The following is a 288,358-nucleotide window of genomic DNA, read 5'->3' as shown; positions in this document are numbered from 1 at the left end:
TTAAAGTTTGATTCTAGCTTTGTACCCAATATTAGACACCAGCACCTCAGGTCCATAAACTGGACAAAGGAATAGGTGGTCTATTATTAATCAGTAAGACTGAGCTCAATGTCATACATTTCAGATAAGACAAATCTGTTTCAGCAGTAATATCACATAACATTCCTAAGCCTGCTTAATCCTGTTCGGGGTCATGAGCATTTCCCAGGAGCAGCAGCAGGCACAAAACATGGACCAGCCTTGCATGGGATGCAAGGATTGTCTCATAGACATGCATACTTACTGTGTATATACTGTATTATAATTGCCAGTTAATTTCATTTTCATATCTTTGGACATGTGTGAGGAAGACTGGAGTACTGGGAGAAAGCGCCACACAGACATAAACAAAATGTGCAAGCTCTACATAAACAAGTGTCACATATTAATGTAATTAGTAATTTAATAATATTGTATGCCCTGTGATGGATTGGCACCCTGATTACAGCTATTTCTTGCCATGCACCCTGTGCTGCTGGCCTACGCTCCAACTTGACATGACCCCGAAATTGAGGGTTTCAACAATTTTGGGAATTTTATATTATGCTAATATGATATAATTTGTTCACATTTTTACCTGCATAATTGCGATGCCTTGTTATATTTTAATGTTCTATATATTTTTGATCTAGGTTCTTCAATAAAGAATTGGATAAAATTCTTTCCTTTGGTGCATTTTGAAACATGACATTTTTATTGATTTTAAATCTACACGCTGCACGCACAAAGAAATTAAGCAGCTCTACATCCAATCATATTTCAGCAGCATAAGCATGATAAATAAGTTTCTTTAAATTGCTCAACAGATCATTGCAAAGAGGAGCCGGCTTTCTAATTTGCTAAACTGGCAGCAGTGTATGGGATAAATGATTTGGTTGCACACAATTAAATTGGCTCCACAAATAGATCACATGTGTGTCTGGCAGGTGAAATGGCTTTGTGCACTCATTTGAGCTAACATGTTCACTACTAATCCACTGTTCACTTTTAATTGTAATTTAAAAACCTGACATGTACAATATATCATTTATTTAACATGTGAGTAACTCTGAAAAAACATATCAACAAATCATGGTTTTATTCATGAAGTGCACCAACAAGCAGCATAAAACGAAAACAGTGTTATAAATTCTTTCAGCCTGTTAAAAATATATAATTTGTACATTTGTCACAGTTGCTGTTCTTCTTAATTCACTCGAGACAACTGCGTGTTTTTCCAAAAGAGCCCAGCAGACTGTGCTCTAGTTCAGAAACTTAGAATGATGTATTAGTCTGCTTAGAAAATATTTCTGCTACAGTAATTTTAATGCTATTAGATGCACAGACAGTTATTGCTTTAAAAATCAGTTCATTAATGGAAAATGTCATGATGGAAACTGTTAGGGCCACTTCTAAACACTGGAAGAGGGTATTATAATGTACTTTGTATTTGAAAAGCCCTGGGTGACTCTGAGGTTAGTATGGATATTTTATATTACCAGAGATCTTAATAGAATATTGTTACATGAAAAGCCCGTTCAGAACACGGATGGAAGAATACACTTTCCGGACTGTCCATATTCTTTTTACTGACTTTATAATTATTGTAAAAGCCTGGGACCGGGTTGTTGGTTTGCATTCACTGTTTCAAATAAGAACAATGTTATTTTTTTCAGTGTTATTTTCTTATGGTGAGCAGATGCCCATTTTAAAAGTCTTTTGTCTCCTTCTAGTTTGTCAGACACATAATAATTAGTTAAATTGAACTGTATAACTTGATTCTCATTGCAAAACTCCTACTTTGCCTCATTGTAATATTTGTTGTGCTCTTGAACTTAAGATTTCAATGTTATGTTATAAGAATCATTTTGAAGTGGCTGAACACAGCACTCTTGTACAAATCACTGCTCAAAATCCTTTCCTCTGAGCCTATAAAATAATTTAGAATAGACCAGTTGAAGAGAACAGACCATTCAGTTCAACAAAGCTTACCAATCCTGTCTACCTACTTTCCCCACAATAACATCAAGCTAAGAGTTTAAAAGTAACAACACGGATCCACTGTACTAATTCCTTTGAAAATTTTAAACATTTCAACCTTGTCACCTCTTAATTTCCTTTTGCTTAAATTGAAAAGGTTCTGCTTCTTCAGCACTTCCTCATTGTTCATACCTTACATTCCATAAACTTGCATATACAAAAAAAAAATTTGGACATCAGCATCAGAAGACTTTGCGCCCTATTAACCAAGTTGCCCAAATTATTCAATAAAATTTCAGTAATTATTTTCCGCTCTAATCCTGATCCTTTCTGATCATAAAATAGGTCATTACAATAGTAATTAAAAAGGAAGAATTCATAATTAATTGAAGAATTACAGTTTTTGAGGGTTCCTCTAGAGCAGGGGTGCCCACACTTTTCCGGCTTGCGAGCTACTTTTAAAATGACCAGGTCGAAATGATCTACCTACATTAAAAATATATATATATATATATATATATATATATATATATATATATATATATATATATATATATATATATATATATATATATATATATATACTGTATATATATATATATATATATATATATATATATATATATATACACTCACCTAAAGGATTATTACGAACACCTGTTCAATTTCTCATTAATGCAATTATCTAATCAACCAATCACATGGCAGTTGCTTCAATGCATTTAGGAGTGTGGTCCTGGTCAAGACAATCTCCTGAACTCCAAACTGAATGTCAGAATGGGATAGAAAGGTGATTTAAGCAATTTTGAGCGTGGCATGGTTGTTGGTGCCAGACGGGCCGCCTGAGTATTTCACAATCTGCTCAGTTACTGGGATTTTCACACACAACCATTTCTAGGATTTACAAAGAATGGTGTGAAAAGGGAAAAACATCCAGTATGCAGCAGTCCTGTGGGCGAAAATGCCTTGTTGATGCTAGAGGTCAGAGGAGAATGGGCCGACTGATTCAAGCTGATAGAAGAGCAACTTTGACTGAAATAACCACTCGTTACAACCGAGGTATGCAGCAAAGCATTTGTGAAGCCACAACACGCACAACCTTGAGGCGGATGGGCTACAACAGCAGAAGACCCCAGTGGGTACCACTCATCTCCACTACAAATAGGAAAAAGAGGCTACAATTTGCACGAGCTCACCAAAATTGGACAGTTGAAGACTGGAAAAATGTTGCCTGGTCTGATGAGTCTCAATTTCTGTTGAGACATTCAAATGGTAGAGTCAGAATTTGGCGTAAACAGAATGAGAACATGGATCCATCATGCCTTGTTACCAATGTGCAGGCTGGTGGTGGTGGTGTAATGGTGTGGGGGATGTTTTCTTGGCACACTTTAGGCCCCTTAGTGCCAATTGGGCATCGTTCAAATGCCATGGGCTACCTGAGCATTGTTTCTGACCATGTCCATCCCTTCATGACCACCATGTACCCATCCTCTGATGGCTACTTCCAGCAGGATAATGCACCATGTCACAAAGCTCGAATCATTTCAAATTGGTTTCTTGAACATGACAATGAGTTCACTGTACTAAAATGGCCCCCACAGTCACAAGATCTCAAGCCAATAGAGCATCTTTGGGATGTGGTGGAACGGGAGCTTCGTGCCCTGGATGTGCATCCCACAAATCTCCATCAACTGCAAGATGCTATCCTATCAATATGGGCCAACATTTCTAAAGAATGCTTTCAGCACCTTGTTGAATCAATGCCACGTAGAATTAAGGCAGTTCTGAAGGTGAAAGGGGGTCAAACACCATATTAGTATGGTGTTCCTAATAATCCTTTAGGTGAGTGTATATATATATATAGTATAAGTATACTTTATACATAAAATATATGTACAAATCGCGATCGACGCATTGGGCACCCCTGCTCTAGAGAGCCTCTTTCTCTTGCACAATTTGGCTCAAAAACTAATTAGCTCATCATCATCTCATAATGGGCTTAATTTTCAAGTATGGTAATTTTCTGTCCAGTTTTTTCTGTTTTAGCTCTAGACCATCCTCAAGAAACCGTGACACACAGATACCCACCCATCATCGAGATATCAATGTTTTCGGTATTAGGGAACCATAAAATGTCAAGACCTGTTGAAAACTGGAGATTGAAATTTTTGACAAATATAAAGTTTTCCTCTTCTTTCTCCCTAATTTAAATGACTGCTACATTGTGTGATATTGTTTTTTCTCCAATTTTACAAATTGCTCATGTTTATTCTAATATAGTGCGACTGTGTAAACTTCCCTGCTCTTAGTGGACATGTGTAATGCCACTGAAACAAGAAATATGCTGCTAAGCACTGGGATAAGACCATCCTTACCACTGCATATGCATTCTCGATGATTGTCAGATCTTCTCAGTTGCAGTCCTGCCGACTTGTGACATGTACAATATATCATTTATTTAACACGTGAGTAACTCTGAAAAAACATATCAACAAATCATGGTTTTATTCATGAAGTGCACCAACAAGCAGCATAAAACGAAAACAGTGTTATAAATTCTTTCAGCCTGTTAAAAATATATAATTTGCATTATAACTTTTTTCAGTATACAAATCTTCAGGGCTCATCACCATGGCCTCCTGCCACGAGAAACAGTAGATCATCCTGACCCTATTTAAATAACTTGAGCCACAAAAGCTGTGGAACTGTCAGAATATTTCTAAAGAGTTCACAGTCAATCAGTTGGCTCCCAGTGCAGTAACAGTGCGAATATTTGGCCCCACATGACTGATAAATTGCTGGTTGCTACAAAAATAATAATTATACCACACTGTAGTAATGTAAACATGCATAATATACATAGTATTAAATGTTTAAATCTAGGAATACTGAGGTCATTTACTGTGTGTTGACCATTTCTTCAAGAGTGCAGAAATCTAGCATGTCATCTGGTATGGTTAAATATTGTGAGGTATCATAAAAAGCACAAAAATGAGTTTCTGAAAAGAGCTGGTAGTGAGAAGTCAAGTAAAATGACACCTTTTATTGGCTAACTCAAAAAGATTACAATATGCAAGCTTTAGAGGCAACTCAGGCCCCTTCTTCAGGCAAAATGAAAACGTGTCATTTTACTTGACTTCTCGATACATTCATAATGGCTACCACGGTACAACACCTAAGTACTAAAACAGCTGGGTACATTCTGTGCTTACAAAACTAAATACAAAACAGAAAGAAAAATATATGTATGTATTCAAAATCTGCATCAACCAAGTGCTGAAATAAGTATGGAAAACACATTGTAAAATAAAGAAGAAACTGGCCAAAAAAGAGAAAATTACAAAAGGGAAACTGTGAACTTACACCTGAAGAAAATAAAGAAACAAGTGCATTCAACAACTGTAGTGAAATTTACTGATCCTGGAATTTGGAAGACCATTTATAAAGAGCGTGTGCAAGTTGTCAGTATGTGAAAACAAAATAATAGGTTTAATGGGACTTGGACAATTATACTGAGTCCAGGTTTTTGTAAGACATCATTGGTATTTTTTAAGAAAATGCCAGCCCACCCAGATATTGCCACCCTAAATGACCGCCTAGTTCACCTACATGGTGGAGCAGGCCCTGCAATATTTATATAAATGAGTGGAGTTCTCCCAGTGCTCCTATGGATTTTCTTGGGAAACTCAAATTTGCTCTCTCCAACCTTTTTTCCACTGAGAGCTACTTTTACAAAATGAAAATGGCTGAGACCTACTCATGTTTTCTAACGTTTATTCTCATCGCTTCAACCCAAACAAACTGAATAAGCTGAACATTTACAAAATATTGGTGTCCACAACTCACAGTTTGCATTAAAACATCACAAAAAATATTTAGTTCACCTGCAAGTGCATTTTGTATGTCTGTCTGTATTTTCTAGTGTATCTCACGTTACTGAATTAAAGCATGAATGCTGTCAAAACAAAACACTGTCCAAATACACAGATATTACTAATTCATTTGTCATTTTGTTACATGTCACTGTTTCACTTCACAAGAGTATTCACATGTCCAGTTGCATGTGTGATGTGTTTTTTAGTTAGTCAGATGACTGGCACTGCATGGAGTCAACAAGAGAGGTGTATAGTGGAGTGGAGCCACTTAGGTTCACTCTTATGAAGTCATTTAAATGTTTGTCTGTCAGTCTTGTTCTGAACTTTGATTTCATGACATTCACATCAGAACAGGCAGACTCACAGAGATATGGAGACTCAAACAAAGCAGACATTTTCAGAGCTGCTTGGTGAAGATTCTTATAGTTATCTGGCTCTACTAAGCTCCAGAAATGCTGAGAATGCTGTTGAGACATTAACTGCACATTATTTTGAAGGTTTACTAAAATATAATCTATAAAATCCAATGTCTCTTTGTCTGTATGTATGTCTTTCCGCTTTTCACGAGAGAACTACTTACCGGATTTAGATTGGGTTTTTTTTAATAATTTGCTTGAACATTCCCATTGATTATGCAACTTCTCTCATTTTGGTACGTATCAGAGTTTGCTTGCGGTACAAATGTATTTGCGCGAAACCGAGAAACACGCAGCGGGCCGAGGGGAGGGACCTTCCTCACTCAATTGCAAGCTTCGGGGCATGTTCCTTAACTCCGCATAGCTAGCGAATGACAGAACAATTGAATTGAACTTTGTTTGATATTTAAAATAGAGTGTTACTTAGGTCTTGATGAGTTTGAGTCTGGATATTCTCTTAAGTGTATGCCACATTGAAAAGATAGTGATTTTGTGTTAAAAGGATCGTGATATGATTTTTTGGAAAGATCGTCCACCCCTAATTTGACTAATCAAGTTTTCAAATTTATGTAGGATTTATTAACCCTTTGGGGAGCTACTTGGAATGGGGGCGAGAGATGTGTTGGAAACCTCTTCTCTAGCTCAACATGAGAGAGTGTGCTCTACATTCAGCTACATGGTGTCACATCCAGCAGTAGATCCTAGTTTGTGCCTTTTGTTACTGGAATCAACTCTGTCTCCTTGTGATTCTGTAATGAACAAAGCTGAACCAGAAAATGTCTGAATAGATTTATTTAACTGTATTTACCTATTAAGTGTTATTCCTTTTCTTGGCTTATTCAGTTTTTTATTCTAATCACATATTCAGAAAACAAAGCTACTGTTACAATATGTGATAAAAATGTGGAGTGAGAAATAATATTAGTTCTCATTTTTCTCTTTGAATGCAGATGTGTTATGAAGGTTTTCCTGTGTGATGCTGATCTCCCCGCTGTCAGATGAGTGGCCTTGACCTCAGCCTTTATCAGCTAACAAGAGCACTTTCTACTCCCATACCTGAAGACAGTTCTTTTTTAATTAAAGATAATGCATATCTTCCCTACACAAATGTCAATGTATTTGCAATTTGGTTTCTTTCTTTCTTTCTCTTGCTTTGGTTGACAAATCCCAAGCAAGCGGCCCTGCATGTCTTTGGAGTCAGCCATCATCCCACTCCAAAATACACAGTAATAGCTCTTGAGACTAAAAGAAGATTGCTGCACCAGTCATACAGACATACATTTATTCCATGTTCACTCTTATGCTTAGATGCTTCACACCTTTGTTCAGGGTTAATTTAAATACTTTTAGTGGTTTCTTTTTCTTATTTATTCACGGTATGCAAATTGGCACATTCTGCATGAAATGTTATAATTATATTCTTGCAGTGAAATGTTCACATCATTAGTTGTATTAATAGAACCAGATCTCGAGACTTGAAGCACACAAATGACAAATGCTGTTTTAAACTGGAGAACAGAAACTCCCATTGTCTCCCATTGTAGGGCCACCTTCTCCTTTGCTTTGGTGTGTCGTTTCTCCCATTTCAGGGTTTCAAACTGTGCATTCAGCAAGTCCTAGAAAGAAGGGGGAGGTCTGATTTTCATTTCTGAGGCCTATCCCTATTGTGACATTGTGTCTGATGAGTTTGCACTTTTCTTATGTCCATACCTACTCATTACTGATTATTTTATTAAATAGGATCTTTTAATTGTGCCAAAGATACTGGAGTGAAGTGTTGGCTGTAGGCTTTATTGGACTGATTATAATTTGTGCAGGGGGCTTTGCAGGATTTTATAGACTTCCAGGCTCCTAGGAGGCACTGAGATGATCTTCCTTGAAAAAGGAGAAATTAACTTGTCTCCTTAGTGGAGAGGGGAGAACCACAAGTTACGTAGAAAGCTACACAACCATCAGCTCTCTACATGATACATGGTTTTGAGTGGTTCTCAAGAAAATGTGCAGACGTAGAGGAGCTTGGTGGCTGCCTGATAGTTTTAGGCTTACTGATACAATGGGGACACCCCTGCAGCTGCTGGGAAGTCAGAGGTTACACTGGAAAAACATTTGAAATCAAAAGGAAGATGGTGTAAAGAGCTGGGAGAAATGTGGGAGGAAAGGGCCAGAATCATGAGGTGGAAAAAAGATGAAAAAAAGAACTGCTTAGTAGTACTTGGTACTTGTGAAAATGGATGACCTACCCCACCAGGTAAATGAGGTGTCGAGTCGTACTTAGAAAGGCTTTTTGAGGCATTAATATTTTCCTTTTCTGTGTTTGTTTATAGCATATGATCTCCCTTACTTATTTATTAATCTATCTATTTATTTATTTACAATAAATGGATTGTTTTGATCTTGGTTGACTCTTTGACATCATTGTGGGTCAGGAGCAAGTCTACAAGGTTGCCCTCTTTTGCTACTGTTTTATTTCAGCCACGGTTCCTCCCCTGGCTGGGGTTTATATTCTTAATTAATGTATTTTTTTGTTCACTTTTGGGTCATTGTTTTATACTAATGTTAACTTTCATGTATTATATGCTTTGTGTACTATGCCTTGGTGATGTGTTTTGTGGGCAGTCCCTCATAAGGTGGGGTCACTGCCAGGAACTGTCCTCTGCCCTATAAATCTGGAGGGTTCCTGACGGTTCATTGTGAATGTACTCCTGAGTGGGTGAGTTCTTGTGTTTCTCTGTGCTTTTTACCTTTTTTATTCTTGATTTTTTGACCTTCTGCTTTGTTTTTTTGACTGTTCTCGGAATTTTGTTCAGGAACCACATTTGTTTTAGATTGCCTTAGTGTTTGCCTTATATGATTTTGGACAACAAATATTTATAAAGATCCTGTAGTTGCCATATTGTTAGTTGGGTTTTAACAGTTTTTTATGCATTATTGGAATTGCTTTTGGGGACAGCAGTTAAAATGATCTGCCACATCTATAGAAAAATGAGTTAGAGTATGAAGTAGCAATATTTATGAAGGAAATACAATTAAAAGTGTCTGATTAATATTGTAACATTTTATTCTGTTCTTCCTTTGCTAAGCCTCTTATGAGGTAGATAGATAGACAGATAGACAGACAGACCGACCGACTGACCAACCTTTATTTGTCCCCAAGGGGGAATTTAAACTTAACGGTAGGTTAAGAATAATGTAAATATTATAACAAACTACTACTCCCCCAAACACACACAAGGACCTCTGGCTTGGATAAAATGAGAGCTGCTACTGTCAGTACCAGGCTTATAGGTGGCAGCAAGGTGTGGTCAGATCCTCCCAGCTGTATTCTATCCATCCATCTTTGATTTTTCATTTTACATCCTCTGCAGGTGCTCTATTTGCTGTTATAATGGATCCCTGGTATTTAAAAATAACCCATTTGTTTCACTTTAGTGCCACATTTATCCATAATGCTAACTTACTGTACTGCTTTGTTTTATTTAAACTATCACTACTCACTTCCCTACATTTACCCGTAATCTTTTTGCCTAACGTCCACTCTACCATAATAACATCTAATAACAACTTCTTGAAATATTTCTTCAATAGCTAGGTCATCTGTTTAATTCCAAGAAGCACCTACACAAAAATCTTGACTGACTGCATGCTTAACAATTATAAGTAGCAATGAAATTATAGATGAGCCCCAGTGTACACTTAAGTAACTTTTATTTCAAATCATTAAGTATTATCAGTGCAAGTCCTAACAACATCTACTGAGACATCACGCATACTGTAGATTTATCATACAAATTATTTTTTGTGCGACTCCTTTCTTTCTTAAGCTCTAGTACAGCTCTTGGTATTCTATCAAATATCCCATTTCTTTTCTTGCATCTACCGGTATCTAATAATGAAAATGGCTTCTATTATGCCCTTTCCTGGAGAGAAGCCAAATTGGTTGCTGCTAATCCACATACATTCTGTCTAATCTTTCTTCCAATTACAATTTGTATGACAGAGGTGTAACTGCTACCATATGTGTCAGAAGTAGTGGATAGTAAATGATCCTAAAAATGCCGGGTCAAAATAAGCAGAAAACCACCCAATAATCAGCTGTGGACCAACGGTGGCCAGGTTATCAGTGTTCAACTTGTGCGTTTATAGCAGTGCAAAGTGTTATAAAATTTGCATACTCAGAAAAAGAGACTCAAAATATACATACACAGCTTTCCACTCAAAAGTCGGAATTTACAAAAGAAAACTTGATGGGAAAACGTTTAGATTTACATCAGCTCTGACCCATGCAACATTTTGGAGAAAGTGGGAAATGATGACGCCCTTGATCAGGTAAGGAAATGCAACCAAACCCATGATATGACAATTCATCTTCTTACATAATACGCTACTGTCCTTTTGTCTGTCCAGGATTTTGAATCCCCTTGATGCCTCAAACCGTTTGACCTACTGACCTGAAATTTGGTACACATGTACTACGTGATGTCTACTATCAGCTTTCGGGTTGATGATTGACCTCCAAGGCTATTCCTCTTTTTATTTTTATTTTATTTTATTGTAGAATCAATTTTTGGCAGCAGCCAGCAGAGTGGCTGTGCAGCGCATGTGTACGGGCACCATTCTCATCCCTACCACTTTCGCCATCACTTCCACTACCTCTTTATATCTTAAATCATTCTTGAGGCAGATTGAAGACTTAAGTGCTAGCTTAAGTGAAAAATTAAGGAAAACAGACAAAGTAATTACAACACAAACACTGACTTAATCAGTTTTAACGCGAAAAGATGCTGACGAAAGAAGAGAAGAAGCAGGCCGCTAGGGTGGAGAATAGAAGAGCTGCTCAGGAAACAGCAAGTGCATCAACCTTTAGCAACGAATGCTAAATGTACAGAGAAAGAGTATGGAAACTATAATTGCTCAAGTCAAGTGTATTTACCACACGTTATCGTGCAGTGCGCCATTACTTGTGTGTATAATAATTCATATTATAATGTGCGTTGATGTGACAAACATATTAAACCTTAAAAGTGATGAATATGATGTACAGACTCTATTTTGTTTCCCCTTTAAGTGAGCCAATTGTATATATTTGTACTCAAGAGTCTTTTGGTCTTTTTTTAAATCAGTTTACATTTGCTCCCTGTTGTCTACTTCTCAGGAAGCTGTCCAACAGGTCAGAAACATCTCAGCCAATCTACATTCTATCAAGCCTGTTGTGTTGGAACCCATTAACCAACCAATGAGAAGATATATTTAGTTTTCATTTGGCGAGGGTGTACATAAATAAAGCTGCACTGGTTTTTGTTGATATGAAATGGCAACTTTCTACCATGTCTGTTTTTTCTAACATAATTGGAACAATAATTTACTTTACTAATTTTGCAATAAGGGACCCTAGCAAGAATGAAACTGCTTTTGTTAATTGTAAGGAGTTTCTGTCAATTAATGCACAAGTCATCTGCGATGCCAAGATGAGTAATTGCAACACAAACTCTGACTTAATCAGTTTTAACACAAAACGTTCATGGATTGGTCGCCTGGGTCAACCCATGATTCCTTAATTTTGAAGAATAGTAGCCTTGGTAAATGTGATGGTACTGTGTGCGGTGGCAGTTTGTTTTTAATGTAACTAGCTGTACCCTCAGTTTTTCATATGACATGTACTATTCATTTTAACATCAAACATATCATTACATGTGCCAGGTGATAGTGGGCACCCACTCAGATACTGGTGTCTTATACATTTCCAAAACCCATCAGAGAAGTGCAGCATAGGGCTGAACGCACCAGGACTGCTCTGCCAGTCATTAAATTTGTTATTGTGGTTGTTTCAGGGTTGCAACCTGATTGTGAATTATAAAAGTAAATTGTGTACAAATGTTCTGTGACATGTGACTCATTGTCCTGCACCCCAAAACATGAGGCTGAGTCTCAGTACTTTAGTAAAACCAGCTTAATACAGCCTGAAGCAGGAACAGCACGGTTATTTATTGTAGCGGGATCTACCACTCTCCTATACACAGACAAAGCAGTCAGGTAGGCTCGTGACCAGGTTAGTGGCCAAGAAATACTGTTTCCTGCATTTATAACGTTCCTTGCATCACTAATTGACGACATGATCTACTGCGATCTTTTCGGAGTTGCTTTGGCAGCGAACCTCTGCAGCGCTGTGACCCTGCGGTTGCCCTGGCAATGGATAAACAGTCTTCCACAGACGTGGTGATCGCATGTTGGGGGGAGTCCCAAAAGGATTTAAAAAACCGCACAGTGCATACACCGATTTTTATAAATTAGAATTTTTGTATAAATATTATCACGTTGAAACACACTCAAAGTTTTATAAATGAAACCCCTGGTGACATGGCAAGTACAGGATGGCTGGCATCTAGCTGGAAAACTTTGCTATTTATATATGCAGGATTCTTCATTTTTGTGACAGTGCACCTCTTGGTTGCCTTAGTATAAAGTGCTAAATATTGAAGTATTATTCTTCATACACAAGCACAATCTATTATATTTTACTGCACTATTAAACAGAATTACATATGAATATTTTTTCTTGATGGAATCCTTGCACATCAGAGATGATTTTCAAAAGGTGAATAGGAACATTCTCAGTACAGGAGCTGATCACTGCAAATACAGATTATACCATAAAAATATAACTTTAAAATTGGCAGCAAATGAATACCTGATGAAGTATGTCTTACATTGTGCAGTGAGGGAACAGTTAAAAAAAATTAGAGAAAGTAAAAGCTACTGGAGAGCAGGTCACTCCTATCTGCAGCAGATGCAGCAGCTCCAACGTGTGCTTCTCCTGCTGTTTCTCTTAACCCTAAGCTACCTTTCACTCCATGCAGAGAGAGGCCTCTTGAATACAAACAAGTCACGCCTTGGCAGTCACCTCACTTCGCTCTCTTCACGCCTGAGCCCCTGAGGGAGCTGAAGCTGTGGGAAATGCCTGCACTCAGATGGCAAGCTCTTTTTAAATCGGCAGTAGTGGTTCCATAGCAACAAGCCTTTTTACTGAAGCTTTCTCTGGGGGGCCTGAGACTTTTAACAATCTTCAGGCTGAAGTCCCATTCAGAAATAGCAAAACTAAAACCTTCTGCTTTGTTTTAATGATACACTCTGAAAGGGTGCAAGTTAATAATCAGTAAAAGAGGTATAAAATGTGATGTTCAGTCTTATAGAATATCCTCTCTGCCTTACATCTCATTTTCTTTCAAAGTAGGGTGACCAGCAATTATTTTTAAATATATAAATCTTATAATAAATAAGATATATCTTATAATAAATGGTGCCCTGCAGTGGGCTGGCACACTGCCCGGGGTTTGTTTTTTGCCTTGCGCCCTGTGTTGGCTGGAATTGGCTCCAGCAGACCCCCATGACCCTGTGTTAGGATATAACGGGTTGGATGATGACTGACTGACTTATAATAAATGTATGTTAGCAATTTGAATTATAACACTATTGGAATGGACCATACTGTATATCTGGATATGTGCCCATCATGTTTAATAAGGTTTACACAAAATATTAATGCTGCTATTTAGAAGCAAATTTATGCAGTAGTTAATGCTGCTGGGTCATGGATTCAGGATCCCAGCTTAGACACTGTCTGTGTGGAGTTTATACATTACTCCGATGTTTACCTGTGTGACAGTCCCATGCATCTCTAAATTGTTCTGATATGAATATGGGCATGTGTGCAATGGATGGGCACCCATCTGATTTCTGCCTTGTGTGTAATGCTTCCAGGCTTTGTTTCAGACTCCCTCCAACATGTCTTAGAAGAAGAAGGTCCAGAAAATGGCTGACTGAACTGCATTAACTTTACAATATAGAAATTTACTTTTTCCTTAGAATTTGGAGATTGTGTCCAGCAGGGAGTGATTAGCTCAACAAATTGACTATATTCACGGTTGAGAAATGTGCGGTGGAAAGGTAGTACCATGAACAATACTGCGTTAAAGCTACAAAGGTAACAAAGTAACAACGACAACTTCTTTTTCCTCTAAAGCTATTCCCACTTGCTATATTGGACCAGCCTCTTTCACTCTCCTCTGCTGTATATTTTCTTGAGTGATGCTCCTTTCTCCCATAGATCCCGCATCACACAGTCCATCCACTTTCTACAAAGTACTTGATCATCTTCTTCTCTTTCATTCGTACACTTCCATATTCATGATGCTTCTCCTCACATTTTTTACCTCTTTTCATGACATGCCCATACCACTTTGACCTTCTTTCCTGTATTACCTTTGTGATGTTCTCAATTTTAATGGTAATTTTGATTCTCTCTTTCCTGATCTCATCAAGATTTGTTACTTCAAACATCTCAACATCCTCATTTCTGTAACATTCAACTACCTTTCAACATAACAATGAAAACAAAAACCCAGAATCACAATGCAAACAATAATTTTATTTATAATTTGTAAATAATCTTTTAGTGTGCAATCCATGTTAGGCTCTACTGGGAAATCCCATTTTGCATTCAGCGGAATGCATGCAGCTTTAGATTTCCTCTCTCCTTCTCCCCCTCTGTTAGCTGAGGTGTTCCCAGTGCTCCATACTTTATCTTCCCCAGTTGTCAGGGTTAAAGGTTATGGAGGGCTATAACTCGAATTTCCCAGGGTTGAACAGATTAGCAGCTGTGGTCCTCCGGCAGTTGTAAAGAACAACAGCTCCAAGTACAAAATGCACAAAGGAAATCAAAACTTTGCTGTTTTCCTTGGTCTTCCTACACAGATATTTGCTTCTTGTCTAATCAGTAAGGGGACTTACCTAATTTGCCCACCTTCAAAATACCATCACGAAATTCCCTTCTGCACTTCACATCTGTTTTTCTCTCGCAAATCTCACCTTCATCTCTTCACTGACCCTTCCACCAGAACTGTCTTATTGACTCCATCCCATCTTTTAAACTTCATGTTAGGGTTACTTCTGAGGTCAGGGGGCAAGTGTTAGTCTTCTCTGTTTGCGCGTTCTTGAATGGGTATCGTGACCCCAGCTTACCCATCAACCAGGAGGTCTTGTATCCTGTTGCCCATTGATTTTAGCTTCACTTAGTCCTATAACAAAAGGTCAGGAAATTACTGGTCCACTTGACATCTGGTGTCCTGGTGGAATCTTACAATTTCCCAACCAGGCTTCTGTTTCTCTTTCTCTCTCTGTTTACCTTTTCTTCTATCCTGATCTTCCTTCTAATTAACTTTCCAGTGCCCCCAGTACATGTGCAAGACTTACCGTACGTAGTGACCCTTCATTTCTAAAATGCCATTCTAAGCTTCTCTCACCTTGTCATTACACAGCTCTCTCTTCTGTATATATCTGTTGTTTGATAAGAACTGCTAGGCAAGCATTATAATGTGAGACAGATAGAGGCAACTGTGAAATGGGCAGTCAGATTGAGGACCATTGCATACTATTTTTGTGTGTCAAAGTCAGCATGAAACTGTATCCTTGTTGCCTTGTTTGGAACTGCATGATTCACCTACGTGGGGGCCTGCACATGAAGAAAGAGTATAAAGCCATGGAACATTGCCCAGCACACCTTTTAAGCCAACGGACGGATGGTAGGTAACATCATCCGATCCTGAAAATCCTTCCACTGCATGGCGAAAATGGCAGACTCTACACATCGGGTCCCCATTCACGAACTGGGTTCTTGCCATTGGCTTCCTTCGTCTATTATGCAGCGCAAGCTGTCAATAAAAAAAGCAAAGTTATTTCTCCTATGTGATTTCTTACCGCCATATCACTAAGGGAGGGGTATCGCCTTTTTATATTATATCTATATAGATTCGGGTTATGTAACACGCCACAATTACAAAAGAATTAATTCTGAGGAAGCTAACGCTGTCTACTGGATACTTGCCCATGGCAATTGCTTCTTAAATAGGCATTTATTTCCCATTTAGACACACAAACAGAAATAAGCAAATGCATAGTTGACTGACTGCTAATTCTGACTGGGCATTGTATGTGGGCTCTTCTTGGTGTTTCACACAGACACTATTTTGTAAATTCCAATGACTCCCTTGCTTTTGTAAATAACACTAGCTGTATTACCAATTTAAGACACGTTGAAATCTAAGTAATTAATGTATACCTCATTGTTAACGTTTGCAGTACACCATGCAATACATATGTCTCTGTTATATGCCATTTGGTATGGGATTCATAAAATCAGCGCTAATGTGGGTGATGCGCCATCTAGTGGAATGACAAATGCAATGCATTTTATTACTAAAAATGATTGTGATCAGCCATCTTTTAGAATGACAGAGACATAGCAACTAGACAAAGACAGACACGTGCAAATATTCTGTTATTAAGGTGGATTGCCTATATATATGTCTATTTAAATATCAAGGCTTATTTGTTGCAAATAAGCACATTACAGAAGAAAATAAATAATATGACCCTCAAACATAGGTTTCAATAAAAGAAAATTACATGATTTAAAAGGTCTGTTCAATCAAAACTATATACAACACCATATTACACTGAAACAATTAAAATATGTTATCATGAGCCACACTAAAACACCCACCCTTACCCAGAACAAAGAGGAAATTAGTAATAAAATTAGAACAGAAAATTAAATAGGAGCTTACCAGTGACACATTGCAGGACCTCAGCAAAGTTGATTTAAACTAAAAATAATGAAAACTTGGCAAATTTTTGAGATGCTCTGCACAGTTCCACATAAAAAAAAGTTGATTTTTTTTCTAGTTTTAGATAATATAATTTCCCCATTCCATTTGAGCAGAATTAGTTGATGGTGTAGTGTAAGAAATAATGTCCAGTTTATTCACAAAATAGTCCAAGCTTATCTGGAATAACTTCAAAGACGTCTGAAAGAGGATTTACAATGACCATACATCCAATGCTATCTGATTCATAAGAATAAGTCTTTTGCCAGAATGACTTTAAACTTGGGCAGTCTCACAGCTTATGTATAGCTCCCCAAGTGAGGCTGGAGCTACCTGGCATTGTTCATAATTACAGACAAATCCCTGATAAATTTTAGATAGTTTCAAATTGGAGGTGAATAATTTTCAGTTGAATTACAGGTAGGTTGTTTTGCACAAATTGAAGAACAATGAATGTTCCTGATATACTGATAAACAGGTCTCCATTCCAGCACTACCGATGGTGGTCTGTTGATTGGCAATATGACAATATTTGATCCAGGCTGAAAATGCTGCCAGTATTTTTCTCCTTACTAGATAAAATATTTATAAGTATGAGCATTAGAGGTGAATTATGGAAGTTAAGCAAACTTCCATGATGTTGGATTGAGACGCAAAGTTTTCAAGAAGAAGCCACATCTCCAACTGGCAAATGAAAAGAAAAGGCTTAAAGAAAATAAACATTGGATAGAAGATAACTGGAAAAGTATATTAGGGTCAGCATCCTGTAGTTGCCTTTTCACTGTTGCAGATGCCACAGGGATTTGGCGTGTATTTAAGGAAGGATCTCTAAGCAAACTGCAGACTCTAAAGTTCTTATCCTATTTGTGCATCAGGGCCTTCCTTTTCTTTTTCTGTCCTGTTTAGATCCAGTTTGCCCTCTTCCTCTTAAGAGTTTTGAATGAAATTCTCAGTTTCTTGGCAATCTGATGCATGGAATAATCTTCATTCTGCAAAAAACAATAAACTGATATGTTTCTTGAGAAACCTCTTTTATTTTAGCCATTTTCAAGCCCAGAACTAAACCTTCGGGAATGCCAGTGTCTTGCAATCCAAGGGAACAGTATAACAGGTTTGTTTCAGTGATGCTAATGCAATTACAAAGGTTTCTCTAATAACCAGTTAGCATTTCAATATGACTAATTAAGGATAAGCTGAGCTAAGGGAGTTGAACATTAGGACACCGAAGAAATGGTAGCTAAAAATGAGGCTTTGCAGTCATATGTGAATAATAAATAAAAGTCAGTCATTTCTAGCAGTATTCGCCATTAGCAACACTAGTAATGACTTGGCTGTAGTTTTAAATCACTCAGAATACTCAGAGAAAAATTCATAGAGATCTGTGGCGAGCAAGTAAACCCTCAGTGCCAGGGTTCTAGATTCAAACCAAAGTGCCACTATGCTGCCCTACATGTCATACAATACCATTACCTTGGGATAAAAAAGCAACAACACAAAGTACGAGGGTTGATTGAAAAGAATTGATACTCCGAATCAGATGAGTCCACAGGCCCAGAACATTTTTCTTTTTCAAATAAGCACCATTCATATTGAATACATACATGTTTCAAAAACAATTCAAAGACAAGTAACAGATTGGAATTTTTCACTTTATCATCAGAAAAGAAAGTCTTTCCATGTTATTGTTTCTTCAGTGTTAGGAATGGCCAGAAATCAAACAGCACTATACCGAGACTATATAAAGGGTGTCGCAGTGCAGTTCCACAAATAACATGTCACAATCGAGGTTAAGAAATCCAGAGCCCTCTCCGACATTTGAACAGTGTTCTTGTACACCTTAACTCGTCGCTGCATCTGCTCTTCTGTGAGATTTCTGGGTACCCACCTGGTACACATGTGACGCATTTTCAGTTTCTCTGTCACAGTGTGTTGAGTCTATTTGAATATGATCTCAAGGGAAGCTGAAAGATTGTGTAATGTGAACTTTCTGACTTCTTGTAACTGTTCGTTAGCCTTGGCAATGTAAACATCCATAACCACGGTGGATGGCCTCCCCAAACGCACTTTGACATTCACTCACATGTTGCCAACCTTGAACTGCTTCCACCACTGAAGTGCAGCAGCACAGATATTCGTTTCACCCCCATACACATGCTGTAACATTTCAAGAGTTTCATTTCCACTCTTCTCAATTTTAATGCAAAATTTAATCACACACCTCGGCTGTATTCTCACAGGAACGTCTTCTCTGTTTGCCATGACGATATATATGGGGTGCTTCCAATTTCTGTGACACAACGCTGATGAATATAGAAGCCCAACTGCAGGTTCACAAACATCGATGTATGCCGATGACAAACACCTGCACAGCATTCCCATGTCCACCTCCGCAAAAGGGAAACAGTCTCATTACATTTCAGTCAGGTCTTCTATAAAGAGAAAAGAAAAACAAAACTTTGTTGTTTTCCTGATAAAAAGGTAATATTTAAACAATGACAACCATTGTAGAGCTAAGATGTCACTTTTGCACCTCATATACATACACAATAGATGCATAATTGTGTACTCACTACTTATTGCATGTCTCTACAGTCATAACTACGTTCATGATATACACTTATCCAGAATTTCTTAATTAAAAGTACAAACTCCAAAGACCGAGCTGAATAAAATCTAATAACATGTAAAGCTCATTGTTAAGCTATAAAAACATGGAAAATTTGAACATTTAATTGACAGAGACAGAATGGAAACTACAGTGGGATGCAAAAGTTTGGGCAACCTTGTTAATAGTCATTATTTTCCTATATTAATCGTTGGTTGTTACGATAAAAAATGTCAGTTAAATAAATCATATAGGAGACACACACAGTGATATTTGAGAAGTGAAATGAAGTTTATTGGATTTACAGAAAGTGTGCAATAATTGTTCAAACAAAATCAGGCAGGTGCATAAATTTGGGCACCACAAAAAAGAAATGAAATCAATATTTAGTAGATCCGCCTTGTGCAGAAATTACAGCCTCTAAACGCTTCCTGTAGATTCCAATGAGAGTCTGGATTGTGGTTGAAGGTATTTTGGACCATTCCTCTTTACAAAACATCTCTAGTTCATTCAGGTTTGATGGCTTCCGAGCATGGACAGCTCTCTTTAACTCACACCACAGATTTTCAATTATATTCAGGTCTGGGGACTGAGATGGCCATTCCAGAACGTTGTACTTGTTCCTCTGCATGAATGCCTTAGTGGATTTTGAGCAGTGTTTGGTCGTTGTCTTGTTGAAAGATCCAGCCCGCGCAGCTTCAGCTTTGTCACTGATTCCTGGACATTGGTCTCCAGAATCTGCTGATACTGAGTGGAATCCATGCGTCCCTCAACTTTGACAAGATTCCCAGTCCCTGCACTGGCCACACAGCCCCACAGCATGATGGAACCACCACCATATTTTACTGTAGGTAGCAGGTGTTTTTCTTGGAATGCTGTGTTCTTTTTCCTCCATGCATAATGCCCCTTGTTATGCCCAAATAACTCAATTTTAGTTTCATCAGTCCACAGCACCTTATTCCAAAATGAAGCTGGCTTGTCCAAATGTGCTTGAGCATACCTCAAGCGGCTCTGTTTGTGCTGTGGGCGGAGAAAAGGCTTCCTCTGCATCACTCTCGCATACAGCATCTCCTTGTGTAAAGTGCGCCGAATGGTTGAACGATGCACAGTGACTCCATCTGCTGCAAGATGATGTTGTAGGCCTTTGGTGCTGGTCTGTGGGTTGACTCTGACTGTTCTCACCATTCGTCGCTTCTGTCTATCCGAAATCTTTCTTGGTCTGCCACTTGGAGCCTTAACTTGAACTGAGCCTGTGGTCTTCCATTTCCTCAATATGTTCCTAACTGTGGAAACAGACAGCTTAAATCTCTGGGACAGCTTTCTGTATCCTTCCCCTAAACCATGATGGTGAACAATCTTTGTCTTCAGGTCATTTGAGAGTTGTTTTGTGACCCCCATGTTGCTACTCTTCAGAGAAAATTAAAGGAGGAGGGAAACTTACAACTGACCCCCTTAAATACTCTTTCTCATTATAGGATTCACCTGTGTATGTAGGTCAGGGGTCACTGAGCTTACCAAGCCAATTTGAGTTCCAATAATTAGTTCTAAAAGTTTTGGAATCAATAAAATGACAACGGTGCCCAAATTTATGCACCTGCCTGATTTTGTTTGAACAATTATTGCACACTTTCTGTAAATCCAATAAACTTCATTTCACTTCTCAAATATCACTGTGTGTGTCTCCTATATGATATATTTAACTGACATTTTTTATCGTAACAACCAACGATTTTTACAGGAAAATAATGACTATTAACAAGGTTGCCCAAACTTTTGCATCCCACTGTATTTACAGTAAAGGTTGAAGGCATTCATTTATTTTTGGAAAGAAATAGATATCCCTAAAGAGAAAGACAGTTAATCATCACAGTACGCTCAGGTCTAGTAGGTACTCCTATACAGTATTATCATTGAGACTAAAATGCTTTAATCAAGAACACAGCAAAAGAAAACATTTACAACAGTCCATGAAATATGTGATTCATTAATATATTTCATTGCCTTCTTTATTTGTAGAGTGCAGTCACCAAGGATTTTGCTTGGTTTAAACGGTGTTGGAGAAAAATGTGATACATTGACAAACACTGATTAATGTGCTGGACAAATGCTGCTTTAGCTTGTGTGGTTTTCTTTGCTTGTTTAAAGGCACCATACAAAACCGTTCGTTGAGAAAGGACATTTGTTGATTTTTGCTCCACTCAAGGTGAGCAGGCTGTCTGTTGCAGAATATGGCTCACGGTGAATAAAGCTTACTGAGAACTTCCACTTGCTTGCAGTTATAACACGACTTCTTGATACAGATTGGGAAATACGACTGACCGTGACCATATGTTGGTTGGCCAGAGAGTTGAGATTATCTCAAAATGCAACATGACAGTACTGTGAAATTAAGAAAAGTAAACTTTATTTATTCATACTTTCATTTTTGAGTATAAAGTGCTAACAAGCAACTGCTAAAAGAGGCTCATAGTGAATGAAGATGTGAGAATTTTATGAGCAACCAGTGAAAAAAAACCCATACTAATTATTTTTAACTTAGTTAATGTCAAATGTTTTAGAGGATATTTTGTACGTAACTGCTTGTGATATCTGTCTTTGATAAACTCACTTGACATTCAAAGAAAAATGGTTATATTTTGGAAGAATAATTACTAGGTGGAAAGATCTCACAGAAGGTTCATATCAAATCCCACCAGGTCAGTATCTGCACGGATTTTGCACATTCTGCCCGTGTTTCCACAGGATGACTTCCTTGTGGTTTGGTCCCTGCAGCCACTTAATGAGTGTGATTGTATGTGTGCAAGTAGGCCTGCAATGGACTGGCATTTTTTTTTAAACTTGATTCAGTCTTGTGCCCATTTCTGTGAAACCAGATTCAGACCTTAGACTTAAATGGAATTACAGTCATGTCTGCGGGCCATGAACGCCCCTGTTCATAAACAAATTGGTTCATGGCCAAAAATTTTGTAAAAAAACAAACAAATTTTGGTTGACGAACAAAATCCCCACTAGCCGAGCATCCTGTCCACTCTCTCCCAGTCATCGGTTGCGGTCAGACGTGCAGGCAGTACTGTATGTACTAGTTCTTACTGTACATTAATGAAAAACAGATGACTGATGATAGCATTAGTGAGGCAATGATCTGCGAGAAAGCAAGACAATTGCAAAGAGATTAGAAGGATAAAAAACAGAGTACGAGTGTTGAAGTTGAAGAGTTTAAAGCAAGTAGGGTGTGGCATTCATAGTGTGGTAAGACATGGTGAGGCTGCAAATTCAAACAAGGCAGCTGCAGAAGCGTTCCTGGAAAACATTCGGCAAGTTTGTGGATGAGGAAGGGTATCTTCCAAATCAAGTGTTTAATTGTGTATTTCAGAAGAAGATGCCGAAGAGGGTATACATCACGCTGAAGGAGAAGTCATTGCCGAGCCACAAGCCAATGAAGGACAGGCTCACCCTTTGCTTGTGCACGAAAGCAAGTGAGGACTTCAGAGTGAAGCCAATGCTCATCTATCGCTCTGAAAACCCACGCATTTCTTTATTTTTATTTTTGTATTAATAAAGCTTTTTCGTACTGTAATGTCTTTTTTCAGATTTTCTACTATAACAAAAACAAAACATAATGAAAAAAATAGGGATAGATGAGCTTGGGAACCAATTAATTACATTTCAATACATTCTTAGGGGAAAAATTGTTTGGACTACGAGCAAATTGGATCTCGAGACTTCAGGAACAGATTGTGTTCATGAACCGCAGGCACCACTGTACTCAGGTTCAAAACTGGATGGATGGAATCTTACGTGTGACCTTCAGTCATACATTCATTTGAAGAGAGCAGATATTAGATGATGTCACATTGCAATACACCACTGCAATTGTCTTCCACTCATCTAAGGCTACATCCACACTATTATGTTTTAATTTAAAAAGTGTTTTTAAGCAAAAATGGCTAAATGACTAAAACACACATAAAACACACATAATAATAATAATAATAATAATAATAATAATAATAATAATAATAATAATACATTTTATTTTATAGCACCTTTCCCATGCTCACATGATGTAGACGTTCACCTACACTGGGCATGCAGGCATTGGCGGAAAATTCCTTGAAGGGTGGGTAAAGTTGCTGGTCGTGGGATTTATCATAAAAACTGTAACTACCAGTAAATTATTTTCCTTTTGCGCATATATGCAGCATTCAAACTGTATAAAATTTAATTTAGATGCATATAGCTAAGCAGCACAACAAGCACCATGGAGAGCACTTCCTCTACATCCAATAGGTTGAAATATAGTTTTCTTCCATGAAGGGTGACCATTTAGGTATTGCAATATTGTAATGAGCAGGATCCAATCAGGAATGGGCCACATAATACACACTAACAAATAAAAGCATAACTACAGTTTGCTTTTTTAAAAAGTGCATTATCTCATGAGGAGAGACGGATGCATTCAAGGTGTAGGTGGGATTACATCAGGGATTGGCTCTGAGCCCTTTCCTATTTGCAATGGTGATGGACAGGTTGACAGACGAGATTAGACAGGAATCCCTGTGGACTATGATGTTTGCTGATGACATTGTGATCTGTAGCGATAGTAGGGAGCAGGTTGAGGAGACCCTGGAGAGGTGGAGATATGCTCTAGATAGGAGAGGAATGAATGTCAGTAGGAACAAGACAGAATACATGTGTGTAAATGAGAGGGCGGTCAGTGGAATAGTGAGGATACAAGGAGTAGAGTTGGTGAAGGTGGATGAGTTTAAATACTTCGGATCAACAGTACAGAGTAATGGGGATTGTGGAAGAGAGGTGAAAAAGAGAGTGCAGGCAGGGGGGAATGGGTGGAGAAGAGTGTCAGGAGTGATTTGTGACAGACAGGTATCAGCAAGAGTGAAAGGGAAGGTCTACAGGATGGTAGTGAGACCAGCTATGTCATATGGGTTGGAGACGGTGGCACTGACCAGAAATCAGGAGAGGATTAGAAATGAGTATATTAGAGGGTCAGCTTAGGTTGGATGGTTGGGAGACAAAGTCAGAGAGGCGAGATTGCATTGGTTTGGACATGTGCAGAGAAGAGATGCTGAGTATATTGGGAGAAGGATGCTAAGGATAGAGCTGCCAGGGAAGAGGAAAAGAGGAAGGCCTAAGAGAAGGTTTATGGATGTGGTGAGAGAGGACATGCAGGTGATGGGTGTAACAGAACAAGATGCAGAGGACAGAAAGATATGGAAGAAGATGATCCGCTCTGGTAGCCCCTAAAAGGAGCAGCTGAAAGAAGAAGAGACAAAGCATTTTCAGAAGCATATGGCTCTGCAGATAGTATTAAGAAGTCTCCCTTTTCAGGGGTTGAAAACGCAGGGGTAGCATGGACGAAATTGAAATATATAATGCATTTTTAAATGAAATTATCATAGTGTTGACTGGTCCTTAACACATTTCTAGTTTGATGGCTGGTATCTTTCTGTCCTGTCTACAGTTGTAAAGGGATCACACTTACCAGGGCTAATATGGTAATACTGGTGGAAAGCTAACAGGATTGTCTTGTTAAAACTTGGCAGTATCCACATTTACTAATGCATTTAACATATTTACCCTATTACCAGCAAATGGTGTAAGAAATATAGTTTGACATAAAAACACATGGCTGTTCGACAAACCTATTCATCAGTGTGTCTGGAAAGTCCTCTGCTTAACATTCAGCCATACTTACACTTCTTTAAACATTGTGTTCAACACTGTAGAATTGTAGACAATGCACTTCCATCTTTTGATTCCAGTTTTGTGATTATCCTGTCCTGTCAAAATGAGAATTGAGCTCGCTTAGGCCTAGTATCCAAAATTGGGGTTTCCCCCAAACTCTAAGTAGGCCGATGTCTATGCTAACATAAAAAGGGAAATGCCTAGCAACAAAACAATCCTTATAATCTTTATTAGCAAAAATTTAAAAAGATAGCAAGAAAGCCAAAAACGTCAGACTCTTTGAAAAGTATGAAGATTGATTAGAAGATAAATCGAAATATTCAAAAATAGCTAAAAAGAGTCAAGTCTCAAGTAGCTTAATTGTTATACCATCAATACACCATGTTGCAGCATACACTGGACTAGTGCAACATATGTAAAAAGAAAAAATGATACTATAGTATACTATGCTTATATATAATACATGAATAAGTAATAGGTAAATGAAAGAGATTAAAAAAATGAAATACTGATAGATTATTTAATGATAACAACAAAAAATAGAGACAACAGTAGTAAGAAATGTACTGTATAGATAGACTATTAGGAACAGAGCTGATAGCAGGGGGACAGCACAGAGTTCAGAGTCCAGAGAGCCAATCCTGTTAATTTTTTTCTTGCAGATAATAGTAGTGGTTCTGCCATTGAGCTGACATGTTCTAGTTCTGCATGAACAGCCATAAGGTGTGAACCTTTCATCTCAAGCAAACAGACAACAGGAACTGGAGACAATACACCATATAACCATTTATTCTGAACACAAGGTAATGGAAAAATGAATCCATATTTATCATCGTCTGGGGAATGTGCTCATCTTTTAAAAGATGTCTCTGTAGACAGCACATCAGTCTGCATTCTTACATTTAAAAAAACACAAATTCATAGCGCACACTATTTAGGTGTTTAAATAGTTGCAAGAACCCTTTGCTTGTGATTCTTATCATTTGTTGTTTATAATTTTTGAACCATTTTGTGCATTAATATTTGCATCTCTGTTTGTTTTTATTTTTATCATTATTTGGTGATTTTTTGTCACCAATATTTTTGATAATTTTGCAATGCCACAGCCACAGTGTTTATTGTTGGTCATGTGACACTGAGGTCATGTGATGAATTGTGTCATTCTTCCCCACCTATGTAAGATGCTGGTGTGTGGACTTCAATATCCAAAAATTTGGACAGATACCCTAATGTTCCCTGGTGGTTCTTACACCCTTTTGCATTCTTTTTGATGTCTGACTCTAAGGTTTTCTCTTTGACTAAGTTTTTGGGTTTTCTGTTTTGTTTTTAGCATCTTAGACTTTAAGACCTCCTGGTTTTGGACTTTTGAAAATTTTTTAAACTATTATTTTGGTTATTTTCCTCAGGCCATCTTTGGTCTACCTTTTCACACTGTAGTTTAAAGGACATTCTGCCTTTATTTAGAACAATGAGCTGCTCACTAATACAAAGGAAATGCGTGATCTGAGAAGAGGGGTGATTTAATAGTCTACTATTAGTCCTAAACTATATGTTTCAAAGTTTAAAGGCAACATAATACAAAAACAATAGGTGACTGACCTTTTTTCAAGGGTTCTTAAAAATATACAGTACATTTATTTTATGATATGCCTTATTCCAAATCAAATTCACTTCACTTTGTGACCGACTGTCTTTCTGATGAGGCAGCAAAAAAGGTGGCAACAGAAGGGGACGTGGAAGAAGGCTGCATTACAGAAGCCATTTTCATCTGTAAAATTCAATCCTCCTGGGTCTGCTGCTCGAGGAATGGACTCCTCTGCCATATGAAGTTACACATTTAACCTTGATGGATGCCATTCTCATTTCAAGTGACCGCCAAGCAAGAATTTAATTCAGGGTCATGGGGGATCAGAGCTCTTCTCAGCAGCATTGGTTGCAAAGCATTGGACCAAACATGGAAGAGGCAGCAGTAAATTACAAAGCACACTTAAGCAGACACCTACACGCTCTCACATAGGGACCTACTTAAAGACACCAATTAACATCTCGCAGTTCACATAAAATACTAATATTTGCTTTGTACTGTATGTAGAAGGACAAAAAACAAGTGAGCATATAATTTCTTGTATAAAAATTATTTAGTGCAGCTATGGGTTATCATTGTCATATACAAATATTTTCTGCATATGAAGTGTGTGCAGACAGACAGACAGGCAGATAGATAGATAGATAGATAGAATTTGCAAGTTATGCTAATTCCCTTTCATACTTAATAAGCTTTCTAATTCTAGAGTCCACTGTTTTTACTCTATATAAATCATAAGCCAGTAAGGCACCAAAAGCAAAGTAAAATAACTGGTATCAGAGCTTCACATATTTCCCATTAGCTATAATCTATCAGTAATTGAAGTTCATTAGAAATTCTTGTCGACCTTTTTTCTGCTATCATGTCACACGGCTTACTGAACCTCAGCTGCATAACAAAAGGTCCTTGCTGGGGAATATCCTATTAAGCACTGACAGAACATTTGTCATTGAGATAATAAAGCCCAGAGCAGCTTATGGAATACACCACAGAACAGTTAATATACAATATACTCTAACATAAGGAGTTGCACTCAATAAAAATACTGCTTCATTGCACAAAAATTTCTGCTCTGCCCCTTGACTTCATCTCAGTCTTTATAAATACCTCTAGTAATTTGTCATCTGCTTGGAAAATAAGTTTTAGGTGTGTGTTGTAAAGCGCTGCATGCAGAAGATAAGCATTTTTTTGTTCTTAGAATCAAAGAGGACAGCCAAGCTAATGGCCTGTTATCAGAGGTACCTGTTACATTAAGCACAATGGAATACAAGCGCAACATAACAGTTATATTTCTTTCAGAACTGAAGATAACATAAAGCAGAGAAACTTAAGCAACTAACTTCTGTTCATGAATGTTGTGTGAAGACATTAGACCTTCGTTACATGAGGTGATGTACAGGAAACCTTTTATCACATTCGCAAGCTGCCCTTACTTACATAAAGATGCAACTAACTGTCAGCTCATCTCTTGTGTATAACTCAACCTTAAGCAACGTATCCTCACCTCAAGGCCCGGAGGTTTTCTATGAGTCATAACCAGTATAAAGCTGAAATAAAATTTAATTAGAACCTTAAAGCAATGTTAAAAATAAAACTAAAAATAGTAATCGTACAATTTCTATTCAACAGAAAGAAGCAGATACTGTTTCTGTTTCTTATGAAAACTCTTGAACAAAGATATTATATTAAATAAGCAATCTATACATAACAAAGTGATACAAATTCAGAAATCGACCAGAAAGTTTTGATTTAATAGGGAGGATCGGATGACCATATCTCTTGCAGTCTGCCATTGAGTGCTTGGAAAACACTCAGATTTTTAGCAGAGGCCATTTCTCTGAATGTTACATGGTTGTTAATCTGAAACCACATGGGTGCCATGTTTTCTGGCAGGAACATATAAACCAATTTAGAACCTGCTGAACAACAAAAGTACTTTCTCTCACAATGTAAAAAGTTTAATCTGATCCAATCAATGCTGGTCCTGTTGTACTGCAATCATTGAATTCATCCATATATTCTTCTCAACCATGGTGAACATCATAACAAATTGACTGGCATCCCGGATGGGATGAGGGCTGAGCTCTCACATAGCAAAAGATCAATATGGATGGACATGCAACCTGGCTGGGATGACTTTCAGTTTGTGTTCCTTCCAGGCTGAAAAGATTATGAATGGACTGGGGAGACATGTTATACAAGACAATTTATACCACAGTACGAGAGATGGCAGTGCTCCTCTGGTCTGGATCCAGCTTTGACACCTGCAGGTATGCCTGGGACTTGTAGTTTGAATAGGAAACCCTGTTGGGGGCGCCACCAGGGTGAATCTTCCTGTATGACCCGGAAATGCTTCTGTCATGCAATATTGTGACTCCAGAAGCACTCCTGGGTCCAACTTAAAAGGAGATGTCTCCCTTCACTCAGAGTTGGGTGGAAAGAGCACAATGCTCACTAAGAAGGAGTGGAGAGAGATGGAAAAGCACTTATTATGTTGTATTGTGTTGGTTTCTGCCTTTTGTGGTATTGTTATTTATTAAGATAATGTTACTTTACCTAGAAACTGAGTCTGAGGTAGTTGGCTCAAGTGTTCGGGGCTTGCTGGCGCCCATTAGTGGTCACACAATGAACTGTAAGGAGTGCTCAAACAACCCCCCAAGGATTCAAATTCTGAATCTATACTCAATAAAACACTGATAAAGATTTTATGTTGAAAAAACGCTATAACTGAGGATTAAACAAAGCTGGGTAACAACTAAGTTCGTGCATTGCCACCAGTAAAACATTGCAGATTTCAGAAAACAGAGCCACTTCACAAGTCAAAAGTGTCTTTGTCAACCCTTTTACATTTATGCATAACACTAATCTCACATAAAAACTTCCTGATAGAATATTATTATTAATAATGTCTTTTATTTATATAGCATCCTTCCCATGCTCAAAGTACATCCAAATTTGTAACACTGGACACAAACTAATATCAAGCAATAAACACTAATATAAATATCACAAAATTCTGAATAAGAAACATCAAGCAGCAATAAAAAGCACAAAAACACCAAATATTACAAGAGAACCAAAAGTAATTTAGTTATTTTCTAGCCTGCTTAGTCCTGAACAGGGTCACAGGGGTCTGCTGGAGACTAACATAAGACGCAAGGCAGTAACAAATCATGGATATGATTCATATTCCATCACAAGGCAAGAAGCAAAAGTAAATAACATAATTTATTTAAGGTCACATGTAGGGATATTAACAATGATGTTTGAATTTCCCACAAGAATGACCATCTAGGAAAGATGACTTTTGAATTTATAAATCAGTCAGATCAGATCACTAAAAATTACTCATTGCATTGTGGGTAATGATCAGCAAGATCTGCCTTGATTATTAGCTCAGAGCCAAACCCTCGAGAATAGCTGAGGACAGTAGGAACTTGGATTTGGACTGGTTACTCTGTATTGATATTCACTTACTATTAATTGAAATTATTGTGAAATAAAGCCGAAATGAATAATTTTAAGTATATCTATAAAAAAATATTAACAATCACTTAATAGCAACTGGCTAAATCTATCATTTTTTGCTGGAATGAGAACAGTAGTTCACAGTAACTTTACTTTCCCAGATTTTAGGTGGAGCCAAGCAGAAAATAGGAAAAATTTGTTCAGATGACTAATAAGTAAAGAACATATAAAGGGTTTCCCAGATATTATGTTAAATGTGAATTAGATAAAGGCAAACATGCCTGGATGCACAGTAATGCAGAGGCCCAGCTGCCAATATTATAGGACAGACCAGCAGGGGTTGGCCAGGATGTCTTTTAAACAAACCTGAAGGTGACAGGTTCGGTTTTCCCAGTGATCCCTACATGGTAGCATCGCACAGTTGCCTCTTGACATTTTACACTAACCATAAAGCTGAAAGTGAATCTGCTAGTATGTGAAAGTGACCCTCTGATAGAAGTATTCATTGGAAGGACACTTCTTGTGTACAAGGTTTAGAAATAAAACATATTGACTCTCAATTAACTGTGCTATAATGATTATACTCCTGTTAAAATATAAAGAGTCTGCTGCAGTGTGCTATCAGCTTGGGATGGTCCCGTGATGATCTGTTCTTAGTATGTATTTACAGTTACAAGGCCAGCTTCTAAATTTAGAACCATTGCATGTGCAGACTCCGTGCAGGTGGACCAAGAATAAGACTGTGTACAGTTTCAATGTGCTTCTTCATGTAGGAGAAGGGGAACAATATTGTGCACTAACTTTGACCACCTCATGGGTAGGTATAGTACACTCGGAAATGTTACAAAATTAATTCTGCACACATCAGGCAGACTATTATAAACATGGAAAAGGGCAAATATGACATTAAAAAATATGGAATCTATATTTTATGTTTATATTTGGACTGAAGAATAGCCTTATACTGATTTAAATACCTGCGGTGGGTTGGCACCCTGCCCAGGATTGGTTCCTGCCTTGTGCCCTGTGTTGGCTGGGATTGGCTCCAGCAGACCCCCGTGACCCTGTATTCGGATTCAGCGGGTTAGCAAATGGATGGATGGATGAATCAAATACAGTGGTACCTCAGTATATGTCTGCTTTGGAATAAGTCCAACTTGGTATACGTCCTGTTTAGAGGCGAAATATTTTGCTTGGTATACAACCTTTGTTTGGAATACGACTCATGTGCTAGAACACCACGTGTGGTATACCAGGCGCGCGCCTTCAAAAAAAAAAAAAGTTTTAACCTGTACAGTAATCTCTCACTTTATCACGCTTCGACTTTCGCAGCTTCACTCTGTCGTGGATTTTATATGAAAGCATAACTAAATATATAACGCAGATTTTTTGCTGCTTCGTGGGTTCTGCGGGCAATGTGTCTTTTTACTTCCTGTACATGCTTTCTCAGTTGGTTTGCCCAGTTGATTTCATACAAGGGACGCTATTGGCAGATGGCTGAGAAGCTAACCAATCAGAGCACGCAGTTAAGTTCTCCTGACTGAGAAGCTAACCAATCAGAGCACGCAGTTAAGTTCCTGCGTGCTGAATGCAGTGTTAACCAGGAAGTCTCGTCTCGCTCATTCAGCATCTACGTGTTTCGCTGTGTAAAGAGTTGTGCTCTTTTGTGTTTATCATTGTGCATTGTCAAGCCCTTCATTATGGCTCCAAAACGATCTGCTACTGCTTCAGGGGCCGTGCCCAAGCGCAAACGGAAGATGTTAATGATTGCCGAAATGGTAAACGTTTTGGATTTGTTGAAGGCTACGATTCTTTTTATTTAAAAAGTAGGAAAGGAATATAAGATCTACAGCCGCAGTGTCCTTTTAACCAGGGTGCAAAACGAGTTGTAAGTGGATGTAATAAGGCAGTAGTCCGGATGGAATCTGCTTTAGGGATTTGGATTGAAGACTGCCGGAAGAACAATAGCAGTGCTACACAATCGCCTGAAGAGGCTCCTTTGGAAGAGCTGTAACGCTCTTCTTTGTTGTGCAGTAAAATTAAACTCATTGTTATTGGACAAGTCATTTTCATTTATTTCATCTAATTTCTTTTGTATTTATGTATTTTAGTATTAAGCAGTGTTTAAATTATTTTATACAACCCCATCGATGTATAATATGCCAATAACAATAGGATTTTTTTTTCATTGGAACGAATTAATCATTTTCCCATTATTTCTTATGGGAAAAATATGTTTGGTATAAGTCCTGTTTGGTATAAGTCCAAGGATCTGGAACGGATTAAGGACGTATACCAAGGTACTATAAATCAATGCACAGAAAAAGAGAAGAAATGCCTGAAAATGCCTGAAAATATTTATATTGCATTATATAAGAAATGGGAAAATATTGATCAACATTCATTTAACCACTAATCTTACTGCCAGTTTCATCCGTACTGTATTCCTTTGGAGCGTCATAGTGGTGTCTTTGCGGGTGTCCTCCAGATCTGATATGAGATCTCTCACAATATATATTATTTGAACTTAATCTATTGTTAATCTATTATTATTAGTACTGATTAAGGACATTCCAAAATTCTTGTTTCAAAAGTTAACCTTGTTACTGTTAGAGTAACCCGGTTATTAGGAAAAGTTGGGCAAATAAAGAACAACAAATATCAGTTCTTCTGTATTATCTACGTAATTGGGAAGTGAGTTACAGCAAGACCAGATTAAGACCCCCATAGACCACAGGGTGCCATACATATATACAGTATTTAGACTCTATGAACATCACATATACTGTAAGTATAAAATGAACTGGTGGTTTGTCCGCCTTGGAGATTTGAGCACACAGTCACTCGTACATTACATTGGAGGGTACAATATTTGAATAACTGCGTATGTCTGTTGCATGGAAAAGCGTAGAAAAGTAAAACCAGAAGTATGCCAATGTTACTTTATTATTACTTATGCCAAGGCCACCAAGGTCAGCCTGATGATAGATATGCTTATGAGTTATAAAGAGAAAATTATGTTTCAGATATGAATCTATTAACATGTAGCTCTCATTGTCATTACTTTCTACATAGGGATTTCTAGACCCTTTCACGCTTGAAGTGAATAATGTTTACAGTAACGACAGCCGATCTAATTACATTTTTTTAAATAAGTTTACATGAGGACACACTTTTTTCTCTGTGCTCTGTCCCTTTAAATTAAGAGGAATGTGTAGTGACACGTTGATAACTGAGATAGGATAAGACATTAATTGCCAGTATGCCACTGTTAACTGCCAATCAGACGGCCAGCCTGACAAACCTAGGAGAAACACAAAGCCAAAACAAGACTACCTGCGGATCAGTTAAACCTGGGACTGGTCTTGTTCTGCTGTTCACCGAGACAGCACTTAGACCTGTGGATTGCCTCTTGTCAGTACTGTACATGTAGTCTGGTCTGCTAGTACAGTACTGTCTCAGGTACACTGCAACTGACCCACCCAGCTTATTTTAAACATAGTGCACCTTGACATAAATCTTATGAAAGCAATTAAGCATCGATAGGAACACTTGTCGAAAAGAACTGGCCTGGCTGTACTTTACATGTTCAAGTATATGCTGACTGTCTTATTAAATGTAAAGAAACACAATAAGCTGCTTATTAATCTATTATTATTAGTACTGATTAAGGACATTCCAAAATTCTTGTTTCAGAAGTTAACCTTCTACGGTCTCAATGTAATTTTCTTTCAACTGCCTCATGTTTGTTATTCTTTTTGAAATATTTTGCCATTCACCCACAACTCAACACTGCACAGATGCCTTAAAGTCCATCCTGAAAGACTACTACCTAACATGTCACAACATATTTTTTTTGGATTTGTCTCCAGTTAATGATATTTTCATATCAAAGATGATCCATTAATCAATTGATCTACATGTCAAATTGACCCTATTCCCACTGTCTTAGTAAAAGCTTATTTCCCTCCCCTTGTTTATCTTTTGACTGCTATTATTAATTTTCCCTTTCCCCCGAGTAGTCCCTGATTGCCGTAAATTTGCCACTGTCACCCCTTTTATTAAAGCACTAGAGGTAATCCAAAGGATATCAGCAGTTTTCACCTTATTTCCAATCATCCCTTTCTTGTCATAATTTCACAATGTGTTGTTGCTCCCAAACGACAGGATCTTTTGAACATTAATAAATATTTTGATCCTTTTCAATCTTGTTTCCATTCTAAACATACTATCAAAACACTCTTGGTACATCACAAATGATCTGCTGATTCTAGATTACTATTTTTTTAACCTTCTTAATCATGATTAATAATAGCATTTGAAACTGTTACTCACACACTATTATTTAGGAACACCTATTGTCACTGGGCTATTCATTGTTTCAGTTCTGCTTACCTAACAGATTTCAATTTATTCACCAACAGTTCTGACCAATCACTTGTTACCAATGGTGTGAACAGGGTTCAGTACTGGGCCCCTTGCTTTTTACCATTAATTGCTTCCGTCTTGATTCAATTATGCTTCACCAAGGTATTCAATTTCATTGATATGCTGATGACATACAGATTTAAATTTCTACCAAACCACCTTAGATTTGTTCTTCATCCTTTTTGGCTAATTACCTCTATGATATTCCAATATGGGTAGAATATCAGCTCCTCAAGCTTAATAGTGAAAAGTCTGAAATTCTCAAAGTCTGAAAGTTGACTTCTGCACTGATAAAGTGCCTATTCCTTTATGCTCTCAATAGCCTTTGTAGATGCCACATGGGCTGGACGGGCATCCTGGCCGGGAAGAAAATGAGAAGCAGACCTGGAAAAAAGGGTGCGAAAAGATGGACTGACAGCCCATGTAAAAGAAAAGATATCGCTGGGGAGTTTTTATTCCCCCAGCACACTAGATGGCAGCAGTCCCGGATATCTGTGCCCAGTGGCAGGGCATGCCAAGAAATGTAGCCCAGCAGGGCAGCCCTGCTGGGTTCACTGAGTGCCATGAGAGGGTGCTGCAGGAAGTCAAGCTCACTGTTATAATGAACTTCCGTGTGACCCGGAAGTGATTCCATCGGGCAATCGCCCAGGTATTGGAAGTACTCCCAGGTCTGTAATAAAATGGACTGCACTCCTTTATCCAGAACTGAGAGGTAGAAAGGCAACACTTGACTGGAGGAGGGCAGTGCAGAGGTGAGAGAATTATAGTAGAGAGAGAAACCTGTGTTTTGTGCTTATTATGACATATTTTGAGGAAATGTGGTTAATAAACAACCTTTATTTGAACCCAGGACTGTGCTTCCTTGTTCATGTTTGGGTTTGGGCTTGCTGACGCCCGGGTTTCCATCACACAATGTTGTGTTTTTTCGCAATGATCTGTGTTTTTATTCTAACATTAATGCTACATCCTGCGCTACCTTTGATCACCTTTGTAACTTTTCAAGACATTGGCTCTCAATGTTCTATTCTACGACTGAGACACAAATTCATGTGTTTGTCACCTAAAGGTTGTAACTAACTGAACATTATTTCTGCTCTATAGACATTGAAAAAGACTAACATTTATAGTCACATTACCCCCATTCTATGTAAATGACACTGGCTCCCAGTTAAGTAACAGATTGACTTTAAGATTCTTGTCCTCACTTATGATCTAACTCCAGCTTATATAACAGATATCTTCATCAACAACATTTATTTATATAGCACATTTTCATACAAAAAAAATGTAGCTCAAAGTGCTTTACAAAATGAAGAATAGAAAAATAAAAGACACAGTAAAAATAAAATAAGTCAACATTAATTAACATAGAATAAGTAAGGTCCGATGGCCAGGGTGGACAGAAAAAACAAAAAAAAAAACTCCAGACGGCTGGAGAAAAAAATAAAATGTGCAGGGATTCCAGACCATGAGACCGCCCAGTCCCCTCTGGGCAATCTACCTAACATAAATGAAACAGTGCTTTTTGTATTTAGGGTTCTCACGGAAGGATTTGATGATGATGGTCACGTAGACTTCTGGTTTTCACTCCATCAAAGTTGGTGCATCATGATGCTTTGGGTAGGTGGTGGTGGCGCAGGCCGCCACCATGAAGAAACCGGAAAAAGAAACAGAAGAGAGAGTTGGGGTCAGTATGGATTTTAGAGCCAGCATGAATAGTTATTATGATGAATTGAACATACAGAGTATCAGGATTAAGTTATAGTGAAGTTATGAGAAGGCCACGTTAAAGTAATGTGTTTTCAGCAGTGTTTTAAAGTGCTCCACTGTATCAGCCTGGCGAATTCCTATTGGCAGGCTATTCCAGATTTTAGGTGCATAACAGCAGAAGGCCGCCTCACCACTTCTTTTAAATTTAGCTTTTGGAATTATAAGGAGACACTCATTTGAGGATCTAAGGTTACGAATTGGAATATAAGGTGTCAGACATTCTGATATATAAGATGGAGCGAGATTATTTAAGGCTTTATAAACCATAAGTAGAATTTTAAAGTCAATTCTGAAAGACACAGGTAACCAGTGTAGTGACATTAAAACTGGAGAAATGTGTTCGGATTTTCTTTTCCCAGTTAGGATTCTAGCAGCTGCATTCTGCACTCGTTGCAAATGATTTATGTCTTTTTTGGGTAGTCCTGTGAGGAGTGCGTTACAGTAATCTAGTCGACTGAAAACAAAAGTGTGAATTAATTTCTCAGCATCTTTCAATGATATAAGAGGTCTAACTTTTGCTATGTCTCTTAAGTGAAAAAATGCTGTCCTAGTGGTCTGATGAATATGCGATTTAAAATTCAGGTTACAGTCAACAGTTAACAGTTTTTTACTTCCATCTTAACTTTTAAACTTAATGCATCAAGTTTATTTCTTATAACCTCATTGTATCAATTATTGCCACTACATCAACTAAATCAATCAATCTCTTTCATGAGGATAGGGCTGTTAATTCTTTAGCTCCTCATTGTAAGAAAGCAAGAGAGCCAAAAAAAAGGTTTGGGGTTCCACCCCGTATATTCAAATTTATGAATAGCGAAAAAAGAGGGTTGTGTAATCACTTTGGACTGTGTCTAGAGCGGGACTGAGGAGTGAGGGAAATGTGGGTGTTTTTTATAGTTGCTGAGGAGGAAGGGGTGTGTCTAAGGGGTTGGAACCGAAAGTGATGTCACCGATAGGGAAGGTTTCGGAATTAAAGGCGGAGTTAAGCAGGCTTCTGTTCGGAGGATCTGGAGGGAAGAGAGAAAAGGGCATTAGTGCATCCCGTTAACTCTTCTTTCAGCATATCAAGCCCAATGATTGCCTCCCATGCGCTCGAGTGTGACATCAACTAACATAATATTTTGTCTCTTGGTTCTATTTCTTTATTTAAAAAATAACCTTACAACTCACCTTCTCAAACATATTATAAGGATATGCCAATAATTGTCCTCACTTGTCAACATTTGGGTTGACTGTGCAGATGTCAACGTGCGCATGTGGAAATATGGTCACAGTAGTAAAGATTTAGGAGTAAACAAGGCGACTCCACAATGCTTTACCAGGAGCAGAAATCCATAGATGCTTTTCTGCACAATACAGAGACACTGTTTATCATGGCATGGCCCTTATTATTGGATTGAGAAGTTAAAAAAGGTTGGACAAGTTGTGAAGCACAAAGAAGGACTGATATGGCCGCGAACATCAACTATTGATGACAAAATTGAGCAAGTCTGTACCATGATTCTGACAAACCCATAAGAGACTATCAATGGCAAATTAGCCATGGTTCTGTATATGACATCATCCACAATAGGCTAAGATTTCATAATGTCTGTGCAAGATGAGTCCCAAAACATGTCACCAAGGACCATATGTGCAATTGTCTAACCACCTTTCAATGCTTATTGGACTTCCAACATAATGAAGGTGATGCATTTTTGAAGGCAAAGGGGCACTCACATTGCTTTTGGACTCACTGGGCCAAAAATGGAACATTATCAGGAGAGAAGTTCAAGTGTAAACAGTGCAAGTTACAGTGTGTGCCTGCACAATAATCTGAGGCCTGCACTCTGAAGCAAATCCTGTTGATTATTGTTAAAAGAGGTTTTGTTGTTGCATGACAATGTAAGCCCACAAAGTTCTTTTCATACTGTTGAAATGTTTCGAAATCTGGGATTTTGAGGTCTTGGACCGTCCTCCGTATAGAGCTGACATTGCTCCCTTGGATTATCATCTGTTTAATCCACTTAGAGATGCCTTAAGAGGCCTTTGATTTCCTGCAGGATAACATGTGAAAGAAGCAGTACTTACATGGCTGACAGAAAAAAACAAAACAGACAATCTGCTTTTTTCTGAAGGCATAAGCACACTTGTGGAATGCTGGCCAAGTGCATTGAAAAGCCAGAATACAACGTTGAAAAATAATGTGTCTGTTCTATACTGTAGTTCTAATAAATTTATAAAATAGAATGAGATAATTATTGACTTTCCGTCATACATCTTCTTTAAATGCTCAAACTGATGATTTTATTGTATTTTTGAAAGTGTGTGTTTTATTGTATTCATGTATTGTTTAATGATTTAATCTTGTAATGCGTTGTGAAGCATCTAGAAAAATGTAAAATGGTGTTTTATACATTTAAAAACAAAGTGGGCACCTGCCATGAGCTTGGCTATAATGTTAAAGTAGCTGAGGACAGTCAAGATGGCATTGCTCAAAAGGTACTGTGGTTGGTTTTTGCACTTTTCTGTGTTTACCCATTGTATGAATGTTTGTTACCCACATACAAAAGAGACCAGGAACACAGTCTACAGTATGGGTCCTGCCAACAGAGATTTCATTTGTAATGTCATTATGTGATTAATTAATATTTGTCATGCTTTTCAAAAATGTAAATAGGTATTGTCTGCATTAAGTATGTACCAGAACTTGTGCAGAAGTTGTACCAGAAATCCATGTAAGTTTATTGCGGGCTTTGTCCAATTCAAGGTTGCTGGGTAAGGAACCTAACCTGCATTAGATACAGACCCAAGCCCATCAAAAATAGCCTACCAATTTACAGTTTTATGTTTTCCACCAACTAGTCAGAATTTAGTAGAAAATGTAACTTCACTACAAGATCATCCATCCCTGTTATAACCTTTACAAAAATACCCAGTCCAGCACACAAAATCGTATGCTTTCATACAGGTTTGCAAAAGCAATCAGCGTTTCTGCCTGGCAGTCATTTTCTATAGGTGATAACGCAACCCCACTTTGAACTCTGACGCTAATGGGAGATCTTGATCGGCTATTATTCAAACATATACATTCTTAGAGCATATTTTATAAAAAGTTACCCGACCATAGTTTTAAATTAACTTTGATAAAGATTTAATCGTGTTCACACCATGACTAATCACAAGCTGTGTCCTTCAGTAAATTTTGTGTCTCAGTACCCCTCTTTAGCAAGAATGGCTATGAATTACAACATTAGAAAAATTTAACAAAAAACAAAACAGCAGCTTTAACGATTTTAATTTGGAGTGCAGGTTGAGTCAGGTGGTGGTGTTGTCTCACGTCTCTGCCAGGCGACACAGATGAGTGAAACAAAGCAGTGATCAGGTTCTATATGTATTTATCTTGTGGCACTTTCAATATATTCACAAGCAGCCGTAATGCATTTAGCTTGCTAAAGGGGTTTTAGTTTCAATTTAACACGTGTTTGGTTTTAATTGACAAGATTGCTGGTTTACTATAACATATTTTACTTCCATAGGCTCAGCCTGATGGCTTTCATCATGCAAAGACTTTCATAACTGTTATCTTTAGCACAGCCTAGACCTAAATGTAATTTGCCTTCGCTTAATTCAGTATATTTGGCAGTAAAGCGCTTGAATGTTATCAGAAGAGTGTCCTGTTGTTATTTTAACTAGAATGCAGCATGGCTATCTATAAACTGCCAAACGCCAGCTTAAGCTAAACTCCATGGATAATGGATAATGCAAAGGTTCTGTTAAAGATTTCACACTGAGCTGGTGTGTTATGTAAGGAATATTATTTAACATGAACACATAGTTGAGATTATTGTAATAGGAGCTTTCACATTATGGTGCATAATGCAACTGATATGTATCGTACACTGTACATTTATGCATGGATGACTGGTTTAATGCTATATATATAGTATTTTTATTTATACAATTCATAAAGGAGGTACAATTTTTTATTTGAGATACATATACAAATTTTATTATTTAGACAGTTACAGCAGAATTTAATGCCATAATATTTAAACTTCTGTCCACTGTTTAAAATCACAAATAAATGTGTCTATCCATTTTCCAAAGTGCTTGTTCCAATTTAAGGGTCACAGGGAGCTAAAGACTTCCTGGGGCACTTGATACAAGGGAGGAATCAAGTGTGGATTACTGGGTAGATTCACATACACACCCATACTAACTCAGATTAGAACAATTCACAATAACCAGTCCTCCAAATCACTACATCTTTAGGATATTGTATGAAAACTGGGGATAAAAACACATGCACATAAGAAAGAATGAGAACATTACATTTCGTTTTGGCCAGGTCTCTGGGGCAGGTCCAGCTTGAAGGAGTCATTTAGCCAGGCTAAATATCATTTTGCCCCCCAAAACAACACTATCTTCTGGACCAGGGTCAGCAACCTTTTTAAAGCAAAGAGCCATTTTATCCTAAATGTTTGACTCAAGATTTACAAAGAGTCACAAAAGGGTAGAAGGAGGTTTGTTGTACGATTTTTAATGTGATAAGGGTATATATGCACTTACAGAAAATAAAGAAAAACAATTTAATGAGACTTCTGATACTGCATTTTCACAGAGTTGTTTCATGTTCAGTGAGTAGGTCAACATGATTCTAAGTTGACCTATTAGCTTGCATTTGATATCATTCATGTTGGAGATTGTCTTCTCATAACAATAAGTGGACCCAAAAATCATCGAAATTCCAAACTCTACTATTTTCAGTTGATAATAATAGTCTGGATGGCTGTTCGATGTTTCGAAAATCAGTTGGTCATCCATTAGATAGGTGGAAAGTTCTGTCCATTTGTAATTCATAGCTAAAGTCGCCTTTTCTCTTTCCAGGTTTTCTAGTTCCACTCGTAAAGATATTTAATTTTCAAAAAATATTTGCTTTTCAAGTCTGCTAGTTGTAGTTAAAAATGAGCTCAGTCAACTGTTGAAAATGGTGAAAAATGTATTTGATTGGCATTTGCCAAAAGTGGCTTTATCAAGAACGAAAGAGTGGACTTTTCATCTCTGTAATCTTTGATGTGACCAGTAAATGAATCGTGCATTTTTTAATTGTTGCCAGAAATAACTTGTTATCAATGACACTTCCAGTATTTTCCAGATGTTTTTTTAAAGTTTCGAAATGAAACCGATTTCCACTTTTCAAGTCTTCTGCGAACAAAAGTAGTTTTGTTTGAAGAGGGTAACAAAGCCTTTATTTTTACCCAACATTACTGGGCGCTCCATCTGTAGAGATATAAACCAATTTGTTGATGACAATTTCTGTAACAGTTTAAAATTCCAAAATCTTCACCTCGAGTTTGTCCTTTAAGAGGTATCAAAGCCAGTAATTTTTCATGGAGACCTTTATTGGAAACATACTATTCCAGAAGGCTAATGTGTGTGATTTCCTTCATGTTACGACTCGTCACATGCCAAAGAAAATATAGATGCCGATTTTATATCATTAATCTGTTGATCTGTCACATTCTTACTCATCTTAATGATTCTGTCGTGAACAGTATTTTGTGGATAGTGGAGATTAACCACAAAAAATATATGCAAGAATTAGGAATCCCCATTCTAATTGAGATTACGTTGAAGCGTACATCAAATCTCCGGTACTGAAGAAAACTCTGGAGAGCATATGATTTGACCGAAGACGTAATCTTGTTGAACAGAATGAGTTTGAGAAAAATGTAGATGGTGCAGTTATGAGGTTAAACGCAACAGAGATGAATGACGGACCGCTTGATTCACATATAGCTAAAGAAATATCTAAATGAAAAATAATAATATTAACCCATAAATAAATTATTTATCTTTACAAAAGTATTATCAAATACAGTGGAACCTCGGTTTGCGAGCATAATTCGTTCCAGAAAATGCTCGCAATCCAAAACACTCGTATATCAAAGCAAATTTCCCCATAAGAAATAATGGAAACTCAGATGATTCGTTCCACAACCCAAAACTATTCATATAAAAATGATTAAGACAAAATATAAAGTAAAATACATAATACAAATTAACCTGCACTTTACCTTTAAAAAGAATCATGGCTGGTGTGAGTTTCTAAACTCATGTGGGATTCCACCCAACAGGAAGACACGCGGAAGAGTGTCCCAAAGCAATCGCAGTCTCCCAGCGCTGTTGCAGTTCGCCGTATAAGCACATCCAAAAAGATCGCAGACATGCTATAAGCGCCTGTCGTCAATGGGTCATACAAGGAACATTATAAAGATCCCACTGCAATAAATAACAGCGCTGTTGCTGTTTCAAGCTGAATAAAACTAGTGTTAAAGTATTGAGACTCAGCTTCGTGTTTTGGGGAGCATCTATCTATCTATCTATCTATCTATCTATCTATCTATCTATCTATCTATCTATCTATCTATCTATCTATCATATAGTGCCTTTCATATCTATCTATCTATCTATCTATCTATCTATCTATCATATAGTGCCTTTCATATCTATCTATCTATCTATCTATCTATCTATCTATCTATCTATCTATCTATCTATCTATCTATCTATCTATGTTCTTTTCTCTCACACTGTACACCAAATACTGAATAGTCCATCCAATAGGATATCTATAAAAAAGATATCCTATTGAATGGAGTATTCCTTTAAACCTGCTTAATTCATTTCAAGGTTATGGGAGGCCATAACACATCCCAGCAGCACTTGATGCAGGGCACAAGCCGATTGCAGTGCTCACTTATTCACACACCCATACTTGACCAATTTAGAATCACCTATTAATCTAAACTGCATGTCTCTAGAATGTGGACTTGACTTAACAGGGAGAACTTGCACACTGCAGACAGATGACAAGGAAGCATGGGGTATCAACCCAGGACTTTGGAGCTGTGAAACATTATCACTAACCACTGCATTACCATGCCATCAAAGTGTGCTGTAAAAAAGTATGTGCTTAAGGAACTATTATTGTTATTAAATTACTATTTTTTATTGCATGTATGAGTGTTTTCTTGTTTTCCATCCATCCATCCATTTTCCAACCCGCTGAATCCGAACACAGGGTCACGGGGGTCTGCTGCAGCCAATCCCAGCCAGCACAGGGCACAAGGCAGGAACCAATCCTGGGCAGGGTGCCAACCCACCGCAGGACACATACAAACACACCCACACACCAGTAAAAATAAAATCTCTAAAACAAACCAAACTGTTATCCCCTTTGAAATCTTGTGCAGTCTTAGGGTCTGAAAAGGCACCAGGGAGTAGTCAACCTGATGAAGACTGCAGTGCTGAAGATGAGCACCTTCATGTAAAACTACTCTTGTTTGTTATCACCTTTTATGTAACTTGAAAAAGGGGCCAAAAGTATTTTTTTTAAATGACTGCAACTTGATTTGACTTACCAAGCAGAAACAGCCCAGCCATTCCAATGGACTGCAGTCTCAGCTCATCTTCAATTACAACATGCAAGATAGATTCCACCATTAAAGTTAAACTATGTGTGTTTTTTTGCTATGCTCACGTAGGGTTTGTGCATATTGTGTAGTTGCTCCCCAACAACTATTCATTCTTCAGTTTTTCAAGTGTAAATGTTTAGTTAATCTGAGAAAATAACATATTTGAATGATGGGATTATAACTGGAAAAATTTGACCTCAGGCACCTCTAGTCACCCCTATTATCAGTGAGTGGTCAAATATAGCAGCAGAAGCACTCAACAGAGTAAAGGGGTAATAGCAAGAATAGGCCATAAGCCCTAACATATAAAACCTCCTACATTCAGATTACCATTTAGGACCCACGTGGGTATTCAGCATTCAGAACCCAATGTTAGTGGAAAGTTTTCATGGGACATTTTTAATCTATTAAGCTTTTCAGTTATACTGTGACAACAACAACAACAACATTTATTTATATAGCACATTTTCATACAAACAGTAGCTCAAAGTGCTTTACATATTAAAGAATAGAAAAATGAAAGACACAATTATAAAACAAAATAAATCAACATTAACATTGAATAAGAGTAAGGTTCAATGGCCAGGGGGGACAGAAAAAACAAAAAAACTCCAGACGGCTGGAGAAAAATAAAATCTGTAGGGATTCCAGACCATGAGACCGCCCAGTCCCCTCTGGGCAACTGCTCTAAGAAGGTTGAATTCACTCTAATATGCAAACCCTAAAGGTCACCACTGACTTAAAATGAAGTATCATGTGTCTCACTATGTAACCTAATATAGGATAATCCAATGTTGCATATATGGACCTATTGATGTCAGATTAACACTGATCATCTTTATGCTAAATATGCTCTTGTATATTCATTAACTATAATGTCTTTGTCTAAGAAAGGATTTGTAGCACGTCTGTCACATGCAAGAGTGACAATTCTTGTAAGGCGTTCTCTGAAAGTGTCTTTGCTTAATAATTTTATATTGCTAGAGTTTAAACATTTTTTATGTACAAGTGTTAAAATTGAACCTGGCACTGGGATTTTTCCTTACACAGTACATTGTCTGTTGGAGTTGTAAATGAAGTGCTGATAATTGGAAAATCCATAGTTCAGAATGCAAGAACTATAAAGGACCAGCAGTGGAAGCTTTCCAAAAAGAAAAGAAATTGCTATTTTGATACTAAGCATTAGCAATGATGATACTTGATTTCAGAAATAAGAGGTATAAAAGAGGTAGTTCACATCCGTGTCTGCACGAGCTGAACAAAACTTCAGAATTTAATCATGAAAAAGAAAAAGGTTGCATTATATAATAGATTGTTGCTCTGATCCTAATAGTTACAGAGCTCGACTGCACCGTGAAAATAACTGGGATGCTTATGGGGGCAGGGTTGGACTTTTTGAAGAAATATGGCCTCTACAAAATAACAGGAGATGTTGTGTTTTATCAAAACTGTCTAGTTGACTACTTTGAGCTCTAACCGGGCACTGGCTCTGTGCCTATAAGTTTTAGACTGTTTATAATCCCATACTCAGTTTTATTATGCAGTACACCCACAGTCACAATGTAAAGGTATCTCAGAAATTAGCTACAGTTTCATAATGAATTGCAAATAAATAGCGTAGTCACTGCATGTAGACCATAATTGAACTATGTAATAATGCCAGATCATCAGGTAAGGCTGCTTGTGTAGATGGTTTATTAAACAGTAAGGCCTCAAATAAAAAAGCAGCTCCTTCACATCAAAATGTTCTAAATTGTTGTCTATTAATTACTTGTTCTTTATGAAATAAAGACATTATGGTTAATAGCATTACTTTGAGGAGAAAGTCAGATCTTTCTTTACTTACTGAAAGCTACTTGGACATGCAGAAACGACTCATCATGTCCAGGCTTCCTCAGGATATGTAATTTTAATAAAATGCTTTCTAATAATACATTTTATCGTGAACCAAAAGTTCTAATTCCACATTCTTTAGTGAGTTTAGCAGACCGTTATCCAAATTAGCATTTGATTGTGGAGTAACACTTTAGTCAAGGTAGTGCTGAAATGCACCCATTACTCATTTACTTTTATGTAACAAGAACTTAACAAGGACTAATTTTTATCTTCATAACACTTATAAAACACCATGTAGGTTATTCATCTCTGTGCAGGATGGTATGATGACATGATGGTAAAATTTCTTGTTAATATGAAGGACCCATAGATCTTACACTAAATATGTAAAGTTAAGAGAAACGTGCCTCAGTTAAGCCACTTTCCTAGTAGGTCCAATTGTAGTGATGAATAAACACTTAGAATAAACGCCAATTTGTGTTTCACCCCACCCCACTAAACTTTGTGTTCTTTATTACTTGTATTGTTAGTTTTCATTAAGATTAGGCCTCTTTTTCCTTATATGAATAATATTCTACATGTACTTCATAGCATAATGTGTTTGCCTGCCATTAAGATTTTTAGCATTAAATTTGATATCCTTATGTGAAACTCATCAGAAATATATCCCTTTCTAGAGTCACTTGTAATAAGCCATCCATGCCTCTTTGAACTCTGTACATTTGCCATTCGGAGCTGCGTGCAACATTCTAATTTTTGTCCATTTCAGTGGAAGTATTTTATTTGCTTCATAAGCCGGAAAAACTTATATTTGGAAAAAAGTTATTGAATGCTTTCCCCGGGGCAATTTGCAACTAGGCACGATTGAGGTTTCATTATTTTGTAATCAATTCTGAGATCAATTGCTAATTTCAGAATCTGACCGACTACACTGTTTTTAACAGTCCTTTTAAATGTCTCTTTAAGAAGTATCTTTATTAGATTCACTCAAAGTGTTGATTTATTGATTCAAATTCTTTACGCTGCATAATCAATAACTAGTGAAACATATTTATACACTGTACTATAATCAATAAATTACAAAATAAAAACTTCCACATTTAGCTCAAAAGACTATTTACAATTTATATTTGGTTCTTTAACATTTATAACATAAACATCAAAATTGATATATCCTTTTTATACTTAGTGCACTGGATTTACAAATAATATTGCACATGTTACTTTTCTTTGGAATTCTTACTATGGGAGATTAATTACAATTAAATAAATAGGGCCAATGCTAAAAAACAACAAGAAAGGATTTACCATAAAAAGTAATTACAAAAGCACACCTCCTTATATACAGGCCTGTCATTTCTATACTGCCTACATTTAGCTTACTGTATTTAATTTATTGTTTCATCCTTGTTTATATTGACTAGACAATGATTCCCAACAGAAAACATTTTCTGTCAAGAGTTTTCATTACAGGAAATAAGCCAATCAGAATAAAAAAGGAAAATGTTTTTTTTGGTTATTAAGAGGCAATATTGGCATATAGCAGATATTGCTTTGATGCTATTTATATTAATATTGTTTTTTAATAGACAAATAATTTTTGGTTGTAAAATATGCAAAGGCAATTTTGAGTACACCAATTAAAACAAGCTAATTTAAAAGCTAGAAGATAATGGTGCCACTTTTAAAGACCGTCCAGAAATTTTGGTTTAAGCCCCACATGGTTAGTGCTTCTCTGAAGAAATTCACCTTATATTTCTTATGTTTGAATATGAACTAAGAAGACTTTTATTTGGATCTTTCCTAGGGGGATATCAAGCAGATCTATATGGTGTATCGGAGAAGACGATCACAAGGCGAATGAGCCAGTCTGATATACGGTAAGCTGCAATGGCTGTATTAGTTTAAGTACTTTGACATGGAATGTCCAAAGCAGCTCCAACTAATATTTTGAACTGAGTATTTGACCCTTGTTTTATGAGTATAAAGTCAGGTGCATATTCGCAGCTACTTTTTGAAACAACTTGATCTGCAATCTGTCGTACTTTTAAACCGCATAACAAAAGGTATTCTATTGACTCAGCTGGAATGTCAAAGGATGGACGTCCAGAGCAGGGAACTTTGTCACCTGAACTGGAGTGTAGTAGAGTCCGTTCCACCTGTTCTTCCATAATTTCAAAAATAGTTTCATCTATATCGGAGTCTAAAAGGGCTGCCAACATTGTCATTTCTTCCGATAAATCTTCAATTCTCTCTCTGAAATACGTAATATCTTCGGCAGAATCCACTTCATCGGCAGTAGTAAGCATTTTTCTAATTAATTCTTGTGCTATCGATTCACCAATCAGTAACTAGATGGCGTGTTAGAGCCCACCCTCTCAACTTTGACGAGTGAAAGTGACAGTTTTATTTCAAATCGTATTTCATGACGGTTTGCAGGAATGTTACGTACAAAATGAAATACATAAGCAACAATAAACATATTTCATAACACATTTATTTACTTATGCTCTCATTTCATGACATATTTATTTATTTAGGTTCTCATTTCATGACACATTTATTTATTTATGCTCACATTTCACAGTACTTTTATTTATTTACGCATTTATTTATTTAATTTTGTCTGAAATATTCCTCCATAATCCAGTTCTTTCCCAATCATAAATCTGAAGTAAAACTTAAAAATATAAAAGCAAACAAAAAAGACGAGCCAACATGATGTTAAGAAATCACATGGAACATGCATCACGTGCTTCGCAGTCACACATCATTAAAGAGAACAAATACGAAAATGGCATTACCTATTAAAAACAAAATGCACAAAATGGTTGTACTCATTAAAAACAAACACACAACATGGAACTCCAGTCATGTCCTGATATGATGCAGCTTCCAATGTAAAAAATATACAAGTAATACCTTCAAACATTAATAATTAAACAGCTGAAAAGTGTGTTTCAAACAGTATTTATTTTGATTTTCTCCCGGTACTCTGGTTTCCTCCATGTACTGTATGTGTAAAGGTGAATGCGCCCGGGTATGAACAGGCAGCATATCCATGTTTGCTTTTTGCCTAAACTGAACACTTCCTGAAGTTGAATTCAATCACAGTTTGCCAGTGCTTACACATCTAACAAGCAAACATAAGCAAAGCAAAATATTAGTTTGTTTTCTAAATTTTTTACGTATTTTTTCCACAATGTGAAGCATCTTGAAGAAAGGGGTATTTCTTTCTGCTAACAAAAATAAAAGTCTAAATTTGGCAGTAACCAGTGGTCTGTTCCAGCAAGCAGGATTAGTAGGAAATCTGTTTAAAGTAAGTCAAGGTGTATGGAAATAGGCTAATTTCATTCCAGAAAACCTGGATTTACTCAAACCCGTGTTTCCGAAACAGATTAAGACAGAATTATGTGATCTGTGAGGTCAAAGATGGAGGTGATTTGCTAATTCTGCTTTTTCAAACAAGTTCAGGATTGTCAGTTACTGGGGCAACCAATGCTTTGAAACAAACCTGTAAAATAGCAAGTTTAATGTGAAGGATTAAAACTTTGTAGCTTAAATAATTAAGGAGCCACTCACCAGATCACAAGATCAAAGTCTGTAAATGTCCTGTCAGAAATGTGAGCTGCACAATTTACGAAATTAAAAAAAGCCAACAAAATGATAAAAATGTTATGCCCTTTCAGCATGAATAATTGACAAGGATGAATCAAAAAACATAATCAGACCATGCTCGGACATTCTGGAACACCCACAGAAGAGTCTGCATGAATGTTACTGTTTCACATCTGAGACATAAATAAAATGAGGGACCTTCTAAAACTTCTGAAGACTCTTCAGTGGATACCTCCACCCAATATGCTTATTAATGCAGTTTTGTTTCAAAGTTTTTCAATTTTAATTTAATATGTGACAACATTTGGTTTCCTTTGGCAATTACCAGACAAAGGTTCTGTGCTGGCAGGAGAATGTTCAACATCTCTCACAGTAATGATATGAACAGCTCTGCATATGTTGAATACTTAATGTCATGGATCTTTGACTTTTTTGTTAACATTGATATTAGAAAAATGGAACACAATGCTTACCTGAGACCACCTGATGCTTCAAGCAGAGTAATATCATTAGGGATACACATTTTGCACAGTGCAACCATTTAACACATAAAGTTTGCACGTATTTCACTGATAAACTGTCAGTCAGTCATCGTCTAACCCACTTACCTTGAACTGGGTTGCCGGGTGTGCTGGAGCCTATCTCATCTAGCATAGGGTGCAAAGCAGGAACGAACCCTGGACATGGCACCATGATTAACCTTTTTACGCATTCACTCTGTCAGTTGCTATGTTCCTACTCTTTTGTTTGATGTGCCACTAATCATCATGCAATGCCACCAGAACCTCTTGCTCTGCTGGTGTGATGGTTCCCTCTGTTTTCTCAAACTTCAGTGGTTGATTGTGTTTTCAATGTTCGACTCATAAGAGCTTGTACATATTGCCATGAACATGCGTTAATCTGGATCATCCAATCCAGGATTGTGCAAACTAGTTGAAATGCAGTGTTCTGGATCAAGCTAATCTGCAGGTGTGAAATTGTGCAATAGCCATAATTTGTTCTGAGATCCAGCATTATCTAATCTCTTAGTATAAGAATTAACATAATGTTTCCATTTCTAATGATGAAAAAGTAACGTAGAAAATCTATAGAAAAGCTTCTTGACAGATGACATATGTAATAGGGCTAGAGACACTTTCTGCTCTCTGAAACAACTGGAGAATAACAGAGAGCACTGCCACTTAATGCTATACATTGATGGATATCCCAGGTATCAGGACTGTGCCAAGATAAAATAGTATTGTACTTTGTTCATCTATTTGTCCATTTTCAGAATTCACCCTATCCTGCTTTTTGATTTCAGACTAATTTTAAAACTGATTAGTTAACAGTGAATGACTGAGTTAGAACAAATTTTATGTGGTTTCAGAAACAGCAAACAACAGCAGATCCATTGAATTTTTAACATACTTTGTTCTGTGTATGTGTTTTTACTGTATATAGCATGATTTAATATTTTATCAATATTATAGTATATATTTAAAAATTCTAAGCCTGTGTTCAATGAGAAACACCGTGCAAAAGATACATTTGAATACAATACACAACCAGCTCAGGTTAAGGGTGTGTATTTGCAAGAGGTAGACAAATTTGGTCTTAGAGTCGCAAAGTTACTATTGGTGTTTGTTGCTACCTAATTTTTTTTTCTGATTTTACATAAGGAAATAGCTCTGAAATTTCATGTGAAAATAAACAAATGAACATTGAATTATTTTATTCATTAGAGCATTACAACAATCTAGATGAGAGCTGGCCATTCAGCCCAGGAGTTTGCATGTTCTCCCCATGTCTGTGTGGGTTTCCTCCGGGTGCTCCAGTTTCCTCCCACAGTCCAAAGACATGCAGGTTAGGTGCATTGGCGATCCTAAATTGTCCCTAGTGCGTGCTTGGGGCCTGCCTGGGATTTGTTCCTGCCTTGCGTCCCGTGTTGCCTGGGATTGGCTCCAGCAGACCCCCGTGACCCTGTGTTAAGATATAGCGGGTTGGAAAATGACTGACTGACTGACATTCAGCCCAACAAAGCTCACCAGTCCCATCCACTTAATTCTTCCAAAGTAACATCAGGTTTGAGTTTTTTCTTTATTTATGGTTCTCTGTGTGTAGAAAATCTTCCTAATATCTGTGTGAAATTTACTGTTAACGGGTTTACAACATTATTCCAGTGTTTTTGTTGAGCTCAATTTAAATCAGAACCAGTGATCTAAGACATTTTTTGCTCAATGCTATTTTTTTTAATAAATATTTTTATACTAAGGGTTTCATATTGACCTCACATATACAACTGATTTTATAATAGCATTTCTATCAGCTCATTGCATCACATTATGACATAATTTTTTACTGATGGATGAGTGAGACTGAACAGTTTCGTTACTAGGTTGTTCTACTCTCACACCTTAAGATTAACACACACAGATCCTATTCATACCATTACGTATGAGTGGTGAGCCTTATTGCCAGTGACTCGGTAATATTTCACATAGGATCCCATTCACATAAGTACATACCAACCAACAGTGTCTTAATAAACCCAGCAGGGATGAATAAATAGCAATCTTTAGGCATTAGATTTACTAATATTTACTTGATTTCTTCGGTTACTCTAGATAAAGCTTGAATCGTGGCATTCATGTGGATGTTACTTTGACAAATACCAACTACCTATAAACCACATACACCCATTCATGGCAACAGATTTCAAAGTGATTTCAGTGGACTTTTTCAGGAAGATAATGCACTATGCCACACTACAAAAATTGTTCAGGAATGGGTTTTTAGGACACGATTCATCAAAGAGTTCATTATGTTGACGTGGCCTCCAAATTCCCCAGATCTCAAGCCAATCAAGCATCCATGGGATGTGTTGGAAAACAAGTCTGATTCATAGAGGCTCCACATTGCAGTCTTTAGGAGTTAAAGACTCTGCTGCTAACACCTCGGTGCCAAATACCACAGGACACCTCCAGAGGCCTTGCAGAGTCCATGCCTCAGTAAGTCAGAGCTGTTTCGGCGTCACAAGGGCAACCTACCCAGTATTAGGCATGTGGTTTTAATGTTCTAGCTGATTGCTGTATAAGGAGAAAAAAAAATTACTCCTGCATATTTTGCCCAGAAAGGAAAAACAAATTACTGCAGTATTAATCATGAGTTTGAAGGTACAGAATGTTTTTTGCTGTTTTCTCACAGCTACTTAGACTCAGGTTGAAGACATTGCTGTTTGTACATTATTCAAACATTTCTTTGGGATTTCTGCTGGTATTCAAGTTTAGTCCCACATTACAGATGTACATGTTAGGATTTATATGAGTGTGCCCAGTGATGGACGCTGACTGTCACTTCTACCATGTGCCCCATAATTTGAGAACAGGCTTCATCTCCATGAAACAGATGAACATAACTTGTTCTACAATTGAATGAAAGGATGAACATTCTTTAAATTTTCAGATCAAAGTCTTATAATATTGAAGTACATTTGTATTACATAGTCTACTTAATTTAACCAGGGTTGTGCTCAATAAATGTGAGCATATATTTATACATTAAAGAAATAAGTGTTTTTCTTATTGCATTATTTTATGAGTGTTGTACAATTTCCGTATGCTCTGATAACAAAATGCCATCTGATAACAGGGTTGCTTTATTTATAAACTACTGGCAAAGAGTACAATTTTCTTTTTCTTTCCTCCCTATTGGAGTTAATGTATCTTTCATTTCTGACCTTTCCTCTTGTACTGTTGCCAGATATAAAATAGGCCATTAACAAGAATAGCAGTTCTTTACATTATTTCAAGTTCCATGCATTTTCTTCCCTACAATCAAATCTAAGTGGCTTTATTGTCATGGCATCCATACACCATATGGCAGCATAAAGAGGCATGAAATAATGTTCTTCAGGACCACAGTGCAATGTATACATAAACACAGGACAAGTGAAGGATCTGTAAAGAACTATACTATATTATACTATAAATAGATAAATAAATAAGCAACAGGTATGTGAATAGATTGCAGTAATATGAAATAGGCAGTAATAAATTAATAATTAATAACAACAACTAATAAGTAGTGTAAGAAATAAGTAAGCTACTAGGAGCAGATCTGGGGGCAGGAGGGCAGCACAGAGTTCAGAGTCCGAACAGCCCAGGGGCAGAAGCTGTTCCAGAACCTGGCATAACTGGTTTGGTTGCTGTAGTAGGGCAAAGAGACAGTGGGGGGCATGGAAGAGGTCCTTCACACTGCTCTGCTCTTTGTGAATGCAATTCTTTTTAAAGATGTATCAATAGGGGGTCTGAATGGTCCTAATGATGTTTTCTGCTGTGTGCACTATCCATTGTAGGACCTTATAGTCAGAGACTCAGCAGTTCCCAAACCAGACAGTGATGCAGCTGGTCAGAACACTCTTGATGGTGCCCCTGTAGAATGTGGTGTGAATGGGGACAGGTAGGCCTACCTTCTTCAGTTACTGAAGGAAGCGGAGACGCTGCTATGCCTTCTTGGCTATGGGGGTGGTGTTAATTGTCCAACTGAGGTCAGGCTTTTTAATTTCTATACGGTTTTTGATGGTGGTCTATGTGTTACTTTCACTGGATGTGTAACACTAAGTCTTTTTCTCCTGTAAAATGTCCTGCACAAGTGTATGCTTTTTGTTTATTATTAACCTTTTTTAGGAGCTGCTTACTGCGTTTAAATACATATTTGTATTTGCCATAATAACAATTTTTGAGTGGACTGTATGGTTTTCACACAGAGCTCCCAGACTGATTCCCATCAGCGTCAATGTTGTGTAGTGGAGTTTGTACATTCTGATAATGTTTGAGAGTGTTTTGTCAGGCTTCCACTTTTCCCTAAATTTGACAAGCAGCTAGTGAAAATGAATTTCATATTAAAAGAATAAAACAAACACATTTATTCCCACTAAAGTAAATCATAACTGGGTGCTCTTTTTGTAAAACAAAGAGAAGAAATCTAAAACACTTTAAAGACGAAGAAAAACATAAAGAAGATAAAAGAGCATTATTATGGCTTTTTATTTTTAGGGTCATTATCCTTGTGTTTTCTTCCCAGCCTGAAACCAAGAGATATGGTTTAAAGGATTACAAAGAATGAATGTGAAGTGTAACCAGGCAGGAATACATTCTTTGCTGTTCTTTTACCAGGAAACAACACTGTCAAAGACAAAGCACAGCACTTGATAGAGCAGAAAGAACAGAAGTTTTCAGGTATGCTTTATTTTCTTTAAACACAAAGTGCAAATTAAACTATTGTACTCTGGACATCACTTATGAAACACTGTGTTTTTTAGCCGTCCTTCAATGTTTTTCATGGCCTGCACAATTGTTGGAATGTAAGCAATATTTGTTTTCAGTAATCTACTACAGTAGCATCGGTTGCCCATACAGTTGTACAAGGTAAAGACAATTCTTGTTCTTTGCTAGTGGTTAACCAAATTTTTCAATTATTTTACGTCTCATTATAATTTGCACTAATTCTGTAATTATGTAAAAGTTCATATTTTCTGAGATAATGGGGGTTGGGGTTTTAATAAAACCCCTATGCAATATTTTTCTCATTAAAAATGGTTGAGACTACATATGGGAGTAAGTAGATAACCTCCCATCAGTAAAAGAGACTACTAAAAAGGTGCCAAGTGATTTATAAATTGTAGAGTTAGAAGTACTGCATAGATTAAAAAGGCTAAAATCTAACAAATCACCAGGACCAGGTAATGTTTATGTTTAATGCTTAAGGAGATCAGTGAAGCAGATAAAAACCCATGACAGACCCCTGTACACCAATGAAAGTCCCAAGGACTGGAAAACAGCAAATCTTATTTGATTACATGATTAGGCAGATCAGATCTTTTTGATTTTTTACAGTATACGGGGCCGGAAACCCCAAACCTTTATGATTGTGTCTTCGTTTCTTTACAATATATATATACTAGCAGAATACCCGCGCTTCGCAGCGGAGAAGTAGTGTGTTAAAGAAGGTACGAAAAAGAAAAGGAAAAATTTTAAAAATAACGTAACATGATTGTTAATGTAATTGTTTTGTCATTGATATGTGTGTTGTTCTCATATCTATCTATATATATATATATCTATCTACAGTATCTATATATATATATATATATATGTTGTTCTCATATCTATCTATATATATATATCTCTATCTATCTATATATATATATACTTGCGCTTGGCAGCGGAGAAGTAGTGTGTTAAAGAAGGAAAGAGAAAGAAAAGGAAACATTTTGAAAATAACGTAACATGATTGTCAATGTATTTGTTTTGTCACTGTTATGAGTGTCGCTGTGATATATATATATATATAGCAAAATACCCGCCTTCGCAGCGATGTCATGTGTTTAAGAAGTTATGAAAAAGAAAAGGAAACATTTTAAAAATAATGTAACATGATTGTCAAAGTAATTGTTTTGTGTATTTGGCGGCAGCGTCACGAAGTTGTTTTCGGTAGCTGCATCAGAAAATGTACCACCACGTCTGACACGCCTCCTTTTTACTGTTTTCTCAAAGCTTGGATTGCTGCTGTCATATATACACACACACACACACACACACACACACACACACACATACATATATATATATATACACATACATATCTTCATATCTACATATCTATATATACATATCTACATATACACATATATATATATACATACCTATCTACATCATATATACACACACATACATACATACACACACACAAATTATATATATGTGTGTATGTATGTATGTATGTATGTATGTATGTATGTATGTGTGTGTGTGTGTGTGTGTATATATATATATATATAGTGATCAAAACTCTCGTTTATATCCTGCGTCCTCTCATTAAACTTGTATCCCACATTACCTGTGGGCATGTGAAAGCAGCGTAGCCTGTCTATGAACTTAATTTAAAGTTTAGGTTTACACCTTTCTTTCTTTCCGAGGCAGCAACACTCATGAATATGGTAGTATATGTCACTCGCTCGCTTCTTATTGTTTCGCTGCCTTCTCAATTATATAATGCATGTTTTCTTAAGCGCTTTTGGAGGTCTTCCTGGTTTTCTACGCACTGCGTTGACAATCAGTTCACGTGATTACGTGGGCGTGATGATGTCACCGAAACTCCGCCCCCCCACGTCATTCCAGCTCAACTCCATTACAGTTAATGGAGAAAAATACCTTCCAGTTATGACCATTAGGCGTAGAATTTCGAAATGAAACCTGCCCAACTTTTGTAAGTAAGCTGTAAGGAATGAGCCTGCCAAATTTCAGCCTTCTACCTACATGGGAAGTTGGAGAATTAGTGATGAGTGAGTGAGTGAGTGAGTGAGTGAGTGAGTGAGTGAGTGAGTGAGTGAGTGAGTGAGGGCTTTGCCTTTTATAAGTATAGATATATATATATATATATACATTCATATATATATATATATATATATATATATATATATATATATATATATATATATATATATATATATATATATATATATAAATATATTTATATGTAATTTATCTTGATTTTCAGAAAGCATTTGATAAGGTGCCACATGAGAGGTTGAGCATCAAACTAAAAGAAGTGGAAGTTCAGAGTGACAAATTAGCTAAAACACAGGAAGCAAAGGGTTATGACGAGAGGAACCCTGTCAGAGTTGGTTGATGTTAAGAGTGTCTCAGGGGTTAGCGTTACGGCAACTGCTGTTTTTCAGTATACATAAATGATCTGGATAGGAAAATAAACAAGATGGTTACATTTTCATATTATACCAAGCTATGTAGATTGGAGGGTAACCTAAAGTCCCTCAGATCATTACAGATGGACGTGAATAGCACAAAGAATTGGGAAGATTTGCAGCAAATGAAATTTAATATAAGTAAATATCAAGTATTAGATGTAGAAAGTAATGAGAAGTGAAGCAAAATTACAGCTTTTATTTAGCAAATGAAGGGTGTCATTTGACTTCATTTTTCATTTCATCCATAATGGCTAACACAGTATAATACCTTACTATTATAGAAAGTAGAAATCTTAGATTTGAATACACAATGGGAAGTCTTACACTTGATGCTCTAGGCTATGTTGAGAAGCCATTACGAAAGCTAACAGAATGTTAGGTTAAATATCACAATGTGTAGAGTACAGGTCATAGGAGGTTATGCTTAAGCTTTCCAATGCACTAGTGAGGCCTCACCTGGAGTACTGCATGCAGTTTTAGTCTCTAAGCTGCAAAAAAAAAGACGTAGTAGCTCTATGAATAGTCCAGAGAAGAGCAAGTAGGCTTATTCCAGGACTGCAGGGCATGAGTTATTATGACGAACAATTTAAGGAGGTGAACATTTTCATTTTAAGCGAACAGATATAGTGGGTATGATTAAAGTGTTTAAAGTTATGAAAGTATTTAGGGATCTTTGAAAGAAACAAACTTTAAAAGGTTTGTATATATTATGGAAATGCTGTATCAGTCTTCAAGAGTGATCAATATTTCTTCTGAAACAGAAATAGTTGAGATGTAAGGAAAATTAGGCAGATTTTGTTTAGCAAAGCTTCTAATTTGGAAATAGTCGAAAAATTGTGCTGAAGGGAAGGTAAATTTGGATTGAACAGTTGGAAAATTTTGTAGGTTAAATGTCATGCAAATATTAGACAGATTTTCTTCACATGTGAACTATAGGGTCATGGAAAAAGTTAATGTTTTGGACAGTAGGACTCTAGGGACATTCAAAACTCTACTTGATTTTGCTTTCAAGGAATTAAGTGGATAATATTACCAAACTTTGTTGGGCTGAATAATCTGTTCTCATCAAAAAGGTGTTCTAATGTTTATAGCTGAAACATGTTGTCTTTAAAAAATATTTTGATATTTTTATAAATTTAGGCATGATTTCCCAAGGGATACCAGTAGCGGAAAGTTTTACAAGTAAAACCTACTAGGAAACGTTTAATAGTCACTCTTAGAGTGGAAGTTAATATTTCATAAGCTCAGAATGAACACAAAAATATGAATATTCAGTTCAGTTAACTATTAAATAGTCTTCATTTAAGTGCCAGACTTAGAGAATTGCTAGATATCTTGACATAATGAAAATATCTTTTTGACAGTCCATTGTTGCTACAAAAATGAAAATTTGAAATTTAATGACATAGGATGACTGACTGATGTGTGTATTCAATAAAGTACTGATGCTCTTTTTCCCTCTTCTAACTGCTTCATCTTCACTCTGATGTCCATCCATGTATCTATTTAATAAATCCATTTATGATATGTATGGGTCGCACTGAATTTAAGAAAAGGTTGTCTTAATATTTTCAAACTATTGCCAGTGTGAGGCTTTGGTGGTACCCAATGTACTACTGTTGTGAATGGCACTATTAAAATTATGTTTGATGTACACCTCTAGTTTGTTAATCAGTTGTGAAGACCCCAGCCCCAGGGGAGTGCTTTTGTGAGATGCAATGTGTGACATCATCGTTATATATCGACACAATGGATATAGTGTTTGTCCTGCGGTGGGTTGGCACCCTGCCCAGGATTGGTTCCTGCCTTGTGCCCTGTGTTGGCTGGAATTGGCTCCAGCAGACCCCCGTGACCCTGTATTCGGATTCAGCGGGTTAGAAAATGGATGGATGGATGGATGGATATAGTGTTTGGATAAAAGACTACTTTATTCTGATTTTCTGGTTTCAATCTTCTTGCATATCCTTTAATACTCTGAGTTTGCTTAACAATTTTGGCCAGATTATTTTTTAATATGTCTGTCTCGCAGTAATGACTTTCGCTTTTTTATTCAATCTGTTTTGATTTTCTGGTTTCAAACTTCTCTTCATTTCTCATTTGGCCCATGCCTTAACAAAAACAAGGATTGGATCAAATAATGAATGATCCTGAAATGAACAAAGTTTTTAAAGGAAGTATGGCATACTCAGAGAGGTGGGGGAAATAAAATTTCAGTTTAATGAAATAGTCAAGTAGGTGTAAAATTTGACTGCTTAGTTTCAACATTTAGTTACTGAAAATATGTAAGTCTCTTGAGCAGGGAGTGCAGTGCAGAACAAATATTGTTCCTGATGTTAGTGATGTGAAAGAGAATACTACATACATCACATTTCTCATGTGGTCAGCAGTTGTGTAGAGTCTTTTTAAACCAGTGTCAACTAATCTTTAACCTATAACCATTGGTGTTTAGCTAGGTCCCGGCACCAGTGATGATGTTGCTTCCTGTATCAAAGACATCACTTCTGGTTTTGGTCCCAATGACGTCTCTTCTAGTTCTGGACTCAAAGCAGTGAACATCACAATCAATTTTTACCCATTTGCAGCCAAGGCTCAATATACAGGTGGCTGCCTCAAACCTTTTTTTGTCTGTGGTCTGCTTTTGTGACACCAAGTTAGATAATATGCCATTAGAATGGGCTTCTGTGAGGTATGGAGCAAGCCATCCTATTCTATAGAAGCCTTCTTAAAAGATTTTTGGACTCCCAGTTAAATCTAAAGTTGCTATAAATCACTTTACTGGATTAAGACAAGGGAATCATAATATTCGTGACTATGAGATAACATTTCAGACAATAGTTGCAGCTGTGGGATGGCCAGAGAACACCTTGAGTTTTCATTTTAAGAAAGGTTTAAGCGCATAAATGAAGGATGACTTGGCCATTTAAGATATCAGAAATACCTTAGGGGAGGTGGTGGATTTGGTTCTAAAGACAGAAACACACATAAAAGAAAGAAAACTTGTAACAGGAATGGTTTACTGTTATGAAAAATGTTTCAGAAAGCAAATGGAATCTTGCAAAACTGTAGTCGCTGCAAAAGAGAGACAAAGAAAGTTAACTGAATGGCTTAGTTTCTATTGTAAAAATCTGGGTCTTGTAATTGTAAACTGCCAAAAACTATCTATGAAACAGGGAATCTAGGAAGTCAATTATATTTTAGGGTTGATGGGATGGACTTCATTAATGCCAGTATTTATTGAAGGACAACCCTCACAAATACTTATTGAGTCAAGGAAAGAATAAAACTTCATCAGCTCCAATTTAGTTAACAGGTTCTTCTTAAAAAGACTGAACTTGTTTTGTTTCCATGTATGGTTCTCCTATGAGAAGGAGATTATTAGAATTTATGAATGAAGCTCTTCCGATTGAACAGGACTGAAACCAGTGTCCATCCATCCATCCATTATCCAACCTGCTATATCCTAACTACAGGGTCACGGGGGTCTGCTGGATCCAATCTCAGCCAACACAGGGCACAAGGCAGTAAACAAACCCCGGGCAGGGTGCAGCCCACCGCAGGAAACCAGTGTCCTCACACACTTTACAGTAGGCCCTCCTCTCCACTGGTTCCCATACAAGTGAATGGTGAAACTGAATGTGAAATTCAGTGTATGCTCAATTCTAGGCAGCGTGGTACTATCATTGAATAATCAGTTCACTGGAAAGGTCATGGTTCAGAAGGAAGTACTTGGGTTCCTTTTTTCTTGCTTGTTGCATGCATTCCATTCTCACTTTCCTTATAAACCTAATGGGTGCATCCACTCCTCTTGTTTGGCTCAGGCATAACAACTGCTATCTACTACTTTATAACTAATTGCATTTACAGTATATATGATTTTCAGAAGCAGTGCACACCCTCCCTCTCCCTCGCTCGCACCTTCCTGTCCTTGATGAAGATACTGCCCTACCAAACTATAATGGAGAGGGTCAAACCCTTTCAAAAATTGATTTGCATGAAAACGCTCTTTGCTTTCTATGATGCTCCAATTTCTTTGCCTCACAGAGACGAGTCTCTGGTGATCCTTTCTGTCCACAACAGATGAGCTGACCTCACATGTTAGAGTGGTAGAAATGGAGATGTCCAAGAACCTGTCATTCTCCACTACCTCTACAAGTTTGAGTTATATTATTATAAATATGGCATATAATTTCCTTCACAAAATGTTTTAAATACAATCTTTAATATAGTCTATAACTTACATTCACTTAAGATACAGAACATTTACAATGTATGCTTTTTATGACTGTTCTTTCATACTACTTGAGGCATCACTCTCTATATTTTTTGTCTGCAAAAAACTATTTCAAGAAAAAATGACTCGAGAAGTATTCAATTTTCACATGATTACACATGTTCAAAACTGTCTTCTTTATACCCACATAGGACATAGTGAGGGGATTTATTAACAGCATATATGAGAATTTATACAGTGTTACAGGTTAGCTCAATGTCACATGTGTTGTTTGCTGCATATTGAAGTGTAGAGAAATTAGAAGAAGAAAATAAATATATATATACAATGAAAAAGAAACTACCAATCCATCCCTCCAGAAAGCCTATTTTTAGCTATGTACGCACTCACATCTCTTACCCTCACGCCATTCTCTCAGTTCTAAACATCATAAATCCATCTGATGTCTTTTACCCATTCATTCAGTAGAAATACTTTACAAAGTTTCATCTTAGTATCAGATGTAATGAAATACAGAGACAAAAAACAGCGGATGAATGTAAGTTGCTGACAAAATTTGAATGACGGAAAAATCTATAGAAAAATTATCCTTTAGGATTTCCTAAAGATCTGATTTACAGTAAAATAATGTCATGATGTTCAACCAGTGAACAACACACAGACATGCAAAAAGCAAAGAAAAAATTCAGAAATACAAAACCCTGGGCAGTGCGCTACTCGATCTCAGAGTGTATTCACTGACACAACTTCACTTCTACTTATATGAGACCACCTGAGAGTTACCTAACCTCCACGTCTTTGGAGACATTGGAGCAGAAACTAAGTACCCTGAACCCTGAGAAGAATCCACACAGAAACTGGGAGAACATGCAGACTTCTACTGACAACAATCTGTCATAAGATTCAAGCCGAAGACACAGGATCTGTGATGTAGCAGAGCTAACCACTCTACATCATCATGCTGACCAAAATAAACAATAAATGTGCACAATTTAATCTTTTTCTATAATAATATGATCATTTTTCCAGCAGCTTGTTTTAAAAAATATGCTAGAAATCCTTTTTCACGCTTAAAAATATCCACCTCTTCCTTCATTTTTCAGACAGCCTATACATTTCATATCTGCCAACAGCCAGTACCTAAATTGGAATCACTGGATGAAAATATTAATTAACTCTAGATAGCCAGACACACTTGTATACACAACAACACGCATTCATACTTTATTATTTTGGGATCACCAATCCCAGCTATTCACAGTTACTCTCTATGAGTCAGCAGCCACACCACCAGCATTTCAGAAGAGATCGTCCACCTGAAGTTTAGCATGTCTGGCCCCAGCCAGTACTTGGATGGGAGACCATCTAGGAAAAGCTAGGAATGCTGCTGGAAGAGGTGTTGGTGAGTAAGGGGCACTTACCCTGTGATCTGTGTGTCAGTCACAATACTCCAGTGCAGTGATAGGGAAACTGTGCTGTAAAAATGGTGCCATCCTTTGGATGAGACGTAAAACCAAGAACCTGACTTTCTGTGGTCATTAAAGATCACTGGGCATCTTTAGAAATGTGTGGGGTTTATCCCGATGTCCAGACTAAATTGCCCTCTATGCCCTAGTCATTCTGGTCCCCTAATCATCCCCTGTCTCTAATTGGCTAATGTGGGGTGAGCATACTGGAACAATAATGACTGTTATAGCATCACCCAGATGGATGCTTCACATTGGTGGTGATTGAAGTAGCTCCCATCTGTCTATGTAAAGAGATTTGCCTAATAAAAAAGTGCTCTATAAATGTAAATGATAATTATTTTTCATTATTATTAATCTATGCAGAGGTGTTAAGTTCTCCAATTTCTGTCTGTTGTCCTCCAGCTACTGTGGCCTTCCTCTCACATAAAAAGATTGAGATTTGATTAGATTTAACTTTATTGTCATTGTACAGGTACAACAAAATGCAGTTTAGCATCTAACCAGAAAATATAAATATTAGAGTAAGGTGCAATAGACAGAAAGTGCAATAAGGCAGCATACAAATGAGAATATATGTATACCTATATGATAAGAATTGTATATAGATATGAATACTGTTCAGTAAATATAGGTAAATGATATGAATAAATATAGATATATGAAATACTTTCATGTTCAGAATAGATATATGTAAACAAGTGAAAATATACATAGAGTACAGTCAGGAGTTATTGCTGTTTAGAATGGTAAACTATTGAGTGGCAAGGGTTGAGAGTTCAGAATAGTGATGGTGTTATGAAAGAAACTGTTCCTGAGCCTGCTGGTACGGGACCAAAAGCTCCTGTAGCGCCTTCCTAATGGGTGGAGGGAAAACAGTCCATAGTTGGGGTGTGATTCATCCTTGATGATGCTGCGACACCAGGAAAGCTGCAGGTCAGCAATACTCGGAAGTGGGATGCCAGTAATGTGCTGGGCAGTTTTCACCACCTGATGCAGGGCCTTACTGTCAGCTCTGGAGCAGTTGCCATACCACATTACAATGCAATTTGTCAATATGCTCTCAACAGTGCAAAGGTAAAAGTTCAACAGAATCTGAGGAGACAGGCTGGTTTTCTTAAGCCTCCACAGAAAGTAAAGCCAATGTTGTGATTTTTTAACCAGAGTAGAAGTGTTTCTTGTCCAATAAAGGTCTTCAGAGATATGGACGACCAAGGAATTTGAAGCTGGAAACACACTCATCCCCCATTCATATAGATGGCAGCGTGTCTGGTGCCTTTAGTTTTCCAGTAATCCACAATGAGCTCCTTGGTCTTCTCGGTTCTGAGAGCGAAGTTATTGTCACCACACCATGTTGCTAGGTGCTGAACCTTATCTCTGTAGGCTGACTTGTCATTGTCAGTGATCAGTGCTATTACTGTGGTGCTGTCTGCAAACTTTATCATGGAGTTGGAGCCATATAAAGGGACAGAGTCATGGGTGAAGAGGATGTCGAAGAGTGGACTGAACACACAGCCCTGCAGAATGCCAGTATTCGGTATCAGGGTAGAGGATGTGCGGTTGTTTAACCTGACAGACTGGGGTCTGTTGGTTAGAAAATCCAGCGCCCAATTACGAAGAGAGGTGCTGATGCCAACGTTGCTAAGTTTATTTACCAGATTGGAGTGGATAATGGCGTTAAATGCAGAGCTAAAATCAACAAACACCCTGATATAGGAGTTGTTGTTATCGAGGTATGTCAGGGCAGAGTGACGAGCCGAGGTTAAGGCATTCTCCTGGGACAACAGGTAAACTGGTAGGGATCTTGTGTGGGAGAACCAGTCTCTCAAAGCACTTGGTAATGATGGGGGTGAGTGCAACAAGGTAGTAGTCATTCAGGCTCCCTGGTGAGGATAGTTTAGGCACCGGTATAATCATTGTGGACTTAATGCATGCAGGAACAGCAGCCTGTGCCAAAGACAGATTGAAGATGTCAATGAAGACCTCAGATAGTTGCGCTGTGCAGGCCTTAAGCACACGCTGGGTATGCCAGCATGACCAGCAGCCCTCCATTCATTCACTTTCCTAAGTGCAGATTGTACAGCGGAGGTGGCAAGTTTGAGGGGATGGTTGTCTGGGGGAATGCAGTTTTGGTTACAAGTATTTTATTGTCCCAATCAAAACAAGCATTAAAGTTGTTTAGCTCATCAGGAAGAGATACATTACTTGTTGTTGAGGTTCTACTTAGCTTTCTGTATTCTGTGATGGTCTGGATGCCTTGCCACATCCGCCTGGGGTCAGAGTTTTTGAAATAATCCTCAGGTTGTTGCTTGTATTTCTGTTTGGCTCTCCTGCTGCCCTTTTTTAGGTTAGCCCTGGTTGTGCTGTATCATTCAGAATCATCAGATCTGAAAGAGGTGTTGCATGCTCTCAGCAGGAGTCTGACCTCCCTATTCATCCAAGGTTTCTGGTTAGGGAAGGTTTTAATTCGGTTTGTGGATTGTGATTTCATTAATGCTTGTATTGATGTAATCTAGGACAGAAGAGATGTACCTTTCAATTTCCACTTCCAAGTCCCAAGTGGCATTTGTGGCAAACAAACTCCAGTATGTATGCTGAAACCTCGGCACAGAGTCTGTCTCTTCGGGCTAGACTTTCACTGAAGGTCTCACTCATCTCATAAGTTGTGTGTATTTAGGAGGAAGAGCAGAGAGAGCTGATCTGATTGTCCAAGGTGGGGAGCAAAAAGGCCTTGTAGGCTTCAGCAATGTTTCTATGTAAGTGATCTAAGATTCTATCTCCTCTGGAGGGGCAGGAGATATTTTGATGAAACAGTTCTAAAGCTGCAATGACTGAAATCGTCCGCAGTAATGAAAGCCCACTCTGGATGTTCAGTTTGTTGTCTGCTAACAGCAGCATGCAGTTCTTTATTGTAAGCTTTGCATTGGTATCCAGTGGGACATACACGGCAGTGATAATAATAGATGTGAATTCCCGGGGTAAGTAAAAGGGTCTACATTTAAGCATCAGATATTCTAGATCAGCAGAACAATGACTTTCCTTTACAACAGAGTCTGCACACCAAGCATTTAGCTATATTACTTTCATAATTTCTCTCCACCATTTACAATGACTAAAATCACAGGTCCTCTGTAAATGCTATTTACATTTTCTGATGACTGTCAACAAACTGAGCTAAAATCCAGCCTGAAAGAATCAAAATCCTCCCATAAATGCTATCCCTTTTCAAGCATCAATCAGAAAATACGTGGATATCCCTGGTGCATAAAGTACACCAAGACTGGTATCATGAAATAATGTTCTCTGCATTAGTTAATGTTTCCTTTCCAGCTCCATGCCAAGGATATATACTAGAAAATGGCTCCATAGTAGAATTAACAGAATAACTCCCTTAATCTAATTCAACTATTTTTAAAAATCCTGGGTTTCGGCTGGTGACTGTGGGACAACTGGTCGGCTTTTCAGTACCAATTGTGCCATATAGTGTGGCTAACACCTTGTAATGTTAGATGCACACAACCTTTACTGTAGTATAACATAATTGATATTTTAGCTAGTACTGTTATAGTTAATAAAGTGTATCTTTCTTTCAAGCAACCCTATGGCTCCTTATTTTTCTCTTATCTAAGAATAAAAATGCTTCAATAAGGACAGACCATTCAACTCAGCATAGTTTGTCTCTTCTTTTCAAATTAAAGTTTCCAAAACATTGTTAAATTTAGATTTGAAAGACCCCAAAGTGCTCTTCTCAGCTACTGCACTCGGTAATGTGTCCCATGTGTCAACAGTTGTGCAAATACATATTCTGTAATATTTGTGTGACATTTATCTTTAACCAACCCTGTGAACCCTAAGCAGGTCTCAAAATGTTATGTTTTGTTATTTACCTTTACCCAGCTTCCATCTGCGCTATTCTCTTTGTGAAAAGCTCATTTTAAAATAACTGGCATTTACCGTACAGGTTCCTCATAATTTTAAACACTTCTATCCCGTTACCTCTTAATCTTAGTTTTCTTGAAATGAAAACGTTCACTCAGTTTGTTTTCCTTATAGCTCAAATTCCACAGTTCTGGGATTACAATTCTTTGTATTTTTAAACACAGTTATGTCTTTTTTAGTAATATAAAACCCAAAGCTGAATACAGTAGAGTCCAGGTGACAATAATAATAATAATAATAAACTGATAATACACTACAATAACCAGATACCTAAGTAATCATTTTAATCACTCGCGTTCTCTTTAGAACAAATATGATGAACTTTTACTGGTAATAATATTTGTCACTTTACTGCTTATACACCGGAGTAAGAAAGTGTTCAGACCCTTCACTTTCTGCACAGTTTATAGTGTTGTAGATTTAATTTTAAATAGATAAAGTTAGGTTTTTATGCCCATAAATCTACACTCCTTAATCCATAATGACAAAGTGAAAGCATGTTTTCAGAAAGGTATGAACATTAAAAAAAAAATCAAAAACTGAAATCTCTCATTCATACAAGTATTCAAACTCTTTGTTGTTGCACTCCGAATTGTAGTCAGGTGCATCCTTTTAAAACTAAATCTACTGTAAAGTGTGTAGAAAGTGAAGGTTCTGAATACTTTTTGATTCCACTGTATATGTCAATACATCCTTCTATATAAAAGTGTCCGGGATTGTCCTTCCGTCCCATGAGTGCTACGCAGGCGAGGAGTTTCACACACGCCCTGTCCATTTTGCAATGCAAAATTTCATTTTTCCAGGTAAAAGATGATTTTCTACTCCAGACTGTGCGATATCTTCTTCTTCTTTCTTACTATATAAAAGCGGTCGGGATTGTCCTTCCGTCCCGTGAGTGGAAAGCATAGCAGTATCCCGCTTATCACAGACTCACTACTTGCAGCTTGCGGTACGAAGCGACATGATGTGAGCAGAGTTCTGGTGCTCCCATCGTTCCCTTGCTTTTGTGCGCGATGCGCTGGAAAAACAGACAGAATTATGTCTCTGGAAATAATTAATGTTGATGGAGTACAAATGCCTTACCGCGTAGTAAATATCAGGGGGGTTCAAAAGGGTGACCTCAATGTAGAAAAAAAGTTTAAATTTCATCACAAAAATAACAAAAAACTACGAGTATTAAAGTAATACCGCTCAAATGCAATATAACCAAATTAATGAGTTTGTATAAAATATCAAATTGATCTACATATTGAATTGCCTTAAGAAGTGGTCAACTTAAAAGTCGGCCGCCTTAAAAGGTGGGTCAGCCTAGTATTTATTAACATTAACCTTAATTTGCTAGATTTCTGTCTATATCTGCCTACATGTAAATTTTGCACAGGTTCATATTAATGATTTTGTTAATTGTTGGTTATTTGGAAATTTCTGTCATCTGCAGATTGAATTATTGTGTTGGTTGCTTTTTCTCTAAATCACTGATTTAGATCACTCACTCACTCACTCACTCATCACTAATTCTCCAACTTCCTGTGTAGGTAGAAGGCTGAAATTTGGATGGCTCATTCCTTACAGGTTACTTGCAAAAGTTAAGCAGGTTTCATTTCGAAATTCTACGCGCAACAGTCATAACGGTTGACAACGTCAGCCATGTTAAACTTTCTTATTTATCGCCCCATCTTCACGAAATTTGGTAGGCAGCTTCCCTGCGCTAACCGAAACCGATGTACGTACTTATTTCGGTGGTATAACGCCACTGTCGACCGCCATATTGAACTTTCCAACGGTCTTTGTTAACCTCACTGACTCACAGACTCATTCATCACTAATTCTCCAACTTCTCGTGTAGGTAGAAGGCTGAAATTTGGCAGGCTCATTCCTTACAGCTTACTTACAAAAGTTAAGCAGGTTTCATTTTGAAATTCTACACGCAACAGTCATAACGGTCGACAATTTCAGCCATGTTAAACTTTCTTATTTATGACCCCATCTTCATGAAATGTGGTAGGCAGCTTCCGTGCGCTAACCGAAACCGATGTACGTACTTATTTCGGTGGTATGACGCCACTGTCGGCCGCCATATTGAACTTTCCAACGTCACTAATTCTCCAACTTCCCGTGTAGGTAGAAGGCTGAAATTTGATTTACAGATTACTTACAAAAGTTAAGCAGGTTTCATTTAGAAATTCTACGCGTAACGGTCATAACGGTCGACAATGTTCATCATATTAAATTTTCTTATTTTTGGCCCCATCTTCACGAAATTTGGTAGGTGGCTTCCCTGTGCTAACTGAAACCGATGTATGTACTTATTTCGGTGGTATGATGCCACTGTCGGCCGCCATACTGAACTTTCCAACGGCCTTTGTTACCTATGGGCCCATCTTCAAGATATTTGGTACGTGGGTTCCCAACGCTAACTGAATCCTACTTACGTACATATATAGCCTGGAGCTCGGTCGCCGTGTGAGGCGGCATTGGGTCCCCCATCCCCACGCCTCCCACGTTGTTGGCTGTCTGCCTGTATAAGGCCGTCCATTGCTCTGGTCTCTTCATTTCCTTCCTTGCTTCGCCACGGTATACACGTCTCCCTGCTGATAACCGCAGCCTTTGTATTTAATCCACGGCTTCTCCACTGTTTTATTGTTCGTTTATTATGATTATAGTTATTGTGTAGGTATTTTAGACTTAGTTTACATTGTTCAGGTACCCATTTCCTTTATTGTTCCAACCGTACCCCCATTAACATGTCTATCAAGGTGATCACCATCGATCAAAGAACTGTCACTTACCGAGTGATTTCCATACCTGGAGATGGCGCCTGCCTTTTCCATTCTCTGTGTTACATATTGCACAGCCATATCAGGCGCACTCTTAATATCCGGAGGAACATTGGGTCTTATGTATTGAATGACTGAGACAGGTTCAAGGTGTGGACTGATGACGGTACAGGACATAATTATACTACACAGGAGCACTATAAGAGTGAAATGCTTAAGCCCTTCACCTATGGTTCTGCATGTGAGTTGATGGCTGCCGCTGAATTGTTCGTTTGTTGCTTCCAAGTATACCGAAATGGCCAAATATTTTACACCTTTGGACAACCACCAATGCCTCTTAAACATCTTAGATTCACAGGTGATGATTTGAGTAGTGGACACTGATGTTTATGAATGTTTAAACTCTCAAAAGCTGGATGCGAAGTTATCGATGAAACCAGTTGTATGCTTACAACGCTTGACAGATGCCGATTGTCACTTCAACATAAGTCCAGCAAATACTGTCGTAATTGAAGAAACCATGAAACTCAAACCGATTATGACAGCAGTAATGCAAGCTATGAGATTTGAGGCAAGATTGCTTTTCACAAGGCCAACTGTACGTTGCATGCTCAAGAGTAAGCTCAGTGCACAGCTTGGTCATATTACAACCGGAGGGATGATCTGACAACATGGCAAACAAAGAGATCCTTAACAAATAATTATTGGTATATTTTCCCTCAGTTTAAAAAGGTTTACTTTTCTTCTTAATAAAAATTTTAAGGCAGTACTTCGCCACTGCGAAGCACAGGTATTTTGTTAGTGTACAATAAACTGTTGTTCTCTGTGTTCATCTAATAAGGTAAATTTCTTCTCACTGCTGCCAGAGCAGGCTCACTAGATTCTCATAATCCACATTAGTGGGGCAGAGCTTCCAATTAAAAATACAATGGCAAATGAAAAGGCAGCTTTAGAATGAACTGAAGCTGAACTGTTGCTCAAATTGAGAGATAGTGATCATGATGTGAATTGTTTATTAGACATTAACACGAAAAGTGAAACTGATGCATGATACGGCCTGGTGAATTCAGTCAAGTAAAGCTTCAGCACACTGCGACAGTAGCTGTGTGAGAAAAAAGGAAAAATAATTGTGATTGAGTGCAAGAACAAGCAAGACATTAGCCCTGTAAGCACTGTTCATAATGTGACAAATGTCAAGTTCGTGTCAGAGGAAATGTGGAAGTCACTAATACCATGTGGTAGCAAAAACAAGGGGTATGTTGAATGAAAAGTTCAGGCACTGATATTCTACCCTGTTGTGCGCAAACAACAGAATAAAATGAAGATAAATGCACAAGTAATCAAACTTCTACTGCTCAAACTGCAATATCAGGCTGTGTGTTCGTAACTGTTCAAAATGTATCACATAAAAGATGTGTACTAAATCTGTATCAGTACAGCAGTGGACACTAAATATACCCTGTTTACTATACTTGTGTTGATATTGTGGTATTTACATGTTTCTGTTACACATAAAAACATTTTCTTCTTATTGAAAAAAAATTCAGCATTTTTGGCTTTTGTTTTCCTGGAGGTAAACAAAAACTAAGGAAGCTACAAGGGGATACTCCATTATCCATCCATCCATTATCCAACTCTCTATATCCTAACTACAGGGAAACAGGGGTCTGCTGGAGCCAATCCCAGCCAACACAGTGCGAAAGGCAGGGAACAAATCCCGGGCAGGGCGCCAGCCCACCGCAGGACACACACACCCACACACCAAGCACACACTAGGGACAATTTAGAGTTGCAAATGCACCTAACCTACATGTCTTTGGACTGTGGGAGGAAACCGGAGTACCCGGAGGAAAACTAAAGGTAAGGCTTGCACTTGCTGAAAATTATATAAATACTAAGGGGCTCCACCTCCTGCTATTTTTCTCTTCCTTGTTTATTGGATGATTCTCTTTGTTCTTGATTTTTATCATATGCAGCTCTTTTTTGTTCATTTTTGTTTTTTCGACATTCATTATCAGCTCTTGATGCTGTTATTCTATTACAATCTAAAATTCAACGTTCTTGAATAGAAAATGTGCTTTTCTGCCTTGCTATTATAACTGACTGCCTTGAAAGGTGAGTTAGTTGCACTGAGGGTGCATGGGGTGGAATGGAGATAGAATGCGCGCAGTAGGAGTAATGACTGGATGAATGGTGTGGAGAGGAGTGGTCAAGGCTGAATAACGCGGACACAACAGAAAACCTTTTTAATATAATAGAGAGAAGAAAACAAAAATTGCTTGAACCTCACTCAGCTGCTCAAATGTCTTAACTAGTGACATGTGTTTTTTCCTGGAGAGATGTGTTCACTGGGTATAATGCACTAAAAATGAAACAAGATCATCACCAAGTTCAAATGATAGTGAAAGTTCACTGTATTGTTCAATTTTCTAACCAGCAAAACAAATCTGGAGCACATCTCACCAGTTATATCATCATCACATTTTAAAGATTTTAGATTTTAAAATACTATTAATGGTATATAAAGCTCTAAACAATCTTGCTTCCTCCTATATTTTGTACTGCCTGTCCACTTACATTGCCATTCATAACCTTAGATCTGCTAATAATGGTTTGCTTACTATTCCAAGAGCCAAGTATAAAAGAAGTGGTGCTGTTATGCACCAAACATCTGGAATACTTTACCAATAGAGACATGCCAGGCTAATACTATGCATATTTTTAATTTGGCTTTTTCTTTTCTTTTTTTTTTATTTTACTGATTTTATTGTAATTGCACATTCCATATAAATAGATCACTTTTTACAAAAATAAGATTGAAAACAAATTAACCCCCACTCCTGTAATTTGGCTTTTTCATAGGTGCATTTTATTTCTACTTCTAATAGATTATATATTCATAGTAATGTCATATACTTTATAGATTTGCCAACTTTATTAATCTTTGCTTTTCCCTAAAGCACATACTTTAAATGTCGAAAAGACCCACTGCATTGAATCTTCAAGGATGAATCTTAAAAAACAACTTTTCTGGATTTATTTGTGATTCAAATAATAAAAGTGTTATAGCTCAAAAACAACAAAACAGACGCATTTTTGTTGTCTGAAACCGGAGGCATTTTTTCTTCTGCACGATTTTTGATGACATGTGCGAACAATCCTCCTCACAACACATCGACCGATGGCCTTGAAGTTACACTGCATGGCATCAGCAGAGGATGGACCATTACGATGTTTTTCAGAACAGTAAAAGAGTGACACTCCGGGATGAGGACATGACTGCAGAAAAATTTTTACCGGAAAGATGCAACTCAGTTTTTCATGAACGACTAAGCAAAGAAGAAAGAGCAGCACGTCAAAAAGAGACGCAAAAGCATTGGAGAGAAAAGAAGGCAAAAAAGGATGCACAAGAGAACAATAATAATCAATGTGCAAATTCAGAAAATAAAGAAAGTAAAAATCAGCCCACACTGTGACGTCCCGTGAGAGACTCTTTAACGTCCTGCAAGACAAAGCAGTGAGACCAAAGGACAGCTGCTGTGCAGGGTTTTAAATGATCAACGTGCAGCACGACATGCAGAACACGCAGCTCTGCAGCAGAAAGACAGCACCTGATCCATCCGCATTTCATTAGCTTGCGCTCAGCTCCACGGCCCCCCCACCCTTCACAGCGCGAGTGGCAGAGACGCAAAGTGGCACGGGGCACGGTAAGCAAGCAAAGTGACGACAGCTGCTGTTCAGGCCTTGAAATGATCAATGCACAGCGCGAGAAGCAGAACACATAGCACAGCAGGAGGAGCAGTAAACAAACAGGTGATCCGCCCACATCTCCAAAGCATGTGTTCAGCCACCCACTTCACAACGTGAGCGGCAGACAAGTGGCTGGCACATGACATGTGGCGTGCCCCCTTTGGGCTTGCAAAGTGAACAGGGGGCAAAGCCCCCTAGTGTAATATATATATATATAGATATATATATATATATATATATATATATATATATATATATATATATATATATATATATATATATATTAGTAATTAAAAAACAAATACAATGACATTTATTGAAAAAATTACTGTCATTTACTTTTTTGAAACCTTTCTCAGACTTTATAAAAACATAAAAATTCCTTTCATTTTTGGGTGGCATGGTAGCTTTATTAAATCATTATTATCAAGCTGTAAACATTTTTTTTAGAAAGTTTTAGCTAATATCATCCATGTAAACAAGAATCTGTATTTTAACTGACTGCAAGAAAAAATAACTGATTCATCTGACCCATTGTGCTGCATTTTCATTATCTTTCAGACATAATCAATCAGAAATTCTTATTTTAGCCATCGTATTACTTTTTAGCTGTGTAGAAAGCCTGAAGAGAGCATAAAATGCCCTTTAATGTATGAAGTAGAATTTAATGGGCATCTACAGAGCATGGCCTTGAAATATGGCTGCGATACAAATCCAGTAAATGGCTCACAGTAGCTGACCCTGGCAATATTTTATCAGACAGAATTAGTGCTATTTAACAGGAGCTGTTATATACAGCCTATCATAAACTGGCAAGTGAACATTTTTTACAGATTGATGAATAAAGTCTGTAGCCAGCTATACATTCATTCTGGAGGAAAAAAAAAAGATGTACGATACATAGAAGCAGATGTACTAGTTCCCCACTGCTGGTAATATTGTTTCAAATTAATATAAATACAGTCAAACAAGTTCCAGTGCTCAGTAAATTAAATCCTAGCTATGAATGTTAATTAAATTTGGACAGTGCTGTAATTTCAATGAAATGAAAAGCGTTTTCATTCTGCACCTTCATTTTTTTTTATTTTACAGCAATTAGCATATGTTTCAAAATTTTAAGGTAAGGAAACAAGGTTTTCAAGTTGACAATTTCAGTATCTGAAAGTAGCAAATCGACCAATGTTTGGACCCTCTTCCTCTACAAAAGGGTATAACACAAATATAAATTGACAATGCTTGTAATTAGTACCAAATGTGTTTATTGACCCGAATCAGAATGCTTTTATTTAGACTTATTGCTATTTTTTGACCACCACAAAAACTCTTCATTTTATTTTTTGTTCAGTTTCATCCATGCTCTATATTCGTGATAATTCATTTTAGACATCATGACAAACTGCTGCAAAGAGCTGTTTGTCTTTTTCCAGATTGTAATTTGAAAAGCAATTTTACAGCCAACCTTTGGAAACAAAAAAACAACTTTATGAAAAAATAAGGACTGAGATACTTAACAAGGACAGTGCTAGATGGCTTTGACTAATATATATATATATATAAATTATTTCCTTAAAAATATGTGACTTCCAGTTTATTCAGAAATGTGTACCATATACTGTACATGCTTTATTTCTTTGTTAAATTAATTTATTGACACCAAGATTTCATTACACTTGCAGATCAATATCACACAACAGTCCTACATCTTATTCAAATCAGATATCCACAGCCTGACTTTTCTGGGGAGCAGAGAAACAAAAAGGTCTAATATGAAATTTCCTATCCATTACTAATGGTTCAATATGTTCAATTAATTGAAACAACAATAATAAATGCCTGATAGATTCTGAAAAGCTGTGCTAATTGCACATTGTAAAGTTAATTTATTTTTTATCTAGCCAAATATTGTATTTTTAAGGCTGTTTCAACATTATTCAGAACTGTTCATCACATTAATAAAGATAATAATTAAAAGACTACATTTCTTACTACAGGACCATGCATATAGTGCATAGTCCTCTTATCAAATTACAATGTACAAATGCCGAGTACATTATTATGAACACCTGTACCACTGTTTATCCATGCAGCTATCTAATCAGTCAATCATGTGTCAGCAGCACAATGCGTAAACTCATGCAGGTACTGGTCAGGCATTTCAGTTAGGGTTCACATCAAACACCAGAATGGGGAAAAATGTGATCTTCATCGTTCTGACGATAGGCTGGGTTGAGTATTTCCATAGCTGCTGATCTGCTGGGATTTTCATACACAAGAGTCTCTAGAGTTCACTCAGAATGGTACAAAAAACATCAAGCAAGCTTCAGTTCTTAGAATGGAAACTCCTCGTTGATAAGAGTTCAGAGGAGAATAGCAAGACTGGATCGAGCTGACTGAAAGGCTACAGTAACTTAGATGGCCACTCTGTATCTTGGAATGCACAACAGGTGTACTAACATGCTCAGGGCTGGACTCTTGACCAACAAATGAGTGTAGGAGTTGTGTCTTCAAATCAAAAGGCCATCCCCACATGTATTTGTTTCTTCTGCATGCACTGCTCTGGTTTATTGAACAATATTTTAGCAAACAATGCATGCTATTTACCCAATGAGAGCATACAACTGGATGACTTGATATGTGGACTCAACTAACGTGAGATATTTTAATATTTTTACATTGGTTGCTGTGGTCCAACATAGATGTCCATGAAAAAAAGAGTTTCACATTTTTCCCCAGACATCACCACAAACACCATGCGGTGAGTAACATATAAAGAAATACTTTTGGGTATGGTATTTTTTTAAGTAACTTAAAAATTCCTTCACACTTCTCCTCATCAGCATCTTTTGATTTGCAAATGTGTCGATCAGCACAAGCAGCAAGCAGCCTGCTATCTCATCCCCCCCGCCGCTGCAGTTGATCAAACAATGGAAGCTCTGCAGCCTACTTTGACTTTATGCTGTAGGAAGATAAGTAAATAAATATAGATAAATAACATTGAATGTGGCTTTTATATAAGTAACATATAAATGTTTTTTATATATAGACCATCACAAAACATCATCACAAACAGAACTTTGCACGATACCTTGGTGAGCTCTGTAAGCCGCGCTGTTTCGTTGAAGGACATGTTTGTGGCAGACTGACTGGCAGGACGATGCCCAACCACTTGCTGCATTCAAACGGTTCCATCTTTCGGCTTTACGCCTAGTGCAGCTGCATTGTTCTTATGTGTGAGTGGACGTTTCTTGCGGGGTGGGCTTCTGTTCTCTTTCTCTGATGTATGACCCTCATCTGAGTTCACCTCTGTTGTAACACGTCTTTATTTGAAAACAACAGTGTCAGATCAGGGGGAGTGTGAACAAGACTGAGAGAATAAAAGTGAATAAAAAAAAAAAATTACCTTTACAGGTACTACAAATTTACACTGGTTGTTACAAACTCAATTCAAATGTATGTTTTTATTTTATAATAGTAACAATAAGAGCCTCTCACTACTCAAAATGGTAATTCTAGGAAGCGCCCCCAGGATCGAACCATTTATAGTCATGTTGGTGGTGAAAATTAAGTAATTAACAGTTACTGTTAATAATAAAACTGTTGTTTTCTAACAATTTAGATTTTTCACATGTTTTGAGTTCATTATTTATCATACAGACCAAATAATAATAATTATTACATTTATGTAGGGCTTTTCTCACTACCCAAAATGCTTAGACAGAGGGGAACCACTTCAATTCCCACCAATGTGTAGCACCCACCTAGAAAAGGCAACAGTAGCCTTTATTGGGCCAGTACGCTCACCACACATTAGCTAATAGGTGGTAAAGGGTTGAGAGAGATAGTGAATTAGAGACGGGAGGATGATTAGGGGACTAGAATGGAGGAGGCTGAGATAGGCAATTTAGCCAGGACATCAGAATACACCCTGCTCTTTACAAAATATTTGCAGGGATCTTTAATGACCACAGAGAGTCAGGACCTCAGTTTTACATCTCATCTAAAGGACGATACCATTTTTACAGTATAGTGTCCCCATCACTACACTGGGGCATGGGGATCCACATACAGACTACTGGTTAAGAGCCCTCTACTGGCCTCACCAACACCTCTTTCAGCAGCAATCTAAGCATTTTCCTGGATGGTTTCCCATCCAAGTATTGGCTGGACCCGAACATGCTTAGCTTCAGGTGGATTACCTGTTCAGTTCTGTAAGATCCAGTGTTCTGGTAATAAATGGTTCAGCAGTCAAGGATACAATTCCACTCCTGCCATGGCCAATGGTGTGACATTGCTATGTACTCAAGTACTGGCAAGTATGCTTTAATAGCCTTCTTTTTAGGTAGCACCTGCTGTTGGAACTTCCATGTGTCTCACTTCATGTCAGCTAATCAAATGACAGTCGCTTCCTGTTGACCTCCTTTATAGCATGCTGCTGGAAAAGGTGATATCAAGGATGTGGTGGAGTTTATGTCAATTGCAGTTTTCCTCCATGAGAAGGACTGAGACATAAAAACAAACAGCTTGGCATTGATCATATCACTGAGGTAACTTTTCTAAGTTTTTGAATTCAAAGAAACAGCGATATAAGGATGTGAAACCAATGCTATCATATAGTTGGAAGTTTCAAATATTTGACAATCTTCCGGATTGTTACCCTTGTCACACACGTGCGCATGGGAGGAAGCTAAAGGGCAGTGACTCTTTTTCTCTCTTTCCTGTAGACCATTCCCAAGAGATTCCATCTGGCTCTCTTGACGTCACTTCCGGGACCGAACCAATGGCTAAAGAGAATGGGCCTGATCATTATGACCTCACTTCCTGTCTTCCCCTTTAAAAGCCTGTCCCTCCACCCTAAATCCTCAGTCTTGTTTTGGACTCGTTTGTATGCACATTAGTGCTGTTTATTTTCATAAAAAACGACTTTGCAGCCAGGATACCAGATTATACGGGCAGCTGCCCCAAACCTTTATCTGAGTATGTCTCATTATTGTGACACCACAAATTTCTGTCTCTGGAGCATTATTGCATTCAGTGTCCTGGCCTTTGTGTTGCATACCCATGAGCCAACATGCTTGTCTGCTACTCAATAGCTCTATATTCAGGATTACATCTTACTTGTCTGTGTGTCTCCACATCTAGTCTTCTTATTCTTAAGTAAAGAGAAACTTCAATGGACATTCTGCCACCCATTGATTGCAAGCAGTCATGAGCTACCAAATATTACCAAAGCTACCAAAGGCTTTTGAGTTAGGATGAGGGTTGTGTGAAACAAGATGATACTAGATATAAACAATAGAAAACTCTCTGCCTGTTGGTTACACACGTACAGACTTACACTTGATTATGAATTTCTGAACACATATTTGACAATCTTTATAACTTTTTCGATTGCTGGAATTAATTTCTCCATCTTTGTCATTCTTGTATCCTGCATCCTACTTTTGATGCTCGGTAGATCTTCTTATTCTTCTTCCTGTTATGGCATTCTTCACTATGTAATTGACCTCTGCAATTTTCCTTCGGCTCAGCAGATTTCACTGCTCTTCTTCTTTTTCTTTACACCATTTCACTGTGTTTGTGATCATTTTGCTATAATAAACACACTACTATATGTCACTTTGCAGAAGTTTCCTCTAGGTAAAATATTTTGAATTCCCAGAACATATCAGGTCATAAGTTTTCAATTAACACCAAGATCAAGGTTCTAGTCCCATTAGTTCATGAGTAATTGCGTGATAAATGGACAGGCCCTAGCACATATATAAATGTGATATTTTAATGATTACATTGAATTAATTCTAGTTTATCAGGGTGCTGATGAGTGGTGGTAAGTTGCATGGTTGGATGTGCAAGTAAGAAGTTCACTGTATTCTACACATGTAGCAGCCCACCTCCTTGTGTTACTGAGATTAACCCTACCTATTATGGTCAAATTTGTTATACTGGGCATTTGTTTATTTATTTATTATAATGTCTTGTAAGAAAACGTTATATAGTGCCCGACCCAACACAGATTGGACATGGGAGGCATGGGTAAAATAAACAAAACTTTTATTTTCTTCAGCTGGAGGGCACGTCTTCCCCATAATCCCTCCACCCACAACACAGTCCCAAGCACAGTAATCAGCACCAAAACAGTCTATTCTCTCACCACCATTCCTCCTCAACAAGCTTTGTCCACCTCCTCCCGACTCTGGCCGCTGAGTGGTGGTCAGGCACCCAGAAGTGCTTCAGGTGGTTGATTGTCAACATCCAGTTGCACTTCTGGGTAAAGCGTAACCATTTCCCAAAAGGGGCCAGCCGCTCCTGTTGCAGCACCCTCTGGCGGCGCCCTCGAAACCCCACAGAGCTGCACAGAACTCCAACCCCCTTGAAGCTCTGGGGGTTCTGAGGCACCGCTGCAACCCAGGGAGGCTGTCATCTAGCGTCCAGGGGGAGATACAGGGCTACCCACCCTTGTCCCCCTGGCAGATGTGGTGAAGGGACGTCCCGGCCAGGCATGGGCCCCAGCCATCCATCACAGTCTATTTTCATTCACTTAACTTGACTGTGTGCAAATTGTTTTGTTTGTAAAGTGTTTTTAATAATCTGAGTTGTTACATTGCATGGCCGTTTCCTTTGTCTTTTATTAAGCATGCATGCGTTTCATAGGACACATTTACAGGACATTACTGATTAAATCCAGATTTGTAAAAGATGAATTAATATTACTTCCAAACTTTACAGAAACAACTGTAAATATTGTATGTTCCTACAATTATGATATAACCATAACCACTTCAAACATCTGATCATATTTCAGATTTTTTTTATATCAGATTTTTTTTTCTTTTTTTTTTTAATTCACCCTGAAAGCAAATATTGCTTGAGTAACAATGTTAAAGAGAGTGGTGACACTGGAAAAGAAAGAAAAATTCCCAAATCAATTTTGCGGCTTTAGAGGAAAAGCCTGTTTTGCAGTAAATCTGTGCACTGCCTGTCATAAAATGATGAGTTGGTGCAATGAATTTAGCTGCCGATGTTGTAGCAATCAAGCAGCCTGAAAACATGAATGAAACGAGAATGACTTGAAATTCTGTAGCAAAACCTAAGGCTAAAAAGAAGAAAAAAAAGGAGCGTAAAGCTTATCATCTACAGTAGTGCAGTGACAAAGTCAGTTCCTGGGGAGTCCCAGCATGCTCTGTTTTTTTTCTTCCATCAGGGTCTCAGTTGTTCACCATAAATTGCCTAATTACCGTAGGCTAAGTGAGAAATGTAACACTTTTAAGATTCTTTATGTGGCTGTGTTCTTTTCTAAGAGTCTAAAATGATCAGTAAAAGGCAGAGCAAACAAAGGAAAAAAAAAAAAACACAAGAACAAAAACAATACTTAATAAGTGTGCTCAGATAATATTTATTACATTTATATGCATAGTTTACTTTTTGTTTTTAATAAAGAAAATACAACAAAATACTTGAATCCCTAATTAAAGAAGTCTACTGGCAACTAGCTAATGATTAACCTAATTCTCACTTAATTAAGACTTCTCTCAAATGGTCAGTTTGTCAATAATGTAAGCCAGTGGCAAATTCTACTTTAATTACATTCTGCAGTTTTTATCTAGATGTGCATAATGGATTCTTGTTTGTGGAATATTTAAGGCATTTTACTGTAATTGATCATGCATTAAATTGAATGCAAATGATTACAGCCTAGTTTAATATAACTCTTCAAATAGCCAGCTCACAGATAGCAGGATAAGTTAATTTGAAAGTCTGGAGATGGAATCTTCTTAGAGGCAAGCTAATTAAAAAATAAATTTGAAAGTCACTGGATTTGAAAACATAAAAAGGTTTGTATTGCAGTCCATCCAAAACTGGTTACTTACTTGTGCTCATTTTTCAATGATAAACCTTAACCCCAAGGGGACATGTCTCTTTCAGATGAAGTGGGTTCAAAGTAAATTAAATGATAAAGGAAATACATGGAAATGTTACAAGTATGGTAGTCAGTAGGTCATACTGGCCTATACTGACACCAGTGCATGCCATAGAGAGTGGCACCTGCAATATTCCCACTAGAAATAGAGAGCAAATAATGTTGGGAATTCCAGAATAGTGTGTGTCCCTGCCATAACAGAGTCAAAGGTAATGGAGAATTTCAAAAAGACGACAAGACCTCCTTGGCCAAAAATGACAGCACATGGTATGCAGCTGGGATGACTACAGCCATGTTGCCTCTTTAAGAAAGAAGCCAGTGCTTTCTCTGTTACTAGTGTAACCATGTGCAGGAATGACCTTCTCCTGGTATGCGAACTGCAGAGGGTCAAGGGTGTGGTGGACCTGTGGCCTCAGGTGATGAAGCAGCAGCTGCTCCATGGTCTTCATCACATGTGACGTCAGAGCAACAGGCCGGAAGTCATTCAGCTCTCTAGGATGTGATACCTTTGGGACTGGGGTGATACAAGATGTTTTCCAAAGCCTCGGGACTCTCCCCTGTTCCAGTCTCAGGTTGAAGATGTGCTGTAGAGGACTCCCCAGTTCCAACGCACAGGCCTTCAGCAGTCATGGCGATACACCATCTGGACCCGCTGCTTTGCTGGCATGAAGTCTTTTCAGCTCTCTGCTCACATGGGCTGCTGTAATTGTGGGTGGGGATGTCTCACCTATGCTGGTATCAAAAGAAGGATGGTTGGAGGATGCAGTACTCTGAGGTGAGAGTGGGTTAGGGTGATCAAACCTATTAAAGAAGTTGTTCATTTGGTTTGCTCTCTCCACGTCTGTCTCGATGGTGGAGCTGCAGCCAGTGATAATCTTCATCCCATCCCACACTTCCTTCATGCTGTTATTCTGCAACTTCTGCTCCAACTTTCTCCTGTACTGCTCTTTCGTCACCCTGAGCTGGACTCAGAGTTCCTTCTGCACGCACTTGAGTTCAAGCTGATCACCGTCTTTAAAAGCCCTTTTCTTCTGGTTCAAAAGGCCTTTGATGTCACTTGTAATCCATGGCTTGTTGTTAGCATAGCAGTGTACTGTTCTTACTGGAACTACAATGTCCATACAGAAGTTGATGTAATCAGTTGTGCAGTCAACAGCCTCTTCAATGTTCTCACTAAGTGACCCCAGCAGTATATCCCAGTCTGTAGTTCCTTTTTGTCTATTTTTAGCATTCTGATTCTTTTGACCGAAAAAAAATGGTTCTTTGGTTGTAAGTGTTTTTGGTATATTTTATTTAAATTTTTGTAGTAATAAATGTCAGATGGTGTGATTCTTCTGATCCGTTAATTCCATTTTCAATAATTCTCTCAATTCCATTTAAAATACTTCCTTCTGTTCTTTACTTTTTGTATCTCTTTAAGACTCTCCATCCTGTTCTTCATTTTTGTTTCTGTTTTGTTTGCTTCTAGCTCATTCCCTTATCCAAGATCAGTTATTATTTCATGTTTATCTTCAAAATTTGTTTGTATTTCTTTTTCTATTTTTTCTTTCTGTGTTTCTTTTCCTTCCTCATCCTCTGTATTACTCTATGTCCTTTGATCATTTTCATTTGTCCAATTGTCCCCTACCCTACAAGAAAGAACAAATCTTTGCACAATTAGAGTCTGCATTCTTGAAAAACTTTGTTTTCGTCCCTGTCCACATCACAATGCTGAGGCTGCATTTTAAAAATCAATGTTTTACTGGGAAGGCACGGAGGCAAGTGGGTAACCCATCCTTCTGGAAAGGCAGAGTAAACACTGTTATCTTGACTTTGTACTTTGAATGTTTACTTTGTGTTCTTTATTTATGAAAATGGACAGCTTTTTGATATCTCTTGCTAATTTCACATTATTCCAGGTATTTTCCATGTAAATATATGCATATAAAATGTGTACTTGTGTTATACATTGTGGTAGAAAAATTAATAACAGACAAAATAAAACTTTCCAGATAAAATTGCCTTTTTGTATCTTTATACTAAACTGTGCTTTTCTTGGTTAAGTAGTAAAACTGCACCCCCCCCTCCACCCTCCAGGATACTTTTAATGGCTGCTGGTTCATTAATTTTGTGTGGGTATGAACAGTACAAGGGAGATATCAAGCTATACAAGGCGTTCCACATTGTTTCAGTTCATCAGTGGTAGAGCTACATCCTGATAATATGCTACATTACTTTAAAGGCAAATACAGTGTAAAATGTTCTGGAATGCTGCTCAAAAACACAGCTTAAGCATCATTCATCAAAGGAACCAGAAACATTGTAAAAACAAGATGTTTAGTACTTCATTTCAAAAATCAATAGGGCACACTTTAGAATTTAAAATATGCTAAATAAAAATACAATGTTGACACAACAGAAGCAGACCAGTTAAGTATCAAAGTTATAAAATATAAAATGCTGTAATAGTCACACACACATATGTGTATGCAGTGCCTATATGTTTTCTATTATTGTTATCCTACATTGAATCATACTGATGAACAGAACAAGACTTTAATGTCAAAGTGAAAACACTTCTTTGCAAAGAGGTGTACATTAAAAATCAAACACAAAATAATTGATCAAATAAGTGTTCACCCTCTTTAATATGATGCACTTAAATCATCACTGGTGCAGCCATTTGGATGTAGACATCACATAATTAGTTCAATGGAGACCACCTGACTGTAAACAAGGGTTTTCATTGATGGTAGCATAAATGTCACTTATCTGAAAGGTTCAGCTTGTGGTGAGTCAGTATGGTGGCTCAAGCAGCACAACGAGGACCAAAGAACACTCCAAGTAACTCAGTGACCATGTGATTGAAAAACAAAGGTCAGGGGATGCAGGCAAGAAAATATCATAAGTCATTGAATATCCTGATTAAATTGATCATTAAAAACATGGCACAGCTGTAAATCTACCTAAAGCAGACCATCAACAAAACTTTAGTGATTATGCAAGAAGACGACTAGTGAGGGAAACCACCAACAACCCATGATAACTCTGAAGGAATTACAAGCTACAGTGACTGAAACTGAAGAGGATGTGAAGACAAGAACTGTAGGCCCTTGAGGCTTGTGAGGGTAAAATGAATCCAGCAAAATACAGAGAAATCACTGAGGAACATATAATGCAGTCTGCAAGAAACATGCACATGGGGAGAAGACTTGTTTTTCAAAAGATGACAACTTCAAGCATAAAGCCAAAGTTACATAGGAATGACTTTTCATTCACAATCCCCACACAACCTGATAGAGTTTGAATGATTTTGCAAAAGTGACGAATGGGGGAAAAGTGGCAGTGTACAGATGTGCAAATTTGATAGAGAGACCCATGCACACATACTCAAGGCCGTAATGGCTGTCAAAGGTACATACTAAATACTGACTTGAAGAGGGTTAATACTTAAATGACCCAATGTATAACAATAATATGTGAACAATTCCACTATTTTTTCTATCTATCTATCCATCTATCTATCTATCTGTATGTTTTTGTGTGTATATCCATCTATCCACCAATTATACACATACTGTATATATACAGTAGATCATTATGTAATTATACTATATTTATATGTTCTCTTGTTCTATATCTGTCTTGACTCTGACAAGAGCCAAATTTTAATGACTAGATGACTTGGTTAAGTAGTAAAACCAAAACTGGTACAAAGAAGGATAACTGTCGAACGGATGACAAGGTCATGGATGCCCAAAGCTCATTGATGTACGCGGGGAGTGAAGACTAGCATGTCTGATTCAGTCCCCCCACAGAAGAGCTACTATAGCACAAATTGCTGAAAATGTAATGCTGGCCGGGAGGGAAAGGTGTCAGAACACACAGTGCATCTCAGATTGTTGCATATGAGGCTACTTAGCCACAGAAGGGTCAGAGTGCCCATGCTGACCCTGGTACACCACCGAAAGAGCCTACAATATGCACATTAGTGCCAGAGATGGATGATGAAGGAATGGAAGAAGGCATCTTGGTTTGATGAATCATGTTTTCTTTTAGTTCATGAAAACCACCAGGTGTGTGTGTATCATTTACATGGGAAGAGATGGCAGCAGGGTGCACTATGGGAAGAAGGCAAGACAGTGGAGGCAGTGTGCTACTCTGGACAATGTTCTACAGGGAAACCTTAGGTTCTGGCATTCATGTGGATATTACTTTGACATGCACTTCCTATCTAAAGACTACTGCAGACCATGTACACCCCTTAATGGCAACTGTATTCCCTGATGGCAGTAGCTTCTTTCAACAAGATAATGCGCCTAGCTCTGCTGTAGAAATTGTTCAGCAATGGTTTGAGAAACATGACAAAGTGCTAAATGTAATGACTTGGCCTTCAAATTCTGTAGATCTTAATCCAATCCAGCATCTGTGGTATGTGCTGGAAAAATAAGTCAGGTCCATAGTGGTACCACCTGACAACATACAGGACTTGAAGGATCTGCTTGCTAACATCTTGGTGCCAGATACCACAGGTCCCATTCAGAGGTCTTTTGGAGTCCATGCCTCGACATGTCAGAGGTGCTTTGGTGGCAAGAGGTGGGCCTACATAATATTAGACAGGTTGTTTCAGTGTTGTGGCCAATCAGTTTATACTGTAGATGTATTGGTTCAGATATATGTAAATTGGTTTGTATATGCTGTGGTGGGCTGGCGCCCTGCCCGGAGTTTGTTTCCTGCCTTGCGCCCTGTGTTGGCTGGGATTGGCTCCAGCAGACCCCGTGACCCTGTAGTTAGGATAAAGTGGGTTGGATAATGGATGGATGAATAAACAAATAAAAATCCCCTCCAAGATAGCACCTTCTGGAGGGGATTTTTCATAATGGCATCCAATTTTGCCATCATCTACATTTCTACAACAACTTCCAGGGTGTCCAGGGGTCACCCTGTGATGGCACAGGCTTTCCTGATAAGTTTATTCAGGCATTGTACTTTTTTTGAACTCGGGTTGCTTCAGATCATAGCATAGAACACCACACTATCTGCTATGGATTGATAGAATATTTCCAATAGCTTACTGCACACACATCAAAAGACCTGAGACTCATTAGCAAGTGCGGTCTGCTCTGACCCTTCTTATACAGCACCACTGTGTTGTCAGACAAGTCCAATTTGTTGTTTATATTGACCCCGAGGTACTTGTAGCTCTGCACCACTTCCAAGTCCTCCCTTGCATAATGATAGGCCTCAGATGCTCCTTGGCACGCTTAAAGTCCACCACCAGCTCTTTTGTATTGCTGATGTTCAGTTGCAAGCTGTTGTCCCTGCATCATAAGACACGTCCTCCACAAATTTCCCATACTCTGACTCGTCTCCATTATTAATAGAGCCTAAGATGGATGAATCATCTGAAAATTCTGGTGTCGGTGCTGGTACTGTGCTGAAATTCTGTTGTGAAGAGAGTGAACAGGTGGAATGGTGTTAAAAGCACTGGAAAAATCAAAGAACATTATCCTGACTGTGGCGTCAGCTTTATCCAAGTGGGAGTAGTTTCTGTGGAGCATATAGATGAGAACATTTTCCACACCTATATGTGTCTCATTGGCAAACTGCAGAGGATCCAAATGCTCTGAAACCAGGGGTTGTAGTTGTTTTCAGTCCAGCCTCTCAAAGGTCTTCATGATGTATGAAGTAAGAACAAATGGTCTGAAGTGCATGAGATCCCCGTAATGACATTTCTTTGACACTGGGACCACACAGGATGTTTTTCACAACTTGGGAACCTTATACAAATTCAAGTAAGGGGAGAACAGTTGTTGTAGGACCCCACAGAGCTGGCTAACACATGTTTTCAGTACCCATAGGCTGATTCCATCTGGCCCTGAAGCTTTGTTTATGCAGAGTATTTCCAGCTTTCTCCTCACCTCCTCAGCAGAGACACAAGGTCCAGAGTGTGGAGAGGAACTGGAGACCACATGTGTGATGTAATTGTGGGGGAAGGTCATGCAGAGTGCAGATGGCAGTTGGTATTCTAGAACTTCCTCAGCTGGCTCATAGAGGTCAGTTTACATATTTACATCTGTTTGACTCAACCGGTTTGCATTTCTGCTGGTACAGCATGGCCAGATAACTTTAGCATTTCACTTCATTTCATCAGAGCTTCAACATTGTTGTCATTATTGTATATATACTGTATTACTAAAGAAGCACATGCCTATTGGGCACATGTTATTTCAAAAGCCATTTTTTTTTTTGGAGTCCACACATCTGAAGCACTTTTCTTTTATTATTTAAAACAATCGCACGGATCCCTGCTTCCTCACCCTACTTTGCTTTACATGGGGCACTCCATGAATGACGGAGTGTGTGAATGCAGAACGTATTCTTGGCAGAGGCATAGTGGCACAATACCAGTTTGTGGCAAAGGGGATTTAATAAAATCACAATTACCACCACCGGCTGCAGCAATCAGTAATAACTTAATGCAAGCAGTGCTGGATCAATACACAGGGACATGTACTTATGCTAAAATGCCGAGTGAGGAGGTACTGCCAGGCCCTCCCCTACTCTCTTTTAATTTATGGTCTGGGATGGTGTATTGGGAGGATTGCTTTGCTGGAAGTAGCCAGGACATGATGTGTATACATCATTTACAGTACTGCGTTAGTTTTCAGATTGGCTTTCCATGATTTTGATTAAAAACCTTCATGAACAATGACCTTCTGTTCTTGTTTCAATCACTTTTGTATATGTTTACAAACATACAGTACTGTATGTCTGTCTTCACGAAATTAAGCACTAAATGCAAGGTACCACCTGGAATCTAATTGGATAAAATTTAAATGCTGGCTTTATTAGGTTTGGTTTCTCGAGGGGGTTCTAAACTGATGAAAGACAAGCTTTATAGTTCTGAACCAGGGTCATTCAACAATTTAAGGGAACATTTCATTAGATTGGGTTTCATTGTAAAAGTCTAAGAAGCTAAATGAAAAAGAGAACTCAGGGAACGTGATTAGATGTTATTAAACCAAAAGGCGACTCCAGAGACCAAACTATTTAAATAGTGCATTAAGTTTAAAACTCATTTCCTATGCACAATTTAGCACTGCCCCTAGAGAGAGAAGGGGGATATTTTGAGATCAGCAGAATAGTTATGAGCTGTAAACGGCTTTTAATAAAACAACATAGCTGCATGAACTTCACTTGGAGCTTGAAGTGAAAACAATCCTAAGAGTTTCTGAATGACGTATTTAATTTATTTTCAGAGTCTATGTATTGTGATATATATATATATATATATATATATATATATATATATATATATATATATATATATATATATATATATATATATATATATATATATATATATATATATATACACATACACACACACATACATAGTTGATTCAGATTTCATTTTATATGGACAAATTTGCCATTATTACCTATTCTTCTACAGTCAGGAACTCATAATGACAAAATGAAAATGTTTCCAGAAGGCTTTGATCATTTAATAAAAATCTAAAATTGAAATCTCTGATTCCAATAAGCATCCTCCGGGTGCTCTGGTTTCCTCCCACAGTCCAAAGACATGCAGGTTAGGTGCATCGTGATCCTAAATTCTTTTTAGTGTGTGTGTGTGTGTTCCAGCAGACCCCTGTAACCCTCTGTTAGGATATAGCAGGTTGGACAATGACTGACTGACATATATATATTTGGTATCAATCTTTTTAAAGATTACCGAACTTTAATGTGATGTTGTTAGTTTTTCAGATTCTTATTTGATTTTTAAATTAGAAACTAAAAAATATCAAGAGGCAGCGCAGTTTGCTGCCTCGCAGTTAGGAGACCCAGGTTCGCTTCCCGGGTCCTCCCTGCGTGGAGTTTGCATGTTCTCCCTGTGTCTGCGTGGGTTTCCTCCGGGACTCCGGTTTCCTCCCACAGTCCAAAGACATGCAAGTTAGGTGGATTGGCGATTCTAAGTTGTCCCTAGTGTGTGCTTGGTGTGTGGATGTGGGTGTGTGTGTCCTGCGGTGGGTTGGCGCCGTGCTCGGGATTGGTTCCTGCCTTGCGCCCTGTGTTGGCTGGGATTGGCTCCAGCAGACCCCCCGTGACCCTGTGTTCGGATTCAACGGGTTTGGAAAATGGATGGATGGAAAATATCAAGAACTCACATCCCATGAGATGAGACTTTGTGCCAAGAGATTTAACCACGGCCGGGGCTGGAAATAAAAGACAAAAAGAAGATGACATAGATAGCTGCTGTACAGGGTTTTAAATGTTTGAAGCACCGCACAAGTTGCAGATCACGTGGCACAACAATCAGCAGCTGATCAAGCAACCCTAAAAAAAGTGTATTTGCTTCCCATTGTATCACCATTTAAGAGGGGTTTTGGAGGAGCAACCACATCTTCTTGGGATGCGTTCAGCCCCCCTCTTCGCAACACGAGCGGCAGAGATGTGAAGTGGCTGGCGTATAGCGCAGGCAAGTGGGGGTTAGCGAGCGAAGGGAACAGGGGTTGAGCAGGGGGTCTTCTGTGGGATTAGACAGGCTAACCTTTTCATTTGCAACAATGAACCTTGGGTGTCAACGATCCTGTCATCGGTTCAATGTTTGTCCTTCCTTGGTTCACTTTTGCAACTGCAGCATATTGGGAACATCCACAAGGTCTGCCATTTTGGTGAAGCTCTGACCCAGTTCTCTAGTCATCACAATTTGGCCCTTGTCAAAATGGCAATGTAGTCCTGTTCTAATAAACACTGTACAATAATTTTACAGTAATAGTCCTCAGCTTTAAATGACTTGAGAACAGCAACAGAAATAAACAAGAATTAAAATGCCACATTCCCCTTCATTTCACTACCATAAGCAACAGAAAGCCATTGAGATCTGCCTAAATTTACAAAAAGAAACGCGCAATATTATAGTGTTTTGCAGTGTATGCCAGTGCTGATGCAATTAATTCATAGTCATTTTGTTGCTCTTTTAGGATGGAAAACTGAAGCTAGGAAGCACTTCTTTGTTCAAAGAGCTGTGAGAATCAGGAACAAACTACCAAGATATGTAGGTGAAGCAGAAACATTAACAACCTTTAAGTAGTATCTGGATGAGATATTGGGACAGTTATTATTATTAACAAAACAAAGGAGGTTGTTGGACTGAATGGCCTCCTGTCATTTGTCAAGTTTCTTATGCTGTTTTAGGTAGCTCTCTGTGTTCAGAGTTCAGTGATTATGTTGCTGTGTCAGGCTCACTCTTTTTATAGGCCCCCCAGCAGCTGGCACCTAAACAGCTCGTTTGAGTAACAGAATGCCAGCTCATACTACTGTTGACTGGTGTCACTGAGGCAACTGATGCTGTTACAATATTCATAAATGAATATGCAGTTTGGAGTAGCCATCCTTCTTTGGTCTTATAAGACACTTTCACGGACACAGGCATGGAGATATTTGGGTAGAAGCTTGACATAGCTCTGCATGATGTGATGAATACTGAAAGAGCGTGAGAGAAAGAGGTTGGGAGCATGCGTTGTTAGTGCCGATGTCGCACCCAACACACAACAAACAATCTGGATTTGGACCCAAGTGCAGCAAGCAACACATCAGCACCACACTGGAATAGTGTGAGTTTTTGTATGGTGGCTGGAATGCCCATCCTGCCACCAACTTCCAAGTTTTTTCTATAAGTTGGAGGACCGTCTTGCAGGGCTGGATGCAGATTAAAATTATACCCAGGACGAAGCAATTGCAGGTTAAGGGCTTGGCTCACTTTTGGTATTCACAGAATTTGACAGATGCAGATCCCTAGCCTCAGAGCCACCACTCTGCCCCTATGAATTCTGAAACCGTCCATTTTTTTCATCGTTTCAATCTTTAAATCAATAAGATCCAGTTCAAAATGCTTCGCAGGCCAGAAGAAATAAGAAAATGTCCACATAGCATAATGTTCTAGGGTATTTGGAGACTTGGATATTTGGCTTGAAAGATGAAGCATTTGTAATTTTTTTAATCACTTCATCAAACAGTTTGCTTTAACAGTTATCATTACTTACATTCCTTTATAATGGTGAGTCATGATTTAAAAAAAATAACAATGTAATTGTAGGTACAAGTAGTGTACATAAAATACGTTTTTAATAGCATTTGATAATATAATGTGGCTTAAATTGTGTTTGTACATAAAATACAGTAATCCCTCCTCGATCGCGGGGGTTGCGTTCCAGAACCCCCCGCGATAGGTGAAAATCCGCGAAGTAGAAACCATATGTTTGTATGATTATTTTTATATATTTTAAGCACTTAGAAACTCTCCCACACTGTTTATAAATATTCTCCGCACAGTTATACAGTAAACCCTTGTTTATCGCGGTTAATCCGCTCCAGACAGATAAATGAATTTCCACGAAGTAGGATTCTTTATTTATAAATCTAATATTTTCGCAGTTAAAGCATAGAAAACCTGTTTACGACCTTCTAAATACATTTTTAACATTATTAGAGCCCTCTAGACATGAAATAACACCCTTTAGTCAAAAGTTTAAACTGTGCTCCATGACAAGACAGAGATGACAGTTCTTTCTCACAATTAAAAGAATGCAAACATATCTTCCTCTTCAAAGTGCGCGTAAGGAGCGGAGAATGTCAGAGAGAGAGTAAAGTAAACAATGAAAAATCAATAGGGCTGTTGCGCTTTTAAGTATGCAAGCACCACGATAAAGCAGCGGCAATGAAGGGAGCCTTTCAGCATTTTTTACAGGAGCAAACAGCCTCTGTGCAAAAAGCCCCTCTGCTCACATCTCCTCCGTCAAGCGCAGAGAACGTCAGAGAGAGAGAGTGCGAGATTAAAGCAAACAATCAAAAAATCAATAAGTGTGCTTTTGGACGCACCTCGATAAAGCGGCATTTCTTAGAGGAGCGTCCGTATCCACTAGGCAAACAGCTTCTGTGCAAGCAGCCCCTCTGCTCACACCCCCTCCGTCAGGCGCAGAGAATGTCAAAGAGGGTGAGATAGAGGCAGAGACAAGCAAACAATCGAGCACCGCACAGGAGGCATATCTTATAGCATTGAGGAGTTTTAGTTAATATGTAATACGTGCTCTGATTGGGTAGCTTCCAAGCCATCCGCCAATAGCGTCCCTTGTATGAAATCAACTGGGCAAACAAACTGAGGAAGCATGTACCATAAATTAAAAGACCCATTGTCCGCAGAAATCCGTGAATCAGCGAAAAATCCGCAATATACATTTACATATGCTTACATATAAAATCCGCGATAGAGCAAAACCGCGAAAGTCAAAGCGCGATACAGCAAGGGATCACTGTATTCCAAATCAGACGATGAAAAGATTCATGTGCTGCTGTTAATTAGGGGATCTTGGGGGGGTCTGTCGATGTTAATTGTAAGTCAAATTTCTTAAACATAAAACTTTTCAGAGAACTGCCCAAATGGAGATTTAAAATCTATGCTACAATCTGAAGCGAAAATGGTTGGCTGCATCCAAATATGCTAGATAGTGGATCACTGTGGTGCTTTGCTGATAAATTATAGTGCCAGAGTAATATTGAATCATTATAATATTTAGAGTACACATTTAGTCACTATAGCGTAAAAAATCACCAAGCCATCTTTCATATATGTTTTTTATATTTATGGACAACACCATCATGTCATTTACCTACTTCCATTTTAAGGTACAAAGAGAAGTGAGGTGCTGCTACTGACGTTCTCACAGACTCGAGCATAGCAGAAGCAGAAGCCAGACTGTTAGCATATAAGGAAACTGATCCCTGCATTGTAGTAGAGTAAGGGATGGTATTTACCTTGTATTGTGATGAATAAACAATATCATTAGTACTGTGTTGAATAAATAAAAATACCATTATTGGCAAACTGAATACATGCTATAAGTATGTATCTAAATTCATTCCTTTCTTATATGGTAATACTGGATCATCCAACCAAACCTTCAACTGACCCTGCACCATATTGTGTCCTGCAGTGAGGTGTACTTGCTTCAGTATACACAACTGCAGATGTTTCAATATTTTGCTGTCTGTCAAAAGTGGCTGTCAAATGAGTAAAAGAAGAAAATAAATAAAAAATATATAAGCTGAAGTAACCACTGTCAAGATAAAATTGACACAGTAAACTAATTTATCGTTGAAGTCACACATTATATGTCTTTTTTTTTAAACAGTTATAGTGTTTACAGATTTGCCAATAATTTTCTAAGGGAGATGTGTAAAGCATGCTTTCAAGATATCTTAATAAAAATAAACTGTCTCCTGACAAATGTCTTTGAAGAATGAAGAATAAGTGTGCCAAACACTTTTAACAAAATTGGACGTCTGGAAGTCGAGTTGTTTCATGTAGACAGACAGACAGACAGACATAGGTATCACATTAGATGCTTATCACATTATATGCAAATGCGTTAAAAAGATCGAAAAATCACATTTCTTGACATGTATATAAAGGAAATCTACTTTTTCACACATAATTATTATTAACATGCATATTAAGGTTTATTATAACATAACATTCTGAAGCCTTCATAATCCATTTCAGGGTTTAGGTGGTTTGACTTTATCCAGGCAGCACCAGGCAAAAGGAAGACCACAGCCAGAGACAGAGCACCAGAACACACACTTCCATCTCACCATTCACATAGACCTAATTTTGAATCTCCAGTTAACTCATTGGGAGATTGGAAAAGCATGGTGGGGGTCATGAGGTCGTTAGAAAAGGTTGTGTGGCATTCCCGATATCTCTGCAAAAGGACAATGGACCAAGTCTTTAGAGTCCTATGGTGCTTCCTGGTTGCAAAACATGGATGCGATCCGGTGACCTGAGACGAAGACTGGACTCCATCAGTACTGTGTCTCTTCAGAGAATCCTTGGGTACTGCTGGTTTGATTTTGTGTTGAATGAGTGGTTGCTCACGGAGTCACGAATGACGCAAATTACCTGCATTGTGAGGGAGCATAAGTTATGGTACTTAGGCCAAGTGGCGCAATTTCCTGAGGGTGATTCGGCTCACAGGATCCTCATTGTTGAGGACCCAAGTGGTTGGACCAGGCCAAGGGGACACCCATGTAACACCTGGCTGCAGCAGATAGAGGGCCATTTCCTGAGGGTTTGGACTGGACCATGTGTCTGCCTGGGGGGTTGCTACCCAAGATCCCAAGCTGTTTTGTAGTGTGGTGGGTGCAGCAACATTCTGTACCAATGCATGCTCCCCAACCTGAACTGACCTGAGTTAACCCATCATTATGGTTGTGAGTGGCAAACTAGGAGAGGCTTTTTGTGTAATCCTACAAAAACATCAAACATTCAAGCTTTTCTGTCTGATTGAAAAAAGTGATCTGTGTGTCCTGGTCCCATAACATAAACTGTAGGAGAAGTGTTAAAAGAGTTATAGACAACATTTCATGCTGATAAACAACAAGTTAAAAATGTTCTTTTTTTTGCTTGAACTCTTAGACTGTAAAAGTAGGTAGACCACAGAAGTAGGGAATGCCTAGTAGACAGATGGTAGTATAAGTTAAAGCCTGGAAAAATTAAAGTTACCAAAGTAAAATGAAAGTTCAATGCCTCAAATGATCCCTTGAACTGTTGGTTATCTTTGTTCATCCACACCTCGTGAAAGTGTACTGATGTGGTCTGTCAAAATGACATTGGACAGAGAGGGCCTAGAAGTGTCCCCCTTGGACCTGACAAGGTTTTAAATTCAGCAGTTCACAGAAAGAAGGAAGAAGAGGGAGAACCAGAAAGAACACCACCACCAAGGAGACCCATGCAGTATGACGCAGCAATGTAACCCTAAGAGACTGAATGCTACAGAAACTGGGCGTGTTGGCCAGCATCGTCTATGATAGCCCCTGAAACATCCAGGTTGTGCTGGTGATTTGACATATCCTTTGGTTTTTTATTTTGTTTTTGGCACATTCAAAATCTTTAAGAATGTTAAAAACTATAATGACTGAAAAAATTTTATTGCCAGCTCCACTTGCTTGCTCTTAATATCTGCTCTGCCCTGCTGGTTTGGGAAATATTAATAAAATAAAAATCCTCAAATTGGGAACGTGTAGCACAGTAGCAGCCAGTTCTGGGTGCAGAACAGATCAGTAGTGCCAGGGTCAAGTGCATGTCAGTTACCATCCAGGCCAGGTGAGTGCAAGGATATGAAAACAAGAGTTGGGGAGGAGGATATACGGTATGTGTAGATCTACAAAAGAAGGAGTCTGGGCATTTGAATAAAAGAGTCTGTGTTTTAGGATAGGGTCATCACACCAAAACCCTTCTACAATAAAACACACACTTTTTTTTATAAAGTAGACTAGTTAAAATACCAACAGTATTGCCAACATATACCAAAATAGTGCCAATACTATGATAAAATAAGATGTCACAAAGTCACAGAAAGAAAAAAGTCACCTATCACATTCAATTAGAAATGAATGGTCAGTGATTGCTACGGGGCAGGATGGGAGGCCGGGTCTGAAAATATGGGCGCACAGTATGTAAGACAGGGTGAGTGCACAACTGGAAACAGAGGTGCACATGCAGAATGAGCCATCATTAGTACTGTGGAGGGGACAGATTTGAAAAACAACTATGGATATTTACTGGGAAGTATTTTATTACCATTGTTTTTTGCATGCATTTCTGTTGTTTATTTAGATATTCTTTATATATAATTTGCTACTGTGGCTGTTCGTTTGTCTTTCCAGGATTTTAAATCACCTGTAGCTTGCAAACCATTTGACTTATTGACCTGAAATTTGGTACACATATACTATGTGACGTCTATTATCCGCTTTCGGGGTGATGATTGATCTCCAAGGTTATTCCTTTTTTTATTTTCATTTTATTTTATTTTAGAATCAACTCTCGGCAGCTGCCATACGGCGTATGTATAGGGGCACTGTACTCATTCCATACCACCTTTGCCATCACTTCCTCTGACTCTTCATATCTTAAATCATTCTTCAGGCGGATTGAAGATTTCAGGGCCAGCTTAAGTGAAAAATTAAGGAAAACGTACTAAGTAATTGCAACACGAACACTGACTTAATCAGTTTTAATGCAAACAGATGACGACGAAAGAAAAGAAGAAGCGGGCTGCTAGGGTGGAGAAAAGAAGATCTGCTCAGGAAGCAGCAAGCACATCAATCTCTGAGCAAATGAATGCTAAACATACAAAGCAAGAATATAAAAACTATGAATGATGAAGTCAAGTGTATTCACTGCACATTATTGTGCTGGGTGCCGTTACTGGTGTAATATAATAATAATTTAAAAATTCAAGTACATTTTTATTTTATACCTTCCTTAGAGTCCTTGTATACAATGGTCTGAATCTGAAGAACAATTTTTTAATCTTTTGACATCAAACATCCCAATGGTGATTACAGTAATCTGTGCTGAACCCACATACAACTACTGTACTTAGCAACTTTGGTTATCTTTCTGATCTCACTTAATTTTATTACTGGAAATCCAAGTCCTATCCCAGTAGCATTCACTGCAGGGCAAAAACCAGCTCTGGATGGGAGGCCGGTTCAACACATGATTGTAGTTTCTGCTTTGTTTAAAATTAAAATTGTTTTAACAGATCAGATTTTGATTCAACAAAAACTATACCTGTCCTTTACATTTGAGGTTAAATATAGAAATCCTTTACTTTTAAAAGGCTGTCAACCATTTACATTTTTTTCTTTCTCACTTAAATTAATCCTAGTAAAGGATCACAGTATTTTAAGTATCATAACTTAAAATTTCCTAACTTTCTTATTTTAACCAAGTAAACTACCAGAGATTTGTTTAGGGCACTGGGGAGGAATCATCTGTTTGAAAGAGAAATGTTCACTGTTTTTGTTTCCTCCATTACATTTTCAATTTATCTCTGTAGTGTTGGTTTGTTCCATAGTCTTTTCTTTTCTATATCTTTTGTATAGAGGATCTTAAAATCAATAGCAGTATTGATCAATGTCCAATATAAGCCATTACAGAAACTAGTGAAGGCTTTAATTTTCTTGGTGAATTGATTTCATTTCCATTGATCCAAATACATCAAGCTGAACACAATGCAATTTTACATGCTACCTTTGCTGTACTTGAGGAAGACATTATTTATCTCCAAAGAAATGTTTCATTTTCACACCCCAATAAGAAAGATGAGTAATGAAGCACCTCTGCCAACTTAACAGCTACTGTGTAAAAGATGACACAATTAGAGTTTCTGATGGATAGAAAGACAAATGGATGTATGGATAAATATGAAAGGTGCTATAAAAGGGATAGATAGATAGATAGATAGATAGATAGATAGATAGATAGATAGATAGATAGATAGATAGATAGATAGATAGATAGATAGATGCTAATGTGATGTATTTTTATTTTTTCTACCAAGTACAAGAAAAAATATATTCTCCCTTTCTTTATAAAGTACTCTCAGAATCTGGTTCTTTAATTTTCCTTGCGCTCTTAGTGTAGAACCTTATTGATTTTTTGGTGTAGTTACCTACTGTACTCCTTTCAATGCATTGGTTTTGTCCAATTAAGCATTTGAGTGTGCAAAATGCTACAGTATATAAAATAAATGAGGTAAAAAATTTTGTGAGAAAGGGTTCAGGGAAGCGTAATGTTTAGTGTTGCTACAATACAGTTCCAGAGTTTAAAACAAATCAAATTGATGGATAAAAAATGTATGTCAGTTGGTTTTGTTATATTTCCTGAATCTCCCTATTTTTTCAATGTTTTGCTTCATTCTTTTATTTAATATTCAATTCATTATTTAGTAAGGATTTTTTAAACAAACCTATAAGTCAATATTATTTATACACAGTAATCAGTAATTGCTACCACCCAGTTTAAAAAATAAATGAACAGGAGGAGAACATGAAGGTATTTGTAGTTAGTGATACTGCTGTAGAAAATTATTTAAAATAAATCACTGCTAAATTATCTTCTTATATATTACGCTACCATGGCTGTCTGTTTGTCTGTCCAGGATTGTAAATCACCTGTAGCTCACAAACTATTTGACCTATTGACCTGAAATTTGGTACAGATATACTACGTGACGTCTACTGTCCACTTTCGGGGTGATGATTGACCTCCAAGGTAATTCCTCTTTTTATTTTTATTTCATTTTATGGTAGAATCAACTCTCAGCAGCAGCCGGCAGGGCGGCCGGGCAGCACATCCGTACGGGCACTGTTATCCTGCGCACCCTTCAATTTTTAAATAAAAGTTACATCTGTGAATGAGAATAAACATATTTTTATTGTGATTCTGAAGGAATATTGATAGCTTTTGTGAACAATTAGTTCTGCATTTAATGACTTCTGACGAAAATATAAGACCATGTGTATTTGTTTTACTGATTTTCATAGATTTCATCCATTTTCAATAGATTTTCATTTTTGCCATTTCTTATGTTGATATTCTTATTTCTACATCTCTGCTGTTTTGTAATGTTTATGTTTACAAAAATTAGGGAGTGTTTTTTATCTGTGCCTATAAGTATGAGTTTTTGCAGTATATTCCTATGCTAATGAGACTTGAAATAACCCACAATATTGAAGCACCAAGCTTGAATTAGTGGAGTTTGATTTGCTGATTACTTTTCATAGTCACTACAACTACAAACCACTTACATAATGCAGTCAAAGGTACAAGAATTGCAACAAGAAGCACTAAGCAGTAATAAGAACTGAATTTGCATAATTAAAATGACACCGCAATTTACAGTTTGGCTGCGTGAACACTATTAGAAGTGAATGCATTATCTGAAGAGAAAATTAGCAGGGATAAGTAATTAAATGAATTAAAGAAACTGAATGCAAAGCCTAGCCCCAGTTATTTGCCTCTTGAAGTAAAAGTAGCATAATGTAGAAAACATGTATACAGTGAATTCAAAATTGTTCTGCAAAATACATTAACGAGAATAATTCAAAATTATTGGCATTGAATTTTTTGAAACAGAATGCATAATGGAAGGTATTTTGTGCATTTTATGTTTTACAAGCATTAATTTTTTTTTGGTATTAGAAGTGGTGTGCATTATATGTTTCTATTTTCTAAACCTAAAAACATCTTCAGTGATATTCTTGGGGTCATCGAAAATGTTAGGCCTTTAGGCATCAGCCTCCCCCATCCAGGTGACCCAAGCAAGATTGATTAGGCCCCAGCTTGTGCCCAGGTTACGCTCTCCCCACAACACTCCTCTCCTAATCCACAGGCACCTAGAAGCCATTTCAGTGTTCTCCATTGCTGTCTTTACATCCCCATAAATGCCAAGGATGGTAAGCGTCTTGCAGAAGGACTGGCTACCAGCCTATTTTAATCAACTTGATACATAGATAAACCATCTTAAATTTTGTTACAGAAACCTTGCTTCATTTTTGACTGTTATTTTTTGGTCCTCATTCTTCATTTACTTTCCTGTCTTCTTGCAAGTCAGGACATAATTAAAGCAAAAATACCAAAATAAAGATTAAATTTAAATAATATAAGACATAAAAGACAAACTGGTGAGTAAGGGAAGGCTCTATTGTAGGCACGGAGCTGGACAGTTTGACATCCGTGGCAGAGTGACAGGCGCTGAGCAGGCTTCTGTCAATCATGGAGAATCCACTGCATCCACTGAACAGGATCATCTCCAGACAGAGGAGCAGCTTCAGCAACAGACTGCTGTGACTGTCCTGCTCCACTGACAGACTGAGGAGATTGTTCCTTCCCCACACTATGCGACTCTTCAATTCCACCCTGAGGGGTTTGAGGGGTAAATGTTAACACTGTACAAGATTATAGACTGTTATACCTTCATTTTTATCATCTCTTTAATTTAATATTGTTTTTTATCAGTATGCTGCTGCTGGAGTATGTGAATTTCCCCTTGAGATTAATAAAGTATCTATCTATCTATCTATCTATCTAATACTTTAGCTTATTGCCTTCTTTAGTTACTCGACTGAATAATGCAGTTAAAGTATAAGTAACAAAGAATGATAAGGGTCTTCCAGTATTATAGCAGCACTAATGTAGACTCTGCCTGTTTTACATATGCCTACAGCAGATCACTCCCATGTTAATTCTGCTGCCAGTACAGACAGACCCAAAGTCCAAAAGCACACATTGTTCATTTTTCTTTGTATTTCCAGCTCCACGTACAAAGCACACAATGTTCTCACAAATAATACTCATTTCTTTTCTCTTTCTCTATTCTTCACTTCTTCTGAGCCTCTACTCCTCCCTTCGCAAACTCTATGCTCCACCTCCCAACTCCGGCTCCTCGAATGGAGTGAGGCAGCCCCTTTCATGTTGCACCCAGATGTGCTCCAGGTGCACCCTGACGATTTTCCTGCAGTTCTACCTGTTGTGTCGGAAGTGCTGCATAGGCACCCAGAAGCACGCTTCTGGCAAGGCAGAATCTCTCTTCCGTTATTATGTTAGGTTTAGTTTTTCTATATTTGAGTTCATTCAGTCCATTTTTCATGGTTTAAGGAAACTTGACTTGCTCTGTGTGTACGGTCTCATTCACTTATTTGTGGGTGACAAAAAAGGACGTCATTTAAAACCTCATACCTCATAATGCTTTATGGTCTTGCATACACTCCTGCCAGTCTTTCTCAATGACATTTTATGTAATGTTTTGGGGGTTTACATGCTTGTATATATTGATTACATTTTAACTTTTGCCCAGAATATTAGGATATTAGAGAAGTCTAGAAGAAAACAGTCCATTTAGCTTAACAAAGCCTGCCAGTCCTACCCCCTTATCTCTTCCAAAATAACATTGTCTAGTTTTGAATGTCCATATATTTTTACTGTCTATCACAGTACTTATCCATGTGTCTAGGGTTCCGAAACATTAAAAATGGCTTTATTAAATGTTAGAGCATTAACCAAGAAGACGTTATTAGTGATAGGAAAATTGATTTTATTGCACTAAGTGAAATGTGATTTAGCTCTGGTGCTGCAGCTGTTTTAATTGAATCTGCACCTCCGAATTACAGCTTTGCTCATGTGGATCGCCATGGTATGAAAGGCGGCAGTTTAGCAAACATTTACTCGAGCCAGTTAAAGTGTAAAGATGTTGGCTTTGGCAAATTCAAGTCCTTTGAGTATCTTGCCATTGTTATTCATGTAGTTTCACAGTTTCTAGTATTATCCCTTGTCACACACGTGTGCATGGAAGGCAGCTAAAGGGCTTGAGTAAGGGAAGTTCTGAGTCATACCGGCATGTGGCAGAGTGCACTGACTCTTTTTTTCCCTTTCCTGCAGACCATTTACGGGAGATTCCACCTGGCCCTATTGACGTCACTTCCGGGACGATGCCTATGGAAGGAGACATTGCTGGCTCTGGCCCTTGTGATGTCACGTCCGGGCTCGAACCTATGGCTGAAGACCTTTGTGAACCCGACCCCTTTGATCTCACTTCCTGTTCCCCCCCTTTACAAGCCTCCACCTTTTCCCTATTCCCTCAGTTCTGTTTTGTGCACATCAGTGCTGTATACACTTTACGACTTTGCAGCCAGAAAACCAAATACATGGGTGGCTGCCCCAAACCTTTCTATGACTCTGAGTCGGGTTTGTGACACCATGTATAGACCTCCTAAATACAATGCGTCTTTCTTTGAGGAATTCTCGACTTGATGTCAATTGTAATTACGAACTAAGCCACATTTCTAATAGTCGGTGACTTTAACTTTCATATCGATAATCAGCGTGACCTGAAAGTAAAAGAATTCATGAACCTCCTGGACTCTTGATTTGAGCCAGCACATTAGTCAGCCTACACACAAAGCAGGTCATATGTTAGACTTGGTAATTACAAAAGGACAAAAAGTTGATGTGAAATAGATCATTGATACTGGTCTATCAGACAATTTTCTCTTACTATTTAATATAGAAATGATAAAAAATATTTACCAGAAGCATATTGTTAAAAAACGCTTCTTTGATTCATTAGCACCTTCAAAATTTACAAACATTCTAAGCAACCAGTCCGTTTGTAGTGCTTACTACAATAGTGAGAATAATGTAAATAGTAAGGTGGAAAATTTTAATACTAAGGTGAGAGCTGCTGTTGACATAGTCACACCTGAAAAGATAGTTAAAAAATCTTCTAGCACTGTTATACCATGGAAGACCCAAAGAGTGTCTGATCTAAAAAGAATATGCCGGAGAGCTGAGCATAAATTGAGAAAAACAAAACTGATTATCCATTATAATCCATCCAGATATTGAAGGTTTAAATAACAGAATACAACAACATAGTCCCCCTTGAGAGGCGGTGTTATTTCACTACAATTATAAATAACAATGCTAGTAATCCCAGAGTCTTATTCTCTACAATTGATTGTCTGCTAAACCCACTCAAAGAAATGCCTCCAAAATACTTCCAGTGAAACTTGTGAGGCTTTTGCTGTATTTTTTGATCAAAAAATTAATGACATTAGAAATAATATAGTACATCTTCCCCAATACTGATCCTGTTAAACCCCAGTACTCTATTATAAATGATTTCCCCAGGGTAGATTTACCTGATTTATATAAAACTAGCAAAATACCCGCGCTTCGCAGCGGAGAAGTAGTGTGTTAAAGAAGCAATGAAAAAGAAAAGGAAACATTTTGAAAATAACGTAACATGATTGTCAATGTAATTGTTTTGTCACTGTTGTGAGTGATGAGTGTTGTTGTCATATATATATATTTACACACACACACATAAACATATATATATACATATCTATACATATACACATATATACATACATATATATCTACATATATACACACACATACATACATACACACACATATATACACACAAATACATATATATATATACATACACACACACATATATAAACATATATATACATATACATACATATCTACATATATACATACACAGCTATTTCGTATCAGTGCAATACGCTGCTTGTTAAAATGGATAACTCCGCTCTTACGTGCAAGTCTGCGTGGATATTATGAACTATCGTATTTGTTCAAGTTCTATTTAAATTTTAAATAGAAGGAATTTTTATTTAGTCGACAGAAATATCTTTGGTAGGAATGGTAAAAACAGACAGGAATATTATTCCTGAATAAATCAACTCAAACCTTAAACAACTTATAATATTTTGCTCTCCATAAAAATATATCCTGTCTAAATTATACAAGTTAGAAATAAAGTAAACATTAAAAGAACAAACATTCAAATTTCTTTACTCTTATGTAATTTTATATAAAAATAAACTTAGATTTTAAATATCCCAAAAGATTTTGCTCTCCATAAAAATATATCCTGTCAAAATTATACAAATTCAAATATGAACATGCTGCATAACAAAACCTGGAAATATAAATAAAATGTGTTCCTTTCAGCAATAACAAATCAAATCATTCAGTTGTCTTTGCTCATATGTCATTTTAGAGCTGGACGCCTGGCATCTTTTTTTGGCAACAGGTTCGTTTCTGTTTGGTGTGAGGTTCTGTGTTGTGGAGATTCTCAGGATGGATTGCAGGTGCTCATCAGTGAGGCGACTCCTGTGTGCTGTTTTGTTAGTCTTTATCACTGAGAAGAGCTTCTCACACAGATATGTGCTACCAAACATGCACAAGGTTCGAGCCGCATGTAGACGGACTTTTTTTGTTCTTCAAAGTCACCAAAGCGCCGTGCAAACTCAGTGCGCTCAGTTTATCAGCAAAGTGCGATTTGGGAACACCATAGTGACGACTTGGTTTAACATTACTTGGCAACAGGGAAAGAGGGGAAAGTTGCACTGGTGCATTTGTGTCTCCCATAAAAGCAGCTTCACTTGAAATCACTTTGTGATTGTGCACGGGTAAAAACGTCCGCTGAAGTGTCAGATTCTTATTTAATTATGCTGCTTTCTGTATCTTCTGCATTGCATTCAGGTTACCCTGATGTTTTGTCTCATAGTGCCGTCTTAGATTAAATTCTGTAATTACAGCCACATTAGCTCCACAAATGAGACACACGGGTTCAGTAAACATATACTCAGCCTCCCATCGGTTTTTAAAGGCTCTATTTTCAGAATGAACTTTTCTCTCCAGCATCGCGTGAGCTAGCTTCGCAATAACTTGCAGCATCATAAGCTAGACTTGATTAACGCGGTAAGTGTTCGCAAGGCAGCTGAAGCGCTGCATTATGGGATCTGTAGTTTATTGTGTTACCAGCGCTTCATATACCTGGGCCATTAATAACAATAATACAGTATATAAAATGATCTCGGGCGGATATAATTACGCTGGGCGGATGTGGCCCGTGGCCCTTGAGTTTGACAAATATGGACTAAATAGAACTTGAAAAGATATATTTTTGAAATGTGATCGCGCAATTCAGATAGAGTTGACGCAAGCACTACAGCCTGCATCCTCCCTCGCTCTTACTTTTTTACCGCTCATCTAATGAATACACTGAGTATGGCTTTACCAAAACAATCATTGATGGCGAATAAAGTATCCATTATTCGAGTATGTAGATCGGGTTATATATATATACATATATATATACCCGCGTATCGCAGCGGAGAAGTAGTGTGTTAAAAAAGCTAGAAAAAGAAAAGGGAACATTTTAAAAATAACGTAACATGACTGTCAATATACAGTATTTGTTTTGTGAGTGTTACTGAGTGTTGCTGTCATCAAGGATTTGATTATCATTATTTCTTTCAATCAGGTTCGTATTTGTAGGATGTGTTGTGTTCAAGTTACATTCCGTGTTTGTCAATCGTTGTAAAGATGACAGGTTTCTTTCATCGATTCGTTTCTTACTGCATCAATAAACAGCTCGTCTTCTTCTTTATCTGAGACCTGACACACTGCATGCACGGGTTTTTTTACACTGTCTTCCTTTAGCGGGACATTGACTTTTTCCACCGTGTGCTTTGTTTCCGCAGTAGCTGGATTTATGAATATGCTTATCAGACGCTTCATATTTTTTGCTGCCTTTTCAATTGTGTAATTCGGTTTTTGTTCAGCGCTCTTTGGAACTGTTGCCTTTTATCTGTGCACTGCGCCAGTTCACGTGAGCCGCTCGGTGTACATGCATCGAAGGTTCCCAGCTGTGCTGGTGCCATCTCGTGCTATGTCCATGGCTGTATTTAATGTTACCTTAGTCCTGGCACTTAAAACTTTCTCTCGCAGTTTCGCTGAGTTTGTGTCAAACACCACCCTGACCATCTCATCTTCCTCTCCATAAACACAGTCCTTCACCCGTGAATATTTAGTGGGAGTTTGCTATTGGATTGCCGCTGACGGACGGCCTTATATGGGCAGGCACTAAATTACAAACGCCAGTGGCAGCCTGTCTATGAACTTAATTTAAAGTGTAGGTTTACATCGTGCTTTGTTTCAAGTAGCAGAACTCATGAATATGGTTGTATATGTCACTCGCTCGCTTCTTATTGTTTCGCTGCCTTCTCAATTATATAATGCATGTTTTCTTCAGCGCTTTTTGGAGGTCTTCCTGGTTTTCTATGTACTGCGTGATTACGTGGGAGGCGTGATGATGTCACACGAAACTCCGCCCCCACGGCGTTCAAGCTCATCTCCATTACAGTAAATGGAGAAAAACAGCTTCCAGTTATGACCATTACGCGTAGAATTTCGATATAAAACCTGCCCAACTTTTGTAAGGAAGCTGTAAGGAATGAACCTGCCAAATTTCAGCCTTCCACCCACACGGGAAGTTGGAGAATTAGTGATGATTCAGTGAGTGAGTCAGTCAGTGAGTGAGTGAGTGAGGGCTTTGCCTTTTATTAGTATAGATAATTTCTCAACTCAGACCATCCACCTACATCCTCGACCCAATACCAACAAATTTTTTCAAAGAAGTATCTGGCATGCTAATTGATAGTATTCTTGACATAGTAAACTCATCAATAGATACGGGGGTCTTCCCCGACTGTCTTAAGACTGCTGTAGTTAAACCCCTGCTGAAGAAAAATAATCTCGACTCCTCTGCTTTTGAAAATTTTAGACCTATTTCTAACCTGCCTTTCTTAAGTAAAATTCTAGATAAGGCAATAAACATGCCATTCTTGATAAGTTTCAGTGGGGTTTCAGAACAAATCACAGTACAGAAACTGCACTCGTTAAAGTAATAAATGACTTGCGGGTGAATGCAGACAGAGGCCGTTTATCTGTTCTCATCCTCTTAGATCTGAGTGCCACATTTGATACCATTGATCACGATATTCTTAGGGATCGCCTTAGTCAGTGGGTGGGCCTTTCTGGCAGTGCCTTAAATTGGTTTGAAACCTACCTGATAGGTAGAAAATTCTTTGTTAGTTGTGGTAATTATATTTCAAAGACACGTGATATTCTATATGGTGTTCCACAAGGCACTATCCTGGGTCCGCTGCTCTTTTCGATTTACATGCTTCCGTTAGGTCAGATTATCTCGGGGCATAATGTGAGCTACCACAGCTATGCTGACGACATACAACTGTATTTATCAATAGCGCCTGACGACCCTGACACTCTTGATTCACTGACACAATGTCTCACTTGTGTTTCTGAATGGATGAGTAGTAATTTTCTCAAACTAAATAAAAAGAAAACAGAAATTTTAGTGATTGGCAATAATGGATATAATGAGGTTATTAGAAATAAACTTGATGCATTAGGATTAAAAGTCAAGATGGAGGTAAAAAAATTAGGGGTAACTATTGACTGACCTGAATTTTAAACCACATATTAATCAGACAGCATTTTGTCACTTAAGAAATATAGGAAAAGTTAGACCTCTTATAATACTGCAAGATGCTGAAAAATTAGTTCACACTTCTGTTTTCAATCAGCTAGATTACTGTAACGCTCTCCTTTCAGGACTACCCAAAAAAATACATCAACCGATCACAACTAGTGCAGAATGCAGCTGCTAGAATCTTAACTGGGAAAAGAAGATCCGAGCACATGTCTGAAGTTTTGATGTCACTACACTGGTTACCCGTGTCATTTAGAATTGACTTTAAAATACTGCTTATGGTTTACAAAGCCTTAGATAGATAGATAGATAGATAGATAGATAGATAGATAGATAGATAGATAGATAGATAGATAGATAGATAGATAGATAGATACTTTATTAATCCACAATAATCTTGCTCCATCTTATATTTCGGAATGTCTCATGCCTTACACTCCAATTTTAATCTTAGATCTTCAAATGAGTGTCTGCTTAGAATTCCAAGAGCTAAACTTAAAAGAAGTGGTGAAGTTGCCTTCTGCTATTATGCACCTAAAATCTGGAATAGCCTGCCAATAGGAATTCGCCAGGCTAATACATAGGAGAACTTTAAAACACTGCTGAAAACACATTACTTTAACGTGGCTTTCTCATAGCTTCATCTTAGTTAAATCCTGATGCTCTGTATATTCAATTAATTATCATTATTATTCGTGGTGGCTCCAAAATCCGTACTAACCCCTACTTTCTCTTCTGTTCTTTTTCCAGTTTTCTGTGGTGGCGATCTGCGCCACCACCTCCTAATCAAAGCACCTTGATGTCCCTGCACTGATGGATTAAAGGCCAGAAGTCCACATGGCCATCATTATCATCTTCCATGAGAACCCTGAATACAATGAGGACTGATTGAGGTCATTTATGTTAGGTAGAATGCCTAGGGGGTGCTGGCCTGGAACCCCTGCAGATTTTATTATTTTTCTCCAGCCATCTGTTTTTTTTTTTTTTCTGTCCTCCCTGGCCATCTGCCCTTACTTTTATTCTTTGTTAATTATTGTTCCCTAATTTTAATTATTTATTTTGTCTTTTGTCTCTTTCTTCATCATGTAAAGCACTTTGAGCTACATTGTTTGTATGAAAATGTGCTATATAAATAAATGTTGTTGTTGTTGTTCTCAGTGTGAAGAAAAACTTCCTAATATTTGTACGAAATGTACCCTTGACAAGTTTACAGCTGTGCCCCTGTGTTCTTGATGAACTCGTTTTAAAATAACAGTCTCGATCCACTGTACTAATTCCCTTCATAATTTTAAACACATCAGTCATGTCTCCTGTTAATCTTCTTAATCTGAAAAGGCTCAGATCTTGTAATCTTTCCTCATAATTCATCCCCTGTATCCCTGGAATCAGCCAATCTGGTCTTCTCTGGACTTTTTGGAGAGCAAAACTGCACAGTTGATGTCTAACCAGTGCATTACAAAGCTTGAACAAAACCTCTCTGGACCTGTACTCTACTTACTATATGCAAAAACATACAGAGCATGTTTACCTCAATTTCATTAAAATAATCTCTTATTTGAATTTCACAAGTCATCATTATTTTTTTGGGAATCAGATATCTCAATCTGGACTAAAACTGGATCAGACAAAAGTAGCAGTGTGGCAAAGAAGCCAACAACCTCATTCAAAGAATTTCAAAGAATTCTGTCTTGGGTTCATATGGACCCTGAAGACCAAGAAATATTTCAAAAGCACAAGGGTATATTTACCTCTGCACCAATCTTAAGACACCCATGTAATTTGCCTTTTTAATTAGTAGTTGATGCTTTGAGCTTGTTTTACACAAAAGATCCACCACTGAGCCATTTTTGAAAAAGGTGAACATCTACAGAGCAAATCTATGATGGTGGTTACAGGACATTGTTGTCAATAAAACTGTTCTGGCACTGTCAGTTAAGTTCTAATTGTTTATTAAACTTTTGTAACCCTAACATAAAAACAAACAGGAAGTCAATGTAACAGGAAGTAGGAAGTGAGTGCCTCAACAATAACCATGGTGTGTTTGCTATCTCGGTGTTTGTTCTCTCAAACAATCCTTTGGCATCTGGCTTAGTTAGCCCTTGTGAAGGCATTCCCTGCAAGTTATCTCTTTTTTTCTAGTTGTATAGCTTTTATTTAAGTAACTTTGGTCAGGGAATGTTAAAGTAAATGTTACATTTCAGCAAGTAAATTTATTGAGCTTTTGGCTGTTAACCTCTCAATTATAAATGTTGCTGTATTTACTTTAGGATATTTATACAAGTACTTATTAGTGTTTGTTTATATTTGTATTTACAGTTTCACACCATTCGTGTAATTAAACATTCTCAACATCACTTTGTGGTTTCAGGAATTATTGCATGAAGGTGTTTAGGTTGCTGGATAATTGAACAGGAGATTCAGTGAGGCCAGTACAAAAACTGACCCTAAAAAAGTGGCATAATTGTCTGGAAGGCACAGAGCTTGAATTCGTGATCTTTACAGATTGTCACACTTGAGTCACAGAATTGCACAGAAACAGAGGAGGAACATTATACAAGAACTTTATTCAAACACTGCAAATAAACATTTCTCTCTTTTTAAAGGTTTTAAACATGCTCCTTGACAGGACAGAGATGACAGTTCCATCTCTCAATTAAAAGTATGCAAACGTATCTTCTTCTTCAAAGGAATACGTGTCAGGAGCAGCAAATGTCTGAGAGAGAGAAGCAAATCAATCAATTTCAAATCTGACAGGTGCTGTACATGCTTTTAAGTAAGTGGAGTATTGCGCGAGGGGCTTATCATGCGACATAGCCGCCAGTAAGGTAAGGAGCAATGTGAAGGTAGTCTATCAACGTTTTTCAGGGGTTTTCCCAGGAGCGTCTGTATTCTCTAGGGGTGCGATCAGCCTCCCAGCTCACAAGATGTTCCTGAACACAGCCAAGCCACTTAATGCTAGATAGGGTAGTCAGAAATGTATTTTCCCCAATATAATTTTGTAATTTAATATGGTTGTTACAGTTAAATGTTAAAGCAGACATTTCTAGTCCTACCTGTACTCGTGCTCCTCTTCCAACTATTAACTCTCCCATCCGTTTGATAATTATGAAACATGTCTCCTGGAAATCAGCATTCTTGGTTTATTTGGTCACTGTCAATGTAGGGTTTGAACATCATCCCCATATCCCTTTAGGTTCTTCTTCCACATTCCCAAATATTTGCAGATTATGATAATGATGATTCCAAATTGCCCTGAGTTCAATTGTGAGTGCGGATGTGGGTTCATATATGGGCCCTGCTATCAACTGGCACCATGGAGCCCTCATTTGGATTAAAAAATATTGGATAATGTTATGTCTTCTTACAATTCTTTAATTCCATTGTATCAATTAGATTACATGTCTGCCTTGCCCCAGTCACTAGAGCTCTTCTGTTCAGATCACTACATCACTGACTTCCAATATATGGCTGTACTGTACAGTGTATTGGTTTACCACTGTTGTTTTAAAAAACTGAATAAAGATGCAATAGTCTTACAATGCATTTTTCAAGCAGTGAAGACTGAACCTTAACTCTTTACTTAACACTTTTTCTATCTTCATGAAGTCTCTCTGATTGCAAATGTTAAACGATTAAAAGTTCTTCAAAGTCTTTTCCCTTTTAATACCTGTAACCAAAATTTAAAAAATAACTGTGCAACACTGTGATTTGTGAGCCTAACATGTTTAGAATATATGCAAATGTAATGAGGGTAAGTAGCCTTAAATTTACAGACATTCAGACTATTTAAATTACATTGTAAGGACTAAAAGGCTCAGGGATATTTAGTTAAGTGTCATTTCAGTAGGAAACAGTTCCATGTAAATAGAACCTTCCTAAAGGAAAAAAGACGTGTTCATCTGGGTGCACTGTCAGTTCTGTAATGGCCATTTTGAGGGTATGCAGGTGATGAGACCCTGTACATATTTTGTATTACAGCAAAATAAACTGTTACAGACATGTTGGATAAAAACCTTTTGTCTCCTCTGTTTTCAACCTAACATCACAATGCATAGCGCTACCCAAGATGGAGGTGACACATACAATTGTTAGCTGAAGCCAAGCAGAGGCATCTTTTGAGCAGGGACCTTAAAGGTGTTCAGGTGAGCAGGTTCACTGTTTGCAGATTAAAAAAAAAAAAATACTATATTGGGGTCGTCAGCAGAACATGTGAATGGGAGGCAGCTAATGGGCCTGAATAGCAATAATTCCACACCAGACCAGGGGGTGGCGAGGTGCACTGACTTTCTCCCTCAATCCTCTGCAGACCATTCATGGGAAATTCCACCGGGTTCCAGTGCCCATGATGACGTCACTGACGACCACAATGACGTAACCTTTATTGCATTGGACAACCAGAAGGCATACCTAGATAGGGTGGAGTTGGTTTTGCTATTAAACAGTCCATAACTACAAAGCTGTCTGCTTCACCAGTTGCCATCTCAACTCGCCTGATGTCCATTACAATCGCTCTGCCTCAAGGGGGGCAAGCCACATAGCTGTCCATTTATGCACCAACAATGAAAGCAATTAATGAAGACAAAGAAGTATTCTATGCAGAGCTGACCAAAACCATTTCTTCTGTCCTATTTAAGAACAAGCTGTTTGTGCTTGCAGACATCAATGCAATTGTAGGCCGTGACTATAAGACCTGGAAAAGAGTACTTGGGCGCCATGGCGTTGGTAACGAGAACTCAAACAGCACTCTGTTACTGGAGTTGTGTGCCAAACATGAACTGGTGGTTATGAACACAGTCTTCCAGCAAGCAAACAAGCATAAAAGAATATGGATGCACCTTGGCTCGAAACACTGCCACATGCTTGATTATGTATTAGTAAGGAATCGTGATGCCAGAAAAGTTCGTTTGACACGGGTCATGCGTAGTACATCAAGCTGGTCAGACCATAGACTAGTACATTGTTACATCTTCTTGTTGATCCACCTACCCCACAGACAGCGTTGTGTAACAGCATTGAGGAAATTAAACGTGGTTTTACTTAAGAACCCAGAAACGCAGCTGAAGCTACAATTAGAACTTACGTCCAAGTTGGCTGACACTGGTGAAGGCTGTGGTGAATGGGACCAGTTTAAGAACACGGTGTATAGCTGTGCTGCAAACACATTTCCGTAAAATGCGTAACAAAGACTGGTTTGATGAACAGGATTCTGAAGCCTGTGTGCTGTTAGATAGAATGCATACCATACATCTACTCTGGATCAACAACAAACATTGCATTGACAAAAGACAGGCATATGCTGCTGCAAGAAAAGAGGCCCAAGCCCAGCTTCGTGCAATGAAGGAATGGTGGTGGGCAGCTAAAGCTATGGAACTTCAAGCGGCAGCAAATCGTCATGACATGAAGGAATTCTACAACGGCCAGAAAACTGTGTATGGACCACGCGACTCTGGCAGTGTACCTGTGCGATCCAAAGATGGCAGTTCACTGATCACGGATTGGAACAAGATCTTGGAACTTTGGGGCCAACACTTTCAAGCATTATTAAACCAAAAATCCTTGTTTGATGAGAGTGTGCTAGCTGAAATACCACAGTGGCAGATAGCTGACAACCTTCATATACCTCCATCTGAGCATGAAGTCTTACATGCCATCAAATGCATGTTGTCTGGAAAGGTACCAGGAGTAGACAGTCTTGTTCAAGAAGTGTTTAAGTATGGGGGCCACCAGCTAGCATGCAAACTAACACAACTGTTTGTGCAGATCTGGGGACAGGAGGCAGTACCACAAAATTTCAAGGATGCACAGACAGTTCACATATTCAAACGTAAAAAGGATCGCTCAGTATGTGATGATCATCGAGGGATAGCCCTATTATCTATCCCTGGCAAAATACTTGCATGCGTGATTATGAACAGATTATCCATGCACATGTCCGAAAATGGCATACTGCCTGAGAGCCAATGTGGCTTCCGTCCTGGGCGGAGCACCATGGACATGATGTTTTCTGCAAGACAGCTTCAGGAGAAGTGTTGCGAACAAAACAAAGATCTAATGGCTGTGTTTATTGATCTCACCAAAGACTTTGATTCTGTAAATAGAAAAGGACTTTGGCTCATTCTGCATAAAATTGGCTGTCCTACAAATCTGGTGAATATTGTCTCTTCATTTCATGATGGCATGAAAGCTTGTGACACTGAGGATGGCAAAATGTCACACGGATTCATGGTCTCCAATGGCATGAAGCAGGGCTGCGTGCTTGCTCCACTCCTGTTCAGCATCTTCTTCTCATTTATGCTGTATATAGCTTTCAAAGATTGCAACATTGTTATTCCAGTACAGTTCAGAACAGACAGTGTCATCTTCAATCTTAGCCACTTATGGGCCAAGTCCAAAGTCCATAATGCTATCATACATGACCTCCTATTTGCCGATGATTGTGCTCTCATGGCTCATTCTCTGGATGGGCTTGATGAATCGCTTTATCAGTGCAGCCAAACGGGTCAAACGCTAAGGTCTCACTGTCAGTCTCAAGAAGACAAAAGTCATGGTTCAGGCATCTTCCAGTAGTCACCTCCAACAACAAGCAGTGACTGTTGATGGGACAGCACTTGTATATGTACACAAGTTTACTTACCTAGGCAGTGTCCTGAGTAGTTCTGCAGGCAATGACCACGATATTTCTGCAAGACTCACCAAAGCAACGCATCTTTTGGTAAACTTCTGAATCGCCTCTGGAATGAACATGGAGTTACACTGTCCACAAAACTGGCAGTATATAGAGCCGTTGTCCTAAAGACTTTATTATATGGATGTGAAAGGTGGACACTGTATCACCGCAATCTGAGGAAGCTAGACCAGTTCCATCTATGCTGTCTTTGCAGAATCATTTATATGAAATGGCAAGACATGGTCCCAAATACAGAGGTGCTGCGTAAAAGTGGTATGCATGGCATCGAGGGAGTCATCAAAGCTGCACAACTCCGGTGGGCAGGACATTTGCATGGCAGATACTCGGATCCCAAAACAAATCTTCTTCAGACAGTTGTTAAATGGCCATTGCTCAGTCGTTTTACTCCAATATAAGGACACTCTCAAAGCCAACCTGAAGACGTGTGGTCTTACGATACAATTTTATCAACTCGCTCTTAACCAGTCCATCTGGCAACATATCTGTCATGAAGGTGCCCAGCACTTTGAGATGAGCAGACTTGCACAGCTGAAAGCAAGGAGGATGCAAAGGAAAGCAGCAGCAGGACAGCTAGCCAGTGGTGTTTTTACCTGAGACGTCTGCAGTAAAACCTGCAAATCCCAAATTGGCCTACACTCCCACAAAACTACACACCGATGACGAGATCCATCATATTGATGGCTCAGTCTGTGAATCCACACATAGTATTACTCATTGGAAATGTGGATATAAAAGCCTGTCAGAGTTTCAAAGAGTCAGAAGTGACCTTGTGCAGATCTACTACAGCGATCCCTCGCTATATCGCGCTTCGACTTTAGCGGCTTCACTCCATCACAGATTTTAAATGTAAGCATATCTAAATATATATCAGGGATTTTTCACTAGTTCGTGGATTTCTGTGGACAATGGGTCTTTTAATTTATGGTACATGCTTCCTCAGTTTGTTTGCCCAGTTGATTTCATACAAGGGACGCTATTGGCGGATGGCTGAGAAGCTACCCAATCAGAGCACATATTACGTAATAAATAAAACTCCTCAATGATATACGATATGCTTCCCGCGCGGTGCTTCGCACATTTCAAAGCTTTAACAGCCCATATTGATTTTTGATTATTTGCTTTTCTCTGTCTCTCTCACTTTCTCTGACATTCTCTGCTCCTGACAAGGGGGTGTGAGCAGAGGGGCTGTTTGCACAGTGGCTATTTACTTAGAAGATAAGGATGCCCCTCTGAAAAATGCTGAAAAACTACCTTCACATTGATCCCTTCATTGTGGCCGCTTTATTGCGGTGCTTCCCATACTTAAAAGCCCAACAGCCCTATTGATTTTTGATTGATTACTTTTCTCTCTCTCTCTCTGACATTCTCTGTTCCTGACGTGCATACTCCTTTGAAGAGGAAGATATGTTTGCATTCTTTTAATTCTGAGAAAGAACTGTCATCTCTGTCTTGTCATGGAGCACAGTTTAAACTTTTGACTAATGGGTGTTATTTCATGTCTAGAGGGCTGTAATAATAAAAAACGTATTTAGAAGGTCGTAAACAGGTTTTCTATGCTCTAACTGCAAAAATATTAGATTTATTAATAAAGAATCCTACTTCATGGAAATTCATTTATCTGCCTGGAGCGGATTAACCATGATAAACGAGGGTTTACTGTATAACTGTGCGGAGAATATTTATAAACAGTGTGGGAGAGTTTCTAAGGGCTTAAAATATATAAAAATAACCATACAAACATATGGTTTCTACTTTGCAGATTTTCACCTATCGCGGGGGGTTCTGGAATGAACCCCCGCGATCGAGGAGGGATTACTGTACTACAAAAGATGGACATCCAATCATCAAATACCCCACTGTAGAACTATAAAAAGTTGTATCATTCCATGGCTTCTCTTTGGCTTGTATGTATGTTTATATATAACATAAACCAAAATTTATATTTGGTATGAAAGCTGCATTTTAAAGCAGGTTAAATACATCCTTTCTTTTGTACCATATTTCTCTTGTCTTAATATCTCAGCCATATCCTTACTAGGAAGGATATGTTCTGTATAGTATGGGCTGCAACTGTAAAAGAACACATTCCCAGAGAGCATGTGGTCCCATTGGATACATCATTTTTCTTTAAGTAACACATTTCCATTTTCTTCCCCCTGTAATATAAGAAGGTTTTCTAACAGTACATTTTATCTGCCAAGATGATTTTTGCAGTTGTGATCATAGCACTAATGTCCTTCCAACTTTTGATTTCTTCTCTTTGTATGTTTTCCAAATGGGTGCATGTTTTGTTTGTATTTAAAATTTCCTGCTTATTTTTATTTTAATGTATGGCATCTCCTAATTAGATTGGTTATTTACAAGAGATATATGAATATCTTAATCAGAAGATTAAAATAAAAACATGCTTTAACATAAAATCTGCACTGAAATAATTTCTGACATATATGCTGGTAGCTATTACAGGTAGGTCCCTAAGTATTTAGGCAGAGATACAATTTTCATAATTTTTGCTCTGTATGCCACCACAATTATTTTGAAATAGAGCAATCATTATGTGATTGAAGTTTAATTTAAGGGGTTTATCAAAAATATCATATGAGCTGTTTGGGAATGACAGCCATTTTTCTGCATAGCCTCTTCATTTCCAGGGACTTAAAAGTATGTGGACATTTGACTGATAAACAGTTCCATAGCCAGATTTGAGCAGCTCCTTCATAATTTCATCTATACTAATAAAAGGCAAAGCCCTCACTCACTCACTCACTCATTCACTCACTCACTCACTCACTCACTCACTCACTCACTCACTCACTCACTCACTCACTCACTCACTCACTGACTCATCACTAATTCTCCAACTTCCCGTGTAGGTAGAAGGCTGAAATTTGGCAGGCTCATTCCTTACAGCTTACTTACAAACGTTGGGCAGGTTTCATTTCGAAATTCTATGCCTAATGGTCATAACTGGAAAGTATTTTTCTCCATTAACTGTAATGGAATTGAGCTGGAATGATGTGGGGGGGCGGAGTTTTGTGTGACATCATCACGCCTCCCACGTAATCACGTGAACTGACTGTCAACGCAGTCCCTAGAAAACCATGAAGACCTCCAAAAAGCGCTTAAGAAAACATGCATTTTATAATTGAGAAGGCAGCGAAACAATAAGAAGCGAGCGAGTGACATATACTACCATATTCATGAGTGATGCTACCTCGAAAAGAAAGCAAGGTGTAAACCTAAACTTTAAATTAAGTTCATAGACAGGCTACCGCTGGCGTTTCACATGCCCACAGGTAATGCGGGATACAAGTTTAATGAGAGGACGCAGGATATAAACGAGAGTTTTGATCACTTTGTAACTAAGTTAAAATTGTAGGTGAAGGGGTGTGCTTATGCAAATTCCGAGAGACTGTGTTTGTGGGGGATTGACAGTTAAGGCGGGTGGGGGAGTCACGTCATCATCTCCCCTCCCACCTCATTTCACTCTGAGCTGAGCTCCGCAGCTAACGCTGTCTTCCGAAGCAACTTCGTCAGACTGCCACCAAATACTCACAGAAAAATCCACAAGTTAATACACACGCTGTCTCTAAAGTTTCTACACACTGAATCCTCCAGGCACTACTTACAAAAGGTCACATTGACAATCGTGTTACGTTATTTTTAAAATCTTTCCTTTTCTTAGCACAAGCACAGCTGAGAAGCTTCGATGCATGTGCTCCATAACGTTAAAAATAATGCATTTAATCACACTTTGCATTACAAGCAAAGGGGAGCTTTTGTCAATGCATGATTTCCTGGTACACTGATTACATTGATCAGCGCATCCCGATTCATTTTACCCTCGCACCACCTTAGTTTGAGAAGAAGTATGAAAAATATGAGGTTAACACAGAAAACAGATCACCAATTCAAGCTTTATGAATAATCGATTCGCCATCAATAATTGTTTTGGTAAAGCCATCCTCCTTCCATTTTATAATTTTTCCGCCACTAGCCATGATTAAATGAACGGTAAAAAGTAAGAGCAAAGCGAGGGTGACTTATTTAGGCAGGCATATATATGACAGCAACACTCATGACAATGTCAATCATGTTACGCTATTATTAAAATGTTTCCTTTTCTTTTTCATTACTTCTTTAACACACTACTTCTCCGCTGCGAGGCGCGGATATTTTGCTATATATATATATGAATGTCCTCCAAAGAGCGCTGAGACTTTTGATATCATGAACGTGTCTGCAAAAACTGGGGTCTCCTGCCCAGCAAAAGTCGAGTAGCCAGCGCTGCATAGCTGTGCCGGCCTTTGAGACGCTGACTGCGCTTCTGCCTGAAGTCAAAGTGAGCACTTTTAATTTTTTTCATCCTCCCCCTGCGCTATAGCCCAGACAAGTGCAAACACGGACCCCTTTTCTACACCACGGCAAAATAATATCAAGGCGATTCACACTTTCTTTTGCACGTATACGATTATCAGGTCCTCACCTCGAATTATGAAGACACGCACACGAGTGGAGGACTGACAGTGCCATCACAACCGATTAATGGCGGGACGCCTCACCAGTCTACACAAGACCCACGCGACTGTCCCCAAAAGGCGATCATAACGCCAGCGAACACATCTCTATACTATATAAAAAAAAGGCAACTTTCCTTTCTTTACACCTTTTTTCCTTTTATCCCAAACCAAAGCCTTTCTCTCTTAACACTGCAGAGGACACAAAACTAATTTACTTTAAATGCCGGTAAGGCACATTACCAGAGGCACAAATTTGAATGTTCACATAGAAAATGTAATTTCAATGTACCTGTACTTCTTAAAACGTTAATGTTTTACTGTTTAATAACTTATAGACTATAATTTATTATTTTTCCCTTGCACTCAGTGACCAAACCTAAACACACACATATAGACACATACAAACATACACACAAGTATATGTATGTGTATATATATATATACACACATACATACATACATACATACACACATATATATAATTTGTGTGTGTGTATGTATGTATGTGTGTGTATATATGATGTAGATAGATATGTATGTATATATATATATATGTGTGTATATGTAGATATGTATATAGATATGTAGATATGTATGTGTATATATGTGTATATATATATATATGTATGTATGTATGTATGTATGTGTGTGTGTGTGTGTGTGTGTGTGTATATATATGACAGCAGCAATCCAAGCTGTGAGAAAACAGTAAAAAGGAGGCGTGTCAGACGTCGTGGTACATTTTCTGATGCAGTTGCCGAAAACAACTTCGTGACGCTGCCGCCAAATACACAAAACAATTACTTTGACAATCATGTTGCATTATTTTTAAAATGTTTCCTTTTCTTTTTCATAACTTCTTTAACACATGACATCGCTGTGAAGCGCGGGTGTTTTGCTGTATATATATATCACAGCGACACTCATAACAGTGACAAAACAATTACATTGACAATCATGTTACGTTATTTTCAAAATGTTTCCTTTTCTTTCTCTTTCCTTCTTTAACACACTACTTCTCCGCTGCCAAGCGCGGGTATATATATATATAGATAGATAGAGATATTTATATATATAGATAGATATGAGAACAACATATATATATATATAGATACATAGATATATATAGATAGATAGATATGAGAACAACACTCATATCAATGACAAAACAATTACATTAACAACCATGTTACATTATTTTTAAAATTTTTCCTTTTCTTTTTCGTACCCTCTTTAACACACTACTTCTCCGCTGCGAAGCGCGGGTATTCTGCTAGTTAACTAATAATTGGCAAGCAATCTGGAATTCATTTCAAGTGTGGAATTTACATGCCATATATGCTCCAATAGAGGCAAAACTAGCCTTGGCTCCCGGCACTTAATAGAGACTGGCCATTATTAAAAAAAACCTTCAGAACGCAATATTTTTTGTCAGTACAGGTAGGTACACAAAAATATCGGCTAATATTACAACCAGGTACTTAATTTGAATTTGCTGCATAAGACTGTTAAAGATAAATAGCAATGTCTTTCTGTACCTTTCGCTGCTATTCGTCGTCCGAATCTGCAATGACGGCTTCATTGTTGTCCAGTTCACTATTGTCTTCCTCTTCTTCCAGGTTTGTCCATATTTTGGTCAATCCAGCACGAAAATGAAACCATTTTAGAAACCGGTATATCCGTATTTCTTATATATGCAAGGTGCTGACATGCACATGTATTACACACGTCTATAAGGATACAGGCGCTTACAATATACGCTAGTAGGCAAATATCAAAGATCCGGCTACCGTTGAGACCGGCTACTATTTGGCCACGTCCCCTCTGAAGGCCGGCGCTTATTAGAGACCAGCGACAATAAGAGACTCAGCGTTTATTGGAGCATATACGGTACTTAATATGAGATCCAAAGAGCTGTCCTTTCAAGTAAAAACAGTCCATTAGGCTGATAAATCAAAACAAACCTTTTACAGAGATAGCAGAAACATGAGGAGTGGTCAAATCAACTATCTGGTACTTTCTTAAAAAGAAGGAACATACCAGTCAACTCAGCAACACCATAATTTCTGGAAAACCACAAACACAACTGTACAGGATGATTGAAGAATTTTGTCCTTTGTGAAGAACCCTTCACAGCATTTAACCAAATCAAGAGCCCTGTCTGGGAGGTTGACCTATCATTAGAAAGTCTACAGTGAAGAGAAGACTTTGTGAAAGTAAAGAAAGAGGGCTTACCACAAGGTGCAAACCACTGGTAAACCTCAAGTATAGGAATTGACAGATTGGACTTTGCCACAAAACATTTTTTTAAAACCCTAGCCAGTTCAGGAACAATTTTCTTTGGACAAAGAAAACTAAGATCAATATACACCAAAATGTAAGAAACAGAAGAGAGAGAAGGAGCAATTCCTGAACCGATGAATGCCACATCATTTGTGAAACATGGTGGAGGCAGTTTTATGGCATGGTCATGCATGGCTGCCAATGGAAGTCAGTTTCTAGTGTTCATTGATAATATGACTGTTGGCTGAAGTAATAGAATACATTCTGAAGTTTACAAGGCAATACTATCTGCTCAGACTCAGCCAAATGCTGCAAACTGATAGGACAATGCTTCTGTACAGATAGACCCGTGTTTCCCAACCTCGGTCCTGGGGACCCCCTGTGACTGCAGGTTTTTGTTCTAACCAGATCCCTAATCAGTGATAATGCTGATCTCATTTAATTAGCTGGTATTATTTTTCTCTTATTCTACATTCAGAAAAGCACAGCAGCATAATTTTTACATTTATAAGACATTTCGAGATGTTTCTGAATTTGCTATAGATTTAAATGCTTAACTCTCTTTTGTTGATTTCATTATATTTTGCCCTTTCTATGTACAGTGTTTCCCCTTCGTTGTATCTTATTAATGACAATTAAAAATGAGCAGATCAGACACGCTGACAAACAACACAATGAATAATCAAAGGCTGCAACTACTTTCAAATCAAACCCCCTAATTAGTAAATAATGGATTAATTAAACAATTAGAACACCTTGAAAAGTAGAATGAAAATCAAGATGAAAATACTGTTAAAAAAGAAAAAAATGCATTATTCCCATATAACTGCTAGGTACATTTATATATATATATATATCTATACTAATAAAAGGCAAAGCCCTCACTCACTCACTCACTCACTCACTGACTCATCACTAATTCTCCAACTTCCCGTGTGGGTGGAAGGCTGAAATTTGGCAGGTTCATTCCTTACAGCTTCCTTACAAAAGTTGGGCAGGTTTTATTCTACGCGTAATGGTCATAACTGGAAGCAGTTTTTCTCCATTTACTGTAATGGAGATGAGCTTCAACGCCGTGGGGCGGAGTTTCGTGTGACATCATCACGCCTCCCACGTAATCACGCAGTACATAGAAAACCAGGAAGACCTCCAAAAAGCTCTGAAGAAAACATGCATTATATAATTGAGAAGGCAGCGAAACAATAAGAAGCGAGCGAGTGACATATACAACTATATTGATGAGTTCTGCTACTTCGGAAACAAAGCACGATGTAAACCTACACTTTAAATTAAGTTCATAGACAGGCTGACGCTGGCGTTTGTAATTTAGTGCCTGCCCATATAAGGCCGTCCGTCAGCGGCAATCCAATAGCAAACTGCCACAGGTAAATATTCACGGGTGAAGGACTGTGCTTATGGAGAGGAAGATGAGATGGTCAGGGTGGTGTTTGACACAAACTCAGTGAAACTGCGAGAGAAAGTTTTAAGTGCCAGGACTAAGGTAACATTAAATAAAGCTATGGACATAGCACGAGATGGCACCAGCACAGCTGGGAACCTTCGATGCAAGTACACCGAGCGGCTCACGTGAACTGACGAGTGCACAGATAAAAGCAACAGTTCCAAAGAGCTGAACAAAACCGAATTACACAATTGAAAAGGCAGCAAAAAATATGAAGCGTCTGATAAGCATATTCATAAATGCAGCTACTGTGGAAACAAAGCACACGGTGGAAAAAGTCAATGTCCCGCTAAAGGAAGACAGTGTAAAAACCTGTGCATGCAGTGTGTCAGGTCTCAGATAAAGAAGACGAGCTGTTTATTGATGCAGTAAGAAACGAATCGATGAATGAAACCTGTCATCTTTACAACGATTGACAAACACGGAATGTAACTTGAACACAACACATCCTACAAATACGAACCTGATTGAAAGAAATAATGATAATCAAATCCTTGATGACAGCAACACTCAGTAACACTCACAAAACAAATACTGTATATTGACAGTCATGTTACGTTATTTTTAAAATGTTCCCTTTTCTTTTTCTAGCTTTTTTAACACACTACTTCTCCGCTGCGATACGCGGGTATATATATATGTATATATATATTCCGATCTACATACTCGAATAATGGATACTTTATTCGCCATCAATGATTGTTTTGGTAAAGCCATACTCAGTGTATTCATTAGATGAACGGTAAAAAGTAAGAGCGAGGGAGGATGACTCATTGAGGCATGCAGGCTGTAGTGCGCGTCAACTCTATCTGAATTGCGCGATCACATTTGAAAAAATATATCTTTTCAAGTTCTATTTAGTCCATATGTGTCAAGCTCAAGGGCCACGGGCCACATCCGGCCCGGCGTGCAATTATATCCGCCCGAGATCATTTTATATACTGTATTATTGTTATTAAAGCCGGGTATATGAAGCGCTGGTAACACAATAAACTACAGATCCCATAATGCAGCGCTTCAGCTGCCTTGCATCAGGGTAACCTGAATGCAATTCAGAAGATACAGAAAACAGCATAATTAAATAAGAATCTGACACTTCAGCGGACGTTTTAACCTGTGCACAATCACAAAGTGATTTCAAGTGAAGCTGCTTTTATGGGAGACACAAATGCACCAGTTCAACTTGCCCCACTTTCCCTGTTGCCAAGTAATGTTAAACCAAGTCGTCACTACTTTGTTCCCAAATACGCACTTTGCTGATAAACTGAGCGCACTGCGCACTGAGTTTGCACGGCGCTTTGGTGACTTTGAAGAACAAAAAAAGTCCGTCTACATGCGGCTCGAACCTTGTGCATGTTTGGTAGCACATATCTGTGTGAGAAGCTCTTCTCAGTGATAAAGACTAACAAAACAGCACACAGGAGTCGCCTCACTGATGAGCACCTGCAATCCATCCTGAGAATCTCCACAACACAGAACCTTACACCAAACAGAAACGAACTTGTGGCCAAAAAAAGATGCCAGGCGTCCAGCTCTAAAATGACATATGAGCAAAGACAACTGAATGATTTGATTTGTTATTGCACGTAAGAGCGGAGTCAACTGTTTTAACAAACAGCGTATTGCACTGATACGAAATAGCTGTGTGTGTATATATGTAGATATGTATGTATATGTATATATATATATGTTTATATATGTGTGTGTGTATGTATGTATATATATATATATGTATTTGTGTGTATATATGTGTGTGTATGTATGTATATGTGTGTATATATGTGTGTGTATATATGTAGATATATATGTATGTATATATGTGTATATGTATAGATATGTATATATATATATGTATATATATATATGTTTATGTGTGTGTGTGTAAATATATATATATATATGACAACAACACTCATCACTCACAACAGTGACAAAACAATTACATTGACAATCATGTTACGTTATTTTCAAAATGTTTCCTTTTCTTTTCATTGCTTCTTTAACACACTTCTCCGCTAAGCTGGTATTTTGCTAGTATATATATATATATATATATATATATATATATATATATATATATATATATATATTGTAACAAACTTAGAGCCAAACAGAAGAAAGGTTTGGGGTTTTCCGCCCGTATATTGTCTACAATCCAGCTCCTAATAAACAAAACGGTCAGACAGAAAAACAAAACAATTGCATCTGCGCGACGCCATACTAAGCGTCGGTGGCCATTTTATATGGGAGGAGCCGGAAGTGGAGGAATGCTGGGAAGGAGGCGTGTGGGATGCCGGGACTGGTGACGTCGGGGAAGATGGCAGAGGAAGGGCGGAAGTAGACGCACTGCGGTATAGTGGCTCATGGCGGAGCGCCTTTACTTCTGGAAAACAAAGGAAAAGGTTAGTACCCGCCCGCAAACGCCTCTCGATGTGTTTTAAGGTCCTTCCGGCCTCCTAGTCAGCATGCATGACAATATATATATATATATATATATATATATATATATATATATATATATATATATATTAAACTTAGTTTTCTAATTTCTATATTGTTCCCAAAACACAGAACTTGGGAAATAACACATCACTTAATTAGCCCAGGAGTCCAATTAAAAACAGCAGCTGGTTGGAATAAAAACCTGCAGCCACGGGGGAGCCACAGGACCGAGGTTAAGATAGACATTGAACCAAAGCATACTGTGAAAGCAAACCAAGTGCTTTCAGTGCAGTGCAGTGCAGTGGAATATTCTTCAATGACCAAGTCTATCAACTAACCTCAATACAATTGGACATGTGTTTCACTTGCTGAAGATAAAACTGATGGCAGAGAGTCCAACAAACAAACAGCAACTGAAAACAGCTGCAGTAAAGGCCTGGAAAAGTATCACTAGAATGGAAACCCAGCACTTTGGGAAGGTCATGGGATCCAGACTTAAGGCAGCCATTGACTGTAAAGGATTTTCCACCAAATATTGTATTTAGAATTGTTAGTTTATCCAAATACTTTTGATCCCCTGAAAATAGAGGGACAATGTATTAAACATCTGCTGTAAAACAAGCACAAAACACAGTTAAGGATTTGGGATATCCAGCTCGTATACTTGGAAAAAGCCGGTTGAAAAAAGTGGTCTTTATAGACTGAGTTCAAAACAGAACTGAATACAGTGGTTAAGATGCTGGTTCATATGGAGAGTAAACAGGAAAAGGTGGGTCCAGAGGCACAGGAGCCAGAAGTGATGTTAGAGGAACCAGAAGTGATGTCAGATGGCTCAAGTTCAGTCTGTTAGTCTGCAGAGGGAAAAAGAGAGAAAGGATTAGTGGACAGAGCCAAACCCTGGCTCGGTGAGCAAGTACAATTTTTTTCTCCCATTCACATGTGTGTGACACTGTCATTTCTAAATAGCTCGTACAATATTTTTGTTAAATTCCTTGAATTAAAGCTGAAAGTCTGTTTCAATTACATCTTGATTGTGTTGTTTCAAATCCGTTATGGTGGTGTACAGAACCAAAATTCAGAAAATTATGTCGTTGTCAAAATACTTAAAGGCATGACTAAATATATGCTGTTAGAAAAGGGCATTTGTCAGTATACCACACATAGTGAATCCCTCCTTTCGAGTACTAAGTAATTAATATGTGTTTAAAGCATTCCTCTATCTACAGTATTTAATCTATTCTATTCATAAGACACAGACCAGCCCTGGACAGAAGACTAGTCTATTACAGGCAAACTACAAAACCCTCCAACACCAACACTCAAACCCAAAACAATTAAGATTACGCACATGTTTGGTGTGTAGTAAAAACCTGGACTACATGAAGAAAACCCAAGTCAGCAACAACAACAACATTTATTTATATAGCACATTTCCATACAACCAGTAGCTCAAAGTGCTTTACATAAAAGTCAACACTGAGAATATGCAGACTTCTCAAAGACAAACTGATTAAAGGTGAGGGACACCAGCATTAACTATTTCATCATCATCCTCAGCATAAAGGCTTTTCATTTTTCAAGGAAGGATGTGTACATTTTTTAACAAATGCTCTTTTGCTGCTCAATCTACTTTTGCCAATACAATAAAATGGTTTTCATTTGTAAGGTACAGGCTGAACTTTGGATTTGCAGTTCTTTGTTATTGGCTGCTAGTTTATGAACAGAGTAGGAATTAAGAGCTCAGAATTTTAAGAACAGAGTGAGTGAAAATAAAGAACAAAATATGGAGAAGTAATTGACTACTGTGCAATAAAAGGTGTGAAAGCAATATACATAGCAAAATAGAGCCAGTGCTGTTTATAATTAATGAGATTACGGACTAAGAGCTGAGGCGAGACATCTAATTAATGAGAAGTTCAGTTAACAGTGAGGACATTAAAAGAAGGAAGTGATTTGATAGAAAACCTGCAGTCATTTCAGCCCACCGATGCAGTAATTACAATGTACAGTGGACTTCACTATCATAAATAAAAAGAAATTAATAGGAGGGCCTATCAAGTGTATATGCAGCTCATATCAATTTAATTTATTCTTACATAACACTTTTCTCAGTGGATGGGCTCAGAATGTAGAAAATATTTACAAATATTAAACATACAGTTATGAATTTTCCTACACAGTTTGAAAGAGGCAGAAACTAACCTGGCTATTGAAGGGTGTACTCATACATACAACCACAATTAAAACATTTAAACTTTGTAATCAAACTATGGTGGCCTTCTTTCAGATATGGAACAATGTAAGGATCTGAAAAAAATGAAGGTACAGTAGTGTCAGGCCCTGAATATGAAGCAGCGAAACAGTGGTGCTGATTCAATATGTCACCTTGCTTAAGTATAAAACAGTGTAAAAGTCACCAAATAAGATCTAGGGCCCCAGGTGGGAAAATCCATGTATTGCAAATCTGAGGTAGCAATGTAAAAGGCAACATAAACAGTGGTGATGTTTGCACTTCAGATGATTCTCCTGCCATCCAGTCTAACAGGCAACTGGTGAATGAGTTGAACTATCTTTTCACATTGCTGGAGTTATGGGCATGACAGAAGGTGGACATGTAGGTGGATCAAGATATGACTCAGTGTTTATCTTTGGGGTTAGCAGTTTCCAAACTGTAGAAGAAGAAGATGGACACATTTCTCCAGCCACTACTGTGTCCATAATCTGTAGTGTCATTAGATACAGCTAAATAATCACATTGCTGAAAGCAATAACAGTAAATAAAAAAACTAGGAACCATGAAAAAATACAGTGTTGTGAAGTGGAGTCACAACAGTCTTGCGAAGCAGGTCAGGACATTTGCCAACTTGTGCAGATTTGGCCTCACCCCCAACAACCAGGCCCCAAATGCCACAGGCAGGCTTCAACTTGCATAGGCACAGAATACAGAACTGGCTTTTAAAGGTCATAAATATTTTACATATTCAAACTATTCAAAAATGTTCTTCAAGCAGGGGATAGCTGTAAGCCTTTGGATTGATATATACAGGCAAACTGTATAAATAAAAATGTATTCAAGAATAATGAAGAATGACATCGGGGACAGTGCATCTGGACTGTCAGACCAGGGTGGTGGTCCCCTCTCCCCTCAGCCTCCCTGGAAAAGTCTATACGGGGGTCCTGGAGAGTAGGGTCCATCAGATAGTTGAACCACGGATTCAGGAGGAACAGTGTGGTTTTCGTCCTAGTCGGGGAACAGTGGACCAGCACTACACCCTTGGCAGGGTCCTGGAGGGTGCATGGGAGTTTACCCGTCCAGTCTACATGTGTTTTGTGGACTTGGAAAAGACGTTCGACCATGTTCCTCGGGAATCCTGTGGGGGGAGCTCTGAGAGTATTGGGTATCGGAACTGCTGATAAGGGCTGTTCGGTCCCAGTACAACCGTCAGAGCTTGGTCTGCATTGCCGGCAGTAAGTCAAACCCATTTCCGGTGAGAGTTAGACTCCGCCAGGGCTGCCCTTTCTCTCTGATTCTGTTCATAACTTTTATAGACAGAATTTCTAGGCACAGCCAAGGCGTTGAGAGGGTCCAGTTTGGTGGGCTCAGGACTGAGTCACTGCTTTTTGCAGATGATGTTGTCCTGTTTGTTTCATCAGTCTGTGATCTTCAGCTATCACTGGATCGGTTCTCAGCCGAGTGTGAAGTGGCTGGGATGGGAATCAGCACCTCCAAATTCGAGACGGTGGTTCTGAGCTGGAAAAGGGTGGATTGCACTCTCCGGGTTGGGAGCAAGATCCTGCCCCATGTGGAGGAGTTCAAGTATCTCGGGGTCTTGTTCACGAGTGAGGGAAAAATGGAGTGGGAGATCGACAGGCGAATCAGTGCGGCATCCACAGTGATGCAGGCTCTGCATCGGTCTGTCATAGTGAAAAAGGAGCTGAGCTGAAACGCAAGGTTCTCAATTTACCAGTCGATCTACATTCTTACCCTCACCTATGGACCTCTGGGTAGTGACTGAAAGAACGAGATCGTGAATACAAGCGGCTGAAATGAGATTCCTCTACAGGGTGTCTGGGCTTTCCCTTAAAGACAGGGTGAGAAACTCGGTCATCCGGGAGGAGCTCAGAGTAGAGCCACTGCTCCTCCGCATCGAAAGGAGTCGGATGAGGTGGCTTGGGCACGTCTAACTAGAAGGAGGCCCCTGGGAAGACCCAGGACATGATGGAGGGACTATGTCTCTCGGCTGGCCTTTGAATGCCTCGGGATTCCCCCGGAAGAGCTAGTAGAAGTGGCCAGGGAGAGGGAACTCTGGGCATCTCTACTCAAGTTGCTGCCCAGCAACCCGATCTCGGATAAGCGGAAGAGGATGGATGGATGGATGGATGGATAATGAAGAATTAAAAGAAACAAAGCAAAAAGGATAGGCCTAAAAAGGCAAAAATCATAGAACAAAGTAAAAAATAATCAAAAATCCAGAAAATGAATACAATACTCACAACAGTAAACACTCCGATAAGTCTCAAAGAACCTCTACTAGGATCTTGTCCATCACCTGAATATAAAGGCAGAGGGTGGTCCCAGCAGCAGAGATGTCAGGGTTGCCCCAGCACTTGGGCATCCACCCTCAAAACACAAGGAAGGTAAGAAAATAGTGTATAAGGTGGCACCCAAAAATTTCCAGAATTGGTCACGGGACTACAGTGTGGTTAACGAGCTCGCTGAATGACATTGTGCTCAGTTGATAATGCACATATTTCTAGTGTTTCTTCTACAATCATGCAGGTGACTTCATCAGTTTTTTTTATTGGCGGATTTTCAAGCGAAAATGATGATCACATTTTCTGACATTTGCGGATTTGTTTGTAAAGAATTTGTTACCTTTGGGCATACTGTTAATCAGTGACATTACATCGAACTGCTCAGGTGGGTACAGGAAAGCATCAGGAAAAAAAATGACCAAGGATCTGGCACACACACACTACATTTTGTACCATGACATTGCACTATCACACACCACATTGTTAGTCAAAGAGCTTTTGACCAAAAACAATGTGATTGTTACTTCGCAGCCCCGATATTTGCCAGATCTCGTGTCCTGCGGCTTTTTTTTTTATCACCAAAATTGAAACTGAGACTCAAATGAAGAAGATTTGTTAGCATGGAAGAAGTCCAGGAAAACAAACAGGAATGGAAGAAGCTTTGAACAAGTGTGTAACATTTCAAGGAGAGTATTAGTTAGATGACTAAAAGGGAACTGCTGTAAGTTTTATAATAAAGTTTTTTTAAAACAATTCTGGGAATTTTTGGGTTCCTCCTTAATACATAAAATATAAACCTTAATTAGACATAACAGTATTAGAAAACCTTACATAATAACAAAAATTTGGAAAAAAACTAATTAAAATACAATAAAATAACAATAAAACACAGTTTAAACATGAGCCAGAAAACAAACCATATCTGCAACATAACACATGCAGTACATGAGCAATTTCAGAGTTCTACAAGGCATTCTTGAAGACTCCTAATAATAATAAAATAAGGTTAAGGAAATTAAGGCCAGTTGATAATGAGTACTGAAAAAAGCACTAATTAAGACAGATTGTGGAGAAGATGAACTTTATGGGTCAATGAACATTATGAAGTCTATGATACAATTCATGTAAATACACTGCATCTTTAAAATAATTTAAAGAGTTAAATTCTTTAGTTATAAAGATATAATTTGATATAGTGATGTCTTGGGATGCATTTCCAAATACTGCTATATGATTAATGGATAACTTTAAATATTTAAAGTCTGTCTAAATGATGATTTGGTTTCTCATAAAAGGTTGCGTGACCTGGGCCAACATGCTGAGCATTCTATAATATACAATGGTGCAGCTACAGTGCAGCGTCCAGGAGAATGAACTTGCTCGATATATAATATCGCACAACAGCAAGGCACTGAGAAGGAGTTGAAAAGCACTAACAGCAATTGGCCAGGATAATTACCACATTGATAATTTAGAGAAAAGTGACCGTAATGGGGTATGAACAGTTTATCCAGAAACTCCAGCAAGAGATAACTATTCTAAAATAATGGGTCTTCAGCCTTTATTAAAATATCGAGGCTAAGCAGATAATCCACATATTTGCAGACAGTTTGGTAGCCTTCAGTTGAATGCTCAGCATCTGACAGTAGTTTTATTTTAAATTGGAATTGCAAAATGTTCCCTCTGCAGTACAAGCATTTCTATTACCTGTAAAGTGTAAAGACCAAAAAGATTCATGGCTTTATATTCAAAAAAGAAAGCTTTTGAAATCATCTTGAAATACAAATAAATGCTAAGACCATATGGACAAAAAAACATGAACAATAAGATAAACTATGTAGAACTTGCAAGTCACTGTAACTGTATAAAGATGCACCATTTTATACCCGGTTTTAACACAGTGGAAGAATAGTTTACTTTTGAGATGTATAATTTTTTATGTTAAAATGTCACATGGATACAACACGATTGAACTAAGGCATCTGCAAGTGTGCCTGCCGAGGGTCAGAGGTTTTCCTTTTAGGTATAACTGTAAGGCGACAATGTCTTTTTTGTTTACTTGAAACACTTGCATCTCTATCTCTTTCACTATAAATCACCTTTTTTCAAACTTGTTGTGATTACATAACAAAACTCCACAGTTCTCATCAGTTCTATAATTCATTTAGGTAAAAAGAATCACAATTCTTATTTACTTAGTCAAAAATAAAATAAGTGTTTTAACCAGTATGACTGACATAGCATTCGCCAGAGAATGAGTTGATGTTCAGAGAACTCTCAATAATTTCTCTAATATTATGTAAAGCTAATTAAAATTTAACACCTACTTAATTAAGAGTATTTTTTTCAGATTTAGAGAAATATACTTACTAATATTATTCCTTTTTATTTCCTCATTTTACTCGAAGCAGTGATACCTGATGGATCCAGTATCATGGGTTTGAATTCTGTGCCCAGTCTTATCTGCATGGATTTTCATCAAGGTACTCCAGTCTTCAACCCACATCCCGAAAGATGTACAAGTTCAGTTAAAGGTTGATTTTAAATTGGCACCACAAAGGTGTGTGCAGGAATGGGCTCTGTAACAAATTGGTGCAATGTCCAAGGTTGATCCCTGTCTCATGAGCAATGTCACCATTACGGGCTACGACTAATAGCAATCCTGAACTGAACTGAGTAGTTGTAAATAGGCTGCAATCCCTATAAACATTTTTCATATTTAATTGTTATAAAACATTGAATCAAAGACTCTCTAACTTCAAAGTGAAAATAGGTCTCTGTAAAATGGTCTAAATCAGTCTTTCTCAACCACTGGGTCATTTCCCACTTTTGGGTCAGTGAACTGCCAGTGGCCATCAATTGGTCACGAGTCAATGAACACAGGAGGGGAAAAAAAAGCTGTATCAGCTACTTACTGTATAACAGCCACCCAATCCCCCCTCACCACCACCACCATTGTGGGTTATTTATTTCTGTTTCTAATTGTGATCAATTCATTAAGGGAGATTTCCCTCTTGTCCCCCAGTTATTCGATTTCTGTATGTGGGTCGACAGTAAACTTAAGTAAAACTGGGACTTTGGGTCGTAAAAGTTGAGAATCACTGGTCCAAATGAATTACAAATATAAAACACAAAATAATGAGTATTCACCTCCTTTAACATGACACACCTAAATCATCATGGGTGCATCCAATTGCTTTTAGAAGTCACATAAATAACCCACTAAAGATCACCTGTGTGAGGTTTCAGTTGAGTGAAGTATACGTGCACCTTAGCTGGAAGGTCCAACTTATGGTTATTGAGTATGGGGGTTAACCTACACAATGAAGACAAAAAAAGAACATGTCAAGGAAGTCTGTGATGAGGTCCTTGAAAGGAACAAGGTAGGGGATGGAGGTAAGAAAATATCCAAGTTACTGAATAACTCCAGTTACATCAGTCATTAAGAAGTTAGGAGACCTGGATTCGTTTCCCGGGACCCCCCTGCATGGAGTTTGCATGTTCTCCCTGTATCTGTGTGGGTTTCCTCCAGGTACTCCAGTTTCCTCCCACAGTCCAAAGACATGCAGGTTAGGTGCATTGGCGATCCTAAATTATCCCTAGTGCGTGCTTGGTGTGTGGGTGGGTGTGTGTGTGTGTGTATCCTGCAGTGGGCTGGCGCCTTGCCGGAGGATTTGTTCCTGCCTTGCGCCCTGTGCTGGCTGGGATTGGCTCCAGCAGACCCCTGTGACCCTGTGTTAGGATATAGCGGGTTGGACAATGACTGACTGACTGACAAAATGTTCAAAGTTCTTTATAGATGTGAGGGTGCTGAATCCAAGACTGAAATGCTTTGTAAATATGGGCCACAATTTGTGGCTGGACTGGAGCTTGTAGCCTGACAGATTTTGAGCAATTTTGCAAAGAAGAATGGTAGGAAAAATGTGCCCAGGTGTACAAAGCTGATAGAGACCTGTGCACACAGACTGAGAGGCTGGCAAAAATGGTAAAGGTGCATCTACTACACACTGACTTGAAAGGAGCGAATATGTGATCAATCATTGTGTTTTGTATTTGTAATTAATTTAGACTGCTTGACATTACTTTGACGTTAGTCTTTTTCTGTTGATCAGCATCAACAAAAAGAATCCACTATGTTTAAATGCTATAAATATGAAACATGAAAACCTCCAAAAGAGGGTATGTACTTTTTCTAGGCACTGTATGTTACTTTTGCATATACTGTAAGGAAGTATTTCTGAAAATCCATCCATCCATTTTCTAACCCGCTGAATCCGAATACAGGGTCACGGGGGTCTGCTGGAGCCAATCCCAGCCAACACAGGGCAGGAACCAATCCTGGGCAGGGTGCCAACCCACCACAGGACACACACAAAGGCGAACTTAGAATCACCAATCCACCTAACCTGCATGTCTTTGGATTGTGGGAGGAAACCAGAGCGCCCGGAGGAAACCCACGCAGACACGGGGAGAACATGCAAACTCCACGCAGGGAGGACCCGGGAAGCGAACCCAGGTCTCCTAACTGCGAAGCAGCAGCGCTACCACTGCGCCACTGTGCCTCCTTATTTCTGAAAAGCTTAGAATATTGCATTTATTACTCTATATTAATATAGAGTGCTGGATAGGCTAGTGATTGATGATCCTTAGACCTATACTGTCAGCCCCTTTTTGCATACCTTTTTACATATATTCTTCATCCAAAAAAGAAAAAATCCATAAAAAAACTTCTCATGATGGTTATAATTAAATCTTATTAAACCTTTCCCGGAAAATAGATACGTCTCCTGACTTCTGAAGCCAGTTCTTAAGTTGGTGTTTGCTGATGAGATGACTGACATCGGTCATTTGAGCTCAGCGCAGATCGGCTGCTTAGATGCACCTTGTAAGATGAACACCTATAAAGAGAAAGGCTGGGCTTGTGGTTTATTGCCAGTCAGGTGACAGAAATTTCACCTTGCATACCCAGAGATCTAGAGATGGCGTGGAAGGCTGAGAAATATGCTGAATATAATTAGAATTGCCTCTGCAAAGGACTGGACCTGGAATGAGATTCCAGAAGGTTGGTGGGACATATCTAAGCCCCAATTAAGTGCCAGTTTTAGGAAGCTTAGGCTTGTGGGGCATTTTATAGTGCATTCAAAGAGTTGGGGTGGGTCCCCCTTGTGGATTCGAGTGGCATAATCAGAAGTTTATGACATGATTGGTGAGGCTGACAATGCAGTTAACAGCCCAATCAAAGAGAGTGGTGGGAGCTTGACGTTTATAGCAGCATGATCAATAATCATGTTGGGGGTCCCGATCATGAGCTTACAGTGTAGTTGGGGGCGATGCGGACACTCCTGGATTCAACCCTGAGGACCATTCAGTAGGAATCTGCAAAAGCGAATGGAATGATTACCACAGCTGCTGAAAGAAAAACTTTGACTGTTGGTTCATTTATTAAGGAAACTAAATAAATATTTCACTCTAGTGTCAACAGACGAATAAATGAATGAAATGGCTAAAGCAGAAGTAAAAACAAGTTTTACATTTCATGATTTGAAAAATAAAAGAATCATAATTGCTTCAGATGCATTGAAGACTAGCTTACGTCTTAGACTGATGGGATTTTACCAGCAGCACTGAAAAAAAATTGAGGACACTATTTATAAACCTTTATTTTTGATAGTCACTTTAGATGAAAGAAGTTCCTGGTGACTGAAATGCTGAAGATAACTAACATCCACAAGTGTGTTGGCAGTAATTATAGTCTGAAATACCTTACTTATATCCTGTGTTAGGTTATAGAAATGATAATCAGAACTAAATTTAAAGAATACTTCTATGCAAATAATATATTAAATAGTACCCAGCATTGGTTCCTGAGATGAAAATCCTTCCAGATTAATCTGTTACACTATGTTAAAAAGGAAACTGGAGTAGTAAACAAAAACAAAGAACATGACATGATGTGCTTTCAAAAAGCTTTTGATTTTGTACTTCACAGAAGATTAACTCTGCAGCTTGAAGCCATTGGTATCAGAGCTAACTTAAAATGGACTTGAAGCTGATAAATTGGCTGGAGACAAAGAACAAAGATGACTGGAGAAAATAGTAGGGTTATTCAATGCTAGGACTGTTACTCTTTCTGATATCATTAAAGGCACAGATTCTGATCAATTTAGTTCAATATACTATGTATTTGTGACAATAAAGACTCTATAATAGAGTATAAAACCTTGTGAAATGACCACATGACTCCAGAGTGCAGTGACAAAAAAATCTAATGAAATTCAAAACAGCTGCATAATCTCCACAATCTGGACAAACACCAGGAAAAGGCAATTGAATGTAAATAAGTGCAAATTAATGAAAGCTGGCCAACATGAACTGTAAGTACAAGATCTACAACACTGACCAGCAGGAAGAATCTCTGAAAAGGATATCGAGGATTACGTGCTGTGACATTTCATTTTTTAGTTAGTGTACAAAAGCAATTCAATTGAAAATATAGTGCTTAAAAGATGAAAGGTTTACCTGAGTAAAGTACTTGTTTTGAAAATATATGTGAGGTAAGAAGTGTTAAGCTGACAATTCAAGTCTTGATAGTGTTTTACATGTTTTGTCAGAAAAAAAAATCTCATTTCTCCAGACCTTGTGCAGTAGGAGTTCAAAAGACTGAAATATTGGCTGAATGTTGTAGAGTAGGAAATGTAATAGTCTACAATATCTTTACAATATAATAATAAAGTCCAATCAAATGGATATTCCTAATAAAGGCGATATAGAAAATTGCACCATGGTTTCTGTCCAGCCACGTAATTTTTCAAATTTTCTTTATGAAGATTTTGGTTCTTCTTTTTTTTGAAAAGAGTGAAAGAACACAAATCATTAAAGCTCATGTTTTCACTTTCCATCTAAATGCAAAATGGTCCCAGCTACGTAATTTTTGTAGTGAAAAATTACCTTTTAACCCTTCACTCTGGACAAAGCTCACTTTTCTTATTTATGATCCATTAATGCCCCGTGTCTCATTTCTGTCCCGCAGTAGAATAATAAACAATTTCAAAGAATTTTCCCCTTTGTATTTTAGTTCTTCTCTGGCAACTGTCACAACATGCCTTGTCAAACACGTGTGAATAGTCAAAGGGCGTGAATGAACGAAAGATGGGGAACTGGAACAGAGCACTAATTCTTTTTTCTCCTTTTGTCTACAGAAAGTTGCAAGAATAAAACGCTCATACCGGACATAAAACTCCCGTATCTACCGCCATGTCGCACAACAAAGAGAACTTCTCTTCTGGCTCTGCAGAACTATCACACTTCCAGTCTCATCCCAATGACTTCAGTCCCATCTCTCTTCTTCTAACGTCATCTCCGGCTGCTGCATTCAACCTCACATCTGCTATTGATGTTATTTCATCCCTGTTAATTGTACTTCCTTGATCGACTCAATAAAAACGCAGTGAACCCATTTTTTTTGTCAAATGTCTGTTTTATTCCAGTTTGACCCTCATTTTGGACTACTGGAACCTACAGCCAGTATACGGGGAGGCTGCACAGCTCTTAATCTGTATCTTTGTGTTTCTCATTTATCATACCTTTTTATATTTATTTGTACCAAATTGGGGTAGAAAACAAATAGAACAGAATAAAACAGTCATGCATTTTCTTTGCTAGTCGTCATTAGTCTTCTTTCAAACAGTGATTTGATAGATTAGTGGCTGTCCAAACAGCCACATTAGAGAAACTCAATGTACTACTGTTTTTTTGTAATAACTTACCCTCTTAAGTCGTATCTAATGCTGAATAATGTAAATTCTGTTAATACCCTGTGATGGCATAGCAGTTGTGCACTGGGCATTTCATTAAAACACAAGCATCCGTCCATGGGCGATCATTCAGTCATCACATACTGTTCTTGCACAACAGACTGCACCAAAACTGAAAAATTAAAGTTTCATTAAAAGGTAGCTATGTCAATCTGAGGTAGTGTACATGTCTCGATAATTTAGGCAATCTAAAAATTAGATAATTATGTTTTTTTTCTTTGCTTTTTTATCAGCTGTAGTGTTTCGCATGGCGAATGGGGCATTAAGCTTACCAACTTTCTAATAAGTAATCTCCCTGAAATGTAAAAGCTTAAAGGCAGGCTGGATTGTTTTCAAATTCTGTATGGAATTCAACAGTCTATAATAGTTAATTACAAGCCAGGCTAGATGAAGGTAATTGAGTCAGTCCACTGTCTCAAACAAATAAAAAGTAAATAAACTTGGGAGAGCCTCTGGGCAAGACTATAGAAAACCATAAGAGGCAGCAACTAAAGCGTCAGTGCCTTTGCCACAAGTATTAACATTTTTTTTTCTCACGGTAGTCTGTTAATTAAAATGCAGTCATAATAATTAATAAATAAATAAGTGCATTATTTTATGAGAAATAATATTAGGAAAAAAAAGAACAGCAGCTAAATGCCGTGTTTATTTATTAACACAGGAACTGCCTGGCTCTGCTGCTATCAATGAAACTTGACAGCTAAGAAGTTAAGATGATACATTAGCCAATATCTGGGTTGGAAAGGGAAATAAAATGTTCTCTGTAGCACATCAATATGAAAATCAGGTTCTTCCAGAAACAGCCCACAGCAGTACATATAACTCCAAAAATGAATAATCTTGGGGTCATAAACCTCTCTGAAAAATGCCCATAGCACTGCTGAAAGACAGAATTCAGAAATGTCATCATTTCCATTTCATAAGCCAAGGATTTCATTCTGCATTAACAGACTTTTTAATAGTGTGTGGAAAGAGGTTCACTGTAACTAAACCAGAACAAATAATATAGCTGTTCCTTGGGGGATATGAAAGGTGACCTTAGTCTTTAGTGCATAAGATTAAACTTACTGTATTCAGGCACCTCTTACATTGACAAAGGCAAGCCGAAACATTTGAAGCCAAATAAAGTATAAAGCTTTCTGTATGTAATATTTTATTGTGCAGAACAAATAGGGTACTATGTAGAATCCATTTACACCCTTTGATATTTCAATTATTCCCCCTTACTTATTATTATCTAGCTTATTCAGAAGTCATCAGTTCTGTTTTTTTTTTTACCTCGCCTAATAGCATGCAAAACTAAAACATGCAATGCCAAAAAAGAAAATCTGAATTAGACCTGAATTTATGATGTCGCCTGCTTATATGAGCCATCAACCATTATACTGCTACCATCTGATTAATGGTAGGCTGCTGGTAAGAACTGGGGAGATATTAGACCAGTGTTCCAGTGCTTCCGATTCTTTATAACATTATGTACTATATTTAATGTTACAGGGTTTTGTGTCTTTTAATAAGAAAATGGTAAAGCCGTATGACTCTAAATAGTAAAACAACATGATTATAATTAATAAAATTGTAGCTTTTACTTTACAGGTCAAATACATTAAGAGGCAGTGATGCAAATGAAATGAAAACATTGTACAACAGTTGTCATCTATCTAGAAATTAGAACTTTATCTTCACAATTAAACATTTTAACAGTTGGTTGATTGATTAAATTGCCTTTAAATGTGAAACATGCCTAAACTGCATAATGAAGCTACTTTCACATTTTCTACTTGTCCTTTTGTGATTTATGTTATATAGTATTTAATTCATCCCCCTATTTTTTGAACTCAGCTACTGAATTAGAGAGTTGCAGGTAGCTGAAGGCTTTCTCAGCAGTATCAGGTGCAATATGGGAGCCAGACCTTAAGGTGACACCAGTATATTACCAGGAACACTCAAATAGATCCGCACTCCCTCAAACTGGGGAAATGTACAGCTGCTAGTTAACCATCCATCCACACACCCATTTATGGAAACTGCTTATTCGAGTTCTGGGTCATGCCAAACCTGGCACAAAAAGGCACAAGGCAGGAACAAAACTGGATTAATCACCTGAGGCTGGGTGCAGAAATGACAGCTCCACAAACTGAGAAAATTTGGGGTGCCAAGCAGGTTGTCTGTGACGATGCGGGTTTGCTACATGCTCCCATCTGCTGTCTTGGAGCCCTTGAACCCGTTACCATCGGTAATGTCACCGACGAGCTTAGCAGTGAGGCAACAACATAGCAAGAGGATGGTGTACAAAAGTGCCAAGTACTTTTATTAAAAACAATCAACAAAACAAGATGTTCAAATAAATAGTGCAGTGTCTTCAAAACAGTCAATAAATAAATAATCCAATAAAAGCAAGTGAAAATGTTGAGGTTAAAAACAATAGAAAAAGTCTTCTTAAAAACAACAAGGTTAAAATAACACAGGAAAACAGTCTTATAAAAACAACACAAGTCTTATAAAAACAACACAAGTCTTCTTTTTACTTGCGGCTCCCCTGCTTCTACCGTGTGGGCTTCTCAACAGGGGAGTCGTCCTTCATGCAGCTGACCTTCTCCCTGCCTACTTCGGTTGTTCAGTTCGCCTCTCTGATCCCTGGCTCCGGTAGGTTCCTCCTGACAGTAACTTGGGATCCACAGCAACCAGGGCGCCCACTCTGAGGAATACCTGTCCCAAGTCCTGACGCCCGCTGCCTTCTGCGGCCTCACGCGGAGAGTCATCCACCTTCCGGTCAGTCCCGCTCCAAGCTCACTCAGTGGGAGTGACCACTACTACTATTCCCAGGGTGTCGGCCCAACACCCAGGCTCACTATTCAGCTGCAACGTGAGTATGCATTCGCTTGCTCGTTTGCTCGCACCAGCTCTCTCTCGCCACTGTTTCTTCCTTTCTCCTGCAACCTCCCGTCTGCTCTTTCTCTCTTTTTCCCCTTTAACTGTCTCGGGCTTCTCTTTATAATGGACGTGGCAGCTGTGGCAATCAACAGTTCCCAGGAACAATTATGGAGCGGACCGTCTCTCACCTGTGTACTTAGGTGAGAAACTTCCACAGCACACAGCCACCCGGGAAACACTTCAGCCACACTACCACAACCCCTCGCGAAGCTGCGAGCACAGTGATTATTTATTTAAAAGTGCCTCTTTCGCCATGAGCTGTGGACTCGCTACACCACATTGTCCTGTTTGTCCGAGGACACCAAGAGACAAACAAAAGAAATGCTCTTTGGAGTACATTTCCAGTTATCGTATATACTCACGTATAAGTCGGGTCTTGAAACCTAAAAAATCGATCATAAAATCAGACCCCTACTTATAAAAATGCAATACATTGGAACCTCGGGTCACGACTGTAATTCGTTCCAAAACTCTGGTTTCAACCCGATTTGGTCGTGACCTGAAGTAATTTCCCCCATAGGATGGTATGTAAATACAATTAATCCATTCTGGACCGTACGAGCTGCATGTAAATATATTTTTTTAAAGATTTTTAAGCACAAAAATAGTTCATTATACCATAGAATGCACAGTGTAATAGTAAACTAAATGTTAAAACATTGAATAACACTGAGAAAACCTTGAACAGAGAAAACTAACCTTGCAGTCTCTTATAAAACAAGTCCAGTGCATTCTTTAACTGTCTTCACGGCCTTACTGCCTTCTCGTGCTCTCTCTCTCTCTCTCGCTCTCTTGTGCTCTTTCTCTCTCTCTCTCTCGTTCGATGCACAGGAAATGCACAGGGAGAAACTGAACACATGCGGAAATCATCGGCGCATACGAACCAGAAGGGAAATTGGCTTGTTCATCACCCGAGTGTGTGGTCGTGAACAGATGCAAAGGTTTTGTGAACTTTTTGGTCGTAACCCGATTTGTACGTGGTCTGAGATGTTCCTGACTCGAGGTTCCACTGTACTTAATTTTTTGTTTTTTGCATCTTCTTGCTTCCTCCAATCTCGCATCAGTTTCTCAGATGCATCAAATTTTGTTGCAGTAGCACAGTTACCAATTTCTTTTGCTACTTCAATGACTTTTAATTTAAAACCAGCTTCATATTTTCTTCTGATCGAATGCTCCATCGTAGATAAGGGATGCTCTTACGATAAAGGTGTGAGATACAAAAAACACAAAACAGTGCAAACGTTGCTTCGGCAGTGTTTGGGTAGAGAGAGAGAGAGGTTAGGAGCACGCGCTGATACAGCACATTGCTGCACCCACATAGAAAAAAAAGGCAGTGTGCTCCGTGGTTACTCTCTCAGGTGGGTGTTAGCATATCATAATCTCTTGTAAAAATAGTGTGAGTTTTATGTATTTGAATATGTACAACCGACATTATAAATTACCTGAAATTATACTGTATAATCATGTCCACAGGAGAACTTATCCACGAGTATATATGGTATATAGGCTATCAAAACAAACAAAGAAGGCAGTTGGGCTGATTAGTCAAGGTTTAAGTCACAGCGGTATAGGAGCTCCGTCAGACAGGTCGCTCATGCCAGAAATAATGCCTCCTTTCTGGAGGCTCAGATTTATATGGAGTCTAAACCAGAAGGGGTAGGGTCAGTTGCCCTCATTGGGTGGTTTCTCGACACTGCGGGGAAAGGAGGATATGACGGTTTTAGCGATATAGCCCTCTCTCATCTCCAATATCAGAGACTGTTAGGAGGTTATCCGACGCATATGCATGAAATATTGCAGGAGGGTGCCTCATAAAGCATCATTATAGTCTAGGAGAAGGTACAAAATCCACGCAGACAGTGACTATACTGCTAACTGTTATAAATAAAATTAAGTTCTGTGTTTAAATAGATTCTCCATTTTCATGGTACCTGAAAGTAGTGATGTCATCTGTAAATGTTGAGAACACTGTTGTCAATACTGCTATGTTTTTTGTATGCCTCCCATGAAATATTTGTTATGACCAAATAACTCAATTTTTGTCTTATCAGTCCAAAGCACTTTGTTCCAAAATGAATCTGGCTTGTCTAAATGAGCATTTGCATACACCAAGCGACTGTTTGTGGCTTGAGTGCAGAAAGGGCTTCTTTCTCATCACCCTGCCATACAGATGTTCTTTGTGCAAATTGCGCTGAATTGTAGAACGATGTACAGATAAACCATCTGCAGCAAGATGTTCTTGCAGGTCTTTGGAGGTGATCTGTGGGTTGTTTGTAACCATTCTCACAATCCTGCGCATATTCCGCTCCTGTATTTTTCTTGGCCTGCCAGACCTGGGTTTAACAGCAACTGTGCCTGTGGCCTTCCATTTCCTGATTACATTCCTTACAGTTGAAACTGACAGTTTAAACCTCTGAGATAGCTTTTTGTAGTAATGGGCCGCTTGATACTCAGGTTTCGACACTGTGTCGAGCTTTCAAAGCACTGGAGATCGAAGCACCGCTTCGAGGCTTGCTTCAAATGCGCCCGTCACATAATTTTGAGATACGCTAGCGTAATGACGTCATTGATATCTGCACAGTCAGCAGTCGATTTGGTCAATCATTAGTCTGCTGAAGTGCTTTGGCTCAAAGCGTAAAAGAGGTTGTCTGTGCTACAGCGATAAGGTGCGCTAACCCAAGTTCAAATCCTAGTTGGGGCACGGATATGTTGAAATAACGATTTTGTATAAAACAGTTAAGTAGTATTTGTCTGAAAGTTAACAAATATATTTTGGAGACATTATGAACGATTTACATGTGGCACCATTTTCCTCGGTTTGGAATCGTGGCCACCAAGAATCTGTAACAAATTGATGAGCATATGTTGCATAAGGTAGCACGTATTATAACAATACAGAATCTATTCTACCCCATGTCGATCATATCAGAGAGGCTAAGAAATGCTTCACTAAAGCCAACATGCTCATTACACCAGTATATGCGCAAGACGTTCCTCATTAAACATTTTTACTATTCAGTGATTCCCAGATCTGTTGCTGATTTATATTATTGATTTCCAAAAAGCAATGTGAGTAAAAGCGTGTTCTGCATAACTAATCACAACTTTCTTTAAAACAGAATCAGCGCTATCAACAGTGTCTTCTGCAATTTTAGGAAAGCCTCGGGATTTCTGCGTTAATGAGACAAAAAGTTGTAAAGAAACTTTGCGAATTCATGCAGAGGTGAACGTAAAGATCACTCAAGTACTGACAAGAAGGAGCAGCTGGATAAGCACATCTGGAGCCAAACTTTCAAAAAAGCATCTGACTTTGTCAGCAACATCCTTTCCTTCTGAATGCATCTTATCAAAGGCTGCGCTGGGGCGGGGGTGGGGGTAAATATGTAATCTTACAAACTGCAGCACAACAGAGTAAATAATTGACTTAAGTAGAATTACTGAAAGACTAACTTTTTGTCATTTCTGTATTCTTAAACCATCTTCCAGTTACACAATCCCCCACAGTCACTGTCACATTCAATGTTCCCTGCTCCTTAACCTGTCTTGTTACCCAAAGCATCAACACTCAGTTTCATTCAAGGCTTTACCGTTCTTCCTTTCATAGACATAAAATAAAACACATTTCCTCTACATACGTGTCCAATAATAATTATAAACTTGCAGGAATGAGAAAAAGCACAAGATAGGAATATTCATGACAAGAGTCTGGGCATCAGGATGAGAATGTTCCTTGTCACCCATTACGTGAATTAACGATGAATTTTGTTAATCATAAACAATGCAACATAACTTTTATATGTGTTGTTACTCTTTATTTATACTCACCAAACGTTACATATCTACATGGGAAATGAACATAGATACTGTAATATGTTTATAATCATTCTCATTAAAATACACTGTCAAAATATATTAATGAGCAAATTGAGACACATTAGCCTTTAGGAAATATAAAAAAGCATGTGCGCTGTCATTTAGGACAGAATGCATTGTTAGCGTGATGCACTCTCTACTGACATGTCACGAAAAAAAAGAAACAGCGCAGTCTACGCAAATTCAAATCCTCCTTGATGTTTGACCTTATGATTAATTGTCAATATAAAATCAATAAAGTCATTTTAAGAAGATGACAAGTCTACCTTAGTCAGTTCAATTAACGCTCCTTTAAAAAGTTTGCTTATACAGAATATAAAACAGAATCTCAATGAAGCGGGAATCGTGAGTAGTAACGAATAATATGTGACACTGAGAAATTATAATTCCTAATAACGGGAACAAGTAAAAACTACGACTTCCTAAAACGGACACTGTAAATGTAGGCATTTCAATAAATCATTTAGGAGACTTGTGTGTGCATTTAAATATCAATTTAAGAACTACGTAGGCCACCTGTTGTACTATAAACGGTAGCTCAAGCAGCACTTAACAGTAAATAGTCTAACAGGACAATGACTGACTGAAACGAAGATGCTGCGCCGCTACAAAAAAGGTTCACACTGTCGTTCTGCATGTTGAGAAGGTGCTGGTTGGCTGAAACTGTTTATAGCGAATTGTCCCAAGTTGGAAGTGCCGTATAGCGATCAGAAACGAAAAGACATATTTAGGCATGCTGGACAGTAGTTTGTTTTTCTACAATACAAATTCAGTACGACACCAGGGTCTCCAAACACACAAATATGAAGCTTATTACATTTTACAGTGAAACTCTTTACATACACAATATAATTAGGGGCGTGTGCCCCCTGCCCGACTACGGTGGCCCAACCTTCCCTCGATAGCTTGATTCGCTCGCTATCCGTCTAAGCTTGTTAAATGGAGGAATAGAAAGAAAAATTTTCACAAGAGGAAAATCAGCGATGCGAACCCCTGGTGTTTTTACTGAGAGACAGTGACAACACCACTGAGCCACCTAATCGGGATAATTAACGAGCTCTGCACAACTGAACTACTACTACTGTTCTTACTGCGGCGGATGAAATATGTTGTTTGACATATGCACGTTAAAATCGTTTCATTGATACGAGAGTATCATTGTTGTATTCTCCTAATGAAGAAGAAAAAATTATATTTATAGATGTATACTATATGACGTACGGTTTTGAACAAAATTAAGTGTTCCATAAAAAGGTTGCATGATTTACCTAATCTTTTCATATATATAAAGTTGATATATGACAATATATCTTTGACACTGTGTATCAGACAAAGCAAACCACAGCAATCCACAAGAATCCTGAATTGTAGTTTAACCATATCAACTGAAATGTGTAATGTCAATACAAATTACAAAATATAACTAGAGAGTTAAGTGTCAGATAGACTCTCAAAATATAGAGGTCAATGCCTTTCAGTGTGCTTGAGGCTTCACAAAGATTCAGTAACCAGTGACCATTTCTGCCCGAAGCCCTGTCATGATCCAATCTCAGTACTACGCATGTCTGAGGCTTCGGAGTCCCGTCATGATCTCAGTACTATGCATGTCTGAGGCTTCGGAGCCCCGTCATGATCTCAGTAGTAAGCATGTCTGAGGCTTCGAAGCCCAGTTAAAAGCCCGTCATGACGCAATCTCAGTACTACGCATGTCTTAGGCTTCGGAGCCCCATCAAGATTGTCTAAGGCTTCGAAGCCCTGTTTGAAGCCCGTCATAACGCAATCTCAGTACTACGCATGTCTGAGGCTTCGGGAGCCCCGTCATGATCTCAGTAGTATGCATGTCTGAGGCTTCGAAGCCCCGTTCAAAGCCCGTCATGATGCAATCTCAGTACTACGCATGTCTGCGCAAAGCTTCGACTCATTATTTATTAATCGAGCTCCCGTTTAAAGTACTTATGGCATCGACAGAGTTAAAAAACTCAACAGAATGAAATTGAAATGAATGTTTGTAGATGATCAATACATGTTAAATGATTGTGCCCGATAATACTTTGTGGCAAAAAATAAAATTATAAATTATACATCATACAAACGCTGACTTGTTGAATGCATAATGCTGCAAAGAAGAGCTTTAGCAATCTCTCACTATAATACTCTCATAAATATCCATTCTTCGCCTCATGCAACGTTTTCATGCAACACTGAACGTATGTCATATAGTATACATCTATGTATAATTGTTTTCGTCTTCAGTACATACATACATGCATACATTAAAAAAACACACATTATATACCACCCTCCTGAAAATAGTAGTGGTGCAGCGGTAGCGTTACTGCCTCATAATAAAGCATACGTGGGTTCGGATCCCATGTCCACCCACTGTGAATTATGACCCAACAGAGTCCGATTTTTTTTTTCATTAAACAGCAAATTCCAACGTGGACCGGGAGCAAGCAAGGCAAGAACACTAGTAAAGATATATCAAATGGAAATGTGCATCTTGTTTTATGTCTATAACAAAAAAAATTATTTGAGTAACGATTTCAACTGTTTTTGCAGTTGTTGATGGTGGGAGGGGATGGCTAGGAGGGGACACTAGAGAGGTGAGTGTCAAATGCTTCGAAGCTTCGATACGATTTCCGACACAATTGCTTCAAACGTTTTGATGCTTCGTGAGGCTTCACTCCGCCCATCACTAGCTTTTTGTAGCCTTCCCCTAAACCAGGATATTCAACAATCTTTGTTTTCAGATCTTTTGAGCGTTGCTTTGAGGATCCCATGCTGTCACTCTTCAGAGGAGAGTCAAAGGGACGCACAACTTGCAACTGACCACCTTAAATACCTTTTCTCATGATTGGACACACCTGCCTATGAAGTTCAAGGCTTAACGAGCTAATCCAACCAATTTGGTGTTACAAGTAATCAGCATTGAGCAGTTACATGCATTCAAATCAGCAAAATTACAAGGGGGGCCCAAATTTTTGCACAGCCATTTTTTCACATTTCATTTAATTTCATACAACTAAATACTGTTTCACTAAAAATCTTTGTTCGGAAAACACTCCGGTACTCAGATGTTCCTAGGAAATGAAAGACATACCACTGTTATCTTTTTTGTTGAAAGTAGAGTCAATTATTATGCAGGCTGAGAGGGGTTCCCAAACTTTTTCATATGACTGTACTTGTTTAATACATCCTCATGTGAGATGACTGCTTATCATCACTACCTCACTCTTAGCTCCAGGCATCTGGTTTTAGATATCAGCTCAGTCACTGTGCCATGTTTTTGCATTCCTTTTGTGGTTTCAACTGGGCTCTTCAGATTCCTCCAGCATACTAAAACTGTTCAAGTTAAGTGGACTGATGATTCAAAATTTACCAGTTTGAGAGATTGTGTGTGTATGGTTGTGCATGCTTTGTAATTGACTGGCATCCCAACTAAGGCCAGTTACTATCTTTTGCTCGATTATAGCTGGGATAGGCTCTAAAACTTAGTGAGCATGTAATGGAATAAGCAAGAATGGGAAATGTACGAGCTTGAGGGCTAATGCAGCTGATTCATTCCATACTGGCAGAGTATGTATATGAGCCACCTATGCAGTAAAAAGCTCTATTTATAGTTATACAAATTAGATAGCATATGTGCAAGAAAGAATTTTTTTCTGATTTATATTGTTCAAAAGCCATAATTTTCTAGTATTTTGTTGTGCTTCATTTTTTCAGCAGAGCTGATGTATTCATTTTATTTACACTTCCCCTTCAAATGACAGTTGTTTTGTTGTTGTAGTTTAATTAAAGGCTTATGCTAAAAGGACATACATGCATAAATACCCCTCCTTTTGTCTGACTCTTGACAAATTGCGTAACATTCATTTTATAATTTATACATTAAATACTTTGCACTTAGGATGGCTATTGGCAGTGTCTTAATTAACACTTTCAGGGTGTCATTAGTCTTCTGTGTCATGTAAAGCAGGAAGCTTTAGTAAAGCCGTAGAGATTTTAAATGCTCTGTCTTCAACAATGTTATTAATATAATGCTTAGTTACAGTACATGTTTCACTTATTATTATCTTGCTTACAATGTCCTCATACATCATGTACTTAAGAGTTCAAAATCTAATGGCATTAATTCATCCAAATTAAGTCTCATAGGTGTCTACTATATTATTAGAAAACATATGGAACCTTTGTGCAAGCAATTTCCTTTCCCTGCCAGTTGATCTATTTTTAGTTTGCCACTGACTCAGCTGTAGTTACATAAAATAACAGATATACCTGTTTGCAGTGGAATATGGTACAGGATTTACTTATTTTCTCAGGTCACGATTAATGCAAATTATTTTACATTTTACATATTAGATGTAAAGCAATGAAATTTAATTTGGAATGCTTGATGTTAGTGTAATTGTATTTTGCAGATGTAGGCATATACAGTGACTTGTACAAATGTTTCACACCACCAATAATTTAATTTATTCATCAGTTTTCTTAACCTGCTCTTTCCATTACTTGGTCACAGGAGTCATCAGACAGGATGAGACACCGCAACAGAAAGGACACCACTCCGCCGCTGAGCACACCCAAACTCTCACCCATATTGCATCTCTTGTTAATTAAATCGAGCTCTCACATCTTTGGGTTTTGGAAGAATCAAGACCAGGCAATGGAAAATCATGCAGAAATGCAGAAAACATGCAGAGAATGTGCAGAGCGCACAAAAGTAGTGACTTGACCAGGATTAGGGCCCAGATTCATGGACCTCTGAGGCAGCAATTTGAATCACTGTGCCATCACAAAACCTTGATATTTAGTACATTGGCAATATGCAAATAATGAATATGTACTAAAGGAACATAAATAAACCCTTCATTCATTGCAGATTAATACACAAATTTAGGATGGACTGATCTTTGCTTAGGATTAAAAGATGAACAGACTGACAAAAGAAATAAGGTCTTTATCAGTGTCCTTGTTTTTCTTCATTTTGCTTGCTTTGCAAAACCAAAGAAAACACAACAGTAAGCAGTTACAGAAAATGCTGTTAGGTTTGATTTATTTGTTTCAGCATAATAATGTTTTGAATTTATCCTAGAAATATTTGTTGTTTTTTTGGAATACATATATCATTTGTGTATTTTGCATAACTGATTTAAGCAATAACTACTTTTAACCTAAGAGAGCAGTGTAATATTATTGAAATAATAAAATGTGGAGCAAGAGAGAAAAAACTTTAATCTTTTTTACCCATTGAAGTGAAAGAAGAAATAACATTTTATAATATCTGAATGCTCTGCAGAATCCTGTTAATGCTACAGAATGACAGAATTAACTCATTTTTATGTTTAAAACATAGCTATTTCTGGTACAAAAACACATAAATTATTAATGTATGATAGTTTTGATCTCTTCAGATACATGAAAAATGATTTACATCAGGAATGCATCCTGTTTTACAAAGTGCATTAGGTGCCATGTCATGATATCCATTAACTACTATGGATCATTTTGACACATGTCAGGTGAGAAAAATGCAACTTCTGTATTTGTTAAAGCTACAGTACAAACATAATGGTCCTCCTGGAAATACATCTATTAATAGATAAAGGGTGTTATGTGACTTGCACCCAGATCTTGCAACTCTGGTACAAAAGGAATGTCAGCAAAGTTCATAATCCATCCATCCATCCATTATCCAACCCGCTATATCCTAACTACAGGGTCACGGGGGTCTGCTGGAGCCAATCCCAGAAAAACAAAGGGTGCAAAGCAGGAACAAACCCCAGGCAGAGCGCCAGCCCACTGCAGCAAAGTTCATAATGATGCCCCAAACTATTGATTAAGGATATGTAACTGCCAAGCATAAACCGTTGAGGGAAGTCCATGATTACAGTGATGGCCCTGGCTTATCTGGCTTTCATAGTCACCCTGCACAATCTCAGAGAAGCAGAGGGTCTTGTCACAGCACAACCCAAGTTGCATATGTGACTCACTGCTGTTTGTCCATGGGTGTACTTGGGAGCGTTGCCCCTGAAGAGAGCCTCCCTAGTTGACTAACATTAGAGACAATAATGTGTTCATGACAATAAACTTGAACTTGTTTATAATTCATTAAATTGGTTCCATTGTTTTTAAAAATTTCAAAATAGATAAACAATTGTTTTACTAACTGCCTATTTGTTTGTCATATGGCATGTCAGGCGTATATAGCAATGTTTTGGTTGCTTAGCCAAGTTCGTCCAAGTGCAAATTCTGTGGCAAGTGATATGTCACCCTCTATTTAGTGTACTGTTTACTTTGGTAGTATATGATATGAGGAGTGTCTTATGAAAAATGCTGCTGATGCATCACAGTTTCTATGGCGTAAAAATATACTAAACGTTCCTAATGCTAAAAGCAGTGTCGGTGGCCATAGACAACTATTTGGTGCCTCATCACGTGTTTGCTCTTACAGTCTGTAATGGAGGTTCAAAGTAAAATGTTGTATTAAGTGACTTGATGAGGAACAATCCCTTGTAAAAGATAGATAGATAGATAGATAGATAGATAGATAGATAGATAGATAGATAGATAGATAGATAGATAGATAGATAGATACTTTATTCATCCCAAGGGGAAATTCACATACTCCAGCAGCAGCATACTGGTAAGAGAACAATATTAAATTAAAGAGTAATAAAAATGCAGGCAAAAACAGACAATAAATTTGAATAATGTTAATGTTTACACCCCTGGGTGGAATTCAAGAGTTGCTTAGTGTGGGGGAGGAACGATCTCCTCAGTCTGTCAGTGGAGCAGGACAGTGACAGCAGTCTGCCACTGAAGCCGCTTCTCTGTCTGGAGATGATACTGTTCAGTAGATGCAGTGAATTCTCCATAATTGATAGGAGCCTGCTGAGCGCCCATCGCTCTGCCACGGATGTCAAACTGTTCAGCTCCATGCCTACAATAGGGCCTGCCTTCCTCACCAGTTTGTCCTGGCGTGAGGCGTCCCTCTGCTTTATGCTGCCTCCCCAGCACACCACCGCGTAGAAGAGGGCACTCACCACAACCGCCTGATAGATCATCTGCAGCATCTTTTTGCAGATGTTGAAGGATGCCAGCCTTCTAAGGAAGTATAGTCGGCTCTGTCCTTTCTTACACAGAACATCAGTACTGACAGACCAGTCCAATTTATCATCCAGCTGCACTCCCAGGTATTTATAGGTCTGTACCCTCTGCACACAGTCTCCTCTGATGATCATGGGGTCCATGAGGGGCCTGGGCCTCCTAAAATCCACCACCAGTTCCTTGGTTTTGATGGTGTTCAGGTGTAAGTGGTTTGAGTCACATCGTTTAACAAAGTCCTTGATTAGTTTCCTTATAATAATATAATCTATATATATAATTCACTAAGGCAAGACAACCATGAAAAGCACGCCGGAAGGGCTGTGGATTCACTAAGCCGCCGACAAGTGAGACACCTATGGCGCACACAGGAAGGAGCCACGGCCACCAACTCCAAGACCATTGGATACGACGACAACTCGCAGGGCTACGCCTACCAACTCGGACGCGACGATACAGAAAAAATGGCGTCATTTATGTTCGTCTGTCGTAGAGGCCACATGCAGTGCAGGTCAGGTTAATGTCATGTACCTCCAAGCTACGTTGACTGTTCATAGAGGCATGTTTCTCGCAGAGGTGAATCGCCATATGCAGCGTGTGAAACGGTTTGCGAGGGGTATCCCATGGGATCCTTAAAACAATCCTTTAAAACTGAGGTTAAAGCACAACGAAGGAATCAGTCTTTAAAAACCAATAATGAGTTTCTCTGTGAGCATTCTCGGTGTGTATGCTTCGAGAACGAGGCTGGATGCGGCTTGTGACCGGGCACATGAGCAGGCAGTGTGTATGCTTCGAGTGTGAGGGTGGACGCGACAGGACCATCTAGGAAAAATCATGTCGCGGATGTGATTCGCCGTATGCAGTATGTAAAACAGTTTGTTTGTCGCAGATGTGAATCGCTGTATGCGGCGTGTAGAACAGCTTGCCAGGGGTGTCCCTGTGTCTTTCCAGAAGTGTTCAACCATCAATAAATAATTATGTGGCGTTTGTTATGCCGCGGGTTCACTATTGTGTTGTATTTTGCTCTCTCCAGAGTTCCATCTTTTCATTCACTTACTGTTGTATTCTCACACTAATCCCTGTGTCTTTCCAGAAGTGTTTACCATTCAATAAAGAACTATGCATGAGACTGAGCGTGTGTCTAGGCGTGGGTAAGCCGTTGAACCCCATTCGGGCTGCAAACCGTGGAATTGCCACTAAGTGCGACTCATACGCTGCCACTGTTTTCGTCCCTACCCTTTGTACACACCCCCCTCCCACACGTTGACTGTTAATAGAGGCATGTTTCTCGGAGGTGAATCGCCATATGCAGCGTGTAAAACTGTTTGCGAGGGGTATCCCATGGGATCATTAAAACATTCCTTTACAACTGAGGTTAAAACACAATGAAGTGAGCAGTCTTTAAAAAACGAGTTTTCGGTTACGACGCACGACCGCGTGCAGCTTAGCAAACTGTTTTACACGCTACATGCAGCAATTCGCATCCGCGACAAACATGCATCTTCTTAGATGCTCCTGCACTTTGTACACACCACCCTCCCTCCTCGCTACTACCATGGTCGGGTGTCTTGGTGGATTATATATAGAAAGGCAGCCAAAGAGGATTGACAGATTGATAGCTCTTTCTCGATTCTGTGGGTGGTGCTGCATGGCAGTTCTTAGTTGGTGGAGCGATTTGGCTGGTTATTTCCGAAAACGAACGAGACTCCCGCCTGCCAAATAGTTACACGACCCAACAGCGGTCAGTGTCCAAATTCTTGGAGGGACAAGTGGCTTTCAGCTACGTGAGATTGAGCATTAACAGTTCTGTGATGCACTTGTATGTCCGGTACTGCACGCGCGCTACACTGAATGGATCAACGTGTGTCTACCCGGCACGGGAAGGCGTAGGTAAGCCGTTGAACCCCATTCGTGATGGAGACCGTGGCTTGCAATTGTTCCCTACGAACGAGAAATTCCCAGTACGTGAGGGTCATACACTCGCACTGATTACGTCCCTACCCTTTGTAAAGCCCCCACCCCACCCCCCCATGTTCGTGTGATTTGGTGGATTATATATAAAAAAGCAGCCAGAACCGCAAAGAACAATGAAAATTCAACGTGGAAACCGACTGAGGCGGTGTTTGGAAAATTAACAGTTAACGTGACTCACAGGTGCGTGTGGACTGTACACAGACAAAAGCGACTCAGGTAGGGAGTTGGGGGCGGGCACATAAGCGGGCAGTGCGTACTGAACGAGTGCCATTCAACCCTGTCCTTCGCTTTGGATGGAGAAAGTGCGACGGCGCTCCTCCGGTTTTCAGTCACGGATAATTGTATGTTGGTTTGTAGCGTGCATTGTTGCAATGTTGCTTTTCTTGGTGGTTTATTAAATTACGGATTTTTCAAATGTTTATTTTTTCCTCTGTGCTTAAAAATCATTTAAAAAGCGGCCTGATTATGCGGCGTATGCTACGCCACGGGTTGGCTAGTAATATTAATAATATTATCACATAATATCATCACATCAATATATAATAATAATATCACATTTTTAAACTGGTTTGATACAATAATGTACCAATAATGTAAAAAATGTGTTTGTTGGACCACTGAGACCCTTGTGAATTCTAGAAAATACCAAGGTCTGTCGGTAGCACTTCAAACTTAACTGATCACTGAATTATCCATCAAGATTTATTCTGTCACACAAATAAAATACAAAGAATGATTACAATTTTTTAATAAATGAGCTTTGCAGCTGAACGTTTTTTCCTCAGATTGTTGTACTGTTAAGTGAAAACTGAGATATGTTGAACTGTTTAGTAATTCATTTACAAAAATGTATTATTAAAGTTTGATCTCACCTGAACAATATTTTGAAATAATAACAGTAATTATTTTTAACTACTTTATTCTGCATCTGGAGTCATGATTCTTCTGACTAAGCCAAGTGATAATTCAAAAATAATCACATCCTTGCAACACACCTGTTATAAAGAAGGATATACAGTATTTCTCCCAGGTTTTGTAAAGCTCACACTAAGTACTGGCAATGATATACTTCAGGAATCAATTTCCTTTTTGAATCACAATTATTTTATTAACAAAGGTGCTTCCTGTGTAGATTTTGCATGTTCTCCTCATGTCTGCATGGGTTTCATCTGGGTTCTTCAGTTTCCTTCCACAGTCCAAACACATGCAGGTTAGGTGAATTGGTGTTGTCTAATTGGCCCTAGTTGAGTGTATATATGTGTGTGTGTGTTCACTCTGTCATGGACTGGCACCCTGTCCAGGTGTTGTTTCTGCCTTGCACCCGATGAGGGATGGGATAGGCTCAAGCTGCCCTAGATGAATGGATGGATGGACAGAAGGATATAACAATATGTTTGTTTTCCACTTTTCTCTTCAAGTAATATCCATGTGGACATTGTTATTTGCTATATATGTTTCTACTGTCAGTGTGGTATAATCCTCTTCTTGTGTCTTAGTATGGTACTGATTTTCTTATTTGGGCCTACACATTAAGAGGTTTAACAATCCCTGGTGCAGTGTATATAGACACACCCAGATATTAGTATGCATAGTATATCAGGGTGTACTCACACTGGCAATGGTTCCATTCCAAAGTCTAGTTTATTTGACTACGGTGATCGCTAGTCGGTTGAAACAAATCATCTCACAGATGATTCCCTCATTCATCTTACCAGTACAATAAAGCAACAACACATGTATATCAAAGTATATTTGTAGAATTTTTTTAAACAAAATATATTATTACTAGGGGGTTCGCCCCCACTCGCTTCGCTCACCAACCCAAGGCGCTACACGCCAGCCACTTTGTGTCTCTGCCGATTGCGTTGTGAAGAAGTGGGCTGAACGCACCCCAAGGAGACGTGGTCGCTCCTCCAAAACCCCCTCTTAAATGGTGATACAATGGGAAAAAAATACAGTTTTTTTTTTACATCTTCTTTGCTCGATCAGCTGCTGGCTTGCTGCTGCCTGCTGCTGCTGCTGCTGTGCCTCGTGATCCGCATCTCGCGCGGCGCTTCAAACATTTAAAAGCCTGTACAGGAGATGTCCTACTCTTTTTGTCTTTTATTTCCGGCCCCAGGCGTGGTAAAATCTTTTGGCAGAAAGTCTCGTATTGCGGGACGTGAATTCTTGAAATTGTTTAGTTTATAATTTAAAAACCAAATAAGAATCTGAAAATCTAATAAAATCACATTAAAGTTCGATAAATTCTGAAAAGAATGATACCAAACATATATATATGTAGGTTTTAAAATAAGCCAGATGTAAAGCGTGACAAAAAACGTGCCGTAAAAATGTCACATAAAATCATTTCACAAAATCGTTGCACTTTTAGACTTAGGATTTTATATATAGAGAGTAGATTATTAAACTAATACATTTACAGTATGGCCCTTTATACATTCATGAAATTAGCCACACAAAATTAAACCCTGTAAAAATATAATTGTAATATCTAATAATTATTTGCTTTCAACTCTACTTTAACGCACACTTTTTTATGGTTTATTGACTGCACTCAGCATTTGTCATTCAATGATTCTTTCAAGTTTCAAGGTTTTTTGTACACTAAATCCATCACCCAAAAAAAGAGTCTCACATCCACCCATTTTCCAACCCACTGAATCCAAACACAGGGTCACAGGGGTCTGCTGGAGCCAATCCCAGGTCACAAGGCAGGAACCAATCCTGGGCAGGGTGCCACCCATCGCTGGACACACACAAACACCAAGCACACACTAGGGCCAATTTAGAATCGCCAGTCCACCTAACCGGCATGTCTTTGGACTGTGGGAGGAAACCGAAGTGCCTGGAGGAAACCCACGCAGACACGGGGAAAACATGCAAACTCCACGGAGGGAGGACCCGGGAAGCGAACCCGGGACTCCTAAATGCGAGGCAGCAGCGCTACCACTGCGCCATCATGCTGCCCATGAGTCTCACAATTCTTGTTAATTTAATTTGCAAAGAAATCATGTCTCTTATTCAATTCTTATTCACTCTCTAACGTACTGTGTAATTTTATTCATGCATTGTAACTGAGTTGTTATTCTTTGTGTACTGAAACAGGCCAATGTCATATGAGTTATCAGCATGTTAAATATATGTAGTAATTCGCTATATATTTGTAAGGCATTCAAGGTGGCACTTCTAGCCTCTTGGACTTCCCATATGAGAAAGCCTCAAGCATTATTTATAAATCAAATGAATCCATTGAATCAAAATAATTGATTCACTTAAATGGGTAATTTGAATCCTTAAAGTGAATTAAAATGCTAATCCCTAATACCAGAGAAACATATCATTTCCAGCTTGGACCACCAACTCAACTGTATGGCACTGGACCCATTTGTAATCAGTGGGATTGACAGAGTGACTAGTGCCTCATTTGCTGTTAATATAACCAAAACTGTGTGGCCATGAATTCAAAAAGTGGAAGCTATTAAAAGATCAGGAACATGAACAATATAAAAGCTCATTCCTAAAATCTATTGTTTCAGACAGTAGCATTCAGAGTGACCCTCAGCCATTCCATCTCAGTTGTTTAAGGAGAATTTAGGTTCTTAAAGCTAAACACAATAATGAAAAAAAAAAATGTCCGCAATGCAATGTTATACTACAGTCTTAACTGGTCGGGCTGCAAGTTTCATAGAACATGAACAGGTGCAGAAAATAAAAATACATGATACATTTAAGTTCTTTGCTGCCATGAAGGTCTGGTGTGCACATTTCTGAAAGGCCAGATTGATTAATAATATAATATTATTAAAGTAATTATGCTTTCACTTTGTCTCTTGACATGCAAACGAAAGACAAGGTGCATTACTAAGAGATACACTGGTGCATTGTGCGTGTGTATATCGAATCAAACTGTCCAACAGGTCAATTTACCGAGTGTTTAAAGCGGAAGTGCTATAATGTTATAATATTTTATGTGCAATTCCCTATTTGATGTTAGGAGGTAATTCCAAGGACCTCAACAATATTGTTTTGCCATGAGAGGCAGCCTCAGGGGCAACCAACAACTACTTAATTGTAAAAATGACCTTCCTAGTATTATGGAGTTTGAAACAAAGGCATTAAGGCTGGTGGGGATGGGCTCTTGTGTTTGGTTCTTGCTGGAGTATCACATAGCAGGCCACATGCTTTTCTCATGGAAACAAACACAAACAAATCTGTACCTAATACTCCATGTTCAGAAGGATTTTTAGTTCATGAATACAGATAATGTCAGTGGGATTTTAGCAAATTACAGCCCAACATGAATTTCACTTGTAAATAATATTTTAAGTTCATTCATCTATTTTCTAAGCCGCTTTAGTCTGAGCAGGTTTGCAGGGAAGCTGGAGCCTATCCCGGCAAGCATAGGATGCAAAACAGGAGCTAAATGCTTTAGTGTGCATTTTTCAGTGGAAAAAAAAAATTAATTAATCTTCCTTCAGTCAAAACATTTTTAACTTTTAATCTTTTAGCATGTAAGGAAATGTTTACCTTTTTATTTTGTTAATGTTTCATATTTTGATGGGCTGAGTGTTATAATTGGACTCTTTGTTTAAAATACAAAGTCTGCTGCTTATATGTTCTGAAATTTTGTAGTTTATATTGCATTTCATAAAACGCTGCTAATCATATGTTTTTAGGGTTGAGATTATAACATTGAAAATATATCATGTTACAGGCTTACTATGTATCAACTATGTTTCTTAACAACACACAGTATTTCAGTTTATACTCAGGAAAAAAAGGAAGTACAGTATGTTCTTTATTATTTGCATGCTTTTACATATGAGTTTAATATTAATAATAAATGAGTCCTCTATAAGACTGAACATTAGATAAATCTAACTTCAGGTGACAAACAGCACTTAACAGATTTTGGCATTACACACTGTGAAAGGGAACACCTTAACACAGGAAAAGGTTTGGGGCAGCCACCCATATACTTGAATAAGGCTGCAAAGTATTAAATATTGATAGTACAGTTGTGTACAGAGTCCAAAACAGAACTGATTTCACAAGCAGTCGTTGACTGGTATTTAAGGCAGGTTAGTGGAAGTGACGTCATCGTGGCCAGAACCGGAAGCAATGTCATCAGGTCCAGAACAGGAAGCTACATTATCAGATCCTGGCAGAATTTCCCATGTTTGGTCTGCAAGAATAAAAGAAAGAGGTTTACTGCAAACCACCACCTTCTTACTTGGCATGGAATTACCTTCTTTTGGTCCTTTTAGCTGTCTCCCATGCGCATATGCGTGACAGCACTGTGACAATGCGGGTTCACTGCATGCTCCCACTCAGCTTCTGGAAGCCCTTCAACCCTGCACTGTCAGTAATGTTACCAATGAGCACGGCAGTGAGGCACAAGATAGCAAATGGAGCAAGGGGATGGTGTAAAAAAAATGCCAAGTGCTTTTATTAAAATTAACAACAAATTAAATAGTGCAGTGTTTTAAAATTCCTCAAATAATCCATAAAAACAGGTGTTATTGTGGAGGTTAAAAAATCCAATAAATAGAAAAAGGTCTTTTAAAAACAAGGTTAAAACAATGTTGGAAGCAGTCTCTTAAAAACAACACAAAGCCTGGTGCTTCTTTTACCTGGCAGCTCTCCTGCTTCTCCCATCTGGGCCATGCAATAGGAGAGTCGCCCTTTCTGCAGGTGGCCATCTCACCACAAACTGATCTGGAGGCTCCCCGATCACTGGCTTCGGTTCCGCTCTCCTGATTGAAACTTGGCTTTAAACCCAACGGCCGGGACGCTCACGTTGGGGCTTCTACATCCAAGCCTCCCGACTCCCGCTGCCTTCTTAGCCTTACGCTGCCAGCCACCCTTCTTCTCCAGTCACTCCAGCTCCTTGATCACTCAGCTGGAGCAACCGCTTCCTTCTGCCCCACCTAGTGTCGGCCAAACACCCCTGCTACGGCTTGCTGTCCAGCTGCCTGACTGCGAGCCTGCGCTCGCTCGCTCTCTCTCACACTGGTGCTGTCTCTCTTCGCTGCTTCTTGCCTTTCTTCCTGCAACCTCCATCTTTCTTTTTCTTTCCTTTTTTCTTCTTCCTTCTTTCTTCTCTCTTAGCCACCTCAAGCTTCTCTTTATCAAGAGGACGTGGCAGCTGTGGCAATCAGCAGCTCTTGCAAATCCCACAATAAAACCAGCACAAGCCCCCCTTTAAAACAAGACATAAAAGAATAAGAACTTTTAAAAAAGAAACAGTGTCCAAATAAATAGTACAGTGATTTAAAAATCCTCAAATAAATAATCCATAAAAACGTGTTATTGTCGCGGTTAAAAATCCAATAAATAGAAAAAGGTCTTTTAAAAACGAGGTTAAAACAATGCTGGAAGCAATCTCTTAAAAACAACACAAAGCCTGGTGCTTCTTTTACCTGATGACTCTCTTGCTTTTCCGATCTGGGCCACGCAACAGGAAAGTCGCCCTTTCTGCAGCTGACCTCACTACTGTCCGGTTGCATTCTGTTCTCTGGCTCCATATGGCTACTTTACCGGACCAAGACTTGGGTTCCTCAACGGCCAGGTCGCTCACGCTAAAGCTCACCTTCCCAAGACTCCACGACTCCTGCTGCCATCTCGGCCTTATCTGGCCAGCCGTCCTCCTTCTCCAGTCACTCCAGCTCCTTGATCACTCAGCTAGAACGACCATTTCCTTCTGCCCCACCAAGTGTCGGCCAAACACCACTGCTAGGACTCAAATGCCATTTGCTATCTGCCCTCGCTTGCTCGCTCTCTCTCTCTCTCACACCGGTGCTTTCTCTCTCTCTTCACTGCTTCCTGCATCCTCCGTTTTTCTTTCTCTTTCCTTTTTTTTTCTCTTTCCTTTTTTCTTCTTCCTTCTTTCTCTTTTCTTCTTTTCTCTTCTCCCCAAACCGCCTCGCGCTTCCATTTATGAAGAGGAAGTGGCAGCTGTAGCAATCAGCAGCTCCTGGGAACAATTACGGATGTGGACGGTTTCTCATCTGTGCACTTAGGTGAGAAACGCCCACACCACGAATTCCCCTGGAACTGCTTCAGCTACTCAACCACCACGCTCCCTCGCTAAGCTGCAAGTGCAGCGATTATCTATTTAAAACTGGCCTCTTGACGTAAGCTGTGGACCCGCTATACCACAAGCACACAAAATAATAAGTAACACAGGAAAGACCTTAGGCATGTGCAGAATCTGACACAAATTATCTAACTGCTTGAACTTCATCCTTTATACTCTGGCCACAATACATCTCATCAGCTTAACCAATTTACCAACTTGCCTGAAGTCCAGACTTAATTATCTGTTGGATGCCTTTAAACATCACTTTAGAAATTCTTTCAGGTAATACTTTCAGAGCCCAGTGCAGGTCAATAATCTGTTGACTTCCAGGTCACAGTTCACTGTAATAGTACCTTAAAATTTTACCACCCTGATCCCAGTGTATGTATTTCAAGGAAGTTTCTAGATTTCCCGTCCTTCACATGGCAGCCATCTGCTGCCACCTGTTAACATAGAGGAAATCAGATGTTCTGTCACTCAGTCATAGTGTTTCTTGTCACATCTAGCTGTTAGTCTCGATCAATGTGCACTGCCACATGAATGGGCTTTTCTCATTTGCACCTGTAAAGTTCTTTGTCTTCCTTTCTCTTGTACTTTGCCTACCATTCTTATGCAACTCATAATCAAATTCTGTTCTATTTTTTTTAAAGGAAAGGGATACAAAAATGAAAATGTTCCTCTGGGTTTACCACAAAAGGCTTAATTCAGTCTGTCAGGGTGGGAAACATCACTCACTTGCCCACTTTCTGTCATGAAAAAAGTACAGAGCCTTATCAGATCCCATTTATTGTGAAGCTAGCCCTTCTTCCCAGTCTTCCTCTTGTCCATGAACATGTACTCCAACTTATTAGGAATGACATAGAAATTAGTTTTATAATCCTGTCTTCCTCTTGTCCATGAACATGTACTCCATCTTATTAGGAATGATATAGAAATTAGTTTTATAATTTTGTCATAGGAATACTTTGTGTACAAGCCAGAATGATGAAATGCCCTTAATTGGTCCCATGTAAGTGAATGTTAATCTATAGTGGGCTTTTATAATCATTTTCCGCCTTAATCCTCAGGCTTCTAGCACAGATCCCCCCTTTAGACTTTTTATTGTTCTAAACAGTGTCAGAAAATAACTTAACATATTAAGTGTTTTTCTTGGCGTATCCTCCCGCGGCCACAGTAAAAGTATGGGGTGTACGTGTTGACAAGTACTGATTTTAAAATACAGTATTAAATAACGGTGATACATGAAAACATATTCTTTATGTATTAGTCTAGCTCTACAGTCCCTTGAAAACAAAAAAAAATGTAAAAAATAAAAATATTATTGATCGACATGTTCTACTTCCCTGTTACTGCCAACCTTCAATCATGCTAGATGCACTTTTATCATATCGCATTGATTTTTTTCTGATTATGTCATAAAAACTAATACATTTTGACATTCAAAAACATTAAAGATAGACTTGGGCTTAGATGGTCCTCATTAGTAAAATGTTAGTGAAATGGTAAGCTAATGTTTTAAATGATTTATTCTTATATAGTGCTCTTTCCATAAATAAGGCTCAGATTGATTGAAGCCTACAAATGGCAGAGATCACAGCTCCCAGTACAGACATCATTTTTATTTCCTTTGATGTTTCTCACTTTTGGCAAACTGTTTCTCCCCCCTACTGAACAGCACCTGGCCAGCCTGTCACCAGCATGGACATCTTCTGACTGAAGCACACAAAAGTCATTGGCAAGATGGGTCTTTTTGAACATATGGATAGTTCGCAGTGTGAATGAAAAGCAGTTTCTCAAGCAATAAGAGAAAATGAAGAATATTAGTTTACTCCTGACAATTAATACATTTTCCTAATCTAAGCTCTTACTTGAAAATTTGCTTACTTATTATTTATAAAAACTTTAATATAAACTAGATTGGGGTCAATAATTCAGAACACCTTGATATATTTGAATAAAATGCCATTCTCAGACCCACTTAACCTAATTCAGCATCAAAGGGTACCAGAGCCTATATTGATAGTAATGGGAGAGAGGCAGGAATTGGACCCAATCATGTACAACCACACAGCTGACAATGTAGAATCACATTTTAATGGAAGAAAATCCAGAGTACCCAGAGAACTCCACATGCAAAGTGGCTGGGTGTGAGATTTGAAACCCAGAAGTCTTGGTTCACCACCTAAAACTTGAAAAAGTTTAATCTGTTTGATTATTCCACCCAACTATTGTGAACCTAACTGGAAAAAAAAATTTGTTTAGTGTAGGATAATCTAGGCTAAAGTTAAGCATTCTTGATTTCCACTGGGAACTTGAGCTGCATCCAGTGTTGGTTACTACCTTACACCCAACGCAGCATCTTATGACCCTTAATTTTAATAAGACTGATTTGGAAATGTAGCTGTATGATGGCACAGCTTGTCAATGAAGACAAAGTAGTAAATCACAGTTAGAGGAATGTCTTATTATTACTCAGTACTTAAGCCTACTACATAGCTCAGGGCATAAGCTCCTGACAAGAGTCCTCCAGCCATTTCTGTCCTGGGCTCTAATTTCTACCTGGCTACAAGAGTAGCTCAGTTTTTTAATGTCCACCTCCTGGTCTCAGTGCCAGATATTACATGGTCATCCTCTTTTGTGTTTGCCCTAAGGATTGGGGCTTGCCTGGTAATATTTTTAGTAGGGTTGTGGGGTGTATGGTCAATCCATTCCCAATGTTTTCTCACTTTTTCTTCCTCTACCAGCTGCTGATCCATCCTCTGACACAGATCTTCCTTTTTGATCGTGTTGGGAAAGTGGATCTGTAAAATTGTTTTTAGGGAGAGCTTTTTAATTATTGACGCCATAGTCTTTAATGTCTCTGCTCCACACAGCATCAGTGATTTTATGCTGGTGTTAAACACTCTAACCTTGTTGTGAAGAGTTAGTTCCCTATAGTCCTAGATGTTCTTTAGATGTTGCCTTATCATTGATGTCTGTACCTCACTGTGTGTCAACAACACTGCTCAGGCAGATGAAAGCTTCCACCTCTTCTATTACCATGTATGATTATTATTGATGGCCTTGATGTTCTTGGTCTTTCCCATGTGAATGTTAAGGCTGAATGGTGCAGAGGTGGATGCCACAACATTTGTCTTCTGCTTCATCTGCTGATGTGTGTAGGGCAGACATGCCAGGCCATCTACAAAGTGAAAGTCATCCAGTTGCATCCAAGGTGTCTGGTGGATTCTATTGTACTTCTGCACTATAACTCACTGAGTAGAAGAAAAAAATGGTGACAAGGGGCAACCTTACCTGAACTCTACCATAGAAAGTGTTTAGAATGGAGGAGGGTTGGGCATGGGGCTTTCAACCCCAACAACTAGCTGCCCAAAATAAATGCTACAGGAATGAAGATAAAATCTATTTGGAGTTTGCATATTCTCCTAGTGTCTATTCAGTTTTTTGTCCAGGTATTCTGGTCTTGAAACTGGCCCAGTGAAGGAAGGTATGGATGTATGCGTGTCTGTACTCAGTGATCTACAGTCACTCCATGAATGTCAGATTCCTGCTTTGCTCCTGATGCCACCAGGATAGTTTCAAGTTCTCCTACAACACTGTTTTATTCTCAGTGAATGTGATAAAGAGCAGATGGATGGAAGGGTTAATTCTTTTGGGCATCTTTCTAATTGATCTGTTACATACTGGTAGATCACGATGATGAATCTAAATATTTGCTTAAATTAGATCAATTATATATGTGCAAATTCATTTTGAATTTATTATGTACTCCCTTTTTAACCCATCCTTTCCATAGACTTAACACAGGTAATACAGTATGAACTGGCATACTTCTGCTTAAACCTCATCTAATGGCATTGTGTTGTATGTTGATTAGCATTTATTTAAACTTATTTTGGTTCATTGCTATGCCAGTTCTTTCTACTGGTAAGTCATTTTTCAGTTGCTTTAGAATAAAGAAATATAAGAGTCATTTTGTGTGTAACCCATATACTTTATGACATAAGCAGTTTCACTACTAATTATTTCAAATTAAATACAAAATAGTTAGAAACTATGAAGTAGATATGAACATTTCAGGGTAGTGTTAAATTTTAATTCAGTTACTTTTCACACATTAAACGTGTTTTGAATATTAAGGATAACCAAATGATACGGAGTTAACATTTATAGGCATTTATAGTATATAAAATATTTATAATATATATAACATTTATAGTATAGAAGCTACAAAAATGCTACTATTACTCATATACTGTAGTTTAACAATACCTTAACAGAGGCTCTCTCTAACACATGACACTCAACAAAGTGGTTATCTACCCCTGCAATCTGGCTCACTAAAATACCTTCTTTTTGCAATGATTGGAGATGGATTTTAATTAAAACAACTTTGCCTTAATATTGCATACTTCAGTTTAAGACCAGTGATCCTTTTAATATGCCACACTGCATAGAGATGAATAACAACTTTACTGATGTTTTGTAAGTGTTAATTACACCAAAAGAAGCCTATTTATAAAACAGTATATGAGTTAAGATGTATATTGCAGTACCTAAAGATTTATTGAATAAGATTAGGCATAAAGAAAAAGAAATTCAAACAACCATCTTTAGTATGCAAATGTTAGGTAAGTGGACAGTCCCCTTCGTTGCTCTCAAAACTCAAAGTGTTGTGTGTAGTTGTGATGTATGAGGTAGGACACAAAAATAACCAGATTGGTAAAAAAAATAATTTTTTTAGATGAATTACAGCATTCTAAACATTGTCACCTTCTCTATATTCCCCCTCCTGATCTCTACACTGCTCCATACGTATCTTCCGTTGATTAAAACAGTGCTGTAAGTCTTCTTGCTTGCGGCTCTTCAATAGGCTTGCCGTTTTTGTCTTCACTTCATCCACTGAAGAAAAATGTGTTCCCTTCAGGTCACTTTTGATTTTCAGGAACAAGTAAAACTCATAGGGAGCTAAATCGGGCGAATTGGGAGGATGATCGAGGATAGGAATGTTTTTGTCAGTGAAAAACAGCTTTACGGAAAAAGCCATGTGTGTAGGAGCATTGTCTTGTCTTGTCTCATTGTTTGATTTTTTTCATCCAACATTGTTGTGCAGATACTGACAGGCTATTCACAGGATATACCTAGCCGGTCGGCGGTTTGAGAGGGCGTGTAGGAGGGAATATAGTTCTATGAGTCATGTCCAACCGACCTCCAAATGGTTTTTCAGGAAAGCCCCAAGCCCAGTCCGGTTATTTTTGTGTCTCACCTCGTACTCACATCTTTAAACCAACAATACAACATCTTCTTTCTTGATAAACCTCAAAATGTGAATTTGGTTTTGATAGATTTCCAAAGGTTTGTAAAAAGAGTTGTCAGATGTGTTTGCTTGAACATTAACTTATCTCTAACTCATAAACCATTCTCTGAAGGCTGCCCCAATTTGTTGAGGATTTTGACCTCTCCATCGATGTGCGTATTTCACCATTTTTAGTCTGAGAAGACTGATTTTCCTTGTCAGGCACAGCATAGGTGCATGTTTATAATATTTGGCTCAAACAAAGGAAGCAAAGGGTAATGATTTGGGGAAGTTTTTCAGAATTAGGTGATGTTTAAAATGCTGTCTCTCAGTGCTGGGTGTTTGCAGATGGTACTAAATTAGGTGGAAAGCTAATGTAGAATCAGTGAAACTGTTACAGAGAGGCTTGGACCACATACAGACTTGGACACATTTGTGTTAGATGAAATTTAATGTAAGTAAATGTAAAGTATTACTTGTAATAAGTAAAATATTAGATTTGAATACAGAATGGGAGTTTTGAAACCTGAAGGTACACCTTATGAGAAGGATGTAGGAGCCATTGTGGGTTCACCAATATCTACATCAAGAAAGAATACAGTGGTGTGAAAAACTATTTGCCCCCTTCCTGATTTCTTATTCTTTTGCATGTTTGTCACACAAAATGTTTCTGATCATCAAACACATTTAACCATTAGTCAAATATAACACAAGTAAACACAAAATGCAGTTTTTAAATGATGGTTTTATTATTTAGGGAGAAAAAATCCAAACCTACATGGCCCTGTGTGAAAAAGTAATTGCCCCTTGTTAAAAATAACCTAACTGTGGTGTATCACACCTGAGTTCAATTTCCGTAGCCACCCCCAGGCCTGATTACTGCCACACCTGTTTCAATCAAGAAATCACTTAAATAGGAGCTGCCTGACACAGAGAAGTAGACCAAAAGCACCTCAAAAGCTAGACATCATGCCAAGATCCAAAGAAATTCAGGAACAAATGAGAACAGAAGTAATTGAGATCTATTAGTCTGGTAAAGGTTATAAAGCCATTTCTAAAGCCTTGGGACTCCAGCGAACCACAGTGAGAGCCATTATCCACAAATGGCAAAAACATGGAACAGTGGTGAACCTTCCCAGGAGTGGCCGGCCGACCAAAATTACCCCAAGAGCGCAGAGATGACGCATCCGAGAGGTCACAAAAGACCCCAGGACAACGTCTAAAGAACTGCAGGCCTCACTTGCCTCAATTAAGGTCAGTGTTCACGACTCCACCATAAGAAAGAGACTGGGCAAAACGACCTGCATGGCAGATTTCCAAGACGCAAACCACTGTTAAGCAAAAAGAACATTAGGGCTCGTCTCAATTTTGCTAAGAAACATCTCAAGGATTGCCAAGACTTTTGGGAAAATACCTTGTGGACTGATGAGACAAAAGTTGAACTTTTTGGAAGGCAAATGTCCCGTTACATCTGGCGTAAAAGGAACACAGCATTTCAGAAAAAGAACATCATACGAACAGTAAAATATGGTGGTGGTAGTATGATGGGCTGGGGTTGTTTTGTTGCTTCAGGACCTGGAAGGCTTGCTGTGATAGATGGAACCATGAATTCTACTGTCTACCAAAAAATCCTGAAGGAGAATGTCCGGCCATCTGCTCGTCAACTCAAGCTGAAGCGATCTTGGGTGCTGCAACAGGACAATGACCCAAAACACACCAGCAAATCCTCCTCTGAATGGCTGAAGAAAAACAAAATGAAGACTTTGGAGTGGCCTAGTCAAAGTCCTAACCTGAATCCAATTGAGATGCTATGGCATGACCTTAAAAAGGCGGTTCATGCTAGAAAACCCTCAAATAAAGCTGAATTACAACAATTCTGCAAAGATGAGTGGGCCAAAATTCCTCCAGAGCGCTGTAAAAGACTCATTGCAAGTTATTGCAAACGCTTGATTGCAGTTATTGCTGCTAAGGGTGGCCCAACCAGTTATTAGGTTCAGGGGGCAATTACTTTTTCACACAGAGCCATGTAGGTTTGGATTTTTTCTCCCTAAATAATAAAAACCATCATTTAAAAACTGCATTTTGTGTTTACTTGTGTTATATTTGACTAATGGTTAAATGTGTTTGATGATCAGAAACATTTTGTGTGACAAACATGCAAAAGAATAAGAAATCAGGAAGGGGGCAAATAGTTTTTCACACCACTGTACATAAGTGATGAAGAAGGGTAATGTAATGTTAAGTTATGTATAGTGATGTGTGGACTATAAATTGGGGGAAGTTGTGCTTAAACTATATAATGCAAGAGTAATTCCTCATCTGGGGTACTATACACAATTTTGGTCTCCATATTACAAAAAAAGGCATAGGAGTGCTAGAGAAAGTCCAGAGGAGAGCAAATTGGCTAATCCTGGGGCTGAGAGATATGAGCTATGAGGTGAGATTGATGGAACTGAATCTTTTCAGTTAAGAAAATGGAGGTTAAGGAGTGACATGATTGACATGTTTAAAATTATGAAAGTAACTAGTACAGTGCATCCCATCTGTTACTTTAAAATATGTTCTTCAACAAGAATTAAGCAGATGGCTGGAAACTTGTTAAGGGTAGATTTTGTGCAAATGTTAGAAATATTTTCTTCATGTAAAGAACCATGGGGAAATGGAATAAATTATTAAGTAGCATAGTGGAATGTAAAATCACAACTTGATGTTATTTTAGACATTCTAGGTGAAAAAGATGGACAATCTTTTTGGGTAGAACAGCCTGTTCCCATCACAATGGTTCAAATTATGTCATATGAATCTGGTAAATATGTTACACAATCTACAGGGTGGTCCAGATCTAATTATGCAGATCCAGATCATCTGGATGACTTTGATTTATGCAGGGACAGGTCCAGTTTGGCAAGAAGACGATTCTTTATGTCGTCAGTTTGCACACTTCTTGATGGTCCAGGATTTTTCGGGTGACTTTCTATGTAATAAACTTAATAAGTTATAGCTTAATGAAAATTGAATAATTAGATCTGGAACACCCTATATTTAGGCTTGCAAGCAGCAGAATACTTTAGTGAACGCAATAGCTTTCAATAATATCTGTTAGTGATTAGCTAATGTGAAGTTCTTCAAATAATATCAGCCCAGGCCATTCATAAAAATAGTCAAAGTTTAGGGGTAATTGTACAGACCTAAAAGGTAGCAAACCTCAAACGTCCTATAATAACATGCTAAACAAATTTGTAGAAAACATAATCGTTGTACAAAACACTGCACCAGCGAATGAACTCACATAGATTTCATATTAATCAGAACAGTGTTGATCTTCTGGTGGCAACACTCTTTAACAGTAATGACCACAACATAAAGGGTCTGTGGTTCACTGTGCTTATGGGTAATTTCAAGACCCAACTGGAATGGAGAGAATGGGAATGTAAACTTATGCTTAAATTCAATACTCTACAAAATGGGCTGAATAGAGACAAGAATATAATGACCAGATATTCGGACTAACAGACTGATTGACCAGCTCACTACTACATCAAAGGCCCATCTTACAGACAATGCACTTAAAAAAAAAACCTTACAGGACTTTCTCTAGTGATGGTTATATTATCTCTACATTTTATAAGTTTATTGTTCTTTTCTTTCAGGGTTAATTCATCTAAGGTTTATTAATTTTGCTAACATTTGAACAAAAGGTTGTTAAGATGAAAGAATAAAATCACTTTGCTGTCCCAGTTTTCAGTTTCTTTGTTACACCTTGCCTGATGAAGGGGTCTAAGCTGCCTTGAAAGCTTACATTTGTAATCTATTCAGTTAGCCAATAAAAGGTGTCATTTCACCCTACTTTCTCCTGTATCAATCTATGGCTAACACGGTACAATACTCTACTGCTATGCATATGCCTAAGAAACAAAGTTATACTAATAACCCTTGGGTAAGGATGCAAGAATGTTCAACACTCTATATAATGTTAGTATTTTAAGGGAGTACCAAAAACTTTCCTTTTATCCCTAGGTATGACAAGTTTATGTAATGTCAATGTGATTTTAAAGGAAAATTTATGGTGTGTATGTTGCCCAGCCTATTATTAAAATCATTCATGATCTTATGTAAATGTTTGTATGTTGTCAGACACATGTGCTTAGTGGGCAACTTCAGGGTGCTGAATTGAAATACAGCACTATTGCAAACGTGAAGTGGTGCCATCTGCAACATCTCTCTTGCCCATGGACACGAGGACATGAGACCCAAAGACTCCAACCTGGAGGCACCACTCCTTCCACCACAATATATTTATAAGTCACAATATAAGTCAGCGTTCAGCTTTGGACCCGTGTCTGTGAGTGACAAAGACTGTGTGTTGAAACACTTACCATAAAAGTCAAACCTTATTTTACTTTCTTCATTGTTTTAGTTTCTGTTTGGATCAAGTGTCCTCATATTAAACAAGGTTTACCAGAAGATAGCCCACATCTTTATCTTGTTTTGTGCTTTACTTGCATAAGAAGAAAACAATGATTAATTTTACTGTAGGCCATAACATATGTGTGGCTTATGAAGATATAGATCACATTTGAATGTCTTAAAAAGTATCCTCAGTGTAATTTAATTTTGGCTATGGCTTGCTGAACATATATCAGGTGAAAAGAAATTGAGAATATAACCTGAATACAGTCACAAAACTTATTAAAAAGATTAAATAAATTTATGCAGTACGTGGTTTACAACTCTGTGAAAAAATCTGAAAAAAATGATGGTAAAACAAAGTGGTAAAATAAATTATTTGTTACAATACTGAACATGTTAACAATATGCCAGATGGTGAAAGCCCTATCAGCATTTCGAACTTAAAAGAGAAAAGTACTTTATTTTGCTGCATAATATTGTAGAAAGATGCACTTTCTCTCAGTCCTTCAGACAGTGACAGGATATCAAGTAAATGCACTTAAGGTTAATTAGAAAAATTATCTCATCAGTCCAAAACAAATAGACCTACGGAGTCCCTCCACTTTCAGACATGCTAATCTATGGCAGGTCGGTTTCAAGTACACCTGTGATCCATCACAGTCAGTTCCCTGACAGTCCCCACGGGCTCTGCAAAGGTTCAGCTTGGCTACAGTGCGGCTGTGTCTGTTGTACTAATGAAAGAGCGAGATTTTAAAAGCATCCATGAAATTTCATTTATAGCACACTTAAAGTACATTTTTGTGGGTTTGCTTTTCTTAAATAAAGGAAAACAGAACTACAAGAAAATAAAATGTTTGAAAAGTATATGTTAAAGGGCAGTACATGGTCTACAGATCCTTTTTATTTTTTCATTTACAGCTTAATCTGGTGCATAAAATAGGAATGTGACTTTTTTTGTCGCTTTTCTGACAATACGACAGAGGCTACATAGATACTTCCAGTAGAAGCTTACATTTTCTAAACAGCCAACTCTGCAGGAAGGTGATTATGATATTGTCTGTAAAACTTACAAGGCTTAAACCTTTTTAACCTGAAAATGGTTGAATTTTGGCCCCAAAGCTCTATTTTCAGTTGCTTTTGATAATGACATCTTGCATCTTGCCACTTTCTGTGCAGTAGCTTGTGGCAGTTTCAAGTGTCTAGTCACATTCACATTTAAAGCTGTGATCCTGGGTTTGAAACAGCAAGTTGAGAGAGTAATTCAGTTTCTTTCACACATCAAAACACAGTCTAAATTCAAATTTTTAAAACTACAGAGTAATGTTAATCTTAATTAAAAGATAAATTGCTTGTGATCAGTAAGAAGACACACTCTTCCATTCTTCTTTTTTCATATCCAGCAAACACTCCACAGATTTTTTTATAAATATTTTATATTTTAATGTTATTTCTATATTGTCACTGTTTGCTCTGACTCCTCGGGTGAAATGTGCTGGAATCACAGGATAACATACAAAAGAGAGGGTGGAGAACGCTGGCTGCCTCTTCTACACTCTTTTTAGACTTGGACAGGAAGTGCATTGCCAATTCATGCCAGCCCAAGCAAGTCAGAGAAACCATGGGAGACTTGCACATTCGAGACACAGGGGTTCATTGATGGACAGAAAAAGATTCACAAGAAATGATGGATTGCACCCTCTGTAATCACCAGAAAGTGCAGGACTCTGTCTAAAAGATTGTTCAGTGCAGTATATTTTATGAAAGGGGCTCACCCTTTGCTAACTAAAAACTGACACTATATAATGAATCTCACTAACTTGATAACCGGAGAAAGAGGACTGGCAGAGCACTTTCTTAGATACCCAAGCACCAACTGGCAGTATTTCTATCAGGGGAGCAGCATGCAGTGATTTTGTTGTATGTATTCATGCTGATTCCAGCTTTTAATTTTTATTCTCTACATAAAAGTACAGTTCACTCTACCTACCAAGCTTGGACTGCAGTGCAAACTACTAGGGAGGTGACTGAGAATTTTAGATTCTCAGAGCTGCCTCTTTTGGTCTACTTTGAGGAGCAGACCACTGTTGTGATGCACATTATTTTTGTGTATTTTACTGCATTTTGTTTGATGTTCATGTCCCATGATTGATGGGTCACATGACAATGGCTTGTCACGTCAATGGCATAATTGAATGCTCTGTTATGACCATGATAGATGGATTCAACTTAAATTTCTACCAGTAGTTACCATATTTCTACCAGTATTTCTACCATTTTCAAGTAGGCTTAGTACTAATGTTTTGGTTTTATGATAAATTTTTGACCTCAATTTTGACTTTAAATTTTCCCTTGCCCCAGTATCTTGTTTGCTCAATGTACAGGGCTATTCAAAATGAAAGAGCAGATTTCAAAACTTTATTTTAAACAAACTGTATAAAACAGAAACCCATTCCACACATCACTGGATAGAGGAAAGTTCAAAGTCTGGTCCTAGGGTCCCTGACGTTGCATTCACTCAACTTGAGCACCATGTGTAACGCGAAAAACATCAAAACGGTATACCATTTCTTGCCACATATGAGTCAACTGGACCCTAGTTACTGAATTCACAGCTTCCTCAATCCGATGTTGCAGATCTTGAAGATTAGCGGGCATAGGTGGAACAAACACTCTTTCTTTAATGTACACCCATAGATAAAAATCACACGGGCTAAGGTCTGGAGACCTGGGAGGCCATAGACGGTGAGCAAGATCTTGTTGTCCACCTCTTCCAGTCCACCATCCTGGAATGGTGTCATTCGGGGTTCCATTCGAACACAACTTGGATATGCTCGACATTTTCATCTGACGTGCGTGGATGACCAGTGCTTTTATGTTTGCATATACAACCTTCTTCTACAAATGTTTTATGCCACTCATAAATTTGCTTATGACAAGGCGGCTGGTTGTTTATTTTACTATAAATGAGAAACAGCGCTTGGTGGCATTCAATGGTACTTTTAGGCAGGCTTTTAAACTTTGAACTTTCCTCTATCTAGTGATGTGCGGAATGTGTTTCTGTCTTATACAATTTGTTTGAAATCTTTCATTTTGAATAGCCCAGTATTTTTGATCTCCTGGTTTTGATAATTTGTCTGGCACTTACTCTGATTCTGGTTTGTATTATTATCTCCTGTTCTTTCTCATTTAATTTTTTTGAAAATAACCTTTGTACTGACTCACAAGAGACAAGAAAAAAAGACCGGGAGATTCGTAATCAGTGAACAGGCAAAAGGTCAAATCTGGGATTCAGCATGACCGAGCATGAAACCCAAAACAAGAACCAAAGCTTATTTAGAATGTTTTCTGTTGGTTTAAGTTTTTATTTTAGTAATACTTTATCATGATGACAATGACAAACTTTTGCATAGCCATGTCTATATTAGTTCTAACAGGTCTCTGTTAGCATTTTATTTTGGAATTAACTTTAATTTTGCTTCTTTATTGTGGGCAGTGCCAGTCAGAGCTTATTTTGTGTGGCTACCACCATATTGTTTTGAACAACAACTCTCCTTTAACATGTGGTGCAATCACACAATTGATGGCACTGCTGAAACATTGGCATTGTAGCTTTGGATTCAATTTATTTTTCACAAGATTTATAACAGTGTTAGTTTGGGAAAAAGTGTTTTGCACTATTTGTGATGTTGAAATTTTTTCAAACTTTTTTCAAGTTTGTCTGCTTTCATGTGTGTTTTATTATTATTATTAATTATTTCATGTGTGACATTTTTATTCCTGAACAATTTGGACACCCTACTTTTCTTGATGTTTATAAAAGGAGGCACCATCTTTTGCTCCCAAAGCCATTTGCAGTAAGGTACAGGATGCATTAGGGATTTTAGTCCTTGCTGACCTGGTAGCATCACATAATTCCTGTAAACTGTCAAATTTGCTGCAAACTTCACATTCCACCTTATTCTAATTACCCATGGATTGGGATTTCTATCATATAGAGCATCTCTTCATTGTGAAATTAATTTCTTAAGGATTTTACTTTTATGTTTAGATCCAATGTTGTTCAACAATAAGTCATATAATATTCGCAAAGTGTATTTCAAAAAGAACAGTACGAGCAAAGAAAAACAAAAAAGTTAAAGGCAAAAACAGATTCATAACCGAAGCAAACCTAATACTACACCTACTTGAATCAAAAGTAAAGATTTTGATTAGTTTATCCAAATAAGGGATGATTTTGAATTAAATCACATCTGTATTTATTCTGGTCTGTAGATTGCATCACATAACAAACAATGGAACAAATTTTATAAATTCCAAAATGTTTGGAAACTTCCAAAAATACATTCAAAGCACGGAACAGCTCAATAAACAAATCAAAACCATGTGTACATTAGAACAATCGGTGAACCTAAAAAAATGGCCACTATTTGCGCACATATTTTTATATAAAGGACGACTGAAAAGTTTTTATCCTGAATCTGAAAAGGATATTCTATGGTACTGACCATTCTCCTGATATTAACTCCTATGTACTAAAATATTTGAAGGTTTGCTCTTACGCAGCTAGTATGTGCCAGAACCTGTTCCTTTGACAACCCACAGAAAAGAGAAGGGTTACCAGATTACATCATGACAGCGAGTCTCTTGATGATGATCTAAAATCTGTTCAGCCTTCAATATTGATAACAGTAGAAAGTTTTGCCACTGTGGAATGAATCGTAATGGAAAGAGTGAGAGTGCATGACAATATAGACAATACAGGGATTAGTTATTGATCAGCTGAATCCATTCTTCACAAAAATTAAACTTGAGCAAGGTCTTTGCATGTTTATATATTTCGTGACGGATGGTGGTGTGCAGCAAACAAACACATGAGAAATTTTAGTTAACTTTATATAGCAAACATACTGAAGTTTGAAAGGTAGTAGAAGAAAGAGGAAAGACTGATGTGAACTTGCTTGAATGGTTTCCTGCTACACAAAGAAAATTGCATATAAAATAAATAAATACTGTACAAGGAAAGCCATGAGAACATTTTTTGATACTTTAGCTGAATGTGCTGTGTCATTTTTGTTCAAATATTAGCAAGCTGTTCGGTGTTTACTTTCAGTGAGCTTGATTTCCTTTTATTCATATACCCTTTTAGTTCCACTAACTATTCTGTATATTTTATAGAAATGAAGACTGCTTAGGACAGTCAGTGAGATGTTAAGTCATCATTTTCTTAATCCCTACAGCTTTGTTTTGTACTGTCGTCAAGGTCAGTGTTAGGATAGCAGATATTTTAAACTGCAGTCTGAAATGTAAGTTATATTGGCCTAACTACAATAGCCTGTTAATGGTTGCCAGGTATTAGGAATTTTGATTGCCTACTGTAGGCTCCCTTTGTTACCAAATGTGCCAGGGCAATCACTAGCAGCAGTAGGTGAGAATCTGTTAGCATTAGCACAGATTAAGAAACTGCTGGTAGACACAATGAAGAGCTCATTGTGTCTACCAGCAGTTTCTTAATCTGTGCTAATTTTTTTATGCTTAAAGTAAAGGACATTGCAACTGAAACACCATTACAAATAAACAACATAGTATATAAGACTGTTTCTAATTTAGTAGAAGTTGTACCATTACAGCGAAAGACTATGAGGATTGGAGACTGTTTATCATGACTGGTGCAGTTCACTTAAATGAATTGTAAGCAAATGAGGGCAATCCATTATAGACAGAACTGTTCTACATATTTGTTTAGCTTTTCAACTTAAGTAAATAGAAACAATCCATCAATAATTGAAAGTATAGGGGTGGGGATGGGCTTAAAATAAATACAGCTTGCATAGCTAACCAACAAATTGATAGACACATTCAGATTTCGACATCTGCAAAGAAAGTCTCTTTGTAAAAAAAAAAAAAAAGGCATGTAAATCCATTTTAAAAAACAGTTCCTCATACATTGCAGAGAAAAAAGAGAGTACCGTTCCCGAGTTGTCAAGTTGGAGACTGGCATTGTGGGTAAGGAAGACCTGGGGGGCGCTTTGACCCAGGGGTCTACCTTAGACCACTGGGTATGTGGTCAAGGGGTCTACATGTGAGAGCCGGGGTAAAAAAAAGGGAACATATGCAGGAATTATTATGGGTTCCCAGAAAAAGGGACCGCTCTGCTAAATCCCACAAAGGAAAATCCTTTGCTAAAGGTGGGAATGCCCCAGGTCAGCAGGCAAGGAAACTATTTCAATGGGAGTTTAACTCTCAATTTTCCACTACTCCACAGGTATACTGCCTATGGACGAAAGTCAGGTGTTGTCTATGGCCAGAACAAAGTAACACCAGACAAATTGTGGAACAATTTGCCTGTGCCTTACTGCTCAGAGCCCTCCCTGACAATCTCTAATAGAGATCATAGAGGAAATCAGAGCGGAGACCTACTCGGGTGAACCAGAATGGGACCTGTGTGAACCCCAATGGGTCTGCATCTCTGTATCTGAACCTCGTTGCCACACTGCAAAGCAAACACCATAGACGTCTGATACACTGCGTCAGTTTCCGTGTGGTGACAAAGGGGTCTGCGGGTAAACATGGAGGGAGGGTTGTTGTGCTCTAGCTAATTCCCTGGCCTTTCCTCATACAGGAGTGGTAATTCAGAATGGATTTAAAGTGCCAACCTTGTTCGATTTAGGTAGTAACATTTTTGTTGTTGTTTGCCATTTGGTATTATCGCAATAGTGGTTAAAAATCAAGACCAGTCTAACCTGTGTACACGGGGACCTCCGTTATTATAGATCTGCCTCCTGCTATGTCAGCTATGAGGGGACGATAAAAAAGCTGATGGCAGCAGTAATTGAAAACCCTCCATTCCCGGTAAAACTTGGTAAAGACTGGTCTAATACTAAAAGCGGTCAAACCATCACCACTCCTAAATGAACACTGGGCCTTGTAATTGACGCTGAGACCGAGTCTGCAGCTGCCACCAAGCCGTGTTCACAGCTGGAGGAGAGATGGAGCTCAGCCTCTAGTGATGACGTAGAAACTCCCAAGACGTAGAATGGTGATACATCATCTTCAACTGCCTCAACTATCCGGGTAAAAACCACATCCCTTGATGTCACCTCTGATCCTCCCACACAGCTGCACTTCCAATTTAAGCAGACTTTAGCCTCTTTTAAAAGGAAGCAGAGAAATGATGACTCCCTTAAATTTGTGAAGAATGCAGTTGTCTTAGTAGATGGCCTTCGCACTCAACATCCCATGCCTCAGGATTCTCACTTTGTGTTAAATCATGACCTTCTTTATTGGGTTGCTGAACACGAGGGGGACGTACAGTCCCTGTTGTTAATTCCAAAGACTTGCTGCCAAAAAGTCTGTGAACTAGCAAATACACACCTCCTGGGAGCACACCTGGAATGTGAACCTTTGCTTTCAGTATCTGGTGTGACTCCCTTTGCAGCAATAACTGCAACTAAATATTTCCAGTAACTTTTGATCATTCCTGCACACCGGCTTGGAAGAATTTTAGCCCATTCCTCCGTACAGAACAGCTTCAACTCTGGGATGTTGGTGGGTTTCCTCACATTAACTGCTCGCTTCAGGTCCTTCCACAACATTTCGATTGGATTAAGGTCAGGACTTTGACTTGGCCATTCCAAAACATTAACATTATTCTTCTTTAACCATTCTTTAACAACTTATGTGCTTAGGATCGTTGTCTTGCTGCATGACCCACCTTCTCTTGAGATTCAGTTCATGGACAGATGTCCTGACATTTTCCTTTAGAATTCTCTAATATAATTCAGAATTCATTGTTCCATCAATGAAGGCAAGCCGTCCTGGCCCAGATGCAGCAAAACAGGCCCAAACCATGATAGTACCACCACCACGTTTCACAGATGGGATAAGGTTCTTATGCTGGAAAGCAGTGTTTTCCTTTCTCCAAACATAACGCTTTTCATTTAAATCAGAAAGTTCTATTTTGGTCTCATCCGTACACAAAACATTCTTCCAATAGCTTTCTGGTTTGTCCACGTGTTCTTTAGCAAACTGAAGACGAGCAGCAATGTTTTTTGTTGGAGAGCAGTGGCTTTCTCCTTGCAACCCTGCCATGAACACCATTGTTGTTTAGTGTTCAGTGTTCTCCTGATGGTGGACTCATGAAAATGAACGTTAGCCAAGGTCAGAGAGGCCTTCAGTTGCTTAGAAGTTACCCTGGGGTCCTTTGTGACCTCGCCGACTATTACACGCCTTGCTCTTGGAGTGATCTTTGTTGGTCGACCACTCCTGGGGAGGGTAACAATGGTCTTGATTTTCCTCCATTTGTACAAAATCTGTCTGACTGTGGATTATTGGAGACCAAACTCTTTAGAGATGGTTTTGAAACCTTTTCCAGCCTGATAAGCATCAGCAACTATTTTTCTGAGGTCCTCGGAAATCTCCTTTGTTCGTGCCATGATACACTTCCACAAACATTTGTTGTGAAGAGCAGACTTTGATAGGTCCCTGTTCTTTAAATAACATAGGGTGCCCACTCACACCTGATTGTCATCCCATTGATTGAAAACACCTGACTCTAATTTTACCTTCAAACTAACTGCTAATCCTAGAGGTTCACATACTTTGCCACTCACAAATATGTAATATTCGATCATTTTCCTCAATAAATAAATTACCAAGTATAATATTTTTGTCTCATTTAACTACTTCCTCTTTATTTACTTTTAGGACTTGAGTGAAAATCCGATGATGTCTTAGGTCATATTTATGCAGAAATATAGAAAATTCTAAAGGGTTCACAAACTTTCAAGCACAACTGTGTGTCCGTTTCAGAATGTCAGCTGTGTCAGATTCCTAGGAAGGACCGAGCTCCTCTAGTTCCCTTACCCTTTATTGATATTCCCTTTGAATGCATTGGGGTCGACCTGGTAAGACCCTTAGAGCCCTCGGCCAGGGGACATAAGTATATAATGGTCCTGGTTGATTATGCAACCTGATATCCTGAAGCTGTTCCGTTGTGCTCCGCAACTACTAAAGCTATCGCACAAGAGTTGGTAGGGGTCTTTGTGCGAGTCTTACATCCCTAAAGAAATCCTCACGGATCAAGGGACACCTTTTACCTCAGAGACATTCAGGGAGACGGCCAAGTTACTGAAAATAAAGCACTTAAAGACATCAGTGTATTATCCTCACACCGATTGTCTAGTGGAAAGGTTCAATCAGACCCTAAAACAAATTCTTCGCAAGGTGGTCAACGAGGATGAAAGGAACTGGGATCAGCTCCTCCCCATCGTCCTTTTTGCTTAACGGGAACTCCCACAAGCTTCCACGCGTTCTCACCATTTGAATTGCTGTACGGATGTCAGCCCTGGGGCATATTAGATATTCTAAAGGAAAGACTGGGAAAGAGGAAGCACTCCCTTCGACAAATATATTAGAATATATCACACAATTACGCAATAGATTTGCTAAAATCTGTCCCATTCTAAAATCTCATATGGAAAAGGCGCAAGCAGCTCAGGTCCATAACTATGACCGTGGCACTGCGGGAATTCCACCCAGGAGATTGGGTCATGGTGCTCATTCCTACTTCCCACTCTAAATTGCTGGCACATTGGCAAGGCCCTTATGAAGTAAAGGAGAGGAAGGGGCTCACTGATTATTTGGTAAAGCAACCAAATTGTTGACCTCGAGTATATCACATAAATCAGCTGAAACCGTGGAAGGAAAGGGATCTCGAACCCTTCTCCAGTCAGCCCAGTTCACTTTTTACTCAGAAATTAGACCTTAACTTCAGTCCTAATTTGAGTGACCATCAACGACGGGAGCTAAAAACAGTTATTCTGTCTGTCCCAGAGGTAGTGAATGAAAGACCCGGCCAAACCTCTCTGGTTGCGCATGACATTGTGTCAAAACCCGAAGTGATAGTCCAAGAATGTCTATTTTGACTTCCTGAAGCAAAAAGAACAGAAGTGGAGCTGGAGATCAAATGAATGCTGGAACTAGGTGTAATAGAGAAGAGTCATAGTCCCAGGTCCAGTCCTATTGTATTGGTAGCAATGTCTGACAGGAGCTGGAGATTTGGTGGCACCCAGCGTCAAAGCAGTGCTATTCTTCTTGTGTGGTTTCTCTTTATTTTTTAGATTCACATCCCTGACGCGGCTTTATCAAATACCCTGAAATTAACCACATATTGTTTTTTTAGTTCAAGGCATCTGATTGTAATCATCCTGTAACCATATAATGGTGCACCAAATGGCCAAACTATTCCAAATACCATAGCCACTTTAGCGCTGTTACTATCAGTGCACCACTCGGAGTATTTTAACCCAGTGTATCTGAGTGTGGAATCACAGCTATACAACAGCTGATTGGAAAGCTCCATGGTAGATTGTGTCAAAAGGTGGGCACTATCTTCTTGGAGCTCTTGATATCATTTTAAAGATGAAATGCATTAAAGTATATCTATTACATTATATTGATACATTTTTGAACTTCATTTAAATAATGTATATTGTTAATGATTAAATATGCGAGCACTCGGTGGAGCAGCGTCAGTGATGAGCTGGCGCCCCGTTCAGGGATTGTTCCTGCCTCCTGCTGTATGCTTGCTGGGGCTGGCACAACTATGGATGGATAGAAGGATGGAATAATTAAACATGTACTATAAAGATATTTCAATGTTCCTTAAAAGTTTTAAAGAATCGGCATTCTAATCTTACAGAGGGCTTGACATTTATTGAACAGCTGATTGTGTGGCGATTGGTTATTTGGAGAAAGAAAAGGAAGGACAGGAATCGGGGGTTAGTATGTTTGAAAAGCACAGTACTGCTGCATTAAATTATTTTATTGAGGATCATGCACGGGGCAGCAAGCATCTTGCAGGAGGCAGGAACAATCTCTGGAAAGGGCACCAGCTCGTCGGTGCCACTGCGCCAACATACCTCAATGTTTTATACATGCTATAATTTTTATCATCATGAAAATATCAAGTATATATCTTAGTATTTAAATTGTTCAGAGAGCTGTAACATCATGAATGTAAAGTATTCTGTGTCCTGTCGGTGTAAGAGAAAGTCAGTTTAAGAAGCATGTACTGATTCACACACGTAAGAGTACAGAGACTACAAAGCATTTGACATGCTACTTTAGTTACAATGCGATTTGAGAAACTATTAAATTAAATGATTTTAAGATGAAGTTTATGACGTTCTACTTTAATGACAAGATAAGCTATGTGATTAAAGTGGAAATTTTGACCTTTTCTTCACATTGTGTCCCAGTTTTTTTTTCTTTTCTCTGTACCCTACTACGCTTCCATATGACACTCAGACGATGGGCTACGATTCGCCTTTTCAAGACAACTTTGAAATCTGACCACTTCTTATTTATTTTGGGCAATGTGTAACTTTCTGAACTTGAGCTTTCGAGTTTCTCCGACACTCTATGTCACTCGATCAACTTCCTTTTGTTGTTTATACCACTGCTTAAACCAACAAATAGTACATTTTTCCTTGCCTCTACTTGGTATTCACTGAAATTCTTTTTCCTGTGCTTTTGTCATTGTCTTTTCACAGAATGCAAAATATAAAGGGCTATTTATATTGATTTGCATATAAAAGAGGTGTAATTCTGGGAGAAGTCGGGGTGGAGCGAAAGGCACATGCGCGAGCGTTACTTTTCTCGCTGACCGGGATTTATGGAGCAGAAGAATGTGAAAGTTGGCTTATGTACACATTTATGCATCTGGATTTATTTGTGTGTACGCACATTTCCTCTTTTGTCCAAACGCCATGTTTTAGTGTGAATTCTGTGCATGCCATTATGCATAAGGCAATGGGTATGTGGCCAGGGAGCGGGAGACCTTGGCAATAAAATGGGCTTAGCTCAGTTGAGATGCTAACTTCTGGGCCATGAGTTCACCCTTCTGCTGGACCATGCACCTTTACAGTGGATGGCCTTACACAGCAATTCGAACCCACGAGTCACAAGGTTGTTTTTGGACCTATAACCATACAAGTTTTCGGTCATTTATCGCCAGGGGGTACTGCAAGCCAATGCTGATGCCTTTTCCCGAAGTCATGACCGCTTGGCCAGGTACGCCCAACCTCATGGGTCTGGGCTGAGGGGGTTGAGGGGGGCCATTTCACACAAATGTGCATGGGAGACAGCTAGAGGGAACAATCAAAGGTAATTCCACACCAGGCCAGGGGGCGGCGGGGTACACTAATCTTTCCTCTGATATTTCTGCAGATCAAATGCAGAAAATTCTGCCTGAGTCTGGCTCTGAAGACGCCACTTCTGGTTCTGGCTCCATGACATTACTTCTGATTCTGGCCACAAGAACCTCACTTCCGGTTCCAGCCCCCAGGTGACACCCCACTTCCACCAACCTACTATAAAAGCAACACAACCTCCACATGTATTCAGTTCTGTTTTGAAACAACTTTGCTTGTATTTTCTCTTTTGCAGCCAGGGATTAAGTATATGGGTGGCTGCCCCAAACCTTTTCCTGTGTTTTACAGCTGATTATTTTCACTATATTTTCCCATTTAGCTTATTCCTACCAGAATGAGCAGACTTAGTTGAGAGGTTGTGAAAACAGGAGGGGTGTTTACATCAAGATGGAAAAAAACACTTGCAATGGGCAGCTTTGAATTTGAATGGCTGTTAGTCTAGAAACTAACAGGTGACACTGGGTTTGATATCCTTATTACTTGCTTTCCACTTAATAGAGGCATGGCTGGTCACAACAAATAAAGATGTAATTGCATCACAGCCACGTGTCTGTCTGGAGGATGATAAAAAGCATAAGGTTAGGAGATTTATGCAAGGTTAATAAACATTAGGCCTGAACCGAGACTGTTGGTCGATCCTCTCTTACCATTTCTTACTTGAATCAAACCTTCAAAGTGCTCCTGTCTCCTGTGTGTCCAACTATACATATACAGTATATGGTGCTTTCAGACCCATTCACTTGACATTTTATTATGTTACAGACTTATCTTAAAATGATTTAAATTAATTTTTATCCAAATCAAACAACACTCATTACTCCAAAATGGCAAATTGCAAACAGGATTTTTGGAATTTTTGTGAATTTATTAAAAATAAAATACTGAAATATCACATTGACACATGTATTCACACCCTTTGCTATGACACCCAAACTATGGCACAGGTGTATCCTGTCCTATTGATCATTGTTGAGATGTTTCTATAATATTGTGTGGAGTCCATCTGTGATAAATGCAATTTCATGGGCCATAATTACGAAAGGATCAAACCAGTTTCTAGAAGGCCCCACAGTTGACAACCAACTATGAGGTCAAAGCAATTTTTTGCAGAGCTTAGGGACAGGATTAGGTCGCTGTACAGATCTGGGGAAAATCTCAAAAAATTCTGCATCACTAAAGGTTGCCAAAAGCACAGTGGCTTTCATGATTCTTAAATGGAACAGAGCATGCTTACTTGCCTACCTGTGAAACTGTTGTGTAAAGGTATAACAATAACAGTAGCCAAAAAGTAATATTTACCTTTGAGGTACTGCAGAAAGTAGGTATTGCTTGTGTAAGTGTGGGGAGCTGGACATTTCTGCAGTGCATATACAGGTTTGACATGAAACACTGTGAGTGAAAGCTTTCCAAAATTTATTATCAATGGTCCTCAATAGTATAGAATTAATACTAAAGATATTGTTACAGGACAATCCAGCACTGTTTGTAAAGTCTGGTATGATATAATATAACATATTTAACAGTTCTAAAATATATGAGCTTCTCTCAACTGTTAGAGTTTCAAGCATGGTTTTTATATTTAGTGGTGTATACTGTTGGAGCTGTTATCTATTATTTTATACAGAAGACGTTAGACCAAGTTATATGAAGTTGTAATTAATTTGTACTCGATTATTACTGTCATGTTATCTATTGTGCCACTAGAGGGTGCTGTCACTCCTCTAACCCGACAGACAAACATCCAGGACACCAGGTTAAAGCACAAAAAGGTTCTTTAATTCTTTTCCTTTTTGGAAACGTGCTCTCAAACACAACAGCCACAGTTAACATGCAATCATAAACACACAATAAATAATGCAATTCTCTCCTCCACACCTCCCAGCAAGCTCTGTCAACTACCTCCCAACTCCGGCTCGATTGCTGGGTTCCCAACAGTCCTTTATATAGTCCTGGTCCTGGACATGCTTCCGTTCTTCCTCTCACGTGACTTGCCAGCACTTCCGGGTCAAATGGAGGGTTTCAGTTTTCTTCAGCCCGGACGTACTTCAGGGCTTCCGTCCCCGTGACTTGGGAGTACTTCCGGACTATATGGAAAGTAAAAATCCCCCTTTCTCCCTGCAGCATCTCCTGTCAGCACCCACAGTACCCAGAAGGGCTGTGAAGCCAAATTCCAGATCCTATGGTGACCTGCAGGAATCCGGGGCACTGCTAAGCTTCAGGGAAGCTGCCATCTAGCGTCCTGGGGGAGGCAGTGTCCCAAATTAGCTGCATTCCGCCACCCTTCTGATCTTTGGGCATCCCAGCCGGGTTGAGCTGCCAGCCGTTCATCACACTATGTATATATGCATTGTTTTTTTTTATATCATATGCTGATACTACCAGTAAGATGACAATGACAATTTATGTAACCATTTACTATTATCACACTAGGTGCTGTAGAAACTAATGGTGAGATTATCTGTATGGTTTTCTTTTACCAGAGAGCTAACTACCAGATTTAATTTTAAAATATTTATTTAATAACTCGCCTGTGATTGCTTCTCTATCAATGAAACAGAAATCAGAACCCCAAAATATACTCTTTTGTTCTATGTGAGTTTCAGGTAGGGCTGGGCAATACTGTATATTGATTTTTTCAAATCAATTTGATATTTAAGAAAAACCAACAATCAGAAGCCAATACTGACATGTGTAGCACTTTTATTTGATCTCCCTCAACCTCTTCTGATCTTTAAATTTCAATCTGTAAAATATCCCATGATCTTTGTGTTTCTACGTCGACTCTGCTTATGTTGTCTGGTGGTGAGGAGTGTGAGAAACAAATTTTCTGTGTGTAGATTGGTTTTACCCTGGATGACAGTTCAAGCAATACAAGATCAAAAGATAAAACTCTGACTGTGTATAAAGTGGCCAGACACATTTGGTGCCTAGAATATGACCTTCCACCTTCTAACTCCTACTTTAGTGTTTTTACCTTACCCATCCTGAAAACAAGCCAAAAATATGTGAATGCATGAAAAAAATGTTTTCATTTGTCACACTTTCTAAAATTAACAAAACCCACACAACTGGAAAAAGAAGAAGGCAGCATATACTCAAACATGTTAAGCACTCAAAAAAAGAAAAGAAAAAAAAAACGTGTGAAATGCATAGGCACAGATGAAATAGGTGACTTAAAATAGAAGTAAATTGAGTACAGCAATATCAACAAAGAGCTGGTGATCTCAGCATGCTGCTCGTCCTCCTTTTCTGAGGTTTAAATTGACTGCCATAATATGACTTGCTGACTCACAGGACTACACTCCAGTATGTTATGGGAATCTTAGATTATCAACTAAACAATTCAAAATGAAATACAAGGAAAACAAATGATAAAACCGCACAAAAATAGAATGAAGTGTGCTATCGTCTAGCTGTAAAAACCTGATGCTCCCTGGCATACTGCTAAAAAGTACATGCTGTCCTTCATAGACCTAATCTTTTCTTGCTCTTTAAAGTGACTTTGAGATCCTACAATCTGTGCCTTAGGCCAGTCCTGTCTCTTACCGCTGGGGTGTACTATGAAACAGAACAGACCCTCTCCTTTACTTATTAGCAATAACAATCTGCTGTGAATAGGTGGTCATCATAAACTCACACCACTCAGAGCTACTCCAAAGTATCCACATTCAGATGTGATTTGGTTTCAGGTTTGTACACCTTTTCAGATTTCTGTACTTAGTTTTACCATCAATACTTATTTGTATTATTTTAATTTGTCTCTTTGGTTAATTGGTAATTTAGGCTTCTGTTTTTCAAGAACTACTTAAGAAAATTAAAAGGTCTTTAGAAATAACCAAACCAACAAGTGGTATTATTCTATTTTAATCTTTTTCTAATAACATCAATTTCAGGTTTGTATTCCATCTATGTTTTGCATCAATACCGCTCAAGGATATAAACATTTTTTTTTTCTTTGGAATAATAAAGAACCATATGTTTTACCTGCAGGCAAATGGTAGTCAGCAGCCACTTGAAGTCCTCCAAATTATAAAAAGTGGACCCCTTTCTGTTCTCTCTACAGGTGTATCCACATCCTGTTGAGCTTTGGCAGAAGAAACATATGTTCTGTCTGTGAGTTTTCTCACCACTGAACTGGATATAAATGACTTTGTCACAAAAGCCACAGCCATCTCAATGGAAATGAAGCAATTTAAATGATTGAAAACATGTCCATTGATAACCAGGACTCATTTTATCATAGAGTGTTTTATTTTTCCAGTAGAATAAAAAGACATAATAGCAATGTATTAAAATATAATGCAAAAAGACTTCAGTAACTACCTGAATAGTATCATTTAAATGAATTCTTATCAGGTTTTTACCTATTTACTGTTATTTCTATTTTATGGTAATTGTTTTGTTTCAAATGTGCCTTATGTAGCTAAAATAGCAGTAAGCTTTTTTTCTTTGATTATAAAATTTTAACAAATGGTCTAAAGTAGGAAATGAAGTCTGCATTTAATTAGTTGTCATTTTGTAGTGTATTGAAATGTGGTACTTGAAATGATTTAACCTTGAGTCGCACACTGTCAATAAGTACTTAAATACTCTCTAACACAACACCTACGGAGGTAAGTAAGCTTGAGATTGTTGCCATCTGTAGAAGGCACAATGACATTCTTGCTTTCAAGTGTCCCTCATTCTACTGATTGTAATACTGTGGGCAAAGAAGACAGGGATCACAACATATTCTTATACTTGAGGTCTATTATGAAATTCATGAAATTAATTAATAAGACTGATTGAAGATATACAAAGAGCCATAAATGATGTACTGATGGATCTCACAAAAGGCAATTTCCAAGAATGAAGTCAAAGTGGAAAGACAAGCTTGTAAGAATTTTTACAATAAAATTCTTCTTACTATCAGTCCCAGTTATTTCATGACAAACCTATATAATTATAGTAGAAACAGTAGTAGCAGTTGTTGTATTGGCACATGTATAGATAGAGAGAGATGTGTCTTTCATGATAATATGGCTGTCATAACTTTTTTTTTACAATTGTTAGGCACATGCACACAGGAGACACCCTCAGGGCTCTGGACAAGTAAGCAACACCACCCAAGAACGAGAGGGAGTGCTCTTCCTAACAGCAGAACATCAGTCAGAAGATTAGTGACAGAATGGCCGAACCACATCCACTTTAGGCAATCCGCACTATAAATCCACGTGGCATTGGATAGAGGCAGTAACATGAACCACTCAACTGCGACTAAGCACATCCCTGAACCTGAATAACAGGGGCTCATTTGTTCCCCAACTCATTTTGTTGCCTCTTACAGTCTCCTTATCTTACTCAGTGGTATAGCTAGAGTTTGTGCCGCTTGGGGCGGTGCTTCTATATGCCGCCCTCCAACAGATCTGAATATGTTAACCTATTTAAATAGAAAATTAAAATGACGTATAGAGAAAAATGAAGATACATTTTGCATAGATTTATTCATATATGGAGGAACAACAATAATTTTTCACATATAATTATTTATAAGCATCAACTAGACAAGAGTATAGTATAGACGCAATGATAAGTTGTGTTCTAATTATTAGTTTAATATAAGTACGCTGCGAAAACCAGAACCAGTGTAGTGTACAAGGGATAGGTGGGGATGTTTTCTGTGCAGAGTAAGAACACATACGGATTGATAACGAAACAAAATTATGAATTGTAAATTAGTTTATATTTCTAGAAATTATTATTGTTGTAATGTTTATGTTTATTTTTGTTATTACCTCATAAATTTCAACTGCTGTGTCTGATGCCATCACAGAAGGACAGTCTGAAAATTATTTTTGAAGCGTTTGTGGATAAAAATCAGAGAATTTTACTTTTTTCATTATGAGTGATATTTTTCTGAACCCTGCTGGTAACACATGAATTGTACTGAGCCTATTGGCCAATAATGCCAACCTCCTCCTCCACCTGCCCCTAGCTACGCCACTGATATGACACTATAGTTATTGTCTGTTTTTACATGCATTTTTATTACTCTTTAATTTAATATTGTTTTTTGTATCAGTATACTGCTGCTGGATTATGTGAATTTCCCCTTGGGATTAATAAAGTATCTATCTATCTATCTATATTGTCATGCATGCACGACTAGGAGACCGCGGATGGATCTTAAAACACATCGAAGGACGTTCGCCGGCGGGGAATGGCAGGGTACTAACCTTGTTTCTTTGTTTTCCAGGACTAAAGACGCTCCACCATAAGACCTTGCCCGCAGTACGTTCACTTCCGCCCTTCCTCCGCCATCTTCCCTGACATCAGCAGTCCCATCATCCATCACGCTTCCTTCCCAGCATTCCTGCACTTCTGGCTCCTCCCATATAAAAATGGCCGCCGATGCCTAGTATGGCGTCGCGCATGAATGTTGTTTATTTGTGTTTTGACCCTGCATTTATTTTCTGAAAAGTCTGGAGTGTCGACAGTATAAGGGGCTGGAAAACCCCAAACCTTTTTGTTGTCTCCTGTTACATCTTTTACAATATACATATATATATACTGTGTATATATTGTCACAAGAACGAGACATGGACAGATAAAGAGTTGGGGCAGCCACCCGCATAATGTAGTATCCTGGCTGCAAAAGGTCGTTTTATGAAAACAAACAGCACTGAAGTGCATTCAACCGAGTCCAGTACAAGACTGAGGAAACAAAGGAAAAGGGGCAGGTTTTAAAGGGGGAGACAGGAAGTGAGGTCATATGGATCTGGCACGTGGTCTTCCACCATTGGTTCAGCGGAGGTGACATCAGAGGGACTGGAGCTGGTGTGGCCGACTTCCATTGGCTCAGTCCCGGAAGTGATGTCAGGAGAGCCAGGTGAAATCCCGGGATGGTCTACAGGCAAGGGAGAAAAGAGTCAGTGCACTCTGCCACACCCCGCATGCCTCAACTGCCTTCACTCAAGCCCTTTAGCTGCCTCCCATGCGCACGTGTGTGACAAGGCCCCCCCCTTAGCCCAGACCCGGCGGGTCGGGCGACCCCAAGCGAGAGGTCATGAACCCGAGAAAGGGCATCAGCGTTGGCGTGGAGAGCGCCCCGACGATGAACGAGCGAAAACTTGTACGGCTGTAGGTCAAGAAACCACCGGGTGACCCGCGGATTCGACTCCTTGTGGAGGGCCATCCACTGTAGAGGTGCATGGTCCGTGACAAGGGTGAATTCCCGGCCCAAGAGGTAGTACCTAAGCTGAGTAATCGCCCATTTAATCGCCAGAGCCTCCCTCTCCACCGCAGCATACCTGGTCTCCCGGTCCAACAGTTTCCGGTTCAGGAACATGATGGGGTGCTCCACACCATCGACGCTTTGGCTCAGCACGGTGCCCAGGCCTGTGTCCGGCGTCCGTCTGGAGGATGAAAGGCAAAGAAAAGTTAGGTGCCATCAAAACAGGTGTGGACGTAAGGGCCTGCTTTAAGTCACCAAATGCAGCCTGTTTTTCAGTCCATACCACAATGTTCGGGCCCTCTTCTTTGTTAAATCAGTCAAGGGCCGCTCTCCAAAACCGGGTACAAACCGCGGTAGTACCCGCTAACCCGAAAGGCTTGGACCTGCCGCTTGGTTCATGGACGGGCCATTTCAGAATGGCATCAATTTTGGAGCACTGTGGCCTTACGGTACCCGACCCACCAGGTAGCCTAAATATTTGGCCTCGCTTAATCCAAGAAGCATTTCTTGGGATTAATCCGAGCCCGCCTCACCAAGTGTCCGTAATACCGCTTGGACATGCTGTAGGTGTTCCTTCCATGTGCTGGAATAGATGACCACGCCATCCAGGTAGGCAGCACTGTATGAGTTATGAGGTCAAGCACTTTGTCCACCAGACGCTGAAAGGTTGCTGGAGCCCGTGTAACCCAAATGGAAGGACACGATACTGCCAGTGTCCGCTAGGGGTACTAAACGCGTTTTTTTCCTTCGCGGAGTCCGTTAAAGGAACCTGCCAGTACCCTTTCGTCATGTCAAGTGTGGTCAGGTATTGAGCCTGTCCAAGCCTCTCGAGGAGGTCGCCCACGCGTGGCATTGGATAAGCATCAAATTGGGAGACTTGATTAAGCCGACGGAAGTCATTGCAGAACCTCCAACTCCGCCAGGCTTACCGACGAGCACAATGGGGCTGGACCAGGGACTATAACTTTCCTCAATCACACCTAGCTCCAGCATGCGCTTGATCTCAAGCTCCACTTCAGCCTTTTTTGCCTCGGGAAGACGATACGGGCGTTCTCGGACAACAACCCCGGGCTCTGTCACGATGTTGTGCTCAATCAGAGAGGTCCTTCCGGGTTCTCACTGACTACCTCCAACGGTCCGGATAACTGTTTCCAGCTCCTGCCGCTGTCTGGGACTTAAGTCCGTGCCGGGTTAAGGTGTGTGTGTGAGCGAAGAGTGAGCGGGCTGGCCGGAGGAGGGATCGGGTCCCTGTCCTTCCACGGTTTCAGCAGGTTCACATGATAAACCGCTCCTTTGGCCGACGCATTGGGTTGACTCACCAAATAGTCGACCAGTCCCTTCCTCTCCTTAACTTGTAGGGGCCCTGCCAGTGGGCAAGCAATTTAGAGTGGGAGGTAGGCACTAGGACCATGACCCGATCTCCGGGCGGAACTCCCAAGAGGCGTGCGCTGTTGTAGTACCGGCCTGTGCTGCTTGAGCCTCCTCCATGTGACTTTTAAGGACAGGCCGAATCTTTCCAAATCTATCGCAGAAACTGCGATATACTCCAGTATGTTTGTGGAGGGAAGAGCCTCTTCTTCCCAGCCTTCTTTCAAAATATCTAATATGCCCCGAGGTTGTCGCCTGCAGTAGTTCAAAGGGGAGAACCCCGTGGAGGCTTGTGGGACTTCCGATAGGCAAAAGGACGAGGGGAGGAGCTGATCCCAGTTCCTTCCATCCTCGCTGACCACCTTACGCAGCATTTGCTTGAGAGTTTGATTAAACCTCTCTACTAATCCGCCGGTTTGAGGATGATACACCAGGTCTTTAAATGCTTTATTATCAGTAACCTGGTAGTCTCCTTGAACGTCTCCGAGGTGAAGGGGGTCCCCTGGTCTGTCAAGACTTCTTTGGGGATCCCCACGCGCGCGAATACCCCTAGTAATTCCCGCGCGATGGCTTTAGAGGTAGCTGAGCGCAACGGAACAGCTTCGGGGTATCGTGTAGTAATCCACGAGGACTAAAATGTACTTGTGTCCTCGGGCTGAGGGCTCAGGGTCCCACCAGGTCGACCCGATTCTGTGGAAGGGAACGCCAATCAGTGGAATAGGAACAAGAGGAGCACGGTCCCTCCTAGGAATTTGTCGCAGTTGACACTCCGGGCAGGAAGCAAAAGCGGCTAACCTCCTCATTAATTCCTGGCCAGTAGAAACGGAGCTTGATCCGCTCCAGAGTTTTTCGGTGCCCAGGTGGCCACCTAGGAGGTGGGCGTGTGCTAGCTCGCAGACCTGCCGCCGGAAGGTACGCGGTACCAGCAGCAGCCTCGTCTCCTGCCCGCCATGCATTGCTACACGGTAAAGGAGGTCATTATCTAGCACAAAGTAGGGGCCCTGTGGCATCGACTGATTAGTGCGCTGGCCATTGACAAGGACCACTGCATTTTTTACAAACTTCAGGGAGTCATCATTCCATTGCTCCCTTCTAAAAGAAGCCGGCGTTTCTTTAAATTGGAACCGCAACACGGAGAGAGGGTCAGCGCCGACCTCAATGGGCGTGGTTTCCTCCGCTCCGCGGCGCTGGTGGATGACGTGTCTAGCCCGCGACGGCCCTGGAGTTGCCACGCCAGTCAGGGCGACGCCGCGCTCTCTGCCGGCTGATTACACGGCGTGGAGGCAGCTTGAGACGGGTTATCTCCGTCCATAACGAGGCCCAAATTAACCCCGGGAGTGGTATGTGTCTCACCGCTTTTGATTTTAGACCAGTCCCGCCCTAGTATCACCGGGTGTGGAGGATCAGGTAGGACCGCTACGGTGAGTTTACGAACTGACCCTCCGTAACTGATGACACAGCGGCGGACCTGTACCAGCGGATGTCTCCGTGGACACAGGTTATACCGGTCTTAAATTTTAGCCACGGTTGCACAAAGCGGCGGGCAACAATGGAAATGTTGCTGCCGGAGTCGAACAAACCTGTGGTCTTGTGTCCGTTGACGATCACCACGCCAGTATGTGGGACCGCCAACGGATTAGCCAGAGCACACCAACCCCTCCTCGCCCTCCACCTGCATTCCTCCTTGCCTCCAAGCGGTTTGCGCACCCGCGGCAACGCGGACGCCAATACGAGCTCCGGATTGTACATTAGGACCAGGCTTGTTTGTTGGTCGGCCGCTCAGGGTCCAACCTCCATTTTTTTATTTTATTCACCTGCCAGTCTGGGGCACCCCTAGGTGGTACATGGGGCTTTGGTTTCGCAGGGAGGCAGGCACTCTCCCCCAAGAGAGCATACTGAGTCCCTTTTGCCTCCCCTCCAGGGCAGCCCAATTCTGTGAGCCCCACCCGCATACTCCCTGGCCTCTCCAGATGCCCTAGTTATGAGTGCCGGGAGCGGAGCCCGCACCGGGTCACGCCGAACCACAGGGCACCCTCCCCGCCTGAATACTCGGCCCCGGTACGCTCCCACCTGGGTATATTGCAGGTCCTGTCCCCTTTTCTTCCGGGACTTCTCCATCCTGCCGACTACGCCACTGTCACAAGAACGAGACATGGACAGATAAAGAGTTGGGGCAGCCACCCGTATAATGTAGTATCCTGGCTGCAAAAGGTCGTTTTATGAAAACAAACAGCACTGAAGTGCATTCAACCGAGTCCAGTACAAGACTGAGGAAACAAAGGAAAAGGGGCAGGTTTTAAAGGGGAGACAGGAAGTGAGGTCATATGGATCTGGCACGTGGTCTTCCACCATTGGTTCGTAGCCGGAGGTGACATCAGAGGGACTGGAGCTGGTGTGGCCGACTTCCATTGGCTCAGTCCCGGAAGTGATGTCAGGAGAGCCAGGTGAAATCCCCCGGGGATGGTCTACAGGCAAGGGAGAAAAAGAGTCAGTGCACTCTGCCATACCCGGCATGCCTCCGAACTGCCTTCACTCAAGCCCTTTAGCTGCCTCCCATGCGCACGTGTGTGACAATATATATATATATATATATATATATATATATATATAGATATAGATATATAGATATATATAAAGGCCTGGGAAAGTTAACAATTAATTTCTCTGATTAATGCGGTCCAGTTGACATTTTTAAAAATGTCCATCCCGGCAACAAGGTGATTGCATCAGGCAGTGCTTTGGTCAGGGGAGCATTTTCATGTTTTTTTTTTTTTACATTTACACAACAATAATACAAAAAACTTGATCATAAAGAATTACATTTACATCCAGTGCCATATTTATATACTACCTTTAAAGATTTTGAGAAATGCAATTTTATTTAAAAGTTTCAAACACATATTTCACACCCACATGCCACTTGTCAGTACGTGGTACTGGCAGTCATTTCTTTGATTTATACATACGGACAGAGGTGCAGGGGAGTGGGAGGAAGTGGGGTTTATGATAGTCCTGGAGCAATACTAAAGAAAAGTGGTGTAGGTAAACATTACACTCTTTCTTTTTTTTTAATGTCATGTTTCTGTAAGAAAACCAAATCAATGTCATATCACACATATGCAAAATATGTTTTCTTTGAGTAGCACTAAAACCAAAATAAGTCTATAGTACCTCTATATTTAACTTGCCAGTCTGCCAGGCACAGTGCTTACTGCCCTAGCATAATGACAAAATTTTACGAAACAGAAATGTAATGATTATCTATACCCATTATTTCAGTTTGCCTTATCTTTGCTAATTTATGCAAAGAACACAACATAACCGCTCAAGTAATGAACGGTGTCACTTTTTAAGTGAAATAGCTGCTGCAGAGAACTTTTTAGCATGCCAGGAGCAAAGGTAGAAGTAGAGCAGTATATTCCATCTATTTTTCTGTGGTGGCACACTTTTTGTAACCCAAAAATCCCACAATTCAACCAACAACAAAAGTATGAAATCTATACACTTACTAAACTGTCTAAAGGGGTGAGACAGTAGCAAAAAAAAGCAGCTTGGAGGTTAGCATTTGCAGACACAGCACTTAGTGAGCATTTTGGACACATTTTCCCAGTTGTTACGTCTGTTTGCCTGCTTATACAGGCAGTCCTATATGGGACACCTGAATCGCTCTTGTTGTGCACCAGTTGAAAAAACTTATTTACAGAATAATTAAAGAAGTCGTTGATGGTCATGAACAATTAAGGATGTCATTCGCTGAGTTTTAACTTAACTGTGTTAAGCTATATTATATTCTAGTTCAAGCTAGGCAGACTAATGAAAATTTACCATTAATAATACAGCAACTAAAAGGATTTGGTTCTTACAATCCCAATCAAAAGAAGCAGAAAAATAACTCAAATTACATAGAACTTTGGGTCAAAAAAGAGGAAAATAACTTAAAGTCCTCTATGAAGGTTGAGAGTCTTTTACATTTAATAATATCATTATTGTCATGGTTGGTTATAGTTCTGATAACTTAAAGAAAAGTTCTGATTCTAACAACAACATATTCTTTTATTTATTTTTAAAGGAAGGATGAAGGCTACCAAACAGTGGCGACTGTCAGAAATAATAGCTTTCTGCTCTTTATTAGAATTTATAACATTAAAATGAAATGTTAAGTGATATTATTTCATTATTAGTACATTAATATTATTAATAATTCTTAAAATTTATCTTCATTGCATATTCTTCTGCCTTAGTCTGCCAATTTCTAAACTGTTCTAAAAAAACAATTTAAAAAATCAAATTTAATCAAAATTAAAAATCTTGTAAGGTTGTCTGACCATACTTGAGAGATCACTCACCTGAGAGAGGTCACTTTCACAGAAATCCTCTGTTCTTGGTGCAAGTTATGGAAGCATAATGAAGCTGTTCTCTCAGTGCCAATGTGGGCTTTGAAAGACTTTGGTTTGGCCCATCAAGTGCAGGTTAGTGTGGAGCACTGCAAAATTGGCAGAATTGGGGGACCTTAGTGGGAGAACAGGATCATAGTGATGGAGAAGGTCAATGATGTAGTCTGGTGCAATGCCATTTAAAGCTTTGTAGGTAATTAATATAATTTTATATTCATTCCTGTAAGACACAGGAAGCCAGTGCAGCCGAAGCAGAATGGATGTTAAGTGCTTGTGGTTGCTGGTCCATGTGGGGACTCTTGCAGCAGAATGTTGAATCAACTGGAACTGTGATACAGTATAAGATTTGAAGGGACACCTGTCAATAGGGAGTTAACATAATCGATTTGGGATGTGAAAAAAGCATGGACAAGTTTCTCAGTATTACAAAAAGCAAAGAATGAGCGAACACGGGATATGTTACAGAGGTGGAAGTAAGAAAGTTTCTTAATGTGGTTTATGTGGTGAGAACAAGAAAGTGAGTAATTAAAAACCAAATTTCCTTGTATTAGAAAAACGCCTGATTAGATCATCGTCAAGGGTGACTAAAAAGGAGCTGATTTTCTTAAGTCATACTTTAATGCCAATTTGCAAGAGTTCAGTTTTGTTGCAATTTAATTTTAAGGAGTTCTGCTCCATCCAGGTTTTAATTTCACTGAGGCAAGTCGTGAGCCGAGAAAACTCTGATAAAGTTTACTTTTAACATTGAAATAGAGTTGAGTGTCATCTGCATAAAAATGATAACCCAGTGCTTAGCTATGAATAATATGGCCAAGGGGAAGCAAATAGACATAGAAGAGCAGAGGGCCGAGGACAGAGCCCTGAGGAACTCCTTGTGTGACTGAGCTGGACCTGCTGTTGCCAAAATTAACAAACTCTTACCTATCAGTCAGATACGACTTAAACCACTGAAGGGCAGTGCCAGAGATACCCAGAATGTACCCCAGCAGAATGTCATGTCTGACAGTGTCAAAAGCTGCACTGAGCTCTAACAGAATTAATATGCTGGCTTGTCCAGAGTCTGATGCCATAAGCAAATCATTAGTTACCCGTAGCAGAGCAATTTCACAGCTGTGCTGTGCTTTGAAACCAGACTAAAAGAACTGAGTGGATAAGGTCGGAATGCAGCCCACACATTAGACATGATAAAGCCCTTTACAGTTAGGCTTGAGAAGCTGCAGGTATTGTTATTTTTAGTTATGCTTACTGCACTATGTCTTTGTTAACCTTTACCCTTCTGTGTATTCTTTATTTTATAACAAATAACTTTTTTTAGGTATCCAAACACACTCCTGCAGAGAGTGCTATTGAAGGTCATATCTGACAACAGATAATACACTGTATAATGGGTCCCTTAACGACAGGGTGGTGTTGATCTCTTACTCTCTGCAGAATATCGAGTTGTTCCCTGCACGTTATATTGACCTGCACCTTTTTGTTGCAGTGTTCTCTGTTGTATGATTGCTGCTGTAACTTTTATAGTTTCCTTAGAGATTAATAAAGTTTCTAGCTACTATTTTATGCCTTCACCACTTTCACTTGTTTTTGTTTCTGGGGTTAGCTCCCTTGATGTAAGTAACTGTGTACAGATAGACATACAGGATCTCTCTGCAAAGTATTATATATATATATATATATATATACAGTACATATATACATATAGGGAGATTATTATAGAATTATAGGATGTAAGTATTTCTCCTTTACTGACATGTCTGGCTGTTGCTGTGAGTATATGCAGCATTTCATTTTGTCTTCACAGTTCCCACTAAGGTGTCACTACATAAGGCATCTGAAGATAAGCCTCTAGACTTCAACATTTCAATTCTAACTTTGTCTGATAGTTCTTTGATCCTAATGAAAAATTCACAGGGATTCTTAAACTTGCAATCAGCTGTCTCAGCTCTTCTTGATTGTAATCAAATAGTCATGTAGTCACAGAAATAATGAGACACAACATAGATAAAGAAGGCTGAAGCTGTAGCATCATTGATAAGGTTTGTGTTTGTGTGTTTTAAGAATTTTCTTGTCATTTTGTTATTTGTATTTCTTTTTACTTTACTAAAAGTTTTAAATCTAAATTGCTTGTGTTTTTCATCATACTCAATGCTTGAACTTTTGCCATCTTAGTAGCTTTTGCCAAGAAACGTAGCTACCTTTTAGTCAGAAAATGAAGGAAGCAAATGGTGTGACTTCTGGGGGAGTGCTTGGAAAGCAAATACAAACCCTGAATCACATTATGAAAGAAGACAATTTATTTATCAAGACAAATATATATACATGGGTAAATGTAAAGGAGGGAGTAATGAAACACAATATTGATAAAACAAACATACAAATAAAACCTAAACACTGTTTGGGGTTTGATTAATACAACTTAACATCCCCAGCTAAGGGCTGGCTTATACTTGACATTCAGAAGGCTTTCACGCACGCATTATGGCTGCCATGTGTTCCCAGTGCTCTTTTTACACGTCCTCTGAGCATGTTGTCAGAAATTAACATGATGCATGGGTGAGTTGCAGTACCAGCAGAAATTTGGGTGGAGCAGTATGTTCAAGTTTTGGTACGTGACATCAACATTGTTGTTTACTGTCAACATGGATGAATGCTTCGAGGAAGAGCTAATAGAGCAGGCTAGAAATTATTGTCATCTTTACGCTGTGATAACCCCTCTCCATAGTGACAAATATTCATGTCAGAACAGCTGGCGTCAAATTGCCATCTCTATGAAAGTGGGTGTGGAAATGTGTGAGATGAAATTAAAGCAAATTCAAGGCAGATATGTCTGTGCAAAGCAGAAAATGTCAGAGAAAAGAAGTAGGGATTCGGCCGAAACTGTGCTTTGTACTGAAATTATCAAGCTTCTTACATGTCACAAAACTTTGTGACCCATCATTCAACCGACAAAAATTTCAATACCGTGTTAAGTACTAAAGCATCATATTTAACATATAGCATATGCTGATACGAGACCTAGCTGACTGCGCCTCATCTTGTACTTAATTATACTCCAGTTTCTTTATGTGTTATTAATCTTAATCATTTACATTTTTGAAACGTCAGAAATATTTACACATATAAGTTGTCTAAATTGCCAAATATATTTTACTCACATGTTGCACTCAGTTTTTTGCCAGAAGAAATTTTAATTTCTCATTGTTGTCACAGACAAGCAACCAGGATATTCCTGGTCCAAATAAAACATATGTGCCTTCACCTACAACTGAGATCTCTTCACCAGGTCCTTCAGAGTATCGTCAGTATTCAACATCATCACCTTCAGAACCATCAAAGAAAAGAAAGCAAGACAATAAAGTTGACCCTGTTGATGTTGCTATCTCCAGACTTTGTCTAAAGTGCAAAATCAAAGGCAGCCATCCCAAAACACGTATAGTGCATTTTGTAATTACCTAGAACAGTTCCTTCTGTAGCTTGCAGAAACAGAAGCAAAGAGACTGATTAAAGAGATAAAGCAACTCTTGCTCTCAAATGAGTAGTTTACAAAACTATTAAAGCTTTGCAGTAATAGTTTTCATTGTTAAAGGTGCTAGAATTCCATTCCTTGTAGCCCGGGTGGCAGAGAGGAGTCCTGGATTTGTTAGGTTGGAATCTCCTTCAGCCACGCATCTCCACTCTGCTGGAATGTCTCCGTCATCCACCAGAGATGTAGAATGGGGTGCCCCATCAGGCTCCATACTGTCACTAGCACAGAGGTATTCGTGTACATCGATGCATGCTTTGATGATGTCATGTGCTTCATCAGCTGAACACTCCATGGCCTTTCGAAAAATTCTCCACCTAGCAGCAAGTGCCGATAGTACTCTGCATAGGAGTGAGATTGGTTCCTGTTAATAAAACATGGAAAAAAAATATTAAATTACTGCATATTTCAGTTAAAAGACAAACACATACAAAAAAAGAAAATTGTTTGTGTGTGTGTGTGTATGAGAGAGTGAGAGAGAGAGACAGAGGAATACAATGAGGGAATAGTTCACATTGACCTGAATGAGGTTGCATCAGGTTCACCTTCAAGGGGAATGCTTTATCTGCTATGAACATATCAGGGGGTCAGGATTCCACTGCCAGGCAGAGTAGACAGAGGCAACAGGGAGAGGTTCCCTTGAATAAGTTGTGATCCAAATTGGCTTCCCACAAATACTCCTGTGTCACTATCACAGCCATATGCTCCTATATCTGCAACAGTGAATCTGTACCTGGCAGATAGAAGAGAATTAAAGTATCCTTTGTGTTTACACAATGCACACCCACTGTAAATGTGCACTCACGCGTTTCCCGTTTATTGTGCCTAGGCAGTTTTGGTAGTTCCACAAATACCAGAAATTTCCACTGCTCTGTATCAGGGAAAGCCACTAAATTCTCCTTTAGGGCAGCCCATATGGCTTGGCAGACCTCAGCCACGATGTTAGAAACTGTTGCTGGGCCAAGCTTGTAGCTGGCTACTAATGCTCAATGATTGATGCCTGTTGCGAGATAACTCAGTGTGATGACAAGCCGCATTGCAGCTCCAACAGGATCAATGTGCGTGCTTATATGTTTGATGAATGGTTTGATGCGCGGAAGCAAATCATCAAACTTAAAGGCTGACATATGGAAGTATTCATGGTGCTTTTCTTCATCCATTTCTCACATAGGCAATATAAGCATTGCATGTCCCCCATAGTAAGCACCTTGAGCATGGGAAAGGCACTCTATAAACAAAATGTATTATTATTATTTGTAATGACTCAATACATTTTAAGATCTCACATATCATCTTCTGTGTTGCTGTTGCTGTCTTCGCAACAGCATCAAAATGCAAAGAAGCTTTATCGTCAACATTTCTCTTCCCTTCACTCACAACACAGTGAGACCAGATGTTTTTTTTCTCATCATGATGGATTCTCACACTGCCACCTGGTGGAATCCTCCAGATTTACATAAAGTATGCATGCAGGTATAGTCAGTACCCTCAGCATCAAGTATGTTCCCACTCCAAGAATGAAACAATACTCCTTCTCATCTCCCTCACTTCTTCATCTGCCTTGTCTTTCATTTCTCTAATAACTCTAAGCTTGCATGGTTTGTTGAAAGTAGGTCCTTTTACACCCTAATCCTAAACTACTTCCAGTTCAACCATAGAGTTACTTAGCGGGCTGGGCTTGCCCTGTGAAACTTTACCCATGCAACCTCCTTAGCTAATTTGTTCAGAAAAGAGGCTAAGCTATTCTTCTGGACCTTAAATAGAAAATGTAGCAGTACACTGCTATTACTGTCTATCATTGTGGGAGATGAACAACACCCAAATGTGCATCCCACCAATGCTTTATTTCTATAACACATAAACGTCAGCTTGTCAGATGGAACACTGGACTCGATATTATAACTGCAGTTCTGACCTTGCCTAGAATCATAAATGATTTCATTTCGGAATCTTGCTGGGTCACCCAAAGATAATTGCCTTGTTGCTCTCGAGCAATACATGAAGACAGAAGAGCTTCTGTACTGTCTTTGAACATGATACTGTGTTTTTACTCTCTGTTTTAACTTTAATTAGCTTTGACAGTGAATAAAATTATATTTCAATAAAAAATATAACCAATTCAAATATACTCTATATGGTATCTCTAAAAGCAATACTATCCAAAAGCACTTGGGTGTCTCAGGTAACTCATAAAGACAGATGTGGAGACGGACCTTTAGGATGAACGCCTCAGACATTCAGCTAAACAGGTTCTGGTTTAGTCAGCTAAAATAAAAAAGAAACAAAGACTCTGAGATTTGAAATCAAAGAGTCTGCATAAATTAAAGTTCAAATACTAATCTTATGGGTTTTCTAGTTTAGAGATAGGTAACCAATGTTTGCTAAAGAATATTCTACAATTTATAAATGCATCTGTTTTCTCTGTCCCAGAATAACCTTGAAATAATGAAGTGCCATCATGAATAAACAGAGTAAGATTTAGTAATCACTCAAAACCCAGTTTTAAAGATATTGTAATGTTTAATAATGCATATCAGAAATGTTCTCACTCATCAGTCATACTTCAACCTTTTACCACCGGACAATAGTTTACGTTGTGAATTGAAAACTGACTGATGACTGTCTAGGTGTATATTCAGTTTAAGTGAATCTTAAAATGCATTACAGGTAACAGATGTGAGACACAGGCTTCATCCAATAATTCAATGTTTATTGTACAAACTATGAACTATTATTTATGGGATTATTTAACACATTTGTCTTGTAACACATTTAATAAAGTGATAATCCTATATTAAAAAATACAGTCATGCAAAAAAATTACAGCTGAACTGTAAATCACTAAATGTTACGCTCAGTGCATGCTGATACCAGTTCAAATACAAGTTTGTATTTGCTCCAATACATTGAAAACAATTTTAATTTAAATATCAGTAGCATAGCTACTAGGAAGTGTTTACTAAATTTATATTTGTCTTGTAACGTGAAGGATGTCAAAAACATCAAAACATCTCAGACAATGGCACAGCTAAGTAGCCTGCACGGAACATGATCACCTTTAAGGGGAGCTTATACTGTACATGCTTAAAATTTAACTGAAAATAAAATTGATTGATCATTTAACATGGACATGGAGTTGAAACTGAATTTGATTTATGGCTGCAACTTTGACCAATATTTGTTTTTAGATAAATCAGGCATACAACCCATTGGCACAGAAAGGCTCCACTTTGTCTTCTTTGCCAAACTGGGTAATTCCTCCTGGCAGTTGATGCAGACCTGAGTAAAGGTCCGTGTGCTGTGTATTTTTTTTTTTTTGCAAATGGTGTAGGAATATAGTTTAATGAAATGATCCTCCCCAAAGACTGTCGACATAAGTCCTCTTATGCATTTTGCTTGAATAGATATTGTGTCCATGTTTTGTGCCTTCACCACTGCCTCTGAAAAGTACTTGTGAAAGTACTAGAGTTGTGTTTGCCACATTGAAAGTGAGTGACACGCATGATTACTTAGTTACCCAATTGATTAAAACACAGAAAAAGCCCCTGTCCTGTCATGCTGTCTCCATCACTTATTTAGAAAACCATCCGTTTAGTTGTCCAGTTGAATGACATGAGCATTGTGTTTTGTAACATTGCTGAGTTTGTGAATACATGTGAGAAATATCCCAGTTTGACATCAAAAACGAATCTATACCTCAGAATAACTGGAACACTTTTATTAAAACTCCCGATGCACTACGTGTGTCTCTAATCCAGGGGTCCCCATTTCCGGTCCTGGAGGCCCCCAGTGGCTGCAGGTTTTCATTCTAAACCTTTTCTTAATTAGTGACATGTTTTTGCAGTTGTTTAACTTATTTTCAATTAATTTTATTTGACTTGCTTGTGAAGAATCAGACCCCTTGTTTCTTTTTCCTAAATTAGCTGCCAAACAATAATACGATACAGAATTAGCCAAAACGTGACCAGCAAACTGTGGCCATCTTACAATATTTGAAAATAAAGAAAGATGATGTCTCAGGAATGTTGATCTGCTCAGGTCCCCAAAACATTTTAACAGTGCTCTTAGAAAAGAGAAAATCAACAATTTCAGAAATGTCCGCTATTTTAAGTTATAAGTAAGTATTTTAAGTTAAGTTAATCAGCAGCAAAAACAGGTCACTAATTAAGAAAAGGTTTAGTATGAAAACCAGCAGCCACTGCGGCCCTCCAGCACCAGAGTTGAGGCCCATTGCTCTAACCTTTTTAGCTATAATATTGGAACATGCTGTTTCTATCCATGTCTCTTTCTTTCTTCTTCAGGTTGTTTGATTGCAGTCAATCAGAATTCAATTAAGGCCACTACACAGAGACTGATATTTGTGCACATCCTGCTAGATCTCATTTCTGCCTTTGACATGGCCAACCATTAAATTCTACTTGTCACTGTTACTGACCATCTCTGAACCGAGGAGGGGGCCTATCTTTCACCATCTTACAATGCAGTGATTGCAGCCATTCCCCAACTCTCTGTGAATGGTACTCATGGCCATTGATCAATGGACAATTAGCATAGAATTGATCACACTGCCCATTGTTAGTCAATGGTGCTAGTTCGGTCATTAGGCCAAGGTACTGTTTATAAGGTTGGAGAAACCTGCAGTCAACAAAGACTGAGGAAGTCACTTGGATGAGTGATGAAACGTATCGGAAAAAAACTATGTCCAGATGAACAGAATCAACTTTCTGGAAGTTACTGACCTTGGCATCACTGGGACTGCCCTCAGGTAGAATGAGTACTACCCCTTGTGTCAATCCTACAAATGTGTCCTGGTATAAAAAGATGTCAAGGGTGCACAGGGGAGAACTGGGGTGCCCCAAGGATTGGTGTTGGACCCTCTCCTATTCCACCTGTAAACCTCCTCACTAGGTTCTATCATCCAGTCCCAAGGTTTCTCTTTTCAGTGCTATACTGATGATACACAGCTATACCTGTCATTCCCTTCAAAGGACCACACAGTATCAGGTAGAATCTGTGTATGTCTCACTGATACTGCAGCATGGACGAAGGAACACCATCTCCAGCTCTTGCAAAGCTGGACCTTCTCATCCCAGATAATCCATCTGTTCAGCATTCTGTCTCCTTTTAGCTTGCTTCATTATCTCTAACACCTTCCATTTTGGTATGCAAGCTTGGGGTGATGATTGATAACCAGCTGTCCTACAAGAACTATGTTGCTACAGTCTCTCAGTCTTACCAATTCTCTGTACAATTTCCTCAATATCAGACCATATCTGAAAGAATATGCAGCACAACTCCGGTTCTGGTTTAGTCACAGCAGAACTACTGCAATTCTCTGATGATAAGAACACAGGCACTTGTCACCAAGCCACTGTAGATGATTCAAAGTGCAGCAGCACATCTGGTATTCATCCAGCTGAGGCAGGCACGTCAGTCCGGTCTTCAGATCACTCCGCTGGCTTCCAGTAGTGGCATGTATTGAGTTCAAATCTTTGATGCTTCAATACAGCATGGTCAGTATCTGTATAGAGAGAGTTGTGAGGTTCTGCACTGCTTCTCGACCTCTCAGATCTGTTTATGAACGACAACTGGTGACGCAGCCTCTGCGAGGTATGAAATGTCAGTCTAGACTCTTTTTTTGTGTAGCTTTTGGCTGATGGAACAAGCCACCTATCTCCATTCAAAACTCTGACTCTCTCAATGTGTTCAAGAAGCATTTAAAGACTCTTAGTTTGGTGAATTTCTGTCTAACTGATATTGACTGTCAGGTTTTGTAAATCTGGGACTCACTCACTTGTATTTTGTTCTGAGCTCTTCACTTGGGATGACCAATCGTTGTCCTATTACTCTTGTCCCCAGTCCCCAGACTGATGGTACTTGATTGTGTTGGCCTCTTTTGTAAGTCACCAAGCAAATAAATATACATTTTAAATTGTCAATGGAGCCATACAACAATATAATCATTTGGAAGGGGTTTCCCGACTGTATTGTAAATGCGGGGCTCAAGTCTTTCATAAAGGTAGGTGACACATCTGTAGGACTGCTCATAACTCATTCGCTATTCATATACATCAAACTACATTTTGACTACTGCATGTTATTTTCTTTTAAAAAATCATATTTAAAATCTCAGAACCATTTGTGTGTTGAGGTAGCAATTTACAAACCAGAAATAATAAATTTCAGTACTTTCAACAAAGCAAACAAATGCCAAGTGATGTTTATCTTTATCAGCGGTTGATTCATCTAACTGTATTGTAAGTGCTTCTGCCAAATGAAACTTCATATTTAACTAAATATAAGGCCATTTTGTCAGACTGCAGAGCAATCATCATTTATGTCTGACAAAGGAACACACTTGAGTATATTACCACTCTGTTCCCCAGTCCTCATTTGGAAAATATCACTACAAGCAAGCAATATAATTTATTCTTTGTGAGAATATTCTTTTTCATGTTAAGCAATTCTCAAAACTAGTTAATAAGAAGATTTGACAGCATTTTGACAGACTTTTGGCATCACTTTTGTTTGTCATTATGAAAACACACAGACATTCCATATATTATTTCAGCAATTTGCTTTTAATATGAATGAATTTCACATGAACTTGGATGGTTTCATACTCTATCATTTGACAGAGTCTGAACATTTAACAGTCCTTAGGGAGTGAGAGCATTGCTAGGCCAAATGCATTGCCACTTCAGGGTGGTTCTAAAGGCTGCAGTAAAAGGTCTAAAAGTGGATTATTGTAGTAGGTTTCATCTTGTAGAAAGAGCGTATGTGACATTTATATTTGTAGCTTTGCCTTCAAATATAGAATACAATGCAATGCAACTTACTTTTTGTAAAGAGCTCGTCACTGAGTGAACAATTCTGAGTTAAAATACAAGTATACATTGCAGTTATTACTAAAAACATAACTGGTACACAATGAGCAAGGTAGAAACTTATTAAACAAAAATAGAAGCCAACAATTGCTGTCCAGTAATTAATTGATGAACACTGTCCTGTTGACAACAGTGGAGATTAAAATTGTAAAAGAAAAAGTGAAAAACAAAATTACAGCCCTGAAGACCTCAGCAGATTTGGCTGCCTACACCATCCTGGGTTTTCTATAGTGAAGTCTGTGCTGGCCATTCAATGTAACTTTCTGTTCATGAAATATGCAGATATATTTTGCACCACTTTTAGTCAGAATGTCCAGAAAGATAAGGCTGTACCTTGGGAGGTAAACACAAACCATGAGGGAGAGAGAGAGAGATCATTTGCATTTGCAAAGAGCTATTGGTTAATTAGAGCAACAAAAGTGTTATCCAGTTGGCTGAGAACAAAAACAATCAATAAACAAACAAGTGGCTTGGTAAACAACTCTGTTCCTCTTAAATGGATGGAGTGGTAAGAGATTTAACTAACTGTTTGAACAGTGACTGTATTGAAGATAAAATGGATGACCTAAAGAAAGTGTACAACTATGATGTCCCATGTTCTTTGGACCACAACATGATCATTCCCTGGGCATTATAAAATTCATAATTGATGATAATTGCCCTTGATACTATAACTATACTATATATGTTGCTCTCAAATTGGTTTAATAGCACTACAATGAAATATATCTTTTGTGTTGCCAAATGTATATACTGTATTCAGTATACACAGTGTTCAGTAGAACCCCCATTTAGCAGTTTTCTAGGGACCCACTTAAAAATTGTTAATGTGAAATTGGTAAATGCTGGATTAGTTGAAAAATTTAAAATGTACTGTTTAAAACAATTGTTTCTTTTTTTATTTACAACAAAGATACAGGATGCATTAAATATATGTGTGCCACTGTTTTTGTAATACAGTAACTACAGTAAAATCCTTGTAGTAAAATAGTTATAAAATAAAATTTAAATATAACACAAACATCTTTTTTTAAACAAATATTGCTTCTAAAACCAGTCATCACCACCACTCATATGTAAAATAAATACGTGGTTAAGAACATAGATGGATAGATGTTGGTTATGTATTTATTAGTCTTTTCTTGTATGTTTAAAAGGCTGAGCCTAAGGGGGTGGGACCTCCTGATGCTACATCCAGGAGGCAGCCCTCAGATCTTAATCAGGCTGCAACAGCTTAAGTATTGTGCTTTGGCAGTGAATGGTGTATATCTCTTACTGTTGTCTCTCATTTTGATTTTTGGAACTTAAATCTGTGTATTTTGGGATTTTTTAGATATTTACCTAAACCTTTGGCTTAGAATTTAACTAATCAAATGAATAAGTAGATTTGTTTTCTTTTAGGTGTGCCTATCTGCGCATGCCTTTTTAAAATTCACTAGTGATAAAAATGGTAGCCTTTTGTTGTTCTTAGTGTTATCTGTTTAGGTGTTCAAAACATTGGTGATGTAATAGACCAGACATTTCTCTCAGTGTTGGCGTCTGTTCCTGTTGTTTTCTGTCTGCCTCTTCACATTTTTCCTAAATGTTTCAATCAGCTCTTCCTGTTTCAGTAAGCTAAATTTCCTCAAATAGTTGAAACATTTTAGCTCAACTAGACTACTGATGAGTTAAGTGTGAAAATGTGGATTATTTGTCCACATTCCTTATCAGTGATATTTTTCTACAACCAAATTGAAAAACGTTTATTTTCTTTCTTTTTTAGACTGTCCATCCCTCCTGTTTCTTGGAAATCCTTTATTGTAACTATTCATACTTTTTATGTAAGATTTGTGAATTTCATTGTCCTATCCAGATTTTCTTTGGCTGTTTTCTGAAGCAGCTCACTTACTGTTTAATTTTTCCAAAATGCTTCAAGCGAAATATCCAGAAGCAAAGACAGGACAATGTCCTAATGAGCTCCAGAGAAATGTGTATGTCCGCACCGGCATAAAATGAGGTTTTACGTTAGCATCTGTTAAAAAATGTGTACATTTGAACACACAGTAAAAAGTTCATATGCCATAGAATAATCTGTGTATGAAAACTTTGAAGTGCTGTGGATTGTTTATGATGTGTGCAGAAGAAAACAACGAAAAATATATACAGTACATAGCAAAATTACCAGTGCTTAATTAAATCTTGTAGTGTTAATGAAACCCCTAAAAGTCTGTATATGGAAACAGTTGGACTCACAAACCTCTTGAAATTTTCCCTTTCTCTCATGGGCCCTGAGGTGATTGTGAAGCCCAAGTTGTGAGCAGAACCTTCTGAGGCTGGATCCACAGAGCCATCCGTGATTTCAGCAAAATGTAGTTTTCTTCTTTGCATCCGCTGTTCCTCATATTTCACTCTCTTTTGTCGATGCTTTGGGACCTATGCTTTAAGATTCTGCTCCAGCCCATGTGATCCCTGACTAAGCATTACACGTTCTTGGGGTGGATGCCACATGCAACAAGATTTGCCTTCAGACAGTTTTTTTTTTTTATCTTTTCATAGTACTTCCTTGCAGTGTACTTTCCCAAGACAGTTGAGAGAAGAGTACAAGTTTCATATGTCACATGTCAGTCATTATAATAACATTGCCAATCCACTGAAGCTGGTGCCAAACAATCATGATCTCAACACTTGGTAGAATCTCAAGTCTTAGTGACTGTCCTTCCACATCACCCCCAGGACAAAGCAGAGCTCTGATTACATTTCTCCAATACCTTGAGGTGCCACTTGGAGTGAGCCAAAGTTTCAGAACCATAAAGAAGTGAGTTAATAACGAGCATCTAATAAACAACAAGCTTTATCTCCATCCATAATGCATGGTTCCTGAAGACTTAATGATACTACTGTACATCCATTGCAAGTACCATTTGTCTGGTTTGTGATCTCTTTTTCAATGGTACCAGGTGATGAAAGGATGCAGCTAAAGTAAGGAAATTATGATACCTGCTCCGGATTGGATTATCAAGGTACTGTCACTGTCAGTGCTGGGAAATCTGATGGATTTAACACTTTGGAGAGCTGCTCAACAAGTAGAAGTTGAGCAAACAGCCACATAAACAGCCAGACATGAATACGTATTTCAGGTAAATGTTATGTTTTTTAACAGTTCTTTTTTTCTTAAATCTTTAATAATATGTTTAAAATACATTTTAAATCTCAGGCTTTGTACAATAAAATTACACAAACCTGTAAAAAATGTTTCTCAATGAAACTAGTAAATTATCAGCCATTGAACCTCCTAAACTGATGTGCTGCTTTTTATTTTTGGAAACTCCTTTTGTTTTAACAAAACAAACAGCAAAATCTGAGCATGCACACTAATGTGAGTGAGTGAGTGACAAATATGGAGTTCAACAACAACATTTATTTCCATAGCTCATTTTGATACAAAGAATGTAGCTCAAAGTGCTTTACAAGAAGTCAAAAAAAGTTACAACAAAAGAAAAAACAAATAATATTAGGTAAGAATATTAATAAATTACAATAAATATGATCTTTTAAAACACAAATATAGTTAGTAGAAGGGTAGCATCTTTATAATATAATATCATAATGTAAATCTCTAAAGATGAGTCCAGTGTTAAAGTCAGATGGCTGGGGGAACAGAAAGAATTCCAAAAATCTGCAAGCATTCCAAGGCCAAAAGACCACGCAATCCCCACTGGGTATTCTATTTAACATAAATGTTCTGAAGTCATTCTTTACTGTTTCCAGGCTTTGTCCCACACAAATTGATGCAGTGGGTGTCTCGTGGACAGTTGGGCCACCCGTCTTCATTCCAGCATCACAGGTGGCTGCCCGATGCCTCGGTCAGGGGGTGGTGATACAAAATACCACTACAGAAGGACTGGAAAAGGAAGCAGAGAAAGGCAGAGACAGATCAGTAAAGATTGCAAAGCCCTGAACAGTATGGCAATTCTGTGCATATAATGTCTAATAGGAGTACAAGTAAAATAAAGCTATGAAACAGCCAAATTAAAAAAACAGGCTTTTAGCAGTTTTTCAAAATACTTTCTGGATCCATTGTATGATAAACTGAAGGATTTCTTCAGAATTATTGTTTCACTGTCTTGGAACCTTCATTTTGTTACTCTGTTGAATGAAGCTGTACTTGTACCTTTAAAATTGTCTCCCCAGTGGCTTACTATTTGCAGCCAGTAAGGAAAAAGGATGAAAGTAAAACTTTAATGCCTGCTTATTCTGAATTCAACAATGCTTGTGTGCATTGATTCATTTCTGGAGATTACAAACATTTTTGGAAATGTCAGTATCTACATTATTGCAAATAAATTATTTTTGTGGTATTTCACCATCACTTTATTCCTTGTCAGTTTACATAACAATCCTTAATTCCCATGGCCATTAACCGCTGGATTCTATTGTACCATCAGGAATGCTGCAGCTGTAATTGTACTCTGATTACATTTCCAAAATTCATACATTTTGGTAGTGAAAATCTCATTTTTTCAAAACATTTAGACAAAAAATACCTCAGGTTATCCATCCATCCATTATCCAACCCACTACATCCTAACTACAGGGTCACGGGAGTCTGCTGGAGCCAATCCCAGCCAACACAGGGCGCAAGGCAGGAAATAAACCCTGGGCAGGGCGCCAGCCAACCGCAGACCTCACGTTATACCATTCATATATTCTTGTATGAAAGTGAGGAAATGCTTTTAGCATTGTTGATGAACCTTACCTGTAAAACCAAGAATAGAGAGATAAGAAATTGGAACAGAATAAAACTGTGAGAAAAAAAAGAGAGAGACAGAACCGAAGAAACAGAACGGGCATAATATCCAGTTTAGGACTACAGCGAGTCGCTGGAAAATTGGTGATTAGTGAGGAACTAAAGTAAAATGTTAAATATGGGTGCCTTTGCAGCATGGAGTGGGAATTACTAGTACTACTGATTGCAGAAAACTTACACGCATCCATCTAAGTTACTGACAGGGATGATTTTCCAGGCATCATCAATTATGGGGTTTTGGAGACATTTTTTACCACTTTTGGAAATGAAACTGGATGAAACAATCGAAGTGAAAAGGACCAAACAAACAGCTGTCACTAGAGGAAGCTGGTTTATTGATCTTGTTAGCTGCAGCAGCACACTGCTTTGCGCTGATGCCTCACATCTTCAGTGACTGTATGAAGTTTGCAAGTTGTAAGGTTTTACTCAGGTTCTTTAGTTTGCTTCCAACACCCCAATAATGTGATGCTTTAAGTTAAAAACTTTCTTAATAAAGCAAAACTTCTACAATATAAAAAGCTGCATCTAACACAGAAAATGCTACTAAGGACAACACTAGCTTTCCCTACCACTTCTACTACAGCATCTCCTACCTATTTAATGTTTGGTTACATAGCAAACACTCATCTATCTTTAATTTGAAAGCAGATGGAACTGCCATGTAAGAGACTATGCAGCTTTGATTCATGTCCTACTATGACATTATACTACAATTCACTTGGAAAATGTTTGGAAATGCATTAGGTTTTAGTTAATGATGATAAGGAACAAGTTTTCATTTTTTTTCAGTCAGCAAGTAATCATCTTTGGAACAGACTCCTAGATCACATTTCCAAATGTTTTTTTTATGTATATATTTTGTATGGGGATTCTATGATGGTTCAAGGTTCTTTGCCCAGTTGGAATGCCAGTATAATAAAGGGACACCAAAACCATAGGTGGCATTCTGCCTCGACACAGGGAAGGTTGGGAAATGCAGTACCATGGGAAAGCCCTGTCAGGGTCCTTGGAAACCACCAGGAATGATATCCCTATTTTCAGGGGCTTCCGTCAGGCAATGCTCTGGCACCAGAAGATAAAAGGAGATTCTTTGCTTGCCTCTGGGAGTCAGAGTCGGGAGGTAGAGGCAACACTCGATGAGGAGGAGAGGAAGGAGGCAGAAGGTGCTCGTTTTTTTAATATAATGTGTCAATCTGACTTAAGCCTGTCAGGTTACTGTCATGAATTAAATTACACTGTATTTTAACCTGGAATTGTGTTGACTTCTGTCTGATGTTTGGGGCTCTGTGGTGCCCCTTAGTGGTCACTCATAAATATATCAATAGCTGCTGCATTGTTTTATTGATTTGGAAGCTAAATCTTGAATTCAACAAAAATTATGAATTAGATGGCCAAGCAAAATGAATATGACAGCAATTAAACGCTTTGTCCTTGGATTCTTGACTGCTGGTAATTCCTATTTGCAGCTATTTTTATAATTGCTATCAAAAATTGACAAGCCTGTTATATGTTTTAAGATGTGATTGAGAAAATTGATTTACACAATGACCAGTTCTGAAATAATCAATAACACTTCACATTCAATGATTGTTGGGCTGTTTTAATGTTTTTAAATTCATCTATAACTGAGCTATTTTATCCATAGTAAATGATTATCTTAAAAATAAACACAAAAGGTACTCAAACATTATTAATGTCTCCCAGAGTACACACTGTATCTAACAATGGAATAAAAGCTCTTGTATAAAATAATCAATAACTTCATAAAAACAGACACTTGAGTGAATGTTTGTATAATGCATTGAAGTGCCCAATAGTACAAGAGAGACTCTGAAAATTCATGATCATGAATTGAAACACCGGTCAAGTTTTAGCGCACTTCAGTTTTTCCATTTTTTTAACATTTCGTCAGTTGAAATACAAGGAGTGGCCTACAGTGGTGAAAAGGTAAGCAGTAAACTGCCAGATGATTACATTTAAGGTTTAGGTTAGCAAAAACCGAAAAAAAGAAATTTCAGAATACAAATGAGCCTTCTTCAGAGAACAGCTAATAGGATTACAGCTGTCACACACGTGCGCATGGGAGGCAGCTAAACGGCTTGAGTAAGGACAATTCCGAATCAGACTGGAATGTGGTAGAATGCACTGACTCTTTTTCTCCCTTTCCTGCAGACCATTCATGAGAGATTCCACCTGGCCCTTTTGACGTCACTTCTGGGTCCGAGGCTATAGGAGAAATTCTTGCCGACTCCGGGCACTGTGATGTCACGTCCTGGCTCAAACCTATGGCTGAAGACCCCCATGAGCCCGACTCCTTTGATCTCACTTCCTGTCTTCCCCTTTAAAAGCCTCCACCTTTTTTCTTTTTTTTTTTTATCTACGTAATTATTTTATCTCTACCCTAAACGAGACTGTTCAACATCATACCCTTGGTTTATTGTTATTGCTATTATTGTATTAAGACTTTCTAACATCATTCCCTGGGATTATTATCCGGATGTATTATCTTAATACACTAAGATTGCTGAAGATTATATAGATTCTAAGTGCACAGTTTTTTAGACTATATTGGTAATTGGTAACTCTATTTTTTAATCCAAAACGCGGCTGCGTGGGGGCTTGTTATGCTTTGGATGTGCTCTGTCTCTGGGTATGTCAGAGGACCAGGACTGTGTGAAGTGGGTTCTAGCCTCACGTAGGGAGGCAAAAACGGAGGGTGGGGGGTTAAGGGGGGAGAAATAGAGCAGGCTTGATCTATACCTGATGATTTTTCATGATCATGGGTCAACCCAGTGGTCAATTTAAGTAACTCCTGGTTAAATATGTCAATGCTGCCAATTTTCAATATCATTTAGTTGAGAAAAACAATCATTTATTTAATTGTGACAAATCTGGTGTGAAAATTGAGCAGTTGGGTGGCGATCAGTTATTTTGGCTTCTTGATTCCCCTTTTTTGTTTCAGTTTTCTTCTCTCAGTTTTTCCGTTTTTTGTTTCAGTTGCTTGGTATTTGTCTGTGTCTCTTGCTTCTGACCTCTGCTCATTCCTTTTAAGTATTCTTTGGCAAAGTGTACTCCATCTCCCGGCAATCTTTCAGCTCACAATAATGTTTCTTTCTTCCATTTAACAATGCAAATAGAGGCTTGTTTTTTAAGAATTATCCAACACTAGGACACCAGAGACTGAACTACCCTTTTTATCGGTAGAACAAAATGACTGGCAATGATCATAACAAATGTGAACAGCATGGCAGTGGTTGTATAGAATAGTGGAAAAAATTCAAAAAAGGAATACAAAACGGCATTCTCATTATCATTATAAAAATTTTAAATATTAACAAAAATGCATATTCAAAAAATAGTCAAAATGACATCATATTTTTTACAGTTGGTTTGAAAACGTTTTTAAATAATATGTTCATAGAGTGTGTGGCACTCCTTAAAGCTCTCCCCTTCTTGGCTGGGTCTGTGGCGTTGTGCCTCTATTGGTGATGTCATTGTCCTTTATGTGGCAATAGTACTTTGTCTGGCACCAAGCATTTAAACAGTTGTACCTCACCTACTGCACAATACAATGTATAATGAAATTTTGATAACAGGCAAATTGTTTTGAATAAAATATGGAAATCAAGAGATGCTACAAAGTTTGGTAATGGATAAAATGCCCCTGTGTAGCTTCCCTGTCCAAATAATCACTCTCTCTTTAAACTATTCTATAAACATATGCATAATAACATTACCACAGAAACAACTCAATGTTTATTTTTTACATTTTCAACCCCCTTTAAATATTCCATCTTGATATAAAGTAATACCTTAAATCCTACAGGTTGTTATTGCAGTGAGTATTGTTCTTTCTTTTGGCATTTTCAGGTGTCAGAAGCTATACAGATCACTTGACAGCCTTGTTCGACTCCCTGTCTAAAATGATTTATCTTGTTGCCGGGATCATTAGCTTTGTGGTGGAAGGACTGACAGTGAAAAAGTCAAAGTCTGCTTTGAAAGAGTGTATGTGTGCTGTCAGTGTTTCCATATTAATTAGATTGATATTCCAGAAAACTTTTTTTTTTTTTACTCCTCTTCTTGTTTTCTACATTTATATGATGGAAAGGGCTTCGACATCAAAGCCTAAAGAATTTTCTAGTATGTTGTTTATTAGCTGGGGGGAATAAAAAGGACACTGGCATTGATAGACTCCAGGCAAGATGTAATGGAGTGCCAAGAAAATGGAGGCTCATCCCATCTTATTTTTTTAGGCATTCTGAAATGAAAGTATTTTCAAACTTGTGTCAAAATGGGGGGACTGCAATTTTATATTTCATGTTTTTCTATTGTCACATCTGATTTGTATTCTAGCTAGAATGTCTGCTTGTCCAGCATCACAAAAGGTGCAATACTCTATGACTCTGCTGTGTTGATGACAAGAGAAACATTTAAATACTGTATCTATAAATGTTGATCAAAATGTTCAGAGATGTAAACTGTGCAAATGCAGCTACTGACTTCATTGGTATCATCAAGTTCAGGTCATGCAGTTGATGCGTGTCTAGATTGAATTCAGTTGGTGCCCTTCACTGGCTTTGGGCAGTGCAGACACAGGGTGACATTGACTTCACTGCACTCTTTCTGGAAGACATATACTGTGAAGACAAAGAAAAAAAAAACTCCTGTGAATGAGAAGTGTTCCCTTGCTTTATTCAATGTTATTTTCAATTACACATTAATTATACAATATACCTCATTGTTTTAGGTCAAGATCTGTTATGGTATGAAAAATGACAGGATGAGAATGTCCCCAGTAATTATTCATTGACCAAATAAAGCCGATTTTGGAGGAAATCGCCATTTAGACTATCACTTCTTTTTATATCTAACAGTTTTGAGGAGATTTAGGTTGTTGATTCATTTTCTACCACAGAGTCATACATTTCAAATAGTCAGCTTTTCCAGCTGTCAGAAGAGGGTCAGCTTTAACTCCCAATTAGCGTGCACTTTACTCCATGCCCCTTCTGCTCACTATCTGTCTGGGAAAGCTAAATGTTCTACAGTCAAGTGAGGGGAGACACGCAAAATAGGGGGCCTGACTGAAAAGTGCTTGTCAAAAGGTTCGGCCAAGGTGCCTTGAGTTAATCATCTGTTGTTCAGTTTTTCTCATCTTTTTCTAGACCTTTCGAATCTGTGCTTGTCAATAGATTTTTGACACATTTGCTTGGTTTTCTTGACTGCTATATGTTTTGACCACTTACTGGATACTCTTGGTAGAGGTAGAGGCAGCCGAATGGGTTGGGGTGGGGGTCCTTTGATATGTGATCCCTTGTAGTTTTCAGTCCGCAACAAGCCTTGGTCTGGTGCACACTGTGCTTTTACTCTCGAAGCGTTCTTCACAAACAAAGATCCATCATTACTACGCAATGTGTCTTGCAAATGCACTTCAGCATCTCTCCTAATGGTGATGTCTTAAATTGGAAAACAATTCTTCAGTGGGTGGATAAATCTAGAAAGATGGGAACAGAAAATCTCCAGGCTGTCCTCGGACTGTACAAACACCTGAAAACATTCAAGCTGTAAGGGCATCATTTTTGCAGTCTCTTAAACGTTCAACGTTCAGACATTTCCACCACATTTGTGAGGAGGATTTTGCATGAGGTCTTTAATTTCCATCCATACAAAATGATGGTAGTGCAGGAACTTACTGAGAAAGACTGGGAGAGCCGTAGAGAGTTATGTGCGAACATTCTGCAAACCGTTCATCGAGATGTCTTCGTCATGTTCATTGATGAGGCACATTTCCATTTGAATGATTGGCTAAATAAGCAAAAAATTTGTTACTGGGCTGAAACCAACCTTCATGAACTTCATCAGAGACCCCTGCACAGTGAACGTGTTACATTTTTGTGCCTTGCAGAATTTGGCATTATAGACCCTTACGAGGGGGGAGAAACGGTCATAGTCACTTTAGAGCATTACATTGAAATGCTAGAAAACTTTTTGTGGAGAAATAGATGTGGTGGATGAAGATCCATGCAAGTTTTGTGGGAGATATTTCTGGGAAAGCTAATCTCTTTGTGTGGCAATGTTGGGTGCCCTTCACATTTGCCTGATCTCATGCTGTGCGATTTCTTCTTGTGGGGCAATCTCAAGTCGACGGTATACACACACCGACCACAAAACCTTGAAGCCCTCAAGGATGCTATTCGCCACAAAACTGCCGCTATTCCCCTTGAAATGGCCAAACGTGTCATGTGAGCATTCAGAAATTGTCTCAAAGAGTGTATCGCTAATGATGGCCACCACCATGATGACAACATTTTTAAAACACAAACAAAAAAATCTATTTTGTTTACCCTTTCTAAATGAAATTTATTTTATCTTGTAGTGTTTTTGTAGAATAAACTTTTGAAATGTGGTACTTCTTTTTGGCTCACCCTGTACTATACATTGTCACTTAATAGCAGTCATAGTACTATTCTTGCTTGTCATGATGCCAGGGAGTGGTGAAGTGTTGCACATGGCACGTTGACCTTTTTCTATACACATGACAGTATTATTGTATTAATCTATACTAATAAAAGGCAAAGCCCTCACTGACTCACTGACTCATCACTAATTCTCCAACTTCCCGTGTAGGTAGAAGGCTGACATTTGGCAGGCTCATTCCTTACAGCTTACTTACAAAAGTTGGGCAGGTTTCATTTCAAAATTCTACGCGTAATGGTCATAACTGGAACCTATTTTTTCGTCCATATACTATAATAGACTTGCTTTCGATGCCCGTGGGAGGCGGAGTTACGCCTCCCACGTAATTTAGTGCCTGCCCATATAAGGCCGTCCATCAGCGGCAATCCAATAGAAACACTGCCGCTAAATATTCATGGGTGAAGGACTGTGCTTATGCAGAGGAAGATGAGATGGTCAGGGTGGTGTTTGGCACAAACTCAGCGAAACTGTGAGAGAAACTTTTAAGTGCCGGGTCTTAACTAACATTAAATACAGCTGTGGACATAGCACGAGATGGCACCAGCACAGCTGGGAACCTTTGATGCATGTACACCGAGTGGCTCACGTGAAATGACGCAGTGCACAGACAAAAAGCAACAGTTCCAAAGAGTGCTGAACAAAAACCGAATTACACAATTGAGAAAGCAGCAAAAAAATATGAAGCGTGTGATACATACAAGCATATTCATAAGTGCAGCTACTACGGAAACAAAGCACACGGTGGAAAAAGTCAATGTCCCGCTAAAGGAAGACAGTGTAAAAAAAAAATCCGTGCATGCAGTGTGTCAAGTCTCAGATAAAGAGGAAGACAAGCTGTTTATTGATGCAGTAAGAAACGAATCGATGAATGAAACCTGTCATCTTTACAACAATTGACAAACACGGAATGTAACTTGAACACAACACATCCTACAAATACGAACCTGATTGAAAGAAATAATGATAATCAAATCCTTGATGACAGCAACACTCATAACACTCACAAAACAATTACTGTATATTGACAATCATGTTACGTTATTTTTAAAATGTTCCCTTTTCTTTTTCATAACTTCTTTAACACACTACTTCTCCGCTGCAAAGCGCGGGTATATATATATATGTATATATACAAGGTGTGGCAGAAAAGTAATGAGACTGGCAGCACTGCAAGCGATCTGGCAACGCTGCGCTGTTGTCCTTGATAGAGCACGTGTTTCAACTCCTTCCGTTAACTACGTGATTTTTGTGACTGCTATTAGCGAAGTTGTGTTTTTGGTTGTGCGTCACGCAAAATGGAACAGCGGAATTTGGAGCATTGTTGTGCCATTAAATTTTGTGTTAAGCTTGGAGAATCGGCAAGTGTGACGTTTGAAAAGTTAAAATAGGCCTATGGGGAACATTCTTTATCCCAAGCTCAAGTTTTTCAGGGAGGCCTTCAACTTCAAAAACCAATGAAAACATCGAACGTGTGAACACTCTTGTGAGATCAGACTGTCGTTTAACATTAAGAATGCTGAGTGAACAATTAAATTTGAACAGATTTACCGTTCATCAAATTTTGACTGAACATTTGCACATGCGAAAGGTCTGTGCCAAAATGGTGCCGAAAAACTTCACAATTGAGCAGAAGGACAATCGAAAAAACGCATTCCTGTGGTTCCCCAGCCCCCTTATTCACCTGACCTCAGTCCGTGTGACTTTTTCCTAAACTGAAAAATGTCCTCAAAGGACGTCATTTCGGGACTTTAGAAAACATCCAAAAGAGTGTAACGGACATGCTGAAGATCATACCGGTTGAAGACTTCCAGCTGCTACCAACAGTGGGAACAACGTCTCCATCGGTGTGTAGCTGCCCAAGGGAACTACTTTGAAGGGGTAACATTGATGTTTGAAAAAAATAAAAACTTTGGTAAATAAAAAATCAGTCTCATTACTTTTCTGCCACACCTCGTATATACCCCGATCTACATAGTCTCAAATAGACAAACCACACGCCGTGGCGCAATTGTAGAGACTTCGCCTCTAGCGCTGACGTCCGAGGTTCGATTCCTGAGAGGGGGTGCACTGAGTATGTACACCTGATGACCCCAAAGTTAGGGCGAAACATGTGTTGTGTACTCTTTGCATTATTTCACAGTAAAACTATTTCAATATATATATACATACATATATATACACACACATACATATATATCAGCGCTTCCCGATTCATTTTACCTTCGCATTCCCTTGGTTTGAGACGTATGAAAAAATATGCGGTTAACGCAGAAAGACAGATCACCAATTGAATCTTTATGAATAATGGATACTTTATTCGCCATCAATGATTGTTTTGGTAAAGCCATACTCAGTGTAGTCATTAGGTGAACAGTAAAAAAGTAAGAGCGAGGGGAGGGTGACTTATTGAGGCACGCAGGCGAAACCACAATAGCACGCAAGCTCGATGTAGTGCGCGTCAACTCGATCTGAATTGCGCGATCACATTCGAAAAAATATATCTTTTCAAGTTTTATTTAGTCCATATGTGTCAAACTCAAGGCCCGCAGGCCACATCCGGCCCACCGTGTAATTATATCCGGCCCTTGAGATAATTTTATATATTATTGTTATTAATGGCCCGGGGATATGAAGCGCTGGTAACACAATAAACTACAGATGCCATAATGCACCGCTTCAGCTGCCTTGCCGAACACTTACCGCGTTAAACAAGTCTAGCTTATGATGCTGCAAGTAATTGCGAAGCTAGCCCACACAATGCCGAAGAGAAAAGTTGATTCTGAAAATAGAGCCTTTAAAAACTGATGGGAGGCTGAGTATATGTTTACTGACATTGCCGGTAAACCCGTGTGTCTCATTTGTGGAGCTAATGTGGCTGTAATTACAGAATTTAATCTAAGACGGCACTATGAGACAAAACATCAGGATAACCTGAAAGACCTGAATGCAATGCACAAGATACAGAAAGCAGAAGAGTTAAAGAAGAATCTGACACTTCAGCAGACGTTTTACCCGTGCACAATCACAAAGTGATTTCAAGTGAAGCTGCTTTTATGGGAGACACAAATGCACCAGTGCAACTTGCCCCACTTTCCCTGTTGCCAAGTAATGTTGAACCAAGTCGGCACAACGGTCATCCCAAATACGCACTTTGCTGATAAACTGAGTGCACTGCGCACTGAGTTCACACGGCGCTTTGGTGACTTTGAAGAAAAAAAGAATTTTGAGTTGTTTCGCAACCCATTTGCCGTCAATGTGGAAACTGCACCTGTGCAGATTCAGATGGAGGTGATTGAGCTGCAGTGTAATGGCACACTGAAGGCAAAGTACGATACTGCACGGCCCGCACAGTTTATTCACTCCATTCCCGCAGAAATGCTCCAGCTCCGTCTACATGCAGCTCGAACCTTGTGCATGTTTGGTACCACATATCTGTGTGAGAAGCTCTTCTCAGTCATGAAGACTAACAAAACAGCACACAGGAGTCGCCTCACTGATGAGCACCTGCAATCCATCCTGAGAATCTCCACAACACAGAACCTCACACCAAACATAAATGAACTTCATGCCAAAAAAAAAAAAAAAGCCAGGCGTCCAAATCTGATAAAATGACATAAGAGCAAAGACAACTGAATGATTTGATTTGTTATTGCTGAAAAGAACACATTTTATTTATATTTCCAGGTTTTGTTATGCACCATGTTCATATTTGAATTTGTATAATTTTGACAGGATATATTTTTATGGAGAGCAAAATCTTTTGGGATATTTAAAATTTAAGTTTACTTTTTATATAAAATTGCATAAGAGTAAAGAAATTTGAATGTTTGTTCTTTTAACGTTTACTTTATTTCTACTTGTATAATTTAGACAGGATATATCTTTATGGAGAGCAAAATATTATAAGTTATTTAAGGTTTGAGTTGATTTATTCCGGAATAATATTCCTGTCTGTTTTTATTCATATTTATGTTCAAAAAAGTTAAGTTTTAAAAGTTTTGTTTTAGTGTGTTCAATAAATGTTTACCCTGTTCGGCCTGCAACCTAAAGTGTGTTTTGGATTTTGGCCCCCTGTGCAATTGAGTTTGACACCCCTGATTTAGTTGAAACAAATATCTTTGATTGGAATGTAAGGCGAATTTACTCTTTACATTTGTATGGTGAAGAAAAATGTATGCAATGATACCTACATTTAACTTACATTCCTACCAAAGATACTTCTGTCGACTAAATAAAAATTCCTTCTATTTAAAATTTAAATAGAACTTGAACAGATACGATAGTTCATAATATCCACGCAGACTTGCACGTAAGAGTGAGAGTCATACGTTGTAACAAACAGCGTATTGCACTGATACGAAATCGCCTGCCCATATATATATATGTGTGTGTGTGTGTGTGTATATGTATATATGTAGATATGTATGTATATTGTGGCAGTAGGGGGCGCTAGTGCTCCCTTGAACCCTCAGGTACAACTCCAGACACCAGGTAAAAGTCCAATACTTTTTATTTTGTTCTTCACTGCACCAAGCACCTTCCACACTACTCATAAACAATAAGCTCACAATCCCAAAACACAATACTCTCCTCCTCGCCCACCCAGCACAGCTCAGTGTCTGGACTGAGGCACCGTCCTTTTACAGCCCCTGACCCGGAGGTGTTTCTGTCCCATCAGTCCATAGTTCCAAATTCTTTCCGGGTCAGGGCAATCAGTCCTTTTATTCAACCCGGGAGCACGACATTTCTTCCCGTCACGTGACCGTGACATACTCTCGGGTCATACTGCATCACAGGGCCCATAAGCCCCCCCACAGCGACTACTGGTGGTCCCCAAGGTATCCAGCAGGACTGTGTATAAACACTACAAAGTCCATAAAGCCTTGCTGGACCTCGGGGCACGATCCTGCTGTCGGGAGAGCTCCTCCTGGCGGCCTGGGGGTGCGGACCGGCATGGGAAGCCGGCAGTCCTCCACAATATGTATATATATGTTTATATATGTGTGTGTGTGTATGTATATATATATATATATATATATATGTATTTGTGTGTATATATGTGTGTGTACGTATGTATGTGTGTATGTATATGTATGTGGTTGAATATTGGTTTGAATCCTACCTGACAGGGAGAACATTTTTTGTTAGTTGTGGTAATCACAACTCAAAGACACATGATATCCGATATGGTGTTCCACAAGGCTCTATCCTGGGTCCGCTGTTATTCTCAATCTACATGCTTCCGTTAGGTCAGATTATCTCAGGGCACAACGTGAGCTACCACAGCTATGCTGATGACACTAAGCTGTACTTATCAATAGCTCCTGATGACCCCGATTCTATTGATTCACTAACAGAATGTCTGACTTGTATCTCAGAATGGATGAATAGTAATTTTCTCAAGTTAAATAAAGAGAAAACTGAAATCTTAGTGATCAGCAATAATGGATACAATGAGGCTATTAGAAATAAACTGAATACATTAGGATTAAAAGTCAAGATGGAGGTAAAAAGCTTAGGGTTTATTGTTGACTGTAATCTGAATTTTAAATCACATATTAATCAGATCATTAGGACAGCATTTTTTCACTTATTCTCCAACTTCCCGTGTGGGTAGAAGGCTGAAATTTGGTAGGCTCATTCCTTACAGCTTCCTTACAAAAGTTGGGCAGGTTTTATTTCGAAATTCTACGCGTAATGGTCATAACTGGAAGCTAAGTTCATAGACAGGCTGCCGCTGGTGTTTCTCATGCCCACGGGTAATGCGGGAAACAAGTTTAATGAGAGGAGGCAGGATATAAACGAGAATTTTGATCACTTTGTAACTAAGTTAAAATAGCACGTGAAGGGCTGTGCTTATGCAAATTCCGAGAGACTGTGTTTGTGGGGGATTGACAGTTAAGGCGGGTGGGGGAGTCACGTCATCATCTTCCCTCCCATTCACCTCATTTCGCTCTGAGCTGAGCTCCGCAGTGTTACGGAAGCGACTTTGTGACGCTGCCACCAAATACTCACAGAAAAGTCCACAAGTTAGTACACACGCTGTCTCTACAGTTTCTCCACACTGAATCCTCCAGGCACTACTTACAAAAGGTTACATTGACAATCGTGTTACGTTATTTTTAAAATGTTTCCTTTTCTTAGCACAAGCACAGCTGAGATGCTTCGATGCATGTGCTCCATAACGTGTTAAAAAATCACGCATTTAATCACACTTTGCAATACAAGCAAAGGGGAACTTCTGTCAATGCAGGATTTCCTGGTACACCGATTACATTGATCAGCGCTTCCCGATTCATTTTACCCTCGCACCCCCTTGGTTTGAGAAGTATGACAAAATATGAGGTTAACACAGAAAAACAGATCACCAATTGAAGCTTTATGAATAATCGATTTGCCATCAATAACTGTTTTGGTAAAGCCATACTCAGTGTAATCCTCCTTCCATTTTATAATTTTTCCGCCACTAGCCATTATTAAATGAACGGTAAAAAAGTAAGAGCGAAGCGAGGGTGACTTATTCAGGCAGGCAGGCGACGGCTCAATAGCTTGAATTTGGATATACACTCACCTATAGGATTATTAGGAACACCATACTAATACGGTGTTTGACCCTCTTTCGCCTTCAGAACTGCTTTAATTCTACGTGGCATTGATTCAACAAGGTGCTGAAAGCATTCTTTAGAAATGTTGGCCCATATTGATAGGATAGCATCTTGCAGTTGATGGAGATTTGTGGGATGCACATCCAGGGCACGAAGCTCCCGTTCCACCACATCCCAAATATGCTCTATTGGGTTGAGATCTGGTGGCTGTGGGGGCCATTTTAGTACAGTGAACTCATTGTCATGTTCAAGAAACCAATTTGAAATGATTCGAGCTTTGTGACATAGTGCATTATCCTGCTGGAAGTAGTCATCAGAGGATGGGTACATGGTGGTCATGAAGGGATGGACATGGTCAGAAACAATGCTCAGGTAGCCCGTGGCATTTAAACGATGCCCATTTGGCACTAAGGGGCCTAAAGTGTGCCAAGAAAACATCCCCCACGCCATTACACCACCACCACCAGCCTGCACAGTTGTAACAAGGCATGACGGATCCATGTTCTCATTCTGTTTACGCCAAATTCTGACTCTACCATTTGGATGTCTCAACAGAAATCGAGACTCATCAGACCAGGTAACATTTTTCCAGTCTTCAACTGTCCAATTTTGGTGAGCTCATGCAAATTATAGCCTCTTTTTCCTATTTGTAATGGAGATGAGTGGTACCCGGTGGGGTCTTCTGCTGTTGTAGCCCATCCGCCTCAAGGTTGTGCGTGTTGTGGCTTCACAAATGCTTTGCTGCATACCTCGGTTGTAACGAGTGGTTATTTCAGTCAAAGTTGCTCTTCTATCAGCTTGAATCAGTCGGCCCATTATCCTCTGACCTCTAGCATCAACAAGGAATTTTCGCCCACAGGACTGCCGCATACTGGATGTTTTTCCCTTTTCACACCATTCTTTGTAAATCCTAGAAATGGTTGTGTGTGAAAATCCCAGTAACTGAGCAGATTGTGAAATACTCAGACCGGCCCGTCTGGCACCAACAACCATGCCACGCTCAAAATTGCTTAAATCACCTTTCTTTCCCATTCTGACATTCAGTTTGGAGTTCAGGAGATTGTCTTGACCAGGACCACACCCCTAAATGCATTGAAGCAACTGCCATGTGATTGGTTGATTAGATAATTGCATTAATGAGAAATTGAACAGGTGTTCCTAATAATCCTTTAGGTGAGTGTAAGTAGGTTCTATTACTCGCCAGAAATATCTTTGTTAGGAATGGAAGTTGAATTTAGTCTTTAAATTTCTATGGTAAAGAAAAAATTATGCAATGATGACTAAATTTAACTATATAAAGTCAAAAGTTTTATATATAAAGTCATTGTTGAATATATAAAGTCAAACCTTGAATATTTAAAGTCATTCCCAAATATATAAAGTCAAAACCTGAGTATGTAAAGACGGCTTTGGAATATTTCTGAATATATAAAGTAAGCGCTGGAATATATAAAGTCAAAACTTAAATATATAAAGTCAGCATCGGAATATATAAAGTCAGCGCTTTTTATATATTCTGACGCTGACTTTATATATTCAAGTTTTCACTTTATATATTCTAGTGATGACTTTAAATATTCAGAAAAAAGTTTTGACTTTATGTATACCGACGCTGACTTTATATATTCAAGTTTTGACTTTATATATTCTGACACCGACTTTATATATTCACAAAATCAATGTATTTGCCTGTTTAGCACCCCATAGTATATGTGTGTATGTGTATATATATATATACTGTATATATATATATTATATATACTCGTGTATATATATATATATATATATACCAGCAACACTCATGACAATGACAAAACAATTACATTGTCAATCGTGTTACGTTATTATAAAATGTTTCCTTTTCTTTTTACTTCTCCGCTGCCAAGCGCGGGTATTTTGCTATATATATAGATATATACAGTGGTGTGAGAAACTATTTGCCCCCTTCCTGATTTCTTATTCTTTTGCATGTTTGTCACACAAAATGTTTCTGATCATCAAACACATTTAACCATTAGTCAAATATAACACAAGTAAACACAAAATGCAGTTTTTAAATCCTGACAGTCACGGTTAATTCCATTGTAAGAGTCAGCACTTTGTGGAATTTAAGGACTTAACAAGCAAAGAGAAGAAAGTTTCTGTGGATCTGTAGGTAGGAGTAGGCATCACAGTAAGTGAAGGTGGGTCGAGACTAACACGGTTGGGCACTGGTCATGCTAGCAAACTAGATAAAGGCACAAAATACAGTAAAAGGAAGCAGAAAAGTTAAAAATAATGGAATGAGGAAAATCAAAGACAAAAAAGAGATCCATCCATTTTCTAACCCGCTGAATCTGAATACAGGGTCACGGGGGTCTGCTGGAGCCAATCCCAGCTAACACAGGGCACGAACCAATCGAGGGCAGGGTGCCAACCCACCGCAGGACACACACAAACACCCACTAGGGCCAATTTAGAATCGCCAATCCACCTAACCTGCATGTCTTTGGATTGTGGGAGGAAACCGGAGTGCCCAGAGGAAACCCACGCAGACACTGGGAGAACATGCAAGCTCCACGCAGGGAGGACCCGGGAAGCGAACCCGGGGCTCCTAACTGCAAGGCAGCAGCGCTACCACTGCGCCACCGTGCCGCCCCCAAAACAGAGATTAAAGCTTTAAATACTAAAGTGGGTTGAAAAATGCAGATCACGTAAAAGTGAAAATCACAAGTGAAGTTAAGCATTTGGTGAGGCTTTAGGATTGCAGGGTTTAGGATCCAATCTCTTAAAGGGGGGAAATAACCCCCAAATGGGGCACTAGTCCATTGCAGAACATATTCATACATAAAGTGCAAATTACCCACAAACTCCATGTCTTAGGTATGAGGGGAAAAAAATAAACAACAACTTGAAGGTGCAAACACTACACAGTGATTGAGTCAAGGAATTGAAGTCTGTCTCAGTAGTAGCAGCCATGCTGACAACTGCACCAACATTCCCTGAACTAGACTATATGACACATTTGAATGTGACTCCCAAGTACAACTTGAACATTTATTGGTAACAGAAAAGTCTGTCATACTGCAGTATCCTCTTATGCTATTTCATAGCATTCACTGCAGTATATAGTGTTATAATTCTTGGTTTTGATTATAAAACTTGAAGTTTAACATTTATTTTATTTAATTTGGTACCTTTTTATTTAGTTTTTATTCATTTGATTGATCTCATCCCCTGCCATTTCATTCTGGTTTTTCATATTCAGAGCCATATTATTTATGATGATAACACCTATAAAGCTGGTAATGTGGTCGAGCACTGTTGTGACATATTAGACCATCGTGTAATACTTATTAAAAGAATTCTCCACCTGAAAATTATATATTTTTTATTTGCTACTAAAAAAATGTAGTTTCGTATTTCTTGGAGAACAAAGATCAAAACACTTATGATACAATACAAGCCAATGTTGATCAATACTGTACAAAGGCAATTGATACAGTATGTAAAATGTCCATGAAAAAAGCACAATCAGAAGCGGACTTAACATATAAGCAAGGTAAGCAGCTGCTTAGGGCCCTGCGATTGAAGGGAATCTGTTAAAAAAAACAATTCCCATTGGAAGATACACATCAGGGGCATCATGTATAAATGGTGCGCACACACAAAAATGTTGCGCACTCCCATTTCCACGCTCAAATCGTGATGTATAAAACCTAAACTTGGCGTAAAGCACACGCACATTTTTATGCCAGCTAAATGCTTGTTTTTCACTCGGTTTTACAAACTGGCGGCTCTCAGTGTCAAAGCAGTGCTTTGGTTCCAATGTAGATTCCCTTTCTTTTTTAGATCCACATCCCTGATGCGGCTTTATCAAATACACTGAAATTAACTGCAAATTGTTTATTAATTTAAGGCATCTGATTGTAATGAACCTGTAACAATATAATGGTCCACAGAATGGCCAGACTATTCCAAATACCATAGCTGCTTTAGTGTTGTTCCTCACTGTAAACTTGCACTACAGTTATAATATTGCACAACCTGAGCCACTTTATAAAGAGTGTATTTACATATGATGATGATATCATTTTTAAGATGAAATGCAGCAAAATATGTTTATTACATTATGCAGATAAAATTTTAACATAATTTAACACTAGAATTACCAGAGCCTACGAAAAACCTCGTAGATCCGTCCCACCTTAAATCGCTTCATAAAACCGTTCTCACCTCTCCGCCAGCCTCCTTTGTCCTGTAAATGTGCTGATAAAAACAAACTGCAAGCAGCCGGCTATTCCATCCCCTCACCGACTCAGAACATGCACGAACTTCTCCGAGCTCATGCCTCGATTATCTGGGAGTGAAGTGGAGTTTTAGTGGAAATAATAGATTGTTATTTGGAACACACGCATTTCATGTGTGTTCCGTTTCTACAGTGATCTGTGTAAACACAATGTTAAAACAGAAACTTTTTCATATTTTAGTAATAAATGTTACAAAATGTAGACATAAACTATAAAATGTGTGAAGACTGACAAAGAGCAAATAAACACTTTCATAAAAGGTTCAAGACTTTTACAACAGCTTCCATGGCGTACTGGTAAGATTTCCTCACTTAGAGCGCAGCAGGCTTGCTGTACTTCAAGAAATTCTCCCCTGGGGAGAAAATTTATTTATTTTTAACCTTCACCGTTCTGCCTGCCTGAACTCCCTGTCTATCTATATAGTAATAACAGTAATTTTATTATTATATAGGAGCTTCCCTGTCTGCCTATCATATAGTGCCTTTCCTTCCTACCTATCTATATATCTATTCCCTTAGCTGTTTTTTATATATCTATTATACAGTGCCTTCCCTGTTTATTTATACAGTATATCTAGTGCCTTCTCTGCCTGTCTGTCTGTCTGATTGCATATAGCGCTGAACTTACTGCTCTGTACTATTCTGTCTTCTGCATGTCCTGGAGTACAAAAGAAACACCACCATACAGCAACATGTCCGAACTGGCAAGATCGGGGAAAAAACACGCGGTCTCTGATTACAAACCGCAAGATGAATGAAAGAGGCAATATATGTACAAACATCATCGCACTAATGCAATATTATTTGAAAACGAACAGCGTCAGATCGGGTTTGAATATACGCCCGATCTGACACTGTTCGTTTTCAAATAATATTGCATGTACTGTGCGTTGAAACTGCTGCACTGAATAAGCTGACTCCTTTTGTAACAGCGTCAGCGTGTATTCAAACCCGATCTGACACTGTTCGTTTTCAAATAATATTGCATGTACTGAACTATTTTAGAATAAAAACTTACATTTGATTTCAGTCAGTCTGTAAGAGCCAGTGTAAATGCATGATAATTGTAAAGGTTAGCTTTTTTTTTTAATTCAGTTCCATTCTCTCAGTCGCGTTCACGATTCGACCCCCATCTGACAGCTGTTTTCACATAAAGACGCACTATAGCTCGAATGTGATTTATTTGGAGACGTGCTATACTCGAATGTTATTTATATAGGGAAGAAAGTACGGTGTCAGGTGCTCATTCAGTGTAATAGGAACCATAGCACAGAGAGATGTGTACACTGCAACAAGTACACATGTCATGAATGTAGGAAGGGTGTGTGGGAATTGTTAATATTTAAATGTGATGATTTTATATAGCACGGATCGGAAATCAGCAGTTCTTAGCGTTGCACCATGCAAGCTGTCGTATCAACCGCCTACTGTAACTTGCTTTATTTTTTCTTCACTTATAGTCTAGAATAAAAGTGCACTTGTTTTGTTATACTTGTACACCAACATATGTTCCTGTGTTTGAGCGACACGGGCATGCTCAAAAAAAAGACGTGTAATGCCACGAAAAGTGCACGCAGGCATTTCAGTTCGCAAGCATTGGTACGAGAATGCAGTCACAAGTACGCTGCAGAGCTACAGCGCATCTTTATGTGAAAACATCATTCTCAAATGGTTGGGGGGTGTAGGGAAGGACCCTAAACACAACTGAGAGAATGAAAAGTGAATAAAAAAAAAAACTAACCTCTACAAGTATCATAAATTACACCGGCTGTTACACACTGAAATCAAATGCATGTTTTTATTCTAAAATAGTAAGAATAAGAGCAGTTTACTTCTCAAAACTGAATCATGCGGGTTCAAACTCATGACTTTTTGAATACTAGTCAGCAGCTGATACCATTACACTACCGTGGCAGCTGTAGTAAGTATGTGTCAATATGGCATGCTAAGGCGGCTTTTTTCTGCAGTTATATTTTTGAATAAAAGCATACTTGTTCTGTTATATTTGTACCTTTTGTGAAAGCGTTTGATATTTGGACTTCAGGCTTCATACATTATATAGTTTATGCTTACATTTTGTCATTTACTACTACAATATGAAAACGTTTCTGTATTAAAAATGTGTTTACACGGATTACTGTAGAAACGGAACACACGTGAAATGCGTATATTCCAAATAATGATCTATTATTTCCACTCTAAAACTCTACTTCACTCCCAGAAAATCAATCAAGGCATGAGCTGGGAGAAGTTTGTGCACGTTCTAAGTCAGTGGGGGGATGGAATAGCCGGCTACTTGCAGCTTTTCTTTTATCAGCACATTTAGATTAACAAAAGGCACTGGCGGAGAGGTGAGAACGGTTTTAACGGTTTTTTATTTTTTTTCTTATCTCTGTACCCTAATAAGCTTTCATATGACACTCGGGCTGTGGGCTACGATTCGCCTTTTCATGGCGACTTTGATATCTGACAACTTCTTTTTTTATTTCGGGCACTGTACAACTTTGTGAACTTGAGCTTTCAAGTTTCTCTGACACTCTATGTCACTCGATCAACTTCCTTTTGTTGTTTATACCACTGTTTAAACCAACAAATAGTGTGTTTTTCCTTGCTTCCCCTTGGTTTTCACTGAAATTCTTCTATTTTCCCCCGTACTTTTGCCATTGCCTTTTCACAGAACGCTGAGCTTAAGAGCTATTTATATTTGCATATTCAAAGAGGCGTAATTCTGGGGGGAATTGAGGAGTGGCAGCAGGCACGTGCACGGGCTTTACTTTTCACGCTGACCGGGATTTATGGAGCAGAAGAACGTGGAAGTTTGCGAACACACAGATTTATGCATTTAGATTGTTTTGTGTGTATGAACATTTCTGCTTTTGTCCGTACGCCATGTTATAGTGTGAATTCTACATACGCCGTTATGCATGATGCCCCAGGTCATCACATATGTGTTTTAAAGGCATAACCAATCAAAGGATTTTTAAGCCAGGAGTCAGAATAAACAGGTAATCTACTCTGTGAGTAGAAAGAGATGCCAGGTTTAAGAGACAGAAAGAGGAAGGGAGCGAAAAGGTTTTTGAAGTACTTGGAAGGCAGGCATGCATAAAGACAGCTAAGGAAAAACCTTCTCAGGAAGGCCCAGAGGGACAGTGGCTTTGTTTTATTATTGTCTTGCTTCATTTGATACTTTTAGGACTCTCTTTGTTTATTCCTCCCATTAGTGTGTGATTCATTGAAAACTGGCATCTTGGTGTTCTTGGCATTAATTTGGATTTGGAGAGATACCAGGAGGTACTCTCAAATTTAAGTTCCTATATACATTCACACTGGTAACTGGTTTTGATGCAAAACAACAAAGCATCCAAAAATACCTTTTGTTCCATCTGTTAATACCAAGAAGTTGAAAAAGTATTTAATATATGGAATAGGCCTTTCCCTGGCAACTCTGCATCATTAATAACATACAGTAAACAGTCAATCACAGTTACAAAAATCATTAGTCATAAGTTATAGGAAGAACAGATCACAAGGACTAGTTTTCAGGGCTGAAGTCAGGCATGTTGTAAATCACTTTTATCTGAAAGCATCTCAGATCCATTGTATTTAGTGTGCCCTAGCTTATTGTGCTACAAAGAAAACATTTGATTTGGTATCCTGTAATGAATGTATGGTCTTTTTGTCTACTATATTTCAAAGTTTTTGTGAATGTTTCTTCAACATAGTTTTCCACTAACATCTTCAAAAATTTATTTAAAATTTACTTTTTATTTTATTGATATTTTTCTGACACTTTCATAGTACTTAAAAATGAAAAGAATGCTTAATGTTATTTCCTTACAGTGTCTCCTTATAAGTATGTATTTTAACTTACTTCTAATCTTTCTCATCTATAATTTGTGTTAATAGTAGACAACCTGCAGCACTAGGACCCAGGTTCATACCCAAACTGAACCGCCATAGTTTAGTTGTATTTGCTTCTCATGTCCACTGTTCTCTTCTAGACAATACAGGTTATTGCTAGTGTCCAATACATGATAAAAGGTGATTGGTGACTCCAGTCATTGCACATGAATATGCTATGTAAAAGATCAGTCTGTCATCAAGAGCTAGGCTCTGATTTGAATACATTGCTGCATGAATCACACAGTAGCTACCTGACAAATTGTGCAAATAAAATAGAAATGCAGAAAATGAAACGGCATAATTTCTACTAGATTTGCGTAGCCCAAGAGTATCATAAATTTTAGCAGTAGTAGTAGTATTTTCATACGTACATTCATCTGTCCAGTCAACATGTCAGAAGAAATGCATAAATATCCATGAAATGTATTGGGGTTCAAATCAGTACTTACTGCTTAATCACCATAAAGGAACAAAAAAAAAAAACAAGATTCGACAATTCACCATCAAAAGCAGTCTTAACAGTTAATTCTAGGCTCAGTTGAGAAGGTCCTTTTTCTGCAAGTTGGTGGTTCAAATACATGATGGAAAGGGAATTGTTGAATCAGACATCAGGCATCTTCAGGTTCGCCCCTCCTCTAATCTATGGGTGGAAATGCAAGGCATGTTAGTGACTATATAACCTTCATTAATTCACCCCTGTACACCCCTAAAAATTCTTCTTAATATATTCACCATTCTTATGTTTTTGACACCCTGTAAAACTTAATCTGAGTATATTTACTTAGATTTTTTGGCTACAAAGGGACAGAGCTGGGATAAAATTAATGGTTGGTTTGCATCATGTTGATGTTCTGTCCTGAAAAGAGACAGTAATATTTTTAATGAATAGGATCAAGAGATGAGATGTGTTCAAGAAACTAACCAAAAGTCGCAGCCAAATCCTCTAGCCAATTAGATATTATCCCGCATGTGCGCATGGAAGACAGCTTAGGGATTCTGGTGATAGTAATTACCTGTTGAACTAGAGGTAGGCACTGTGTTCTAATACCTTCTGCCTTCCTCCCTCTTCAGAACATAAGACTGACAGGCGTCCCACCAGTGACTTCACTTCCATTATCCGCCCTCCTGGATCTGCCCCTTCCTGTGTAGAACTCATGACCGGAAGTTTGGCTATTTTGAGTCAGTACAGTTCTGAGCTCCTGCCTGAAAGGATTTTGCATTTTTCAAATGTTGTATAATTACTGTTATTCAAGGTCACCAAGGTGGTGCCCCAATGCTTGGATTTTGTTTTGTCTTATTTTTACAACATCAAGTCAAAAACTGCAAGTCAAAAAAGCAAAGGTCATTAAAACAAAAGCAAGAATGTATACCAGAAAAGAATTAGACAAAAAAAGAATCATAACAGAAACTCTGCTAACATCCTAATCTCAGATGCAAAACCCGTTCCCTGGTAATGTTATATGTGGCACACTCATGGTACCTTCAGGAAATGATTGTCATGGAAACATGACATTAAGTGCAGTGCACAAAAATGGCTTTGTGGGAGAAAACAAAAAAAAACTTTTTCAGCAGTCACCTATGAACAAATTAATATCAAAAATTAATTATTTGTGGTGAAAAATCCCAAAATAGATGCATCAAGGCCTACAAACTCTACAAGTAAATTCAGATCATAACAGTTAAATAAAATACTTCATCAGATAAACAAAGTAACCGTGCTTATTAATTCCCTTCTCCATTAAATAAAACGATTATGCTTTATTTGTAGAAACCAGTCTAACTGTGGGTTTCTTTGTAGTTGCATTTACTTATCTATTTATTTTATATACGAGGTGTGGCAGAAAAGTAATGAGACTGATGTTTTATTTACCAAAGTTTTTATTTTTTTCAAACATCAATGTTATCCGCTTCAAAGTAGTTCCCTTGGGCAGCTACACACCGATGGAGACATTGTTCCCACTGTTGGTCTTCAGCATGTCCGTTACACTCTTTTGGATGTTTTCTAAAGTCCCGAAATGACGTCCTTTGAGGACATTTTTCAGTTAAGGAAAAAGGAAAAAGTCACACGGACTGAGTTCAGGTGAATAAGGGGGCTGGGTAACCACAGGAATGCCTTTTGAGGTCAAAAATTCTGTTATGGAGAGGGCAGTTTTTCGGCACCATTTTGGCACAGACCTTTCGCATGTGCAAATGTTCAGTCAAAATGTGATGAACAGTAAATCTGTTCAAATTTAATTGTTCACTCAACATTCTTAATGTTAAACGACAGTCTGATCTCACAAGAGTGTTCACACGTTCGATGTTTTCATTGGTTTTCGAAGTTGAAGTCCTCCCTGAACGGTGTTCATCTTCAACGTGTTTTCTGCCTTCCGGAAATGATTTGTGCCAGCGAAAAACTTGAGCTCGGGATAAAGAATGTTTCCCCATAGGCCTGTTTTAACCTTTTCAAACTTCACACTTGCCGTTTAATGGCACAACGTTCCATTCCAAATTCCGCTGTTCCATTTTGCGTGACGCACAACCAAAAACACAACTTCGCTAATAGCAGTCACAAAAATCACGTAGTTAACGGAAGGAGTTGAAACTCGCACTGAGCTATGGGAGGGTACTGATACACGTGCTCTATCAAGGACAACAGCGCAGCGCTTAGATCGCTTGCAGTGTTGCCAGTCTCATTACTTTTCTGCCACACCTCGTATATATATTGTGAAAGACGACTAGAGACAGTATAAAGTGTTGGGGTTTCCGGCCCCGTATATTCTATAATAAAGAAAAAATGCAGGTCAAAAATCATAAACAGTTTAACAGTTCATAACGCGACGCCGAGTCCTGGCGTCGCGGCCATTTTATTGGGGAGGAGCCGGAAGTGGAGGGATGCTGGGAAGGTCCGTGAGGGAGGATGGGAAGGATGACGTCAGGGCAAGATGGCGGAGGAAGGGCGGAAGTGCCGCACTGCGGTCAAACCCGACTACGGAGGAGGGAGGTCTTTTCCTAGAAGAAAGCAGAGGGAGAAAGTTAATACCCGCCATTCCCTGCGGCGAATGGTTTTCCCAGATGCTTTCGAATCCGTCCGCGGTCTCCTACTCGCGCGTGCGTGACACGATCCCCCCCTTAGCCCAGGACCGTCAGGTCGGGCGGACCTAACCGAGAGGTCGTGAATACGGAGAGGGCATCGGCGTTGGCCTGAAGGGTACCCCGCCGATAAGTGACAGTGAACTTATACGGCTGTAGGTCCAGAAACCACCTAGTGACTCGCGGGTTCGACTCTTTGTGTAGGGACATCCACTGAAGCGCAGCGTGATCTGTCACCAGAGTGAATTCGCGACCCAGTAGGTAATACCGGAGGTGGGTCACTGCCCACTTAATGGCCAAGGCCTCCCTCTCCAACGCCGCATACCGAGTCTCCCGGTCCATCAGTTTCCGGCTAAGGTACATCACAGGGTGTTCAACACCATCAACGCTTTGGCTCAGCACGGCACCCAGGCCTGTGTCCGAAGCGTCGGTCTGGAGGATAAACGGGAGCCCAAAATCAGGCGTCCGCAATACCGGTGCCGACGTTAGGGCCCTTTTCAAGTCACTGAACGCGTGTTCTGCCTTGTCGGTCCACACTACGTTTAGGGGAGCGCCCCTCTTTGTCAGGTTGGTCAAGGGTGCTGCTCTTTCGAGAAGCGGGAACAAACCGGCGGTAGTACCCAGCAAGCCCCAAGAAAGCCTGCACCTGCTTCTTGGTATTCGGACGCGGCCATTCTAAGATGTCTTTAACTTTGGAGCCTGTGGCCGCACCGTCCTTGTCCCACCAGGTAGCCTAAATACTTGGCCTCCTTTAAGCCAAAGAAACATTTTCGGGGGTTTATGCGGAGGCCGGCTTTAGCCAGTGTTCTGAGGACAGCTGCAACCTGCAATAGATGCTCCTCCCAGGTGCGGAATAGATGACACGTCATCCAGGTAGGCGGCACTATAGGACTGGTGGGGCTTCAACACTCTGTCCACCAGACGTTGGAAGGTGGCCGGTGCCCCGTGCAGCCCAAATGGGAGGACCTTGTATTGCCAGTGCCCGCTAGGGGTGCTAAAGGCTGTTTTTTCTTTTGCGGATGCCGTTAAGGGAATTTGCCAATACCCCTTTGTCATGTCAAGGGTGGTCAAATACCGAGCCGTGCCCAGCCGTTCCAGAAGGTCGTCAATGCGGGCATCGGGTAGGCATCGAACTTGGAGACCTGATTCAGACGCCTAAAGTCGTTACAGAACCTCCAGGAGCCGTCCGGCTTGGATACGAGGACAACAGGGCTGGACCAGGGACTATGGCTCTCCTCAATTATGTCCATGTCCAACATACGTTGCACCTCCAGTTCAACCTCTGCGCGTTTTGCCTCCGGGAGCCTATAGGGCCTCTCCCGGACGATTACCCCGGGTCCGTAATTATATCGTGGGCAATCAGTGAGGTCCGGCCGGGTGATTCGCACCACTTCGGGATGGCTCGGAGTGTTTGGATTAACTCCTGCCGCTGCTTGGGTGTCAGCTCTTCGCCGAGGTTGAGGGCAGTCGTGCTTGAGAAAGGGAGAGTGACCTATGGGAGCCGGGCAGCTCCTCCCTATCCTTCCAAGGTTTCAACAGGTTAATATGATAGATCCTCTCACTCGGTCGACGATTGGGCTGTTTCACCAAATAGTCGACGCAGTCCTTTCTCTCCTTAACCTCGTAAGGCCCTTGCCAGTGAGCGAGCAGCTTAGAGTGGGAGGTAGGGATGAGAACCATAACCCGGTCCCCTGGGCGGAACTCCCTGAGGACGGAGTTGCGGTTGTAACACCGGGCCTGCGCTGCTTGCGCACGAGTCACGTGTTCTTTTAGGAGGGGCCTGATTTTTGTGAGTCGATCGCGCAGTTGCGCGACGTACTCTAAAATATTGGAGGAGGGAAGGGCCTCAGCCTCCCAGCCCTCTTTTAGGATGTCGAGGATTCCTCTGGGTTGCCGTCCATACAACAATTCAAACGGGGAGAAGCCCGTAGAGGCCTGAGGTACCTCCCGATAGGCAAAAAGCACGAGCGGGAGGAGCTGATCCCAGTTCCTGCCGTCGCGCTGACCACCTTGCGGAGCATCTGTTTAAGCGTCTGATTAAATCGTTCCACCAACCCGTCCGTTTGCGGGTGATAGACAGACGCTTTCAGGTGCTTTATCTGCAGTAATTTGGCTACCTCCCTGAACGTATCCGAAGTGAAGGGCGTACCCTGGTCCGTGAGGACTTCTTTGGGTATGCCTACTCGGGAAAACACGTTAACTAATTCCCGTGCGATGCTTTTAGAATTAGCGGAGCACAGGGGAACCGCCTCTGGGTACCGGGTAGCATAATCCACCATGACTAGGATATACTTGTGGCCACGGTTAGAGGGCTCTAAGGGGCCTACCAAGTCGACCCCTATTCTTTCAAAGGGAACATCGATGAGGGTATAGGGACGAGGGGAGCACGGTCCTTTCTAGGAATCTGGCGGATCTGGCAGTCCGGACATGACTGACAGAAACGCCGGACCTCCTCATTGATCCCCGGCCAGTAAAATCGGAGCTTAATCCTCTCTAGTGTTTTTTCGGCCCCGAGGTGGGCGCCTAAGAGGTGAGCGTGCGCCAACTCGCATACCTCCCGCCGGAAGGTACGCGGAATTAGCAGCAACTTCCGCACCTCGCCCTCATGGGTTGCCACCGGTACAACAGATCGTTCTCAAGGACAAAGAAGGGCTCACGCGTGTGGAACCATCCGCTTGTGTGCTGTTAGGCAGAACGACAGCATTCCGGGCGGCGCAGGGAGTCATCATTCCACTGCTCCCTCTTAAAGGAGGCAGGCGTGGACGGAATTGATGGTCCAGCCCTCCGAGAGGGTCTTGTGGCCTGGGCCCGGGAAGAGTTCCATGGCTAGTCCCTTCCCCGGCGGAATCTTCCGGGTCGGGGTCCGTAGCCGCGGAAAGGTCCCCCGAGGCACCAGCGCCATTAGGGCCTGCCCTTGTGCACGGCGTGGAGACCGCGGGAGGTGCCACTGCCCCTCATAACAAGATCCAACAAGGCCCGGGAGCGGTGGAGGTCTTACCGCTGATTCTTTTTGACCAGTCTTGTCCCAAAATCACTGGGAAGGGGGGTTCCGGTAGCACTGCGACCGTCATTTGAGTGGGTTCCCCCCTCCAGGTGAGATAACAGCGAGTGGAACGATATGACCTAGTCCCCCCATGCACACAAGTGACCAACAAGCGTTGGCTTATCCACTGTCGCGGCAAGACAAAACGGCGAGCTACAATGGTAATGTTGCTGCCGGAATCAAACAAAGCTACCACGGCGTGCCCATTTAACAACACCACTCCCGTGTTGGACTCGCCAAGGGATGTGGCGGGTACAGTACCTCTCCGGCGACGCCCAGGTGCAATCCATGGGCTCTGGAGAGATGTTGTGGGGCAGGTTGGCAGCAGGTGGCGGTCTCGCCACACTTGTAACAGCGGCGGACCCGGCTTCTCTCTGGTTTCGGTGGGGCTTCCGCAGCACGCCGAGAGGGCTCGGGGGTGGCCGCCCGTCCCTGTCGGTTCCCGCGAGCAGGCCTTTCTGACCCGCCGAGTCGGAGGACCGCCAGTTGACGCTCCAGGACCTCCAGGAGGCCTGGCATATCCTTGTAAGCGTGTCCCGGACCTGCTGGGCGAGGGAACTGGGCAGCGAGTTGACCAGGCCTTCACAGGCCACCTGCTCCACCACTCTCCGAGCTTGGGGTCCTTCTGGCCGTAGCCAGCGCCCATCTTACCCCAGAACTCGAGCGCCTGGGCGTGGGCAGGCTTTTCGGGGTCAAAGACCCAGTTCCGCCATTCAGCCGCCTGCTGGCCCGGGGGGATGCCGTGAGCGTGCCAGTATTTCCGGTTTGAGGAGGTCGTGGTGGCGGCCTCCTCCTCAGGAGGTCATAATAGGCCGCAGCTGGTCCCTTCAGATAGGGCGCCAATATGGACGCCCACTCGCCCGCTGCCACTCGTTCGGGTGGCCGTCCGTTCAACACCCAGGTAGGCCTCGGCGTCCTCAGAAGCACCCATCGGGACCAAAGGAGGCGCCTGCTTGGGTGGGTCTGGCCTCACGCGCTGGGCCTCTGTCAGCCTAGCCTTCGTGGCTTTCAGCTCCATGGTGGTGGCGGCTTGCGCCTGCTGCAGAGCCTGGAGTCGGGCGTCAATGTTTTGCAGCACGGTGTTTAGGTCCTGTCCCTCCGTCATATTTCCGGGATCTCCAAATCCTGCCGACTATGCCAGATGTGAAAGACGACTAGAGACAGTATAAAGTGTTGGGGTTTCCGGCCCGTATATTCTATAATAAAGAAAAAATGCAGGTCAAAAATCATAAACAGTTTAACAGTTCATAACGCACGCCGAGTCCTGGCGTCGCGGCCATTTATTGGGGAGGAGCGGAAGTGGAGGGATGCTGGGAAGGTCCGTGAGGGAGGATGGGAAGGATGACGTCAGGGCAAGATGGCGGAGGAAGGGCGGAAGTGCCGACTGCGGTCAAACCCGACTACGGAGGAGGGAGGTCTTTTCCTAGAAGGAAGCAGAGGGAGAAAGTTAATACCCGCCATTCCCTGCCGGCGAATGTTTTCCCAGATGCTTTCGAATCCGTCCGCGGTCTCCTACTCGCGCGTGCGTGACAATATATATATATACTGTAATTACATATATATATATATATATATATATATATATATATATATAATGTATACCGTATATATTTGACTATAAGTCAGGTCTTGAAACCCAAAAAATCAATCAAAAAAAATCAGACCTCAGCTTATACAGCCGTTGAAAAATACAATACTTAATTATTTTTTTTTTTACATCTTCTTGCTTCCATCTTCTCGCACCAGTTTCTAAGACACATCGAATTTTGTTTCAGCAGCACAGTTTCTTTTACCACTTCAACTACTTTTAATTTAAATTCAGCTTCATATTTTCTTCTGATTGAACACTCCATCATAGATAAGGGATGCTCTTACGATAAAGGTGTATGAAGGTGTGACATACAAAAAACACAAATCAGTGTCAACGACGCTTCAGAATTGTTCAGGTATTACCATGTGGTCATGTAGGCACAATACATAGAAAAAAAAGCCAGTGTGCTACATGGTTACTCTCTCAGATGGGCGTTAGCATATCATAATCTCTTGAACCAATGGCGTGAATTTTCTGCATTCGACTTACACATTATAAAATGCAAGAAATTATACGGTAAAATCAACCCTCGACTTATCTGCGGGAGAACTTAAACGCGAGTATATACGGTAATAATACATACAGTATATATGTTTTTTAAATATGTTTTAATATACTTTCATTTTTATTTGATATTTTAAGAACTTATCAGTAGCACAGCTGCTTACTTATGAGTGCCTTAATAGTAGATCATTCAGTAGTTTTTAAATTTCAAATCCCATCCTTTTTTGAAATTTACACCTTTTGCTGTTTTATTTTTCAAGTATTTATTTTTTTCACATTTTATTTGCCATATTTAAAACTTATGTCGGACTCCTTACTTGTTGTAAATGAATAAGCTATTATTGTTATTCTATATTCATTGCACCAGTGAACTCAGTCAGTAAGTCAGTAAGTAGAATACTCACTGCATTACATAAAGTGGTTTGATTCCAAGTGTGAATCTCCATGTTCTCTCAACATCGTTTATTCTAGTGATTCTGGCTTCCTCTTAAGGCTGAAAAATATCGACTTATGCATGTTGTGTATCTATTGTTGAGTGTGTGTTTGTTGAGGGCTGAAAGGGCTGATGATTGTTCACAGGCTACAATTTCACTTTAAAGTTTTAAAGGTAAAATTTGTATCTGTCTTGATGGGATTACACAAGGTTTAGCATTACTCTATTGCTCATTCTTTCTATGCAGATGAAAAAGACTGGTGCAGTACATATTTACTTTGTCTAATGTTAATGCCCCAATTGACTATCAATCAATCAATCAATCAACATTTATTTATATAGCACATATTCATACAAAAAATGTAGCTCAAAGTGCTTTACAAAAAGATCTAACAGTTCTACTCTTTTAAAAATAATATAACCAACACAAAATCAGTAAAAGAATATGGATGATCAGGAAACCATCAATGAGATAATTTGCACACCTATTTCTTTAACTAGACCAGTACAGCAATAACCTTCTGTCCTTCCCCATTCCAAAATATACTGATTGGTTTCACTGGGAAATCAAAATTGGCCCTATTAGAGGGTCCTGTGCTGCTATTCTCTGTACTGCCAAGAAGGGTCTTGTAGGAAGCCTAAAATATAAAGAGTCATAAATGAGAAGAAGCATAAAATGCAGTGCAAAATGAAAAAATTTTATCCTAGCTAGTGTTATGACGTGGCAGATTATGAATGGTTTATACACTTTAGACATTTTTTCTCTGCAATCTGAGGTAATTTCTTTAAGTTAAAATCATGTAGATTCAGAATTAATTATTATTTTACACTCTTTAGTTATTCCGAGATTTTAAAAATTTTATTTTGTGTTGTTTGCCAACATTTTGTGGTTTTGTTATCAGAGGTGTATTGTTCTGGTGTTGGTAGGGCTTGTCCCAAGAGGTCCGGACCCTTTATAAAACCTAAGCTCAGCAGTCACACTATCTAAGTTTGTGGATAAAAGTTCAAAAAGTCTCCTGCGCCTTTTTTTTTTTTTTTGTTTTGTTTTGTTTTGTTTTGTTTCTACTGCTTCGTTCCTGAATTTACTGCTTGTACCTTCTGACTGATTTGGTTTGACTTCCCAATTCCTTGATCTACTAGTTTTTTTTTTATCTTAGCCAGTTTCTAGCTGTTGTTTTCATCTCCTGATCTTTTTACAAAATTCATTCATGCCTATTTTCAGCCTGGAATATTAAAACAATGGATCTTTAAATGGATCTTTGTTATGCTTTGCTGAAAACAGGCATGAATGACTAATCATGTTCTAGACCAGCAAATGGATTAAGAATTAAGTTCCATAAGCTGTTTCAGAAGTCAATAATGTAACTGGAACCAATGTAACTAAACTTAGAAAAATAAGTAACATGTCAAAGAAGCACAATAAGATGTTCTATGTATCAGATTGCTGTGAAACCAAGGTTCAAACCTGGATTTTCTATTGCTGAAGTAAAGGAATGATGCATACATAAACTGGACAGAACTGTAAAGCTCTCAGGGATTCAGAATGCAGCAGGCCCATTAATGCTTACTACTGTATGTGTATGGAAGCTATAGATAGCAGTTTTTGACCTAGAACAATATGTCACAATATTTACTTCAAAAAATATTAAATAATTTTACAACCTGAATTCTAAAAATGAATCTCTTTATTATTTAATCATGTTAGCATTCTAACCAAAGTAAAAATATTCATTAAAACTACTTGAAGCTGGAATTGTGGACCAAATGTCAGTACTGTTTGGAATTTTTTGTAGTTTGACCCCTTTACTTTTTTATGTTCAGGAATATTAACTGGCTTTTTGATTTTGAAGGATTAACTTTTTACTGCTCCTCTGTGTCACTTTGCTGTGATCTTGTTTCATTTTTTAAGTTGTTTTTGTAAATAAATGTGCTTTTATTCCAAACAACACTTTTTCGATACTGCTGAACAGAGCTTTTTTTTTTGCAGTTTCCTCTCTTCGTCTTCTGAGTATTTTTGTAATATAAGACGTTATCCATTTTGTTGGGCCTGGGCAGGCCAGACTCCTGCCTCTCAAATTTGGGTTAATGCTAATTTTAATTACAGACCTCACGTGAATCTTTAATGCCTGTTCCCACAGACAAGCCTCAGAGTTTTTTGTGAGACTGAAAATCAGCACAACTAGGCATCTACTTAGCAAGAATCAATGTTGTGTTTTCTGTTGAGAAACCAAGCAGGCCAGTATCTTATAACTCTATCATTCTGGTTGCAAATTTAAAATTGTTGTCTTTCTTGTCCTCTTCTATGCAGTTCAAGAGAAACAGGCAGAAGATGTGGATGATCCAGAAATGAAGTTCAAAGGATTCTGGGCCTGTTCCTCTTCATCTTTTCAGTCATCCTCTACCTCACTGCCACACTCACCAACCAGCCTACAACAATGATACTGCCGCTGTCCTGACTTCTTCATTTGTTTTCAGTTTCTTTGAATATTGATGGCTATTTTTTTGTTTCCTTTAGTGTAAAATTACATATTGCTATTTTTTTTAAATAAATACTAAGTATAAAAAATGAGTTGGATATGTTTGCTTTATTTACAAATGTAAGTGCATGCCGTGTATTACGGTAGCTTCAAATAACCTTACTGAGAGTTGTATTATTGAGTCATTAATGAAGGGAAAAATCCCTCCTTAGAGTGTGTTCTGATACAGTAACTACAGTTATCCTTTGATGTGATTATGTTTATTCTACAATATATAATTTGATGTGATTGTAGGAAAAATGGGTGTCAACTCTGAGATTCTGTAACATTGTATACTCATTGGAATTAAAACTAATGGTGATTATATTTTTGAATTATAGGAGTTCATAAAACTTTCTGTGGTTTGTTCAGGATTATATTATGTTGCAAAGAAAGCATATATAGTGAATTCACAAAGTATTCAGACCCCTTCGCTTTCTGAACATTTTAAAATGAATCTATTCCAGACATTGCATTACATCCGCCAGGTTTTTGACTTCATAGACAGATAGATAAACAAATATTTCTTCCTAAAATAGGAGACAACAAAAAACAAAAGAGCCTCTATCTATTAAAGCATAATAGAAATGTATCTACTTTTTTGGCCAAATACCACTTATCAGTCAGATTATGTTATGTGTGTATATTACTGTATGTACCATATGCTGTGTAGCAATGCAAATTCCCACTTTTTATGATTAACCCACTCAGATCCTTTAAGACAGTTTTTTGAATAAAGAATCAAGCAAACAGTAAGTCTTTTTTCTTTGGTAGAAAGCATCACACTAATCTCTCTAGGAAGAATTATAATAAACAGCTGCCCTATCTGCTGTAACACAAGCCTTCCTTCATAGCATTTCATAGTCTTTCCAGTAAGTCCCATTTTCTATACAGTATATTAAACATTTGTACCTGTTTCCTAATCTTCTGGCATTTCCAGCACAATGAACTGGGTAATTGACTTACATAGCTTACATTACTGAGAAGTCTCCTAATGTTGTGTGCTGTAAGAGGTCATTTTGTGAAAAATATTCATGGAGGATAAAAAAAAAAAAATTGTTACTAAAGCAGTCAATTTTTTGACCCTACTCAAAAAATGTTGCTTCACATTTAAACCATCCTCTACCTAACAGCTTACCTTTTAAACATATATACTTACAATTTGTCTCTATCCAGTACACATATTCAAAACCCATCCATCTGTCCATTTTCTGACTTGCTTAATTCAGTTCTTGAGTCCTAGGGAGCCAAAGCCTATCAAAGAAACACAGGACAACTGACAGGCAGCAGCCCTGGACACAGAGCCAAGAGGTCCTAGGGTACATTCACGCAGAAACTCACATTAATCCAACTTACAATTAACAAACAGCCTAACATTAGAATTGTTTGTAAGAAAACGGGAATGCTTTTAGAAAACTCCACACATAAATGGAGAATGTACAAAGCATACAGATACGGTGACTGAGCCAGCCTTGTAACTTCCTCTCAGAATGCTGTAAGGCAGCAGTGCCAAAATTGTGCCACCCTAAGCAGTGGCTGCTCAAGTGTCTCCCTGGTGGGTGACAACAGGGAAGGATTTCATTGTCCAGTAAGCAGAGGATAAGAAGTCATCCGTACTTTGTATTTCATTTGACTTGTTTCCAAGTTTCAGAGCTCATACTTGGATACTGATTAGCCTAAATGGGCCATGTTTTACTAAAATATTAAAGAAACCTGGCTTTTATTCAAGAATTAGACGTATATTCTGCATCTATTAATGTGTTTGTTTCTCCCTGTCTAAACAATTGCAAGGAAATTAATTCTGATTATTTAATAAGGTGGAGCTTAATGTATACATCATATTCATTGTCACTCATACCCAAGTTTGGTCAACTCAGAAATACTAATAAACTCATCGCATAGTATATCAACCAACATGAACCATCTTTTCACAAAAAACTTTTTTTGCAAAATTTTACAGCTGTAAAATAGCTTTGTGCAAAAAGAGAAACACAAGAAGTAAGACTAACAATTGATTCCAGGTACTGCCAGAAGTTAACATCAGATTAAAAGATTGGCCACAGTAAATAGAGAGAACAGAATCGGAAAACCGCATGGAGAAGTCAAAATTCATACAGGAGCCAAAAATAGGAAGACAATAATCAAATATGAAAGCATGGGAAGTGCAGTCAGAATGGTAGTCAAAGAACAGACGGTAGGTTGTAAGCCAAAAAGAGTAACCAGAGCCAAAAAAACATGAGACTTATTTGAAATCGGAAGGCAAAACAAAACTAAAAATTGTTACAACCAGTAAATTCAAACATTAACAATATGAAATGACACAAAGATTTTTTTCTTTTGTAACTCCAACCTTGGATAACAGGAAAAATATGGTGCCATCTCTTAAAACTAGCATTAGTGATGTTGCGATGTGGGACCTCCAGGGAACTGCATCCTAGCAACAGGAAGAAACCAATAACCATAAGGAAAACAATACAGTGGCACAGGAGAACACAAATCACTTTTAACAATAGTAAAGAAAGCAACAAATTAATTTAACCACTAGATTCCACACTCAGCCTTAGATACACCAAAAACATACAAAATAATTTTAGGAGGCCAAAAATGTGTCGGAAAAAATTTAAATCATAAGCCAGAAGATGACATACTGCAGCCATCACAGCCCTTAATTTATGGAGTTAAGCCTCACCATCTCATAACACACTCAGTACATGTCAGAGTTAAATGCATGCACATAACACAATAGAAAAGGTGATAGTTACTTGAAAAAACATGGAGAGAACAATACTGAATATAAACTGCTCTGACCATAAAGGGGGCTTGAGCATTTGTTAAAATGCAAAAAAGAGACAATAGAGCATTCGAATGTCCTAAGAGACACCAAGAAGAAAGAGTACACTGATTAAAGAAGTGGGAACAATTAACAACTTGTCACAGTTGGTCACTCTGAGCATTTCACTGAAGCCCAGAGCCTATCAAGGTAGCATTAGGGACAAGGTAAAAAGCAGCCTTGGATACCAGTCTGCCACAGGACCCTCTTATGAATATAAATTTGCACAAAGGGAACATACACTTGTTTTAAAATGAGGGGAACAAAAAGATAAAAACAGTTTATTGTGTTAATTTCTAACTGACACCAAATTCTCCTGAAAAGCTAAGATGTGCTTATTTTGTAGAACCCGCTAGGGCTTGCTTCTACAAAAGTTCCTGCTAGCCACATGAAGCTCCCGGGAGAAGCAATAAACAGGAAAACCAGAAAATATCACAAAAGTGGTCAAAAAAGCAAAGATAATGTAATACAAAACTGTCCAAAAATTATATTTCTTTTTGCAGGTAGCAGAACTTCACATAATCGGGTTCCACATTTTCAAAAAAGCCCCAGTAATGTCATAATTCTGTTTCTGTGTTCTCGGGCAAAAATTTGATATGCTCCTAGTGGCTGATGCCTCAGTGACAATATCACAGCACAGAAAACGTTTTGATGAGCAAGAGTAAAAGAATACAGAAATTTGCGATGGAAGGTTTACTGTTGAACTTGGCAATAGACACACTTTTTTAATACAATGTTATTTTAAAGTCATCCATTAAACCAGTATACTGAGGAGAAAAACAGAGCACCAAGAAACATTATCCAAACATACGCAGATTATGGGCAGGCTGACATCTGAACCTCAGAACTCTGCAGCTATAAGACAATAGTGCTAACCACTGCCCATCATGGCTCCCAAACATTAGTGACAATGTATAGTGTGGATACAATATGTATGCGTGTGTGTGTGTATGTACAAAACTTTTTTTTTCTTTTGTATAGAAATTATTTTGTCCTTCCTTGTCTGTGAAATGCAGACCCCCTTTGTTTAAGTCTGTACTTTATATTGGAGTCACCAACCAGGGGCAACCTAATACATGTACAGTAGCATAGCTGCACAGAAATTCTTTGTTCTGTCAAACGGGTGCTTTAGAATAAATCAATAAAACATTGCAGTAGAAAAATTGGATTTGTAAAGCTCAAAGGTGCACCTGATAGAAAGTGAGTACTACGTAGGTGTAGAGTAAATCAATGTGCAGTTTCATTACCATGTCCATAGACTATTAATTTAATCTGTTGGCAATGCATACTGCAAGAGTCGGAAACACCACAGAGATGTGATTTTTACTGTCTGTTACAGAGCAACTGTGTTATTTAATTAAACTTCTCACTGTACATTAATTTAGGTTATTGCTGCAACATAAAGCAGGGTATTCAGATGGATCACGGTAGCTGTAAAACATGTTTAAATTTTTGAAAGGTAATATGTATTTGATGTTTGTGATCATCGGTTGTTATTCAGTACACATCAACAAACTGGGGTGGCATTTGCTTCAGACAGTTTGCTCTGCCAGAACACTTGTTGCCATTCTGGTTTGACTTGTAATAAGACGTACACCTCCAGCAAGATATCAAAACAGGGCACTGCACAGGAGGAGCCTCCGTTTAGTTTCTCCACTTGATTAATTTTACAACTCTCTTGGTCTTTTGCTATGATTGGATTGTTAAACCGAAACACAAAGTGCATTTAGAAGGCAGGAGAGTGAACGCAACGCTTTTTGTGACCAAATGCCTACAAGGCAAAACGTCTTAATGTCAGAAGTAAATTAAAACTGTTTCCTATTATTGCTAGGTTGAATTTTAATTCAGTGCTCTACAGACTATACAAAGTGGGAGATTGCTTTCATGTGAAAGGACCTGTAAAAGCTTATTAAACAAGAGCCACTTGGTGACCTTTGGCAACTGAAAAAAAGAGGTCTAGTTCTTGTTTAAAGCCATGCCACCTCTATTCACGATTTTGTGCCATTTGGGAATATTTTAGTATTGAGTCACTCTCTCATTCTAAATCAGCAAGCTATTTTGTGTTTTGTATGGAATAAAATCCTTCAGCTTTCCTGATTTATTATTATCAAAATTCCTCTTTTCTTAGATTTTTAATATTTTAATATGTTCATTTTAAATATTATATTATATATAACATTACATCTTGCCTGAAGAAGGGGCCTGAGTTGCCTGAAAAGCTTGCATATTGCATATTTAGTTAGCCAATAAAAGGGGTCATTTTGCTTGACTACTCACTATGTTAATTTTAAAAGGATTATGACTGTTATGACTATTTATTAGTTACAATTTTAGTGTCTTATGTCTCTTTTTGTGTTTCAGCTGCTGACAGAATGCAGGTTTCTTTTTGGGATTACTGCAGTGGGCTGGCACCCTGCCTGGGGTTTGTTTCCTGCCTTGCGCCCTGTGTTGGCTGGGATTGGCTCCAGCATACCCCCATGACCCTGTAGTTAGGATATAGCGAGTTGGATAATGGATGGATTTTGGGATTAATACAGTTTATATGTCTATTGGACTATCTATGTTTATTTTCAATTGTAAAATGAAAAGAGGAAAAAAAACAGATTGACAATACAGGACCTACCTCTGACTCCTAGCATGGTTTACTGTATGTGAGACACAGTGCATTTTGCTATGTTACGGCCTTTATGCTAAAATGTTTACATCCATTTTTACTACTATCAAGCAACACTCGGTACCTCAGAATGTCAAAGCAAAAACAGGATTTTAGAATTTTTTACAAATTTATTAAAAAACTAGAATCTCACAGAGACACAAGTATTCAGACACTTTATTCAGTGTTTCACATTGATTATAGCCTGGAGTCTTCTTGGGTCTGACTTAACACACCTGGATTTGGGGAACTTCTGCCATTTTTCTCTGCAGATCCTCTCAAGCTCTGTCAAGATGGATGGAGACTGTCGGTGAGCACCTATTTTCAGGTCTTATCAGAGGTGTTTGTTTATTCTCAAGTCCAGGTTCTGGCCGAACAACTCACGGAAAATTCTCAGAGTTGACCCTAAGTCATACCTATGTTGTTTTTGCTTTGTGCTTAGGATCATAGTCCTGTTGGAGGGTGAACCTATTGCCCAATCTGAGATCCAGAGCACTCTGAAACAGGTTCCCAGTTAAGGATATCTCTGTATTTTACCTCATTCATCTTTCCCTTAACTCTATCAAGTCTACAGTCCCTGCCACTGAAAGAAAAACCCACAGTCTAATGCTGCCACCACCATGCTTCACTGTTGGAATGGTATTGCACAGGTGATAAGCAGTGCTTAGCCTTCTGTTTAGGTCTCTTTTTGCAAACTTTAAATAGGCTTCTATGTGTCTTTTACTGAGGCGAGGCCTGGCCATTCTGTCCAAAAGAGTGCTGTAGTGATGGCTGTTCTTCTCCAGACAGGTTCTCTGGAACTCAGCCAGAGTAACCATTGAGGTCTTATACACTTCTCTAAGCATGGCCCTTCTCCCATGCCTACTTAGTCTGGCTGGGCAGCCAGCTCTATGAAGAATCGTGGTTGTTCCAAACTTCTTCAGTTCAAGAGTTATGAATGCAACTGTGCTCTTGGAAACCTTCAATGGTGCCAGAATTATTTTATAATAATGACCCTCTCAGCCATTGGAAGAGAAGTTGGTCATTCCAAGAGCATAATTGCTCAAGTATTGAAACTGTACAAAGAAACAAAGTCATTCCTTCAAGTACTGAAAAAAGGCTAGTCGCTAACATAAGATGAGTGCACGAGAAAACAGGATTATACGGAGACTCTCATTGGAAGATCGGTTCAGCTCCGCAGCTGGAATTGCTTTCCAATTCAGTGCTGAACATCGTCTGAGAGAACTGGGACTGAAGGCCCACTCCACAGTGACCAATTCTTTCACCAGTAAGAACAATGAAAAAGCTAGACTAGCCTTTGCTGAGGAGCACGTTGTGTGGTCTGAGATGAACATTTTACTGATGAAAGTTTAATTTAGTTGGTTCAGCTAGGAAACATTATGTTTGGCATTAAAGTGTGTGTAGAGGTCTGTAAAGTTTGGAGGAGGAAGTATCATGATGTGGGAGATGTTCTCTGCAGCAGGAATTGCACCTCCCATACAGCTATATAGGAAGGTGAATGCTAATGTGCATCAGATCCTCCTTCAGCAACATGCGGTTACAGCCCTGCAAGGTATCACCCAATCAGCCAGTCATTTTTATACATGAGAATGCTCCTTGCCAGACTGCAAAACATGTGAAACAATTATTAGAAATGTAGACTATCAAAGTGATTAATTGGCCAGCCCAGAATCCTACTCTGAGCCTGATTCTGGAAGGTAAATGGCAACAATGTTATGACAAAGTAATCCGCTTCAGTTGCGGAATTATAGAAGAAGCTCGAAGACGAGTGGAACAAAATCAAGCTAGAGCAGCGCAAGAAATTGGTCATATCCTGTGCCAAAGTTATTTAAAGAAGGGGCCTCTACACCTCCTAATAAAATAAAATTTGAAAGCTGCAGTCGTCAAAATGCATTATTCAGTATAGCAATTATACACTTTTTATGTCTTTTATGAAAATGCTTTTCTCATATCACATTACATGTAGTTAGCTCAGATATACACACAGAAAAAATACTTTATTGATAGTTTCATATAGATAAAAACAAAGCTTCTAATTTTTAAGCTATAGCTTAACATAAAAATTCAGGGAAGCATTATGCATATAATGTATAGTATGTATGTATGGCATTTTCACTAAACTAGGGTAAAAATGAATAGTTTCATAACTACATTTCATACAGTGTTCTATTCTTGGTGTTTGCAGCCAATTCTAGGGGCATCTCTTGTCATAGTCCAGCAGTAGTCTGCAAGCAATATTTCAGTATTCCATCTCCCTTGGTATCTCCATTCCATTGCTGACATTTCTTAGTGAAAATGTTCCCAATGTTCATCACTCACTGCACCACAGTTTTCAGGTACAAAGTCCAAATGGGAGTGAAGAAAGTGAATTTTCAAAAACATGGTGTAGCCCAACCTGTGGTAGGATGAAAGCAACTTCTCAATAATGTTATTGTAGCATTCAGCTCTCTTCTTTTCCAGGAAATTTTCACAAACTTGTCTCACACACACTTTTCCTCACTATAGAGATTTCCATCACAGTGACCAGCTTTGATGTTCTGGTATTTGTAGTCCAATGGAATTCCTCTATTTTTGTCTTGCTCAGCCATAAACACTTTTCTAGGCAGCAGAATCTTGTTCATCTTGATTCAACTCCTTAACAAAATTCTTTATTAACCCTAACTTTATATGCAAAGGTGGAAGGAGAGTCTTTTAGAAACTACCACAGTACACTAAATCAAGAGGGGAAAAATAAAATATCCTTCATATCAATATAATTTCCCTCTCTGGTGAGATTCTCTGTATCTCATAAACTAGAGCTAAAATCAATTTCCATGACAATATTCATGTTCTGGGGGTCAAAATTATGTGAAATAACTAATTTGGTCCAAGAAACATTAATGTCTGTTGACCAGTGATTGCTACTCCATATTTTTCAGTAAAATACCAAAATTGAACAATTTCAATATCTTATTAGTATCATACAAAATTATACGGGATTTCTATAACAAAAGAAAAACATGCGAAATGCTAGGCACTTTAACAGGCTTAGTTCAAGCATTGAAAAATATGACTGTTAATCATCTTGTACATTTTTTATATTTGCACTAAAATATCAAAACAAAACTATAGAGTGCTGTATCACAGTGCCAGAGCTACTATTTGTTCTAATGTTTCAATGTAATACCAACATAATTATTATAATAAAAGAGAAATTTCATATTGACATATACTGTATTAGACTGGAAAGTGACATTTCCATTATTTGAGACATCGTATGGGAATTGACCTTATGAACTTGCCACAACACTGCAGGATATAATCTGTTATTTACCAACGTTTGCTAGGAAAAAGAATTATCAACAATTAAGGTCACAGTGTCCTTAGTTAGTTGAATTGCTCAAGAGAAGTGCTTAAGAAATCGGGTTTCACCAAACAGCAAGCGATAAAATCAGATTACCAGTAATAATCTAAACATCGTTGTATGAGAGAAAGACTGATGATCTCGGTTGGATTGGGGTGTGGGGTGGTCTTTCAGTCTAGGAGGTCTGTATCTGAGGTGTGAGCACTAGTATACCGTATTTAAATTAGGAATGTGGTATATTTACAATGTCAAACTCAGTGCTGGATTAAAAGTTAATTCAATTATGTGAAAGTATGCATCTGAGACAGGCAGACACCTTTTGTTTGGCTGTGGCTCAATAAGAGGGAAGGGGAACTTTCCCAGACAGAATTTGTTACATTTGTGAGGAGGGCCAAAATAAAAAAAAATTGAATCAAACTGTGGGCCACACATGCAGAGATACATACTTATAAGAATTTTATTATAGATTTTGCCTAACAGTTTCAACATATGCAAGTGAATTTTGCCTACACAAACATAGCATTGCTTCAGCATTCTCCTATTTACAGTTGAACATTTCCATTTCATAAAAGAAAATGTAATCAAAATACAAATAAGATCAAACATTTTAGTTAATTTTTGACATTATATTGCACAAAATCAATCAATATCAACATAAAATTAAATAGAAACAAACACAAGAAGGATAGGTCTGTATCACAAACTGAACTGATGATGTTTTTTGTGAGGCAAGAAAATCTAATCTTGACATAAAATCGTAAAATGTAGCTGCTCACACGATTAGAGACCCGCGGGATGACTTGTTGCTCTTCTCTCCTTCCAGAAATGAAGAGAACATAGGCCACTTGGACTCACTTGGAACCAAGAGAGGAAATCTGCTTGCACAAAATGTTCTACAAAGTATTATTACACTGTACTTTGATTCATTCCAGTTATAAGTTCACATCAGAACCAAATGGAATTTTAGAAGGAACAAACTTGAATTCCAGGGGCTAGAAGTCTGTAAATAGTCATATAAATTCAGCATAAAGTCAGTTTATTTTACTGGCACTGTCAGTACTTGATAGGACCTTACTCTATTCTTTGTTAATTAGCATTGCCAAATTTTTGCCACTTTAAGCTACATCATTTGTATGAAAATGTGCTATGTGAATAAATGTTGTTGTTGATACCTTCTTGAGTCACTTCACTTTTATTTGACAAGTTGGAAATTTCCACAGTTCCCCTTTTGCATTTGATTTGACCACAAACACAGTTTCATTTATAGGGCATACACTGAATCAGGTCAGTGATTACAAAGCCACTTCTTGTCTTTCTTAAATTTCCTGCACAGACCTCCCTATGCTTTCCATTAATTTGTCTAGCTACGCCACTCTAAAATCTCAGTGGCACTTTACTCTGAACTCAGCATGGTACGTGGTGCAACTTTCCATCTGTCCCTTGTTGTTCTGCATATGGCTTATTACAAGGAGTCCCGACAAGATGTGAAGTGGTGTGATTGAAGATTGCACACCATCACTACCACACATATCAACAACTCCTTTGCACAGGCTCTTCCTTCTATCCAATTACATGATCATTTTTCCTGTATCAAAGTCCTACAACGATGGGCAACAGAGGAAGAGTACTACCATTGAGTGATGGTTTTTAGGGAGCTGTTCACTCACCAGTGTGCACATCGTTTATCAGAGATGGACAAAAGGATGGACAGCATCATCGCCGGATCGATGGACACTCATTACTGAATATGACACCCTTCATGTGTTCCTCTTGTTCAATACTTCTTAAATAACTGGCCACCATCTTCTCACTATGACCATTCAGAAATTGATAAATTACCTCTACAGGTGTATCAGCCTAAATTGCTCTATTTTTCTCCACTTTTGCAATGAAGAGAAGGGCATCACTTGTGCTTGAAATAAATCAATTAGGTTTGTCCTAAATACTAATACAGAATTGCCAACTGGTAAAGAAAATAAAAATGGTTACACATATCCCATTGAAAGGGAAATAACATGAGACCAGCTATGTTATAGCGATTGGAGACGGTGGCACTGACGAAAAAACAAGAGACACAGCTGGAGGTGGCAGAGTTAAAGATGCTAAGATTTACATCGGGTGTGACGAGGATGGACAGGATTAGAAATGAGCACATTAGAGGATCAGCTCAAGTTGGACATTTTGGAGACAAAGTCAGAGAGGCGAGGTTGCTTTGGTTTGGACATGTGCAGAGGAGAGATGCTGAGTATATTGGGAAAAGGATGCTAAGGTAGAGCTGTCAGGCAAAACGAAAAGTGGAAGGCCTAAGAGTAGGTTTATGGATGTGGTGATAGAGGACATGCAGGTGATGAGTGTAACAGAGCAGGATGCACAGGACAGAAATATATGGAGCAAGATGATCCACTGTGGCAAACCCCTAATGGGAGCAGCCGAAAGAAAAAGAAGAGGAAGACTGTAACTACGGGTTTGCAGTAGTTAATAGGCGGCAGTGTGAGGTAGAGTAGAGCATTCTCTTTGGTGACGGTGTGAAAAAAAAGAGTGTGTGTGCTTAAGTTTGACTGAAGGAAGTTCTTCACATTGCCTGCCCTCACCTAAAAAAAAAGTTAAAACTAAAGAAATGTGTGTTGACATGTGCAAGAAATTAAATAAAAGTCAGTTTGTTTTCTTTAAACCTGGTGTTGTTCTTTGACAAGTGAGCATAACATGTCCTCTAACTAGAGCTGCAGTGCTGGTCTATGGCAGTGTGACAGATGAGTTCAGGGCAGATAATTATTACCTTCAACCTCATTATGCATTAGGAATTTTACAAACATGATGTTCAAGTACATATGTCTACTGAAAAGCGGCCATTCTGTGGCTTTTGTTTGTAGATTTCTTATCGATTTATGGCGCAATGCTTTTACTCAAGATATACTAAATGATAAAATCTTAGGTAATTAATGTATAGCATATTCAGTAGTTCCAGATTAAGAATTTAGTGTTTAGCCAGAACTACAACACTGACAGGTCATCCTAGGTACCACTGGGTATTTCACATGTTGGCTGTAAAACCTGGAAATGTCTCCACACTTTGGTTATCAATGAAGACTTTGATGTCACTGTTTGATGCTTGTAGGTCTTTATATGTTTAGTAGTGGTAGTACTTTCAGTGTTATGTGTACAGAGTCATGTTCCATTAATTGAACACAATTGTTAAAAAATACTAATAAATTAAATCCAAAAGAAGACTATTAAACATTGTAAATCTTTCAAACAACATATCCTGCTAAAAGATGTTGTGACTTTGCATTTAAAAAAAGACTCTGTTGTGATGTGAGATTTTGCATATAACTTGATAAATGTTTTGTATGTCTTTATTTATAATTTAGGCAAAGCAATGTAATTTAGTGTTTCTTTGGTGAGAGGCATTCGTGTTTGCCCGTGCACCCACCTCCCGCCCCCCTTTTCGACTGTCTCTTTGTAATTTTACGACAGGATTTGGGGATGTGTCTTAAACCAGTTTGGCGAGTGTTTCTTTGCTAAAGTCTTTCTCTCATCCCCCACATAAAGCCAGGTTAGCTTAACATATGGTCTTGGGGTTGGGTGGTTGCACTTGTTAAGATGTACTATTTCCCCCCATTGATCTGAGATATGGCTGTTTGGAATTGGCTTGTCTCAGAGGCCTTTAAGTACCATGATGTCCTATTGGCTGTAGGGGTTGGACAGAAAAACCTATAAATTTGCTTGCTAAACCACATTCTCCCTCTTACCAACATATGATGAAAGAAGCATCTCTCTTGCTAACCTGTGATGATGTAGAAGTATCTTTCTCTTGTTAACAACTGAAGGAGACCATCACACCATGAACTGAAGACAACACAATGAAGAGCACAGCTCAGCAGCCATATTGAACAGACATGTGGCTAAAAGCTGAGCACCAATGATGCCTTAACTAGAGACATTAAGTAACTACAAGTCTGTGCGCCACCTGAATTACACATCACCATTTGATCAGATTGTATGGTTGCCAGTATTCAAATGTACTTTGCATTTTGTTATTATTTATGAATATTATCAGTAATACATTATTTTATGTGTAACTTAACTCCTGCTTGTCTTTTTACTACATCTAATTGCCTGAGGTTATAGATAAAGAAGGGAAGGTGGGGTTATGTTATATAGAATAATACCTTATAAACAGTGGTAAGTCTGTGAGATTAGGCATTCTAAGGCTACATATTAATAATACAATAGGGGAAAGTAGAGCAATATATATATTACTCTACCAAAGTAAAACAGACTCCAAAAACCTTCTCTTTAGATACCTGCAGTCTTGTTTTTAGCCTTATGGTGATGTGATATGTCATATTTATGCCTTCAATATATCCCCTTTTTCAACCCCCCCAAACTGGATTCTAAAATATTGTATATGTATTATTTATATGAGGCTTTTTATTAAGAAACCAGTAACGGCACAGTTATCGTGCAGTGAATACACTTGACTTGAGCATTCCTAGTTTTCATCCTCTTTTTCTGTACGTTTAGCATTCATTTGCTCAGAGGTTGATGTGCTTACGGCTTCCTGAGCAGCTCTTCTTTCTTACACCCTAGCGGCCGGCTGCTTCTCCTCTTTTGTTGGCATCTTTTTGCGTTAAAACTGATTAAGTCATTGTGTTGCAATTACTTAGTACATTTTTCTTAATTTTTCACTTAAGCACCTCACTCTGCTTCAAGAATGATTAAAGATATGAAGAGGTAGGGGAAGTGACCACGAAGGTTGTTGGGAATGAGAATGATGCACGTACGCATGCGCTGCACGGCTACCCAGCTGCCTGGCCACCCTGCTGTGCGCTGCCGAGAGTTGATTCTACAATAAAATAAAAAGAGTAATAAAAATCATCACCCGGAAAGCGGATAGTAGACGTCATGTAGTATATGTGTACTAAATTTCAGGTCAATAAGTCAAATGGTTTGCGAGCTACAGGTGATTTAAAATCCTGGACAGAGAAATGAAGAGCCACGGTAGCGTATTATATAAGAAGATACCAGAATGTTGTTAGACATTTTTTTGTGTCCAAACCTAACCCTATCACTGGCTATACTATTGCCAAACACTGATTGTACATATTCATAATATTCAGCACTATATGAAAAAAAATCACTTTTGTGAAGCAATATTACCACTGTCCATTCTTAGAAAATGACTGACAAATGGAGAACTCAGTCTGAGATATGTAATCAAAAGAAGAAGATATTACATTTATATAACACTTTTCTCACTACTCTGACACTTTGCATAGAGAGTGGAGAGCTTCTTCAACCACCACCAATGTGCAGCCTTCTCTGTGACGGTAGTGTGCTCACCACATATTAGCTGTTAAGTGGTGAAGGGATGATAAAGTTAGTCAGTTAGGAACAGGGGATGAATAAGGGGCCAGGATAACTATGTAAATGTAAGTATCCATCTATCTTTTCATTGGTTTTCTGTGGGAGTTAGATCCTTTAGAAATAGGGACCCCAACTCTGAAATGATCTACCTGACAATATTAGAAATTAGCCAGAATTAGGCAGAAAACCCATCATTTTAACCTACATCTCTAAAAAATCAGATTTGAATTGCTGTTTTGACATGTTTTGTGTTGTTGCCAACTCTTTCTCAATTTCTTTATATTTTTCGTGTCCTCTTTAACCGTGTGATATCTTCTAACCTTGAAACAGAACCACAGAGTGGATGAGTGATTTTCATTTAATAACTGGAAGGCCGAGTGTCAGGCCTTTAATGTATTCATTTAATGTCATGTACACTACCCTGATCCATAGTGCAAGGGAGAATGCCCAGATAAAGGAAAGCTCAGATTTTTTCCTGGTGGACTGCAGTGTCTGTAGATTTTTATTTCAGTTTAGTTTCTTAATCAGAAGCCAGTTTTTATTGCAGAAGCAGTTATTGCTTAAATAGTATGATGTGGGTTTCATTTTAGGTAACTAGTGGATTCAGAAAGTATTCAGACCCCTTCACTTTCTGTACATGTCGTTGCGTTGTGTTGTAGATTTAATTTTAATTGGATCAATGTACCATTTGTGCCCATCAACCTGCACTCAGTAGCACATAATGACACAATTTAAACATGTTTTAAATGGGTTTACAAATTGTATTAATTGACTACAGAGAAGTACCACATCATGTAATTTAGAAAGGCATACACACCTATGTATGTAACTGACACTGCATGTCAGCCCAAAAACCAAGTCTTGAAATTCAAGGAATTCTCTGTAGATCACCACTATCAAATTGTAGTGAGGCAAAGGTCAGGACAAGGATATAAAACCATTTCTAAAGCTGTGATTGTTCCCAGGAGTACAATGGCCTCACTAATTGTAAAGTGGAAGAAGTTTGGAACGACAATGTCTCTTCCTAGATTTGGCCATCTGGCCAAACTGAGTAACTAGGTAAGAAGGACCTTGGTAAGGGAGGAGATCAAAAATCCACTGGTCATTCTAACAAATTTTCAGAAGTTCTCTGCTGAGATGGGAGACCCTGTTAGAAGGAGGACTCTCTCAGCAACACTCAGTCAAGCAGGTGTTTTATGGTAGAGTGGCTAGGCAGAAGTCAATCTTGAGTAAATGTTTGCCAAACTGCATTTAAAGGACACTGAGAGCATGAGAAAAAATTTTCTTTTGTCCGATAAGACAAAAATTTAAACTCTTCGTGGGGAACTCCAAGCACTGTTTGTTGAAGACCAGGAACTGCTCATTACCTGTGTAATACTGTCCCTAAAGTGAAGAATGGTGGTGGCATCATCATGAAATGTGAGAGTTTCTCTGATCAGAATTGAGAGAAAGATGAATGCTGACAAATACAGGGTGGTCCTTGAAGAACACCTGCTCCACGGTGCATGCCACTTCAGTCTGGGAAGTCAGTTCACCCTTAAGCTTGGGGATGAATCTTTGACTGTCCTTAAAAGGCATAGCTAAAGCCTAGACTTAAACACTATAGAACATCTGTGGCGACACCTCAAAATGGCAGTTTACAGATGATCTCCATCCAGTCTAACAAAGCTTTAGAATATTTGCCAAGAAAAATTGGATAAACTGCCTAAATCCGAGTGTGTAAAGCTTGTAGTGGCTTACCCAAGAAAATCCAAAGCCGTAGTTGCTGCCAAATTCTACAAAGCACTAAAGTAAGAGTCTGAATATGTATAAATGAGAAATTTCAGTTTTTGGTAAATTTGCAAACCTTTCTGAAAACATGTTTTCACTTTGACATTGTGGGTTATTAAATGTAGATTGATGTGCAAAAATGACAAATTTATACATTTAATATTAAATGTGTGACACATAGTGTGCAGAAAGTGAAGATGTTAAACTACTTTCTGAATCCACTTTATGTGTTAAGAATACAAACCCTTAATTGCTTTAATTAGCCTTCAGTGCTCATTCGCTGTTTTTAAGTGCTTCTTATCTTCTTAACCAGCTAACAATAAGCAGTGAATTGCCATTGATAGAGGAGCCAGTAGTTCAGAATCTAACTAGTTCCCTATTAAACTTGTGTGAGTTCATCACGAAGTACCTGCTACTGTCCGAGAACTGTCCATGTCAATACTCTCAGAAAAGAAAACTGCAGTCCGTTGCAGTGAGCTGTTTCTCCATTATAGTCTGTGAAACACCCACTTTGTTTGTTCTGTGCCTCACAATAATACCTTAACTGCTCAATCTTTTATTGACATTCTTAAGGATGACAACATATTGTAAAAGGTATTTGTATTGGATGGAAAAATCAAAGGTGACCAGGACATGATCTGATTCCTGCTGATTACACAACCATCAGTGGAGATGCACAAGCATCTGCAACGAGGAAGATAATGAATATTTGTGAGTCTATGTATTTGCCTTTTAGTGGGCATACATCATTAAAACCCAGCTAAGAATCAGGCTATTCTGTAGTCTCAACTTCAAGTTACTACATAAACAAGTTATGAAGGAGTGACAGTTGTAGTGCTAGTTGTCATGTCACATGTACAGTGACAGCACAGTGAAATTCTTACATGCACGTCTGACAAACATGCCACATGATGCCACTCTCTGATGTTGTGATAAATAAGAATGTATTAAACTACAAAGCTTCATTTTGTTTAATAGAAAACACCAACCTTCTTATTCTCTTGTTCCCTGGCTTATGTTTGGGATATTTCGGTGTTTGAATTATTATTTTTTATATGTTTTGTATATAATGTTGGTTAATATTGTTTAATTGTTGTGTATTGTATATATGTGCTTCAAGGCTATAACCTCAAAAGGCTGGACCAACATTATGTTGCTTCTTCCTTTATACCGAGCTTGCAGAGATGAGTCCATCACAGGTTCACTGACTGTGGTGAAATGTGTTTCGTAGTGCGTATTGCTCTGGATTATTGTTTTGTTTATTGGATATGTGTTTCCAGGTTTGACCATAGTTTACTGGATAGTGAATATGGACATGTTTGCCTTAGACTGCTTCTTTAGGCATATTTTTGTGAGTCATTCCCATTTTTTTCTTCTTTTTTAAGTAGTTAAATAAATTCTTTAAAAAATAAAACTCTACGTTGGCCTCTGTCATTTCAAGCAATTTTGTGTATTTGAGACATTTTACAGAATTTTTGGAGTCTTATTTTAGGCCTGTGCAGGCCATGAAACCCACCTTTTCAGTTTAGAGCCAGATTGCCTAGGATTAGGTCTTTTTTGGGGTCAGACTCAGTGAAGTCCCAGTTTGGCTATTTGTATTTAGAAGCATGATTAATCTTTTAGCTATTTTGTGCTGCAGCTTCATTATATTTAACCCCATTTTCACCTCACCTGTTCAGTGACATTATTTTATTCAAGGCAGCACATACTGCTACCTTATATACTGTTAAATAAAATACAAAAATGTAACAATTACAATTCCTCATTTATCACATTTATGCAAGATTTGCATGACAAAAAGAAAAACCTGCTAGGTGTTTAGCCTGTTAATAGACTATGAGGATGGTCCTTTCATCTTCCTCTTTCCCAGTGCCGACAAGTCACATTGCAATCAGTTCTGATGTGTTATTAGTTTGATTGTATGTGCGCTTGAGCACCAAATATGAACTTAATTATTTTCCCTGGACATCTAATCTAATATCAGCATCATCTTGTACTATATCACAGGTGTGTACTCCTCTTTCTCAGCTGGAACATCCGTTCATTTCAAGTGATTTTCCTTTTCTGAGGAATGTTTGTGTTTACTTGGGTTTTTTCACAATAGATTCAGCCTCTGAAATATTAATTAGCTTTAATCTGACTTTGTCATTTTTTGTGTTTTTTTTTTTTACTTTCTCTATATGAACTGTTGCTTAAGCAGCATGTTTGCTTTCCAGCAGACTGCATGTGATTATTTTTGTGTGTGAGTTTTATTAAAAACTGAGTTTTGCGAGACCCTGAATTATCTATTGCTTTGTCTGCCATTAGCCTCAAACCTAACCCATAACATATTCTCTCCTACTTTATGTATTACAAAAGGAATGCAATATTTTGACCATAGTTGAGATGCTTATGATAATTAAACCTTTCAAATCATACATAACATAAAGTACATATTCTGGGATTTAAAATCCAGCAATGAAACATTGTGCTTGGCAATGAAAGGGTTATTATTTTCTGTTTATTTACTTCTTTTGAGGAAAAAAAAGTCATTTCTGCATTGAAAAGGAAAGAAGTTTAAAGTCACAACGTTTTGGCTGTATAGCCTTCATCAGGTGTGAAACGAAAAAGCAGGGAAGATATGTAGCAGATGAAAGGGGAAAAGGTGAGATTAGGTGTGAAAAAGCTGCCAATAAAAAGGAGTTGGAATAGTTAGTTGGCCATCAAGACCTGGAGAAATGTGTGACTGCTGAACAGTCTAACAAATCCATTCTGAAAATTTTATTGACGATAGTCTTCCATGGCTTCAGTTTCCAGTTTAAAAGGCATAAAGTTTCCCCTTTGGGAGCAACGTAGCAAGTAATACGTTAATTGAACAGTCATAAATCTGATGTGGGGGAAGTTTCAGTGATCACGAAAGTCATGGTATTCATAACCAGGAAACACTAAACTAAATGCACTCAGAAAGTCACAAAGAGTCCATCTGCAGTCTTGGATAACCAGAAAGTGCATGATGCTGACCTTTATACTGTCATGGCAGTTATGTCACCATATTATCCATTTTCCTAGCAACACTGTAGCAACTGTGCAAAAAAAAAACACTGTTGAAGAAATAAATTTCATTGATTCATATGATTTTAATTATAGTAAAACAAAACTAAAATTCAAAATTAAAACAAAAATTAGAAATTAGTCCAGTGCTACCAAAATTATTATACCTAAATGTGCAGTAACTTTGAGCAAATTCTTTCCAAAAATGAAAATATTAAAAGTTGTGAACTGCAGGGGGTGCTTTTGAGCAACTTCCAAAACAGAATGACACACCATAGTTCAAACAAAAAAGGAGCTTATTAATAGAGGCTGAGTGTTCTAGGAAGGATATAATGCAAGGAAAATACATGTTAATATATGAACAAAAACTAAAAAACAATGCCCCTTTTGGGCCCAATTAAATACAACAGCACCTTCCTACCGCTTCACCTCACTCCATACCTCTAGTCCTAGCCAGGTGAGCTGTTTTCCTGCTGTTCTCTTCCAATTCCAAGCTCACCTGGCTGAGGAATTGGAGCTCCTCTTAAAGACAGCCTCACAAAGACCACCGGGGTACTGGCCAGCCAGTCAGGAATTCATTCCTTGTTAAATGAAAATCTTTTGAAGGTGTGCAGCTGTGCACTCATAACTGTGGCTGGAGTACTGCGGCAGATTCCTGTTGCTTCTGACAGGCCACAAAGACTAAGATTGACCTGATGATCTTCTCCAAATGAAATCTCTTTTTGAAGTAAGACTTATGATACATCTGGTGACTTTTATGATGATTTCAAAAATTTTGTTAAAAATGTTTGTGACAGGTGTCTGGTCACACTTACAGGTAATCTGACCTAGACACTGTTAAAATATCCGACTATGCCACCCAGTTTTATTAAGAGACTGGGAACTCTTGAAATTTACCGATAATAGCACACAGGTTTGTTTAATGAAAGACACAACAGTAATTTCAGGAAAAGCAACACTAACTGCTGTTACACAAGACGATATAAAGTACATTTAAAAGACAAACGAACATAACAAAATCTAAAAATACTAGGAACGAATTTCCTTTTTTTAAAAGGAAAACACACAATCCACACTCTAAAAGTCCATCAAAAACAAGAATTTGAAGATACAACCTTTAGTGGTACAGAGTCCAGTTTGCGCACTGTTACCCCAACAATTAATTGTCCAACTGTCCACCGATGCACTCAGTTCACCGGACACTCGTTTCCCAACAGAAGTTTGGTTAAATCGTGGAATCCCTGTCAGCGTCTCCTCGTCTTTCTTTTTCTTCACTCTGGGCTCCTAGTGTTGCTGAGACCTAGGCACGCCTCACTTCTCATCCGCCAGCTTTGCTCGGTCCTTTCATGCAGCTTCCCTTTCTCACTGGACCCACAACTGTCTTCTTGTGGAGCTGTCTCTTCTTCCCTCGGGGTAAGTGTTGCCGTCCGTGTCCCTGATGTCACAACAGCCACGTACCCGAGTCTGCCAGCGAGCCCCTGTGCTCTCTGCGAGTATGGCAGCATTCTCAGTGGATCGTCCCTACTCTGCCTTCTTCTGCCCAGAAGTTTAAATCTCCTTCAGTCCCTGCCGTTGTCAGTCCTGGACAATCGGTTTAAACAATGGCACATCCAAATTTCCTGGGTTTAACAATTAATGAAAACACAAGTTATCAAAATGCATTGTTACCAACCATGAATGAGTACAGATATGCTGATTAGAAACCGATATTGTTACACGTGTAATCTCCAAGTCAGGTAAATACAAACATCCCCCAAGGAAGGATCACGTCTGTTATCACAACTTTGTATTGTTTGTATACTCAACCAGCCAAAACTTCAAAGCGGTGACTTCTTTGCAAGACAGCAAATACCTACATCCTGCAGACAGCCATGACAACAATTAGTAACAGGATTACCCAAGAAATCAAAAAAATGTCCCCCTCTGACAGTTTTCTGAGAGAACAAAATGGAGGAATTGTAAGGGAAAAGAAAAAAGTGCTTGACACTGCCTGCCTGTTAAACAAGGACATCCTGACGTCATTTGTAACAGCACAATTTACATTAGAAAATTAGGTCATATATAACTTTTACTTTGTGTTCTGATAACAGTTTGTATATCCATCCATCCATTATCCAACCCGCTATAACCTAACCACAGGGTCACGGGGGTCTGCTGGAGCCAATCCCAGCCAACACAGGGCGCAAGGCAGGAAACAAACCCCAGGCAGGGCGCCAGCCCACTGCAGCAGTTTATATATGATAAATCTTATTTCATATTCATTTAACTAGTTTGGGGCTTTACATAATACTTAATTCAGAGGGGTGTTTCTGGAGTATATCATTTATGTAAAGTAAATATATGCAAATACATTATGCTCTGTATGATTTCTTCAGTATGCAATAATGAGCATGTGGGTCTCCACCTCTAAGTGTAAATAAAGGACATCTATATTTATAATGGCTCACTACTCCATTTTCTTTACTAAGCATTTTATTTTATTTTTGCAGCAATGGTTCTTTAGCATCCCATCAAGGCAGTGGTACATGCTAATACTTGGATGAGAGGAAAAACTCCTTGCTGTTCACCTCACATTCCTGCTCTCCTTCACAAAGTATAATTCATTCAAAACAGAATGCATGGAAGCTGCAGGGTTTGTTTTTAATGATGAATAAGAAGTAAGCAGCAATTGACATTTAAAAGAAATAATTTGCAATAGATGACTTACCACTTTTTCTTGTTCAAATCTTATGTCAGAAAGTAGGGCATTTGAACTGGGCAGAATTTATTTTCCACAATGGGCACTAATTCTTGCAACTCCATGATGCTATCAATTTGATGTGAATCTCTAAATGTATTTATTGTTCTTGCTTGTGCCTATGTCAAAATTAGGGTATCTGTCACTATATTAAACTGTGTTTCTTTGTATACTTATAATTAAACTATTTAATTTTTCCAATTCTTTTAAATGTTGAGATTTTGCTTACTTTGTGCAGCACTTCCTATGTAGCAAAATATACAGTCATCACAAAAGAAGAAATCTCGTAGGAGTGACGTGTACATTTTTCCATTTCATATAACATGATCCATAATACAGTTTCTATTTTATTAGAGCCAATGACTGTTGGCAGGGCAGTCATGTATAAATTTCACTTTCAGACTAATAAGCTTAGAAAAGGAAATCACTCAGCCAGTGTTCCTTTTAAATTGAACATTTTAGACTCATTTCAGTCATTTCTGTTGGGCTGACAGTGTAACAGTCATTGGGGAGAAGGACCTTACAAAACTGAAAAGTCAAAGTCTACCTCTGCCTTCCCATGTAATTGAAGAAGCTTTTTTCTTAATTACTATTCTGGGCTTCTTAAACCTCTTGTATTTATATACAAAATAACAAGTTGGTATATTATGCAGTTCTAAACATCTCCTTTGAACATGTTGACCAGGAGATGCTACATATTGAATGCTGTTTTGCTTTTAAAACAGTTTTTAGCTGAAATATACACAGAGGCCTACATATTTGAACCTCTGTAACTATATACTAAATTACTAGGTTTTCAAGCTGTCATACTCTGAGGGAAAAGAAGAGCAGCAACACCTCATGAAGTCTGAATTTAAGCACAGCCTTCATCAAAGCCTTTATCTCAGCTCAGACTACTCGCTAGTCATCTATGAATGTACAGCGACAAATTACCAGCAATCATATCCTCACTTTTAATGATGACATGACAGCAAATGAGCTGATTAACAGCAATCTTGAGACTGCATCTAAGCTGAGTGGCATCTTCAAAGACTCTGAAATAAAATAACAGACAAAGTGAAAAAGCCAAATACTGGTCAGTGTCAATGGTATAACACTAGAAAGTGTTCATATTCTTTGAGTTACTGATGTGTGTGCACCCTTGATATACCCAAAACAATATGGTCATACTGAAATACACAACGGCTCCATTCTGAGGAAATGCAGGTTGAGTAAACTGATACCCTTGTATATGATGTACCATTAATAAAATCCTGACTGGTAGAAGCACTATATGCTATGCTATATGCTAATAGTTAGTAGTTAGAACTTCCAAGGGGTGAATACTTTTTAGAAGTACTATAAATATAGAGATCCATTTCAAAGACCTTAAAAAAGTTTGTGTCTTTTTTAAGGACTCCAGTCAACTCTTGTCGTTATGTCTCTCACTCACAACTGATTCGCCCTTGGTGTACAAACTACTAGAGGTTCAGTCTTCCACCTGAGTGTCGGGCATGCCCTGGCACAGTGACCCCTCACAGATTCTATCCAGATGTGCCCTTAAAAACCTATGTGTGTGAAGAGCTAGTTTGTCTTCATTCATTAACATAACCTTCATGTCTGTAGAAACATGGGATGAAAACTTTATTATTAATAGGAAAGCACACACTGACACAAAGAGAAGGTGTATACTCCTTATAGTATATTGTGCACATAAGGCTGCCATTTTATAATACTGTATGTCTTATTAAACTGCACATATAACATGTTTCAGTGAGACTGATTTAAAAAGTAATAGAACACAATTTAAAATAGTAAAGAGTGTACAAACCAATCAATTTCTGTATATTTTCTGAACCGAACTTATCCTTTGCAGTGTAATTGGGTGCACAAATCTTTCTTAACAACAGTGAGGTAAGGCAGGAAACAACAATGTATGGAAGGTCAATACCTAAAACAGTTTCATGATTTCATCACACGTATTTATTTAAATTCAGGGTTACAAGGGGCAGCAGCAGGTGCAATGTAGCTACTGTCCACTAGATGGTGCACCAGTCCATTACAGGGCACAGTACCAAACACAAACACATTCACACACACACGCACTCCTTTATAACTGGGCAGTAAGATCCTCAGAGACGTGGATATGGTAGGAAATCAAACACAATACCGACCATCTTTACAATGCTTCACTGTGACTGCTCTCTTATCGTTCACATTGGCATAGTTTGAAATTTCCTCTTTCGATTTCTCATGGGTACCCTAGTCAACAAATGAATGACAAAGACTTTGGTAAAGTTTTTTTATTATTATTATTAATGTAAGTATTTGGATCCAGAAGCCATTCTACTCTGGTTACAGACATTTTTCCACTTAAAAAACTTTTATTTTCATGCAGCACCTGTCTCCTTTGGATTCATCTTTGTGTTCTTCCTGATGCATGACTCAGTCTCACATTTTTGAAAAAATGAGATCATTAACTGACGTTTCTCTGGTTATGGACCATGACTGCACTCTCTAAACCTCACTTTACTGCACCCAAAGAACATTTTCATTTTTTATGTAGCATTACCAAACCTTTTCTTTTCTTTCTCAATCTCAATTCTCATCGGATGTATGTAAGACTATCACACTGGCACTCATGGGTATCTTTAGCCTTCAAAAAAAGGCAGTGAGGCAGTGAATTCTAAGAAAACATTACTGAGAACTGTGCCTGTGGTCTGCTTGAATTCTGCTAAATTACAGTTTTATGCTGTCAGACCCTCCCAAGCTGACACATATGTAAGGCGCCCAGTTGCTAATATATAATTTTTTTCCCATTAATATCATACGTGGCAGTATTATCTTTTGCACATTGAACATTTTGGTTGGCATGCTTTTAAAATTTTATATAACTGGTGATATAAAATTAATTAACAATACACAAAACTTTAAGTATTTTGCTCATATGTACTGTATAAGTGTATGTAAACTTTACTAAAATTGGCCAGTTGTCTTAATAAAGCAACACATGCAATATTGTTATATGTTATATTATACTCAATAAATAAAATGTTTTGGGCACCTGAGCAAATCAGCTTTCCTGAATTTGAGATCCCTGGGATACCTGGTCATGTCATGCAGTGCCATAATTTCCACTTTTCCTCTCATTGTGCAGACACTCATTGGGGGTGAGGAGGTTAGATCCTCCTTGGTGATGTTGGAGGTGAGACACTTGATCATTTTAGCAAACAGATGAGAACACCGCCTGGTAGATCCTCCCTTGGCTGCTGCTTCAATGATACATTAACTTGTGTGTTAATTAGTAATTAAGGGTTTGATGCTGGTGCCCTGCCAGTGGTTTGTTTCCTGCCTTGCACCCTGTGTTGGCTGGGATTGGCTCCAGCAGACCCCTATGACCCTGTAGTTAGGATATAACGGGTTGGATAATGGATGGATGGATGAAGTGGTCCTCAAGGCCGGCCTGGAAGTGAGCAGCTACAGCACAAAGCTCATAGTGCCGGTAAGGCGACCCCAAGTTAACAAGTCGGAAGAAAAACAAAGTACAAGGCTACAGCTTGAAGCTGAAAGAAAGCAACTCAGTCGCCAAAGTGAAACTTGTTTAGCTGCTGATAGACAAGGAGGGCGAACATGTCCACAAAACGAAACCGTTGACTCTGCATTTGAATTTTTTTCTGACAATTTCAATAGTTTCTAGGAGCCCGGGCTTTTTACGGCATGGGCTTACACAGCTAGTGATGAATAACTGGAAACAATTAAGGGAGTAAACTCCTCAAGAAAAGGTGAATTAAAAAGAACATGGTAAAAGTTAACATTTAAAAAAATGGCAAAGAACACAAAATTTCTGAATTCTGTTTACACTATTTAAAGAGTAACATTTTGTAATAAAAAAGTAATATTTTGATTACAAAATATATGAAGAAAAAGATTACTTAGATCATTCAAGAGCATTTGTTTTTGAAACCAGTTTGAATGAAAACCTGCAGCCACAGTGGTACACCAGGACTGAACTTGGGAACCCCTGTCCTTGACCAAGTTATGGGAGGCTGAAACATGTCAGTTCCAAAGCAGGAACAAACTCTGGATGAAGAGCCATTCCATCATGATGCCTACTCACACAAACACACACACACACACACACTGGGCTAATGCAGAGTTGCTTATTTACCAAGCACGTGCATCTTTAGGGTGTGGGAGGTAAGCCAAAGTACCTGTAGAAAAACCCATAGGAGTGTGCAAACTCCATAAAAACATTAACTAGGTCTGATTTCAAATTAATTTTCCTGGAGCTGTGAGGCAGCAATGCTAGCTACTGGGCCACCAAGCTATTACTGTATATTTTATATTCTGAGTTCTATGGCATTTACTGTAAAGGTGTTCAGATGAGACCATTTAGTCTGCTTACATCTTATATTTAGATATGACAATAGTTGTGAACAGTTTAGATATAGATATGGAAATAGTTTAGAAGAACTTACATTCTCAGAGGACAAGCATGGTACAGTAACACTGCAGACCTTGCGAGTGGAGCTTCACAGTGGAGAGGACTCCCTTGGGCAGGCTGGCTCAGTGAAATTTAATAAGGTTGTCTCCAGTATTGGACCTTTTTTTTTACTGTCTTTCACATATCCAGGAAGCAGAATTTTGCAGACATGGCTAACATAGCATGCTTTCTATCAAAGTTTCTGCTTTTATCAACAGAAATACACCTGAAGAACAGGAAATTTGTGTAGAAGAATGTAAAACAGCATTTCCCAAACTATAAGCTGCGGTATTATAGGTGGGCAGCAGCACACCCCCCAGATGAATCCCTGCTCCTCCACCACTTTGACAATCGCACTCAACAGTGGCAACATTGCAGGTGGGTCAATTCTGGAAGTGCTCTGACGATCACATTGTGATGCTATGGTGAATGCAGGGGGGATCCTAACCCTCTTTGATGATAATGCTTGATTCCCACCCACTTCCCACATTCAGACAATTGCGCTAAATTCATGGGGAACGCATTTCCCGGCACTGGCATTTGAAAAACTTGGTTGTGACATCACAAAGGTTAGGAAACACTGAACTGTAAAATATTTTAGTGTAAAGGTGAAATGTAAAAAGGTGTACTGACAAAAACAATTGAAATTGATGTTTTTAGACTGCAGTAAAGTAAGGAGTCATATTTCAGAGAAAATTAAATAAGAATATGCAAATAAATAAATTAGGAAATGTGACAGTAAATAAATAAAAGCACGATGATATGTGAACATCAATAATTAAATGTGTCATGAAATATGTTTTTTGTCACTTGTTCATTTAAATACATGTTTAATTATTTCTTCATTTACTTTGGAAACACCACAAGCAACATGAAATAGACAGTTAAATGAAAATTCCCTGTCAAAGCTTAGAGGGTGGTCGCTAGCTACTAAGTGCTGTATTTTGATTAGTGAATTGTCAGGGCTCAAAGTTCTGACTGTGTGTGGAAATAAGTGCAAGAAAAAGCTGCTCAGAATTACTTTACAAAGCAGCTACTTTAATTAAAGAAGCCTCTGAGTTCATCATCTGGAGTCTGCATCTGAAGTATCTTCTGTAATTGTGGCCCTTGATGGCCATAGATTTACATCCATTCTATTGAGGATTCACCAATCAAAACACAGTATTCACTGGAACCCACCCTCTCAGCTTTTACAGGTGAAAACAACGTCAATTAGAGAGTCCTAGAATTTCTCTCTCTGCACTTTCTCATGAGTATCTAGAATTTGAATTTAATGCATGCTGCTGCAAAGAGCCAATGTGTGAAAAGAGGAGTGAAATATGCCAGCCTTGGCTGGTTGAACACCCCATGTGCTGCTGCATTTTGAATCATCTGCAGCAGCTTGGTGATACATACCGGTACACCTGACAATGTGAACAGGCCAAAGCATGGGCTGGGAGTTTTGCTGCATACTGTAAAAAAGGAACACATATTTTATTTCTTTTTTTTAATTTCTTCTTTCACTAGAACTTACCGATTCTTTTTAAAATATGTCCTCTAACATGTAAATGGAAAGGAACTACAAGTGCAGGAAATACTAATTAACAAACACACAAAAACACGACATTAAGGAATGCCCCAATCACGTGATCATGTTTATTCAAGTTTCGGCACTGATGTAAGGTGGCAGGTTTTCAAATGTCATGTTTTCTATCTGGTTGTAAAGGATTAAGTTATGTGAGAAGTAACAGCACTGATTATTTAAAATGATATACCGTACTTTTTAAAATTGTATGTATAGTGCGCTTCTCTGAGAGCAAGCACAGAACATTGTGACAAGTTCACAGACAGATAGGAGTGCTCACTTTATGCGTACTCATTATACAATTGTAGCTTTGTTTAAACAGACAGTGGTTCAAACCTTATTAACATAAATGTTTCAGCAATGTTTTAAAGCTGTGTTTTAAATTTAAATGCAAGCTGCAGGAAGACTCGCTAAAAGCACTCATTAAATTCAGTCCTGCAGATGATCACTCTAGTTTACATGCCGTGTTGTTTTTGGAAAAATTGGAGTTTTCTATTGACACTTGTTATAATCTTTTATTTGAAACATTAGGAGTTATTTATTACATTTCTATTTTATTTTTCCCATTTGGCAGACTCAAATATGTGTACACATTTACATACAAAATATTAAATACAAAAGCATGCTTTAAGTATATGACTAGTGTATTATGGACACTAATGCATGTAGTGATGTCAAAAAGTAAGTCTCCCCTTACTGAATTTTGTTTTTTGCAGTTTAGAACACAACTAACCAAAGGACCTTCATTTTCATAGTATTTACAACAGAAATACGGGAAAACACTACATTTAAAAGAAAATAATATAAGGTTTTCCAAAATCAATCTAATAAAATATTAAAAAGAACTTGACTTTAGTGGTCCAGGAAATGTAATAAGTCAGTAAGATTTAAGAAAGTAGGTAGATGTTTAATGGGTGTTGCGGTCCAGTTTACAACTTTTCCAATTGAAACTCCACACTTGCTATAATTGACTTACTAAATTTACAGTTTTGTTGTCTTCATCATCTTTCGGTAATTAAAAAGAAACCATGCAGTCCTAGCATTGCCTGAAGCAGAAAGGAAGAAACAAACTGATATGATAGCTTACAAATATGACTTTATTTGCAATAGAATTCATTCAAAAAAGAATGTTTCTAGGTTCTTTACTGTACATCAATTATCTAATAGTGAACACTTAGTCAATTTCATTACAGCTGTGGTAATGAGAATTTTATCCTCTGACTGTAGGGTACACTGCAAAAAATGAAGTCTAAGCAAATGAAAAGTATTTATATCATGACACCAAATCTTGTCTTACTTTTTGTAACAATTACAAAATATTTGTATGTACGATTTTTTAGCTTACTTTAAGAAATCTCATCAAGTAAATGTTACTTACCCCATTGGCAGATATTTTTGCTAAACAGTTTTTTGCCAAGTTTTTGTGTATGCATTTGGTGTTCCATAAAAGTAAGAGGGCTGAAAATGTGTAAAGAAAGTCCTTTATCTATACTAATAAAAGGCACAGCCCTCACTCACTCACTCACTCACTCACTGACTCACTCACTCACTGACTCATCTCTAATTCTCCAACTTCCCGTGTGGGTGGAAGGCTGAAATTTGGCAGGTTCATTCCTTACAGCTTCCTTACAAAAGTTGGGCAGGTTTTATATCGAAATTCTACGCGTAATGGTCATAACTGGAAGCAGTTTTTCTCCATTTACTGTAATGGAGATGAGCTTCAACGCCGTGGCGGAGTTTAGTGTGACATCATCACGCCTCCCACGTAATCACGCAGTACATAGAAAACCAGGAAGACCTCAAAAAAGCGCTGAAGAAAACATGCATTATATAATTGAGAAGGCAGCGAAACAATAAGAAGCGAGCGAGTGACATATACAACCATATTCATGAGTTCTGCTACTTCAGAAACAAAGCATGATGTAAACCTACACTTTAAATTAAGTTCATAGACAGGCTGCCGCTGGCGTTTGTAATTTAGTGCCTGCCCATATAAGGCCGTCCGTCAGCGGCAATCCAATAGCAAACTGCCACTAAATATTCACGGGTGAAGGACTGTGCTTATGGAGAGGAAGATGAGATGGTCAGGGTGGTGTTTGACACAAACTCAGCGAAACTGCGAGAGAAAGTTTTAAGTGCCAGGACTAAGGTAACATTAAATACAGCCATGGACATAGCACGAGATGGCACCAGCACAGCTGGGAACCTTCGATGCATGTACACCGAGTGGCTCACGTGAACTGACGCAGTGCACAGATAAAAGGCAACAGTTCCAAAGAGCGCTGAACAAAAACCGAATTACACAATTGAAAAGGCGTCTGATACATATAAACATATTCATAAATCCAACTACTGCGGAAACAAAGCACACGTTGGAAAAAGTCAATGTCCCGCTAAAGGAAGACAGTGTAAAAAACCCGTGCATGCAGTGTGTCAGGTCTCAGATAAAGAAGAAGGCGAGCTGTTTATTGATGCAGTAAGAAGCGAATCGATGAATGAAACCTGTCATCTTTACAGCGATTGACAAACACGGAATGTAACTTGAACACAACACATCCTACAAATACGAACCTGATTGAAAGAAATAATGATAATCAAATCCTTGATGACAGCAACACTCAGTAACACTCACAAAACAAATACTGTATATTGACAGTCATGTTACGTTATTTTTAAAATGTTCCCTTTTCTTTTCTAGCTTTTTAACACACTACTTCTCGCTGCGATCGCGGGTATATATATATGTATATATATATACCCGATCTACATACTCGAATAATGGATACTTTATTAGCCATCAATGATTGTTTTGGTAAAGCCATACTCAGTGTATTCATTAGATGAGCGGTAAAAAGTAAGGCGAGGGAGGATGACTTATTGAGGCATGCAGGCTGTAGTGCGCATCAACTCTATCTGAATTGCGCGATCACATTTAAAAAAATATATATTTTCAAGTTCTATTTAGTCCATATGTGTCAAACTCAAGGGCAGCGGGCCACATCCGCCCGGCGTGTAATTATATCCGGCCCGAGATCATTTTATATACTGTATTATTGTTATTAAAGCCGGGTATATGAAGCGCTGGTAACACAATAAACTACAGATCCCATAATGCAGCGCTTCAGCTGCCTTGCCGAACACTTACTGCGTTAATCAAGTCTACCTTATGATGCTGCAAGTTATTGCGAAGCTAGCTCACACGATGCTGAAGAGAAAAGTTGATTCTGAAAATAGAGCCTTTAAAAACCAATGGGAGGCTGAGTATATGTTTACTGAACCCGTGTGTCTCATTTGTGGAGCTAATGTGGCTGTAATTACAGAATTTAATCTAAGGCGGCACTATGAGACAAAACATCAGGGTAACCTGAATGCAATGCAGAAGATACAGAAAACAGCATAATTAAATAAGAATCTGACACTTCAGCGGACGTTTTAACCGTGCACAATCACAAAGTGATTTCAAGTGAAGCTGCTTTTATGGGAGACACAAATGCACCAGTTCACCTTGCCCCACTTTCCCTGTTGCCAAGTAATGTTAAACCAAGTCGTCACTACGGTGTTCCCAAATACGCACTTTGCTGATAAACTGGCGCGCACTGAGTTTGCACGGCGCTTTGGTGACTTTGAAGAACAAAAAAAGTCCGTCTATATGCGGCTCGAACCTTGTGCATGTTTGGTAGCACATATCTGTGTGAGAAGCTCTTCTCAGTGATAAAGACTAACAAAACAGCACACAGGAGTCGCCTCACTGATGAGCACCTGCAATCCATCCTGAGAATCTCCACAACACAGAACCTCACAGCAAACAGAAACGAACCTGTGGCCAAAAAAAGATGCCAGGCGTCCAGCTCTAAAATGACATATGAGCAAAGACAACTGAATGATTTGATTTGTTATTGCTGAAAGGAACACATTTTATTTATATTTCTAGGTTTTGTTATGCAGCATGTTCATATTTGAATTTGTATAATTTTGACAGGATATATTTTTATGGAGAGCAAAATCTTTTGGGATATTTAAAATCTAAGTTTATTTTTTATATAAAATTACATAAGAGTAAAGAAATTTGAATGTTTGTTCTTTTAACGTTTACTTTATTTCTAACTTGTATAATTTAGACAGGATATATTTTTATGGAGAGCAAAATATTATAAGTTGTTTAAGGTTTGAGTTGATTTATTCACGAATAATATTCCTGTCTGTTTTTACCATTCCTACCAAAGATATTTCTGTCGACTAAATAAAAATTCCTTCTATTTAAAATTTAAATAGAACTTGAACAAATATCCACGCAGACTTGCATGTAAGAGCGGGAGTCATCCGTTTTAACAAGCAGCGTATTGCACTGATACGAAATAGCTGTGTGTGTATATATGTAGATATGTATGTATATGTATATATATGTTTATATATGTGTGCGTGTATATGTATGTGTATATATGTAGATATATATATGTATGTATATATGTGTATATGTATAGATATGTATATATATATATGTTTATGTGTGGGTGTGTAAATATATATATATTACATATATATATGACAACAACACTCATCACTCACAACAGTGACAAAACAATTACATTGACAATCATGTTACGTTATTTTCAAAATGTTTCCTTTTCTTTTTCATTGCTTCTTTAACACACTACTTCTCCGCTCCGAAGCGCGGGTATTTTGCTAGTTAACTATAATAGGCACAGCAATAATAATTTATTCATTGCATAGCAAAAAAATCACACACAGAATGCCTCAACTGAGTTTAGCAGGGATTGTTTTTTGCTGCCCCCAGCCTTGACTACCTAAGAAGACAAGAAAAACGTCCAAAAGAAAAAACATATAGGGGAAATAAAGAGAAGAAATTTTAAGAAGGGCAATTCGGGGAGTGACCCTGTTCCAGGTAGGTTGGACATTGTGGTCGAAATGTAACATCTTTTTAATGAAAGAAACATCCTCTAACAGGAAAATTCAGCAATCAGGCAGGACAAAAGCTGTTCATTGTATCTTTTAATTACTCCTCGGAAAAAGGCCTTAGAGGGGGCATTCCTGAAAATCAGTGTGTTACAGCCAGGTCAGAATGATCAGAATAGTCTGAGAAACAGAGGCCAGAGGTTCATTTTATAAACTGTTGAATTTACATACAGTGTCAATCAATGCATACATTTTACTCTGGTTGGTTTGTTGGTTTACACTCAAATCATTTATATAAAATAAAAGTATGTTATATTATATTCTGGTCCTTCTTATACCTCTTGAGATGAGCCACCACCCTTGAGATTTCTGTGCATATAACAACTGTCCATTCTTGTTGCTTATAGTACATCTGCTGATTACTTGGTCATCCTTCAGTACATTTTGTATATTACATCAGCCTTTCTTCTGGCACATACTTTATTTACTTGACCATCTAAGTATTTTTCCTAAACAAAATCTTATCTTATCTTATCTCAGTGTACTGTACATGTTGTTGTTCACTTGATCTTTATCTTGTTTCAGACATTTATGAACCCTTTATGCTATTCTTTAAGATGAATGCTATGTTACCCTAAAATGTTTCTTCCACAGCATGCAGTGGATTTTTTAAAAAAATGGGGCAAATACAATACACAAAACAGAACACCAGTAATCCTCTTCACAGGATTAGAAAGCCAATCTCAGAAATACAATATAGCAGTACAAATTACAAGAACAGATTAAATAACTCAGTAAATATGGAAGTATCACATATAAGGGTACAGATTTATTCAAATACATCACAAACAAAATTGAAACTAATTAACAAAAATGAAAAACATCAATATCTGTCCATCAGCTAATTTGTAAAACCACTGTCAGATTGTTAGAAAAGGAGTCACAAAAGTCAGACACAGTCAGAGTCCTGGAGACATCAGCCAAACAGCCGCCTCCACCCTACTGGCCATTCTGAGCTGAATCAGTGCTGGGCTGGCCAATCTGATGAAAGGACAGCCCTACCCGATGACTGCAGTGCTCCTTTATCTGAGATGACTTTTCCTAAGGCAGGCAGTAGAGCAATAGCACCAAGTGAAAACACCACAGCAGCTGTCATCTTCCTGCAGTTGGTGTTACAGGGTCTGGGTCCTCCAAGTTGCCTTGCTGAGCCCATTGATCTTTAGAAAACTCTAAAGAAACACAATTCTTTTAGTGTCCATGTAATATATATTGAGGTTACAACTTAATTACTTTCATACTTCCTTAACTATACAGTACTTATGTTTTCCTCAGATATTTTTACACAAGTACTATGAAAACGGGTAAGGACAGTATCAGGCAAGCTGGATTTGATTTATCTATTAAAAAACATGAAGTAATTTATTTTAATACATTCTTGTTTATCCTGGCTCTAGAAAGTAGCAAAATGTTGCCTGTTGGTTAGACATTCAAGTAAGAACTACTATTACTACTAATACGATTCAGAATCTTGTTTAGTATGATTTGAATTTTATGTACAGTTTCTTACAGTACTTGTTCTCCATACCTATTTTAATGCTTATTTGGACAACCTGTTAAATTGGGAAATTTCCAGGCAGTATCTTTAAATGCAACACACAACACAGTTATTTGTTAATTAAAGGTATTCTTTATTGATGTAAGATGCTGTCACATAACACTAAAATCCAATGATTTCCAGTGTCCAATGGACACAACCAAATTTCAACTTTGGGATCTTTGTCTGCTGCAACAATGCTTAATATATCGGCTGTCTAATAATTAGACTGGGACACTGAAAAGAAATACATTTATTATAAAGAAATCACACATTTCTCACTCTCCTGCAGATAACAAAAGCATATTTTTTTTTAGAAAACTGTGTCCATTACAAAGAGCAAAGTTCGACTATGCTTGCAAAGTGTTACTTTACAATTATAGCAATGTCTTCCCGAGTGTTATATGCCTCAATTTATCTGTAACGTGCAAAAGAAGAATGAGCACAGAACCCAACAATTTAATGAGACAATCGAGAACATTAGAAAATGGTAATTGAATACCTTGTCTGTTATCCATTCTATCCATTCATTATACCACAGGCTTTTGAATTAGGTGTCATATAACTTGCAGTTTCCCACAGCTGTTTCAATGAATCTAATATCATTCAAAGCCACAGTGTCCATGATAAAATGAAAAAAGAATATTAATAACCAAACAGGACAACTTGGACATTGGACGGAAATGCTAGAAAGTGCTTCAGTGTTTTCATTACTGCTATAGAATGTCATATATAAACGTCTATGCATGGAAGTGTGTTTGTCTGTCTGGCCCGGAAGTGAGAGGTGGAGTTGGGCTAAGGGCTCCACCTCCGGGGAAATAGAAAACTAAACGTCTACATACGAAACTGTGTGTGTCTGTCTGTCTGTCCGGCCCGGAAGTGCAAGGCTACTACAGCGTGAAGCTCAGAGAGCCGGCAAGGTGGCCCCAAGTTAACAAGTCGGAAGAAGAAAGCAACTTTATTGCCAAAGTAAAACCGCTGAGAAAACAGAAAAACTCTTACGCAAGTGAGATAGCACATCGGCAACACGGTATCCCTTTTACTTTTCCTCCCACCGGTAATACACAAGCAAGGCGAGCACGTCGGCAAAATTCAACCTAGTAGGGAGTTACCCACAGTAGTTCCTTTCAATTACCTGATATCTCTACATTTCAATTTTTTTCTGACGATTTCAATAGTTTCTAGGACTCCGAGCTTACACAGCTAGTATGTTATAAAGTACAACCGCTTCTGTCCATGCAAATATAGAATATATGGTTTGGGTGAAGAGTGTGCAATAGCCTACAGGTCAGTGTAACCAGTCAATGAAAAAAGAAATGAACTTGCACAATCTTTCTTGATGAAAGGGTGTAGAGCTTAAGAATTGGAGTAACAGAATTCTGAGACAATGTACAGTCACTTCATATATGTCATCAGTGCTACTTGTTACTTGAATGCTACTCTATGAAAATGTTTAAGAAATATTTGGACAGATTGCAGATTCTGATCACTGTTGATGGGGCATGCTTACTGATTTGGTATTAGAATATAGAGTGGATACTGATATAGCTCATAATTTATTTTTCTATTCAGAATATCTGGAACCAGCAGACAGAGGAGTACACTGTAGAAAGTTTGTTAGGAGCTTGCCAGAATATCCTAAATACTGAAGTGTGCAGGGTTTTCTCTTGGGTGGAATTGCCGCTGACTGTTTTCCTTTGCAAATCATGTGTATGGTTTAATATAGTTTATTTTGTAACATGTTGGCACACATGTTTGTTTAGGGGCAGCCAAAGGCCCCAAACAGGGTGAAAGAACAAAAGAATAGGGCATTGGAACAGAGTGCTAACGCCTTTTCTCTTCATTCTTCATTCCAGAGACCAACGGAAGAATAAAAAATTACCCTCACACGACAATAAATCACTGCCAGCTCCCTGTGATAACTCCACTTCCAGATCCTTTTTCTGAAGATGTCTATTCCGGTACTCCTCTGATAATTTCACTTCCGGCTCCCGTTGAAGACATCATTTCCTGCCAACTCATCTCCACTTCCTCCGTATTGCATTTCCTGTCATTATCACATAAGTCCCGCAAAGAAATCTCAGGTTGTCAATGCATGTGTTTTGCATATTTTGAGCGTGAGGTTGGATAACTGACATGTGAATTACGTAACGTGGATTTTTTTTCTTTTTTCCATGGACATTTTTCACATTGTTTGACATTGTACAACACAAGTCACTATTGTGTTTTATTGTATCAAACTTTTTATTCCTGTTCTGCATTAAAACCCTAAAATCTGTACATAGGCAACATCTTTGCATCCTACGGACAACTACACTCCAAATTTAACTTTCCAGCAACACATTTCTTTCACTACCTTCAAATTAGCAACTTTATTAAACAGAACCTGCTCAGTTTTCCTCACCTCCCACCTACCTCTATGCCAGAAAAAATATTGATAAGTCTTGAGGACTTAGACAACATTTCCATAATATATAAAACCATTTTACAGTCCCTCCCTTTCAAAGATCCCAGAGCACAGTGGGAAAAGGATTTCTTACTCAACATCTCAGAAAAGGAGTGGAAGGTAGCAATGCACAGAATTCACTCGAGCTCCATATGTGCAAAGCATACAATTATCCAACTCAAAATTATATATCAAGCACATCTGTCTTGCTTAAAATTGTCTAAAATATTTCCAGGGCAAGATCCAACCTGTGAACGCTGCAATCAAGCTCAGGCCTCATTGGGTCACATGTTTTGGGCCTGCACCAAATTAACGTCATTCTGGACCAACATTTTTAAATTTTTAAATTGAACTTAGTTTAGCCTTTCTTACTAAATACAGGCTCAGGGTGCTAACACAGATTTTAAAATATGTCAACCGTTAAGTTCACACAGATACAGCCTTTTTAAAAATGCATCAAATGGAATAAATAAACAGGCAGATACCAATATCCTTGTTTAAAGAAACTACTTGAAATATCGCAGAATCAGACATCATGCTTAGGTACATTTAATACCACAAGTACACATCTTAATGATGTCAATGTTTTTCTCTGCTATGGCACTTCTTTTAGTACAAAGTAGCTCACAAGGATTATTCTTCAATCAATAAAAAAATCCAAAGGATTAAAATGAGTATAAAATAAAACAGCATATGCATTCATTGATTTAGAGGATGTGCTAGAAATAAAAATTGAACAATTTTAATGGCACCAACATAACACTTGTGACTTCATTACCAAATTCCATTACTTGATTAGGCTGGATTTTGTGATTAACACGTCTGTAGATTGTGGTGAAAATGTGTGCAGCTACATTGAGTCAATCTATAAACTGCAAACTGGCTATGCTATATTTTTAATTTAATTTAAATGTGTAAGAATTCTTTGTCACTCTTTATTCTCTTTGTTCTTTTCAATTTTCTGGATATTTATGCAATTATTTAATAATAAGCTCAAAAGTGGGTAATGCTAAAAAAAACTGCCCTTTACCAGTCAGTGTTACTTACTATGGAGTCTGTGATGCTTGTCATTAGTTTTCAGATATAATCAGGAAAGCAACTTATTGAATTATAAGGAAAATTACTAATTAAAGTTCTAAAGATATGTCAAAACGATACGAATATTTCTTCAATCTAACAGTAATGCACTTTTCTGAAGAACTAAAGAACTAAAAAGCACAGCATGCACAATGCTCCAGATGTGTTCTCAGTATATAATGCAATAGTGAAACCACATCTGGAGTATTCCGTGCAGTTCTGGTCAACACGCTACAAAAAGAAATAGCAGCAGCTGTCCAGAGGAGATCGACATCCCAAGACTTAAAGACGTGTCCTCCTCTAACATTCACAAAATTAAATCTGTTTTGTTTGGAGAACATAATCCAGGTCTTCAAAATCCTCCAAGGCACTGATAAAGTTCATCCAGCAAAGGTCTTTCAGCCTAAAGGTGAATCACGTACTCAAGGACACCAGTGGAAATTAAGGGGAATTTTAATCAAATCTTTGTAATCAATACATGACCATTTTTACAATTTAATTAATGCAAGTATATATTTAAATTAAGTTGTTACAATGGAAAGGGAGTGAAGGTAACTAAAGAGTTAACTAAAGCCAGCTTAAAGCTTGGGCACGGGAGGATTTTGCCTCAACTAGAGGAGTCACCAAGATAGTTGCTAAGGTTAAAATGAAGTAAATGTGTAATGAACACCCCCTTAAAAAGTGAGGAAAAACTAGTGAGAAAGCTCAAATACCCCTACTATGAAGCAGGGATAAGATCAATGGGAAAACTCGTAGGACACACCTATTAACACTAGAATTACCAAAGCCTACGAAAAAAACTCATAAATCCAGCCCACCTTAAATCCCTTCGCACCTCTCCGTCAGTGTCTTTTGTCTTGTAAATGTGCCAATCAAGACAAGCAGAAAGCAGCCTACTAATCCATCCCCCACTGCCGAAGAACGTGCACAAAGCTCTCCCAGTTCATGCCTTGATTATCTGTGAGTGAAGTGCTGGAGTTTTAGAGTGGAAATAATAGATCGTTATTGGGAACACATGCACTTCATGTGTGTTTCGTTTCTACAATAATCTGTGTAAACATATTGTTAAAACAATAAACATTTTTCATGTTTTAGTAATAAATGACAAAATGTAGGCATAAACTATATAATGTGTGAAGCCTGAAGTGCAAAGATCAAATAAACACTTTCACAAAAGGTTCAAGAATGATACAACAATTTCCATGGTGCAGCTGTAAGAATTGCTGACTTGTAATCAAGAGTCCCCCAGTTCGATCCTGACTGCCTCGTATTTTTACTGTTTTGAGTAGTGAGCTGCTCTTATTGTTAATATTATACAATAAGCACATACATTTGGAGGGCGGCACGGTGGCGCAGTGGTAGTGCTGCTGCCTCGCAGTAAGGAGACCTGGGTTCTTTTAATTCTCACGGATAAGCCTCTTCATTGGGAAGAAACACTACTTTTCCCTGATGGCAACACAAATTAGACAATCTACAAGTCTCCGACTTAAAGTTTAAATCTGAACAATATATTCAATCTCTTTTCGCTGTTCTGTTATTTCACCAAGTAATAATTTCCGTTTGTTTGCGCTAATGCGATCTTTACTATAATTTTTTGAGACTTTCAAATTGTAGTACTTTCATTTTCTCTAACCTGCTCTGCATGTGTATCGTACCAACATTTTTTAACCTCTTTACGATGTTCTACTTTGTCATCTACTCTTTGTCTGGGCACAAATTCTCATTTCGTGAGACATGAAAGTATCTCTCTGAAAAATTCACGTCTCGTCCTAGGGTAAAAAGTCTCATCCCATCCCAGGATTGTTTTATTATAATAGAGCGATACCTTTACTTTGATCATTGATCCAGGTGGGTGTTGGGAGGGACTATGTTCCCCTAGAATCTTGATGTGCCCCTCCATACACACCGAGGCCACGTACAGTACGTACCCCTACAAAAACACACCTGCACTCCAGACAATTTCTCTGAACATTGAGACGCAGACATTCTCACTAATGTCAGTCTTATCGCTGTCACTAATTGCCAAGTCAGCCAACCCGTAGAGGCAACAGAGGTTTGCACCTCTGTCTGTCAGTCATATTTAGAGACTCTAAATGGACGATTGGTTAGTTAAACAGAAGTGAGTTGCTTTCTAGTTCTTGTGATAATTTGTGAGGAGAAAGTTCCGCATTTATGCTAAGAAACTAGAGTATACTTATCAAGGCATCCTAGTGTAGTTAGTATTTTTTGTGATACTGTGTGTTTTTGCCTCTTTTCTTTATTCAGTCATTTTAGTTGCCATAAATCTTTGTGCAGGTTTGTCTGTTTTTCTTTTTTGTGTGTTTGTTGAATAACATCATCTGGCTGTCTTCTGTATTAGCCTAGCAGTCACCATGTAATATGCATGCTTGTTCAATCTCTTGTCCCTAATGACATGAAAGCCATCATAATTTGAAAAGGAATGGATAATTTAGACATTTACAATGAATTGTGGGTAAAGTTCTGCCTTTGCAACTTATTATATGCTCTAGGATAACTTCCATAAGAAAGAAAGAAATGCAAAGACCTCATTGCACTTGTTTTCCATTAGTAAGAACACAAAATTGAACTCTAGAAAAATGCTAGTGACAGTTTACATTGAAGCACACTACTGTAAATTAACTGTCAGATGGTTTACAAATGAGCAAATCAAATCTTAACAGCTGTTCTCTGAAAGGATTGTAACAAGCATGACATGCAGCTCCTGGTAAAAATGCATAACGAAGTTGTTTCTCACAAAGTATCTCAGATATATGAAGCATTTTTAGAAAAACTTCAAAATGTGCTCATGTTTTGGTTGCTCTGATACAAGCTGATACATTACACATCATGCAGTATGCAAGAGGAGCTCAGGTAAAACCTGTATATTCAATGTCACATTTCAAGTTAATCTTAAAGCCTAGAACATATTTAAATAACCTGTATATTTCTACAAAACTGTATAGTGAACATAAAACTGCAAAAGGATAAAAGTATTGACATATATGCAATTGAAATGCTACAAAAATTACAGGGAATGCTAAAAATGTTTCAAAGAATAAATTTTAATATTAAAAGTACATGAATGAAGTGTACTATTGTTTAAAGATAAGGAAAAAGGCAAACAGCAAAACATTTTTGTGAGCCTCAGCCATTTTAAAGGGGCACTGGTTGTGCGAGTCACCTTGCTACCCGTCTTTTTCTTTGGGAGCCTTCTGGGCCAGGGGCATGGTCTCACCTTGTAGAATCACCTCCAAGCGTTTCTACTGATATTAATGAATGCTGAATGTTGATGCCCAGATGTAAACTGATATCTTTGTCCTGTAGACAACTAAAGGATAATAAGTGGAGTAAGACTCACTTATGATCACTCACAGCCTTTCACTACATAAAAGCTTATTCCCTCCACTCACAAAAAACATTATTGTATTATTTCAAAAGATTTAGCCTGCTGTTGCCAATATCATAATATGCACAAGCTTCAATAGTCTAATAAGAGAAAAGTTAAGAATGTGTAGAATGCAATAAAGTAATACGAACAGAGCAGATATTAAAGGCAATCATTTACAGTAGTTTTAACCAGGTTAAATTCTTAAATTGTCAATTCTGGTATTCTATGTCAAATGCCATTCGAGCTCCACGGTGCCGGGCAGTGAGCACAGGGCCCACTAGAGGACGTCGGGCCCACAGGCCACTCTCATGAAGTCTGTTTCTGGTTGTTTGGTCAGAGACATTCACACCAGTGGCCTGCCTGCTGGATGTCATTTTGTAGGGCTCTGGCAGTGCTCATCATGTTCCTCCTTGCCCAAAGGAGCAGATACCGGTCCAGCTGATGGGTTAAGGACCCTCTACAGCCTTGTCCAGCTCTCCTAGAGTAACTGTCTGTCTCCTGGAATCTCCTCCATGCCCTTGAGACTGTGCTGGGAGACACAGCAAACCTTCTGGCAATGGCACGACGTATTGATGTGCCATCCTGGTGAAGTTTGACTACCTGTGCAACCTCTGTAGGGTCCAGGTATCGCCTCATGCTACCGGTAGTGACACTGACTGTAGCCAAATGCAAAACTAGTGAAGAAACAGTCAGAAAAGATGAGGAGGGAAACATGTCAGTGGCCTCCACCTGTTAAACCATTCCTGTTTTGGGGGTCGTCTCATTGTTGCCCCTCTGTTGTTAATTTCATTAACACCACAGCAGCTGAAACTGATTAACAACCCCCTCTGCTGCTTAACTGACCAGATCAATAGCCCAGACATTTCATTGATTTGATGCTATACTCGGATTCAAAAGTGTTACTTTAAATTTTTGAGCAGTATATATACCAAATATATATATATATATGAATAATTAACTTTGATTTGAAAACTAGAAACTGGGTGGAGTCTGAGTTGGCTGGCGCCCTTCCTGGGGTTTGTTTCCTGCCTTGCACCCTGTGCTGGCTGGGATTGGCTCCAGCAGACCCCCATGACCCTGTAGTTAGGATATAGCAGGTTGGATAATGGATGGATGGAAGGAAACTGGGTGGAGTGAAAATTACAACTCTCCAGGAGCTTGAGCCGAGTTAGCAAAATGCAATGAAGAGCTTTGAATCTTAAAAAGTAAGTCAATTAAAATTATGACAAAAACATCTGTTCCATTAGCAGGAGTAATTGATTACTAATCAGGAAGATGGTCAGAATGAAAACCTTCAGCTACTGCAGCCCTCCACTATCTGAGTTTGACACCACTGATCTACATTATTCAGAAATAAGACTCTTTTTATGTGACTCACTACTGTCATTAGCTGTTTGAGTACTTCTGTCATTTATTTTAGTTTCTTTCTCTCCAGCTTTGGATAGGATTCTTAGTCACAGATGCCAGAGGACTCATAAGCCAGAGTTATCTTTGAGACACACTTCACAACACAAAGCAATTTTGTACCAGCAATGTTATGTCAATATCTCTTGACAGAAGACAAATGTTGTTATTATTTTGCCATTTCAAGAGGTGCACACGTTTTTGGATTTACAGAAATACCCTTCTTCAAAAAAATAAAAAATATCACGTAATTCAGGACAGCTAAAAAAAAAAATAGAAGAAAATTTCATTTTTCTTCTCAGTAAAGTACCAACGAGTGTAAATTTGTCATTAGGCTCTTCCAGGGTAGAACACTTTGGACATAAAATACAAAAAAAAAAAAATATAGCATAAACTAAGAGGTCCCTTTTTCTCTGTTTTTGTTTTAATAATATTAATGAGTAATTAATATGCAACCAGTCTGAAGAAGCAGTAATCTGGATTTTTTTTTTGTCTTATTCTATACATTTTAGTGAAAATGCAACAGAAACAAGATGATTAGTTTACTCAGTAGTTAGTTCACTGAGTACAGCCTTGGAATTAAAAATGAGTTGCTCATTTACTGAATATGCCAATATCAGGTTATTTCTATTTAATTATTGGGGAATACCAGGGGGCGTACAGCTCCCCAAACCCGGACACAGACAGGCACAGTGACCCAAGTTCAAGGCAACACTCGTTTATTTCTCGTGAAGCAGCGCTTTTCTCCACTCCCCACTACACAGCACAGTACAAAAGCACCAGCAGTAATGCTCAGTCTCTTCTTCTTCTTTCTTTGTCTTTTTTCTCTCTTTCTCTGCCACCTCCACTCCTCTCCCAGCAAGCTGTCCTCCACCTCCCAACTTTGGCTCCTCGAATGGAGTGAGGCAGCTCCTTTTATCGGTCCTGGAAGTATTACCTGGAATCACTCCTTAGTGTGGTGGAAGTTCATTAAAGGGCTCTACAGCTCCCCCTGGTGGTCCCCACAGAACCCAACAGGGCTTCACCAAACTCCAGCTCCCAGCACCACCTGTGGGAATTCATGTTGCCACAGTCACCCAAGAGGGCTGCCTTCTAGCATCTCAGGGGAGGTATTGCCTCAGCGAACCTTTCTCGTTCCATCAGTGTCCCAGCCAGGTAATGGCTGTGACTGCCCGTCACATTATATACAGTATCTATAGGTTTTAGGAAACAAGTACAAAACATGGCAGGCAAAGTGTGATACAGAACATGGTGGCTAAAGCTGATGACTATTAAATGCAAAGCAAAGCTGACCACTGTGTCACCCTGCGTAAATCATTTAGTCTGCCTAAGCTCACACTCTAAGCATTCATGTTGTATTCTGATTTAGTGAGTTGCTTTGCTTCAAGGTGTCAGTCAAATTATAATTGCACTGGGGGTGTCACAAAATCACAGAGAAATAATTATTTTGTACCCACAGATTCCAATAAACAAAATGTACACAAAACATATACCTGTAAATGAGGACAAAGTAAAAGACACTTGAACAATACCGGACAATAACACTATGCTTGACTTTGAAAACAGGCGTAAGAAATCAACACCACAACAAAAACAAAAACAGAGACGTGGTTAAGTTTTGGTTTTCTCTTTTAATTTTGGCTATAATTAAGTTCCAGGCTCTTCAACTGTCTACAGGTGCCTTCAGAGAAGAGACATTCAAGGGCTGGATGTCAATGGAATTTGTTAGTGAGATTTCAAAACTACTCTATCAGACAGCAGCAGCTTGAGGTAGCTGGTCTTTTCAACACATTCATCAAGTGCTGTTTACTTAAATGACGTTGATTTTACAAAGAGCCCTTTTTGCTTTACAACGAACGCCCTTGCTTTTGTGTCAGTATTCCGATTTCCTATTATATTGATTACAGTGAGCAACACATAAATCAATCAGGGATACAGTCAGTACTACAACCCTGTTTCAATGTTTCAAAACTTCCAGTTTTCCACTTTGTAGAGTTATGTGATCAAAGAAATTCATATAAAGTAGGCACAAGACACACGTATCCTCAACCTTATAGATTTAAGCAGGACCAGGCCACGGACCAGCAGAGCAGTAAATGAGGCTGACATCTGAAACTCAGTAATATGCAAAAACCACTTTATTGCCCCAAAAGTAATGTCAAAAGTTTAAAATGATTGAAACTGATTTTTTTCCCCAAAGTGGCCAATAAGTAGTGCATAGAATAAAGTTATACAATTGTATGTTTAAAGTTCAATAAATAAACAATTTCAGTTGCTCACATGTCATTTTTTCCTTTCATCTTGCTGTGCAAAATCCATGCTATCAGTGCTATGTATTTTGTAAGGCTCAAAAAAAAAAAATAAAAAATAAAAACCAAGTGTCACATGCTTCAATCCTATCAGGAGAAACAAAAGAGAGACACAGAGGTGATTCCTTCCTTTTTTAACAGAGGACCAGCAGCCCAAATCCCTAAATGTATGCAAGCTCTCTAACTCATATTGCTTATTTCCAACAGATTTCTGAAACCCTTCAGACTGAATAACAAACTGTATTCCGGCCTATCCTGTACCAACCATCAGCCCCCAGGCTTTTATATAACCAGAAAGCATCACATGACTGGGTTTGTAAAGGTGGCCTCTACCTTGCCACATGCACATGTTGCCCTACAATTACCCTAAAACCTGCAAACGTATACTTTTCAGCTGAGTGAGATGCCAGTTGTCTGCTACACAAATGACACTCATGCTTGCTACTGAAGCCTCCCCAAAGCATTAATTCAAGGTGCAACATCCTTATGCTAGACACACCTAAGAATGAAGAAAAAATAAGTAAAATTGTGTAGCTTCTGTGTCTAATGGCAACTGTCAACTGTTTTCAATGTCTTCTGAAAGCTTAATGAGAATAAAAGATGAACATCAGTAAAGCACTTCTTCATAGGTCCCTCACACAGAGAATTTAGAAAGTATTCATACACCTTTATTTTCTGCATACTGTGTTTTCATTTTAAATGGTTACATTTACCATTTTTGCCTATTAACCTACAGTCAATAGCTCATAATGACTAAGTGAAAACATGTTTTCAGAAATGTTTTGAAAATGTAATAAAAATCAAAGACAAGTTCATACAGGTATTTAGACCATTAATTTAGTGCCTTATAGTAACCTCTTTGGCAGCCATTTCAACGTCAAGTCTTCTTGGACATGTCTCTAAAAGCTGAAGGAACTGGTTACTGACTTTTGTTGAACCAATGAGCCTCTTATTCAAGGAGTGGATGAAGTGTGGTGTACTTCTACAAGTATATGGGGGTCCACATTAGCGATAGGTTGGACTAGTCTCATAACAGTGAGGAACTACTGTATATAAGAAAGGACAGAGCTGGCTTTTATTTCTTTAACAGACTGCACTCCTTTAATGAGGGAAGTGACATACTTCACATCTCCAATACCTCAGTAAGGGCCAGTGCGATTTTCTACACTGTTGTGTGCTGGTAACATCACTTCAAAAGAGGCCCACCAAATCAACAAGCTAATTAAAAGGGCAAGCTCAAGCTCAGTT

Source organism: Polypterus senegalus, chromosome 6 (assembly GCF_016835505.1).
Source record: "Polypterus senegalus isolate Bchr_013 chromosome 6, ASM1683550v1, whole genome shotgun sequence".
NCBI lineage: Eukaryota > Metazoa > Chordata > Cladistia > Polypteriformes > Polypteridae > Polypterus > Polypterus senegalus.
The sequence above is the reverse complement of the archived record's forward strand: the minus strand, read 5'-3'. Positions refer to the sequence as shown.